Below are 288358 nucleotides of genomic sequence, written 5' to 3'. Positions count from 1 at the left end.
AGCACTCCTAAGGGTGGGGGTGACGAGGGGGGTAACACCTAAAAATCATCGAAAACGACCATAACTCTGGAATGTCTAGAACAATTTACACCAAACCTGGTACACATATGACTTACAGTCTGACAACAAATATTGTGGGGGCAAGACACCCCTAGCACTCCTAAGGGTGGGAGTGGCAAGGGGGGTAACACCTAAAAATCATTGAAAACGACCATAACTCTGGAATAATTGACACCAAACCTGGTACACATATGACTTACAGTCTGTCAACAAATATTGTGGGGGCAAGACACCCCTAGCACTCCTAAGGGTCGGGGTGGCGAGTGGGGGTAACACCTAAAAATCATCGAAAACGACCATAACTCTGGAATGTCTGGAACAATTTACACCAAACCTGGTACACATATGACTTACAGTCTGACAACAAATATTGTGGGGGCAAGACACCCCTAGCACTCCTAAGGGTGGGGGTGACGAGGGGGGTAACACCTAAAAATCATCGAAAACGACCATAACTCTGGAATGTCTGGAACAATTTACACCAAACCTGGTACACATATGACTTACAGTCTGACAACAAATATTGTGGGGGCAAGACACCCCTAGCACTCCTAAGGGTGGGGGTGGCGAGGGGGGTAACACCTAAAAATCATCGAAAACGACCTTAACTCTGGAATGTCTGGAACAATTTACACCAAACCTGGCACACATATGACTTACAGTCTGACAACAAATATTGTGGGGGCAAGACACCCCTAGCACTCCTAAGGGTCGGGGTGGCGAGTGGGGGTAACACCTAAAAATCATCAAAAACGGCCATAACTCTGGAATGTCTGGAACAATTTACACCAAACCTGGTACACATATGACTTACAGTCTGACAACAAATATTGTGGGGGCAAGACACCCCTAGCACTCCTAAGGGTGGGGGTGACGAGGGGGGTAACACCTAAAAATCATCGAAAACGACCATAACTCTGGAATGTCTAGAACAATTTACACCAAACCTGGTACACATATGACTTACAGTCTGACAACAAATATTGTGGGGGCAAGACACCCCTAGCACTCCTAAGGGTGGGAGTGGCAAGGGGGGTAACACCTAAAAATCATCGAAAACGACCATAACTCTGGAATAATTGACACCAAACCTGGTACACATATGACTTACAGTCTGTCAACAAATATTGTGGGGGCAAGACACCCCTAGCACTCCTATGGGTGGGGGTGGCGAGGGGGGTAACACCTAAAAATCATCGAAAACGACCATAACTCTGGAATCTATTGAACAATTTACACCAAACCTGGTACACATATGACTTACAGTCTGACAACAAATATTGTGGGGGCAAGACACCCCTAGCACTCCTAAGGGTGGGGGTGGCGAGGGGGGTAACACCTAAAAATCATCGAAAACGACCATAACTCTGGAATGTCTGGAACAATTTACACCAAACCTGGTACACATATGAATTACAGTCTGACAACAAATATTGTGGGGGCAAGACACCCCTAGCACTCCTAAGGGTGGGGGTGGCGAGGGGGGTAACACCTAAAAATCATCGAAAACGACCATAACTCTGGAATGTCTGGAACAATTTACACCAAACCTGGTACATATATGACTTACAGTCTGACAACAAATATTGTGGGGGCAAGACACCCCTAGCACTCCTAAGGGTGGGGGTGGCGAGGGGGGTAACACCTAAAAATCATCGAAAACGACCATAACTCTGGAATGTCTGGAACAATTTACACCAAACCTGGTACACATATGACTTACAGTCTGACAACAAATATTGTGGGGGCAAGACACCCCTAGCACTCCTAAGGGTGGGGGTGGCAAGGGGGGGTAACACCTAAAAATCATCGAAAACGACCATAACTCTGGAATGTCTGGAACAATTTACACTAAACCTGGTACACATATGACTTACAGTCTGACAACAAATATTGTGGGGGCAAGACACCCCTAGCACTCCTAAGGGTGGGAGTGGCGAGGGGGGGTAACACCTAAAAATCATCGAAAACGACCATAACTCTAGAATGTCTGGAACAATGTCTTGGAAGAAGTTCCAAAAAAAGGAGAAATATATTTTTTCTGGATGCACCCGGAAGAACAGGTAAGACGTTTCTCATCAAGTTGTTACTTGCTAAAATTCGAGTACATTCCAAGATAGCTATTGCTGTGGCCTCTTCTGGAATTGCTGCAACTTTGCTCCCTGGTGGAAGAACAGCACATTCAGTTTTCAAGTTACCGCTTAATCTGGCCCGAAGTGAAACTCCCGTCTGCAATATCACTAAACGAACAGAAAAAGCTCAGATTCTGCAGGAATGTCAGGTCATTGTATGGGATGAATGCACCATGTCACACAAAAATGCTTTACAGGCCCTCAATCAAACACTTCAATTTTTAAGAGGCAATGATTTACTAATGGGTGGAGTCACTGTTGTATTGGCTGGAGATTTTCGACAAACATTGCCGGTCATTCCAAAAGGAACAATGGCGGATGAAATTAATGCATGCCTTAAATCATCACATCTTTGGAGGCATGTTCGCACTTTGCGACTAACCACAAATATGAGAGTTTCTCTGCATGGCAACACAATGGACGGTCAGTTTGCTGATCATTTGTTAAATATTGGGAATGGTTTAATGCCGCTTCATCCAGTAACTAAAATAATTGTGTAAACAACATCAACTTAAAGATTCAAGAAGAGTTGCCTGGAGAAGCCATATTATACAAATCAATAGATACCGTTGTTGAAGAAAATGAGGCTGTGCACTATCCTACTGAATTTTTAAACTCTTTACAACCTCCCGGAATGCCACCGCATAACCTGATACTGAAGATTGGATCACCCATTATGCTTCTCAGAAATTTAAATCCTCCAAGACTTTATAACGGTACAAGATTAGTAGTCCAAAAGCTCAATTCTCATGTCATTATAGCAACTATTTTCACAGGCTGTGCAAAAGGTGACAATGCTTTCATTCCACGCATACCTCTCATTCCATCTGATATGCCATTTCAATTTAAGCGTCTACAATTTCCAGTTCGTTTAGCTTTTGCCATGTGTATCAATAAGGCCCAAGGACAATCTTTACATGTAGCTGGAGTCAACTTGGAATCACCTTGCTTTTCTCATGCACAATTTTACATTGTGTGCTCAAGAGTTGGATCACCAAGAAATTTGTATGTATTTGCCCCAAATGAAGAAACGAGAAATATAGTTTATCAAGCTGTTTTGAAGTAATTGTTTATCGGTTCGTTCCATCATATACAGTTCAAATACAGTTTGACATTTTCACTTTTCACCTTCTACTGGTCCAATTTTAACATGATATTTACATGTATGTTTAATATTTAGATTGATTTTTGTAAATAAACATTCTTTAAATCCCGGGCAACGTCGGGTATTCTGCTAGTAAAAAATAAAATATAACTACACAGTATCAAATCAATAAAATACTAACACTTTATAATAGCATAATCCATATGACACAATCAGTTCCAAAAATATATATATCTTGAATCAAATAAATGAACCACCTGGAAAAAAACTTGCACCATTATCAATGATATATGTCACATTTCTCATCCAAGTATAGTACTGTAATTGTTATATTATCGATAGACAAATTATCCCAGTGAGGTACCTCCTGAATATAGTATTCACCTGTCTGTAATAACATTAATAGTGGCCCAGATGAAATAAGGAATATGTATTGCTCGTAGTAATCTCGTATTCACGTATCTTCTGTAATGAGTGAATATTCCAAATTAGGTGTCAATAGAAATATTACTATGCTGACCGCATGTTGCCTGATCCACAAGAGCGTAGAAATCCAATGATGGGGGGTTACCTTAGGTAAGATCTCCAGTTTATACGGTGGTAATCATTTTCACGATTACCACCATTCCGACACCAAGGAATCCTACACTTAAACTCTGAATCTGTGAAAAAACAATTGAAATATAAGCAGACTTACCTCCATACCGACGCTGTAGATCTCCGATCGCAGCAGGATGCTGACCACAAGTCATTCCGACTAATCAGGTGTCCGTCACTAGACTTTAACGTCATTGCGACCTCTATCACTTTTAATTTAAAGCGGAAAACACTTAACCTGCGGGGTCCTGACATTGCCGCATTACCTCAAGACAGAACTTTGATTCTAACATTGCATTCAAGCCTACAGGGCTCAGGGAGTTCAATTGATGTATCCAATACATTTCTTGTGTTCAAGAACATGGAGCATTCAGTAGCTCTAAAGAGGCGTCTGATGTATAGTGAGCCGATCACAACCTGATTTTCCTAGCTATAAGCCTGTCCAGTGGTAGTGGACATTTTGCATTTTGATATGTCATACAAGGAACATGGGACTTTCAAGCTGATATATTTAAATTTAATACAGGTTTGTTTGTTTTTATACTTAAAGTGCATCGGGTGCAGAGGCCCAAAGGATGCAAAATTGATAATCTGAAATCAGTTGATCAAAAATAGCTATAATATCAAATTTAATACAGACATTTTTTCATAACTGTCTGCACAACTTTTACAAGCAACATTCGAGGACCAAGCGCAAGTGAATTAATCTAATTGACTTTTATGGTAATTATTCTTCATGCTCATATATAGGGTTGGTTCTCATATTTTCTTGCACTGTCTATGATTTTTATCATTATTATCATTCATTTTTAATATTGCGCCTGGATAAACCATGTTACAATGCAAGGGGTGCAAATTAGTTTTATTTTGCACATAAGATAAATACTGGCTACTTTTTCATATAGCGCACAAATACTTGATAGCTTTAATTTTACACTGAAATTTAAGTTTATCTAGGACACACCCTACCCCAACTATTAATCTGTCCCCACATTTTAAATTTAACTCCCCCCTCCAATGCTGCCAAGGAGCAAATTTGCTCCTTTTTATTTGCTTTGCTCCTAACTCAGCATCAGGCCCTTAGATTGTAAGCACAAAGTAGCAAACACAGTCAAAGACACACACACACACACACACACACACGTAATGTTAGCCATAAGCCAATTAAACTTCCAGTGTGTTCTTTTAATGTGGGAGAAAACCTTAGCACCCAGAGGAGATCCATATAGACTCCACATAGATAGCACTCTGCTCTGAATCAAACCCACAGCTACAGATCTGTGAGGCAACGATGTTAAACAATGTGCCTTCTTTTATTTTAGTCATAATAAATGTTAATATCACAAAGCGTAAAAGATAAAATGTACTGAACTCGTATTCTGTAAAAATTTGATCTCCACCAGAACAATACAAGAATCTTAAAGCTGAAGATCCAGTTTTCAACTTGCCAATGTTAAAAGTCACAAGCTGGGGCTAATGGTCTCATCATCATTGTGTCATTTCACAGATTAGCACCTGCACCTTTGCAAGACTTGGAACCTGTGTGACACTGGCCTTTCTTATGGAAAGTCCTCAGGAAGGACCCATGAAGATAGCTAACACTGAGGGGTTCCTACTTCACACTACAGGAAGGGGGCTGTGCCAACAGACACTGGGAAATGAACTTTTATTGAATAAGAAAGCACTGTGTACTCTGTTCCTTACCTCTTTGTGGACTGTATTATCATTTAAAAGGAAAACAAAGCTTTCCCCAAAGAAAACAAACCTAGAGGACAAGAATATTTTATGTTTGTGTGCACAGTCTTTACTTTTTGTACTCCGTTTATTATAAGAAAGGATCTACTATTTGTGTAAGTTTATTATAACAAAAAATATTTAATATTTTCATGTCTTAAATGTACACACAAATTCATACAAAGGCCATAAGAATAGCACTTAAAGAGAAATATTTGTTAGGAAATATTTTGATAGATTTATTAGTGAATTGTTGCTTGAATATTTAATAATATTTTTCAGGTGTTCAAGATGTAGTAGAGCATGATAGCACATAAACAGTGAAGCAAGCATCTCATATTTAATCCTATGCTCATTTTAAAACACCTGAGAGATATGGTATTGTGGCAAAGTGGCTAGGATTGACTCAGCATGGGAGGCATGGGTTTGATACTAACCAATGCATTATCTATTTGGAGTTTGTATGTTTCCCCCATGTTTGCATGGGTTTCCTCCAGGTGCTCTGGTTTCCAGCCACAGTCCAAAAACATTCTCGTAGGTTAATTGGCTGATAAGAAAATACTGCACGGAATTAAGATAGTTAGTTCCAATTGGAAAGGAACTGATATGAGTGATTAAATATTCTCTGTTAAACACTGCATTATATTGTGGTGCGATATAAACAATAATATTTGATGTTTACATTTGTTATTTTTATGAGAAAGAAATGATCTTTTTTTAAAAAAAATAAAAAAATAATTATATTTATTGGCATTAGCAGCAAACACATATATTGTTGCTATAGTGCATTAAAATCAGATAATTGGCTGAACTTTTGTTTTATATAGAATAAATAGGTTTTGCTTGCTAGTAAACAAAAACACAATTAGATTTATTGTAACAATTGTAGAAAGCCAAAAAAAAAGTAATCAGACTAGTAACCCACACATATACATTTAAAGCATTTTTTATACTAACCTAAATACTTATATACACAAGAACTTATAAATATGGGCACGTTTTCCCAGCATCTAAAACTAATTTTTGAATAATGAATGAAATTGTATAAATCCCTATATGACCTATTTCAAGATGCTCCAAATTGTTGCTACTTTTTATGTTACAAAATTGAATAAACTAACAGGATTAAGCATACTTGCACACTCTCCCAGAATATCCGGAAGACTCCTTGACATTCTCCCGCATCCTGCCCACTTCCCATGATATAATTGCGTAATTTTGTAGTGAGGGGTGGGACCAAAATGACAAAATGTGCTGCATCCCGCCCCCTCCAAAGGTGCACCTCTCCAGGGGGAGGGGGAATCAGAAGTAGGCAAGTATGGAATTAAGTAATTCATGTGAATGGATATGAGTTATAAATGTTTTATTTACTCCTAAAATGACCCACAGTGATTAATAAAGTTTCAGATCTAGCATTCATGCATTTGTAGAGTGTATTCTAAACTCTGGTTCAATTCTCTGATCAATATAGGGGTCATGTAGAGTTGGAAATTGCATTTTTTTGCTTCTGAACATATGGACAAAGCATTGGTTTTGGAATTTTGCGCTTTATGTGCTTGTGTAAAAGTAAACCAACATCCAAGTCTATATGACCTATATATTTAAAAAGTGACATATTAATTGTTCATTTGCCTTATTGTCACAGGTCAATGGTGAAGTGGGACCTGCTTGGTTTAGTGCCATCTACAGGGATACGCGGAGTCTAACAGAACAGAAGGTATTCAGCAGTGACCCCCACAAGGAGATTTGGGCTTAGTGCCTTCTGTCCGGAGAGCGCGGTTCTTCCCGTAGGCACCAAGTGGGACCCTGTTGAGTGTGCAGACTAGATGGAGATGCAATAGGCAGTAATAATCGGAAGTCAGGGTTCCAAGTATTCTAGGCAGCAGGATGTCTGAGTAAACAGAGAGGTGAAAGGCAAAGGCAGCAATGCACAAAGGTCCAGGTAATGCTGGGAAGCACGGTAGCTGGAACAAGTATGTGTGGAGTTCTGCAATAAAGATGCACAGAGTTCCAGCTATTCTGGGCAGCAGGGTGGCTGGATCAATGGTGATGTGAGAGGTAGCAGAAGAGATACATGATGGTCCAGGAGATGCTGGGAAGCATGGTAACTGGAACAGGTAAGAGTACAGTTCTGCAACAAGGATACACACCAGGTCCAGGGAAGCAGGATGGCTGGATCAGCAGCGAAGGTAAGGAGCCAGGAGCAGACACAACCTCACAGGTAGATAGACCCAGGATGAACCAGGTGCTTTAATTAGTCTGCCATGTGCACATGTTCAGACCTAATTTCAAATATGGCAGAATCCAAAGGCAGCTGAAACATTCCTACACCGAAGAGGAGCGGAGGAGGGAGCCACAGGTAAGATAACCAGAACTCGACTGAGCAATCGACTTGTCAGGTGTGGGATAGTGCACTCCCTTTTAAAGGTGACCACTGAACACCTAGGATTGGTCTTATTTGGAAATGGAGGAGAAGCAGTTGATGATCAATTGTTTGAGAAGTGAAAAGTGGAAGGTGTTAGAGAACCACTATGAAGCAGGAAGTTTTAACTTAAAGGAAACAGGAGTGATGACCTGTAATATCTTAAAGGGTCCTATGAAGCAAGGAGCAAACTTCATGCACAGAGTTTTCAAATGGATATTTTTGGTTGACAGTCAAACTTTATCCCCAATCTTCAGTGGATATACCGTCCATCGTTTCCTGTGAGCAAAGATTTTGTACCAATTAGATGACTTTCTAAGACATTTCACAGTCTGGGAACAAATGGAGAAAAATCAAGCCAAAGAGCATCAACCGCAGGAACCTGGGTGGGAGGGAAGAGAATCTCAGGAGAGAGGGATGAAGACCATAAACCACGGAGAAGAGAGTGGCTGAAGTATATCATGGTAAAGGTTGTTGTGGGCAATCTCTGCCCGGTGTAAAAGATCCAACCAATTATCTTGTGTGGCAGAAGAATAGATCCTGATGACAGTCTCCAGGTCTTGATTGACACTCTCCGTTTGACTGTTGGACTGTGGATAGTAGGTAGAATAGAAATTGAGCTGGATATTATACAGCTTACAGAGAGAACACCAGAATCTGGAGGTAAACTGGCCAGAGACAATCTCTGTGGGACACCCATGCAGGCTAACGATCTCCTTAATGAATGGTTAAGCCAGAACCGGAGCAGAATGAAGACCGGTAAGAGGAATGAAATGGGCCATTTTTGAAAAATAGTCTACAATTACCCACACAATCTCGAACTTCTTACTAGGAGGAAGATCAAAGAACAAAGTCCATTGAAATGTGTGACCATGGTTTGGCAGGAGATGGTAGAGGAAGGAGAGGACCACAAGAGATCTGTCGAGACATCTTGTGTTGGGGACAGGTGTTACAGGAGGCTATGAACTGTTTAACATTGTCACGGCTATGGATATTTTATGGATTCCCAACCTCTACCAGGGTGATAAAAGCAGAGAATGGTGGAAACAGAACCCGCTGGGGTTGATAGTTCAACTTGGGAGCAGCACAAAGGAAGAATACACAGACGATGATATAGTGTTGCAATTTAGTATATTAATTTGATGATGCAGCAACAGTAGATAACAGATGTATATATAAAACTCAGCTGGGCTGAGTACACGGCAGTTCATAAAACAATACAATCACAGAAGTAATTCAGATGGTAACCATTAGCAACGGCATGACGATAGGCAGTAACAGTTCAACGCTGAGATGGTAATATAGAACACTTGAAACCTTCACACCACACACAGCAATAAAGGAGAATCACTGACACAGCTAAAAGTCCAATATGAATAGTAGATAGACTTGGCTGATCCAGATGGAATATGATTCACTTTAGCAGATGGTTTACAGGTAACGTAATGGTTCAAACAGCGGAACAGGAGATGTTAATGCAGTCCAAGAACTTGGGTAATCTGGAAACATGCAATGGAATGTTGCTTAGAAGTACAGCATGGAAATAACAGTCCAACCGTGCGTAACACTAGGAGTCACAGATAATCCAACTTCACCAAGAGGCGTGAGTTCATTACTAACAAGATACAGCTGATAACGAACACAACTTGAATAACGGAACTGGCTACTAGCTCGTCACTATATTCTTGAGAACAGTCCAGCAACTTAATAATAAGCAGAGTAGTAATATAGCCATCCCAGACATAGAACCACAGATGACAAGATAACTTGATTGTAGTTCAATAAAGAATATAGGCAGCTTGAGCAGAGAGGTAGTTGAGCCAAATATGAGCGCACATGTAATAGACAACTCACGAGACAGTTCAGTGTGCAGATGGAAATCAACGGATAGTTTCAGCTTGTAGATGACCATGAACTGGTATACAGCGGATCCGATGAGAGCAGAGATGACAAGCAATCTCGGCAACCGATAACATCCAGGAGAAGTCAAAGAGTCAGGAATGCAGCCAGAACCCACGGCACTGTGAGTAACATGAAGATCAGGCAATGAGTCCCTGATCACAGGAGGTTGAAATAGTCTTCAGGAACCAATAAGCTTCGGAAGGAGGTCACAATTAGGGTAACATAAAACAGCCATGAAAAGGTAGAGACTCTGAAGCAGAAGACAAGCACCAACATAGTTCTTTAAAGGGCAAGTCACACACTAGCACCTAGCTATGGGACCGGCGTGTGACAAACGTCAGAGCAAAGAATCGACCACCAGTAGCTCCTAGAGATAAGCACAGTAGTTTTTAGTATAAAAGCATGGCCCGATAAGTAGGGGGCCTTGTACCGTAGAAGAAGATTTTTGCGGAGTTGACAAGGTATAAAGGTCTTGCCAAGATGTGGTATGGTGGAGGTAGTTAAAGAGGCTAACTGTAAGCACTTTGGTTCCAGGATGGGGTGGTCTGAGAGTTCCTCTAAATCTTGCTCATGTGTAAAAACCCGAGAGAGGGCATCTACCTTCTTATTTTTAGCTCCAGGTCTGAAGGTGATACGAAGGTTGAACCTGGAATAGGATAGAGACCACTACACTTGTCAAGTTTGAGATACTGGGCAGATTGAAGGTAGATCGGTGAATTTTTGTGATCGGTGAAGATGGTGACCAGAAATTTTGATTCCTCCAATAGGTTCCTCCATTCTGAAAGAGCCAACAAGTCAAATAATTGGATGATGTTAATTAAATTGATTAATATTCTTTTACCATGCAATTGCGATTAGTATGCCATGTGTAATGACGCAATCGCACTGATTAATAACACACACACATTTACATTCGCACTTGCACTTGTTAATAATACACATTTATTAAGGTTCCAATCCTCATTTATTAATTAGTAAAATAGATTAGAGATTATTTATACATAGATAAAACTATAGTAAAGGTATTTATGTTTCAGGTCCTCTAAGAGGTAAAGCGTTTGGTCTCATAATTAAACTTATTTCACCAGCATTATCCAGTTTCGACAGAGTAGTGATCGCATATAGCGGTTGCAAGTTATGAGCAATATGAGATTAATACTCAAAAGTACTTTGTTTATGGGTCAGTTTGAACTGGTTATTCGGCAGGAAGACATGTAGGCAACAGTTGGGAGAAGTTGCCCCCCACCCTTGGAAAAGATAAAATGAACTGACCTATGACCAGCAGACAACTGGAACATCCTCAACCCTAGACCAATGAAAACCTCTCTGAGTGTTATCAGTGTACATTGTGACATAATTAGTGTTTTTTTGTTAACTGAAATTGCATATAAGCTCCCCAGTTAGTTTTTCCTCTCTTCCTGACAACAGATATCATGAATGTAACTGAATCTGGGCCCAGGGGAAGCGCTGGCTTAATATAATGTATTTGGTTTATGCTTTCCTGTTTATTATAATATCTTTTATGCGTCATAATGGCTTGATGTAAATACTGCTATTTTTTGCTATTAAATCTCTTTGTGCGTTGGAACCACAATAATCGCATTGGACAATGTTTATTGGTAGAGATAAAATTAATATAACAGCAGGAAGAAATTTATGTAAGAAATAGGCTCAGGGATATAATTTCTTGGAAGGTGGAGATTCCTGGGAAAGAACAGTTCCGGTTCCAACTGCCGAGGTATCAACTTCCAGAAAGACGGGCAAAGAAGTGTCTAGTTGTTTAAGGACAGGAGCGGTGATAAAGGCTCTCTTGAGAGTTTCAAAAGGTTCTATGGTCTCAGGAGGCCAAAGATTGTTGATAGCTCCTTTGCAGGTGAGAGCCACAATGGAAGCCACCAGAGTGGAGTAGCCCCAGATAAATTATCTTTAATAGTTTGTAAACCCAAGGAAATATTAAATAGACATGAGTCCAGAAGGTTGAGGCCATTCCTATATAGCACAAACTTTCTTGTGATCCATCTGCAACCCAGAGCCTGAAACAATATAGCCCAAAAAAGGCACTTGTGAGGTCTCAAAAAAGCACTTATCTAACTTAACAGAATACATGGTTTATCCTTAGTCTGGAGAGTACTTCGGAAACTTGGCGACGATGGGAGGCAAGATCAAGATGAGGACGTTTTCCAAGTATACAACTCATGTATAGAGTATATCCCTGAAGATCTTACTTACAAAACTCTGTAAGACTGTGGTGGCATTACAAAGCCCACAGGGCATAACAAGATAGCTGTAGTGGCCATCCCAAGTGTTGAAAGCAGACTTCCATTCGTCTCCACTATGAATTCGAATGCAGTTATAGGCCCCAGGCAGATCTAACTTTGAAAAGATCCAGGCACCCTTAATGCGGTCAACTAACTCTGTCACCAGTGGAATGGGATATCTGTTCTTGATGGTGATGGCGTTTAATCAATACAGGGTCATAAAGAGCCATTCTTCTTCTTTACAAAGAAAAAACCCGCACAGCAGTAGAAGATGACGGTCTAATGAACCCACAAATGAGATTTTCCTTTATGTACTCAGACAGACATTGCCTGGGTCTCGGGAAGTGACAGAGGGCCTTTGGGGGGAATTTTGCTTGTTTGAAGGTCAATGGGGAAATCCAAAGGTTGATGAGGAGGAAGGACCTTGTAAGATCCCTTTTCGAAGACATAGGAAAATGAGAAGTACTGGGAAAGAACAGATGGATACAGAGCATACTGGTTTGACTTCTGTAAAGCAGTGGGATTTGCAATCTGGGCTCCAAGCCAAAATTTGAGAGAGAGATACCAGTCTATGTGAGGGGAGTATTGCCAGAACCATGGAAGGCCCAAAATAATAGGACTGGTTACTTGTGGGAGGAAGAGAAAATAATTAATCATTTTTTAGGAGTGTAGAGTCCCAACCTGTAGTGTGAGAGGTACAGTCTGATGCCGGATGATGAACATGAGAACATTATTGACTGTGATAGTAATAGGAACAGATAATGGAGTGGTGGGCACAGCCCACTAATTGACCAGAGAGGCAGAGATAACAATCATGCGGAATCCAGAAACGTGGTGGAAAGAAATTGCCCAGATGAGCAATGGTACAGATATTAGATTCTTGAGTACTAGGAGAGGATTTAGATTACCCCAGCCTAACCTCCTCTGAACAGGTTAGGGTTTGACGTTTGCCCGGCGCTTGGGACAAGAGGCAAAGATATGTCCAGGTTCAGCACAATAAATAAAAATATTATTCCTCATCCTTCTTTGCTGTTCCTCAGCAATTAGTCAAGAGTGACCTAATTGCATGGGTTTCTCTGGGGGACTTAGGTGTTGGAAATGGGGGCCAGCTTGAAGAGGAGTCTCCTTTTCTGAATATCTCTTCTGAAAACAAATATCCACTCAGTTAAAGAGAAATCAGAGCGTCCAGGGTGGATGGTAACTCCTGAGAAGCTAGAACATTCTTTATGCGGTCTGATAAGCCCTGCCTCAACTAAAGCCTCATAATTCCACTGTAGCTCAGAGGGCAGGGTGTGAAATCTGACTATGTACTGGCTCACAGTGCTGGAACCCTGACGCAGTCTGAGGATGCTGGAGGTCATGGAGGAAACCCGACCTGACTCATCAAACGCTCGGCAGAAGGCTGAAATAAAGGCTGTGCTGTCTTGAAGGAGAAGATCATCCCATTCCCACAATGGAGAGGACTAAGCCATAGCTTGATCAGAGAGGAGATAAATTCTATAAGCTACGTTGGACCTGTCAGCAGGAAAGATCTGGGGTAACAACTGTATGGAACATTTATTCAAGAACCCACAGCAAGCTTTGGGTTCACCAGAGAATTTAGGAAAAGTGGGTAACCAAAGCATGGAAGTGGGTGCTGGTGCTGCCTCCAGCAAGGCAGGGACTCAGAAGCAGCGGATGGTGGATTACTGTGCAGAGAAGCTTGGAGTGAATCCAAATGAGTGGTCAAAGTTTGGAGGCATTGAAGCAATTGGAGCTGGGTGGCGTTTTGCTGCTCCACTTTTCCTACCAAGTGTGGCAGCATATCTTGGCCTGAGGGTTCTCCAGAAGGGTCCATTTCTGGCCAGTTCTGTCACGGGTCAATGGTCAAGTGGGACCCTCAGGGCTGGCTGGAGATGGAATAGGTAGTAATAATTGGAAGTCATGAACACTGGGGTCCAAGTATCCTAGGTAGCAGGATGTCTGGGTAAATGTAGAGGTGAAAGGCAAAGGCAACAATGTACAAAGGTCCAGGCAATGCTGGGAAGCACAGTAGCTGAAGCAGGTAGGTTTGGAGTCCTTCAACAAAGATGCACAGAGATCCAGGTATGCTGCCAGCTGGATGGCTGGGTCAACGGTGATGTGAGGGATTGCAGAAGAAATACACGTTGGAAACCATGGTAACTGGTACAGGTAAGTATGAAGTTCGGCAACAAAGATACACAGAGGTTCAGGTATGCTGCGCAGCAGGGTAATAGGAGCAATGTGATGAGAGAGTGATGACAAAGGTAGCAGAAGAGATACATTGTGGGCCAGGGGATGCTTGGAAGCACTGTAACTGTAAAAGATAAGTGTAAAGTTCTGCAATGAGGATGCACAGAGTCACAGGTATGTTGGACAGCAGGATGGCTGGATCAATGGTGATATGAGAGGTAGCAGAAGAGATACAAGTGTTCAGCGTTGGACTGGCCCACCGGGATACCGGAAAAACCACCGGTAGGCCCCGCTGCCCTACGGCCACATTCCCTTCTAGAAGTGGGTGGAGCCCATCCAACTAGGGGTCGGTGTCCTATTCGGCGTCCCCGCTGCCCTCCTCAGCATCCCCGCTGCTGCAGATGACTGGCTGTCACTGACAATAAGATTGGGGCACTATTGTGTGTAGTAACATTGTTTGGGGGCACTACTGTGTGGCATAATATTGTTTTGGGGGCACTACTATGTGGCATAGGGGGGCTGCCTATCTATACTAAACTATAGTGAGGGGGGGCTGCCTATGCTAAACTATAATTAGGGGGGACTGCCTATGTTAAACTATAGGGAGGGGGGCTGTACAGAGAACACTATAGGGAGGGGGTGATGGGACCTTTAATTTAATGCTGGGGTGGTTTGGGTCTATAATTGAATGTGGGGCTCAGTGTGGGGAGGAGGGCTATCTATTAAATGTAAATATTATTTAATGCTGGGAATGGTCGTGGGATGCTATTAATTTATTGCCGAGTCTGTTTGAAATACTATTAATTTGATGTTGGGATCGGTTGGAGGGAAATAGATCTATTTATCAAATGTGAGCACTTTTACTTTAATGTTGAGGCTGGAGAGAGGCCTAATTATTAAATGTGGGTGCTGTTGATTTAATGGCAGGGAAGGTTGGCATTTCTAAATGTACCCATTATTTTTTTCAAATAGGGCCCTCAACATTCCAGGATCTAGACAAGCCGCAACTAAAGAAACCAGCAGCCACAGGTGATAAAAGTGACAACAACAGGTAGGACAGTCTGTCAAATGTTCTGAGTCTAGCACAGGCTCTGCTACCCTGTGGTACTCCAGGTGTTGTGAATCTACAAGTCCCAGCATACCCTTCCAGCAATAAGCTGCTATATATTGGCAAAGCATGCTGGGGCTTGTAGTTTCACAACACCTGGAGTGCCACAGGTTAGCCAAGCCTGACTTTTGGTGACTGTTTTGCCCAATCTAAGAGGCAGATCAAGACTGTGTATTCTTTATACACACACTGCATTCTTTATGTACTACACTAAAGTGCTAGCTGTCCTTCGTAGACTGACCACTCCCCCTCTAGTGTCTGGTCCCGCCTCTATGATGGCTGACCACACCCCCTCTGGTGTTGCAGTCCCCCGGTGGGCCCTTCATGCCCCAGTCCGACACTGCAAGTGTTTGTGGGGAGAGGCGCAAAAGGATCAGGAAAAAGACAAGGGAGAGTAATGCACTGTGTCAACAATATATATCAAAAACAGCTGAAAATGGTATGCAAAGTGGTGATTGCAAACTTCATAAAAGCAAATAATTAGCAATGACAAAACACTGCCAGCAAGCCAATACTGAAAGTCAATGTATATGTCCCGTACAGATATTTAGTGTAGTCTCCTTAATAACATTTTTGCCGTGATGTTGTTTTTTATGGATTCTCTTGCTTCCGATTACCTCGTGCAGGGAGAGGAATAAGGAGAAACAAGAGGCTCCAATGGCGTTATAACATAAAAACATTTATTCAGTAAAACAATAGGAAATTAATTTCGGATTACACCCGCTACTGTTATCACGGTTATTGCAGCGTGGACCATGCTAAAAGAAACCTTTATATGCACAGTTGGACTTACAGAATGTAATTGAAAACCATCTGATTGATAGTTAAGGTTTACAGTATATTTATGCAATTTGCACCATTACCCATGTACTAGCTCATAAACTCCAGTCTCCAGTTATTTATAAAATCCCTTTTAAAGCACCTTAACAGCGCTGCTACGGCGGTGATTCCAGGACGTTGGAGGTCCAATTTTCCTCCAACTATATCCGATTGGTTTTCCAAAATTGACTCTTTTATGGATATGAAAGACATCACTTCTGTGACAGGCAACCATTAATCTTTTTGTGACACCTAGTTACGCTGGTTAGATTTTAAGAACTCTACTCTCTACAGTTCCTACCTCTCTCCTCCCACAATTTGTAGATATTTTCTTGTTGGATTGGATTGTAAGACATGATATTCATTATCCCTCCACCTGATAGTGCTGATAGTAATTTAAGTACATCCCCCCCCCCCCTCTCCTTTTTTAGCTCTGTTCTCAGTGTCTAATAGATCAGAACCTGTATGTCGCATAGACAATTCACCTGGATGGCATGACTACTATCCTACATCTTCTCTCTATTAACCCTCCTACCATGGGTATTTATAAATAAATCCCCCCCCCCCCCAGTTTCCCTCGGTTCTTACTTAAGCCTCTCAAGGTAGGGTAAATAATGTTTTATATATTACATTGTCTCATTAGCAACTTTATCCTGAGATTTACACTCTGCATGCTCTATTTGTTTGCCATTACCGAATGTATTATTCTATTTTGAAAACTAGTCAAAAAAGGTTACAAAAAAAGTGAAAAATGTTTGTTCTAGTAGAATTTATTGGAATTGCAAAACAATGAACTTGCAGTTTGTACCCTTGTGCCTATTCACATTCATTTTTTTCCCTTTAGTTTGGAGGTGTCTTGAGCTCTGACACACAGGGCCGATGCTAGGGTCCATGGCGCCCTAGGCATTTTTACAAAATCGGCGCCCGCCCCCCCCCCCCGCAAAAATCGGAGGCTTTCCTTACCTTGTCTCACCACCGCCGCCTCTCTGCTCCGTCTCCTCCCCTCCACTCACTGACACTAGTGAGTGGAGGGGAGGAGACGGAGCAGAGAGGCGGCGGTGGTGAGCAATAGCCTCTTCCCCCCCTCTCCGTGCATCTGAATGCTGTGCGGCGGCCGTAACAGGTATGGTCAGCGGTCGCTGCACAGTTTTAAAGTAATTTACCATTCTGTGGCGCCCTCCAGGCGCCCTCCAGAGCCCAGCGCCCTAGGCAAGTGCCTAACCTTGCCTAATGGGAGCGTCGGGCCTGCTGACACAGCACATGTATCAGAACCTTACTGATGATATACATATAAAATTTTGTGCCACTTCACTTTTTTAACCTAATCTAACTTAGGTGTAAATTTATCAAGCTGTGGGTTTGAAAAAGTGGAGATGTTGCCCATAGCAACCAATCAGATTCTAGTTAGCACGTATTTAGTACATTCTAAAAAATGACAGCTAGATTCTGATTGGTTGCTATAGGCAACATCTCCACTTTTTCAAACCCGCATCTTAATAAATTTCCCCTTTAGTCTTTAACTGTTGTGAAGATTGTTCAGAATAAAACTCAGAAGCATTTTCTCCAAACAAGACTGGGTGATCCCCTCTACAGTTACTTAAACAAATATCTGTTGTGTTAGCAACTGTGGGTCCTCTAGAGTTCCTGCATGGGCAATTTAGCAATAAGGTCCATGCTGCATTCTTCACATTGAATTGCATGGGGATCTTCTCTAATTGAAATCAGCATGGATCCCATGCAGATTGTGCAATACAGAAATGAAATGTTTTTCAGTTGTTATTGCTCTCTGCTCTTGAAAGCACCCCTGTGGTGATCAGTAAACCATAGCTGCCTAGCTATTTCCTCCACCACCTTCATATGCAGAATTTGGAGGCTAATGTTCTCCTACTAAAAGACTACAAGCTTTTCTTTCACATTGCAGGTGGGTGTTGTTTCATTTATTTCCATGGCCAAAACCACCTGCAATACATCTAAGGTTTACAAACACACTTCATTTATATTCAATAGCAGACATGGTTTAGCCACTTGTGTTCATAATCAAAGTAAATCAAAGAAACTGTTTAATTCCCATCCTAGACTTCTATCTATACACTACTGGCCTGATTCATTAAGGCATGTATACTGAACATAATGGGCCTTATTCATTAAGGAAAGTTAAGCAAAAAATTAAGTACGTTTTCTTACTCAAGTTTTCTGGACAAAACCATGTCGCAATGCAAGGAGTGCAAATAAGTTTATTATTTTGCACATAAGGAAAATACTGTCTGTTTTTTTATGTAGCACACCAATACTTGATAGCTTATTTGTACACTTAAATGAAAGGTTCATCTAGGAGATGCCCTACCCCAACTATAAATCTGCCAACACATTTTAAATTTACCTCCTCATCAAATGCAAAATGGTTTTGCCTTACTTGCCTACTTTTGCATTCCTTTCCTTAATGAATCAGGTCCAATGTGTTTTTTTTGTTTTAAGACGCATGTGAGTTTGGTATACACACATCCGAATTCAACAAGGAGTGGATGTGTAGATAAGTGTGGTGATGAATACGGGTGTCGGTCTGCTTTACTTTACAGGACACTGCTGTATACATCCCAAAACGCACAGAAAATGTAAAAAACGACACAATTAATGTTCCATATTAATTAGGGATGTGCACCGGCGACTTTTGAGGTCTCGTGTTTTGTGTTTTGGATCCGGATTTTCTCGATGTTTTGGGTTCGGATTTGTTTCGCAAAACACCTGCCGAAAGGTTTTGGTTCGGATTTAAGGTTTTAAATTCGGATTTTTTTTGAAAAAAGACTAAAAAGTGTAAAAATCAAGTTTTTGGGCTTATTTTCACTCCTACGCTATTATTAACCTCAATAACATTCAATAACAATAATTTCCACTAATTTAAAGGCTATTCTGAACACCTAACACCTCACAATAATTTTTTTTTTTAGTACAAAACGTTGCAACGAGGTATCTTTCTGGACTGCGTAGAGGAGTGTTCCCCACAATATAATTAAAAACCCATCAACTGGTCTGAATTACACCCAAAAATAGTATCTGGACTGCGTAGAGGACTGGCCACTGGCCACCACAATATAATATATAGAAAACCTTCAACAGGTCTGAATTACACCCAAAAATAGTATCTGGACTGCGTAGAGTAGTGGGCACTGGCCACCACAATAAAAAATATATAGAAAGCCTTCAACAGGTCTGAATTACACCCAAAAATAGTATCTGGACTGCGTAGAGGACTGGCCACTGGCCACCACAATATAATATATAGAAAACCTTCAACAGGTCTGCATTACACCCAAAAATAGTATCTGGACTGCGTAGAGGACTGGCCACTGGCCACCACAATATAATATATAGAAAACCTTCAACAGGTCTGAATTACACCCAAAAATAGTATCTGGACTGCGTAGAGTAGTGGGCACTGGGCACCACAATAAAAAATATATAGAAAACCTTCAACAGGTCTGAATTACACCCAAAAATAGTATCCGGACTGCGTAGAGGACTGGCCACTGGCCACCACAATATAATATATAGAAAACCTACAACAGGTCTGAATTACACCCAAAAATAGTATCTGGACTGCGTAGAGGACTGGCCACTGGCCACCACAATATAATATATAGAAAACCTTCAACAGGTCTGCATTACACCCAAAAATAGTATCTGGACTGCGTAGAGGACTGGCCACTGGCCACCACAATATAATATATAGAAAACCTTCAACAGGTCTGGATTACACCCAAAAATAGTATCTGGACTGCGTAGAGTAGTGGGCACTGGGCACCACAATAAAAAATATATAGAAAACCTTCAACAGGTCTGAATTACACCCAAAAATAATATCTGGACTGCGTAGAGGACTGGCCACTGGCCACCACAATATAATATATAGAAAACCTTCAACAGGTCTGAATTACACCCAAAAATAGTATCCGGACTGCGTAGAGGACTGGCCACTTGCCACCACAATATAATATATAGAAAACCTACAACAGGTCTGAATTACACCCAAAAATAGTATCTGGACTGCGTAGAGGACTGGCCACTGGCCACCACAATATAATATATAGAAAACCTTCAACAGGTCTGCATTACACCCAAAAATAGTATCGGGACTGCGTAGAGGACTGGCCACTGGCCACCACAATATAATATATAGAAAACCTTCAACAGTTCTGGATTACACCCAAAAATAGTATCTGGACTGCGTAGAGTAGTGGGCACTGGGCACCACAATAAAAAATATATAGAAAACCTTCAACAGGTCTGAATTACACCCAAAAAATAGTATCTGGACTGCGTAGAGGGCTGGCCACTGGCCACCACAATATAATATATAGAAAACCTGCAACAGGTCTGAATTACACCCAAAAATAGTATCTGGACTGCGTAGAGTAGTGGGCACTGGGCACCACAATAAAAAATATATAGAAAACCTTCAACAGGTCTGAATTACACCCAAAAATAGTATCTGGACTGCGTAGAGTAGTGGGCACTGGGCACCACAATAAAAAAATATATAGAAAACCTTCAACAGGTCTGAATTACACCCAAAAGTACTATCTGGACTGCGTAGAGTAGTGGGCACTGGGCACCACAATAAAATATATAAAAAACCTTCAACAGGTCTGCATTACACTGCACATACGGCTGCTTCTCCATCCTCTCCATCATATACATGTTGGAGTTTCAGCGTGTGAAAACCTCTTGTTTTTGATAATGTCAGTGCATTTTGAATATTTTTCAATTTGCCCCACAACACTGAATGTACTTTATCTATGATACGCATCTATCTTTTTTGACTGCGTAGTGTGGTGGCCCCGGTACACAATTTGGTACCGAGGCCACAATATAATTAAAAAACCCTCCACGGGTCAGAATTCCACCAAAAAAGGGTATGGACTGCGTAGTGTGGTGTGCCTGGAACACAATTTTTTACAGCGCCAACAATATAATTAAAAAAATTGGGCATCAAATGTCACCGTTGTTTAATATCTGATACACCTAAATATGGACTGCACGGTGGAGTGGCCCCGGTAGTAAATTTGGTGCCGGGGCCACAATACCTCCTCCAACTTCCAAGTGTAGTGTTTATAAAGACAGACAGCGTCTAAGTGTTATTAGTTGAGTTTCTTAACCCTAAAATTGTCCCTATTGCAAATATTCGTGCAACGGAGAGTTACTTTTTCATTAAAAGACTCAAGCTTTCAAGTGTAGTGTTTATAATATATAAACAACAATACAGTAGTTTTAGAGCACGTCAATACCTCTTGTTTTAAATTATGACAGGGCATTTTACTTTTGGTTTAATTTTTTGAATTTGTTTAAATTTGGTTTTACTTTTTGAACATGGCAAACGACTGTTGATTGGTCATATAATGCAAAAAAAAAAGTTCCAAGATGGAATTGTCCTTGGGCCCTCACACCCACCCTTATGTTGTTGAAATAGGACATGCACACTTTAACAAACCAATAATTTCAGCGACAGGGCCTACCAAACAACTTTGGCTGAAATGATTGGTTTGTTTGGGCCCCCACACCAAAAAAGCTATTCATCTCTCCCTGTACAGACTAAACAGGCTCTACTGAGGCAAGATGTCGTCCTCATCCTCAACCTCTGATTCCTCTCCCCCTACAGTGTGTACTTCCTCCTCATCACACATTATCAATTCGTCCCCGCTGGACTCCACAACCACAGGTCCCTCTGTACTATCTGGAGGGCAGTGCTGTACTTCATTGAGGAATTGATTATTCATTTTTATAAACATCATTTTTTTCAACATTATGAGGAAGCAACCTCCTTCGCCGCTCACTGACCAGGTTCCCCGCTGCACTAAAAACTCTTTCCGAGTACACACTGGAGGGGGGACAACTCAGATAAAATAGAGCCAGTTTGTACAGGGGCTTCCAAACTGCCTTTTTTTCCTGCCAGTAACAATATGGACTGTCTGACATGTCTACTTGGATGGTGTCAGCAAAGTAATCATCCACAATTTTTTCTATTGTGACAGCATCCAATGCAGCAAGAGTAGACATGTCTGCAATGGTTGGCAGGTCCTTCAGTCCGGACCACATGTTATCAGCATCCCCGCCAGCGCCTCTTTTATGAAAACTGAGCTTTTTCCTCGCAGCCATAGATGTGGAAGAAAATGAGGGTGGAACTGTTGGCATGTCACGGTCCTCTTCAGAGGACAATCTCCTGACCAGCAGGTCTTTGCACCGCTGTAGACTTGTGTCCGCCGGAAACAGAGACACAACATACGCTTTAAACCGAGGATCGAGCACGGTGGACAGAATGTATTCCTCTGACTTTAAAAGAGTGACCACCCTCGGATCCTGGCAAAGCGTACGAAGGGCTACATCCACAAGAGCTACATGCTTGGTGTAATCGCAATGGCTTACCAGCTCCTCCCTCACTTTCTCCAGCTGATTCTGCAACAGCCTGATCAGGGGAATGACCTGACTCAAGCTGGCAGTGTCGGAACTGACTTCTCGTGTGGCAAGTTCAAATGGCTGCAGAACCTTGCACAACACGGAAATCAGTCTCCACTGCGCTTGACTGAGGCGCATCCCCACTCCTTTGCCTATGTCGTAGGTGGCTGTGTAGGCCTGAATGGCCTTTTGCTGCTCCTCCATCCTGTGCATTAATGGTGTGGGCAAAACATGGGACGTGCTGGAAATTGCCCATATTTAATGCCCGCACAATGTTACTGGCATTGTCTGACACCACAAATCCCCATGAGAGTCTAAGTGGGGTAAGCCATTGGGAGATAATTTCCCTCAGTTTCTCTAATATGTTGTCAGTGTTGTGCCTCTTATTAAAGCCTGTAATACACAATGTTGCCTGCCTTTGCACGAGCAGCCATTTTGTAGATGCTGCTACTGATGCAGCTGTTGCTGTTGCTGCGGAAGGGGATGCATCTACCCAGTGGGCTGTCACAGTCATATAGTCCTTAGTTTGCCCAGAACCACTTGTCCACATGTCCGTGGTTAAGTGGACAGTGGGTACAACCGCATTTTTTAGAGCACTGAGGACACTTGATCGTACTTCTCTGTACATTTTTGGTATCGCCTGCCTAGTGAAGTGGAATCTCGACGGGATTTGGTACCGGGGACACAATACCTCCATCGACCCTCTAAAGCCCACTCCACTGATGGCGGACACCGGGCGCACGTCTAACACCAACATTGCAGTTACAGCCGCAGTTATACGCTTTGCAATAGGGTGACTACTATCGTATTTTGTGGTCATGGCAAACGACTGTTGGATGGTCAATTGTTTTGTGAAAGACTTAGCGGTCTTACGACTTCCCCTCTGGGAAGATGACCGACTAACAGCAGCAACAGCAGCAGTGGCAGTAGTAGGCGTACCGCTGCAGGATTCCTCGGATGAATCCCGTATTGAGGAGGACTCAGTCTGGCTGCTGACTTGGGCTGCAGGACTGAATCTGATGGAGATTGTGGAGGAAGTTGACGAGGAGGGTGTTGCTGGTGTGTATCCAACTGGACCACGGGATTTAGGTGTCCCTGTACCGATGAGGGTCCTAGCCCCAGTTCCTGAACTAACCACTGATCTATGAAGGTTATTCAGGTGACGTTTAAGGGAGGATGTTCCTAGGTGGGCAAGATCCTTACCCCTGCTTATTTGAGCTTTACATAAGCTACATATGGCCATACATTGGTTGTCTGGATTTGGATAAAAATAACTCCAGACCAAAGAATTGCATTTTTTGGTCTTCAGGCATGACGATGGGCTTTTTCATCCCATGGACATCAGCTGTTTCCCCCCCTGGTGCCTCATTTACAATAACCACATCACCATCCTCATCATCAAGTTCCTCCACAGCGCCAGCTACATCATCAATAGGCTCCTCCCGAGCCACCTCTACCCGTACAGTGATGGGAAGGTCAGGCTTGACAACCACCAACACCCTTGGACTCGCCTTGAGGATTTGTGATAATTTCTCTTTAGAAGGCAGAGTTGTTTGCTGTTTTGTTGCTGACAGCATAACTCTCTTCAATTTTTTGTAGGGGGGGGGGAGGAGGAGGAGGGCTAAGATCCGTGGGTGAAGCTGAACCACTAGTCATGAACACGGGCCAGGGCCTAAGCCGTTCCTTGCCACTCCGTGTCGTAAATGGCATATTGGCAACTTTACGTTTCTCCTCAGATGATTTTAAGTTTCTCTTTTTGCTACTTTTTCTTAACTTGGGCTTTTTGGATTTTACATGCCCGGTACTACGAGATTGGGCATCGGGCTTGGAAGACGACGTTGATGGCATTTCATCGTCTATGTCATGACTAGTGGCAGCAGCTTCAGCATTAGGAGGAAGTGGGTCTTGATCTTTCCCTACTTTATCCTCTAAATTTTTGGTCTCCATTATATGTAGCACAAGATACTGCAGAATGTGTGAACTTGGTAATATTGCAGTACCAATGGACTTATACTGCTGGATTGGTTTTGCAAATTTGGTTATAATTATTTTTTTTATTTTTTTTTTATTTTATTTTTTTTTATAACTTTTTTTTTATTTTTTAAAAACTTGGGAATAATGGGGAAATAACTATGCCCTTAGAAGCACAGAGCACAGGACACAGCACCACTGGACTGAACAGGACACATCACAGGACCCAGCAGCACTACTGAACTCAGCAGGACAGAGCACAGGACACAGCACCACTGGACTGAACAGGACACAGCACAGGACCCAGCAGCACTACTGAACTCAGCCGGACAGAGCACAGGACACAGCACCACTGGACTGATACTGCAGAATGTGTGAACTTTGTAATATTGTAGTACCACTGGACTTTTACTGCTGAATGTGTGAACTTGGTAATATTGCAGTACCAATGGGGTTATACTGCAGGATTGGTTGTGCAAATTTTGTGGTAATTAAAAAAAAATTAAATTAGTTTTTGGTATTTTTTTAAATAACTTTTTTTTATTTTTTTAAACACAGGGGAATATTGGGGAAATACCTATGCCCTTAGAAGCACAGAGCACAGGACACAGCACCACTAGACTGAACAGGACACAGCACAGGACCCAGCAGCACCACTGACCTCAGAAGGACAGAGCACAGGACACAGCACCACTGGACTGAGCACAGCACAGCACAGCACAGCACAGAACTGAACTGAACAGCACGAGATATAGCAGGACAGAGGACCACCTAACATACCCTCCCTCTACCCTGATCAATGCCCGAGTGAAGATGGCGGCGACTAGCGGGGAATTTATAGGATCCGAGTATCGCGAGACCCGACAACGGGATTATGAGTCAGAGCCTCAGTTTCAGATTTGAATTTGGCGCCAATACCCGGATCTGTCTCGGATCCGACTCGGATCGGCAACGTTCGGGTGGGCTCGGATTTCATAAATCCGAGTGCTCTCATCTCTAATATTAATTAGAGATGTTCACTGACCCCGTGTTTTGGTTTTGGCTTTGGTTTTGGATCTGTATTTTGTTCCTGCTTTGATTTGGTAAAACCACCCTGGCGTGTTTTAGTTTTGGATTTGGATTTGTAATTTTTAAAATTGCGTGAAATATGCTAAATTTACATAATTTTGCTTTTTATTGTTCCTACATTATTATTAACCTCAATAACACTAATTTCCAGTCATTTCCAGTCAATTTTGACCACATCACAGGTCACAATATTATTTTCATACACTTTTGGACAAAGACTGCAGTGAACTGCCTGGATCAGCGACAGAGCAACGACACAAACACACAGCAGTTCATAGCACATCTAGGAAACATTGCCACACAGCAGTGGCAGAAAAGAAAAGTGGTGTAAGATATTGAAAAGGACATGTATATTTTAACAAAGCAAGCACTCCAGAGCCAAGGAGTGCCACTTTTGTGGCTGAAGTGTTTGATTTGTTTGGGCCTCAGTGCTGTAAATGAACTCTACAGTGGCAAGATGTTGTTGTTGTCATCATCCTTAGCCTCATCCTCATCAATGTGCAGATCATCCTCACACAATAATAATTCATCCTCACTGGAATCCATCATTACAGAAGTCTATGTACTTTGATTTAATTGCTGGTAAAGGCCTTCCTCGTGGAATTTGTAGTTCATTTTGATGAACATCATCTTTTCCACATTTTTAGGATCACTGACAAGGTTCCCGGCTGTGCTGAAAACTCTTTCTGATTACACACTGGAGGGTGGGCAACTTAGGTATTGCAATGTGAGTTTGTACATGGGTCTCCAAACTGCCTTTTTTCCTCTCAGTATGTAAAGGGACTGTCTGACATGTCTATTTCAATGCTGTCATTAAAATAATCCTCCACCATCCTTTGGATGTTAATAGTAGGATCAGGTGGAGTTACGGCAGAGGTGTTACGGTTTTTGGTCAATTTTTTTTAGACCAGACCAGGGGGCAGTGTTCCCTCTAAGCTGAGCAATCTGGAAAGGAAAGAGTTAAAAGATCACTCTAATGAGGGCTCCACCCGAAAGGTTTGCACAATCTGCAGGATGTTTCCTAGTAAGATACAGGTTTAACTCTATCATTTCCAGATTGCTCAGCTTAGAGGGAACACTTCCATGGGGTATATTTACTAAACTGCGGGTTTGAAAAAGTTGAGATGTTGCCTTTAGCAACCAATCAAATTCTAGCTGTCATTTTGTATAATGTACTAAATAAATGACAGCTAGAATCTGATTGGCTGCTATTGGCAACATGTCCACTTTTTCAAACCCGAAGTTTAGTAAATCTAGCCCCAGATGCCAAAAAGTTGTGTTTACTCATCTATATCATCCCTGGGTCTCTTGGGAATGTTAAGTTTTTTCCTAACAGCAGTTGCCTGAGAAACTGAAAGAGGAGACTCCGTCGTGACACATACCATTTGAGCTGTCAGCTTGCTCACCAGGAGCTCCTTGCATCTCAGTTCTAGGTCTAGGTCAGTTGGAAGCAGGGCCAGACTGTGACTAAAAATCAGCCCTGGCATTTATAGTCCACAGGCCCACCTTAGTTCCAGCGGAAAGAAACCGAGGTGGGCCTGCGCGGCAGCACCGAAAAAGGCGTGACCACATTGTGTTGTGGGTGTGGCCACATGGGGCAATGATACATACATTAAAATAAAACATTACATTTATCACGCCATCCCCCGAGGCACATTATGACACCCCCAGCCCACTGTACTTATCTATGCTTCTGGTGCTGCTGACATCCATCAGGGTGGGAACTTCCAGTAGAGTGAGCAGGGAAGCTCTTAGTCTCACAAGATTGCCAAATCTTGTGAGACCTAGAGCTAATCGGCTTGCTCTGCAGGCTGTGTCCTATCCAGAGACTTGGAGCAGCTATCCGCTCCCTTCTGCTAACCAGAGCTGGATTAACACTTGGGGGGCCTGGGGTGTTTAAGACAGGGAGCCCCTATTATGTAACATGGCTATCATTTTAAACAAATGTTAGACAAATACACAGGCAATACTGTGTGTAATACTGTTAGTTGCACACAGCTCTGCATTCACAAGCAGTACAGTGTGAAGAGGGACATACCTCCCAACTGTCCTTGTAGTCGGATCAAATCTCACTAAACGAGACAGTCACCAAAATTCGGGACTTGCCCACCAGATTCAGGACAGTTGGCAGACTGTCCTGCTGTCTCCTAACTGTCTTGTTACTTTCACCACCTATGGCTCCTGGTGTCTTTAGTTCAGTTGCTGCTTGTCTGGATACTGGAATGTTGGAGGCCCTATTTGGAAAAGAAATGGGTACATGTAATTTAGAAAACTCCAACCAGCCCTGGTGTTTAATCAATACAACCCATGTTTTATAATTAGGCCTCCATCCAGTCCCAACATTAAAATACTAGTATTTACATTTAATATAAATAGCTGCTGGCGCTGATAAATAAACCTATTTCCCTCCCTCCAAACAATCCCAGCCATAAACGAAATAGGTATATTTATTAAACGTAAATGCTATTTCATTTATGGCTGGGATTGTTTGGAGGGAGGGAAATAGGTTTATTTATTAAACTTAAATGCTATTTCCCGCAACCATCACTGCCATTAAATTCATATTTTTTTCCCAAACAGCCCCACTTTAATTTAATGCTGGGGTGGTTTGGGGACTATTAATTGAAAGGTCCAATCCCCCTATCTTAAATTGCTAGCCCCTAATATAAAATTAACCTACATCACCCCACAAATAAAATAGCACAAATTAAATAATTAGCCTAAACTCCACCATTAAATTAATAGCCTGCCTCCCACATTATATTAACATTCTCCTCCTTCCCTCATGCCTGAGTACATGCCCCCAATTGATATTATGCCACACAGAAGTGCCCCAAAATCATATTTTACCACACAGTAGTGCCCCAAAATCATATTTTACCCAACAGTAGTGCCCCCAGTTGATATTATGCCACAAAAGTGCCCCCATTTGATATTATGCCCCAATAGTGCCCCCAGTTGATATTATGCTACACAGTAGTGGGCAATATGATTTCTCCCCCAACCCCCCCCCCACCCTCCGTTTCCTGTATGGCAATCTTTTTTTTCTCCCCCGTTAACTGTCTGCTGTCTGGCACCTTTTCTCCCCCCCCCCCATTTTCTGTACTTACCTTCTCAGCTTCTTGCCTGTCTGCTTCTCTCCGCTCTTCATCTGCTGCCTTCCAGGACCTGTACTGGTTACATGTGCACACGGCACACACCGTGCAGTGCACTGACAGATCAGACCGGCCCATCTGACCATCGGCCCTTCTGGCATTTGCCAGAAGTGCCAGATGGCCAGTCCGGCCCTGGTTGGAAGCAAAGAGAAAAGATAGATCTTAAACCTAGGATCAAGCACAGTCGCCAAAATGTAGTGATCCAATTTCAAGATAACTCTTGGATCCTGGCAAAGTATTCGATCTACAAGTCTGACATACTTAGCGTAGTTGCTTTGTTTCATCTCCTCCTTCAGTTTCTCAAGCTGCTTTTCCAAAAGTATAATTAAGGGAATCACTTGGCTCAAGATACCAGTGTCTGAACTCACTTCACAGGTGACTACTTTGAATGGTTTCAGCACCTTGCACAACACTGAAAGTATTCTCCACTGCGCTGGACTAAAATACATTCCCCCTCCTTTCCCAATGTCATGGTTTGTGGAGTAAGTGTGGATGGCTTTTCGCTGTTCCTCCATCCTCAGAAGCATCTAAAGGGTGGAATTCCACCGTTACCACCTCTTGTTTTAGCTGGTGGCAGGTCAAATTAAATTGTTGTTGTAGTTGCAATCTCCTACATGCTGTTGCAGAATGCCGGAAATGTCCCGAAATTTTACGGGCCACGGACAGCATCTCCTGCACGTTCCTTTCATTTTTCAAAAAGCTCCGCACCACCTAGCTGATTGTGTGAGCAAAACAGGGAATATGATGGAATTAACCCAGCTGTAATGCTCAATTACAATATTGGTGGCGTTATCAGAAATTACATATCTTGAGGAGAGTCTAAGTGGGATAAAGACTGTAAGCTTGCGAGCAGGGCCTTCTCACCTCTTTGTCTGTTTTACCCAGTTTGTTTATTAGTTTATTACGTTTGTCCCCAATTGTAAAGCGCTACGGAATATGTTGGCGCTATATAAATAAATGATGATGATGATGATGATGATTATAAGCCATGTATCAATGACATCCCTTAGTTTTTGTAACAGATTGTCAGCTGTATGCCTCTAAGTGGAGCTGGTGATAGAAAGAGTAGCCTACTTTGGAAAAATCTGCTGCTGTTCCTGCTTGTGAAGGTGAATCATCAACCCAGTGGGCTGTCACACAATTTTTAGTTTGCCCAGTTCCACTTGTTCACATATCTGTGGTTAAGTGTACAGGGGGTAGAATGGCATTTTGTAGCCCAATAATTACATTTTTACAAACCTTCTGGTGGAGGTGAGGAATAGCTTTTCTAGTAAAATGGTGTTGTGATAGAATTTGGTAACAGGGACTCAATTAACTGTCTAAAACCAGCTGCAATAATAGGGGATATTGGACGCAGATCTAATACTAGCATAGTTGCCATGGCGTCTGTGATCCACTTTGTGACTGGGTGACGGCTTTCATACGTGCTTCTTCTTGCAAAGGATTGTTTAACATTCAATTGTTGTAAACTACTAGCAGACTTCTTCTTGGTTCTGCTTCTGGAATGAAGATCCACCACTAGCAGCAGCAGCAGCTGGGCATGAATGCTAGAGAATTCTTCTGAGGAATCCTGGATAGTGGAGGAGTAATCTAGCCTTAGCAACTTGGATGCAGGACTAAGTTCGATCGCTAGTGAGGATATTGATGAGGACGGTGTTGTGGGTGTAGATTGCAGGTGCCGGGATCTAGGTGAGATAAGGGAGCTAGCTGATGCTGGACTGCATGTTGTTATTTTTTTAGCATAAGTTTCAGATTTTAACAAAAGCTTCCCATGAACTCTTTTCAAATGGTGTAGCATATATCTATAAGGGGCACAGTATGTTTGGAAATAGTCAAATAATGAAACACAATTGTAAGTGTATAAGAGAAATGGCTGCATCTAGGAGCTCTGCAACCTCATACAAAGATAAATACTCAATAAAAATAAAGAGGTGCATGAAAAAAGGGGGAGGAGTCGTACCACTGAAGGAGTTTTCCCGAAGATTCGCAGAAACAAAACTCTTGCCGGGATGAGGAGAAGGAGCTAAAGTTAAGGATGTAGTGAGTAGAAACTTGGGATCCAGAATAAGATGGTTGGTTTGTTCCGACAACTCTGGCTCGGGAATGAATGCCCGAGAGATGGCATCTGCCTTCTTGTTCTTTGAGCTCAGTCGAAATGTAATATGTAAGCTAAAGCAGGAGAAAAAAAAGAGCCCAGAGGGCTTGTCGCAAATTCAGACACTGGGCGGACTGAAGGTATAACAAATCTTTATGGTCGGTGAAGATGGTAACGGGGATTTTTGATCCCGCCAAAATATATCTCCACTCTGATAGTGCTAACTTCATTACCAAAAGTTCTTTGTCACCAATAGAATAGACCTTCTTGGCCAGGAGAAACTTACGAGAAAAGAAAGAACAGAGATGGAATCTTCTCCCAGGTGGGATGTTTTGGGACAAGGCTACTCCTACTCCAACCACAGATGCATCCACCTCCATGAAAAAAAGTCTTAAAGTTATCAGGCTGCCTAAGAACAGGGGCTGTAGAAAATGCCTTATTGAGGGTGTTGAAAGCAGTAATGACCTACTTTAGTCTCTGCTCCTTCCAAGTAAGTGCCACAATGGGGGCCACCAACGTAAAATAGCTGTGGATAAACTACCTATAATAATTGATAAAACCGAGGAAACGTTGGGTGGCTTTGAGCTTTGAGGCCAGATGGGAGAGGATAGTCCAGGACGGCACAGACTTTCTCTGGATTCATTTGGCACTGGACACAATGTAACCTAAAAAGGACGTATGGGTGGTCATTTCTCAAGTTTGCAGAACAACTGGTTTTCACAAAGTCTAGACAGAACCTCAGTAACAGGATGATGATAAAATGGAAGGTCTCTGGAAAAAATTAGGATGTCACCCAAATATACTACTACTGAGGAGTAGAGAAAATCTCTATACACTTCATTCACAAAACTCTGAAAGACCGCTGGGGCATTGCATAGCCCGAATGGCATAACCAGGTATTCTTAGTGGCCATCTCTGGTGTTGAAAGCGGTCTTCCACTCATCTCCCTTATGAATCCTGATCAAATTGTAAGCACCACAGAGTTCCAGTTTGGTGAGATTTTGAGCGCCCTTAATGCGGTCAATGAGTTCGATCACCAGTGGGACCGGATATCGGTTTACAAGGGTAATAGCATTTAGGCCCCAGCAATCAATACAAGGACGTAAAGACCCATCCTTCTTCACGAAGAAAGACACCGCTTCTGCATCTGCGGGAGTGGTGGAAGGTTATATAAAGCCTTGTTGGAGATTCTCTCAGACATGTTCAGTCATAGCCTGGGTCTCAGGAATGGACAGGGCATAGACTAGCCTCCTGGGAGGTGTCTTACCAGGTAGAAGGTCAATAGGAAAGTCCTAAGGGTGATGTGGTGGTAACAGCTCAGAGCAGCGTTTGCCAAACACATCAGCAAAGGATGCGTACTGAGGGGAAAATCGAAGACCCAGATTCTTTGGTCGAGAGTGACGAGGCATGTTCAGGTTTAACTTGTGCCAAGCAAGGGGGGTGGCAAGGACCACCCCAGTATTTGGGTCCAGTGGACATGAGGATAATACAATTGGAGCCAGGGAAGGCCCAAAACGACAGGACTGGTGGCTTGAGAGAGGATAAAAAAGAAGTCTTTTTGAAATGCATTGGAGCAGCAGGGGCTTAGTCCTGCTCTGGACAGTACCACTGGCAATACAGTTACCGTCTATAGCTGTGCTGACAATTGAATGAGGCAAAAGGACAGTAGGCAAAGACAGAAGTTCCAGAAGGAAGAAGACTAAAATTTCCAGCTGCGCCAGATTCTAGGAAGGCAAAGAAGGTATGTGGACCGGAAAATCCATGAAAAGTGACTGGAATGGAACAAATAGAAGGTTTATTTGGATCTGGAGAGGGTTTTGATGTCCCCAGCCTGAGCTCTCTGGAGCAGGTTAGGGCTTGGCTTTTCCCTGTCGCTTAGGGCATGATGCTAAAAGATGACCAGGTTCCGCACAGTAAATACATAAGTTACTCATAATCTTTCTTAAAGGTCTTCCGAAGTCTGGATCGTCCTAGTTGCATAAGTTCTTCTGGAGGATTAGGCGTCTGGAATCGGGGTGTCAACTTGAAAAAGGAGAGTCGGGGAAGTTCTTTTTCGAAGGATCACTCTCGAAAGTGGATGTCAATGTGATGACAAAGAGAGATCAAAACGTCAAGGGTCGCGAGCATTTCCTGAGAAGCAAGGACATTCTTGGTTTGGTCTGAGAGACCCTGCCAAAAGGCAGGGACCAGGGACTTGTTGTTCCATTGAAGCTCGGATGAGAGTGTGCGGAACAGGATCACGTACTGGGAGACAGAGCGGGAGTCTTCAGAAACCTGAGTATACTAGTGGTTGCAGAGGAGACACGGCCCGGCTCATCAAAGATTTCCGTAAGGCCGAAATGAAGGAAGCGCTATCAGGAAGAATGGAGTCATCCCACTCCCAGAGTGGGAATGCCCAAGCCAATGCCTGCCCGAAGAGCAAGACGATAATATAGGTGACTTTAGACTGGTCTGTGGGAAAATTTTGCGGGAGTATTGAATTGAGCATTGATTAAGAAACCCTCAACAAGTTTTATGGTCGCTGTCAAACTTCTGAGGGGAGGGCAGCCACAGAATAGAAGAAGTTGCTGACGCTGCCGGGCCTGGAAGTTTGGGTGCTGCTGAAATTGGAGGACTTGGCGGAGCTGCTTGAAGAGTATCTAAGCGAGTGGCCAGTTTGCACACTGAAGAAGTTGAATCTGTATAGCGTCTTGATGCTCTACCTTTCCTACTTTCTACCAGGTGTTGCAACATATTCTTTGCAGAAGGTTCTGGGTTCGGGTCCATTCTTTATTGCCAGATCTTACTGTCACAGCCAGGGGTCTGAAAAAGACCCGTGCAGTCTGTATGAGTTGACACTACCCTTCAAAAAGCGTGGAATCTAACAAGGAGGAAGGTTTTTGCTAGGGGCCCCCGCAAGAAAGCTTGGACTCCCTAGCTGCAGGTCGTGGTTCTCAAGGAGGGACCTGGAAACAGGTGGAGAGACCTGAAGATCTGGTACCCAGGTAATGAAACAGGTGTTTTAAATAGACATGGCTGGCAGACAATCAGCCAATGAGTTGAGTTTTGAAAAAGACCTGGTCCGTACATGTGCAATTCAAACAGCAAGATAGTGCCTGCCAGTGCGAGCTGCGGGACCCGATGAGAAGAGGGGAGCAACCACAAAGAGGTAGGTTGAAGCGTCGGACCCTGACCGAGTGGCCAGCAGATTCGGTTCCTGACAGGTTCTCTGTATTGGACCTGAGAAGTGGGTACTATCAAATTCACATGAACCCAGAAGATGCAGAGAAGACATTCTTTATATGCCCCGTGAGATTCTTCCAATTCAAGAAAATGCAGCGATGGGATTGGAGGCCCCAGCCACTTGTCAAAGGTGTATGGATGAAACAGTTGGAGAAATTAACTTCTGCTAATGTATACCTAGATGATCTGATTGTTTTTGGAGGACATTGCAAGAGCACAATGAAATAATGCTTAAAGTCCTTGATTGTTTGAGAAACAAGCGTTTGAAACTAACTTTAGACAAATGTAAATTGCACCAGAAGCAAGTGGCATTTGTGGGGCACATTGTAAGCAGGGAGGGCATCTCCACTGATCCCACCAAGATAGAGGCTATAACAGCTGGCTTGTCTAGTGATTGTTATCATAAAATCGGGGGAAACCCGGATTCCCCGCCACCCCCCAATTTTGCGACTAGCAGCACTAGGCTGGCAGCACAAGGGTTAATATCGTATGGAACTGTAAAGCTGCCAGAACCATTGGCTGAACTTAGACTAGCCCCATAGCTGGTGCAAGAGATATGGCAGAAAAACAAGTAACTTTGACGGGCGTAGAGCTTGATTCGGACATGGCTGTGTGCGCTTTAGTTTGGCACGTCCCTACTGTAAAATGGCTATGGCAAATTGCCCCTTCCCTGCCCAGGTCACTGCTCAAACACGGATGCTGTAGTAAGTGTCATTTGTGTGCGCTGGCACATGGAACAAGCCTGGAATCACAGCCGTATCAGAGTGATTTTGCATATGATACATACAAATTCGGCAGATATGTGCCTTGATGAATCAAGCTCTCAGTGTATATACTGTATTTATGTTTAAATTACTCATTGATATTGGTGTATAAGTTTAAGTTAGTTATATTAGTCAAACAGATGTTGTTGTAGCATAAAAGAGGTACCTCATAGCCGTAGGATACTGGAAACCCTGGAGAAATCTGTATGGTAAGATTGGTGTTAGATAGGATTGTTTATTTATTATATGAATTGTCCATTTAAAATCCAAAATATATTTTTGACACAAAATACCAGAAAATCCCTTTAGAAGCCTAGGCCTCACCAATAAATGTGCCGATGTGGCTTTTAAAGATCAGTTTCATGTAATAATACTCATTTGTGTGTGCTTGTAGTCCAGTGAAGGGGACTTCCTGAGTCAACATCTGGTGGATCCAGTTACATTGCACATGCCACCATATTGTGTAAAAGGCTCGGGTGGAAGCACTTAATCCAAGAGAAACAACATTTCACCACCCCTTTCAGAGTGCTAGGAAAAGTGGTGCTACATTGGAGGCACTGCAAGGTTTTGAGTGTCAAACTCAGAGCCACATAGCAACAGCTGCCATGGTGGGAATTAATGGGAAATTAGTGTTCACATGGTGTGAGACCCGAGGGACAGCTCCCAACCTCAATCTATGTCTGTATGGATATGTGAGGAAGTGTGGAATGTGGAAGTGTTTATGCAGTCACAACCAGCAGTGTGCAGCGTCACAATCTTTTCAACATTTTAATATTCTCCAAGTATCTAGAATCTCATAGAGGTCACGTCAAGGGTGTTCTCTCTCACTACGTCACAACCATCTACATTGCAAACTGGAGATGTGTGTCTTTGAAGTTTCTTAGGTACATTTTCTGGGTTATATTGTGTTCGGTGCCGGACTATCCATGGATCTGTGGAAGGTTGCGGCCATCCTCAATTGGCCACATCTCTTGGGTCTCAAGGCGATTCAACACTTTATTGGCTTCACCAATTATTATCGGCATTTCATCTAAGATTTTTTCTACTCTCATCTCTCCTATAACTGCCCTCACCCGCAAGGGGGCATCTAAATCATCGTCTCCCGAAGCTCTCAGTGCTTTCCAGTGATTAAAAAGGGCATTCTCTTCCGCCCCTATTTTGCTACAACCTGACTTGTCTCTGCCTTTCTCCGTTGAGGTTGATGCTTCCTCCATTGGTATAGGAGCATTCTTTCACAGAAAGATTCTAATGGAAAGTTTCCTCCCTGTGGTTTCTGTTCCAGAAGATTCTCCACAAGCGAACAAAACTACAGTATCAGGGACAAGGAATTATTGGCCATCAAGATGGCCTTAGAGGAGTGGAGACACTTGCTAGAGGGGGCTGAGCATGCTGTTACTGTGTACACGGACCATAAGAATTTAACTTACCTGCAAAAAGCTTGCACCCGAGCCAGGCTCGCTGGTCTCTGTTTTTTGCCCGCTTTAACCTCATTTTGACCTTTCAACCTGGGGTTAAGAATATCAGGGCTGATGCTCTCTCCCGATCGTTTGATGATAAAGATCTACAACCCCCTACCACCCCCAGAACCATTGGATCCCACTAGTATTGTGGCTCTCACCAGAACTTCATCCAAAGTTCCTCCTGTTGGTCTTTCCTTTCTTGCCCGGAGGCTTCGGCCTAAGGCTCTCAAGTGGGTCCATGATTCCCTCTTTGCCGGTCATGCTGGTGTCAAGAAGACCCTTGACTAGTATTTTTATGGATTTCGTCACCGATTTACCAACTAGCCATAGATTCAATACCATCCGGGTAGTAGTGGATAGATTTTCCAAGCTGGCTCATTTCCCACCTCTCAAGGGACTTCCTTCGGCCTCCGTTCTTGCCAACCTTTTCATCAAAGAAATTTTCCGTCTTGATGATTGTCCCTGGGATATAATCTCTGATAGAGGAGTAAAGTTCATTTCGAAGTTCTGGAGATCATTATGCAAAGAGTTGGGTGTCAGTCTGAAATTTTCTTTAGGCTACCATCCCCAAACTAATGATCAAAGAGGGTCAAACAAGATTTGGAGCAGTTTCTCAGGACTTATTCTTCCGGTATTCAGTCTGAATGGAGCCTTTTTCTGTGTTGGTCAAAATTTGCTCACAATAACCAGGTGCATGAATCCATTGTTTTGTCTCTAATTCTTCCATACCCACGGGCTCCACCCTCTCCTCCCTGAACTTTCTCAACCTGGTTCAGCTCTTCCGGCCGTGCAGAATCTTATTCAAGACTTTTCCCAAATTTGGTCTCAAGCTAGATCCAAGTTATTGGAATCCTTCCTGCGCTACAAAGCCAGCGCTGATTGACGGCGTACACCGGTTCCTAGACTTCGAGTTGGACACAGAATTTGAGACTTCGAGTTCCTGCCATGAAGCTCGCTCCTTGTTATATTGGGCCTTTTCAAATCACTCAAGTTATAAATCATGTTACGTTCAGATTCCACATTCCCCATCACTCAAGATTCATAACATCTTTCATGTCTCTCTACTTAAACCACTCGTCCTAAACAGACTTATTAAGAGACCCCTTCCCCCGGTTCCAGTGAAAGCGGATCATGGGGAGGAGTATGAGGTCAATCGGATTCTGGATTACCGGATCTCCAGGGGTAGCCACCAATATCTTATTGACTGGAAGGGTTATAGTCCAAAGGAGAGAACTTGGGTTGATGTGCAAGAGATTCATGCCCCTCGTTTATTGGCTAAGTACAAGAGGGAGCGGGAAGGGACCTTACATGCCTTGACTAAGAAGAAAGGGGAGAGTACTGTCAGGCGCCATCCTGTGTCTGCCTCTAGACAGGCGCCTGCCTCCATGCGATGCCTGCGTCCCGTTGCATAGTGACGCACATTCCCCATTCTATTCGCATACATACGCCGAGCTTGGCAACCCATTGCATAGCGACTGGAGACTCTTTTCATGTTTATTATCCATACGCATACGCAGGGCATCACGGTCCGTCGCATAGCGACAAGTCGGTGATGGGTTGCGTTCCTCCCACCGGTTGTGGCAGCACCAATCAGGGATCTCTTTCCTCTATATAAAGAGCACTTGGACACCATTTGCTTGCCAGAGTATTTGGTCTTCAGCTTTGCTCCAGCGTTTGTTCTTGTGTTATTGCCAATTTTGATTCTAACCCCAGCTTGTTCCTGACTTCTCCTTTTGGTTCCTGATTTTGGTTTAGAGTGACTCTTGGTTCTGACTCAGCTTCCTGATCATTCTACTGCTCCTGATTTGGCTGTGTTTCGTCACTCTGGTTTTGACCCGGCTTGCTGACTATGTGTGACTGTGTATTGCTGCCTCTGGACTACCATTCTGCATCCAGGTGCCCCATCACCGCTGCCTCATTTGATATCTCGCCAGCTAACTGATACTGAGGGCCGCGACCTGCATGCCTCTTGCAGTGAAGTCCATTCCTCCTTGCGGGGGTCCCTGGTGAAAACCAGGGGCGTGTTGGACTCTGCGCCTCAGTACTCAGTAGCACCAACTGCTGGTAGGTGTCACCAAGTTCATCTTCGTGATTGTGACAGGGCCTTTCAAAACAAAATTCTAGTTTACCCATGATTCAGTTTATATCCAGCAGTATATCAAATTTATGGCAAATGTGCAATCTGCACAGAAAAAGTGTTGTCAGCCATATTGTAGCCAAAATGTTAAGAAAACACTACAACAAAATATAAGTTGTTCCATGTATAGATGCAAGTTAATTTTTAGGATAAGTCATATTTGCACATTTCACTTTCTGCTTGTACTCATCGGGAATTGAGCAGTGTCCAGAAGAGCAAAACCAGATACTACTGTTCAGTTTGTCAGTGTGTGTAAATAGTACCCTTAATATACATATTTATGTGCATGTTACATACTGTCCTATCTAGGGAGGCATTGTGGCCATACATGTATTTAGTCAGCCAATCTCTGCTTATTATGAAGTATTCTTTCTTTTTCCTACCTCCAACAGTGTGGATGACTAAAACTGAAATGTTTTTCAAGATGAATGTCCTAAATTCCGTCAGTTCTGGTTAAACTATCCATGTCTTTAACGTGAACTTTCTCTGTAGGAATAGTGTTGTATTCTATATAGAGCCCTCTTGGAGAGGTCCACAGAGCAACATTAACGTGACTGTTGAATAAAGTATCTTGGAAAATCCTCTTCAGCTCTGTCCCCGTTAATTTAATATTATAGATACATCGATGACATTTCTACAGTTTGAATTATATTTCTGCAAACTAGTCTTCCCGATTTGTTTTATATTTTATTTGTATGTTATGTTTTTTATTGTATTTCAGTGTTTGTAAATAGTTATTGATGTTGTTAATGAGAAGATCAAACTATTAATGCAAATAAAGCTTCAGAACTTTGGTAATAAGTGTCCTGCTTGGCAAAGATTTTACTTTCGTACAATTTGCATGCTTCGGTTTTCAACCTAGTTTTCAAGCATGCCAGGGAATATTGTATCTGTCAATTATCCTTTTTTTTTGTAATTACACACTCCTGGGGGATTTATATTTTTGCAATGAACTATCTCATATGAGCATTATTGTTTTGATTCTGCCATAGTTTGATCAATTTTTGTTTTATTGGATACTCGCCTTTCCAAGCTGCATTTTCAGTGATGTATTTATTTTTCTTTGTGTGACTCCTGGGTTCAGCTAAATAAAACTGCAATTAAGTGTTGAGAGAGGGCAAAGGATTCATATGGACGTGGACTAAGGGACTGTTCTCTGAAGCTTTCCCAAACTGAATACAACACAGGATAAATATCTGTAAAATAATGCAGACTAGAGATCCATTTATCTCTGAAATATGTAGTATGTTGTATCTGCACTTGGAAGTGACACTGAGCATAATAGAAATGTTTGTAAGGGGTACCAATTCACTACTTTCTTTACTGCCTCAGGCAGCAGACTAGCTAGGCAAACCAATATTTATAAACAATACACTGAAGATTCTGTGATGGAATTCTCTGTAACTGCCCAATGTTGTATGATTGTAGCCACAGAACTCTTGAACTGAAGGTTGAATATCTTAAAGGACTCAATATGTGCTCTCTGTCTACTACTATAGGCAAAACAGTCAACAGCAATGGTGGGTGACTGTGCATACAGCCACAACTCCTCTAAAGGGTTGGACTTTTGTTGCTGCAATAAAGATTTTAAATTAATATTTCACCTGCAACTGATTGAACACTAATAAACTGTAATAGAGCTTGGACTTTTATTATGAGCCACCAACATGGTTGGTTTTCACTAGGGTGCTTGTGAACTACCTGAAAGCCTCAGCAACACCAAGTATTGGCTTTTGTCGCCCTGCTTCAGAGATCCTGTGCAAGTGTGCTGACAGTTCCCGTACTCAAGGGTGTTGCTACATTGCAAAAGACAGAAGGCACAGGAGTGTTGTCATATTTAACACCTAAATAATTGTAACTCGTAGCAAGTGTATCCCAGTTTGTTTGATAGCCACAGCTGCTGTCAGTGGTAATGTTCAAGGCCAGCAATAAAAAAAATGCCCAGTACCTAATCCACCAATACTATGATTGCAGCAGTAAAATTAATGCCCACTAACAGACAACCAGTAATATTAGTGCACAAGATTACATTAGCAGTGTAACATATATGTGGCATTAAGGAGACATTGTAATGCACATAGCATTTATGAACATTATTTTATTATTACAATTTATTTATATAGCGCCACTAATTCCACAGCGTGTACAGAGAACTCACTCACATCAGTCCCTGCCCCATTGGGGCTTACAGTCTAAATTCCCTAACATACACACACAGACAACCACACAGACTAAGGTCAATTGGATAGCAGCCAATTAACCTACCAGTATGTTTTTGGAGTGTGGGAGGAAACCGGAGCACCCAGAGGAAACCCACGCAAACACAGGGAGAACATACAAACTCCTCACAGATAAGGCCATGGTCAGGAATTGAATAGAACACACTTATGGTTATGTTGAATGGAAGAACCATTCATTAGCTAATCATTTACTATTGGTCTCACTGGATCACTTTGAGGTATCTGGTTGTTAATGTTCAGCATGCGCACCATGCCAAGAATAATAACACTACTCAACAGCCATTTTGCATCTGACATGATTATAATATGTATATATATATATATATATATATATATATATATATATATATATATTCCATGTGGAATCCAAATATACCTTCAGAAATTTGATATCACGTAAGGTGTTTGTGAAATTCGAAGAGTAAAGTATTTAATCACAGTGCTCGGCAAGACTCCCTTCGTCAATGTGTGTGTACACTGATGTTAGCGGTTTAATGATTGAGTTTGGTGTTCAGCACAATACTAGTGAGTGGCGACTATTGATTCCTCGAATAGTAGTCTGAAAGCAGTTTTGCTCCATAATGGAAACAAACTCCCTTCAGTGCCTCTGGCCTATGCAATGGACATGACAGAAAAGATTGGCTGTGTTGTTGGAATCAAGTAAGAGGATCAGACACTCTGTTGTGACTTACAAGTAGTTGCACTGCTGTTAGGTTTGCAAGGTGGATCCACAAAGTACTGTTATTTTCTGTGTCTATGGGACAGCAAAGACAATAAAAATTACTATATCACAAAGAAGTGGGCAGAGCGAGAAACCTATGTTGCGGGGTGGGGAGGAGGAGGACATAAAGTACACTCCAATGGCTGAGCCACATGAAGTTATTTTACCTCTGCTTCACATAAAGTTGGGCCTAATGAAGAATTTTGTGAAAGCCCTGGATAAAGATGGCTAGGCTTTCAGTTATCTTAATGAGCAGTTTCCAAAGTTAAGCAAAGGAAAGCTAAAAGAAGGAATATTTGTAGGCCCCCAAATAAGTAAACTGCTTATGAATGAAATATTTAATGCTCAATTAACAGAAACTGAGACTGCTGCTTGGTCCTCTTTCAAAGCTGCTGTGTGTGGATTCTGAGGAAACAGAAGAGAAATCTAAATCAAATCTATATTTTATGTGACCACGCTTTGCCTTAAAAACAGCATTAATTATTCTAGGTACACTTGCACACAGTTTGTGAACTGTGTTTGAACTCAGCAGGGAGGTTATTCCAAGCATCTCGGAGAACTAACTACAGATCTTCTGTGGATGTAGGCTTGCTCAAATCCTTCTGTCTCTTCATATAATCCCAGACAAACTCAAAGATGTTGAGATCAGGGCTCTGTGGGGGCCATATCATCACTTCCAGGACTTCCTGTTCTTCTTTATGAAGATAGAACTTAATGATATTGGCTGTATATATGGGGCCCTTGTATTGCTGCAGAATAAATTTGGAGCCAATCAGACGCCTCCCTGATGGTATTGCATGATGGATAAGTACCTGCCTGTATTTCTCAAGATTGAGGACACCATTAATCCCGACCAAATCCCCAACTCCATTTTCTGAAATGTAGTCCCAATCTTGCAAGGGACCCCCACCATGCTTCACTATTGCCTGCAGACACTCATTATTGTACAAAACAAAAAGACAGTTGTCAGTGCTTTTCTTTTAACACTGCATATCTGTGTGTATCTAGCAAATTGAAAACATGAGGTATTAGTTCATATTTTGCTCAAAACATTCAAGCCTGCATCCCAACATCAAGGACACCATATTTTATGCAGGTCCTACACTGATGTATATGCCTTAAAAACCTCTAAAATGCAGTTACAATTAGGTGCACTTACCTCCCAGGTATACGGGTATACATGTAGCAAGGGCTGGTGAGCCACACCAGAATGTGCCTTACATAGGCTTGATGGACAGCTGCTTTGTCAACATAAGACAATATTTTGAGACAAAACCAGCGAAAAAAATAAGCCCACACTCGGTATATCCCATCTATAATATAAATGTCTAGTGGCGTGTGTTAGTCTGTCTGTGTGTGGAAAAAATAAAACCAAGCTGCAGTGCCACCTGCTGGGCGGAGTTATACACTGACCTACTAAATTCTTAGTGTGTGTGGAAAAAAAATTCAGAAAGGGCTGAAATTTGGTATACGAAGATGTTTTTAATTTGTTAATTTAATTTGTTAATTGTTAAAAGTGTTTATAAAGATTTAAAAAAAATATATATATATTTCTTAAAGGAGAAGTGACAGTTGGGAGTGGTTGGTGGTTGCCGGGGGTGACAGTGGGGAGTGGTTGGTGGTTGAGGCCTGGGCTATGGCCCAAATGCATGACAAGAACTTTTTTAACACCTTAAGTAGCTTGATTTGACTAGAATGCATGAGTATCATGCACGGGTTAACTTGTATTATATATAGTGCCAGCTGCATGGCAATAACACCGCACTTGGTACATCCCATATTGTATATGGTACCAGCTTCATGGCAATATAAATACAAATATATGTATACAAAGCAAATAGACAGTTGTTGTCAGCACTTATCCTTAACACAGCATATCTGTGTGTATCTAGCAAAATGAAAACATGAGGTATTAGTTCATATTAACGGCTTACAAGTATCCAGGTATTGTTAAAACAAAGGGCAAAAATTAAAGATAGTAGATGGAGGTTGCAGTACATCAAATATATATGATTATAATAATACCACCTTTAGGGGGGTATTCAATTGTTGCTTTTAACGCGCTAAAACAAAAAAAACGAGCGCTCGAAAAATATTACAGTTTATACGGTAATATGCGCATAAATACCGTTAATACGGTAGTTTACTCGCTGAATTTCATCTCGCAGCTCAGGGAGCTGCGAGATGAAATTTGGCGGGTAATTACCGTATTAACGCTAATATTTTTAGAGCGCTCGTTTTTTTTTGTTTTAGCGCGTTAAAAGCAACAATTGGATACCCCGCCTTTGGGGGGGTATTCAATTGTTGCTTTTAATGCGCTAAAACAAAAAAAAAATGAGCTCTCTAAAAATATTACAGTTTATACGGTAATATGCGCGTAAATACCGTTAATACGGTAGTTTACAATTACCGTATTAACGCTAATATTTTTAGAGCGCTCGTTTTTGGTTTTTTTAGCGCGTTAAAAGCAACAATTGAATACCCCCCTTAGTGTCAATCTCTTGCTATCACAAAAAAATACCTTCTCTGTCTCCTATCAGAATAACAACAGGCATCTTATAAAGAAAAACATTGAGAACATATTTACTATGCGGCGGTTCCGTAGAACTGCCGATTCCCGGCGTTTTGAAGCCATTTTTTTAAAACGGCACTTTTATTAAAAGTTTTGACTTGTCAGCCTTTTAACCTATTGAGGGTAGGTTTGGTGAATGACCACACAGAACTTTCTGTACAATAAAGCTCTTTCATAGAACCACCTACTTGATCAATATCTGTTGTATAGAACTCTATATAGCATCTTTATAAATAATTAGTTCACTGTTACGTTCGTTATTCCAGATTAGAGAATATCAGTTACATTGGTAATATACAATGGCAGTCCTAACTAGATCCACAAGACTTGACAATGAGTTGTCAGTGAACCTGTGTGATAGAATTAGTGGTTATTTATAAATGAAAGTCAAAAAGCGCATAATATTCGTGCACTTCTGATCCTTATGTAAACAAAGTTCATGTTGGAATTTTGACACAACCAATAATACAAAAGGCTGCATTAACTTGTGTATAATAGACAGCTGCTACTTTATGATCCTGTGTTCCCCTTATGTCACTCATTCATCCTGATGACCAGAATAGTCTATTAAAATTTTAGTTTATATTGATGATTAGGTATCTACATGTAATTGATAGTAGCTTTGCCATGAGGCATCATCTTAAACTATAATTCCTCTATTGATCATAATATAATGTACATCTGTAACAGACAATCACAATTTTATACTGCTATATAGTCCCCTATTGCGACGCTACTACCAACGCGCATTTTGCTTATGCTTCGTCAGGGTATCATTAACAATTGCTCCACTGACTTCAACGTCACTTCTATTTTCAATAATACTATTTTCTCCAATTTCATATATGTTGAAATAAGTTAAATGTGCTCTAGCAACTTACATAACAAAATAGGTGAAATAAAGGATTAGCTTTAAACTAATAAGCTATGTTTGTGTAATACCCTGCAAATCACTGGTATATTAGTGCACTCATTCAGGAAACAACATCTCCCAGAATGCCTCTGGGAAGTTCATTGCAAATTGCATCTGTCATTTTGGGGTGGGCAAACCGCAAACTACAGCCCTAGGCTTCACACTAATATTGCACTATAAATACGCAGAGACGGTTACACACTGCAACAAGTTACAAAAAGCCGGAGAAAAACTGGCATGGATTTTATTTATTTACCTTTATTTATATAATGCCAACATACTACACAGATTTACAGATCTATTTTTTATTCCTTAGCATCAGTTGCTATGTGAGAGCATGACTTTCTGAAATATATATATATAAAATAAATTTAGATGGACTGAGTAGCCTAAAAAGTTGCCCTAGTATAACCAAAACAATGAATAAATGTGTATATTAGTCTGTTGAAAGCATAAAATAGAGATTGATACATAAAAAACATTAGTAAATGAAAGCTAAAAAAAAAAAGCTGTTACAGCAACATATTCATATTTCAACTGTGTCTGCATTAAGAGACAAAAATAAACCCTATAAATGGCACTCAAATTCTAATAAACAAAAGCAAGCTTCCATAATCGAAAGGGAGAGTCTGGTCATCTGTAACAAAAATAATACCAAATATTGCAGCACTTTATTTGAAATATTAAATAATAACTTGTGGTTCCCCAAGTGCCAGCATGCCCTGGCTGCCGTGGGTATGATGGTGCTTGTAGCACTACAAGCGCCAGCATGCCCAAACGCTTATTGACAGCCTGAGCATGGTGGGACCTGTAGTGCACCATGGACAAAATGGATTTATATATTTATTTTTAATTCATATTATCCCCACACACACTGCCTCAGGGGTGTGGGAAGAGCCCCAGTGCTTTTCAGCAGGGGATTGGTTATACATATGGTGGGGCCCCATATCTCGCTAGGGAATCCAGCCCTGTGCTGTCTGGCCTAGGCTGTTTTGGCATTATGGCAGATGGACCCCAAGGTGTGGGTTTCCCTTTTACACCTTCACCAGCCCAGACAGGCAAAATCTAGTGCTGTTAATAATATATTTGAGGGGGGCTCCACTCTTTTTGTTCCTCCAATTTTGCTAGCACCCTCCTTGGCTGGCAGCCCTAGGGTTCATTAAGTGGTATTTGGAGGGAGGGAGGGGGGCATTCTGTTTTAAAACCAAACCAAAGAATCAAAATATTGATAATCTGAAGTCAGCTGATAATCAAAAGTAGCGATAGCACCAAATTGAATACAGACATTTGTTCATATCTGTCTGCACAACTTTAAGAAGCTATATTCGAGGATGAAGCACAAATGACTTCATCTAATCTTCATGATCATATATATGCTTACATATAAGGTTGGTTCTCATGTTTTATTTGGCTATTTGTATATGTTTTTTGTCATTATTACCATTTATTTTTAAGAAAACCAATAATATTATGTAGCAGCTTACAATCAGAGAACGCTTTCTTGTTTACATTATTTCTTGCCCCAGTGAAACTTCAAATCTAAGGCACAAAAATAACCAAGAAGCCACAATTTAGTCAGATGAAGAAACAAATTATCTGCTGGGCGTAGTTTTTTTTTCCAAAAAAACCAAAGTGGGCAATATTTTGCTAATACCTGAGGAAGGGACTGAGCCCCACAATATTGTAGACATAGATTGTAAGCCTTAACTAGCAAGCACAGTCAAAGACACACACATACACATACACACGTTAGAATAAGTTTAGTCGGAAGCCAATTAAACTTCCAGTATGTGTGAGAAAACCTTAGCACCCAGAGGAGTCCCACTACCCAGGCAGACTCCACATTGATAGCACTCTGCTCTGAATCAAACCCACAGCTACTGATCTGTGAGGCAACAGTGCTACACAATGTGCCTTCTTTTATTTTAATCTTAATAAATGTTAACATCACAAAACGTAAAACATGACAAAATGTACACAACCCGTATTCTATAAAAAAAAATCGACCTCCACCAGAACAAGACAGTAATCTTAAAGCTGAAGCTCCCTGCAAAGACAACACACTGGTCAAAAATATAGAAAAGACCCAGTTTTCAACCTACCAATGTTAAAAGTCACAAGCTGGGGCTAATGGTCTCATCATCAATGTGACATTTCACAGATTAGCACCTGCACCTTTGCAAGACTTGGAACCTGTGTGACACTGGCCTTTCTTATGGAAAGTCCTCAGGAAGGACCCATGAAGATAGCTAACACTGAGGGGTTGCTACTTCACACTACAGGAAGGGGGCTGTGCCAACAGACACTGGGAAATGAACTCTTATTGAATAAGAAAGCACTGTGTACTCTGTTCCTTACCTCTTTGTGGACTGTATTATGGTTTAAAAGGATAACAAAGCTTTTCCCAAAGAAAACAAACCTAGAGGACAAGAGTATTTTATGTTTGTGTGCACAGTCTTTACTTTTTCTTCTCTGTTTATAATAAGTATGTATATTATGTTTGTGTAAGATTAGTATAACAAAGAAAAATAAGATTTTCATGTGTTAGATGTACACATACATTTATACACAGACTATAAGAATATCACTTAAAGAGAAATATTTATCAGGATGTATTTTGATAGATTAATGAATGAATTGTTTCTTGAAAATCTAACAATATTTTTCAGATGTGTGAGACGTAGTTGAGCATGGTAGCGCATAAACAATAAAACAAATATCTCACATTAAATCCTACTCGCCTCTTAAAACAATTGACAGCTGTAGCATTGTGAAACAGTGGTGAGGATTGTCTCCCAGCGTGGAGGAAATGGGTTTGATATTAAACAGGACAATATCTGTGTTTGCTTGGGTTTCCTCCAGGTGCTCTGGTTTCCAACCACAGTCCAAAAACATTCTGGTTGGTTAAATGACTGCTGAGTATGCTGTAGGGAATTAAGACAGTAAGCTCCAACTGATGGAGATGATTACATTTTCTCTGTAAAGCATTGCATAATATTGTGGCGCTATATAAATAAACAATATCTGATGTTTACATTTATTATTTTTATGAGAAAGAAATTTCTGTTTTTTTTATCTGATTATTTTTATTGACATGAAGAGCAACTAACAGTAAAAACAACAAGCAAACACATACATTGTTGCTATTGTCGCTACAATGCCGTATAATCACAAAATTGTCTGAACTTTTGTTTTATACAGAATAAAAAGGTTTTGCTTGCTAGTAAACAAAATGCATAAATAAATCTATTGGAACAATTTTAGAAACCTAAAAAAAGTACTCAGACTAGTAACCTACAACTATGCATTTAATGAAATTTATAATACTAAGCTAAATACTTACTTACAAAGATGTGGGTGCCTTTTCCTGGCATCTAAAACCACTTTTTGAATGACTGTGTATAAATTTAAAGTAGGACTAAAACTGTATAAATATCTATATGACCTCCGATTTCTGCCATTTTTTTTTTACAAAATTCAATAAACTTAAACAGAGTTAAGTACAGTAATTCATTTAATGCATATGAGTCATAAATGTGGTGTTTATTCACTCCTAAAATGACACATAGTGATGGATAGAGTTTCATATTTAACATTCATAGACTGTTTACAGCATCTGTGGGTGTATTTAAACTCTGGTGATCACAATGGACCTCATTTAGAGTCGAATGCAAAGTCCGTTTTAAACGTATCCAACAAAAAAACACTATCACGTATGTGCAGAAAGCACCAAATCCGCCTGCATCTTGGACGCAATTAACACTTGCAACAGCTTGCGATTTACTATGAAAGAATGGGAGGAACTCGGAATTGTGAAGGCGTGACCATGTAAGTAAATCCTAGTCACAGTGAGGCATGGACGCAACACATGTCAAAACAGGGCTAAAGCTATGCGGCAGGAGTTAGGTGGCGCAAGCGGTTAGCTAGCTGCAGGAACTGCTCGCAGCTCGAAAAGGGTATTAAGCGTGGGACGCAACTGGGGTTGCTTGCCACTTGTAATACCCTACCAAGCTGCGGCACACTTCCACTCCTACACTTCTTAAACGGACTTTGCGTCCGACTCTAAATGAGGTCCTATATGTTATAAAAGTGATATATTAATTGTTCATTTGAAAGTAACCTTAGATCCTGAAAACAAGGCTTCTCTTTTCCATCTATTCTCTTCTACAGTCACACAGTTAAATTCAAGGAGAATGGAGCATTTAGTGTTACTAAGGTAACTGATCCCTATGAAGAACACAAAATCTATATTTTGTATTATTTAATAACACTGTACATTGTGCACAAGCGTAGTGTAACTCATAGCAATCACTTTGATAATAGATGTCTGTATTCAAGCACAGATTAGAACATTTTAAAAATGCATCTGATTTATAGGTATGGTTTCTAATATATTTATGCAAATAGCACCACTTCATAATATACATCCTATTGACTTCAAAACCGATGACATGGAAATAGGACCTGTTTTGCACTTAAGAAACCTCCAAATAGTGTGTAAACATTTATAGTATTTAATCTTTTCAGACACTGCTAGATCATATGATGTATGTCTGCCTATATATACTTTTACAGTGTAAAAGGTGAATACATACAAGCTTAAACGCTATTACCAAAATATTGTTAAAAATATTGTGATGTCTTTAGTGCAACCCTCATGTAAATGTATTTGTACCTGCAGCATTATTTAATAAAAAGTAAAAAAAAAGTTAGCTCTAGGAGAATTTATTGGAACTGCAAAAGATAATATACATTTAAAACTTTGTGCAAGTTTATCTTTTCGACCTAATCTATCTCAATTTCAAACATTGTTAACTGTTGTGAAGATTGTTCAGAAGGGACCTCAGAAGCAATGTCTGAGCAAGACTGGGTGATCCCCTCTACAGTGGCTTAAACAAATATCTGTTGTGTTAGCAACTGTGGGTTCTCTTGGGTTCCTGCATGGGCAATTGGGCAATAAGGTCCATGCTGCATTCTTCCCATTGAATAGCATGGGGATCTTCTCTAATTGAGATCAGCATGGATCCCATGCAGATTGTACAATACAGGAATGAAACACTTTTCAGTGGTTATTACTCTCTGCTCTTGAAAGCACCCCTGTGGTGATCAGTAAACCAGAGCTGCCTAGCCATTTCCTCCACCACCTTCATATGCAGAATTTGGAGGCTAATGTTCTCCTGCTACAAGCTTTTCTTTCACATTGCAGGTGGGTGTCCTTTCATTCATTCAACCATTTCCATGGCCAAAACCACCTGCAATACATCAGAGGTTTACAAACACACTTCATTTTAATAGCAGGCGTGGTTTAGCCACTTGTGTTCAGATGCAAAGTAACTGTTTCCTTCACATCCTAGCCTTCTATCTATACACTACAGCTCCAACATAGCTTAACCAAAAAGGATATTTGCTACTAATCCCAAATTTGCTATATGGGAGACATTATACTATGCTCAATACATTTAAAAATTGTAAATAAATATATTTAAGTTTTGAAATGTGTTTCTATGTTTCACTTGCAAAGAAGTGTAGTTTGCAGGTATGCATTCTAATGTTCTAAAGATAGTCACCGTCATTAGAATTTCTCTATATTATAATACTATATATATATAAATCACATAACAGGAAAGGCACTCACATTAGTAGATATTTCTCCAGCCTGGGTGCAGGAACTCCACTAACATGAATGTAAAAAATAGTATAATTAGGAGGTACTCACAGGACTTTTCCAGATTATTAAAGTATTTATTTCATTAAAAATTGGACAATGTTTCGGGCTCCACACAGCCCTTTATCAAGACTATATATATATATATATATATATATATATATATATATATATATATATATACACACACACACACACACACACACACTAGAGTTTAAAGTCCACCTTTGTATCTATATTTCACTTGCAAAGAAGTGTAGTTTGCAATTATGCATTCTAATGTTCTAGTCCCTTTCATTAGAATCTCTCTATAGTATAATACTAAATATAAAAATATATATATATATATATATATATATATATATATATATATATATACATATACACACACATATATATATATATATATATATATATATATATATATATATATATACATATATACACACACACACACACACACACACACACACACACACATATACATGCAGATAGATAAATGAGGATATACACATCCACTTTTATGCTGGTATAACTATTACTAAAATACAGTGGAATGACATTTAAGTTTGTAATGAAATAGATTGGAGAATATATTGTTTACAAATATATGTTTTGATTTAATTGCTTATTGTATGTTGTTTATTTAAATATAAGCAATAAAGGGCACAAATACAGTTGGAATTAATCATCATGTAGCAAATGAAAAGTAACATATGCCCTGTTAATTTGAGTTTATAATAGAGAAGGAATGAAAACAAATAACTGTTTGTCATGTCACTGGGTTACTACTTACTAATGAATCCAAAAATATGCAGTGTTTCGTGTATATGAAGCTAAATACATTTCACTTATGTAAAAATACATATTACTAACAACATGTAATTGTATATATTCTTTTCATTTATGTACTGCTATTAGTGCACTATATATCTATCTGGTATGTAGTAGTTATATTTAACTTTGGTGTTTGACTTATGGTATTTAAGTAGATCTATAACGTATGGATTTGATATCTAATGTATGTCCTTTTTTAAAATATAATTCTTAAAATATAAAATGAACATATACAGTTAAGAAAGTATGCTACATCAGTTCTATGTTCCTGAATAGGTCTATGGCTCAGCCTACCAGAACATTGATTTACCACCACTAGTATGGCTTGAGACCTAGTATGTGAAATTACTGTAACGATTTCAAAGCTAAGTTCTTGATACAGGACAGAAAAAGGTGTAAACAGACTGGACAAACATTGATCCACATTACTGAACTTAACAAACCATGGCATGTGTTGTAAATAATGAAAGTTGCAATAGTCTATTGATGTGCACAGCAAGTGCTAATTCACATCCTCAGAGGCAAGGCAATCTAACCCCTCCTTTCCAGGTGCAGGATCATCTCATAAAAGCTTATCTGCCAGATTATCTCCAATTCAAGTGCAGATGACTACCTGACAGGGCTCAGTGTCTTCGGGGAAGAGTCCAAGCATTCAGAAACCATCGCTTATAAGAGGAGGGGGAGTAGGAAGCCGTACATCAGTTAGCCTCTTGCCACTCTGAAGACAAGACTGAGGAGAGGTGCTGAGTTATCTTGTAGGTGTTATCCAGGGCCAGTTATGGCAATGAGCTTCTGCCCGGAGACCGGGGACACGGGAGAACAGTATTTTGCAAAGATCTCCGACGAGGACGACGAAATTGATATTTTGGGAGATGATGATAGGTGTGCTTTCCAACAACACTACTGTATGCAGCCTAGTTCATCACACCTGGATGTTGGGGAGATGTCTCCCACAAAACCATGCTTTGTGGAGTCGGAGAGTGACTCATATGGAGAGGGCGAGAGCGGCACTACAGAGGAGACCCAAAATGCTGGGGGCAATTCCAAAAGGACGCTGGTGAAGCCCCCTTACTCTTACATCGCTTTGATCACAATGGCTATACTCCAAAGCCCACACAAAAAACTTACTCTCAGTGGGATTTGTGACTTTATCAGCAATAAATTCCCATATTACAAAGACAAGTTTCCAGCTTGGCAAAACTCCATCAGGCATAATTTGTCCCTTAATGACTGCTTCATCAAGATCCCCCGGGAACCAGGCAACCCTGGTAAGGGCAATTACTGGACTTTGGACCCAGCCTCAGAAGACATGTTTGACAACGGCAGCTTTCTAAGACGCAGGAAAAGGTTTAAAAGGCATCACAACAGGTTCTTAAAAGATGGTTTAATGGTCTACCCCCCATTGCATTACTACAGGACTTACAGAGTTCGCCAAACACAAACTTTTGTTCCGCCTAATGCGCTAACATCTATGCCAATACCCGAAAGACTGGTCCTCCCTGGGCATCATCAGATCCATTATCAGGATGTTATAAGTGGAAAACTCTCCAGCAATATCCAAGGACTAAACATAGAGATCAAACCCCAGGCTCCTGCAAACCAACACAACAGCTCCCCAAACAAGTTCTCTTTCAGCATAGAGAATATCATGAAGAAACCGGAGCCCGATCGCTCCCTCCCAAACCTTCACCAGCCCTGGAACTACAGCCATTTCCTACAGAGATCGGCCTCCGTGCTGCCAGCAGTCCTTAATATAAATACGGGCCCTATACTAACGTCCTATGGGGACAGACAGTACTGTCAGATGAGGTTCCCCGGTGGCTTTTGAGATTTATATAAACCTTACTTGTTGCAGTACCTAAGCCACTAAATATCAGACTCAAGAGAGGAAATCCCATTGTGCTGCTTTCACTTATACTATTTAATTACCAATCTGGATTTAAGTCAACGTTCTAATGCTTGTATTATTATTGTAAATATTAATATTATTATTCACAGTATGTGATTCTCGACAGAAACTTTACTTAGTGATAAAACTAACACGCACTAGATAATTTTAAAGCTAATGGTTATTGCTGTTTATGACATTGGTCTATGAATGTTTGTGTCATTGTGCTGTTTACACTTCCTATCGTCTTGTTTTATTTTGTGACTAATCTGAAATGTAATTATTTTGGATATTAAGATATTTATTGTCATTGACCTGACTTGCAGTAGGTGTGGTATTTCCATACAAATTGTAAATAAAAATATTTATTTGCGATCGTAGTTACTGCAGAGTTGTATCCTTGCATTGTGAAATATATTTTTTAAATGTTCGCAACCTGAATTATTTGATGTTTACAGTTGTTTAGTAACACATAGTATCTCATTGAAGTTAATTATTTATTTTAACTTTATAACACTAGCACATAACATGGATGCGGTTATATTGTTTCTGAGATAAAGAGATTTTGATAAAAGTAAAACAAATATAACACACAGAAATTGATAGTAATACACATTCATGTACATGCTTATTTACAATTACATTTCATAAGAATAAAGAAACGAAATAAACGCAATTAAATCAGAGGGTAAAGCTTTCTTTACATCCACAATTACTATTCCCATTTGTCCACTGACAACTATCATGAAAGCTTTTAAATATTTTTTTATTCAAACCGACAATTAAATTAATCGTTTGAAAAAACAAGCTATGTTTCTTCATTAGCACGATAGAAGCTTCAGTTGCAAAAAAAACCCCCAAAAAAACAAATCGTAGGCAAGCGATATTATAAGGAATAAAACATCACAAAACAAAAATTAAATTTTGATATACAGTAGTTTTACACGGATGGTAATATAGCAAAGGTGTAATATATATTTCCTCTTAATTCCTACCATGCCCAAATCGAATAACAGCAGGTACATTTTGAATAGTTTGTATATGTACTGTACACTTCATAGAATGTCCTTTATAAGTAAACGATGCTTTTTGAAAACAAGCCACAAAAATGCATACCGGAGAGTCAAAAGATGAGGAGGTACATCAGTACCCTTTGTGATATCTGAAGGTCAGGTAAATGAGACAGCATGTACAGCAATTTTCCTTCCTACAATTTGAAATAAGAAAAAACTTGTGTATTCAAATTTCGTTAACACTTCGTCCCAGTAGTTGCAGTAGTAGCCTTTATTTTGTGCCGGAAGATAAAGGACCTCATTTAGAGTGGGACGCAAAGTCTGTTTTAGGCGCAAATATCCAAGATGCAGGTGGATTTGGTGCATTCTGCACATGCATGATAGTTTTTTTTTGTTGGATGCGCCTAAAACGGACTTTGCGTTCGAATCTAAATGAGGTCCAAAATGAGCATATCGTGACAATAATGCACAGGAAAATAAAATAAAAAAGCTGGCAATATACAAAAAAATAAGTATTTACCCCCTTTGGCTTTTTTTTTCACATTTTTTTCTTACATAATGGAATGTAATTGGTTTATTTGTGAATTCTTGCTACTGATAAACACAGTTTTGCAATATAAAAAAAAATTACCCAACAATTCTAAAGCATTTACTTAATCACAAATATTCAATAATTATTAGATACTTGTTGAAGCACCTTTAATGGCAATAGTGCTTGAATTTAATGAGGACTGTCGATGAACAGCAATTTTTTAATAATTTCAACTGATTCTCAATGGAATCTTCCACTCAAATTTAGATTTTGCTATATGCTAGGTGTCACTTTCCTGCTGGTAATATCTTGCTCCATACATTATTCCCTCTGCTTTGACAAGTTTTACTTTTTTGAAGCTGCAGCATACCCATAGCATTATGCACCCAGCTTGCTTCACATAGGGATTGTGGTCTTGGGATGATATATAGTTTTAGATCTGTCAAAATATTGCGGCAGACAATATGATCTCCTCCCACTTGGCATGTACAGCACCCACGTGCTTTTTGGACAACTCAATGTACATTTATTGTGAATATTCTTCAGCAATGTTTTTCTTTTTCCCACCCTCACATATTGTGCAGACTTGCGAAATGTCAGGACTATCGTTATCCTAAGGACGGTTTCTCTTATCTCTGCCATTAGGGGCTGCATCCCCTCCAGAGTTGGCATATGTTTTTGGTTATCATATGCATCCTCGGGATTCTGTCGGCAAATTCACAGTCGAACCATAATATCACCATTTTTTTATGTTGGACTTAGCAGTGAACCAGTGTATATTAACATTTTCTCAATATTATTTTATTCTTACCCTAATTGATGCTTTTAATAACCCCTTTCTCAGATTTCTCTTTTCTGAATATTGGTAGCTTTTCATGATGAAGTACTTGTTGGAAATGTACTAACCAAATATGAGATCTCTCACAGACAGGTGTATTTATTTTGAAATCAACTGAAATACTTTAGTTGCACACAGATGGACACCAGTGAATTAAGTTTCTGACTTCTTAACACACATGTACTTAGGTAAGTGGATCTTATGAGCAAGAATCAGCAAAAATTACAGTGTGCAAAGTTAGTAGAATAACCTAAATAGACTCTCAGCTATAATTGTAGCTAAAGGTTCTTCTAGCAAGTATTAATATAAGTGTTGTGGATACTTATTTAATCGAGTTTTGTCTGTTTTTATTTGTAATTAATGAAAACATTTTTTTTTTTTTATATATATAGTTTGTAATTATACTATATTATGTGTTCCTCAGTGGTAATCAATTTTGATTCCATGATGTGAGAAAATAAATGTGAAATATGCCTTTTATAGACTCGGTAGCTATATACTGTATATGTCAGAGAATTAATCTGTATGACAATTGTCATGTGTAATGCTCAGTGTTGCTGTAATTGTATTGTATGTTTTGTTAATGTAGCTTAGTGAATGTGAACATTAGGTCCCAGGTGCCAGATTTCCATGCATTGTGTAAAGAAGGAATCACAGTGGCACTACTGCACTGAAACCCATTGTTAGGTTCTTTTCTCACAAGCAAACAATGTAACCAATTACCAGCAAGGAGAATGGAACATTATGCAGAACCGCAGAATTCCCTATGCAAACTGAGAAAAAATGAGATTCGTTTTATATGGTAATACTCAATAGCATCTATTCATGATGCAGATTGAAGATCGAGAACTAGATAATATTATTAATTGATGTTTATAATTTGTACCCGGGTCTAGCTATAGTCCACGTATTTGCTATCCTCATATAGGGAGACATTGTTAAGTGCCATCTAGTGTCCTTTCTTTATTATTACAGTTGATTAAATAACATTCACCTTACATGGTGCAACATGCCTCTCACCAAGATGTCCATCATTGTGTTATTAATGTTCCCCACCCACAACCAAAGATTGTTTAATATCATTATTCACAAAACCATATCATGATAATTATTGATGTCAATGATTACTTCACATGGAACATTCCAAACATTATCTATTGCATCACTGATATTATGATACAGCATGTGCCTCTAAGAGAATGTTAATCTGGTAGAAAGTAAATTTATTCAGATAACAGCAGTTGTATGTGGTAGCTACTAATGATAAATCAGACTATGAAAGCTAATGTAGTGACACTGAACCCATGTAACATAATACTTTAAGCTAGGTACACAATGAAGAATTTTTCAGACGGACGTGCTATCTCAAACAACTATACCCAGGACTGACTGATCAGTCTGGCAATTCATGCATACACACTGGCACAATTTAACTTTAGATCTGTGCTCTTCATCTGGTCGTTTATCTGGTCCTCTAGTCCGGAGAATGACACAATATTCATTCATTCACTACTGTCACATTGTCACACCGCCTTAAAACCACCTTGTTATAGCTATCCACATGTACTAACGAATTTCGTTAGCTTCTGTGACTGTGAACCGAAATATTCTGTCACAGAACGAACAAATGAATTATTCCTTCTACAGCACTCTCTACATTTATTCACTCTGACATTCAGTGCTAACATCGGCTGAAAAGAGCCCAACTCTGTAAACTCTATGGAGATCGTCAGCATGAGTGCATACACACCACATGATCGTTAGGTGATTGAATGGAAAACATTGAACGGTACAACCAACGAAATGAGGCGACAATCGTCCATTTGGGCAGACTTTCGACCATCGTGTTACTACACACACTGACCCGACTTTTGAACAAGCGGTCGTATGTCGGCTGGTTGAGCCGATTATTGGACAGAAACCCTGCAGTGTGTACCCAGCTTTAGAATATAATAGGCTAATGTCAGATACGCATTTCTGTAAACCCGCATAACTGACACATTGTGGTCTTTGGGAACTTATTCCTTGTCACATAAGAGCGTTTTACTTCTTAAAACTGTACATAAAATGTTTCCTCTGAAAACAAATGCTTATCAGAGCGTAAGTTTTCTTAAAATTTTTTTGGGATTATGCAAGATAGTCATGAAAATATTTAGTCCTGCCAGTCAGAGACCCACACTGCAGATGCCTTGCAGTTTAATTTTGGGTATCAATTTAATTGTTTGCATGGATTGTTGCCCATTCTACTTTTTACTCTAAAGTTTCATGTTGCTTACTACCACAATTTAAGTGTCTATGAGGCAGGTTACCAACTGCCGTTTAAACACTCCACCTAAATTGTGTTTTAAACACAAGGCCAAAGCATTATCCTGTATGTTAATATGGACCCCACTCTATTCAATGTGTCCGAACCCATTTGCGTTAGCACGTATGTCTGCATACAGGTGCATAGCAGCTCGGTCTTCTGGATGTTGCTTGTTCTCTTTTAGTATGTTCAAAAAGCATCAAATCCATCCATGTATGGAAACATTTTGGGCTTCATTTAGAGTCGGACGCAATGTGCGTTTAAGACTTACATGAAAGAGTAGGAGTGGGAGTGTGCTACGGCTTGGTAGGGTATTACGAGTGGCATGCAACCCCAGTTGCATCCCACTCGTAATACCCTATCAATATGCAACCTGTTCCTGCAGCTAGCTAACTACATGCGCCACCTAATTCCTGCCGCACTTTTTCAGTTTTATTTGACGAGTGTTCCGTTTGCGTCCTGATCCGACTAGGGTAGATTTTGTGGGTAGACACTCATAGTATCTTAATTATTCACGGTCACACCTGCATAATTCCGTGTTCCACCCTTTCCCTCGTACTGAGAAGTAGGCTATCGCAGTGTACACTTGCGTCTGAAAAGCGGACGGAACTGCAGGGAATTGTTGCTTACTGCGCATACGTCTGATCATCCCAGCCTGTCTAGCTTGGTGTTGGTTTCCACTTTAGCAGGGGGCACCCAGACTTATTGTCCCTCTGTTGGAGTTGGAACCATCCCAGGCTGTATAGCACTGGTGCTGGCAATTCATTTTAGGAGGGGCACTCCCTCTACCCATTAATTATTGATTAATTAGTGGAGCAGCTTATCCCGTTCAATTCTGTAGGGTTTCTACAGGTTGGAAATGAATGACTTATTTAAATGAAAGGGAAACTGTGCCACATTCCTCTGGATGCATTCACACATGCATGTGAACGTGTCCTGCACATATAAACTGCATATATATTGAATGTGAGCTGCATATCAAACACATATGCAGAAGCATCGTGCTTATATGCGATTTTACAAGCTGTTTGCAATTGTGCTTTTTGATGCAAACACAATGCCTTGTTTTCTAACACACCCACTCCAGCAATTACAGTAGAAATACAGTTATGACATTGAAAGAAACAATTGTGTACAAAACACCACAGAGAACTAAAGGGTCAGCCTACCACCATTGCACTACTGTCAGCCTAGTCGCGGACTTATGTGGCCACAGCAAGATACATTGCTATCCTAGGTAAAATCATTTATTAAGGTATTAATTCTTCATATCTCAGGAGAATTTGCCCCCCCCCCCAATACCTTTGCTGACTTATGCGAACGATATGCCTTAGCTCAATCGTTCTTTTTTCAATATACACAAATCAAAAATTTCATACAGCTACAGTTAAAATCACATCATTTAAGACCATGAACTCAAATAGAGTGCACCTATATTTACAATAAAAATCGCAAAGGATTGATTTCCATCCTCTATAAAGCTATACTTTGCCAGGACCATCACAGTTTGGAACCTCATGAGACCAAATGGGAAAAGATCACCACTCTAGAGGTGAAAGACTCTAGCCCAGGGTTTCCCAAACCCAGTCCTCAGGGCTCCCTAACAGTGCAGATTTTCTGGATCCCATGTGACATAATTAGGACATCCTGTGGATCTGTTACAATGTGTCAGTCAGTAATGAATACACCTGTGCTCCAGCAAGGAGATATGGAAAACATGTACTGTTAGGGAGCCCTGAGGACTGGGTTTGGGAAACCCTGCTCTAGACACATCAAATGCAGAATAGCTAAATCCTCAATTAGTGTAGTTTTAAAAAAATAACACATACAAAATATATACCAGATGGCATGTTGTTCCTTCCAAATTGTGCAAGATATAACCCCAGTCTTCTGACCTCTGCTGGAGGGGCTGTGAGGGTGTTGGTATTTTTTTTTCCTATTTGGTGGGAATGCCCTCTTATTACCCAATTGTGGGGGACGGTCATTCAATGAATCTGTCACATAATAGATTTCCAACTACCCTGCTGCACAACTGTTAATCAAACCAATTTCCTTACTTACCAATCATGGAGACAGACTCATTATCCATATAAGCAATAGCAACGACAATTCTAATCACTAGGGAATGGAAGAAGCAGGCCCTACCAAACAGAGAGGTCTTACTAAATCGCATATGGTATGTCTACTCTATGGAACATTTATCTAGCCTACTTAACAAAAGGGTATCTTCCAGAAAACTTGGAACCTTCATTACCAATACCATGATTCCATGCTCCCGGCACAATTAGAGCACTCAATATTTTGAGCTTCCTCCCTGCCAAATCCCCTCCCCTCTCCCGTTTGCTTACTCTAACCCCAATATTTATTCCCCCTGTCCTCCCCCTCTGGTCTTCCCCCTGTCCCGCAATCCCGCAACCGATTAAAATGTAAACATTTTTTTTGACAATTGTGTGGATGAAATGTAATTGAGGGGCTGTATCTCTTTTCATTAGTACTCAGCTTTTAGTATTTCACTATTAATGTTATTAAATAGTAGTTTATTTTCTATTTTTGTTACTACAATGTTTTATTCAATTGCAACTCTATTTTTTTATTTTTATTTATCATATTCACTCACTTGTTTACTTCTATAAATAAAGAGATTTAAAAAAATGAAATAAAAAAATATTAAGCTATTGAGAATCCACTTGCAGCCACTAACCAAGATGCCAAGATACTGCAAGCGAACTTAAGTTAAGAATGTGCTATGAAAGTAACTAGTGTTCCTTATTTTAAGCTGAATTAGCTGATAATGAAATAGATGTCCACCTTAGACTTAAAATCCCCAGTGCCTTGCATTAGGTAAATACTGGACATACTGTATTATTTTCAAAGTTGAATCCTCCCTATACCATTATTTTTCATTACTAGCTCATGTCTTATAGCTTTCTTCACATTGCTTCAAACCTAATACAACCAAACTTTTAATCCAAGTTGAAATCTTTCCTCTCAAATCAGTAGCACTGCTGCCATCTCTTGTCTATGGCTAAGTCTTTAATAATTATGAAAAAGTTTTTTGTTGTCGCACTAGTCTGTTCTGTACAAGATTATAACTCCATACCATGTAAATTTGATATTATAATATCATTTTGGTAAAAAATTCTACTGATACTTCACACATTTTTGAACATGACAATGAGGTACCACCAACCAGTTGAGGACATCATAAGTGCAAGAGAAAAAAGGACCAATATGAATAGGTGCACTAAATCTTGTTAAATCCAATAGGAGGGAAACGTTTATACCACTATTAATTAATAAAACTTAACCTTTAATAATTGCAACTAAAATAGTTGGTAATTGTCATACGCCGCTTTGTTATTGCTAAACAGAGACCCAGCTCACTTACCCGACCGCCGGAATCCTCTCTCTGCTTCGGCCGGGCTCCATCTTAGTTGAGGGTCTTTAAAACTTTGCCTGACTTCCTATTGGCCCTCAATTAGGCCTCCTATTATTTAAGACACCTCACCTCTTCACTCAGTGCCTGTTCTTTACATCTACTACCTTCTCTGAGTAGGTTGTGTATTCTCATCCTCACCATTCCATTGGTAATACTCTGCAACCCGCAATTCATCGCTCTCATCCTCACTATTCCAGTGGTACTACTCTGCCACCCGCAGATCATCGTTCTCATCTCCACTGTTCCAGTGGTAATACTCTGCAGCCGCAGATTATCTCTCTCATCATCACCATTCCAGTGGTAATACTCTGCAGTCCGCAGATCACCGCTCTCATCTCCACCACTCCTGTAGTGAAGCTCTGCAGCCAGCAGACTGTCCGAGTGCTTACGCTGTTCTCTAATCCTGTTGCCTGTTCCCTGCTGATCTTGCTTGCTAAGTACTCCTTAGAGTGCCGCGTCAAGCATAGTGGAAGCAGCTAAATCCATACCTTTTTGAGAGGGTCCCTGGAGAAGACCAGCCACTAGATTAGTCTCCGCGTCTTTGGTAAGAGTAGCATCAAGCTTGGCAGATCAAGGTCCGAGAATCCTAGGCTCCACGACAGAAAGAACAGGCCATGTCAGATCCCGCCAGGAATCCTTCGGCAAAAGACTTACTCCAACATTTAGTCAATAGAGTGGAACAACAGGATGCCATCCAGCGTCAATTATTACAGTGCTTTCAAGCCTTGGTCACCCATGTGGATTCCCTGCAGGTGGCAGCACCACCTTCTGTTCCGGATCCTCCTTAAGAGCCTCAAGCACCCGAACCTCCTGCTGCTTCTGCCGCCATCACCTTACATTTGCCCTCTCCCTCCAAATTTGATGGAGACCCGAAATCCTGTCGGGGCTTCTGTAAAAGAGTATTAGGGTGTCTGGGGTTTTAATCTCTGTAATAATCTGTCAAATGTATGGATGACCATTTAATAACGTTACTTATGACTATTACCGTCAACCAACTCCTCGCAAAGGTAATTCTGATTTAACCTAAGAAATATAATTCTTATTTTCCCTTAAATCCACAGGACCAATATTCATATAATAACTTATGCTTATCTCTTCAAGAATAACCGCAGACAAGATATTGCTTCATTGAAGACATGTTGTATTATCAATTAACATTCTAATTATAAAATAAGATTTCTTTTCATACAATACATTGCAGTCAATTGCCTGTTTTATAAATATATAAGTCATTGTGTCTGTGTTTTGACTAACTGTTGTCTAAAGGTGTGTGAATGTGTGTGTGTGTGTGTGTGTGTGTGGAGGGGGAGGAGGGACCTATGGGGGAGAGAGAGACACACAATCAAGCACACATTTTAACTTTCCAAATATTCTCACATTTAACTCAAAACGTCTACCATTTATCCATCTATCATTTAATTTCAGTTATCTCAGTCAAAGTCCAACAGCCATTATTCACTATCCACATTCCCTTCACATGGAAGCTTCTAGAGATGGCAGCCATTTTACAAGCATGGTAGCTTCTAGATACATTTTTTATATTGTCTGAACTCAGCCTGCTCTAAACACATGGTATTTCACCTTGCTGCCATATTAAATACATCAACATTTCCAGCAATAAACCGTATAATTTCAGAGTTCCAGAGTTACAAACTACCTTTTAAACCAACAGTCTAACAAAACTTTATATTGAATAATCTGACCACTTCCTAAACAATCCAATCATTTGCTATGCATCTAAGTCCTGATCTCAGCCACACTCTTCAACAGCAGCATAGCAAGCTTTCCAATTCCATCTAAATAAAAATCTCAGTAATATAACAAAGAGTATACCATCTACATGTTTTCTTCAATTCCCCATGAAATACTTTTAGAAAACAACCATTCTAACATGCATATCTTCCATGCACTTACTATACTTTTACACTAAACTGCATTAAACAAACTATAATCATACACTTCCACTACCCAGCATTTACAATTTCCATTAGCCTTTTCTAAGAACTGAAAAATTCACTAACTCCATTTTATCTGAACTCAGACAATTCCATTCAAATAACCTAAGAAAACAAACAGTTATACCTTATAACTATTCAATTCAAATAACCTAACAAAACTCCATTATAACATTAAACCAACACAGACCACACAGAACTATGTATATATCCAGATTCAACCAAATTCTGTTCAAAAACACATTACACTTCATTCAAATTAACTCCATTGACAAACCATCACAATCCAGATTTACTCACCTTCCATTCAAAACTCCACTCTAACATTTTTCCTGCTAGCCACCACCTTCCCATGCCCCATATACAGACCGTCATTCCATTAAACTTAGTTTCCAACAGCCGGGAGCCATCTCTGTATGTCCTATCCAGGTCAAATCAGCCAACATAGAGAGCTTCACTTCCTCTTGTTACATGAGATCAAAATCCTTTTTTCTGGGCGGAGTTTACCTTTCCACAGTAAACAGATCACAGCCTTTCACATGTTAATTCTGACCAGCTACTCAACAGACTTGCACAAGCATTCACATCACCTTCTGTTTCTAGTGGGGGAGGAAAGTTTTGTTCAGACCAACTTCTGCTTCAGTTGTGGCTGAATCTGTTCTTATGTTATAAAATGAAATATAAAATAATAGATTATTTGTATACTCTTCATCAGCTTCCTTAATCAGTGCTCTATTCGGTTTGAGCTCCAACTTCCAAACTTTCCTAAACACCACTCCAAAGTGGCATATATAATATCCTTACTCTCCAGACAGGCTCAGGATATTTGATGAGCCTGATCGGGACACTTCTGCTCTCTCCAGCACCCTCTGACTTTGACAGGGGTGTTGCTCTTTGGCGCAGTACGTCATCCTGTTCTGCACATTATATTCGGAAGTTCAGTGGAACAATGTTGCCTTAGTGGCCGCCTTCTGGCAATGGCTATCTGACAGAATCAAAGATGTTTTGGCCATCCAAGAGTTAACCTCCACCTTGGATGCATTCATTTCTTTGTGTAATCATGTTGACTTGAGGTTTCTGGAGAGGTCTTCTGAAAAGGAGCTTCCTTATCGCATGTCTGTCCGACTGGCACCTCGATTTCAACATTCTCTTCCTTCGGTGGAGCCCATGGAGCTGGGCCGATCTCGATTAACTCCTGAGGAACGAGAACGTATATTGAAAAACAAATTATGTGTTTATTGTGCCAATCCTGGACACATGCTTTACTCCTGTCCTAAGAAGACGGGAAATGCCAAGCCCTAACCTGTTCTGGGGAGGTCAAGCTGGGGTCTTCCGAATTCTCTCCAATCTATTCAGGTTCCTTTCTGGTTACTTTAATTGCTCCTGCTGGGTCTTTCACATCCTGTGCTCTGTTGGATTCCGGGGCAGCTGGGAATTTTTATTTCTCACTCGCTAGTAGTACAGTGGTCCCTACCAGTAATTCCTCTGGAGAAGGTCATCATCATCACCGCTAGATCTCGAATTGCTAATGGTATCATTACAGACCGCACCAACCTGTCACCTTACAATAGGGGTATTGCACCAGGAGCAGATTTCCTTTTTGATTCTACCCTCTTCTACCAGCCCTCTCATTCTGGGCCTACCCTGGCTCCAGCTCCATTCCCCACAAGATTCTTTCTTGGGGTTTAACTTGTCTCCAGAGATGCCTTTCCCGGTTTGTCCTGTTAAACTGGCTTGCACATCCCAAAATCCTCCTCCAGCCGGCCCTCCTGCCCAGTATTCATCTGTCGCTGACGTATTTGAAAAGGTCCGTTCGGAACTTTTCTTACCTTATCGATCTTGAGATTGTCCCGCGGACCTGCAGCCCAGCAAAATTCCTCATAGAGGTCGGGTTTATACGCTTTTCCTACCCGAGACCCAGGCTATGTCCGACTATGGTAAGGAAAATCTCCAGTGTGGGTTTATTAGGCCTTCTACATCTCCTGCCAGAGCTGGATTTTTCTATGCAAAAAAAAGGATGGGACATTACGACCCTGTATTGACTACCAAGGTCTCAATGCCATAACGATTAATAACTGTTACCCCACTCCTTTAATTACAGAACTTTTCGATTGCATCAGAGGAGTCCGAATCTTCACTAAACTGGATCTTCGCGGGCCCTATAATCTTATTAGGATCAGGGCTGGAGATGAACGGAAGACAGCTTTCAACATGCGGGATGGCCAATATAAATTTATTGTAATGTCTTTTGGGTTGTGTAACTTCCCAGCCGTCTTCCAAAGTTTCGTGAATGAGATCTTCCAAGACCTTCTCTATATGTGCGTGGTCGTCTATCTAGATGACATTTTAATTTTTCCCCAGGATGTCTTTTCACACCGACAACATGTGGCAGAAGTACTTTCTAGACTACGAAGGAATCAACTGTTCTGTAAGTTGGAAAGATGCTTCTTTGAACCTCCACAAATTTCCTTTTTAGGCTACCTTGGTTCTGGTTCTGGCCTTGAGATGGAACCTGAGAAAATTGTTATTATTATTATTATCATTTATTTGTTAGGTGCCACGAGGTTTCCGCAGCGCCGCACATAGTACAAACAATAGACTATACAGGGTATAACAGTACAGAACAATAAACAAAAGTACCAATACTTCAGAAACTCCAGGCAGGCAGATGCAATAGACACGGAGCAGAAGAACGGGTAAGGAGACAGGAGGGAAGAGGGCCCTGCTCAAGCGAGCTTACATCCTAAGGGAGTGTTAAACAGACCAGGCACAAGAGGAGCCAGTTGAGGGAATGGGAGAGAGGGGAGAATGAGTGGAGGAGATGGGGGTTAAGTGGATGGTTGGTAGGCTTTGAGAAAGAGGTGAGTTTTGAGTGCACGTTTGAAGGAGCACAGAGTAGGAGAGAGGCGGATGGAGCGAGGGAGGTCATTCCAGTGAAGGGGGGCTGCACGGGAAAAGTTCTGGAATGGGAAGAGGTGATCAGAGTGGAAGAGAGGCGGCGGTCATTGGCCGAGCGCAGGGAGCGGGTGGGAGTGTGAATGGAGAGGAGGTTAGAGATATAAGGGGCAGTAGAGTGGGAGAGAGCCTTGTAAGTGGTGGTGAGGACTACGTCTGACTACTCGCTGGATATCTACAGGGTTATCGGGCTTCAGATAATACCACCAGTATCGTTACACCATCACTCTTACTAACTGTCCTGTGAATAACTTGACCTGCAATACCAAGTTATCTCTGTATTCTTTGTTAATTAGTAGATGTAAATGTCATGGACGACGCTGCGGACCTTTTGCAGTGTCTTATAAATAAAATATAATAATAATAATAACAATAATAGTTCAACTATATTATCATGTAGACCTTTCGTTTCCTCTGTCGTCTAAGATCCATATAAATGAAAATTGATGCAGTATTCACAGCAGTTCTGAATTTCCAGATGTTTTTAGAGCTAACAGTGGCCTCTTGTGGTAAACAAAAAAACTACTAAGTGTAAAAGTAATTGACCAGTTTAGATGTTCTAATCTAAGCACTTTTATTGAATTTAGAGAGACCTTAAAAGGTCATTAATACCTTTAAGGTCTCCTTATTACTAAGAGATTATGCCCTAATATAACCAATTCATGTTCAGGTAGTGCTTCAGGGTTAATTAAAACTAAAGAGACCTTAAGGATTAGAGCATGGCTGTCCAACCCGCGGCCCGCGGGCCACATGCGGCCCAGCATGCCTGTAAATGTGGCCCAGCAGGAGTTTTGGTTGTGGCAAGAGGGCAGCGCTGAAAAAAAAAATCCTGCAAAAAAAAAAAGAAAATACCTTGCGGTCACGTCAGCTGGCGCTCCGGCTCCCTCCCTGGTCTCTTCCTCCGTGTGGCGCTCGCAGTGAATGTCGGGGGTGACGTCATCACACCCAACATCCATTGCGTAGCGCAGCACAGACGAGTCACCCGCGCGAACTATCAGCAGCAGTAAAAGATTATCCAGTATCTTATTGTTGTTACTCTGAATTTGGACTTTCTGCACCATGCAATTATGAACTAGCTGTGTTCTCTGTATGTATCTAATATAAATATTAAGAGATAATTGTATTTTTAATATTTTAAACCATTTTAAATGTGCAGTGCTGAGTAGGGTGAAAATATCACCCACTGTTACCCTCATCGGAGGCTGCTCCATGAGCCATTTTTACCACCACCCTATCTTTAAATCTCTGTAGATTTCTATTAGTCCTCCTGATGCTACCTATATCGGTGACCATTTCAAACTGGTCAATAAAAAAAATGACTCATCGGTGCAGAAAGAGAGGAAAAAAAAAGTTTTTGCCATTTAATTTCCCGAACCCCACTAAGGGGCAGATGCAGGTAAGTTAAATTGTATCTGGTAATGGGACTACTGCTTTAATCATGATTCTGCAACAGGTTTCCTAACTCTTACTAACTTCATTTCCAAGTAAGTTTAATATGTTAACTATGTTTTCTATGTTTTTTTCGATGATCAGCTATCGTTAGTGTTAGTGTATTTTATGTGCGGCCCAAACCAACTCGTCGTCTTCTAATATGGCCCAGGGAAGCTAAAAGGTTGGACAACCTTGGATTAGAGGATGCAAATGATATGAAAACATAGTTGCTAACAAATTAGTAGCTGTTTGTTAAACTCCTTAATGTGCACCTACACCTGTTGTTATAGCTAAGAGACATTTTATTAGCACATTTAGTTCAATAAGGTCACATTATTGCATCCTTAGGTGAAACTATTTCTCTAATGCCTGTATATGTATATAAATATATAAAAATATAAACCATATGTATGGATATGAACTATAAATCTGGAAAAGGTTTGTAGTGATATCTTATTTTGCCCCCTTTCTCTTGACATGCATGCCCCCAAAATAAAAATAACTTTTACGCATGTACTTTTGTGTTTGTGTATGTTTTTTAATTTGTTATATATAATTTATTACATACACTGATCAGTCACAACATTAAAACCACTGACAAGTGAAGTTAATAACATTGATTATACCATTACAATGCCACCTGTCAAGGGGTGGGATATATTAGGCAGCAAGGGAACAGTCAGTTCTTAAAGTTGATGTATTAGAAGCAGAAAAAATGGGCAAGTGTAAAGGATCTGAGTGACTTTGACAAAGGACAAATTGTGATAGCTAGACGACTGGGTTAGAGCATCTCTAAAATGGCAGGACTTGTGGGGTGTTCCCAGTATGCAGTGGTTAGTACCTACCAAAAGTGGTCCAAGGAAGGACAGCCGGATAACCGGCAACAGGGTCATGAGCGCCTAAGGCTAACTGACGTGGGAAGTGAAGGCTAGCCCGTCTGGTCCAAACCCACAGAAAAGCTACTGTAGCACAAATTGCTGAAAAAGTTAATGCTAGCTATAATAGGAAGGTGTCGGAACACACAGTACATTGCAGCTGGCTGCATAGCCGTACACCAGACAGAGTGCCCATGCTGATTTTTGTCCACCACCAAAAGCACCTATTATGGACAAGCAAGCTTCAGAACTGGGCAATGTAGCAATGGAAGAAGGTGGCCTGATCTGATGAATCACGTTTTCTTTTACATAATGTGGACGGCTGGGTGCATGTGCATCATTTGCCTGGGAAAGAGATGACACCAGGATGCACTATGGAAAGAAGGCAAGCCAATGCAGGCAGTGTGATGCTCTGGGCAATGTTCTGCTGGGAAACCTTGGGTCCTGGCATTCATGTGGATGTTACTTTCACATGTACCAACCTAAACAATGTTGCAGATCAAGTATACCCCTTCATGGCAATCTCAATCCTGTCGAGCATCTATGGGATGTGCTGGAAAAACAAGTCAGAGCCATGGAGGCCCCACCTCACAATTTACAGGACTTAAAGGATCTGCTAATAACATCTCAGTGCCAGATACCACAGGACACCTTCAGAGGTCTTGTGGAGTCCATTCCTCAATGGGTCCAAGCTGTTTTGGCGGTACGAGGGGGACCAACACAATATTAGTCAGATGGTTTGAATCTTGTGGATGATTGATGTAAATCCCTTTACCCACTCATAATGATCATTTTCCCCTATCATAGTCATCCTCATTCCTTTTCAAGCTCTTTCCATCCATCTCATTTTAATGCCTCTCTCATCACCCCTTTTCCATCTTTTAACCCCTTGTTCATGCCCCTCTACTATCAACCCTATCTACCTTCATCACTTGCTTATATCATCAACCCTTTGTATCACACCCCCTTCATCATGCCACCTTTAATCATGCACTCTTTACTAAGGATGAGCGGGCTCAGATTCCACCAAAGGAATCCGAAACGAGGCTATGACATCCAAGTCTCGCGTCGGATCTCGAGATACTCGGATGTCATAAATACTCACCTTGCGGCCGCCATCTTCATTTCGCCTGACATCAGGGAAGAGGGAGGGTGTGTAGGGTAGTGGTGCTCTTGCGTGATCAGTGCTCTGTCCTTGCTGAGTCCAGTGGTGCTTTATGCCTGTGTCCAGTGCTCTGTCCTTGCTGAGTCCAGTGGTGCTTTTGTCCTGTGCTCTGTCCTGCTGAGTCCAGTGGTGCTTTGGCCAGTGTCTGTCCTGCTGAGTCCAGTGGTGCTTTAGTCCTGTGCTTTGTTGTGCTAAGTCCATACAAATTTTATAATTATTAAAATCTCTTAAAAATTACTAAAAAAAAATTATTTTAAAAATTATACAAAATTAATAAAAAAATAAATATTTAAGCAGTTCTAAAGAATAGGTACTGCAATCTATATTACATTTACTACGTTCATTGTTTAAGCAGTTCCAGAGAATAGGTACTGCAATCTATATTACATTTACTACGTTCATTGTTTAAGCAGTTCCAGAGAATAGGTACTGCAATCTATATTACATTTAATACGTTCAATTTTTAAGCAGTTCCAGATAATAGGTACTGCAATCTATATTACATTTACTACGTTCATTCTTTAAGCAGTTCCAGAGAATAGGTACTGCAATCTATATTACATTTACTACGTTCATTCTTTAAGCAGTTCCAGAGAATAGGTACTGCAATCTATATTACATTTAATACGTTCAATTTTTAAGCAGTTCCAGATAATATGTACTGCAATCTATATTACATTTACTACGTTCATTCTTTAAGCAGTTCCAGAGAATAGGTACTGCAATCTATATTACATTTAATATGTTCAATTTTTAAGCAGTTCCAGAGAATAGGTACTGCAATCTATATTACATTTACTACGTTGATTTTTTAAGCAGTTCCAGAGAATAGGTACTGCAAATTTATATTACATTTACTACGTTCATTCTTTAAGCAGTTCCAGAGAATAGGTACTGCAATCTATATTACATTTACTACGTTCATTCTTTAAGCAGTTCCAGAGAATAGGTACTGCAATCTATATTACATTTAATACGTTCATTCTTTAAGCAGTTCCAGAGAATAGGTACTGCAATCTATATTACATTTAATACATTCAATTTTTAAGCAGTGCAAGAGAATAGGTACTGCAATCTATATTACATTTAATACGTTCAATTTTTAAGCAGTGCAAGAGAATAGGTACTGCAATCTATATTACATTTAATACGTTCAATTTTTAAGCAGTGCAAGAGAATAGGTACTGCAATCTATATTACATTTAATACGTTCAATTTTTAAGCAGTGCAAGAGAATAGGTACTGCAATCTATATTACAAGAGAAAGTGAGGGAGGAGCTGGTAAACCATTGCGATTCCACCAAGCATGTAGCTCTTGTGGATGAAGCCCTTCGTACACTTTGATGATATATTGTGGCCCCGGTACCAAATTGGGTACCGGGGCCACTCCACTACGCAGTCCAGATAGATGCGTATCAACTACATTCAGTGTTGGGGCCAAATCTAAAAGAATGAAAATGACCTGTCATAGTCAAAAACAAGAGGTATTGACGCGCTCAAACTACACCCTGTATATGCTGCAGAGGATGTAGGAGCAGGCAGCTGTGCAGTGGAATTCAGAACTGTTGAGGGTGATATATTGTGGCCCGGGTCCAAATTCGGTACCGGGCCCACTCCACTACGCAGTCCACAAAGCTACCTCGGTGCAACGTTTTGGACTAAAAAGAATATTGTGAGGTGTGAGGTGTTCAGAATAGACTGGAAATTAGTGGAAATGATTGTTATTGAATGTTATTGAGGTTATAATAGCGTAGGAGTGTAAAAAAACAAAAAAATGGATTTTAGCGCTTTTTATGCTTTTTTAAAAATAAATCAGAACCCAAAACCCTAAATCAGAACCAAAACCTTTCGTCAGGTGTTTTGGCAAAACAAATCAGAACCCAAAACCTCAAGCTAATCAGAACCCAAAACCCAAAACACTAAAAGTGCCCGGTGCACACCCCTACTCTTTACTAATTGCCCCTAATATCAATGTTCCATTTAACCATTTCCCCTAAAATCAATGCCTTTAAAATCAATCATTCCTATAATAATGTTATGATTGCCCCTAATAACTATGCCTCATTTAATTATTGCCACTGTAATATATTCCCCCTTTAATAATTGAACCTAAGTTCAATGCTCTATTTGATAATTGTCCCTAATATCAATGCTTAGTTTAATCATTTTTAATTACCCCTGCATATATGCACAACACAGCAGTAGACTAACATCTAGTTCATGATGGACCTGCACTCAGAAGGAACTGATGATCACACATAGCAGTGATATATAAATGATAATTTCTGAGTATGTGTGAAGCTCAGAGCTGGCGGAAAGTGCATGGTTGCCTTAGGCACATGCTCCTTCAGGTGCTGTGCCTCAGGCTTCCCACTCAGCATCCTCTGCTCCTGTCAGTCTGGGATTGTGGCACTGGGCTGTGACATTATAGCCCAGTGCCACCCTCCCAGTTCACAACTAACATGGTAAGCAGTTGCCGGCTGCTGCCCTCCATGTCAGCAGCTGAAGCTCAGCATCAGGGCACTGCAGGGAAATTAAAAACGCTGAGGGCCTCATGTAGAGTTAGACACAATTTCTGCTTACAGCAATAGAGTAAATTACATTCCGGAATTTACTTAGAATTCAAAGTCACACGTATCTAAAGATATGTGCAACTGGAAATAGTATGCAAATTGCGTATATTTTTGTAAGATATGCCATGTTACTAGCATCCGATACGCCCCTCTCCTAGGTATAACCAGCCCTACAACTACTCCCACACCCTTGGTTTGGTGGGTGTGGGGTAATTGTTTAACATTAGAATAAAAAAACATTTTAGCCATGATGCACTGCAGGTGCCAGCTTGCCCAGTATGCCATTAAGTGTTTGTGCATGTTGACACTTCTAGTGCTACAAGAGCAAGCATCAGAGCTGGATTAAGGCTATGGAGGTCCTTTACACTTAAGACAGGGGGCCTCTATGATGTAATATGGTTATCATTTTAGACAAATTTTAGACAAAAACACAGACAATAATGTGTGAACTACTATTAGGATCCACATCCAATAATGGAAGGTGGCTGGTGCCGGAGGAGGGGCCAGCCATCAAGCTATAGAGACTTGGACCATTTGCTGCACCAGCCCAAAATAGTCTTTTATCTGTCCGACCCCGGGAGAATGTGCACACCTGCCCCCCAGCACAGCCTGTCCCGCTATACTCAATCTCCACATGACACTTCTCTCCCAGACCAGTTCTCCTGTAGTGCCAGATTGTTCGACAGTGAACCGACGCCATGATCGTGATGCGACACCACCATGAGACAGTCGCTATTCTTCTCAATGGCTGCTCTACACCTCTCCCTCAACATCTGAAGTGACCTATGATAAGATGAAACCAGCACCGTATGCAAACCTACTGACTGCAATGCTCTCCTGCCACCTGTCGCAATCTATATACAGATATGTGACCTGCCATTACCAGCCCTAACCACTGCCCTCAACTTCTAAAACAACTGGTCTATAAAGTAACACATACCCTCATCCGAAAGATGCACCCCATCAGATCTAAACAAATGCGAAAACTCCGCTTTCAACAAAGGGTGAGATATAACTGAACCCCCTAAAGCCCTGACACTGGCTGACTGATTCACCTTTCTAATCGCGGCTGCTATGGCGATAGCGGGAATACTCGACCTACATTGAAGGCATTGAATTAGATAGGACCAGCACACTCTAATATTAGGCCACCGTTGGGAAACCACTGAAATGTCATTACGAATGTTGTTAATAAGATCCAACAATTTACCAATGCCCACATCGTTGCCCCCTTAGTGTATGACCAGTATATTTGGAATACCATGCACATAAATTTCACTGGAAATAAGAGGAATGAATTTGGCCCATTTCATGCCCCTCTTCCCTATCCACCTGACTTGAACGTGGGCTGGCAACCAAGGGCATTTTTGGGCCATATCGTGCTTGCTTGCCCAATAAACAAAGGAATGCCCCACAACCCAGACATGCATCTTCTTGCTATCCACACCTACAACAGAAGATATAAAACAAGGGTGAGGACCAAACTGGAAACAGAATAAAACTCACTGCCATAAACTTCAAAACAAAAGCTACTGTACATACTGAAAACTAAAAACACTATATGAAAACATACTGTGCCCAAGGCAACCAAAGAGTGTCTCTCTACAAGGAGGGGGATGGGAAAATATCTAACACGCCTTGCTAGTGAACCTACAGCAATGTTAGGGATAATGACACATAAATTAACCAACAATCAAAACAATATAGTAACAGAAAGGAAAAAAGAAGCAACCCAAGTGAAGGTACAAACCTATAAAACCCCAGAAGGCTCGCAGCCAATCAGGCCAACCGGTAAAATAGGAAAAATCCCTTCACGCCCCCGCTAAAAGCGACAAGCAGCAGAGGCCTGGGTCCACCACTAAGACAAGGAAAAAGGTATAGCAGAGCTGTGGAAAGGGAACAAAACAAAATGGTTAAACATTGGGTCTAATGTAACCTTTATAACTGTTGGATTTCCACCTGCCTAAAGCTTAAATGGATGTCACGGATGCTCCATCTGATGTCGCAGCCATAGCCGCCCCTATATGAAAAGAATGAGTCCCAAAATCCGAGGTAGGTAAGCTTAAAGAAACTAGGGCACACTTGAGTAACGCGTGAAATTGAAATTTAGTAAGAGGTGACCCATCTCCATGCACCAGCCAAACATCGGCATGAAGGGGACATAACCCTGCTAACTTATGACATAAAAGAACTGGGCAAATAATCTGATCCTGCTGACTAAGCAGAGAGAACCAATGACCTTTTCCCATCTGATCTGTTTTGGAACAAACTAGTTTACAATCTACTGGGATTTAAAATAAATTTTTTAAACAGAATGGCTGCCCCTATTCTTTGTTTTGATTGTGCCACCAACTCGCTAACTCTAAGGGCACGATGAAAGGCCATAGAGAAAGCTGTGCTAAAAAGGATAACTTCGCAAGAATCTGTAGAAACCTTAGTCATTTGCTGAAATGATACGAGCTAGCAATGTTGAATCTATTGGCCTCCTGATATCCCCCAGGAATTGGGCGGGGCTTGGCCCAAGCTTTTAACGCTTTGGTAATAAGAAACGATTTTGTGGGATCTGGAAGCCCTTGCATTTTTGCCATAAAGGATATACCAGTCAAGGTCGATGTCATAGCTGTTTTACTAAAACCTTCCTTGTAACACCCCCACATGAAATAAGTGTCATGAGGTAAGATTGCGGCACCTGCGGGTATTGTCACTGCTACACTAGGAGGCTCGGAGTCTAACATGCCGCCAATCTTCACCAGGGACCCCTGCAGGTCGCGGCCCTCCCAGGTAGCTACCTGCAAGATGACGGTGGTGATTGTGGTCGTACAGGCAGAGGTCAGGAACCGTGCGAGCAGATGAAGTACCAAATCAGGAAGCAGAGAGTAGTCAACAAGCCAAAGGTCAATCCAGAGAGTAAAACAATTCAGAGTCAGGGAGAGCCGGGTCGGTACACAGGTCAACAAGCAGGATATGTAGGAACATGAAATGCTGGAGGCTAGAATACAAGATACTAGTTGCTCTGGCACCCTAGTGATGTCAGAGCAGGATATTTATAGAGGAGAGTCTTACCTCATTGGTGGGCAGTGGTACGGTGGTCAGACGCGCTGACCGCCGACAGGAAGCCAGGGTGCGCGTCCCGATGCTGTGGCAACAGGGCGCATGCGCCTTGGTGCCACTGGAAGAAGCGCTCCGTGGAGAGAAGACGTCCGCCCCCGGCTAGCGAGGAGGCGCGGGGACTGCATCTGATAATAAGCAATACCGTGATGGGTCCCCGGGGGACTGTTGCTACGGGATAACAGAAAAGTTTCCCAACGCTGCCATGCCAGCCGATATGACTTCCACGTGAACAAAGCTAGGGAAGCTTAAGCCAGAACCTTATGCCGGCTCAACCATCTGCCAAACATAAGATTGACATGATATACCGATGGGCTTGGCATGTGAGGCTAGACCTCTAAAATTAATCCGATCGAAACGGGACAGGGCGCCTGCTCTGCAATTATCTATACCAGTGATGTATTTGGCGTGAAAATTTATGTCGAAGTCCAGGCAACGAAGAACCAAGAAGCGCAATAAGTTGGCCTGGAAGATGCACTCTGGCGATTGATTGCCTGAACCACTTCCAATTTGTTGCACCGAAAGGACCCTTTGCGCCCGCTAAGTTGGGAGGCCCATAACTCCAAAGACCCTATGATGGGGAATAATTCTTACACTAGAAGGTTTCGGACCAGGCCATTATCTATCCATGCTTGTGGCCAAGGGGATGAACGCCATTCACCCTTAAAAAATAAGCCCCAAACCCTTTGGACCTTGCTTCGTCTGTAAATATTTCTCCAATACCGAGATGCTGATGGGCAAATGGGCTTTACGCAGAGCTGCCGTCAATGTTGCAGCCCCTGAGACTCCTCAGACACTCTTTGGCTGAGTGCGGACCGTGGCAATTGGAGCCTCTATGTGCCTAGATTTACATGACTCACCCCTACCACAAGATGCATTGTTAAACGCAAATCATTTTTTGGGGAATTGGGGACCACTACGTCTCCCCCTTGCTGAAACACCGCCAGGGAGGTCATGAAATGGAGTGTAGTGAAACGGCTGGGTGGTGGAAGTCATGAATTGGCCACTGGTGGTTGAGGAAATAGCTGTGGGGGGTGATTAATTGGTTGGGGGAGTGGTTGATGAAATGACTATGGTGTGGGTGATTACTTGGCTTAGGGAGTGGGTGATGAATTGGCTAAGGGACTGGGTGATGAAATTAGTGGAGAGTGAGTGATAAATTGGCTAAAGGAGTTGGTGATGGAATTGCTTGAGGAGAGGATGATGAATTGGCTGTGGGAGTGGGTGATGAATTATCTGGGAGAGTGGATGATATAATTACTAGAGGAGTGGGTGATGAATTGGCTGGGGAGTATGTGATGAAGCTACTGGGGAGTAGGTGATTCCACAACATATAGCTATATTTTGTGCTGCACATCCAGGGCATCTTGTGAAATTAGGCTCTGCTTACAAACCAGGGGCCTGATTCATTAAGGCTCTTTAATGAAGAGGATTCTTATCTCAGTCTCCTGGATAAAACCATGTTACAATGGAAGGGGTGCAAATGAGTGTTCTGTTTTGCACATAAATTAAATACTGACTGTTTTTCATGTAGCACACATATATCAACTTTAAATTTCAGTGTACAAATAAGCTATTAAGTATTTGTGTGCTACATGAAAAAACAGTCAGTATTTAACTTATGTGCAAAACAGAACACTCATTTGCACCCCTTCCATTGTAACATGGTGTTGTCCAGGAGACTGAAATAAGAATCCTCTTCATTTAAGAACCTTAATGAATCAGGCCCTAGGTGTATTTTCCATTAAGCCCTCTAACTAGTTTACATTTAGGCGATTGGTATATTTGAATCACTGAGATTAGTGGGAGGAATTTGTTAATTGCTTCCATTCTTTTTATATATATCTCCATAGAATATCTTAGTATTAGACAAAATAAAGTTTAATCAGTATACCAATCTCTAAAACAAGGACAATTGCAAGGTAATTCTCATATTCTACCAGCAGATAGCGCTGCTTATATACTTTTAAAGACAGTGAGAAAATGTAGTTTTGCTATACACAGCAAGTACTCCCTGTGCTACAGTTAGTGATTGCGTACACATAATTTAATGTAAGTGCTTTAGAAACAGTGCTGACATACTTACATTTTGGTTGGTTTTATAACCAGGGCTTGAGGCATCAAATGCTTCCGCAGATGACATTCTGAATGGGAAACCCCCTATTGGTTACAGTGCATTTGTGATATGGTGCTATGTAACATAACATCCACCCCTGCACCCGGTAATCCAGTGCCTGTCCTTAGCAGGTGTCTCACAGTGCAGTGCTACTGCATGAATTTAATTTAAAAGGTAAAATCCACTGGGGCAGACACTAATGTGAATTATTAAACATTCTCTCATACCTCCCAACATTTAGAATCACAAAGTCGGGACAAAATAAGCCCCCTTTCCAACCAAATGCAGCCTACAAATGTGTAAATTTATGTAAAGCCTCACCCGCTTTTGGTTCACACCGCCCCTTTTGCAGCACACAAGCGGAACGTCCCGCACAAAAGCTGAGACAGTTGGGAAGTATGTTCTCTGCATAATATGTTGCCACTATTTAAATAATAGATAATAATAACGCGGGCATGGCTTGCTTGTTAATATGGTGGGCGTGTTTTCTGGCAGAGATCCACGGCAAAATCGTCTATCACCGAGGGGTTAACCCTAAGCTCCCAAATTACAATAACACATCTGTGAGTATTAGTAATTTACTATGTACTGCTAAAAAGCAGTTATTGATGGGGAAACTATTTATTGAATTTTGATGAGAATTCTCTGATGGTGCTTTGTCATTTACATGTTTTTTTGCCTATATGGACCCTCAATGTCACCTGTACCAAAATCTAATATCTGGTCATCTTGGAACGAGGCAATGGTGTTCTCCAATATGCATCAAGTTATGGCTTATTTAGTCCAACTGCTTTCAAATGTGTAAAATTAAATGTAATTGGACACTCTACAATGTATTTTTCTTTTTTAAATCTCCCATAGTGCTAGTTACAAATAAGTGGTCATTTAGAGCAGTGTATGTACCTCCATGCGCACATTTTGTATGATATAATTGCACTTGCTTCCAAGTAGCTCTGCAGGCACCAGTGGAACACCTCTTGGTCACTGTTATGGTGGTACCCAGGAATAAGCCATACGATGGACAATTCATGTCGTGCTGCAGTGGAAACCAATGCTCTAATAAAATGAAGCTAACTTATAGAAGTCCCTTAGTCTTGTGCATGACTTGAAACCATAAGCATAGAGCATTTCCCTTACTGGCTCTGTGCTAGGCTGGAGTGTCCATGGCATTGCCACTGCATTTGATGCAGATGAGTGTAGTGAACATGTCAATGTGGTCGGCACTTACACCTGACCTGAGCTGCTGCAAGTGACACCACTGAAAACCACGTACCTTAGCTTGAATTGGACGCTGCTGCGTGTGCTCGACCTTGGCACACCCTTACTCTACATTGACAACTTGCATATGTCCCTTCCACTCTCCGTTCCGCCCTTCAAATCAGAGCCAATCAGAAGTGTAATTTATGGGCGAACATAAGGTCTGTTCTTTAGCATATGTTTCGGGTTCATGCATGTGCAGAGTGAAAATACACAAAATACGACATGTAAATGGACTTACGTTTCTTAATAAATAAGGCCCATAATGTATCGGAAGCACACTCCTGTAACTCTCCTGCAGCCTGTTCTAATTATAAATGTCCTAGTTTCTCATAGGCATTGTATATTTTGTAAGCTCTTTGAGGAGTAGATAATTGCTGTAATATGCATTTTGCTTATTTTTGCCTCATATAACAACTTTTGTACTTTAATGACAGACACATATGTTAATTTTCTCAAATCAAAGGAACATTAAAGGTAAAATACTTGTATCTATATGAGAGTTCACTTTGACATGATTGTGAAAATATAGATTGTTCTGTATTTATAAAAATAAGCTTCAACCTTTTGGACTAGTACTAAAAGACAAGATACATTTAATGTCATTATAGTTAGCTAACCTGATATTGGCTATTCTTTATTGATCGCTGGAGATTGTACATGGGGTTATCAAAGTCAGAATTTTTCTAATTTTACAGAGAATATAAATTCCATGTCTATGTAAGGAATTTGAGAATTATATCTGCCTATAGCTGTTTATACCTGAGCATGTAGAATAATCAAATGGGCATAACACAGGCACTGTATTATGATATCATATGGCGTGGCGCTAGGGGTGGATCTTGGCCCAATCACCTTATATTGCAATAAGTCTAACTGAATGTGTATTAAGAGAACACATTTTAAAATCAGACATTATTATATTAATTTTTTTCTCTACTTCAGATAGTAGAGTACAGTCAGGGTACTGGAGCCAATTAGCACCTGACAGAATGACTGCTGCTATTGTCCAATGAATCAATTCCTCATTCCAGTTCAGTCACCAAGCCCATGTCTTGAGTGCTGAAAACCTTCTGTCCTCTAAAGTAAGAAAGAGTACGATTTAGTGGCTTATGTCAGGTAACAGTAATGGTGCTAGGGGATGAACATCTAAAGATATACTACAAGTAGAGAGCAACTCCCTAATTGGAGCACCAATTTAACCTATTATATGAAATTAACATATATCACATCCTGTATATTACTCTGCTAAAGAACATACCGTATATACTTGTGTATAAGCCGAGTTTTTCAGCACATTCTTTATGCTGAAAAAGCCCCCCCTCGTCTTATACTCGAGTCAATAAGTTTCCCCAGTTTTCTGTGGTCCTCAGCTTATATTCGGGTTGGCTTATACTCGAGTATATAATCGTGTATAAGCCGAGTTTTTCAGCACATTTTTTATTCTGAAAATCCCCCCCTCGGCTTATACTCGAGTCAATAAGTTTCCCCAGTTTTCTGTGGTCCTCAGCTATATTCGGGTCGGCTTATACTCGAGTATATACGGTACCTTAAATAACTGAACTGTTTATAGCTAAATAATTATGTCAATTATTTTATTGTCCATTGAATTGTCTGAGCTTCTCTATTTTGAATCGCTCATCACAATGAAATGGGGGAGGAGAGTAGAGAAAGTGCACAGAAGACTGTCTGTCCCGTTATCAGAAATGCTCTGTACAGATTGGAGTTAAACATGGTGCTATAACAGCATGAAAGGGAATAACTGACTAGCTTTCCTTTATTTCACCTTTTTGGACTCATTTTTGTAGCCATCTCATTCAATATTACTAATTAACCCGAGATAACTGTTCCTAAGAAAAGGTGCCTGCACTCAAATAGCAGCACGTCCTCCCCTTTGTACAGGAACTTGGCAGAAGGAGTCCATGCTACCTCTCATTTTCCACATGTGTAAAATTATAAAGTTGTCTGCAGACAGCTTTAGTTAGAGAAATATTAAGCAATTTTAGGATATTGATGATGAGAATATAAAACATACCCCCAAACAATCCACTTTTTTCAGAACATGGTCACCGTTTCAAAAAGGATAGTGGTTTTGTTATTTGGGATGAGGTCTAGGAATATGGATTAAAGTGTCCAGATGTGCAATTCAGGAATTTTGGGAGATATCTATTAAGTAATGAGTTATTTCAATTTTCAATAAAATGTTACTAGTTAGTGGCTATAATAGAATATAGACAGAAAAAAAGAAATAAAGAAGATTTGAAAGAAATACAGCTTTCAATAAATGATGTGTACAAAATAGACCCCAACCCAAATTACAAAAGAACATTATTATGTGTGCAATTATTTTTAAAAATGTCTTAAGATATATTTTCTTAAATTACACTAAGTATACCTTAAGTAATTCACTACTTAGCATAGCCACCTATACACACTATTTTTATGAACACTTTTAAATCTTTCAATGCAACTCTCTTGACAAATGACATACTTCAGTTATTATTAGGCCTTATGATGCTATAGTTATCTTCTGATGTAAAGATCGTGCTAAATTAAGCTGTGTAAGACATACATGCTTAAACCACAGGTTGATCGACGGTGCCAAGCTATAAAGGCTGTCATTCATGACTCATTCTCACTAAGCTGTGGCATTAGATGACTGCCTGAATCACTAATATTGGTGCCAAAGAGTGTAGCTTCTACCATGTTCCTCTGATTACATGAGCAATTCCTATTAATGGTACATTGCTGACTGAGGTTAGTTAATACGCTACGCTTAAACGTTCAAACTTCTTTAACAACTACATGAAAAATCTCTAGTTTATGTTTTGTGGCAATAGTACCTATATGAAGCCTTGTTTACATATTGAGAGAGCTCATTTGTTATTTCAAAAGCTCCGAAAAACAACACAGGACATAAGAAATTAGAAGTAGTAGAAGTTCCAGCATTAGTATTTTTTTCATTTATAACAACTTATTTTACATCGTAGCATTGATTCCGAGTGTGGTGAGTTTGGTTGAGGGGCCGGGCAACAAGTAATGTGAGATACTAATAATGCTCAATTACCATTATGTTATGAAATTCTACATATTGCTACTATAAGTGCTAATTAATTTAATGATTGTTACTTTTATTTATTTTTTCACTTTGTGTGTTTTGTTACCACCAGCATTTCAAGCGGTGAGAATTTGATGCTATGTATTGGCAGTTTTACTGGTACATTGCAATCTTTGTAAATAATATGTTGCTTACACACTTCATTGAAATTATTGTATTTATTTCTAGCCCTTTAGTCCAAAAAACCTTTTACTCTTTGTCAATAGGAGTACCACAACTCTGAATTCATGGACTCTTGTATCCCTTGGTTTCTATTACTAGATCTTGAATTTACTTTCTGAAACTGAGATGACAAGAAGTGTTGCTGGTGCAGCTGGTACCATTTAAAATATGGGATTAACCGAGCGTTAGCTTATTTCTTCTCAAATTCCAATCTGCTGCACATATAATATAATAGATAACATAGGCATACCTACCACTGACAATGTGACATTTAAGAGATAATCATACACAATATTTCACAGATGGATCTGGGAATAGCCTTCCCATGTACAATTTAGCAGAGTGTCCAGTCTGGACCTCCACCATTAAAGTAATGCACCTAATGTCCTTGAGAGAAGAGAGCCGGCAGCACTGCAGGATTAAATTTGTGCAGTAAAGGACGCTCCTGAATGGTTCATCTGCTTGTTCTTTCCATTCAGGGGCCGCATTCACTATTTGTGCCTGCTCACGGGATTTCAGCATCCTTTTCAGTTATGGTGGAGGACCAGTCCGGGGTTGGGGACAATTGGTCCTCTCTATGCCGGCATGTCCGTTTAATGTACTTTTAGGAGTAGTTTTAGTAGAAAGTTTAACTTTTTTGTTTTGCTCTGCATGACAACTTTTAATCCCTTTTTTTACCATTTGTTATGATTAACTGGGTCTTTGTAACGATTTGTGAAGGGGTCAGGAGTAGCTGAAAGATATTTTTATACAAACACACATTTGCAAATAAATAGTGGAGCCCTGAGACTGAAGATGGAGCACTGTATAAAAAAAAGCAGAGTCAGGTCCAGGATAAAGTCTGAGGTAGAACAATACAAAATCACTACGGAATATGTTGGTGCTATATAAATGATGATGATGACGATGATGAAAATCACAATCTGGTTATGGCAGGATGAACAGCGTACCAAATAAAGGAGAAGCTGAACACTTTGACAAATCTGTCCTGCACAAGATCTGTGTCTCTCTTCCACTCTCATTGCATGTTCCCAATCACAGTTACAGGACTTTTTTTCGGGCTGCACTCACATTGTGAAATTCCCTCCCTTGCACAACAAGACTTTCCTCTAGTCTTTAAACCTTCAAGCATTCTCTGAAACCCCACCTCTTCAATCAAGCTTATAATATTCCTCAACTACCATCTTAATCTCCTTAGGTTACCCTATTACCACCCTACACAGTTAACACAAGACAACAACTCTGTGACCACAAGACAAGAACCCGGGACACCATGGTGGCTTAGTGGTTAGCACTTCCACCTCACAGCACTGGGGTCATAAGTTCAATTCCCGACCATGGCATTATCTGTGTGGAGTTTGTATGTTCTCCCCGTGTTTGCGTAGGTTTCCTCTGGGTGCTCCAGTTTCCTCCCACAATCCAAAAACATAAAAGTAGATTGATTGGCTGCTATCAAATTGACGTTAGTCTCTCTGTTTTTGTCTGTGTGTGTGTGTATGTTAGGGAATTTAGACTATAAGCGCCAATGGAGCATGAACTGATGTGAACGAGTTCTCTGTACAGCGCTGCGGAATTAGTGGCACTATATAAATAAATGATGATGATGACCAACATTGTTGTGTGACTGATCATAAAGCCCACTAAGTACCTTTACCTTTGCTATCTAGCTGGATCAATATGCAATATGATGTAGCAGTTACCCTAGTGTATCAAACTACCATTGTCCCATTGATTGTAAGCCTGCGAGCTGGGCCCTCTTACCTCTATGACTGTATGTATTACCCAGTATTGTTTTATTACTGTATGTTCCCAATTGTAAAGTGCTACGCAATTTGCTGGCGCTATATAAATAAATGTTGATGATGATTATGATGATAAATGGTTGTAGCTACACAGCCGGTGATACGTGCGGCCACGTCACTGTGTGGATGTTCCCACTTGATCACACGGACGGCCGCGTAATAGGCGGCGTGAACAACAACGTAGCGCATATGCACCTGGGTTCCCGCCCTAGAGGAAGTCATTTTTTAGCCGGGACCCGGAAAGGAGGAGGTGGTTCCGGGTCCCCGGCAAGAGATGATAGGGGGGCGGCATTGAAGAAGACCAGTGCAGGCAATAGAAGACCTCCCATCTAGAAAAAGAAAGAGAGAGAGAGGTAAGGGTGTGGAAAGTGCCTTGAGGTGCCATTTCCCAACCCCAGTAAAGGGAATAACAGCTCCAAGTTCCTAAGGGCATTAGATAGCCTCATAGTGAGGAGTAGGGTTGCTGAGGGGTATCCCTACCTTTAGGGGTATTCTAGAAGAGGCACCTGTATGGCAGTGGACAAGAGGGGGAGAGTCCCCCACTACAAAGGGTATATGGATGGTAGAGGTTTTGAATATGCTGCCTGGAGGAGTGTGCCTGTAAGAGTGAAGCATGGAGTGGCATATCGTGATCCTGGCTAGGGGCAAGTGCGTGGCATCTGCCACAAAGGAACATTTGTATGACAACAGGAAGAGAAGAGAGCCCCTGGATAAAATAATCTGGAAGTGTTCCCTTTACAGTCATTCTCAGCTATCATGAGAGTAATGAAAGAAGGTCCCTCGTTAGTGGGGAACCATTCCATACAGCAACAGTAGGGAAAAGTACCCCCACACCACAAGGGGGGGGGTGTCTGTGTGTGTCGACAGAGGTGGCTGAAAGTTGGAAAAGAGGGTCCCTGCGGTAGGGAATCGTGTGCACTAATGAGGTGAAAGACCCTCTGGACTATATGATATGCTCTGATGGATGCTGTGAAATACCTGTCCCTATAACATTGTGTGTGCGAATTGCAAGAAGTATTGTTTTTGCTGCAAGTGGGAGCAGGAGGAGTTGAAGTGGTCATGCAACCTTTATCTGCAACAGCTATGCTTTTTTTGTGCTGGAGGAGAGGAGATAAAAAAAAGTCTGTTTCTGTTTGAACTGAGATGGCATGGCGCCCAATTTAATTTGCATTGCACCACACCACTGCATAAGAGTCTGTCTTTTGGTATTGGTTGCCCGTACCCACCAGCTAGTTGGGGCAAAGAGTACTGACTGTTATCACAACTATGGCCACCAGGGGCACCATTCACATCTGGTCAACAGGCCAACTAATCAAATCACTACAGGTTTGCTTAACTCCAGTTGGGGACAGCGGCAAGCAATGTGACACAGCCTCCCTAAGCTTTAGATGATTGTGTGAGTGTGTGTGTGTGTGTGTGTGTCTTTCACATTTGTTTGTGCCTTTATATGCCTCGTACTAAAATTTCAAAGCCTGGGGCCTCAGTCATTACATTTGGAACCTCTGAATGATGAGAACACCTACTCCCACTTGGCATTTAAACTCTCTGCCAACCTGGAGCAAACATCACATACTCTTGCCAAGTTTAATCAGAATATCATGTAAGTGCAAATACAAAAGAATGGCAGGGTGTGTTTTCAAATAGAACTCTGCAGATTGTATTGCCTGATAATCTTATGTATCAAGTTGGGCATGATATATGTTGCTCAAAATAGTAAAAATTCATCTCTAAATTGCGTTCTCAGTTGCAAATTGGGATGAATCCTGTTAAAAAAACTGTTTCCCTGCACTGACAAATTTAGAAGCCATATAGGGAAGTGTAAGCCATTTCACATTACACAGTGAGCGTCTTCCTCTAATATATCAGCAACTGCAGGCATGTTGATTTCTTGGCAGCAGTGGATGTTCTCTCAAACTGGGTAAGTGTTTGTCACATTCTTTTGAGAGATATACAATGAGTACTGGAGTCCGTACAACTGCAGAGAAGCAGAAAAAGAAATGAAGAAAGAAGTTAAGTTGCATTACTGCCCAGAATTAGCTCTCTAAAACCCATCGAGTGAAAATGGTTGCTAAGCATAACAATGCATCTATTTTAAAGCCTTTGCTTTTATAATAACCAGCTTTACAGGCCAGTATTTAAAGGTTTCTGTCTAGAATGTTTCCCCCAGACAATCTGATATAAGTGCTTGATCTTCATAGGGTGATTCCACCATGAAAAACCTGCACTTACCTACAGTATACCTACATTATATACATAGAGCAGATGCATATATTTCATTGGGGTCTGTTTTTCAAGCATTTATTTGCCTGAAATCATGGGGACATTACTGTTTCTACATAATTAAGGCAAATATTGGGGATATTTAATAATAAGCTAAAGCACAAGTTATTGAAGATAACTCCTGATTTAACTAAATGAAACTTCACAATCCTCTTAATTTTCTATGGAGATGCTCATTGGAGTCAATTTGCCAAGCTCAAAATAGCTTAGCTTTTTGGAGCTTGTAGTCAGTTGCTAATTACATTGAAGATGATGGTGTGCACGCTCCTCTCCCAGTTTTTGGAAAATCATTAAGTGTCAACTTTTGTGGGATTGCAGTTCCATCTAGAATATGCATAGAGGAAACAGTAAAAATAAAATGCCACTTCAAAGTTTAATTTTTACTCCTAAATACTGTTACGTTTTCCCAACTCTATGGGGCATATTCAATTGTCAGCGGAAACGCAGAAAATCTCGTGCTCCGTGCACTATTACCGTTATCACGGTAATAGTGTGAGAAAAAAACGTTATTACGGTAGTTTTCTCGTTGGATTTCAGGTCGCAGCTCTCTGAGCCACGACCTGAAATCTAACTTACTAGTACCGTAATAGTTTTAACGCGGCGGGATATTCAAACAATTTATTATGCCCCGATAACTTAGTCATGAAAGTAAGGGGACATCAGGACTGTCTTTACTACACAACTGTGTTTGAATGCTTTCATTATGTTGTTCAAAATGTGCCTATAAGTGAGCCCTTCCATAATAGTGCAACTAAAATGTGCAAAAAATATCTGAAAGTATAGGGTGACTCCTTATTGTTTAGTACTAATAAAATTCAGAATGCAATCACCACAAAACAGCGAGCGGCTGTAAATGAGCCTTTTCCACTTATTTATCCTACGTACATGATCTTGTTCCACAAAACAAAATCTAGATTTTGCATGTAGGTAAGAACGGTGCATTTATGGTCTTGAGTCTTAACACAAATAACTTTGTATTATATCAATGTTTTGGTGGGGTGCTAATGATAGGTAGTTTTCTGATCTGGAGAATCTGATCTACTCCTGAGCATTGAGGGCCTGAGTTATTAAGGAGAGCAAAGCATAAAAATGAGTAACTTTGCACCTGGGCAAAACCATGTTGCATTGGAGGGAACAGGGGACAAACTTAAAATGTGGGGACAGATTTATAGCTGGGGTAGGGCATGACCTAGATCAAGTTTAAATTTCAATGTAACAATAAAGCTATCAAATATTTGTGTGCTACATGAAAAACAGCCAGTATTTAACTTACGTGTACAATAATAAACTAATTTGCAACCCCTGCATTGTAACATGGTTTGTCACAGAGAGCATTTACTCCTTTTTTTTGCCTTACTTTCCTTAATGACTGAGGCCCTGAATGTTTCTACATAATTACCTTATTTGCAACAAGCACACAAAATATAATCACCAGTTCCAATCAAAATGTCATCTGGATCGGATGTGATATAGATTGGTCCGTATGGAAAATCCAGATAACTACATTGGGGTATGATCAGTTGCTCCTATTTCTAGTTGCTCAGCAAGAAGGATTTTGCTGAAATAATTAGTTATTTATTTAATTTAGTAAGCATAAGATTTTGCCTGGTAAAGCACCTTTTGTTACACCCTACACTCACCTGCCCTTGATCATTGAGAGCAATTGTGTGCAATGGATTTATTAGACAAACATGGGAAGCTGCAAATGTGTTGCACTGACTGTTGATATTCAATGTACAAACTGCCGGAACTCTAGAAAAGTTCAGCTGTTACATGACTGTCATTATATGACCATTGCATTGAATGTCGTCCTCAGTTCCCGACTGTAAACTGAGTAGAATATTCCCAAGTCAAAGCATCAAATAAAACGACCTTGTACCAACATGAGGTGCATATTGTAGCCTTCCATTCTCAGTGTCTAAGTACACTGCCTTAGTCATCTTCACCTTGAACTAGCCCTGAAAATATTGTATAGCAGATTAACTCTTTTGAAAGGCATTTGCACTTAATTGTTTCTGTTCCATATGCCAGTGTTATTAATACATGAGATGAAAACACTGGATGGGTGCTTTGTGACTTAGCTTTGCCTATGAAAGCATCAGCAGACAACTGAAACTAGCCAGATTAGGAGACACGCAAATTTGTTGTACAGGGAGGTATGCCAAATGTTGAACATACATGCATGCAATCACTTTCAGCCAAAGGTACATCTGTTTAATACAAATCAGCTGATAAGATTATATGGATTAAAAACCATGTCATTTGTTTAACTATGTATTACTTTTAATGCACTGCTTTTCTATACCTGTGTATATCACAATGACTTTTTCCACAGAAAGCACTCTAGAATTCTTTTTAGAGGTGATTACTTTTTATAAACCCTGCATTTGTTATGACATTTTTAACAAATGAGGTGATGTATAAAACAATCTTGGACAGTATATAGGTGACTTTGCATAGTGTATCAAATGTAGTACAAATAAAAAGTCTTAAATATTGTACTACACAGTCACAAAGAATATAGGCCCTATTAACCAGAAAACCCATAGTGGAACCAAACTCAGACTGCTTAGAGCGAGACTTGGCCCTATGTGTGTGGCGAAGCCCAAGAAACCAGCAGGCTGCGGTTAGCAGATAATGATGTATATTATGACCCCCCAGAGTGGCAACCTTGCAAACCCAGTAGTCCCAGTAAGCTGCTAAGGGTCCCCAGGGCCGTATCTAGGGCTGTGCGGCAGGGGTGATCACCCAGGGCGCAACGCTGAAGGGGGGGCGCAATTTAGGAATATTTTAGGTTCATTTGGTTAAAATTGAATGCTAGGGGGTCGGCATTTGTCTTTCTCGCCCCAGGCGCTAGAATTCTAAGTTACGGCTCTGAGGGTCCCTAAAACCTCTGTCTAGTGTACAAATATAGCATAAAACGTAAATAAAACACAAACACCATCCAAATGGTAAAAAATGTGTAATTCAAGTAAAACCAACACCATGGGGTATATTTACTAAACTGGAGAACTGGTTTGAAAAAGTGGAGATGTTGCTATAGCGATCAATCAGATTCTAGCTGTCATTTGTAGAATGCACAGGTGCTAGAATTCTAAGTTACGGCTATGAGGGTCCCAAAACCTCTGTCTAGTGTACAAATATAGCATAAAACGTAAATAAAACATAAACACTATCCAAATGGTAGAAAATGTGTAATTCAAGTAAAACCAACACTGTGGGGTATATTTACTAAACTGGTGAACTGGTTTGAAAAAGTGGAGATGTTGCTATAGCGATCAATCAGATTCTAGCTGTCATTTGTAGAATGTACTAAATAAATGATAACTAAAATATGATTGGTTGCTATAGGCAACATCTCCACTTTTTCAAACCCGCAGTTTAGTAAATCTACCCCCATATTTTCTTTTAGGGAAAATGTGTAATGCAACGGGGAAGGCCTGTAATTTGTAATCCATTGGGAAATGTCCTTAGTTTGTAATCCAAGTGAATATTTAACCCAAAATGTTTTAATTCACATTGAAATCCAAACCGGATCTTCTTTCAATCCAAATGGAATTCCAAGACAGATCTTCAAATAAAAATAAAAAAAAATAAAGACAATGCAAAGTATGCTGCTCAGTCAGTTGCAAATGGTTTTCCCACACAAACTGCAAGTTAGTTGGCTGGTGGCGAAGATGAGTCTCATTTAAAGTTGTGCCAATTCACACCACACCGTGAAGATATCATCGCTGGTGGCACGTTCAGAAGCGATCGTTCATTCACAGTGGACAGGGAAAGGGTGTAAAATAAGTCATTGATATAAATGAAAAGGGAAGTTTAACATCTACAGTTGTATGTTGCCCTGCACTGTGATATTGCATTTATAATGGTAATCCCAATTTTTACAAACTTTCACGTTCACCTTCCAGTGAGCATGTCACAGGGGACCACAGAGGAATATTAAACCAGATTAGCTTTTTCATCTACATAACACAATTTCTGCACATAATGACATATAGTTAGTGGACAAACACTAAGTATAATGAATGCAAGAGCTTCCACATGGCTGTGGCTAATGAGTTAATCAAGCAGATATTTTTTCAGCATGGTAACGATCAAGAATAAAACTGTTGGACTTTTGTGGTTTCCTAGAATTAGGGATAGCATGGCTGCAAGGACCTCAGTGACTTTGAAAGAGGGGTGTTTGTTGAAGAGCATTTGGAATGAGTTCAGTGATCAAGACACTTTAACTTGCTGATGATCACAGCATGGAACTCTAAGCGAAAAACATCTTCAGCAAAGGGCACTAGTGGGCGGAAGTGCATATACCAGGATTGTGATATCTGTGCAAAGAGCACAGGCAATGATTATCGAGTAGTGGAGAAGGGTGACATATTCAGATAGTTCATCCTTTATCGTGTTCTCAAAAAATGAACAAGTGCACTTGTGGTTCCAATCTAAAGAATGTTATAGCCCTCAGTGTTTGTTTCCAACTATGAATTGTTCTGGTGGTTCCGTAATATTGTGTGGCACATTTTCCTGTCATGGTTTGGGTGCTGTTCGTTCACTTAGAAGGCAAGGTCAATGCTAATCGATACTTGGTTCGGAGTGGTCATCTTCATGTTACAGCATTTCTTTCTTGACAGGTGGGGTAACTTCCAGGATGATAGCCTCATCCATAGATATATTGTTGATAATATCTATATGTTATGTTTTCTCAGTCACAGGATCTGAACCCACATGAGCATTTATAGGATATATTATAATGAAACCTAGGATAGCATTTCTCACCACCGTCAACCAGGCAAAATTTGAGAGATTTTCTTATGGATGAATGGTGCTGCTTCCCTTATGCACTATTCCAGACATTAGTAGACTCATACCATAGTGCATACAATGTTGACCTGGCTGTACGTAGTGGCCCAATTAAGTGACTTATATTATCATCTCCATATTGTTCACAATCTGTACATGAACGTTTGCTTATGTTCATTCTCTCCTTCTTGCACACTTACCATTTTTAAACTGTCGTTAAAGATTCAATTAAATGAATATAATTGCAGAATATTAGTTACCTGGACACCGACAATCCTCCTAATCCTAATTCACCCACGTCTGCCATAATGAGGGAAGTATGTCACGAATAATGCCAGCAGCGTGTTTTTGATGGACAACACATTACCTTTATGAAGATAGGCTACCTTGGTAGGGACAGTGAGAGTCTCCTGATGCCTGCTGCATTCAGGTGATGCTCTCCTAGCTCCTGCTGAGATAGACTTTTACTATCATCATCATCAACAACATTTATATAGCGCCAGCAAATTCCGTAGCGCTTTACAATTGGGAACAAGCATTAATAAGACAATACTGGGTAATACATACAGACAGAGAGGTAAGAGAACCCTGCTCGCAAGTTTACAATCTACTATAGGTAGCTTGTTGTCCATTGGAAACATGTTGACAGCAGGTGTGAAGATAGCCTTGTCAGATTATGACCTAGGGAATTCAATGGATCCGATGAATTGCCAAAACACCTATTTTGCATTTAAACCAGCCTTTAAATTAACCTTAAAAATGTCTTACTAAACCCTTATTCTAAGGTGAATTGTATATGTATGAAAAAATGCTCGGATTAATGACCAGATTATATAAATACATTATTCACATACTTGTATTTTATGCTGGTGCTCCGGTATCATACTTAAACAAACGTTCAACACTCTACTGTATGAAATGTTTGCTACATAAAGGCTGACAGGACTTGATCCTCTTGAACAAATGTTAGAGCACACAAAACTGCATCCAGTTACACAGCCAAAGGACAACAATTCTCAGCTTCTTTTTTTCACTGGGCTATTTTTGGCATAGGCTTCTGTTGATTGCAAAGGTTTAGCCCTCCCAGTTTTTTTTGGCAAACCTCTTGCATTTGTTATGCATTGTACAGGCACATGATTCACGAGTGGGAGGGTGACCTGTGGAATAAGGTTTGGGAGATGATAGACAGTAACGACAAGGGGGGTGGCAGTAGGTTCTCGGAAACTCACCACTGAGTGATCTGCAGTTTTAGTCTTGTAAAGACATCACAACTGTTCAAAGGAAAGATAGAAGACAAATTGAACACTGCACTTCATGTAACCTAGGCAGAGTGCATCTCGCACACACAACTGCATTCACTTTCATTGTTTAAATGCACTGACAAATCCTGACAAGAGGAAACACTTGATACATCTGAAGACAGAGATTTCCAGTACTACAGAGTTCAGAGGAAACAAGTTTCTGCCATACGTGCACAGCCAGGGAGGAGCTGAATTCCCCCTATCTCTGGGGATACCACTTATCCGACTTTCGTCTTGTTTTTCTCTTGCAAAACAGCTAGAAAAGTGACGTAGAGAAGAAACCTGGGAAACATTGGAAGGGAAACCTAACCATGGAGGTGAACCCTATTCCTGTTGTTACTGTCCAGACGGTCCCATATGATGATCAGAAACCAGGGAGCAATGGGTTTAGAAAGCCGACAGCGGTATTTGAAAGCAAGAGGAACTATCTGCAGAACTTCATCCAAAGCGTGTTGTCCTCCATAGACCTGCGGGACCGCCAGGGCTGCACCATGGTGGTGGGGAGTGATGGCAGGTACTTCAGCAAGACTGCCACAGAGGTCATTGTACAGATGGCAGCGGCCAATGGGGTAAGCCAGGGTTTTTTTGGTGATTGGTTGATAATTTTTTTGTAGGTAAAACTATGTAAAAGTTTTTACAATTGACTTTCACAACGGTGACAGAAATATTTTCTTGACTGGCAGGTTGTCAGTGTTCAGTGACATTGCCTCTTTCCACAAAGATCCTAACACAATTAAAAGGAGGATGTTTTTTTTGATAAAGAAGAGCTGACACTTCATGAGCACTTACATATTGAAAGTAATCTAATCCAGCTATTAAATTTACAGTGTAAAGTGGTGTGAAATCAGAAATGTGTATTATAGCTGACTGGGCTTCTAACAAAGTAAATTGGACAATTTGTAGTTGTATAGAGAGATGGGTACTTCTTTACCGAGTTAAGGTATAGATTGTATTATTTTACATTACTTTGTAATATCACTTATGTATGTGCATTTATTTATTTATTGCAGTGATTATTTCATAGCGGTATTATTAGCTTTTGCAGTTAGCATAGCTATTTTGTTTATTAATGGCTGGTAATTTTCAGTATATTGTATACGGGTGTGGGTAAAAACCGGAATTGCCGGAACACCGGAATGATTTGGCTCCCTGCAGTGTCCTCTGCTGCTTGGTGTCTTAAGTGAAGCTTGTTGTGTTTTCTCTCCCTATATAGTGCATTCTGTTCTGCTACACAGATATGTTCTCTTTAATATGTGGAACAACTATTTCACATATATTATTCTGCATATATATTGTACTATATATATATATATATATATATATATATATATATATATATATATATTTATACACACACATAATATAGTTATATACATTTCTGTATATCATAGCTGTATATTCTAGTTATCCGTTCTACCAACCTGAATGTATGTCTAAATGGAGCATTGCGTACCTTACCCATCCATTCCAGCTGCCGGAATGGAGGTCTGCTTTCCTTAGCCATCAATTCCAGGTGCCAGAATGGATTTCTCAATATCTTAGCCATCCATTCCGGCTGTCAGAAATGGGCTGTAAGTATCTTAGACAACTATTCCAAGTGCCGGAATGGGGCTTTGAGTACATTATTCATCCATTCCGGCTGCTGGAAATGGGCTCAGAGTACCCTAACCATCCATTCTGGCTGCCGGAATGGGTCTCTGAGTAACCTAATCATCCATTCATCATCCAGAATAGAGGTTTGAGTACCTTAGCCAAGACTGAGTACATTAAGCATCCATTCTGGCTGCCAGAATGGGGCTCTGAGTACATTAATCATCCATTCAGGCACCCGGAATGGATGATTAATATAAACAAAACCTTATTATGGCACGTGGAATGAATCGCTAAGATACTTAGACATCCATTCCAGCACCCGGAATGGATGGCTAAGGTACTCAAACATCCATTCCGGCACCCAGTATGGATGGCTTAGGTACTCTGAGCCCCATTCCGGCAGCCGTAATGGATGGTCAGGGTACTCTGAGCCCTATTCAGGCAGTCGGAATGGATGAATAATGTATTCAGAGCCCCATTCCGGCACCTGGAATGAATTGTTAAAGTACTCAGAAATCCATTCCGGCACCCGGAATTGGTGGCTAAGATTTTGAGACATCCATTCTAGCCTGTGTGGCAGCATGATCTGTTGATTAAGAGATGCTACCATTTTAGCTGCCAACTAATAACATCTTTACGTCAAGTCATTAGGAGGCACAAGGTTTGGGAAATGCTATTTTGTGGAAATACATATTTTTGAACTGTTTTGTGTATGTAAAGTAAGCCTCACTATTCACTATGCCCGTGGCATCTGTGAGTGAAAGTGCAGATTAACCTTAACTGGTATAAAGCAGGTTTTTTTCAACTCTATTCCTGATATCAACAAGCTTTACTCTTGTGCAAATTAATACATATGTTTGCTTGAGATATTAGCTGCTCATGTGATCCCTCAGATGAGAATCCTCAGAACATGGCTGGTTTAGGGTATATGAAGAGTGGAGTTAGAAACCCTGATTTTCAGAACAAGGGGTCTGTTTATGAAACTGCAATAGTCCAAACATCAGAGAATGGCAATACTTGCCAACTCTCCCGGGAATCTCCCAGAATGTCCAGGAGACTCCGGATTCCGGGTAGGTCCCGGGACAGTATGTAAGCCTCCCGCATCTGCCCACTTCCTAGTGAAGTTGGCAGAATTAGATCCAAAATGGCGCAATTTTCATGGAATCGCGGCATTTGACCGAGCCCCCTTCTGTAAAATGCAGAGTTTGCGTCATTACATCGCAGGGGCAGGGCCACGATGATGCAATTTTCTTAGCCCCGTCCCCACACGCCCACCTTCCCCGGCAGCTCCTGTTCAATTTAAACAAAGGGTTAACGCAGGAGATATCAGTCATTTCTTCTGCCCTAACCTGTTTTCCGCAGGAAACCCATTCCTCTATCGCAGTGGAGGGGGATTTTTGGTATGTGATTGGAAGACATGAGGGACTTGGTAAATAACTCCAGTACTTCATTATGTATCTATGCGATCTGCAGGTATAAAGAAAAATAATTACAGTATCCACCAATGATAAATATATCCCCAAATGTACTTAAATGCTGCATGTTTTGGGGGCATATTTGTTATCAACAGCATTGTAAACACAATTAATTTCAATCCTTGGGTCACGAATGGTCAGCCTGTCCCAGATACAGCAATCTGAACAGCTGGCCGTGACTGGTGTTACCTTAGTTAATTAACAATGAATACACCTATTCTGCCACCACAAAGGATTTATTATGGTGTCCTTAGGTTCACCAAAACCACTTATTAAAGTTTCACACTTAAATCACATACACATGAAGCATGAGCCTCCTTGGGGCTTCGTAAGTTTGCAAAGAATCACGGAGAAATACGCTAGATTAAATATGTTTAATCTGAAAAATATTTCCAAGGCTTATTTACAAAAAGATAATAAACAGACATACTATAGGCTGCATATAAGTTTCAAAAAATAAAATAGGAAATAAAACCAGAATCCCTACTTACAAGTTCAGGAATTGGCATGTGAGGAGTACACATTGAGAAGTATGGCACATTTCAGTTGTGGTAGACCCTCCTCAAAGAAATGGACACTGTACTATTGATACAAGGGATTTTTAATCCATTTATTGTTGTCTCTTTAACCCCCACCTTAGGAATTTACACTTTCAATTAAGTCAGATTGATTCCCAAAATGACACAGAGTTTTCCCGAGGTAAATTATATATCACTAAGATATATGTTTGGGCACCTCAGAGAATCTCTCACTTCTGATCTTTCTGCCTGGCTAAGGCTAACTCCTCTGCATACCCAAACTACTCAGATATCTGTCTCTGGGCCTGGCTACTTTTAAAAGACTATTGAAACTTGCCTAGGTCAGACTCAGGTCAGTTAACCAAATACACTTTGAAAGGGTATATGAAATATTCACAGTGTTATACATAGATATACTACATTATGTCACACCTCCCCCTAACCTAGGGCACGGAGAACTGTGACCTGTTACTATCTCTCCTGTCCATTCACCACTTCTGCCCCTTGGCGTGAGAGTCCATCTGTGTTTCCATGTTCTGCACCCTTCCGGTGGTAAATGGTGAACTTATATTGCTGCAAAATTAAGATCCATCTTAACAGCTTCCCATTATCCACAGAAACTCTATTCACCCAGCTTAGTGGATTAGGGTCTGTAATAATGGTGAAATCCCATTGATACAGGTAAGGCTGTAGCTTTTGCAGTGCCCATACGATGGCTAGGCACTCTAGTTCAATGGTAGCATATGCCACCTCCCGGGGGAGTAGTTTTCTACTTAGGAAAATGATGGGGTGCTCCTCCCCCTGTGCTGTCACCTGGCTAAGGACAGCTCCTAGTCCATAGTTATACGCGTCGGTCTGTACTATAAATCTCCGTTTGAAATCTGGGGCCTGTAGCACAGGGGACTAGGCCAAAGCAGATTTCCGAGCTGTAAATGCATTTTCACAATCCTTTGTCCAATTAACCACCTGTGGTAATTTCTTTTTTGTTACGTCAGTCAGAGGTTTGGCTAGCATACTATAATGGGGCACGAATTTTCTATAATATCTAGTTGTACCTAAGAAAGACATGACCTGCTTTTTTCGTGGTAGGGGTCAGCCACGCCGTGATAGCCTCTACCTTGCCTGGCTCTGGGAGGCAGGTACCTCCCCCTACACGGTCCCCCAAGTACTGCACTTCACGCATGCCAAGCTGGCGCTTCTCTGGCTTGATGGTCAGACCTACCTCAGTAATTCGGCATAACACACTATTCAGATGGACTGACTGAACACCGCATCCAGGTAGGGAGCTGAATGTCCCTCCTGGCCCTCTAGCAGGTCAATGACCAGGCGCTGGAAGGACACAGGGGCATTTTTCGTTCCAAAGTGTATGACCAAAAACTCAAACAGCCCAAATGGGGTGATAAATGCGGACCTCTCACGTGCCTCGGGTGACAATGGGATCTGCCAGTACCCTCTACTGAGATCCATAATGGAGATGTAGTGTGCCTGGGCAAGCTGATCTAACAATTCATCTATCCTAGGCATAGGAAAAGCATCAAACACTGTGGCGTCATTCAACCTCCTATAGTCTACACAGAACCGGGTGCCCCCACATTTCTTGGGAACTCGTACAACCGGGGCAGCCCAAGAACTGCAGGAATTTTGAATTACCCCTAGCTGCAGCATCCCATCTATCTCCCTTTTAATGGCTTGAAGCACATCTAGGGAAGTACGATATGCTGGCTGTCTGAGGGTGGGGGGGGGGGGGGGGGTCTGGTCTGGTCTACATGATGTGTACACTAAGTGTGTTTTGTCAGGTTTCCCTGTGAAATGAGACCGATAAGGCCTTAGGCTAGATTTACTAAGCTGCGGGTTTGAAAAAGTGGGGATGTTGCCTAGAGCAACCAATCAGATTCTAGCTGTCATTTTGTAGAAAGCACTAAATAAATGAAAGCTAGAATCTGATTGGTTGCTATAGGCAACATCGCCTTTTTCAAACCCGCAGCTTAGTAAATCTAGCCCTTAGTGTGTAAGCTAGCTATCCTAATTGATCGTCAGAGAGCTCTACACTGCAGTGAGCATCTGCTAAGGACCCCCCCTCTCTAGCAACAGCTGCTAAATCCACCAAGGGGTCAGACTCCTGATCACTTTCAGGCAAGCTACACACAGCTAATACACAAGCTTCCCTGTCATGATAAGCTTTGAGCATGTTGATGTGATATACCTTCAGCCTCTCTTGGCCCTCGTCTTTTGCCACTACATAATTGACATCATTAATGCGCTGTACTATGGTGTAGGGGCCTCCCAGGTAGCCTGCAACTTGTTCTGCCGCATAGTGATCAGAACCAGTACCTTTTGCCCCACCTCAAATATGCGTTCTCTCGCATTGTGGTCATACTACAGCTTCTGCTTTGCTTGCGTAGCTTTCAGGTTGCTCTGTGCCATCCCCATTAAGGACTGGAGAAAATTTTTATAAGTGCATCTGCTACTTTGTCTGAGCGAATGGAGGAAAGAGGTACGACTTCTGGGTACCTAGTAGCACAATCCACTATAGTGAGAATGTACTCTTTCCCTGAGCCACTGGGAATGGCTAAGGGACTCATAATATCCACAGCAACCCACTCAAAGGGTTCTGATATGACGGGCAGGGGAATGAGAGGGGCCCTCCCCACATCACCAGACTTCCCAACAACCTGGCACACATGGCACGAGTGACAGTACTTGGCTATGTCAGTCAGCATGCCAGGGCAGTAAAAATTATGTACCAAACGAGCTTTAGTTCTGGCAACACCCAAATGTCCTGCTAGGGGTATCTCATTGGCTACTTCAGCAACCCTACCCTATAGGTTTGAGGTACAACTAGCTACCTGTCAGCAATTACATCGGGATGCATACTCTTGACATTTTTCTCTCTGTACAAAAGGCCATTTTCCCAGTATCTTCCTTACTTTCCAAAAAGTTCTGATGGACTCTCCTCCTTACTGTAGATAAACTGGGATCAGTCTTTTGTTCTGATTTGAAAGTGGCATTTCTGAGCTCAGTGTTGCACACAGCAGGAGGCAGCTCATTCAAATCACTGCCTGAATCTGCAGCTCCTACAGTGAGGGAGGGGGGTGGAGGGGGATTAGTTTCTAGTGAACTTCCCTCCACACTTTCTGGGGTTAATGCACAGCTCCTCTGTGCTGCTCTCCGGGTCACTACTGCTAATACATTTGATACATTTTCACACTTTGTGACATCTTTAGAATTGGGTACATGTAAATTGACCTGCTTACCTAACATTAGCAGATATGGTATCACATTTAGGCACAATCTTACACATTTTGCCCTGATCAAATTCACAACCTAGGGGATATAAAGGGTTATTCTCTCTATCATCAGACACTATGACAAATAAGCCCTGCCTCTGCATCACAGGTACCTGCAAACCTGTATGAGTATTCTCAGCAGCACATGAAATTTCATTACATATTTTTGCTTATTCTATGCTGGTCATCAGAGTTCACCTGAGGAAGAAAAGAGTTAGTTTTCACCAGTGCATCAGAAATGACATCACTTTCATTTATATAAGCAGCGTGCATCCTTCCCAAATCAGTCCCCAACAATACCGTGGCAGGCAGATTATCTAGTACCCCAACGTCTCGTATTCCTCTGCCAGATCCCCAATCCAGATATACTCTGGCTAGGGGTAGTGCAGAATGTAGGCTCCCAACTCCTCGCACAGCAATAGTCTTCCCTGGAATAATGTTCTCTGGGCTCACTAGAGCTGGATGTTGAAGAGTCAGGTCTGTTCCAGAGTCTAACAATCCATGTGCGACTTGGTGTCCTACCTTAACCGCTTGCAGATTGTCTCTGGGGCGTTCTTGGGTTCCTCCTGCACACAGGACGGCCGGCACTGGCTTTCCTGCCGGACTCCCCACAGGAGAAGGAGTGGTTTTCTTCTTTTTGGGGCAATTGACACTGATGTTCCCCATTTCATTACATGTAAAACACCTGCGGCCAGTTGCCAAAACAGGGTTTCCCCCCGCCCCCTCAAAAGGTGCAGCAACAGCTGGTTTGGTTGATGGGGAACTTAGGGGTGATCCTCTAGGTTGCCTCTCTTTCCACGTAGTTTGCCCTGGCGCTCCCCAACTCTTCTTCGTTACCGGAGCCCTGGTAACTGTGTAACGAAGATAGGGAGATATATCTTATCAACAACTCTACTTTGTTATATCAGTGTATAGAGATGACTTAGCTGTGTGTGAGGACAATGTGGATTCACTTTTAGGATATGTCTCTTTATTACTGCTGTAAGATCAATTAACCTATTTATGAAAGGGTGAAATGCCCTAGCACTGCTCTGGCCAGCCGTAAGCCTTAACATGGGGAGGCCTATTTAACATGCACATGGTTTCATTTTTTTTCATTGTGTAAAGATTTCTAAACATTTTTTTACATGTTATTTTGTTTTTGATCTTTTTTATTTTACCAAGTGGAACCGAAAGCCCTGCCCAGGCATTCTTAGCTAGGATGTACACTTAGGACACATATTCACAAGAGAACAGGTTTCGTTGGTAAAATACACATATAAGCAGCATTAAATGTGACAGAAAATATAAATTAAAATCAAAATTCATAATAAATATTTTGATTTCCATTCCAACAGTATATATATATATATATATATATATATATATATATATATATATATATATATATATATATTTCTCCCAAAATACTGCTTGGATGAGCCTAATTTATTCCTTAGATTAGTCAGTTTTACTTGCACTGTCACTACTGAAGGGTGCAAGGGGGAAGTAAAGGACAGGCCATATCTCTGGCACCTATGAGGATGTGCTCAAAAATGTTGAGTGCACTCCCAGAAAATAGGCTAAATACTCCTTATCCTTCTCCACTCCTTGAATCTCATTGAAATAATCCTGTCACAAACAGAAATCTTGATTTTACATGTGGGTACATAACTAGGCATATTCCTGCACCTAGACCACCCAGATCCTCCAATACTGACACCCTCATACAAGACTTACAGGAGAAGTGTTACAGGGGGATTCAAAGGTACCAGCCTGGTAATATATACCAACCATTATTGGCTGATGTTCTTTGGTCTACACTGTGTCCTCCCTGTAAGCCATCTCTGTGTCTAAATGAAGAAAGTTTTTTTTTGTTTTTTTACATGCCTAACTTCTTACTTAACTTAGGGCTGTTACTATAGTTATCCCTACAAGACTTCTTTATGTATCTTTAAATTTAAATATATGAAGAATGTGGGTGAATTTTCCTGCCTGTTGGCAGGAGCGAGGAGAGTCCAGTGATGTCTCATGAGTTCCACAATGTCCCATGGGAGTAATTGCTGTGGGTGGCGTGCGCAATAACTCCATTTCAGCCATTTTGGTTTGTACTCTAGCGGTAGCGTTTCTCTAATGTAGAGACAGTACTGCGGCCACAGTCTTGTATCTTAAAAGGCCGAAGCACAAAGTTTTGGGCCGTGGCGAGTGGGATTCCAAGCAACTGGAAACCCCCCCCATGAGTGTGTGGCTGCTGCTCATGGGCCTATTTGTAAGAGGTGACCTGGAGCTGAGGCTCCATCAGTCCAATTGTTAATATGGCCCTGGGGTTCACACTATCAATTCCAAGGTTTGTGTCTTGATTATCCTTTCTTTGATATTCCATCTGAAATACATCTCAGATGCAGGGCATGTGAGAATTAAAGAGATGAGAAACACTACTTCTAAGTAGCTGGTGGACAAGTAAATGTCAGATTAAATGGAAAAGTCTAAGACAGCAGCTGCCTTAAAGATACTTAGGGCCATTTATGAATCACAGAAGCAATGCTTCTTTATGTGCACAAGAGTACCTGCTTCCCTGGAAAATCAATCTGCACTTTATTCATTTAAACCTTTCATTTTTACCCTCCAAAGGACTGCTCTTTTTAGCCTAATTTATATTTTAAATCATGAAACCATGTGTTGCTTTTGGGAGTTTGAAGGTTCTTTTTCATAATTGCCTACTCTTCTGGAATGTCCGCAATTCTTCAGAAATAGTGATTGATCTCCAGAACTTCTAGGAGATTCTGGCAATTTTCATGGTTAAACAGAGAAGCTGTGAGTAGATCCCACCATGTTGACACAATTTTCCCTGCCAACATGATGACTTGATTTGCATAACCACACAGCAGTGGGGAGGGGTTTTGACGTTAGATAGAGCTACCACATACTTACCTACTTTTGAGACCAGCTGTCTGGGAGGGGGTCCGTCAGAGTAGGCAACTATGAGCTACCGTTTCTAAAAAGTCGGAAGCTATGTTCTTATTACATTGTTTTAAGTAGCAGGTAGCACCCCTGTCTGTAAATGTGCCTTCTCTACCCTTATAAATAATTTAAATATATTACACAAAACTAAATGTAGGTTTTGGATGTTAGTGCAAGGCACAAATGCCTCTAATCGGTTCTCAGCAAGGAATGCCCCCATTCCACCCAACTCCTTACATGAACCAATTCAAACTTTTGTATCACCTCAGATGTTGGCATCTCGACCTGAAAGTCAATGTGCTTGCAACATAGGCATGTGACTAAAATAGTTTTTATTAGTAACTCACCCTTATTGTTTATTTCCTTCTTTTCCTTTGTTGTGGGTTAAAAAACAGTTATTTCTATTCGTAATAAGTGTGGATCCAATCTTGTGTAAAAGGACAGTGATAACTAGAATATGATCTGTGATTTCAAAATAACTAAAAGCTAAATAAAAAATTAAAATAACTGTGACATGAATTTATCACAGTGGTGTTTGCAATCATGAACACATTGGCAAGGTTCCATTCTATTTTTCTAGACAGCGGAAGAAATATTGGTATCAATTTCCTGGGATGGTTGTCTGCAAATGTTATTATTAATTCCTTAAAACCTATTGACTACCAGGATGCCTGACATGGATGTAATGGAACTTTGTGAAATTATCTTTCCATATGTCTTTTTTTTAACTTGTGTATATGTGCATTTATTAAAGCAGCAATCGCACATAAAAGGTTTTTTCCTTTATATAGCTAGTTAAGTACCTTTTAAGCATTCAACTGATAGTTGTTTTTCTTAGCCGCCCTACTACAAATCATTAGCTCTTCTTCACAATCTGTCTGGAGGGAGCAAAGTATGGCTGACAGTAACATACAGGCTCACAGCACTTAGCATGTCATGGGAAGGCAAATGGTTGTGGAGCAGGAGGTGGATTTTACAGTGTACAGTGTAGACAGAGGTCGGAGGGGAGTTCCAAAGCCTTTCTGCTTACTACATCATGTGGCAAGTGACTGTGGTTACCAGGGCCGGACTGGCCATCTGGCTCTTCTGGCAAATGCCAGAAGGGCCGATGGCTGGATGGGCCGGCCCAACTCCTTCTGTCTTTGTGGTGGCTGGTTCCTCCCCGGGAACCAGCAACCACTGTTGCGCGCTCCTCAGCTCCCTCCACCGTTATGCTGTGCTATGCTGTATGCTGTGAGTTTCCTGTTTTCTTTTTTACTGAAGGGGGGGGCGCAGGGGTGCCGCGATTTTCGCGCGGGGGGGGTTGCGGGGGTGCCGCGATTTTGGGGGGGGGTTTCACAGGGGTGCCGCGATTTTCGCGGGGGGGAGCGGGGGTGCCGCGATTTACTTTGGGGGAGGGCAGTCGCGGGGGTGTCGTCATTCTCATGGGGGGGGTCAAGAGTGTGAGAGAGCCAAGGGGTAGGGAGTGCTGAGAAAGGGGGTGAGAGAGCCAAAGGGGAGGTGAGAGGGGGTGAGAGAGCCAAAGGGGAGGTGAGAGGGGGTGAGAGAGCCAAAGGGGAAGGGGTGCTGGGAGAGGGGTGAGAGAGCCAAAAGGGAAGGGGTGGTGGGAGAGGGGTGAGAGAGCCAAAGGGGAAGGGGTGCTGTGAGAGGGGTGAGAGAGCCAGGGGGTGCTGGGAGAGGGGGTGAGAGAGCCAGGGGTGCTGGGAGAGGGGGTGAGAGAGCCAGGGGGAGCTGGGAGAGGGGGTGAGAGAGCCAGGGAGTAGGGGGTGCTGGGAGAGGTGGTGAGAGAGCCAAAGGGGAAGGGGGTGCTGGGAGAGGGGGTGAGAGAGCCAAAGCGGAAGTAGTTGCTGGGAGAGGGGGTGAGAGAGCCAAAGGGGAAGGTGGTGCTGGGAGAGGAGGTGAGAGAGCCGAAGGGGGTGCTGGGAGAGGGGGTGAGAGAGCCAAAGGGGGAGGGGGTGAGAGAGCCAAAGGGGAAGGGGGTGCTGGGAGAGGGGGTGAGAGAGCCAAAGGGGAAGGGGGTGCTGGGAGAGGGGATGAGAGAGCCAAAGGGGAAGGGGGTGCTGGGAGAGGTGGTGAGAGAGCCAAAGGGGAAGAGGGTGCTGGGAGAGGGGGTGAGAGAGCTAAAGGGGAAGGGGGTGCTGGGAGAGGGGGTGAGAGAGCCAGGGTGGTAGGAGGTGAAGGAAGAGGGGTGAGAGAGCCGGGGGGTAGATGGTGCAGAAAGACGTGTGAGAGAGCTAGGGAGGTAGGGGTGAGAGAGCCAGGGAGATAGAGGGTGCAGGAAGAGGAGTGAGAGAGCCAGGGGGGTAGAGGGTGCAGGAAGAGGGGTGAGAGAGCCAGGGGGTGGAGGGTGAAAGAAGACGTGTGAGTGCCAGGGGAGTAGATAGTGCAGGAAGACGTGTGAGAGCGCCAGGGGAGTAGGTGGTGTGAGAGGGACAAAGGAGAAGACGGTGCAGGGACATAGGTAAAAGAAAGTGTAAAGGGAGAACATCTTAAGATTGGGAATGTCAGGGATGCAGCCATCATAAAACACACGTAGTAATGAAGAATGGAAATGCACAGAGGGGACAAGTGTTAAAAAAAAAAAAAAATCAAGCCTTCATACTCCATTCACTTATATTTTCCATACCCCCACTTCTAAATTTATGCTTCGACCACTGCCCTCTGTTCCTGTTCCCGACTTCCTGTGCGAGCTGACAGCTGCTGATCCCTCCTTGCCCAGCGCCCAGTAGGAGAACAGAAAACAGGATGCCATAATCAGGTAAGTTCATATATTTTCTCGTGTGCAATATGTTTATAACCATCCTTTCTTGAACTGGGGACACTACAGCGTATCCAATAATGTTTAACACTATACATTGCTCATTATTGCGCTGTAATGTTTGTTGCATATTTATCTGTACAGAGATTTTTAATTAAGAGGAAAAAACATTGCTTGTCATAAATTTTATCTGTGATTGTGTCAATATATCTATTTTTGTTTGCATTGTAAATGATGTATTAAGCTGGTCTTGGGACTCACACTCAATATCTGATATGCTGTACCAATTTTTATTTGTGAATGAGTTTTTGTCTGGGCACTACTGTATGGCATAATGTTATTTGGGGGCACTATTGTGGTATAATATGATTTGGAGGCACTGTTGTGACATAATATGATTTGGGGGCACTACTGTATGGTATATGTTTTGGGGGCACTACTATGCCATAATATGATTTGTGGGCACTTCTGCATGACCAAATATGAATTGAGGGTAATACTATGTGGCATAATATGACCATGGGGCACTACGATGTGGCATAATATGAACTGGGCACACTACGGTGTGGCATCATATGAACTTCTGCCAAAGGCAAGTCTTTCATTGTTGAATATGATGGGAGCCCAAAGAAGTTGCTGTATCGGGGTCCAAAATTCCTCTTGTCAGCCCTGCCTGTGAGTCAAGGGGTTAGACGTCTCCAGGTAAATAATCTAAATGTTTCCTATCTAATAAAACTGATGGATCACATCCAATTATCTCTCACCCACCTCCTCTATCCCCCTTAATTTATATACTGTGTTATTTAAAATGAATAGAAAAGACGCATATCCAGTTACTGTAGTAAAAAAAATATATTTTTCTCTGACATTTTGCTGTAGATAGAAATATTTTTAATGCGGCCGTGTGGGTTCAAATGATCATTCAATAGTTATGTTTTTTTTTAGATATATGTTAGAGTTTTATTTCATGTGGAATGATTCATGAAAATTCTGCCATTACTATTTAATTGAGGGAAAAGGGTACCTGTTATTTATATGTGTGTAATACCCCTTTCATACTGCACCAAAATCCCAGGTTTTTCCTGGGTCGAGCTGAAACGACCCGGGTCTTGGTGCAGTATGAATGGTACATGTCCAAAATCCCGGGTCTAAAAACCCGGGTCTTCAACCCGGGATTTATCGAGGGGTAATTCCTGGGTCGGACCCGGGTCGCCTGCACTATGAATGGTGCAACCCGGGTTTTTGAACCCGGGTTGCACAGAAAACATGCTGATTGGCTGTCTGACTGTCTCTGGAGGATGATGTCATCGTTGGAAGCCCGTGGAACATTGTAGAAGCTTTCTAGGTGAGATGGTGGATGGTGGTCTCAAGCTAAAGCTGAAGCAGAAGCGTTTTTGTACAGAGAAAATTTCTTTTATTATTTTGCAAAAACAGTCTTTATACAGCAATAATGACACACTGGATGGAGGAAGAGGTGCGTGAGCTGCTGAATGTCAGAGGGGAGGAAGAAATTAGAAGGCAAGTGACTGGGACTGTGAAGGATGCCACAGTGTACTACAACATCGCCAAAATACTTACTCAACGTGGCATAAAGAGGACACAGCAACAAGTCCTGAACATATTGAAATCCCTGAAGAAGCAGTACACTAAAGTCCATGACCACAACAGGCACAAAAGTGGCGCTGAAAGAATGGACAGGCCCTTTTATGACCAGTGCAATATGGTCTTTGGACATTCTCCTCTGACAAATCCAATTGCACTGTCATCTTCTAGCAATGTGGATGCGGCTATACCAACACCACCAGAGAGCACACAGACAAGCGAGACCGCAACCATAATAATAGAAGATTCTATTGAAGACACCCCAGAACGGGAGTGCTCTGCCACAACAGAGGACACCAACATGTCTTGGGAGGAATTGAACGATTCACAGCCATTCCCTGCTGCGCAAGTTGTTACAGAGACTTCGCAAGAATCGCAGCCAGAACCAGTGCCGGTGTCAAAGTCTATGCCAGGTCCCAGTTTACGCTCCAACAGTAAGTATCTTTAATAATCTCACATAATAACCAACCATATCTACATACATATATATCTACATAATTTAAAAAAAAAAAAAAACTGTATAAACAAAAGTCCCAAAAACAGAGAACTATATCAACCGAAATGCAAGCCAAATAACAATAAATATATCTACATAACTAAAAAAAATAAAAAAAAATGTTTGAACATAACTGTCAAAAAAATAGAAGTATATCAACATAAATGCAAACCAAACACCAATGTTTCTACATAACTTTAAAAAGAGAACTATATCAACAAAAAGCTCAAAAGACAAATATAATACACTACAAAGTATTAAAACATTAACACGCATATGTTGCAGTGCAAAACTACTGAGCAAGAGGGAGGAGGCCTCAAGCACATATCAGCTTACAACACTGCTTTTTTGTTCTGCCACATTATATATTCTAATGTATGTTTTACTGTGTTTTTTCTACGTACAGTTTACAACGTTCCAAAAAAACGCAAAAGGCCCAACAAAATGGACCAAGCAACTAAAACAATGACAACTGTCATGATGGATCAACTGCGTGAGATGGACAGCACCATGAGGGAACACGAGAATACACAACTGCAGCGTTTCATGGACAATGAGCGGGAACTGCAGGACTCTTTCCTCATGCAAATCATGAACATGCAGGAACGCGTGTTACGCGAAAATCGTGAGTGTATTATGGGATTCATGGACAGACTCCTCTCACGGTTGCAGGCACCTCCTCCAAGTCCTTACTATTATGACGGACATTATCCTATGTACCAGCGGGGGCAACCCATGTTAGGCAACATTAACCCTCCAAACCCGGTACACAATACACAACATGCTCAACCTATGGGTAACTCCAACATAGAATACCCACCGGGTTTTCCACTCCAAACCACTCCACCACCAGAAATACCACAATATAGGCAATTGTAATAATCATGTTTTATGGTCAAATGTTTCACTGTTAATTGTTATCATGTATGTTACGTGTGATCTGGAATCACACCGTTAGCTTCTCATATATATATATAACCTGAAAAGCAAATTTGCACTTACTGTTTAGGCACATTTGTGTCTTGGTTTACTACTTATGTATATATTTTATTTTTTTGTCTACATGCAAGTAAGCACTTTTATATTGTGTCATTTTATATTTTGTTGTGAAGAGACATATGAGAAAATATGTACAAAACAAAATACAATATGTGAAATAAACATATATTTTTTATTTTTACATTTGTGTGGTACATTCAAACAAGTGAGGTCAAATTGGCAGTGAGGGTGGTCCTAATAAGTTCAGCAGAGGTATTGGTGCGCTCTCCTTCCAAAGTACTGGAGTCCACTGACAGCACTGGCATTTCCGATTCCTGCACATTCCACTCAGGTAGAAATTGGTCTTTTTGAATTTCACAAATGTTATGTAAAATACAGCAAGCAGCAACCACGTGGGGCACAAGCTTGGTGTCAATGTCGATGCGCTTCAATAGACAGCGCCATCGTCCTTTCAAGCGCCCAAAAGCATTTTCCACCACCATCCGAGCAGAGCTGAGGGAATGTGTAAAACGGATCTGTTCCTGAGACAGGTGATGTTGCTGAGTGAACCCCTTCATCAGCCAGCGCCTCAAAGGGTAAGCAGCATCCCCAATGATGTGTACCAGTATCTCCACACCATCAACAAACGTAGATTTCTGTAAATAAAAACATGCAGTTTCACGTCACCATGTTTAAAAAATTGGTCAAATAACGCAGTACTCTTGGTACTATATGGTGAAAATGCATTTTGAAAGTGTTACATCTATATATAAAAAGGGGCAGTAAATACATACAATATTGATAGCAAACAATAGTATATAAGCTTCAATTACAAAAACATCATACAACATTACACCTATATTTACCTCTCTAAGGAACAGCCAGCCATCTTGTCTTTCCTCAGCAATTTGGTAAAGGTCCGAATTTGCTAGAACTCTGGAGTCACGGGAACGTCCAGGCCACCCAATGAAAACATCTGTGAAACTGACATAAAAAAAAACCCATATATAAATATGTTTTACAATACGCATTACACAAAGCACAGTCACATACAAAAAATCCATAAAAAATGCTTACCGATAGTTGTGGTCAACCACAGCCTGCAGAATGATGGAATGCCAGCCTTTGCGGTTGTAGATATCCGCATGGTTGTCTGTGGGGGCAATGATGGGGATGTGTGTCCCGTCTATGGCTCCAGCACACTGTGGAAACCCACGCTTCAGGAATCCTGCAATTGTATCATCCAGGCGCTGACCTTGCGGTAAGGAGATGAAGCGATGATACAGGGCTTCCAGCAATGCCGTGGTGACTTCATGCACTAGAGTGCACACCGTGGATATCCCCACTCCAAACAAGCAGGTGATTGTCCGGTATTCTCCAGGGGTAGCATACCACCACAACACAATAGAAAGGGCCTACATGGTGGAATAGGTTTCCCAAAGTTAGTGGCCTTCCTGGAAAGTGCTGGGGTAATAAGGTCCAGCACATAGTTAAATGTCCCATGTGACATTCTGAAGTGTTGCATCCACTGCTGTTCCTCAAACGCTTCCACAGTAGACCAGAAAGCTCCGTGGCTACGATCTCTGGCACGCATGGTTCGGTTACTGGCAGCACTCATTCTCAAAATTGAGGCAATGCTGGCCCTGAGAAACGCTCTCCTGCGCATATTCAGACACCGAGTTTTCTTCTGTTGTGCCATAAACTTCGCCTTCCTCCTCCTGAACTGGGACTGTGCAAAAGTGCACAGTGTCAGCAGCTGCAGCAAACTCTCATTTGCTGCATAAAACACTAGTAAACATGAACTCTGGGCTACACAAAAGTGAGTCGTCGGCCATGATAAAAAGTAATGTGGTAAACAATCACCACCCACTTTAGCATCATCTTTATGTGTCAACAAACCAGTCACCTTTCAATGACATCACCGTTTTTCAGCCAATGAAAACTGCTCTGGTGATGACTCCCACAAATTGCCAGGGCACAGACTTGTGCAGTATGAATGGGGTCAACCCGGGAAATTCCCGGGTCCGAGGTGCAGTATGAATGGTGTTTCTGAGCTGGGACGCTCCGAGACCCTGCAAAAACCTGGCTTCAAAAACCCGGGATATTGCAGGGGCGGCAGTATGAAAGTGGTATTAGTATTCTGTTCGTTGTTGCTATTTTGTGGGAGATTTGAAAAAAGCAAAACATTGGTTTCCTACAGTGGCGCCTGTATAATTGGTGGTATTGCTGTAGTATGGGGTGGCGTGCTGGTGGCGGCAATGTTGTAGTGTGTTTGGGGCTTAGTATTGCTAATAAGTAGGAGAGGGTATTGCTATAATGTGGGAGGTGATGCCGGATGCTGTAATGTGGGGGTGATGCCGGTTGCTGTAATGTGGGGGGTCATGCTGGACGCTGAAATGTGGGGGGTCATGCTGGATGCTGTAATGTGGGGGTGATGCCAGTTGCTGTAATGTGGGGGTGATGCCGGTTGCTGTAATGTGGGGGTGATGCTGGACGCTGTAATGTGGGGGGTCATGCTGGACGTTGTAATGTGGGGGTGATGCTGGTTGCTGTAATGTGGGTGGATATCGATGTAGTATGAGTGTATGTGGGGGGTTATTTATTGCTGTAATTTGGGTACTAATAATGTATTGTCATGGTGTTTATTGATGTAATTGGGGTGCTAACAATGTAATGTTCAGGGTCATTAGGAGAAATAAATACCCCCCCCACACACACACACACACACTCATACTACATCATATTGTACAGCACCAGCAACGCGCACTGCGCCAGTATCAGTGTGCAACAATATAGTGCATGGAGCCCACAACACGTGGGCCTGTGTGCTTTAAATGCCAGGGCTGATTTTTAGTCCGAGTCCGGCCCTGGTGGTTACCGTGGTAGTCCATGTCAGAATTATAAATCATTAATAGCAGCCTGAAGAACAAACCAAGGTAAAATGGTAAATACCAACAGTATTCTTATAGATAGCCACAGTTATTTATGCTAAAAAAGCTTTGCATTAGTTTTTACCAGCAGGCGTTGCCTTAATGATCTCTCTCAAAGCTGTCAGCACTGTTCATTATTTTCTGAAAAACAAAAACAATTGTACAATAATAGTAATGATTGCAGATGTCATTCTAAAGGAATACTCTGATTCAAACAAGTCTGAACGATCCTTTCAACTTCATGAAGAATAACTTTCTCATACCATAAATGATGCTTTCTTGTGTCTGATATCATTGGTTAGGCACGTTTGATCAGTGTCAGACAGGGGTATGAAAAAACAGGTGCCAAGAAAATGGCGAGCTACTGAATGGGGCATGGCCAACCCACATTATGAGTGCTTAAGTTGTTCGCCCTCCAACCTCACCACTCTCCCTCCATAATGCCTATCTATGCTCCGCTTACTAGTGTTTGTTTAGAGCAGCTGTTTACCTCCAAAGCAGAAAAGGAGTCCAGGTGGAGTTGTGGGTAGGGATGGGGATTGGGCCATCAGGTGGTGGGACTCACTGGATATTTCTCCATTCGGACAGAGTTTGTGATGTCATTTCCAGGTGTTATGCTGTGCCTCTAAATAAATACGTGTCTTAAGATATTTAATATTGGAAATTGTATGTTTACGTCATTTTTATTTTTTTTATTTTTTTACTTTCTAGATAACATGGTCTTAAGGCAGAACTGTAATATGATATCTATGCTCTTTACACATGTACTGTATCACATGGGTTTCTCCTAATGTATAGTCTCCTCACTCTTACCTGTTTCCTACAATTAACAAACACTTGTTCTGATAATATTCACTTTAATTACACAAACACTTTACTGCATGTTACTTACATTTATACCGATGATTACATTGTATAATTTAAAGGGGAACAGCATAGAAATAAAAATGGAATAGTCTTACTTCAAATATATTTAGTTTCTCCTAGACTGCAACTGCAAAAATGGTGATTTCATGATATGATTTGAATAAATTTTATTGTAAAACCATAGTGATGATCCTACTTGGTACAAAATTTCTGTCCACAATTTTACACATGCCCCTGCCTTACAGCTAGGTCTGTTTCAGTGATAGTTTCTCTTTAAACTTTGGAGTTAATCTCTATTCAGCATCATAAACTGGATGCGACTTTCCCAGGGCAGAGACCGATAATGAATCACAGATGGCTAAATCAGAACAGAGGGTTGTGCCGATTCGATATGCTGGGATAGATGGCACTGCTGCCTATGAACTGCCTCTTTCATGTGCTTACATGTGTCCATAGCCGGATTAAGGGGGGGGGCACAGGGGGCACGTGCCCCGGGCCCCCCTCTCTCCGAGGGCCCCCCGCCGCCGTGCGCATAACTTCTACTGATTTTTTTTTCTTTATTTTTTTACTCTTTTCTTTTTAATGGTGGCGGTGGAGGCGGCGGCGGGAGGGGGGGTTAGGGGCTCCCTTCGTTGGTGGGGGGAGCCGGGTAGTAAAAAAAAAATAAAAAAATACACTACTCACCTAACCGCGGCGCTGGCGTCCCTCCTCCTCCCTCCTCTCTGCACCTGTTGATACTGAATGACAGGCGTGACGTCATCAAGTCACGCCTGTCCTTCAGTGAGGAGCAGTGCGGAGAGGACCAGGAAAGAAAAAAGAAGACAGAAGAGAGGAGAAGAAAGAAGCTAACAGAAAGGTAAGTAAAAAAAAAAGAGAATAACGCAGAAAGGCACTATGGAGGAAATAGGAAAAAAGAGAGGCACAGTATGGAGGTAAAAGGAAAGAAGAGAGGCACAGTATGGAGGAAATAGGAAAGAAGAGAGGCACAGTATGGAGGTAAAAGGAAAGAAGAGAGGCACAGTATGGAGGAAATAGGAAAGAAGAGAGGCACAGTATGGAGGTAAAAGGAAAGAAGAGAGGCACAGTATGGATGAAATAGGAAAGAAGAGAGGCACAGTAAGGAGGTAAAAGGAAAGAAGAGAGGCACAGTATGGAGGTAAAAGGAAAGAAGAGAGGCACAGTATGGAGGAAATAGGAAAGAAGAGAGGCACAGTATGGAGGTAAAAGGAAAGAAGAGAGGCACAGTATGGAGGAAATAGGAAAGAAGAGAGGCACAGTATGGAGGTAAAAGGAAAGAAGAGAGGCACAGTATGGAGGAAATAGGAAAGAAGAGAGGCACAGTATGGAGGAAATAGGAAAGAAGAGAGGCACAGTATGAAGGAAATAGGAAAGAAGAGAGGCACAGTATGGAGGAAATAGGAAAGAAGAGAGTCACAGTATGGAGATAAAAGGAAAGAAGAGAGTCACAGTATGGAGGTAAAAGGAAAGAAGAGAGGCACAGTATGGAGGTAATAGGAAAGAAGAGAGGCACAGTATGGAGGAAATAGGAAAGAAGAGAGTCACAGTATGGAGGTAAAAGGAAAGAAGAGAGTCACAGTATGGAGGTAAAAGGAAAGAAGAGAGTCACAGTATGGAGGTAAAAGGAAAGAAGAGAGGCACAGTAATGAGGGAAAAGGAAAGAAGAGAGGCACAGTATGGAGGAAATAGGAAAGAAGAGAGGCACAGTATGGAGGAAATAGGAAAGAAGAGAGGCACAGTATGAAAGAAATAGGAAAGAAGAGAGGCACAGTATGGAGGAAATAGGAAAGAAGAGAGTCACAGTATGGAGGTAAAAGGAAAGAAGAGAGTCACAGTATGGAGGTAAAAGGAAAGAAGAGAGGCACAGTATGGAGGTAATAGGAAAGAAGAGAGGCACAGTATGGAGGAAATAGGAAAGAAGAGAGTCACAGTATGGAGGTAAAAGGAAAGAAGAGAGGCACAGTATGGAGGAAAAAGGGGGAGAATAGGCACAGTATGGAGGAAAAAGGGGGAGAGGAGAGGCACACTGGGGGGAAAAAGGGGGAGAAGAGAGGCACACTATGAGGAAAAAGGGGGAGAGGAGAGGCACACTATGGGGGAAAAAGGTGAAGAAGAGAGGCACAGTAAGGAAAAAGGGGGAGAGGCACAGCATGAGAAAAAAGGGGGGAGAAAGGCACAGTATAAGAAAAAAGGGTGAGAGACACAGCATGAGGAAAAAGGGGGGGGGGAGAGACACAATAGTGGGGACAATTAATTTAAGATGGGGTGGTTTGGGGAGAATGAGGTCCCTTTATTAAATGTACCTATGAATTATTTAATGGCAGTGACGGTTGCGGGAAATAGGTATATTTCTGAAATGTAAATACTATTAATTTATTGCTGGGGCTGTTTGTAGGGAGGGAAATAGGTTTATTTATTAAATGTGAATACTATTATTTTAATCCTGGGGCTGGAGGAAGGCCTAATTATTAATCATGGGTGGTACTGATTTAACGCCGGGGGTGGCTGTAATTTTCTAAATGTACCCATTTTTTTTTTCCAAATAGGGCCCCTAACATTCCAGGATCCAGACAAGCCGCAACTAAAGAAACCTGCAGCACAGGTGGTGAAAGTGAGAAGAACAGGTAGGAGAGAGCAGCAAAGTCTGTGAAATGTTGTGATTCTAGTGGGACAATCCCAATTTTTGGTGACCGTGGTGTACACAACAATGCAGTTTTTTTGTCTGTAGGAGGGTGGCCTGGCCATGCCCAGTGATGCATTATCAATGGTATTTTAATTTGCGGTATAACTGCTAGTTTTAATGTGCATTATAAATTTTATTTTTAAAGTGCGGTATCATTGCTAGTTTTAGCGTGCGGTATCATTGCTAGTTTTAGTGTACATTATCAATGGTATTTTTAATGTGTGATATCATTGCTAGTTTTAATGTGTGGTGTCAATACCCATTTTAATGTGGTGTTTTGATGATTGTTTTAATGTACAGTATTTTAGTTTGTGGAAGCAATGATTTTTCTTATGCAGACAACCTAAGCGAGCCCTCTGGGAGAGCTGTAAGTGTCATACTGTGGGCTGTACGTGATGTAATGCAGGATGTGTCACTATGCCCTTAATTTTAGATCTTAGGGCCCCCCTGTCTTAAGTGCCCCGGGCCCCCCGAAGCCTTAATCCAGCTCTGCTTGTGTCTTTTTAGCTGTATTACTTTCACTTGTACAGGCCTATTTAAGAACTGGCACAGTCCATTTGACAGCTGTGCCTGAGAGGCTGAATATTTGCCATACATGGCAGGTTTTCCAATTTTATAGTTAAACAAAGAGGAACAAAGCTCATCATTTTCCATATATTGTATTATTATTAAGAGAGGGAAGGAACTAGTGGGTGTGTAGTGTAGTCCAGTGCTGTCTCTTAGGGATGCAGAATGTTCAGTGAATATGCAAAGGGAACATTTCATTTAGCAACTGCAAATATGTAACCACAACAATGCAGAGTCATTAAATGCAGTTAAAGACAGCTGTGAACTTAAAACAACAACCATAGAAGGATATACAGTAGATTTTTCCATTGACGCTACTGGAAGACTGATAATGCTATTGATTTATTTGCTGTATCACATTACATGGGATCTAGGATTCCCCATTTACTGTTAATTAGTCGTAGGGCACAACCTGGTAGGTTAGATGATTCACAATTGAAGTTTAGTGTACATGGAACTTCTATATTTCTAGCTTTTTTGGGACAGGATCAGTAAGTTAAAGTTGCGTGCGGATGTGAATTGCCTGAATCACACAAGGGAAACATACGTAAACGTACGTACGTCCAAACATGAATCAGGCCCTTAATGTGCAAATTTGTGCATTACATACTCCATGTGGGATTCAGGATGGGACAAATAAGATAAAGTTGTTACCATTACATTGATAATTTCCTCCTTCACAATGGCCAGAGCAAAGGCACAACAGAGCAGTCCCCATGATCCTTTGGCTCCAATATGGACAAAATGGATGAAGAGTGTCTCCAAAGATACGAAGCTAGCATTACTTAACAATGCCAGCACTTTGCCGATGCTTAGTTTTCAAAGTGTTTAAAGTAGAGAAGCTCAGGCCTCCGAGAACTGAGCCCACTCGAACTTTGCCGATCCGAGTACCGAGCCGAGCCAGCTCGGTATTTTCGCGCACCCTCGGAAGTGAAAATGAGGCAAAATGTCATTGTTGCATAGTAGGATTTCGAGAGTTTTGGATTCTTCAAGTACCGCCCTACACGACGACCCAGCGCCATTTCACAGAGAGACACAGAAGGGGTAGCACGGTTCTTGGCAGTCTCTAGTGCAGTTGGGCAGCGTCATATCTAAAACAGAAAGAGGATGAGTGGCAGTTTTCTTAAAAGTCTCCAGTGACATTCTAGTGAGTTATAGCTCACACAGAAACAGGAGAGGTCCATTGCTTCATTGCTAATTGTCATAGCTGAAATAGAAATAATAGGGCTGTCAGTGTTCTTCAAAATCTGCAGTCACATTGACTGTGTTATTATAGCTCACACAGAAACAGAAGAGGTCCTAGTGTTGTTGTCAGTCTACGTGGCATTGCTCCATTCCTAATTGTCATTGCTGAAATAGAAATAACAGGGCTGTCAGTGTTCTTCAAAATCTTATTATTCTTATTCTAATATAAAATCACCAAACTTAATCATAAAAAATATAGCCACATAAAAACCATATAAAAACATAAAAACATATTATAATTCCACCTTGTTAAAGAAATAATGTTTTCCTGTTTTGGAGTCAAAATCTATATATTCAACACTGGGGGTGCATTCCCCAGTTAAATATCTCTTATATTACACAAAAAATGTGTATTTTGACTAGAGATGGTCACTGACCCCCGTGTTTTGGTTTTGGATTCGGTTTTGGATCTGGATTACCGTCGTGTTTTGGTTTTGGTTTTGGTTTTGCAAAACCGCCATTGCGTGTTTTGGTTTTGGTTTTGGTTTTGTTTGGTTTTGTTTTGCTATTTTTTGGGAAAATCCATGTTTTTGGGCCTAAATTAACCCAATTTAGTGCTCCAACTGTTTTAGAGACAAGTAATCTAATTGTTGAGGTAATAAATCATCCAAAAAAACAGTTTAATTCTTCGTTGGTAGGCCTTCATTTATTCTACACACAAAACAGATTGTCTTCCTCTCCATCTATGCATATTGGCAATGCAGCCATCGTCTTTGGATGTATATTACACCCTACACTTATAGTTAAATATGTAAAGAAATGGAAAAAGACAGTTTGCTTTCTGTCTCTATAGGCCCCCCTCCACTTTTTTAAAAAAACCAAAAATTCAGCCATTATAGACTGTACAATATTAATTGACATGGAGAAAGCCAGTTTGGTTTCTGTCTCTCTAGGCTCCGCTCCACTTGTATAAAATACTAATAAATTCAGCCGTTATATACTGTACAATATAAATTGAAATGGACAAAGGCAGTTTGGTATCTGTCTGCATCAGATCCTCTCTCCACTAGGAGTAAAATAGAAAACTATTCAGCCGTTATATAATCTAGAATATAAATAGAAATTGAGAAAGGCAATTTGGTATCTGTCTGCATCATAATCATCAACATCATCATTAGCGCCCTCGTCGCCTACATAAATCTCCCCCTCATCCTCTTCTAATTCCAAAGTGGCATCCTCAATTTGGGTATCACCGGCTACACTCGGGCTATTAAGGCACACATCAGAAGAATGCTCACGATTAGACATCCTACTGTTGGATGGACTCTCCACAGGGATTGTTGTCATTTGTGAATCAGAGCAAATATTCTCCTGTAATGCCTCACTGTTATCTTGCAGCTCGGCTTTGACGCGTAACAGTAGTTGTGCACCAATTGTAGGCTGGGTAACTTTTTGGGATCTGCCACTAATAGCCAAAGGTGAAGGCCTCATTCTCTCTTTGCCACTGCGTGTGTAGAATGGCATGCTTGCAATTTTTTTTTTATCGTCACTTAACTTTTGCTCAGTTACACTTCTTTTTCGCTTCAATACAGTAAATTTTTTTTTGGTTTTTGTTTTTTGCACTAATTTGAAAACACTCTGTTGTTTGACATCGCCTTGGCCAGATGACGTACTGGGAACACTAACATCAGGACTGGTGACAGAACCTGGTTGCTCATTTAGATCATATGTGGACTGCTTTGAATCCATTGCGTAGATACTGCTGACAGATATGACTTTTGACAGCCAGAAATATTAATGCACAATTAGGGAGGACACCCCAAAAACACTGAGGAGTGCTAACATTTATTGAGTAGATACTGCTGACAGATATGACTTTTGACAGCCAGAAATATTAATGCACAATTAGGGAGGACACCCCAAAAACACTGAGGAGTGCTAACATTTATTGAGTAGATACTGCTGACAGATATGACTTTTGACAGCCAGAAATATTAATGCACAATTAGAGAGGACACCCCAAAAACACTGAGGAGTGCTAACATTTATTGAGTAGATACTGCTGACAGATATGACTTTTGACAGCCAGAAATATTAATGCACAATTAGGGAGGACACCCCAAAAACACTGAGGAGTGCTAAAATTTATTGAGTAGATACTGCTGACAGATATGACTTTTGACAGCCAGAAATATTAATGCACAATTAGAGAGGACACCCCAAAAACACTGAGGAGTGCTTAAAATTATTGAGTAGATACTGCTGACAGATATGACTTTTGACAGCCAGAAATATTAATGCACAATTAGAGAGGACACCCCAAAAACACTGAGGAGTGCTAACATTTATTGAGTAGATACTGCTGACAGATATGACTTTTGACAGCCAGAAATATTAATGCACAATTAGAGAGGACACCCCAAAAACACTGAGGAGTGCTTAAAATTATTGAGTAGATACTGCTGACAGATATGACTTTTGACAGCCAGAAATATTAATGCACAATTAGAGAGGACACCCCAAAAACACTGAGGAGTGCTAACATTTATTGAGTAGATACTGCTGACAGATATGACTTTTGACAGCCAGAAATATTAATGCACAATTAGAGAGGACACCCCAAAAACACTGAGGAGTGCTAACATTTATTGAGTAGATACTGCTGACAGATATGACTTTTGACAGCCAGAAATATTAATGCACAATTATGGGGGACAACCCAAAAGCGCTGGGGAGTGCCAAATATGAAGAAAAAATAATAAACCTCTATCCTCCTCTCTGCACTAGCGATTTTGGTTAGAGCAATTGCAAGAACAATATTGTATTCTTTCTCTGTCCCTGCTCTAATTAGCCTATGACTACACCCTGCTCTCTCCCTCTGTCAAATGGCGATGGATTGCTGTGGAGGCGTGTATTTATAAAGTTGAAGTATCGCGAGAACCGAGTCCCGAGATCCGACGACGTCACAATGACGTTCGGCCTCGATTTGGATTCGGAATTGGCGGGAGAGTACCGAGCTGCTCAGCTCGGTACTCGGATACCCAAAGTTCGGGTGGGTTCGGTTCTCGGAGAACCGGACCCGCCCATCTCTAATTTTGACACAAAATACTGATTGTATATATCCACAGATTCCATGCTGCCTACATGTTCCGTGCCACAGTCTGTCTGAAGCAGATGTAATGCCACTCCAGTTGTAATATCCATTCCTGTGTCCACAAAAGTTTGACAGTTCTTCAGGGATGAGAGGGAGGTATCCAGAGATGAGAAGGAGATTAAAGATGCAGCATGAGCAGATGTGGTTTAATATTGTAGAGTTCATTGACAGCACTGTTGGACTTAAGGCAGCTAAGCTATTGGTAGCTTGTTTTGTGGGGGCCCAAACAAACCATGCACTTCAGCCACAAAAGTATCACTATTTGTCACTGGAGTGCTTGCTTTGTTACTTAATGTACATGTCCTTTTCAATATCTTACATAAGGGTGGGTAGGAGGGACCAAGCACAATTCCATCTTGCACCACTTTTTTTTTTTTTTGCCACTGCTGTGTGACATTGTTTCCTAGATGTGCTATGAACTGCCATGTGTTTGTGTGATTGCTCTGTACCTTAACATCCAGCCAGGTCGCTGCAGTCTTTGTCCGAAAGTGGATGAAAATAATATTGTGATCTGTGAGGTGGTCAAAATTGACTAGCAATGGCTGGAAATTAGTGTCATTGAGGTTAATAATAATGTAGGAACAAAGAAAAAGCAAAATTATGTGATTTTAGCATATTTTAGCTATTTGTCTAAAAAATACAGAACCAAAACCAGAACACGCGAGGGTGGTTTTGCCAAAACCAAAACACAAACTTAATCCAGATCCAAAACCAAACCAAATCCAAAACATGGGGGTCAGGGAACAACTCTAGTTTAAAGCAGTGATTTTAGCGAATGCTTAATAAATATATATATCTATATATATAAAAGCATAAAAAAGTATTCAGGAAGTATGTCATAGGTGACCTCTTCAATACCTTTGTTTTTGCTTGGCTGTACTTGTAGACAATGTTTCATCGTTGGCAAGCTTAAAAAAGGCCATAAAGTTCAGCCTATTCAATCTATTCTTATATGAACTAGCAGTGTTGAAACTAAGGCGAGCAAAAGAAAAAAAAATGCCTGATGCTATAAATGGCAATTGGATTAATTCCCTGGAACAACAGCATCAAACCATTGCTTGTAAAACATGCAACCAATACATTTTTTAAATCCATTAAATAAATTGGCCATTACCACCTCCCTTGATAAAGAGTTTGACCACTAATTTGACTGCCTCTACAGTGAAGAGCCCTTTTCTGTGCTGATGTTGAAAACATCTTTCTTTGAGTTGAAGTGGATGTCCTCTTGTCACCTGCACAGACCATTCTTTGTATTGATCTTGCATATATTTATACATACTAATTAGATCACATTTAAGGCTAATTTTTTCAATGTAAACAAATCAAAATTGTTTGATCATTCTTTGTAATTTAACTTCTTAATTCCCTTATATTAATAAGTTGTCCATCTCTGAGTCATCTCAGTAGACTTAAGTAAGTGGGTGGACATAAGTCAGCGGACAACTAAATGTTCTCTGAGGACAACAATACAGTCAAATTCAGTATTATGTTCAAACCCACTTTCACCACATGTTCCCAGTGTCCTCAGACAGGTTATGGAGAACTTGTAGGGTAGAAGGCATTTTTGAACATATCTGAGGACATGCCTAAAGTTTAAAGTATTTTACACAAAAAACTTGATCTAGCAAAACGCTATGTCATACATGTAGACAAATACCGTGAGGTTTACTCCGTATTTAAGATGTCATCTGAGAAATTACATTTGCATCACATACAACTATCTAATTTTTATGCAATCCAGAATTTTAGTAGCCTGAGTTGCATCTGTCTGACACTGAGTGCTGCTGTTCAGCTTACTGTCTACTAGTATTCCTAAATCCTTTTTCGTCTTCGATTTCCCCAATTGTATCCCAGTTAAAGTGTAACTAACTTTTCCTAAGCTTTCGTCAACAATCCCATGGATTGACAATTCCAATTTATGGAGAACTTCTCTCCCAGCTCACTAATGGCACATGCTCATGCCAGGTAGTGACTATTTTACCATGTGGATAGGATAACTCAAATATATACCCATGGGAGTACATTAATTTCAAAATATAGACTCATGGGGATACATTACTGTAGTCCTGCCAAACACATCTGCTGCATGGTTCTCCGACTTTTTAAAAGTGAAAACGTTCCCCAACATTAGGATTTTTCTGCCTTGAAGGGTCAGTAGTTTCCATCTACTAAACAACTGCAAAATACATTAACTAACTCTCCATATTTATAGGCTAAATAGAGAGCCATAATTGTGTCCTTTACTTTCCTACAACATTTGTCTCATTCCTTTCAATTTCTTAAAATATTGAAAAGTGTTTTTCACAGGCCCTCAGTGTTAATCATTAACTGTCATCGGACAGTCTATCAATAAATCGCAGCCAGATAAGGTATGTTTGGATAAAAATAGAAATTATTTTTTATTAACTGCACTGAAAAGAACAGTGAAGGAATATAAACTGATTCTAAAATTGCTGTTAGGTTTGGATGCTGTCACCAAGAAACCAGAAATGTATCCTAAAACTTTTTAATGTCATATTTCAACAAATTACTTATTTTACTTGACTTCCCTACATGTACAACTTTTTAGCTATGTTCTTATCTGAGGACACTTCCACATAGATACTAAATATAGTGATCCCAAAACCAAATAAACATTGCACAAACTGTAAAATTATCAACCCATTTGCCTCTTGACCATGGATCTAAAACTTGTTGCGAAGGTCTTGGCCAATAGGCTTAACCTGGTGCATCAAGGGTTGGTCCATTCAGACCAGATTTGGTTCATTCTCAATCACCATATGATGGACAACATCTGCAGTACTATTGATCTAATTCATTATATATATTGGCAGGAATTGCCTTTCCTGATTCTGGCTCTTAATGCTGATAAAGCATTTGAAAAGTTATCATGGCCTTGAATGTTCTGAAGCCTAGAGAACTATGGATTTCAAGTCTGTTCTCACTAATAAGATGCTATATTTTAATATGTCCACTTTGGTAATTATGAACAAGTTCACACCTGTATCATTTAAGCAGAGAAATGTGATGAGCAGCTAAAGTCCAAAAAAAATATGAACATTTCAGAGGTTCTGGTTGCTAACACACATTATAAAATTGCACTTTTTACAGACAATATCCTTCTCAAGGCCTTTGACCCCCCTCCCTAATTTATTCTCAGAATTTAACTCCTATGGCACTCTCTCCAACTGAATGTCTTTATGCCTGTTTAAACTGCCCTTATGCCTGTTCAAACATTTGAAGAATTAATTTTAAATTCCAGTGAAGACCCAAATCTTTTCTATACTTGGTGGTAATATTTACTAATCCCCAACTACACCCAGTCCTAGATTGTATTAATCAAACTTTTGCTGGATAGGAATCCTTATATTTTGTGGGTGGGTAGTTTATTTTTTAACAATAGATTTTATTTCAAGATAATAAATATAACATGTCCAGGATAATATGGTATGCAAGTTTGTTTGAATTTATGCTAAGGCCAGATATAGGTAAACCTAGTAGGCAGAACTTTGGACTCTGCCTGTTTGCTCGTGACCCTGACCCTTTGGCCTGTACCTTGGACTCTGCTACTTTGCCTGTGACCCTGACCCTTGGCGTGTTTTCTGACTGCTCTGCTTGCCTGTGACCTTTGACCTCGGCTACTGTCTGACTATCCGCTGCTTTCTATTCAGCCTCCTGGTCTGCCACTATGGGCCTGCATTACCAACCCACACTACGCCTGGAGTTAAGTCCTGGGGGCATCTGAGTACCGGTGAGCACATTAAGCTCTAAGGGAAAGGCGGCTGCTATAGGTGAAGACCTCCGCCATCTAGTTCTGTGAGTTGGTGATCAGACCATCAGCCTAACAAGAAGATCCAATTACCTTAATTATAATTTCATTAATTCTTACAAATTCAGCATTTATTCAGCCTTGCTAGCTTAAAGGGGAAATTTTAAACTCTTTGAATGTTGCACATATACAGCAAATTTTAAGGGATCCATCTCTTATCTGTACTACACTTACCCTATAATCACCTATTTTGGAATCTTCTAAGTCTCAGTAGCGGATGAGACTAAATATATTGCTAAACTTAGTAACTGAGTGGAGGTGATGGACTAATAAATGTTCTCTGAGTATAACAATACAGGCAATTTCATACACAATTTAGAGCAGTTGGTGTTTTGTTCCAACCCACCTTCACTTCATGTGCTCAGCGACCTTGCAGATGATAGAGAACTTGTGAGATATAAGGCACATTTAAACAGACTTGTTCCTTAAAGATTAAAGTAGTATGCACAAAAATCTTGGTCTACTGAAAACAATCACTGGGGTTTGTATTCTGAATGATCCCCTAGTACTCTAACTATCATGTCAAGTAGCCTATCTCAGGATAACATTATACTTCATGGGTGTAATGCAGCTAGATACCTAATAGCTAGTAATTGGAGAAACAGTGAGCTCTAGGCAAAAGAGTCCATATTGACCCACATTTGGTTCATCACCTCATTTGACTAACTATCATTATTATCCTTTATTTATAAGATGCCACAAGGGGCTGCAACACCATTCAAAGAGTAAACTGTAACACGTAATATAGAAGAATAAGTCAAAACATTACAGGCAAAACAGTGCAATGCCAACAAAGGCACAGCACTACAACATGGACAGAATAAGGTAGCCAGCACTGAGCAGGTTGGAGAAATGGCATAACCTCTCCAAAAATTATAAGGCATGGGAAGTGGGGGGAAAAAAAGGGAGTAAAACAGCACTAGCTGAGCCTGTACCTGGTATAGTGGGTGCAGCAAACAGGATTAGAGTCCCTGATAGAGAAGGGGATGGAAATCATAGCGATGCTGCTGGTTATGAAAGTGGAGAAAGGATGACACATTGGAAGAGGCCCCTGCTCGTGAGATTGTACAATCAAAAGGGAGGCGCAAACAAAAGGGGGTGAAACAGAGAGGATGAGTCATGGGGAGTAGGGATGAGTTAGGCGGAGAGCTGAAATTCTTTGATGTAGAGGTGGGTTTTAAGAGCCCACTTGAAGCTTTGGAGGGAGGTAGAGAGCCTGATTGGGAGTGAGTTGAGAGTGAGTTCCAGAGGAGAGGAACAGCATGGGAGAAGTCTTGGAGTCGAGAGTGTGAGGAGGTAATGAGGAGGAGAGGCGACAGTCATTGGCAGAATGAATAGGGTGGGATGTAATTTGGAGGGAGATGAAAGTGAAGATGTAGGAAGGAGAGGTTGGGTCAGGGTTTCATAGGTAAAGTTAAGACATTTAAACTGGACTCTGGGGCGGAGAAGAAGCCAGTGAAGTGACTGACAGAGATGGGAGGCAGATTTGGAGCGGCGGGAAAGAAAAATTAGATGGGCAGCATTACTGAGGGTGGAGTGGGGGAGCATTATTGCGGATGGAGTGGGGGAGAGGCAGGAGCATGCAATAGTCCAAATGAGAGATAAGTGAGTGGGTAAAGGTCTTGGTTACCTACAGAGTGAGAATGAGTCGTATTCTGAAGATTTTTTGAAGGTGGAAACAACAAGATTGGAAGAGGGACTGAATGTTGGTAGTGAAAAAGAGGGAAGTTTCAAGGATGACTCCTAGGCAGCGAATTTGGAGGACAGAGGATAGGTTAATATTGACAACTGATAGATGATGGGAGGTGAGGAAATATATGGTGGGGGGTTGGAACATGATCAGTACAGTTTTAGATATGCTCAATTTAAGGAAGTAGTGAAACATCCAAGAAGAGATAGTAGAAAGACAAAAGGAGACAAGGGAGAAAAGAGAGGGGGAGAGGTCAGGAGAGGAGGTATAGATCTAGGTATCATCAGTGTATAGTTGATACTGGAATCCATAAGACTTGATTAGGTCACCAAGGTAGGAAGTGTAAAGGCAGAAAATGAGGGTAGCAACAACAGAACCCTGGGGGACGCTGACAGGTATCAGAAGCAGGGTGCAGGAGAAATTGGTAATAATTTTATGGAAGGTCTTTACCAGATACCCATCTTATCTCCCCTTTCTAATTCTCTTTTTCTACTGTATGAATGACAGAGAAGCTCTCTACATACCCTCCTCTTTTTTTCATTTCATTCTCTTTTTTTTTTTATTCACCCCACCCACATTGCAAGTTACACTTGTAGAGGTAACACAATTTTAGATTGCAGATTTTAGAGACAAATGAGTATCTCTGATTAATTATTTTTAGATGTCTTAGCAATACATGATAAATGTGTACACTTGATGACTTCTGACAGTTATACTTCTTTGTCATTTGCTGTTTATTTACAAATAGAAAAGATAGATATTAAAAAAAAACAAGGCGAAAATGGATGTGTGTGTGTATATGTGTGTATAATATACTTTATTTACATCAGTACATTAGATGTCACTAAGGAGTTTATTCCTGTATAAGAGCGTGAGGTCGCAAGCAGAGTGCTTCTATACAAGTCTGAGGTGACTTCGAATATCCGTAAAAAATTTGCAATGGTGTGTTATCCCTTAGTTTGTATATTTTGTAAATTAGCATACAAAAAGGGAGAGATCAAAAAAAGCGCTCCCTGTTACAGCTGCCTAATACCACAATAAATGCCACAACATTCAATATATCACAAATAATACAACAAAGGTATAAAGGCGCATATAACAAGTTCACCATAGAATAGAATGGAGAAAAAGTCCATTAATGTTCACACAAATCAGAACGCTTCTCATAGGTCCAGTCTATGCAATCTTCTTTGCAGGTGATATCAAAAGGTAAATGTCACATGGAAGGATATAATTTTGTCTTTTATAAAGCTCTCCACATGTTATAATCCGTGAAAATTTGGAAAAAAGAGAGAATAAATGGATATCAGATTAATATTGCCATTAACAAAGATCCATCTTCCTTAGTTCTAAAAAAAAGTGACATATATCCACTTCACCGTGTGTAAACTAACGGTTACTTAACACCCCACACAGGTGAAGTGAGAAAATGAGATGAATCACTTACACAGTGAAGTTGATCCACTGACTGATATCCAAAATCGTGCCTGATTCAATTACCACACGGTGCTCACTCGGAATATGTATAACGAGAGAAATATGCAAAAAGAATCTGGCATAATATCATCAGGGTTTATTTCACATAATTTAAAAGCACCACAATAAAATTCTCTTATCATATACGGTATCCCAACATAAACAACAAGTGGACCCGTACCGGACTTAAGTGAAGAGTCAGCGTGTAGATTGAATAGTTCCCGGGCAATCTCCGCTAGACAGTCCTCTCTCCTCCGGCGCGTGTAACACTGCTGTCAAGTGGGCTGATCTGTGTTTCACCGACGCGTTTCAACCCCGCCTCTGGGGTCTTTGTCAAGGTATACACAGAGTCCATTCAGTATCTATTTAAACCTGATTGGTCACAGTAGTCCACAGACAGATAGCTATATTTTGTAAATGTTTACCTAATAAACCGTGAAGTGATGACAGCAGAATTCTCCAGTTATAAGCAATGGCATTATAACTCACTGTTTATACATATGCAGTATTATTTCTGAATATTTATGCATACATTAGCATCACTTGCCAATTATTATTTTTTAATAGTTATAGTCATTATTATTAGTAAATATTTTCTAAAGCATGAAATTAATACAACAGTAGTGTTTGCTTTAATTTAGCAGTTAGTACATCTGAGCCCCAGGTGCATAAGGAATGAAATGTGTTTGAATTTGTCATTGTACACTTATGAAGCCCTATTTTGTTTGTATTTTCATATTGTTCTGTTTATTTCTGAAATAAATTTATTATGTACCTTAAACTTTAGCGTTGTTGAAAAATGTGTAGTGCTTTTTTACCAATTATTGTGTGTGTATTGTGATACAATATGGATTTAAAGATTCAAATTACACTCTATTTAGACCCATCAATGCTGCCAGTATAGTGAACAAATCGCATTGTTTCAAAACAATTTAAACAAAAATGTATAAAAATGTAAAATTATTACTACTGCGGTCAATAGAATTGAAGTAAGTTGGCCAGTTTAGTTTTATAGGGCAAATGAAAATGCATGACATACATTTAAAATGACTAGCTTTCATATTAGTAGCTACATTTACTAGCAGTTCTAACAATTACTTTACTAGTGTTGCTGTGGAAGCAATAAAACACTACACAATGAAGACTATTTATTTGTTTTCTTGTTATGTGTAGATTGGTCGATTGGTTGTTGGTCAGAATGGATTGTTGTCCACTCCTGCTGTTTCATGCATCATTCGAAAGATCAAGGCAATCGGGGGGATTGTTTTAACAGCTAGTCACAATCCCGGAGGACCTGGTGGAGATTTTGGAGTCAAGTTCAATGTTGCCAATGGAGGTAAGTCTCATTTTAAAAGCACAGAATAAAATGTCAGATCAGGGGCAGAGGTTACTTATCCCCAATCTGATATGTGCATTTTCTCTAATTAACTTTATAAAATGGACATTCGTTTTTAGATGGGAAGCAATTTGAATAATATTACAAGGACACCTGTATTTCTACTGATGCTTTAAAGACTGCTACTGTTTGTATAAAGAATAATGAACTCAAAAAGTGATCTGTGTACTTTAAATACACCTATTCTATGATTGTTAGATTACCCATTGGCCATGTGCAAATGGAAATTTTATATGTATGACCCTTCCGATATTTGTTTTGAATGATCCTGCATGACACTTTTGCTCATGCATGACCCTTACGATCTTTGTTTTCGATTAATGATCTCACATGGAGATCATTAATCCATCTCCCATGTTCAATTGTCAAAAACAGAACACAGGGTAGATGGGAATAAAAATCGGTCATGTGCACATGGCCTCGGCTAGTATTTTGTCATTCCCATGCAAGTTTGTTATATCAATATGGTGGAAGTCATTCATTCTGCTACCTCAAGTGAAAGTAATATGAGAAGAAATAATGGAGGGAAAATAGTGTAAAATTGTTGTTCTATTGACATTATTCTATAAAATGTATTATCAATATTCTAATAAATATTGGTTACAGACACTGCAAATAAAATTGTAAATACAAAACATTTACATGAAGAAAATATACAACAATCACTGTTTTATTACAAAATCATGTTGCTTTTCTCTGCTGATACACATTTGTCGCTTATTTACATTACTCGTTGCCTTTTTGAGAACATACACGTAGAGCCCACTTATGTAAAGTATAGATCTAAAATGTTGGTTGACAATATGATATTTTTAGGTGCTTATTTATATGGCCATTGTTCTAGCTGACCCTACAAAACTGGTAATGGGATATGAGATTATTGAAGCCCTATTGTCACTGTACTCATGACAATCAAATGAATTACCTTAGACCTCTGTCTACAATTGACTATAAATGACACTTGAAACATTACTTTTAGTCAGGGAGCTGTATGTGTAACGTTTTATGGACATGTGTACTTCAGGATTCAACTCTGTGTCTTCATGTTTTATTGTGTAATGCAATAGAGTGTTCGGATTATAAACAGGCTTCAAACATTCAAGGTGTTGTAGAAATGTCTTTGTTTCTATACCTTTTTATTATTGGCAGAACCATTCTGAATGTCTATAAAATGTGTTAGCAGCAGTGTTGGATTTGGATGTTAAGCCACAGATGCTTTAAACTTAACCAAGGTGTTGGTTTTATTATAGAATGGTAATGCAGGTACAGTTGAAACAGCAGTCAGATTTATACAGATTATATGCACAGTTTTATGCACTTTTAGTATATACTGTATACACACATCTATAGATGGTAAGCTTGTTGGGATGATGTCAGGAACAGGTCTCTTATATTATATTGGTGCCTCTGGTTACTTTTACATATGTTGCATCTTTCTCCTTAGATAGTCAAGGAGCAAACCCAAACTTCTGGTTTGCGCATGTGTGGTAGGTTATGCAGACGGCCAGACTTTGCCCCTATTTCTGTCCCCACCACACCACTGGGGATTAACACAAGTAGGAGAAAGAATGTAGCACTCCCTGTCAACATTTATGTATACAGAGACTCACATAGTGTTGGACACAATTTTTGTCTAAAACGTAAACGTACATTGCATCGTAACTAACACTGGTTGGTTGACCACCTGCAAATTTTCCGTCTCCTGACAGGAGTATGTGCAGCTGAGTCTCAGTCTACATAAGTCGCATTTGCTCCAACACACCCAAATCTAAAGTTCATTAAGGGGTGAGAGGTTATATGTCATTGTGGACCTTTGTTAAGTGCAACAAAATTTTATATATGATTTGGAATCTTCTGATCTTTAAATATATAGTTGCCATTATATATCTGTTGTCTAGTAAATATATACATATATAACAAATAAGTCCCTACCAAAGTATTGTTATAGAGAAGGGATGGAATTTGGTAAAAATCATATATAAATAGGAAATCCCTATTTGAATATCTCATCCCACAAAGATACATTTGTATATATTTGACAGCACGGTGGCTTAGTGGTTAGCACTTCTACCTCACAGCACTGGGGTCATGAGTTCGTTGTAAGCTCCAATGGGGCAGGGACTGATGTGAATGATTTCTCTGTACAGCGCTGCGGAATTAGTGGCACTATATAAATAAATAGATGCTGATGATGATGTATTAGTGCAGCTGGCTTCATTGTCCATGGAACATCCTGATTCACCCATGCCATCAACATCATTGTGCCAGGCTAATCCATGCACATGTCTCTAAAAAAAGGCCCAACTGTGCAAACAAAACCAGATGAGTTCACAGAAGAATAGAACATGACTGTGTTTTTCCCCTAGTGCTTGTTAATAAACTGTCAATGTCAATTTAAGAAACACTATACAGTTACTAGATAAGTTCATCTATAAATGTCACTTTTTGCAGTGGTGTTTATTAGGATCCTGGCTTTCACAGCAGAACTTATATTACAAATATACATACTAATATTTCCCTGGAAATTGTGAAATAATTTTGATATATTATTTTGAATCTGCTGTGCTTCAAAAATCCAATGTTCATTCGCATATAGAGCTGCCATCATATATCTTCTGTCCAATAAATCATCAGAATATTGTTCCAAACAGATGTTACTTTATAAGCCTGGGGACAGATGTTGTGTATTACTCTCAGTGCTTTCTATTACTTTCTGCTATACAGTCTTGACAACCTCAATAATTACAGTAGCTGTTGAATTACAAGTTACATCTGCTCTTTGCTCTTTCTTGCTTTTGGAGCGCATAACCTATACTGAAGAGATGTATATATTTTATTGCTTTATATGCCTCTTTGTTCTTCAGGTCCTGCTCCAGATGCTGTTACAGATAAAATCTTTCAGATCAGTAAAACTATTGAGGAATATGCTATTTGTCCAGACCTGCGTATTGACCTCTCAAGAGTTGGAAGGCAGGACTTTGACTTGGAGAATAAGTTCAAGCCATTTAGAGGTACTGAAGACATTTCTTGCAACTATTATGTGCAATTATCAGAAAACATTTCAATAACTGTTCATTGGGTTTATGTGCACCCCAAAGCCCATTCAGGTTCCACATGACACACCTTAACTTGCACACTTTAATTATTGGTGCAGCATAACAGTTGTTGTTATGACATAATGCGCCAGTTTTACACACACAATTTTTCCTACACAATTTTATTTTCCAAATTTTTGATGTCCAGTCATCAGTTATTGAAATAAATCTACCTTTCTACACTTGGATTCAGACTTCAGTTCCCTGTAAATGATTCAGTGTCTGAGTAAAGCCCGAGGCAGACAGGCAGATTTGGTTGGGATGTTTCGACATTTGTTCCAAATTGGCTAATCGTAGTGGATGTGGATCCATAATGACAGATCTACTGATAAATGGCAAGGCCAATGAGAAACCGAAAAAAGGAGGGGAGCATAGAGAGGCCAAATGCACATTGTGATGCATGACCCCAGAACTAGAACAACCGAACTCGTACAGTTTGGCCTTCACATATTTAGCCAACCAAAAGGTACTCAACCATTCGGTCAGTTCATTCTTTAGCTCTGATCTTTGAAAATGTAAGATGGAAATTGGATTAATCAATGTGGTAATCTCTAGCATTCAATAGTTAATTCAATTTGATGTTGAAATTTGTTGAGACAATCTAATCTTCAAGGGGCTGATTTACTTAAACCTGAAAATTTGCAGGGTTGGCTGCAATAATCTTGGCACCCACTTCTTGTCCAATCCTGTTTATTTGAAACTCATTGGACATGATAGAGGCTAACTTGAATTTACCAAGACTCTGAAAGGTACAGGCCTTTAATAAATTGTTTGTCAGATCCTCCTCATGCTAACTAGGGAAACAGCTTGTATATCTTCATTTGTGCCAACTACTGAGACTCTTATCTGATGATTATGTTTATTTAACATTACAATTTAATGTGCATTGCTGTAGAGTTAAAAAATGTTTGATAATTTCATTATTTGTAAAAAAAACAAACAACTATTTCCAAATAAAAACTGTGATGAAACACGTACATTTCAATAATGTTTCACTAAACATGTTTCTGGAAACATTTATTAGAAGGTCACCAAAAACTGTTATATGTGAATATTTTAGTTTATAAATTTAATTTTAAAAAATATATATTTTTATTTTATTAAATTCTCACTGTTTTTATGGCAATTGCCAATTTTCCTGATTGGATATCCATGTGTACCGGTAATGGAAGTGCAATGCATATGGTCATACTGGTAGAATAGGCATATTGTTTGTAACCAATTCAGGTGACTCCAAGTGAGAACACATTTGTGCATGATTAATAAATATATAATAACTAACAAGCACATTTACTGTATTTGAAACTAAAAAATGTTTTTCTTTCCTGTGGCTATTATTTTACATTATTTTCTAGTTGAAGTAGTGGATTCAGTGGATGTTTACCTCAATTTGCTCAGAACGATTTTTGACTTTAATGCTATTAAATGCCTGCTTACTGGACCCAACCAACTGAAAATAAGGATTGACTCCATGAATGGAGGTAAGGATACACTACTTTATTATTTATTGGAAGTACTAAAAGCATTTAGACCAACTAGTGACATGAGAATAAATGTTTAAAATAAAGATGCATACCAGTGAAGGTGTATAATACAGATTAAATGGATGGAAAATATACCCAACACTTAGTTAGGACTAAAAGTAAATTATTAAGTCTAGTAAGATCTAAGTTAAAACAAAGTCTCAAATTGAAATAGATGAGATAGAACAAATGGTGTCTCACACAAGTTAAAAATAAAGCTAATAAAGCAATTCATATAAATAATAATCCAGGCTATGAAAATAAAATCTAAAAAAAAAAAAATCACAAGATCCTAATTTGTATATTTAGATAAGAGCAAAGATAGACAACTTGGCAAATTGAGGAAAATTAGGGTCTTTAACATGTAAATGATTACCAAATGGTCGACACGGTAATGCTATAAAAAACACACACAAACTCACCCCCCCAGGAACTAGGGAGGTTGAAAATATTCAAGGTTAAAGTTCCATTTGCAGGCTATGGTATATATTCAAGGATTGCTAATTAAGACCATTACGCTGAGAGAATGCAGGTAAAATGGTTTTAAACGTCAATATATTCTGAAATAGTGTAGTAAATTGGTAAATTTCCCTCTACTGTAAGCTAATGTTATTCAGGAGACCAGTCAATAAATATACAATACATTTTTTAAAGTGCAATTCCTAATATCAAAATAGATTATGTCCTTTCATGATCTTATCATTAATACTTTATTCTCAGATGTTAGACATGTCTCATGTTGAAAATGAAAAGATGTTTTCATCCTCCCTTTATGTTGTACTTAGTATCATTATTAGATTAATTAATTAATAATCATAGTTATGAATCGTTGCTTTCATTTAAATATGCATATTAGGTTCTTGTGACTTATTTTCTATGATAATCTATATTCATAATTTGGGTATTTTTACGTCATATGGTTTTACGGCTTAAGTGAATGCTGCACATATATCCTGGGCAAACACAAAAAGATATATTTTGAAAACTCAAGAATTTCTTCCATTATAAAGCACACTTCAAGTAGTACTGTGCAGTGCTGTTGTCCATTTAATTATGTCGATTTTGGACATTTCTTTCTTAGAAACACCACTGCTCCTAAAATTATCCCCCCATGTAAAACGTACCCACTAGTATTTACTAAACAAAGCTTAACAAAACACAATTATACATTTAAATGCCTATTTTTATTTTCTTCCCTACAGTGGTTGTCAATGTATATCATCCTTCCTAAAACCCAATTTACTTTTGTTTCCCTCTCAGTGTCAGTTTCCTTGGTGATTAGTACTATCTCATTTAAAGTCAGGATACCTTTCCCCATCCCTAATAAATAAAGCAACTTCCTCCTAACCTTTATTTTCCTTCACCCTGCATTTCAGTGGTATCCAATGGACACTCCATATAACTGGCATATAGAACGCCACTTCAGTCTCTTGGGGTTCATGGACGTAAAGTTCCCAAGCAGAGTGGGGAGCCTGTAGAGGTGAAACACTGCAATTTCATCCAATGAAATTGCAGAGCTTCAGAGTGTGACCCATGAAATCAGTGGAATCAACCTTTAATAAATATAAACAAGTAGGGTAACACATTTCCAACTTTCTTGTTAAGTTAGATGATTCAGGTGTTTAGGGAAATTATGGGAAATAGTAGTTTAAGTAAAAAAATTAAGCTTTGTTTTAGCTCTGCCAACAAGATACTAATTTTGACTTTTCCAGAAAAAAATGTACATTTTAAATTAACTCCCCCCATTTTCCCCAAAAATTTGTTTCCTTGGACTTTGACCTTATTTTGCTTTACTGCCATACCTATGACTACAGGCAGAGCTGGATTAAGGCTCTGGGGGGCCTGGGGCACTTAAGACAGGCCCCCCCTATGGTGTAATATCGTTATAATTTTTAGACAAATTTTAGACAATTAAACAGGCAATACTGTGTGCACTACTGTTAGATGCACACAGCTCTGCCTTCACAAGCTTTACAATATGAAGGGGGACATACCTCCCATCTGTTCTTGTAGTCGGACCAAATCCTGACTAAGTAAGACAGTCACCCAAATTTGGGACTGCCCCACCATATTCAGGACAGTTGGCAGACTGTTCTCTAGTACCTGTTCTTGTTGCTTTTACTACCTGTGGATTCTGGTGTCTTTATTTCAGTTGCTGGGTATATCAAGATCCTGGAAATTAGGTACATGAAAAATTTAGAAAACTCCATCCAGCCCTGGCGTTACCTCAATAGCACCCGTGTTTAATAATAATTAGGCCCTCCCTACAGCCCTTGCATTAAAATAATAGTATTCGCATTTGATAAATAGATCTATTTCACTCCAACCAACTCTGACATTAAATTAATAGCATACACATTTAATAAATAGAACTATTTGCATCCAACTAGCTCCAACATTATGTTAATAGTATTCCCATTTAATAAAGAAACCTATTTCAATCCCTCCAAACAACCCCAGCAATAAATTAAAAGCATTTATGTTTAATAAATAAAGCTATCTCCTACAACCATCCCGGAATTAAATAATATATATTAATATTTACTAAATAGCCATCCTCCTCAAACTCAGTCCCACATTTAATTAATAGCTCCAAACCACCCAAGCATTATATTAAAGGTCCTGTCACCTCTCCTTTAATAAATTAAATAGCCCCACCATCAAATTAAATAGTCCCACCATCACCCCACAAATAAAAAGAACCCATTAAAAATTAGCCCCCACCCACACACCATCATTAAATTAATAGCATCCCTCCAACCCACATTATATTAGACCCCCCTCACTTATCTCACACATTATATTAAGCCCCCAGTCTTTCCCTCACACATAGTAAGTCCCTCTCTCCCTTCCCTCAAACATTATATTAATACCCCCTCTCTTCCCTCACACTTACCTTGTTCCATCCACTCTGTGTTGGAGAGGCAAACTCTTTAGACTGCCTCTCTTGCAGTTCTGCACACATGGGACGGCACCTGTCATGTGGTGCACGTCCCATGTGACATCTGTCTGTTACAATAAAAGGAGGCCACACTTAGGGGAAGGGAGGGAGGAACGGATCATAAAATCCGAGGCCAAATGAAGGAAAGTGGCTGGTCCCGGAGGAGATGGCAGCCACCAAGTACCACACTATCCCCCTATTGTCACCCTTTGAGAGTACCTAGTCTGGGGGGTCCTCTGACAAAGCCCCCCCCCTTAATCCAGCTCTGGCTACAGGCATATGTTAAATGCTTCCTTTGTCTGGTATTAAAGTAATATCAAATTTGACTATAGTTAACACAGTGGGTACTTATTCCAGCACACCCATACAAAGATTGTATGTGAAAGAACATAAAAGATACATTTGACCTTTACTAAGTGAATGCCCTCTAGAAAATGGGATTCATTTGGAAGCCTCTGGCTCTGTGCTTGTATATAAAAATAACAAGCCCCGTTAACTCAGTGGAATTGAATTCTGACACCTTATTGGTATTAAGCCTCTATGCTGACCTGTGCAAGAAGCTTAATTAAGTATGTATGCTGTGTTATCTATTTTCTAGTAATGGGTCTTTATGTCCGGAGAATTCTCTGTGATGAGTTAGGAGCCCCTGCAAATTCTGCAGTGAACTCTATTCCCCTGGAAGATTTTGGTGGGCAGTATCCTGACCCCAACTTAACATATGCCAGTGGTCTCCTGGAAGCCATGAAGGGAGGAGAGCACGGATTTGGAGCTGCATTTGATGCTGATGGAGTAAGTATGTCATATATTCAAATCTTTGTGCTATCCCTGCCAGCAATCTCTCTTGCATGGAGAACTGTTTCCCACTGACAGTGCTGAATTATTTTGGGACATACAGTAATTGTAGTGTTTGGAGGGACTACCTATACTGAATTCATCCATTTCCATAAAAAAAAATAAAAATGAATTTGTAGATACAGACCATAATTGTATTTACAAGCATGGACTGTACCTTAAATATGATCAATGGCAACAGTTGATTCCCTTCCTGCTCTATTAATATAGTAGTTAGGCATTAGAGCTTAAAGGTCATACTGTTACATTTTGAAATTTAAGAACCAGTGTTTCTGTACCCTGTTTCCAGGAATGACCACGGATCTTCATAATTTTCTATACAAAAACATTTCCCCACTTCCCAATCTCCCTTTCTCCTGTGCCCTTTGGAACGCCAGATCCATCCGTAATAAATAGCTCTCTTAACCTTCTTGACTTCACCGAAACCTGACTCTGCTCTTCTGATACCGCTTCCCCTGCAGCTCTCTCTTATGGGGGCCTTTCCTTCACCCATACGGTTAGGCCTGGTGACCGTCCTAGGGGTGGTGTTGGCATCCTCCTTTTCCGCACTAGCACCTTCCGTGTCATACCTCCTGAGCCTTCCTTAATGTTCTCCTTCTTCGAGGTTCATTCCATCCGTCTCTTCTATCCTTTTCATCTCCATGTCACAGTCATTTACGGCCCCCAGCAGCACTACCCAATTCCTTGATAACTTTGTAGCCTGGCTCCCCCTCGACTCCTCCCTTTCCTTCACGCCCCACATGTAATCATTTACCCAATCATGCCACTTCCATTTCTGCAATATAGCCCTGATCAGACCATTTCTCCCCATTGATGCCACCAAAACTCTCATCCACTGGCTGATCATCTCCTGCCTTGATAACTGCAGTCTCCTCCTTACTGGCCTTCCCCAAACCCGTTGTGATCTTCTTCAGTACTGCAGCCTGACTGATCTTTCTTCATCTGCCTCCCCTCTGTCAAGCTCTACACTGTCTACCCCTCTGTTACATAACCCTCTTCAAACTCCTTACCCTCACCTATAAATCCCTCTCTATCGTCACTGCTCCTTATCTCTCCAACCTCATCTCCATTCATTCTTTGTCTTGCCCTCTACGGTCAGCCAACGACTAACGCCTCACCTCCCATTTAGTCATAACGTCTCACTCCCGTATTCAAGATTTTTGCTGTGATGCCTCCACTTTTTTGTAACGATTTTCCTCATTCTATCAGGCTATCCCTCGCCTGCATATCTTTAAATGGTTCCTTAAAACCCATCATTCAGGGAAGCCTACCCTTCCTCTGTCTAACCTCTTCCCTGCCCTCCTCTACACCTCTTTATGATTCTTCTTCACTAACCTTACTATACCTAACCCTCATTCTTCTTCCACTCCTACTTACTCTTGTTCATCTCTCCCCTTAGAGTTCTAATCCCTTCACCCTATCTCCACACACTTTGTCTTCTGTCAGTCTCCCCCCTTCCCTTTAGATTGTAAGATCCCTTGAACAGGGCCCTCTTATCCTCATGACCTCTTCCTCCTGTTTACATTTGTCTTCGGTTCCCCAGCCTCTTGTGTACACCTCAACACTTCACTTTTGCCCCTGTCTCTCCTCTTCTCCCATGGCTTTGCTAATCACTGTCCTGGTACTGTTAGTGGATCCCACACTGCTGGGCAAAGTGTCTGCCTCTTTTAGTTGTCTTCCCACCTCTCTCCATCCCTTTCCCATTTTCTCTTTGTTCTGGAACTCACCGTTACCTTTTTGTCCTGTGCACCTGTTCTCAGCTGAGTTTGTATTTATTGCACTTCGTTTTTGTACTGTCCTGTATGTCGTGATCTGCTTTTTCCCATGCTCTGTGTATGTCGTTGCGGAACCTTTGTGGCGCCTCATAAATAAAAATAATAATAATGCAATCAATGTGGCACAATTAAATTATGCCTACATTTTACACATGTATGCAAGTATTCACCTATCCATAGAATTAAAAAGAGCGACACAAGTTTAGAGGTTCATAAATTGGCTTTCAGCTTTACACTGGGAAGCATGAATGCACAGTGGTTAGCATTGCTGCCTCACAGCACTGAGGCTATGGGTTAGATTCCAGCCAGGGCCCTATTTGTGTGGCATTTGAATGTTCTCCCCATGTTTGTATGGGCTTTCTCCTACAGCACAAACACATACTATTAGGTTAATTGACTTTTGACAAAATAGGTCTTATTGGGCTTGATTCATTAAGGAGCGTAACAGCGATTTTGTTTTTTTTACATATAATGTGCACAATTGCTCTGCGCATGCCCAGACCCGGACCATATTACTAGGACGTCTAATGGTGGAATCTCTGTCTTCTGGTCCTAGGGTAAATAGTCACTTGTGGCCCTTAATGAATATATCTCCGACTCAATTTGTGGGACATTTAGAGGAACTATTGGGATGTTTTAGTCCTGTTTGGTGGGGAACATGCATTAGGGGGCTGTATTTGTATGTATGTTTACAATTAGGAGAGAGGTTGCATATCCAACTGTGCGAGCATTTGGTTGCTAGTGATTGTGGGCTCTGTGTGTAGGATTCACAGTATGTAGTACACATTTAATTGTCCATCCGATGCATCCCATAACAGATACTGAAAATCGCTATTGAGCACACACTCACACCTAATATTCACAGTTGCAACAACCATATCAAAACAATTCCAAAACGTATCCAAAATTACTGTATATACATTATATATGGGATAATGTAAAATAGGACATATTATTATTATTATTATTATTTTTATATTTTTCGTAGATTTGTAAGACGCCACGGTGCTCTGCAGTGCCGTACAGTAGGGAAAACAGTAAAGCTTGATTTGTTATTTATCGCTATCAGTCTAAATGTTATAGTATACATTTCAAACTTAATAATGTTTTTCAGTTCAAGAATATTAAATGTATTCATTTGTTACAGGACAGATACATGATTTTAGGACAAAATGGCTTCTTTGTGAACCCTTCTGACTCCTTAGCAATAATTGCTGCCAATCTCTCCTGCGTTCCTTATTTTCGGCAAATGGGAGTTCGAGGTTTTGGAAGGAGTATGCCCACAAGTACAGCCATAGACAAGTAAGTACACAGTGTGTACTGCAATTACTATTGTAATGGAACGTTAAACTGAAGTTATTTTAGAATATATTTTGTTTGCCACTATCTGCATAAAAGGAAACGGCCGAGAATGAATTGAATAGTTATGTAAAATTGGGCAATATATTATATATGTGATATTATACACAAACATTTGTGTAACTACCTTTAACTAGATACTTGGTTATGTTTTCTTTTGCTTCACAAGAGCTACTTGTTTTATTAGGCTTGTTTTATTTATAGACAGCAGATTAAGGGGTCTATTTATGACACTTTGTGTTTTCTACATGTTAATTATCATTTTTTATTCCAATGATGAATGAATTATGGGGACTGTGGTATTCTGCCTTAGTTAGCTAATGCAGTTATCTCTGATATCTCTTGCGCTAGGCTTTTGTTAAATACCCTTTTAACTCAATTTTGCATATACAAAGGTTTCTTCATGATTTAAGGGTGGATAAATAGGTCTCTTAGTAAAAAATGTGGTAGAACAGTGAGAGAAAGTTACAAATGCATCATTGTTGGAGGAATAAACATTATGAAACAGTACACTTCTATATAGCAATTTGCACACTTCTACCAAATAAAAAAAACAGTACAGTGGAAATGTAAATTATTAGTTTGAACTCCCAGATAGTGAATATGTTTGCTCTTGGGACTTTAACTTTCTAATAATACTTACTTATAACTTTGTCAATAAAATGATCCAAGTTTACTTGAACTTCTTAAAGTTAATTATGTGGCAGAGAAAGGTCAATCAATGAGTTATTTACTGGATAACAGTACACACAATTATAATAATTTTCGATTTTAATGATTATATTATTCACATTTTTACTTGCAAAAATTTTTGGGTGTTAACTGGCTATTTTCTAAATGAAACTATTACCAGAAATTTACAATTGTATCTCTAAGACATAAAAAATTGATAAGGGAAACATTTATATATAATCCATGCATGTAAAACAGTACCTTTATTTGCTATGCAACACCAATATATGTTCATGGTTGAGGGGAAATAACTTATGGGGATCTGGTTTAGTGAAATAATGATTTATAGTAAAGCTAGAGAGTGGCAGGCCAAGGAACCCTTTCCTCTTATGTTTAGTAAGTATGAAGCATCTAAGGTGCAGGACCATACTTTCAGGACGCAATTGCCATCCAACCCCTGGGGTGCCGCCCCAGACCTGGAATCCATCAGACAGAGGCTCTGTTCAGAGCTACAGTAGAGGGCCCAGTGTGGGGCCAGTGTATATCCTGCAAGAGGCAGGAAGTCTGAGGAGATGTTTTAGTTGAGAGAACTCACAAGACAGCCAAGTGTGAGGCTGAGACATGCAAGAGAAGCTGGAATGCATGTCCAGGTGAAGCCAGGAAGCCGTCCTGTCTTTAGAGGGTGAGACTGAGTACATTAACTGGCTGAGGAGGGATTCTAAAATGTGTTCAACCACTAAAGAGAAGATGGGGCAGCTAGGCTGCTTACCTCTCTGCCATGCATACAATCTGATTTATGTACATAATCCAATATACTTTTAACATGTCTTAAAAATAATGAGTGCAACACCTTGGGGAAAATGTATCATCCTCCGATTACTGCAAGTCGCCGGAAATCGTCGACTTTACAGTGAAAATTTAAAGCAGCAATGGCTTGAGGTTTGAATGATGATACATTTACCCCCTGGAGTTTCCCCCTCTCAATATTTGCATGTGGACTGTCTCCTCTGACATTCTCACCTCTACTCATCATGGCAGGACCTCCACCTGAGTCTATTTTTGAGTATCTTGATTGGAGGTTGTACTCTTCAGTGAGGGGGACTCGGGAAGACCCCACCCAGATCCTCTTAAAAGAATGCACTCAACACACTTTCATTCAGTATGTCTGGTCTTTGTATTTTGTTCTTCATTTATATTGTATCATGTTATGTGTAATGGATCACTTCTTTCTGTATATGTCATGTACGGCACTGTGAACCCTTTGTGGCGCCTTATATATAAAAGATAATAATAACACACAGATTCATTGCTATCCCTTGATGATATTTTGGGGTATTGGTAAAAGTAAATATAGTCAAAAGATAAGGCAACACAGTATATACAGTATTCAGTGCTTATAACTTAAATGGTGACTAAGCTGATCCGCACATTATAAATGATGAGAGGTGACTCTAGGGCAGAAGTGCAGTAGGCAGGCAAATATAAAAATATAGATTCACAGTCTCCATCTCCCCCTCTTCCTCTCCCCCTCCCATAAACCCTACTGGGTCTCTCAGTTCCAAATTTAGATCTTGATGCAGCTGGTAGGCATGCAGTTGCCCAGGTCTCTTCTCCTCTGAGGTTCCTGCTTTCCTCACCCACTGCTGTAACTTTTCTATATGTCTGGATCTATGCTTTGTCAATGTGGGGACTATGGTTTGTGTTCCACTCTTCGACACACTAAGCTTAACCCTTAGCAGAACTTCTTATTGGTATAGACCAGCCTTGCAAATTCGTCAATGTTTAACTCACTAAGTCCTCAGGCTCTGGTTCCCACAGTTGTGGTGCCCTGCGAATACCACTCTACAAGACTGGGCCCTCACCGCATTTGCTTGTACTCGTGACACCTTATGGCTTCTTTCTCTCTTGGCGGTGCACTGAACAAATGGGCTCCCTTCTCTAGCTGGTTGTACTGCAGTCAGGATGGGCCTCGCACGCCACAGTTCTGAGCAAAAATGGTGGGTAGATGACGCCTCTTTCTCTTCACTTGTGTTCTCAGCTTTCAAACTCAGCTCCTTCCCGTAGTAGCTGTTGCTTTTCAGAGCCTCCCCTACTAAAATGGCTTCTCTCTTGCTCCTCCTTTGCTGTCAAGGATTCTGGGCAGTGTAGTTTTTCTCAGCTACTGTTTGCAGCCCACTTTCTCTACAGGGCGCTGCATGAGATTGAAGGTTATGTTCATGGTAGCACTCTCAGGTGGAGGTTTATTTTTAAAATATAAATTCAAGTGTCTGCAATTTACTTCTGGTGGTGTAACAGCTAGGTGTCCCAAAAGGAGACTTTTAGTTTTAAAGACCAGATTCCATTATCAGTGTTCTTCTCTTGCATCTTCAGGATTGTCAGATGGTGAATTTTTGGGTCCCAGGGTGGTAGTCTGCCACATTTGAAAGGGCTTGTAGTATATACTAACTGAAATATATTATTTTAATAGTAGTTTGGCTCCAGCATATATGTTTACAATCTTATTAGTCAACAGCCTTTTTTCAGTAAATTACATATCCATCTTCTACTTTTTCTCATACCTGAGTCATTACAGTGGCAAGAAATTCATCATTCATTTTTGAAGTTTAAAAACCAAAAAGATTGCTCTGGAGAGGGAAATTAAAAGACAATCTAAAATGTTTTGAACACAGATTATTAAATCCATAATTTAAAAGCACCATTGCGACTCACCTGGTATAGGTCAGTCGCAATGGTTTTATGTGCCAACAAGTGACAGTCATTTTTTATTTGACTAGATCAGTCTCAATACTTTATTCATGACCTAGCACACGTTTATAACTGCAGACATAATTAGCCTATGGCTTTACAAATATGTTTTGAAATTCAAGAAAATACTAGATACTAGGTGAGGAACAAGTTAGTAGCTAAAGGCATTTGTGTTGTATGCACACAGCTTGCTATTTGTTGTGAATGGGTACAGCTATAGATAAACCACCTGTTATAACATTCAGTGCTTGTCCTTTCTGCTGTACTCAGCAAATGACCTAAAAAACTCCAACTGTGATAAGTTGAAGAGGAGCATGGACTTCATATGGTTTTCCTTATGTATGAATTGCTGACGGTGTCTTTTGTAAGATAAAACAGTTCAAAATAACTAAAGGAAATTGTTAACGATAATAGAGGAAATTAACATTTTATGGAAATTAGTCTGTGAATGCAGTACTTCAACATATATTGGACTGTAGATAACATCTGGTTTCCTTGGCATCTACTGCAATTGATTAAAATGTTTTTTTATTGCAAACCATGCATCTATATATGTTGCATATTATAACAATTATGTTTGAGGTTTAAGTTGCACTTTCACATATACTATGTAGCTGATATATTTTGGCAATATTTTGGTTATGTTTATCATGTTTATGTTAACTAAATTAGTCTTATATGTATGCTGTTCGTTTATCTGACGTCCCACTACAGATTGTGAAAAAAATATAAAAAATTATAACCACTTGTGTCCAGCTTCTAGGATAGGAAATCACAGCATTCAAAGTGCTTGTCACGACCTAAACATGTTTGTGATGTCTTGGTGTGAAAGGGTTAATCAAAACAAAACCACAGGGTCTGAAAATCACTAAAATCCCCCAAAATATGTTCCATACTCACTATTAGCCACACAGTTCTGCCACCACTAAGAATGAGTTAAAGACTAACACTGTAAGAAAGTCTACAGTTACTACATGATCTATCTGAAACTGCACTCTCAACATAAGTTAATCAGAGAAACTGTACACCAAATAATTCTTGACATAGAAATGGGCGTTATATAAAACCAAGCCTATCTGATCAATTTATTTGTTAAGAACACAAAGACAGAGCATTATTAAATTGTGTTTAATTTGCCAAAGAAAGTGTCAATGCTTAATAAACTCGATAGTTAATAAAAAAAACAACCACCTTGTCTGTTTAAAAATGCTTAAAACTCTATCACACACAATAATTTTGACTTACCAATTATGTCACTCTTACTCTAGAAGAGCCTTCGGTTCTCCCATTAAACTAGTCCATATCAATTTACTTTCATCAGAGTTATCATAAACCAAATAATCTCCTCTGTTTCAACTAAGCAGCCTTCTATTACCAAGCTAAGTATGACATGTAAAAACACAGCGACATGAATGATGAAGAACAGTTGAGAAAATGAGATAGAAATATATAATACAATATTTTTTTGTACACTAAAAAATATAAACAACAGAAAATGGTGAAACTCATGAATGATCAGTTTTCTGTCTGCTTGGAGGACATGAATACTGGAACACTCTTCAGCAATCCTCAATATGAAAGTGAACAAAAGTGTTAGATTTACAGGACATTTTAAACATGCTTCAGATGCCCACAGCCCACCTTCCTGTGGTGACAGAACTAGAAAGTCTGTAGAAATTCAAATTAGTTTTATGGCCGTGCATTCACAACAAGTACTTTCAAGTTAGGGTTTCTTTACACTGGCCTAACTTCTCACCAAAATGTCCTCTAAAGATGATGTTACCTCCACACAACAGGTCATAAGTTTTCCTTCCTTTACTTACTCGACACGACTCCTGTAAATATGATATTTAAGAAAGTATGACATTTTCTTGTGTCCTTATTTTCTTTCATTCAAACTTATCCCAGCTGCTCAGTCTTCTGTCACCCCGTTGAGATGTCCTGAAGTATCATAGAACCACAAAGATTGTGAGTGGTCTATTTTTGGATATTATTGAGGACATTGGTGTAACCTTAAACAGAGGTTCCAAAATGTTTTAGGGTACCATAAATTGGTATCGTACACTCATCTGTAGCTACACCTCTGGATATCTCTAGCCATAAATACATCATTGCTAGAGCAGAAGAATTAAGAAAATATTCAAAGAGATAAAGTAATTTAGTCTCTCCATCTCAGGTTTTAAACCATGATTAGAAAAAGAGTTCCTATAAAGCACAACAAGCTAATTAAATCACAAACACCTATTTGCAGTTTTATATGACTTGTAAGTAGTGTGAATATGACTGTGACAATAAACGGCATAAATTGGCTAACCTCCATGCTATTGGTGATGTTAAGCCATTGATAGATAGACAGAAGAAGTCCTATATCTGGTGAAAACACAAATTTGCGCCAGATATAGTGCTTTTCTCCATTTGTAAAATAGGCATTTTCATGTCCACATAAGGCGCTGCATTTATAATAGCGATCTATATTATGCACACTTATTGCTACCAGATACATTCTTAAAGTATAGATATTAGCAATTGAATTAATGAGCCCTGAGCAAGCAATAATAACTCTATAAACTGCATACTGCTGATTCATTTTTTTCCTGCACAAAATCTCATATAATGTATATTAACTCTAATACCTTTAGTGAAATAAAGACACATACAACTTCTGAGTTTGGCTAAATAGCTCACAGTTTAATGAATTGATTATATAAAATGGTGGCGGCGAGAGCAATCGCAAGTCAGCTAACAATTAATATCAAAACAAAACAGGGTACGACCAGACACTTCAACTGGTACTAAGATTTAGTCCCTTACAGTTGGCAGTTGGCCTTTGCTAAATCTGGTGTCATTGTGACTACTCCCCCTCTGGGCTCACAATGACGTGCCCACACAAAGCAGGTCAAGGGATCACCCACACAAAGTGACCAAGAGCCAAGGTTCTTCAAAATGGCAGTGACATGCGGCCAATCAGCGATACCACCGTATGGATTAGTCGCCAACTGCAATAGCTCTCCTGCCAAACTGTGCCTCCCCTGGAACCGGGAGAAAGATAATTGGTTGGCATAGCAAATATAAACCTAGGGTCGGAGGGAAGGGATTTGTGCAGCAAAAGAGACCCAGCAGCCCCTGGGTAGGTATATAGAGGCCAGAATCCGGCACCTCCACCAGTTACACTATTGTCTGGAGAGATTAACAAGTTAAACCTTAGTAGGTAAGTGCTTGCCTCATGAGTAAGCACATGAGTTTAAGGTTGTTTGGCTTTATGTGCCTCACTCATTAATACTATGTTATACTACATCTCTGGACACACAGAAAGACCTTAATCAAATCAAAATATTATTTGAAATTACTTAGTGTGAAATCCACCTACTGATATTTTGGAACATGAACTCCCAGGCTAATGTGTCATAAAGTTAAAATACCTAATGAAAGTTGCAATTTGATTTGGGCACATACTGCAAGTATATTAATGTAACCAGTGCAAATAAATTAAACTAATAATCACTGAATGAATACAAATCCAGTAGAAAATTGCATAATAGGGAGACATACAAAAGGTTCATATATACACCACCAGATATAGAGGTGTTAGAATTATTTTATTGTATTTTGAGTCTCACTCATACAATTATTCAATAACAACACTCTCAATGAATCTAGCAACATGTAGGTCATTGTTCCAACAGGTGAAGATATCATGTTGTGTGTGTCGCTAATACAAGTCTACAATAGAAAATGTTCAGAAATTGGTACTATTACTAATAACTTGGTATGCAAAATTGACTTATAAATGAATGGCTTATATTATAGTATTCAAATTATATAATTTTTTTGGTCCAGTCAGTGTTCAAGGTGGAAATTTAGAAGTGGTGGTATGGAAAATGTGAATGGAATTTGTTAGTTTGAAATTATCTTGAACCCCATCCCACCTTCAGTTCCCACATAACAATATCCTCATCAGATTCTGTAGCACTTGACATAATCATATAGATAAAACATATTTAAAAAGAACACACATAATAACATGGGTACATTTAGGCAGAATAATAAATGTTTGGATAACAGTAACAGAACAAATTGTATGACATACATAAACATGAAAGGGACTACAAGAAAGACATCAGTGTGCACAGACATGAGACATAGAACAAAGGGCCCTAATCATAAGAGCTTACAATCTAGAGGTGAGGGGGAGGAGTAATGAGAGATAATAGGGACAGATATAACATTAGGGTTAGTGGTCCAGGCGGGTATCAGAGAAGTTGGAGGCTAAACGGTATTAGTTATAGGAGGGGAAAATGAAGGGGCGATGGAGGACTGGGGTGCGGATAATGATTAGGTGGGATGAGTAAGAAGGGGGAGGGCAAGGGAGGTGAGGTAGGATCAGAGGGAGAAGAGGATGAGACAGAGTAGGGGATAGGGAAGAATGTGGGAGATCTGTAGAGCTCATCCACATAAATATGTATTGCAGGTGGACACTTTTTGCAGTTCATAAATTACCCTTCATTAGTGATGTATCAAACATAGTGGTTGATGTAGTATTACAACAAACATTGTCACATATACTATACAAGTTAACCCGTGCATGATACTCATGCATTTTTTTGTCAAATAATGTCAGTATACCAAATTTCAGGTCATTTGGATGAGCCCTTTCTGAGAAAATAGTTTTTTCCACAGACACACACACACTAACACACGCCGCTACACATGCAGAGGCGGATCTAGAAAATGTTTGTTCCCCGGGGGGATGTTAGGGCGGGGCAAATTAGGCCACGCCCCCTTTCTGACTTCTGAGGCTGCCGGGGGCTGCACAGTATGTGCAGGTCCGCTCGGTAGTGACAGGCAGGGGCAGTGTGCTGCCCGGCTGCTCTGATTGTGTTTAAAACACAATCAGAGCAGCCGGGCAGCACCCTGTCACTGCCAAACGGACCTGCACATACTGTGCAGCCGTCGGCAGCAAACCCCTGCTAGGGGGGGGCGATTGCCCCGATCGCACCCCCCTGGATCCGCCACTGTACACATGTGTGTTCATGAGGTAAAATTACCTCACGAAAATGAGTTTGACCCCTTAACTCGTCAATAATGTCAGTATACCAAACATCAGGCCTTTTTGAGGTTTTTTTCCCACACACACTAAGAATTTAGTAGGTCAGTTAACCCGTGCATGATACTCATGCATTCTAGTCAATCAAGCTACTTAAGGTGTTAAAAACTCCCCACTGTCACCCCCGGCAACCACCAACCACTCCCAACTGTCACTTCTCCTTCAAGAAATATATAGGTCAGTGTATAACTCTGCCCAGCAGGTGGCGCTGCAGCTTGGTTTTTTTTTTTCACACACAGACAGACTAACACACGCCACTAGACATTTATATTATAGACTAGACATTTATATATTAGATAGCCAGAGATTACAAAAGTAATAATAATACTGACTTCCTGATAATCTTATGTTACTTAGCTACCTGACAACCAAGGGGCTCAAGGGGGACTTGACACAGTGTAGTAGCAGGCTTGAGGCAGGTTATGGGTTAATGTAACGCAGGGCTTTGCAGCAGGAACATGCGGTCATCCAATTGACTGTATGCACCTTCAATCACATACGCAGCATGGCTGGACCTCTCAGCCGCTGATGGTCCCCACTCGATCAGTCACCATGGTAAAAGCAGGCAAGTAGCATTGTGGGAGAGGACCCGAAGAGACCACGCATCTGTTGAGGGAGATGAGTTTGGTGCCTGGTAAGCTCCTTGGACACCAGGGGAGCGGTGGTGCTCAGCCCCTGCTGAAGTATGACTGTGATCCAATTTGGTAGTGGCATTGTAGTGGGGGTAGACTTATCCACAGCGCTCATTTTATCCAAGTTGAGGAGACAGGGCAGCAACTCACATATAGTAAAGCAATAGGAGGCATGGTTATGCAGGAAGGGGAGGGGTTGGAGGATGCACTCAGTACAGAGATACATAGTGGTACCAATAAGTCAATCACATCAGTGGGAGAAGTGGTGGCATGGTGTACCACCATATACCGGCCCATTACGATTACTGTGTCCGGTCCCAATAGAATGTTTGTCACTCAGGAATTTTCCTGGTAAATATGAAAGTACCTACCCACTGAAATTTATTTTAAGTTGAATAACATTTCCCTTTTTAACATATATTTTATGGGTATGTAATAGAGCTTAAATTTAAAATTTTGTCCAAGGAAGTTATATATATATATATATATTTCTCTAATCTGAATTAACCTGTGAATACCAGGTATGTACCTCCTTATTATGGTCCTCCAGTAGTGTCCCTCATAAACAGTAGTTCATTTTCCTTCTTACTATATTTGTACATCTAGACTGTGTGCAGGGCCGGTACAAGGTTTCTCTGTGCCCTAGGCAATCTTGAGCCTAATGCCCCTCCACCCCCCAGTTCCAACTTCCTAGCCCCTCACACTTATTTGTAAAATAAGAATAGTAACTCTTGCCTCCTCCGGGCTGGCTGGTAAGGCTGCAGTTCAAATTCACTGATGTCCAGGTGTCTGATGCAGAAAACTGCCCAGGAGCAAATGCAGGATATCTAGAGTGGAGGCTGCAAATGTTAAATTTCAGAACAAAGCAAAAAAAACTTAATATCACTCACCTGTTACATACTGACATGTTTCGTGCCGCCCACCAACTTTTCTCACACATGGATCCAGCCCATCAGCTATTCGAACACATGTCACCTTCATTCTACTAGCTTTTCTTGCATGCCTCCCTGCCCACTAGCTTTACTTTCATATTCACCCCTTCCCTAGACAGCTTTTATCACACATGTCCCTCTGCCCATCAGCTATTGTCGCACATGGCCTCCTTCCCAGCAGCTTCTGTAACCCCTCTCCCCCCATTATCTGTAGCCCTCTCTCTCCACCTTTTCTGTAGCCCATCTATTGCCCCATTCTCTCCAACCCCCCTTCTCCACATCTCCTGTAGTCCCCTCTACACCTCATTTTCTCCAGCCCCCATCTCCACATTTTCTATAGCCCCCTCTACCCCTATTTTCTCCAGTCCCCTTTCTACACGCTTTCTGAACCCCCTTCTACCCCACATTTTCTCCAGCCCCCTCTCTCTGTAGCCCCACCCATTTTCACCAGTCCCCCCTCACTCAAAGTTTACTGTAGCCCTCTCTACCCCCCATTTTCTCCAGCCCTCTATCTCCACATTGCCTGTAGCCCCCACTGCCCCGCATATGTTCAAGCCCCCTCTCCCTTCTTTTCTGAATTGCCACATCTCCGATTCTTCTTCCATGCTTCTTGTTTTCTTCCATGGATTCTCTCAGCTCCTCTCCATTGGCAGTGCCGTCACGTCACAATGCTGCCAGGAGCCCATCGCCAGTGGCAGCTCTGCCGTTCATTACACCTAGGGACACCCAGCAGCATGGGGAAATAGCGGGCGGGCGATTGCTCTGCTCACAAGCCTAACTGACAGTGTCTCAATCAGAGACATTGTTAGTGTGAGTATCCGGACACCGTGCCACCCCCCCAGAGCCCAGCGCCCTAGGCAGCTGCCTAATGATGGTGCCGACCCTGCATCTATGTGGTTAGTCATCATTCAGTCTTCTTAGTCCTGGATATATTTCCTAGCTTTATCATAAATGCTGTAGCAGATAACTTTTTGATGTCTTTATTAAGAGACATGTACAGTTGCAGACACTGGCACTCAGTGATGACGATGTAATTGCTGAGATTCTTTCGCTTTTATGGTACATTAATTTGAATCCCACAGAAACAAAGCATTAACTCTGAAACTTACTAACCCCAATTATTCCTTGAATAGGCTCTAAGTACTGCCAGATCTTAAAGATTCATGAGTGTGATTAGCATGTATACCCAGCCCTTACTTTGTGATATTTTGATGCTACTTATGTGAATTATTGTACTGCTTAATCAAACATGCTACCTTCCAGCGATTAGAGAAAATGCTGAGTTAAGAATAAAGACATCAGGAGCTTATTGCAAGCATTTCCAGTGAAGTCATGTTCTGGATATAGTAAGAGTTTGGAAATAAAACCAACAGAGTGATATAGTAACTTGTGGATTCCACTATTTGGCATAGAACAGCTTCCCTTGAGACACATTAATTGATTTTCCATTACATTAGGTGACATTGAGCTATGAAATTTCTCAGATAAAAAATGTGAATATAATTTACAGACAAATAGCAATAGCCAAGAGCATAATGTCTCTCGTGGAACATATACAGAAGTATCTCGGGGAACGCACACTTGGCAACTTATGGCTGATCTCCACAGAGCTTATGCAGATGCACAAAACAGAATGCTGTAAAATAACTTAAACTAAACGTTCAGCCCTGCACTATGACATCAGTTTTTACGTTGTTAGAATAGTTTAGTTCACTGATAAATCAAGGCCAGTTGAAAGTATAACAAACAAATCAAATAAATATGATTATGAATCTGATGGTACAGGTGTGTGGCAAGTATTCACCACATGTATGTATATGTTCCTTCCATGCTGCCAGAATATTGCAGTAACGTATATCTGTGCTATTTGCCAGTTAAGTTAAAACTTGTTATTTTAATAACTTAATAAAATAAAATGACTCCAGTGACAGCCCATCAATAATCATTACCAGGCTTGGTCATTAATGACAGTAAAATGTCTGTGCCTAGTAGCTCAACAGTAAATACTGCAAAACAACACGGTACAGTGTGATGCCTTGTTATAACTGTTTCCCATTGACACAAGATCATCTTAGTGTAGAAATTGTAACATCATAGAAGCTAGTATGATATAATATTAAATTGTCCCAATGCAGCCATTGTAACAAAACCATTAGAAAACTAACTATATGTCCAATGGTATTCCAATAACTGTCTGCTAAAATCTCTGCACTATATGTATTGTTTACCTGCGACAACAACACTGCTGTGCCAAAGGGGTGGATTCTGTTAGGCCTAGTTATTGCTGGTAAGATATTCATCAGTTCTTTGGTGTCAGTCTTGTGCTCCATTGTGGTCCATCACAGGTTTGGACATTCTGTCACTGGCCAGGTATTGCGAAACTACCTGTCTCAGCATACCCTTCCAGCTGGTAGAGCATGATGGGGCTTTTAGCTTCATAACACCTGGAGAGCCACAGATTGTCCAGGCCTGGTCCAACACTTCAAGGGGAAAGGATGGCTATGGGTTCCTAAAACATCTAAAAAAATCTAAAATAGCGAAGAGAATTAAAAAAGCTGCAATACCACTTATGACCTTGTCCATTAAACTGTATATTTGTTGTGTATAGTATGTCTATGCAATGCATATGGAATGATAAAATTCTGTTTGTGGCGCTGTGAAAGTTCCCATTGTTCGATACTGGTGATATTTGGAATCCACTTCTGCAGTTGACATTTGTCATGAATTGGATTGGTATGTGTTACCTACTGGGTGACCTACTGATCTTTGTCTGTTTTAAAAAAAAGTCATCAAGTTCAAAACTTTAATTATAAAAGCATAAGTCTTAAAACACATGTTCTTGATAAAAAAAAAAAGGAGGAAATTTGTCTGAGATTGCTGACAATTTGTATTGCCTGTGCTATAAACATTAATAAAGATGTCTGGGTGTCAAAAGTGGATGAAATCATTACTATAATATTATGGATGTATTTGCTTATGTCCATACACTTATACACAAAATAGGCTTGTGATCAAATTCTTGTAGCTCCACTTTTACCTCCAGCTTGTGTCAGGTGATTCCATGAGTGTCCCATAAACCTGTTATTTGTTATTTTGTAATTTTCTATGTTGAAGTGAGTGTAGGGACTGGCCACAAGGGTAACTGGCCACAAGAGACTTTTCCACAAGTTGGTCAGCTTAACATGTATTGCAGTATATGGTACTAATATTCCCTGTTTTTGATGCAGCATGAACCTCAGGTAGATATAATAGCATCAAAATATCTTAGGTGAATGCACAGGATCAGTTTTGTTTTGTTTATAAATAAAGCAGGGAACTATATGCAAAATCAGTATAGAAACTATGCAACTGAGCTAGGAGCTAATAATAACATATGGTGGCCTACCATGTTTTAGTTGCCCTTATAGGAACCTATAGGCATATGTATTATGTAATTGAATATAGTATTACCATTGGAAAATACAGTAACTCACACTCACATTAGAATTAACTGTAACCAATGATAATGATAATCTGACATGGTTTGTTCCACATATTTGTACTATGACTAGCTAAAATAGCTATGTAATAAAAAAATACATATTTTCATTTGGCTTTGTATATGTAATGGAGACTAAGGAGGATTGCTGCATATTCATCAGTATCCTTGTAAGGAAAATAAAGGGTTCTTCAGCTTGAAGCCAATTTCTTATCTGTTGCTAGAAATGATTTAGTGCACTGTATTTCATACATGTTATACTTTATTGTACATTTAACTTCTTCTATTTAAATAACTCTAAAATATTATATCCATTTAAAATGTATTAGGTGTTACTTTAATTATATGGGAGGAGGATGTGAAAAGATGCAAGTGAATGAAGTAGTGTGGAGACTTGTTGGGATGCAACTGAGAAAAATGATATATAAAATGTTATATTACCCATGGTGTAAAAATATAAAATGTCAGTAATAATTAAAAAGATAAACCAAAAAATTATAGTGATCTTTTTACATCCCATATAATACAGTAACATCTAATAATACATTTTACATGGATATAATAAATTGAAATACTGTTAGTTATGATTATACTTTAATTAAAGGACGTTATATGTTATTAGAAATTAAAACTGCAGAATACACTTAGAAGTGCAGGTTTCTACCTTCGTATATTTATTGTACAATTTCTCGCTAGTCAGATTGCATTAAAAGAGTATACGTTTATAGTATATTTAATGAGTTGGGCATATTGACTTCATCCAGATTTGCAGGATGACACTGACATGCCATATGAGTAAGTGATAGATTGACAGGGGTTTCACTAGCATAGGGACAGGGGGTGTAGCTGCTATGGGGCCCACAGCTGAGGAGGACGTGCCTTACCTGTCCATGCCCATGTGTATATGTGAGTTTTTCACCAATGGGTGGTACATGGGGGCCCTTATGAAACTTTGCTATGTAGCCAACAAGTGTCTATTTACTGCCCTGTATGTCAAGTATGGTTTATTGAAGACAATGGACAGAAGGATATAAATGTAGTTCAATAACTGGATTTAAAAACAAACAAATAAGATGGGCAGCTTAGTGGCTTAGTGGTAAGTACCTGTCCCCCACATTGGGGTCACCAGTTCAATTCCTGACCATGTCCTTATCTGTGTGGAATTTGCATGAGCTCCCAGTGTCTGTGTTGGTTTCCTCCCACACTCCAAAAACATACTAGTAGATTAATTGGCTGCTATTAAATTGAGCTTAGTCTCTGTCGGTGTGTATGGTAGGGAATTTAGACTGTAAGCTCCAATGGAGCAGGCACTAATGTGAGTTCTCTGTACAGCACAACAGAATTAGTTGTGCTATATAAATAGCTAATTATGATAATTTCTAGAACAATTGTACATAGGTAGATAGAGAGAACAAATAATCATGTGTTACGGTAGGCTGACCATATGTTCAATGGTTTTGGTGTGCTATCAGTTATTAATGGGTCTATTTGTCAAGGGAAAAGCCTTAAATCCAGAGAAAACATGAGATCTTGGGCTTTTCCCTATTTAAGACGCCATTCCTCTGAATGATAGCTTTTGCTGGGTCTTGTACCTCCACTGTCCTCTTTATCAATCACTTTAATCCAATAGCTACAGCCATTGAGGATGATGATAAGTGATGGTGCATAAGAAAAAATGCTTTATCACTAAAAAAGCATATGCCTCCATGACATTTTCATGATAAATTGTGTGGACAATGATTTCTATCACTGTGATAGGCAGCAATAAAAAAAAAATCATCAATTTAGCAGTATTCTTTGCTTTGCACTAAACAAATCTTATACTATACTAATATTATTATAAAGTAGCAGCTCTAAATGCTCTTTCCCTGGCCAGGATATCTTTTTGTATTTTGCCTAAGCTGTAAATTCCTTCTCTCTCCACATCATAAATTAATAAAGATCTTCTGCTACTAAACACACTTCACCATATAAGGGACAATTATTGTTAGGTCCTGCTGAATTGCTGAGGCCATTAAAGGAGAAAGGACAAGGAAATATTAAACCTGACACCATTTATAGTGTTTTGGCAGCAGGTAATTTGTGGCTTGATAGATGAATATATATTTATATAGAATTATGACCATATATATATGAGAACATTCAGATACAATAATGTCAAGTTCTTCCAACTCACCCCCCAAGTCAATGTTTCTCTGAAAAAATTTATTTTATATGTTCATTTTTCAATCCAGATTTCACAAAAGGTTAATTTAGAAAACAAAACAAAAAAAACTACTTGTTTGACTGCTGTGCACATATATAGGCACTCACTAATTTTGCATCTTGGAAATGCCTACAGATGCTTTGCAAGACATGCATTTTAAGACGTATGCAGCAACATATTCACTTATTATGGCGCAGTCACCTATTACTGCAAATGTGGGGGGGTCACTACTCCACGTACCTACCAGGGCGGTTTCCCTGGTCTACATTGAAGGTACTCACATGATCACAAGGGACTGCTATGGAAGGTGCTGCTGCCTCCGGCTGTAGTTAACCCACCACCGTACTTCGGTCCGATCGCTCCCCTTCCTCCTGCAGATGAGACAAAAGACAAAAGAGAGAAACGTGCCTACCAAGAGAGAGGGGAGGGGGAAGGGGCTATACAGGGCTATGACCAGGAATGGAAACACTCGCTCGATTCCACCTGCCATCACCCCGTCTTACTCTGGCCTGGACACGGGGGCTGCAATCATTTGGGACAGAGAACGTTCTCGCCCAAATGCACTTCTCACCATTAGTGAGGGCCACCCAGCACTTTAGTTGACAGGACTACACTTGCCAGCAAAGCGCTGGCGGTTCCCACCTGGAACTGTCAGTAGCATTGCCGCAACTCAGGTGAAAACATTGCCTGCACTGGAACTGTCAGGCTAACCTGCCGGAACTCAGAAATAGGCACCCAAATGGAACTGCGGGTAACACCCCCGGAACTCAAAAGGGCTGTGCTGCAATGCCAGCGAGGAGCGCACCTCTGGAACCTTACGGGTATCCCAGGGACTTACCAAGCGGGAAGGCTGCCGTGTGGCTTTTCCTCTGGCGTGGCGCTTTGCCCGTTTTCCTTTGCCCCTTCCGGGCCTCGAGTGTGGCCTTACCTGATCCAGGGAGACATCTTGCTACCTCGGCGTAGGTCCTCTTCCTGCTGCCGCCGTCCTCCAGGAACTGCTTCCGGGACTCTTCTGTCCTCCTGGTCGCCAAGTGGTCTTCACTAGACAGAGGAGCTCTCAGTCCTGATAAGGGTTCTCTGCCTCCACTGCCGGCCGGTCTTCTCTCTTCTCCTGCTCCGGTCTCACGAGGTCCTCTCTTCCTGCTCGCCACCACTGACTGAACTCCGGGGCGCCGCCGCAGGCGTCTTGAATAGATATCAGCGTGTCGCTGTGTCATGCAGTCTGTGCTTCCGCGAGCCCTGATTGCCGTGCGGTGGCACCAAAGTTTAAGTGGCCGGGGAGCGCTCCCCGACCCGGCACCATGTCCGTGCGCTGCGGCTCTCACACCTACTTTAACTTTTGGACTGCACCCTTTATTAATTACCCTGAAATAATAACCATTGAACTCTCCCTAATGGCATGCATCACTTTACATTGTAATCTGTTTATAAGATTTGTATTTAAATAAATGTATATGAGCTTTCTCATATAAAGTGTGTTTGGAATGTGCAACAGGTAATGGCCTGACCTGCATCTTTTCATCTGCAAGGACGTGTGAAAATGAAGTCATTTGTGGGTATAAAAAAGCTCTGCAGACATGCTGTAGACTGGGGATACCTCCAAAATATGTATTCTAACCACTTTACTATCATTTGAATATCTTATCTATTTTTGAGTCTAGCCATAGTGTTTTGCATATTACCGCGATGACCAACATTAAGAAAAGAATGAAGAGAGGTGACATTTTAATCTATTGATGTTTTTGTTACAACAGAAAAAGCAAAACAGATGCATACAATGACAGGAAAATGCCTTCATGTATCTTTGTATGAAGCATGTCATAGTCCGGATTTTTGAAAACAAGTTCAGCGTCCGCTGCATAGAACAGGTGCATTGACAAGTGTCATATATTTATGGAACACAGAAAATAAAAATAGACTATTGTTCAGTGGATTTAAACATTGAACTGAAGTTTGTAACCTTTAGCAGGCACAGGTGTCCAAAGAAAGGCTGTCATCTCTGAATCCCTGAATTATAAGTTGAATATGCAGAGCAAACATTATCACTGCGATGTCACTGTGTTAATAAAAGTATTCCATGATATCATGTTATGTGTGGGGCTATAGATGCAAGCCTTTCATTACCTTAATACTATTTACCCTCAGGAATTACTTTTTAGTAATACCTTCTTAATGTGCCTATACATGGAGCAATTTAGATGACCAATTTTATAGGTTTAGACAATTTGCTTCACACAAATCCATGTACATACCGTGATTCCTAAATGCCCTCTACCCAAATCTCTTTGCAGCATCACTTGTACCACTCTATCTTATTATTACTCTGCCAACCAACATTTTTCACCTTTTTGCGGTGTGTGTGTGTGTATATATATATATGTATATGTGTATATATATATAAATATATATATATATATATATAGGGATAAGCGCACTCGGATTTATGAAATCCGAGCCCACCCGAACGTTGCGGATCCGAGTCGGATCCGAGACAGATCCGGGTATTGGCGCCAAATTCAAAAGTGAAACTGAGGCTCTGACTCATAATCCCGTTGTCGGATCTCGTGATACTCGGATCCTATAAATTCCCCGCTAGTCGCCGCCATCTTCACTCGGGCATTGATCAGGGTAGAGGGAGGGTGTGTTAGGTGGTCCTCTGTGCTGTTTAGTTCTGTGCTGTTTAGTTCTGTGCTGTTTAGTTCTGTGCTGTTTAGTTCTGTGCTGTTTAGTTCTGTGCTGTTTAGTGCTGTGCTGTGCTGTGCTGTGCTGTGCAGTGCTGTGCAGTGCTGTGCAGTGCTGTGCTGTGCTGTGCTGTGCTGTGCTGTGTTCTGCAGTATCAGTCCAGTGGTGCTGTGTGCTGTGCTCTGTCCTTCTGAGGTCAGTGGTGCTGCTGGGTCCGGTGCTGTGTCCTGTTCAGTCCAGTGGTGCTGTGTCCTGTGCTCTGTGCTTCTAAGGGCATAGTTATTTCCCCATTATTCCCAAGTTTTTAAAAAATAAAAAAAAAGTAAAAAAAAATAAAAAATTAGAAATTAAAAAAAATATATATAATTATAACCAAATGTGCAAAACCAATCCAGCAGTATAAGTCCATTGGTACTGCAATATTACCAAGTTCACACATTCTGCAGTATCAGTCCAGTGGTGCTGTGTCCTGTGCTCTGTCCTGCTGAGTTCCGTAGTGCTGCTGGGTCCTGTGCCGTGTCCTGTTCAGTCCAGTGGTGCTGTGTCCTGTGCTCTGTGCTTCTAAGGGCATAGTTATTTCCCCATTATTCCCAAGTTTTTAAAAAATAAAAAAAAAGTAAAAAAAAATAAAAAATTTAAAAAAAAAAAAAAATATATAATAATTATAACCAAATTTGCAAAACCAATCCAGCAGTATAAGTCCATTGGTACTGCAATATTACCAAGTTCACACATTCTGCAGTATCAGTCCAGTGGTGCTGTGTCCTGTGCTCTGTCCTGCTGAGTTCCGTAGTGCTGCTGGGTCCTGTGCCGTGTCCTGTTCAGTCCAGTGGTGCTGTGTCCTGTGCTCTGTGCTTCTAAGGGCATAGTTTTTTCCCCACTATTCCCAAGTTTTTTAAAAATTAAAAAAAAGTAAAAAAAAATAAAAAATTAAAAAAAAAAAAAAAATATATAATAATTATAACCAAATTTGCAAAACCAATCCAGCAGTATAAGTCCATTGGTACTGCAATATTACCAAGTTCACACATTCTGCAGTATCTTGTGCTACATATAATGGAGACCAAAAATTTGGAGGATAAAGTAGGGAAAGATCAAGACCCACTTCCTCCTAATGCTGAAGCTGCTGCCACTAGTCATGACATAGACGATGAAATGCCATCAACGTCGTCTTCCAAGCCCGATGCCCAATCTCGTAGTACCGGGCATGTAAAATCCAAAAAGCCCAAGTTAAGAAAAAGTAGCAAAAAGAGAAACTTTAAATCATCTGAGGAGAAACGTAAAGTTGCCAATATGCCATTTACGACACGGAGTGGCAAGGAACGGCTTAGGCCCTGGCCCGTGTTCATGACTAGTGGTTCAGCTTCACCCACGGATCTTAGCCCTCCTCCTCCTCCCCCCCCTACAAAAAATTGAAGAGAGTTATGCTGTCAGCAACAAAACAGCAAACAACTCTGCCTTCTAAAGAGAAATTATCACAAATCCCCAAGGCGAGTCCAAGGGTGTTGGTGGTTGTCAAGCCAGACCTTCCCATCACTGTACGGGAAGAGGTGGCTCGGGAGGAGGCTATTGATGATGTAGCTGGCGCTGTGGAGGAACTTGATGATGAGGATGGTGATGTGGTTATTGTAAATGAGGCACCAGGGGGGGAAACAGCTGATGTCCATGGGATGAAAAAGCCCATCGTCATGCCTGGTCAGAAGACCAAAAAATGCACCTCTTCGGTCTGGAGTTATTTTTATCCAAATCCAGACAACCAATGTATGGCCATATGTAGCTTATGTAAAGCTCAAATAAGCAGGGGTAAGGATCTTGCCCACCTAGGAACATCCTCCCTTATACGTCACCTGAATAACCTTCATAGTTCAGTGGTTAGTTCAGGAACTGGGGCTAGGACCCTCATCGGTACAGGGACACCTAAATCCCGTGGTCCAGTTGGATACACACCAGCAACACCCTCCTCGTCAACTTCCTCCACAATCTCCATCAGATTCAGTCCTGCAGCCCAAGTCAGCAGCCAGACTGAGTCCTCCTCAATACGGGATTCATCCGAGGAATCTTGCAGCGGTACGCCTACTACTGCCACTGCTGCTGTTGCTGCTGTTAGTCGGTCATCTTCCCAGAGGGGAAGTCGTAAGACCGCTAAGTCTTTCACAAAACAATTGACCGTCCAACAGTCGTTTGCCATGACCACAAAATACGATAGTAGTCACCCTATTGCAAAGCGTATAACTGCGGCTGTAACTGCAATGTTGGTGTTAGACGTGCGCCCGGTGTCCGCCATCAGTGGAGTGGGATTTAGAGGGTTGATGGAGGTATTGTGTCCCCGGTACCAAATCCCCTCGAGATTCCACTTCACTAGGCAGGCGATACCAAAAATGTACAGAGAAGTACGATCAAGTGTCCTCAGTGCTCTTAAAAATGCGGTTGTACCCACTGTCCACTTAACCACGGACATGTGGACAAGTGGTTCTGGGCAAACGAAGAACTATATGACTGTGACAGCCCACTGGGTAGATGCATCCCCTTCCGCAGCAACAGCAACAGCTGCATCAGTAGCAGCATCTACAAAATGGCTGCTCGTGCAAAGGCAGGCAACATTGTGTATTACAGGCTTTAATAAAAGGCACAATGCTGATAACATATTAGAGAAACTGAGGGAAATTATCTCCCAGTGGCTTACCCCACTTAGACTCTCATGGGGATTTGTGGTGTCAGACAATGCCAGTAACATTGTGCGGGCATTAAATATGGGCAATTTCCAGCACGTCCCATGTTTTGCCCACACCATTAATTTGGTGGTGCAGCATTACCTTAAGAGTGACAGGGGTGTGCAGGAGATGCTTGCGGTGGCGCGCAAAATTGCTGGACACTTTCGGCATTCAGCCAGTGCCTACCGCAGACTAGAGGCACATCAAAAAAGCATGAACCTGCCCTGCCATCACCTCAAACAAGAGGTTGTGATGCGCTGGAACTCCACCCTCTATATGCTGCAGAGGATGGAGGAGCAGCAAAAGGCCATTCAGGCCTACACAGCCACCTACGACATAGGCAAAGGAGTGGGGATGCGCCTCAGTCAAGCGCAGTGGAGACTGATTTCCGTGTTGTGCAAGGTTCTGCAGCCATTTGAACTTGCCACACGAGAAGTCAGTTCCGACACTGCCAGCTTGAGTCAGGTCATTCCCCTGATCAGGCTGTTGCAGAAGCAGCTGGAGAAAGTGAGGGAGGAGCTGGTAAGCCATTGCGATTACACCAAGCATGTAGCTCTTGTGGATGTAGCCCTTCGTACGCTTTGCCAGGATCCGAGGGTGGTCACTCTTTTAAAGTCAGAGGAATACATTCTGGCCACCGTGCTCGATCCTCGGTTTAAAGCGTATGTTGTGTCTCTGTTTCCGGCGGACACAAGTCTACAGCGGTGCAAAGACCTGCTGGTCAGGAGATTGTCCTCTGAAGAGGACCGTGACATGCCAACAGCTCCACCCTCATTTTCTTCCACATCTATGGCTGCGAGGAAAAAGCTCAGTTTTCCCAAAAGAGGCACTGGCGGGGATGCTGATAACATCTGGTCCGGACTGAAGGACCTGCCAACCATTGCAGACATGTCTACTCTCGCTGCATTGGATGCTGTCACAATAGAAAAAATTGTGGATGATTACTTTGCTGACACCATCCAAGTAGACATGTCAGACAGTCCATATTGTTACTGGCAGGAAAAAAAGGCAGTTTGGAAGCCCCTGTACAAACTGGCTCTATTTTACCTGAGTTGTCCCCCCTCCAGTGTGTACTCGGAAAGAGTTTTTAGTGCAGCGGGGAACCTGGTCAGTGAGCGGCGAAGGAGGTTGCTTCCTCATAACGTTGAAAAAATGATGTTTATAAAAATGAATAATCAATTCCTCAATGAAGTACAGCACTGCCCTCCAGATACTACAGAGGGACCTGTGGTTGTGGAGTCCAGCGGGGACGAATTGATAATGTGTGATGAGGAGGAAGTACACACTGTAGGGGGAGAGGAATCAGAGGTTGAGGATGAGGACGACATCTTGCCTCAGTAGAGCCTGTTTAGTCTGTACAGGGAGAGATGAATAGCTTTTTTGGTGTGGGGGCCCAAACAAACCAATCATTTCAGCCAAAGTTGTTTGGTAGGCCCTGTCGCTGAAATGATTGGTTTGTTAAAGTGTGCATGTCCTATTTAAACAACATAAGGGTGGGTGTGAGGGCCCAAGGACAATTCCATCTTGGACCTTTTTTTTTTGCATTATATGACCAATCAACAGTCGTTTGCCATGTTCAAAAAGTAAAACCAAATTTAAAAAAATACAAGAAATTAAACCAAAAGTAAAATGCCGTGTCATAATTTAAAACAAGAGGTATTGACGTGCTCTAAAACTACTGTATTGTTGTTTATATTTTATAAACACTACACTTGACAGCTTGAGTCTTTCAATAAAAAAGTAACTGTCCATTGCACGAATATTTGCAACAGGGACAATTTTAGGGTTAAGAAAGTCAACTAATAACACTTCGACGCTGTCTGTCTTTATAAACACTACACTTGGAAGTTGGAGGAGGTATTGTGGCCCCGGCACCAAATTTACTACCGGGGCCACTCCACTGTGCAGTCCATATTTAGGTGTATCAGATATTAAACAACGGTGACAGTTGATGCCCAATTTTTTAATTATATTGTGGCCCCGGTATCAAATTGGGTACCGGGGCCACCCCACTATGCAGTCCAGATACTTGTTTGGTGGAATTCTGACACGTGGAGGGTTTTATTATTATTATATTGTGTGGACCACTCTATCTATACCACACTACAACTCTATATACCACTCTATTTCATACTTTAATTCTATTTCATACTTTAATTCTATTTCATACTTTAATTCTATTTCATACTTTAATTCTATTACTAATTACCATAAAGAGGAACAAAATAAACCAATTTTACCAAAAGTATAATATGACTTAGACTTACAAACACTACACTTGAAAGATCGTGCCTTTAAATGAAAAAGTCAGTCTTCATTGCACGACTATGTGCAACAGGGACAGTTTTTTGGGTTTACAAAGTCAAACAATAACACTTTGACCCTGTCTGTCTGGGATCTCAATGACGAATTGTCTGTACCATGTTTGGAGGAGGTATTGTGGCCCCGGTATCAAATTGGGTACCGGGGCCACCCCACTATGCAGTCCAGATACTTGTTTGGTGGAATTCTGACACGTGGAGGGTTTTTTAATTATATTGTGGCCTCGGTACCAAATTGTGTACCGGGGCCACCACACTACGCAGTCAAGATAGATAGATGCGTATTGCGTATCATAGATAAAGTACATTCAGTGGTGTGGGGCAAATTGAAAAATATTCAAAATGCACTGACATTATCAAAAACAAGAGGTTGTCACACGCTAAAACTCCAACATGTATATGATGGAGAGGATGGAGGAGCAGCCGTATGTGTAGTGTAATGCAGATCTGTTGAAGGTTTTTTATATATTTTATTGTGGTGCCCAGTGCCCACTCCTCTACGCAGTCCAGGTACATTTATTGGTGCGAATCATAAAAGTTCAGGGTTTTTAATATATATTGTGGTGACCCACTCCTCTACGCAGTCCAGGTACAATTATTGGTGCGAATCATAAAAGTTCAGGGTTTTTAATATATTGTGGTGACCCACTCCTCTACGCAGTCCAGGTACATTTATTGGTGCGAATCATAAAAGTTCAGGGTTTTTAAGATATTGTGGTGACCCACTCCTCTACGCAGTCCAGGTACATTTATTGGTGCGAATCATAAAAGTTCAGGGTTTTTAATATATTGTGGTGACCCACTCCTCTACGCAGTCCAGGTACATTTATTGGTGCGAATCATAAAAGTTCAGGGTTTTTAATATATATTGTGGTGACCCACTCCTCTACGCAGTCCAGGTACATTTATTGGTGCGAATCATAAAAGTTCAGGGTTTTTAAGATATTGTGGTGACCCACTCCTCTACGCAGTCCAGGTACATTTATTGGTGCGAATCATAAAAGTTCAGGGTTTTTAATATATTGTGGTGACCCACTCCTCTACGCAGTCCAGGTACAATTATTGGTGCGAATCATAAAAGTTCAGGGTTTTTAATATATATTGTGGTGACCCACTCCTCTACGCAGTCCAGGTGCATTTATTGGTGCGAATCATAAAAGTTCAGGGTTTTTAAGATATTGTGGTGACCCACTCCTCTACGCAGTCCAGGTACATTTATTGGTGCGAATCATAAAAGTTCAGGGTTTTTAAGATATTGTGGTGACCCACTCCTCTACGCAGTCCAGGTACATTTATTGGTGCGAATCATAAAAGTTCAGGGTTTTTAAGATATTGTGGTGACCCACTCCTCTACGCAGTCCAGGTACAATTATTGGTGCGAATCATAAAAGTTCAGGGTTTTTAATATATTGTGGTGACCCACTCCTCTACGCAGTCCAGGTACAATTATTGGTGCGAATCATAAAAGTTCAGGGTTTTTAATATATTGTGGTGACCCACTCCTCTACGCAGTCCAGGTACATTTATTGGTGCGAATCATAAAAGTTCAGGGTTTTTAATATATATTGTGGTGACCCACTCCTCTACGCAGTCCAGGTACATTTATTGGTGCGAATCATAAAAGTTCAGGGTTTTTAATATATATTGTGGTGACCCACTCCTCTACGCAGTCCAGAAAGATACCTTGTTGCAACGTTTTGGACTAATAACTATATTGTGAGGTGTTCAGAATACACTGTAAATTAGTGGAAATGCTTGTTATTGAATGTTATTGAGGTTAATAATAGCCTAGGAGTGAAAATAAGCCCAAAAACTTGATTTTTAAACTTTTTATGTTTTTTTCAAAAAAAATCCGAATCCAAAACCTTAAATCCGAACCGAGACCTTTCGTCAAATGTTTTGCGAGACAAATCCGAACCTCAAAAATAACGAAAATCCGGATCCAAAACACAAAACACGAGACCTCAAAAGTCGCCGGTGCACATCCCTATATATATATACACATATGTGTATTTATATATACATATGTGTATTTATATATACATATGTGTGTATATATATATGTATGTATATATATGTATATATGTATGTATGTATATATATATATATATATATGTATATATATGTATGTATGTATATATATATATATATATATATATATATATATGTATATATATATGTATGTCGATGAGTGTCGCTGTGTAGTGGTATGCCATACGATCAAATTCCATTCACTTACATTATCCATACAGCCACTTATGCATTTCCACTTTGACCAATGTATATATATATATATATATATATATATATATATATATGTATATATATATATATATATATATATATATATATAACCTTTAATTATTTCTTATTTAATAATGCTAATGTCATTATCATATTAATAGTATTGGGACCAACAAATAAACATGTTATAGATGTGCCCCCAGTCATTTTCTGCCTCATAGTTGTGCTGTCAGTCATATTGTGCCTCATTGTTATGCCCACAGTCATATTGTGCCTCTTAGTTATGCCCCAGTCATATTGTGCCTCTTAGTTATGCCCCAGTCATATTGTGCCTCATTGTTATGCCCACAGTCATATTGTGCCTCTTAGTTATGCCCCAGTCATATTGTGCCTCATTGTTATGCCCACAGTCATATTGTGCCTCTTAGTTATGACCCAGTCATATTGTGCCTCATTGTTATGCCCACAGTCATATTGTGCCTCTTAGTTATGCCCCAGTTATATTGTGCCTCTTAGTTATGCCCCAGTCATATTGTGCCTCATTGTTATGCCCACAGTCATATTGTACCTCTTAGTTATGCCCCAGTCATATTGTGCCTCATTGTTATGCCCACAGTCATATTGTGCCTCTTAGTTATGCCCCCAGTCATATTGTGCCTCTTAGTTATGCCCCAGTCATATTGTGCCTCATTGTTATGCCCACAGTCATATTGTGCCTCATTGTTATGCACCAGTCATATTGTGCCTCTTAGTTATGCCCCAGTTATATTGTGCCTCTTAGTTATGCCCCAGTTATATTGTGCCTCTTAGTTATGCCCCAGTCATATTGTGCCTCATTGTTATGCCCACAGTCATATTGTACCTCTTAGTTATGCCCCAGTCATATTGTGCCTCATTGTTATGCCCACAGTCATATTGTGCCTCTTAGTTATGCCCCCAGTCATATTGTGCCTCTTAGTTATGCCCCAGTCATATTGTGCCTCTTAGTTATGACCCAGTCATATTGTGCCTCATTGTTATGCCCACAGTCATATTGTGCCTCTTAGTTATGCCCCAGTCATATTGTGCCTCATTGTTATGCCCACAGTCATATTGTGCCTCATTGTTATGCACCAGTCATATTGTGCCTCTTAGTTATGCCCCAGTTATATTGTGCCTCTTAGTTATGCCCCAGTCATATTGTGCCTCATTGTTATGCCTACAGTCATATTGTACCTCTTAGTTATGCCCCAGTCATATTGTGCCTCATTGTTATGCCCACAGGCATATTGTGCCTCTTAGTTATGCCCCCAGTCATATTGTGCCTCTTAGTTATGCCCCAGTCATATTGTGCCTCTTAGTTATGCCCCCAGTCATTTTCTGCCTCATACTTACCTTAGGTGTTGATATAGATAAGTTTCTCTGAGATTTTACAGTGACATCCGATATTCTTCCATGGAGTTTATATCACTATAGTTATAATATAAGATATTTGGAAACTTATGTGTAGAATCTGTGCTTCCTATTATTATGAATTTATTTATTATGCAGAAATACAGTGGCATGGCAAATACAAATACAAGTATCGATAAGACAAAAGGTAGAGTGATTTGTGAATTTTCAATATAGGAAATTCAAAGTCAATTCTGTTTATAGTCCATGAATTCTTTCAATAGCTTCTACGTGGTTTTATTTTATTTATTCATCATTGTTTGTACCCTTTATGTGTAATCTAACTGAAGCAGACCAGCAAATTGGAAGGAAGTCTAAAAATGAGAGGAAATTGTCTTTTATTTCCACATGTGGATTTATTTATTGTAATACCCTTGCAGGAATACAATTCATGGGTTGTGACATGCTGGTAAAATAACATAATATTTCAAGTAGGTACAGCAATAAAGCACAACTGGTCCTATCTGAAAATTCTTCTGAAACTAATTGGTTCTCGTGCAGATGTTTGACGAAACTGTATTTGTAATCATGACCTTAACATGTAAGAGGCCACAGGCAAAATAAACTGCCTTTCCGGAGCTCAATCTCTAAGGAAAACATGCAGTTCAAAAACAAATGAATGCAAAACACTTTGTATTCCTGATTCCTTCACTACATTATTGGTTAAAAATAAGGTGCCTCTCAGCTGGAAACCTTGTTACTATCCCTAAAGTCCTCTGCATGAAGAACATATATAACATGAAATATTGACTTTGTGGTTATGTCTCAAGTGCAGTTGGGTCAGGCCTGTTGATGCAAATCGCATTGTCACATCCCCTGCACTTGCCATTTGGACCTCTCCTCAATGGTGGACCAAAAGGTTGGTCCTCCATTTGGTATTAATTGTTGATCACTGTATTTGAGCGATGTTCCTGGCTGAAGACGCTTATATGTTAATGGATATGAACGTGGGCCTGCCAATCACATACCACCCTCTTTCGCATTTATACCAAGTGCTGTGTGTCATGTACTGTATTTTACATTCAATGTTTATTAAGCTGCTCCTGAAAAATCTTTACTTTAACAACATTTGTTTTAATAGACATTGTAATCACATTTATTTCCATGAATGCCTTTGGGACTGCTGTAAATGACAGCTCTCTGTTGTATGTGCACAGCTTAACAGTTGCTCCATGGATAATTGAAAAGCATAAGGACATCGGAAGGGACATTGAGGCTAAACACTGAATAAATAAATAATATCAATAATAATTATTATAATATAAATGTCTAGTGGCGTGTGTTAGTCTGTCTGTGTGTGGAAAAAATAAAACCAAGCTGCAGTGCCACCTGCTGGGCGGAGTTATACACTGACCTACTAAATTCTTAGTGTGTGTGGAAAAAAAATTTCAGAAAGGGCTGAAATTTGGTATACTAAGATGTTTTCAATTTGTTAATTTAATTTGTTAATTGTTAAAAGTGTTTATAAAGATTTTAAAAAAATCTATATATATTTCTTGAAGGAGAAGTGACAGTTGGGAGTGGTTGGTGGTTGCCGGGGGTGACAGTGGGGAGTGGTTGGTGGTTGAGGCCTGGGCTATGGCCCAAATGCATGACAAGAACCTTTTTAACACCTTAAGTAGCTTGATTTGACTAGAATGCATGAGTATCATGCACGGGTTAACTTGTTATTATAATAATTGTACAATTATTCTTATCCTGTAATACTGGGTACTGTATGTTTTCAGAGTCCGATGCATGCATTTACAACTTTAAAATAGATTGGCATGTATCAATGTGAATTGCTCTGTCACCTAATTACTATGAGCACACAAGAAGAATGTGTATGAAAATGTACTTAATTCCCTAGATGATGTAGAGCTGTCTAATTTAAAAGTGGGAGTTGGACATTACCGTATTTCCCCATGTATAAGACGCACCTTACTTTTGGCCCCGAAATGTATAAAAAAATATTATGGTAGCTGTCAAAAAAGGCAGGGAGAGTGTAATGGCCGGCTGCTCTGATTGTGATCAGAGCAGCCGGGCAGCACACTCTCCCTGCAATCGCTGCCACTGTGCCTCTGTCCCCCCGCTGCCACTCTGCCTGTCCCCCGCCTGCTGGATCCCCGCTGACACTCTCTGCCTGTCCCCGCCTGCTGGATCCCTGCTGACACTCTCGGCCTGTCCCCGCCTGCTGGATCCCCGCTGACACTCTCTGCCTGTCCCCGCCTGCTGGATCTCCGCTGACACTCTCTGCCTGTCCCCCTCCTCCTGGATACCCGCTGACACTCTCTGCCTGTCCCCGCCTGCTGGATCCCCGCTGACACTCTCTGCCTGTCCCCGCCTGCTGGATCCCCGCTGACACTCTCGGCCTGTCCCCGCCTGCTGGATCCCCGCTGATACTCACTGCTTGTCCTCCTCCTCCTGGATCCCCGCTGACACTCTCTGCCTGTCTCCGCCTGCTGGATCCCTGCTGACACTCTCTGCCTATCCGCGCCTGCTGGATCCCCGCTGACACTCTCTGCCTGTCCCCTTCCTCCTGGATCCCCCCCTGCTGCCACTGTAACACTGCCCCACTTGCCCCCACCCAAGGCCCCTGTACTGCTGCCCCCCCTCCTCCCCCCTGCATCCCCGCTACCCCTGTGTAAGACGCACCCAGGATTTAGACCCAAAATTTTTGGGAAAAAGGTGCGTCTTATACATGGGGAAATACGGTAGTTCCACAAGCTTGAAATATGAACACACTCCCAGTGACACACTCATAGCATCCTTATAATCATAGCAACCTGCTATCAATATAATGGTGTTTACACAAATTTATTACAGATAATGTATTATGATTGTTTTAAAAAGTTTCTCATTTTATTAATAGGTTAATGTTCGGTAAAACAAATTTAGTATAACAATTAAGGCTGCTTGTGGTGATGCATATGAGACCATCACCAGAAAAAATACTAAAAACATTGAAATGTCCACATTAATAGAAGATTCTTGAACTGAAGTGCATTAAAATGCTCAGTGACCCCAGTGTTTTGGTTTTGGATCTGGATTAACTTCGTGTTTTGGTTTTGGTTTTGGCAAAACCGCCCTTGTGTGTTTTGGTTTTGGTTTTGCATCTTTATTTTTTTTTTTAATTGCTAAAATATACTAAAATCACATAATTTTGGGTTTTAACCTCAATAACACTAATTTTCAGTCATTTCCAGTCAATTTTGACCTCACAGGTCACAATATTATTGTCATACACTTTCGGACAAAGCCTGCAGCGAGCACAAACACATGGCGGTTCACAGGACATCTAGGAAACATTGCCACACAGCATTGGCAGAAAAAAATGTGGTGCAAGATGGAATTGTCCTTAGACCTAGGATCAAGCATAGTCGCCAAAATGTAGTGATACGATTTCCAGAAGCTGATAACTCTTAGATCCTGGCAAAGCGATTAAAGTACTTAATCTACAAATGCGACATACTTAGCATAATTTCTTTGTTTCGTCTCCTCCTTTCAAGGTGCTTTTCCAAAAGTCTAATTAAGGGAATCACTTTGCTGAAGCTATCAGTGTCTGAACTCAGTTCACAGGTGACTACTTCTAATCGTTTCAGCACCGTGCACAACACAGAAAGTATTCTCCACTGCACTGGACTAAAATACATTTTCCGTCCTTTCCCAATGTCATGGCTTGTGGAGTAAGCGTGGATGGCTTTTCGCTGCTCCTCCATCCTCACAAGCATATAAAGTGTGGAATTCCAACTTGCTACCACCTCTTGCTTGAGTTGGTGGCAGGGCAAAATAAATTGTTCTTGTAGCTGCTGCAAATTCTTACATGCTGTTGCCGAATGCCGAAAATGTCCCAAAATTTTTTTGGCCACGGACAGCATCTCTTGCACTTCCCTGTCATTTTTCAAAAAGCTCTGTACCATCAAGTGGATTGTGTGAACAAAACAGGGAATGTGATGGATTTCAACTGTAATGCTCTCACAATATTGGTGGCCAGATTATTCAAAGGCAGGCTATCAGCGGCTTCACTAAGAGGCATACCGATGACAACCTGTTTGAAAAGCTAAGGGATGTCATTGCAACATGGCTTATCCCACTTGGACTTTCCTGAGGATATGTCATTTGTGATAACGCCACCAATATGTGACAGCATTACAGCGTGGAGAATTCCATCACATTCCCTGTTTTCCTCCCACAATCAACTTGGTGGTACCGAGCTTTTTAAAAAATAACAGTGACATGCAGGAGATGCTGCATGTCACTGTTAGAAATAATTTGGGTAATTTTCGGCATTCTGCAACAGCATGTAGGAGATTGCAGCTGCAGCATGAAGAATCAAGTTTGAGGGGGAATGTACTTTAGTCCAGCGCAGTGGAGAATGCTTTCCGTGTTGTGCAAGGTGCTGAAACCACTCTAAGTAGTCATCTGTGAGGACGCTGCCACCCATCCTGTTTCTGTATGAGCTATGGCACAGTAGAATGTCACTGGAGACTTTTAAAAGCACTGCCAGCCCTATTATTACAATTTTGGTTTCAGCACTGAAAAATGCTACCTCTTTTGTTTCTAGGTGAGCTATGGCACAGTAGAATGTCACTAGAGCATTTTAAGAACACTGCCAGCCCTATACTTTGTCTTTCAGCACTGAAAACTGCCACCTCTCCTGTTTCTGTGTGAGCTATGTCACAGTACAATGTCACTGGAGACTGCCAAGAGCACTGCCACCCCTTCTATTTCTCTTTCATTAATAAAGCTGCCCAACTGCACTGGAGACTGCCAACAACCCTGCTACCCTACTGTGTCTCTCTGTGAATTGGCGCTGGATCTCAGTGGAGGGCGGTACTTATGGCATCCAAAACTTGCAAGATCCAATGTCGCAGCAATGACGATTTGCTTTGTTTTCACTTCCGAGGGCGTGCAAAAGATCAGTAAAGTTCGTGTGGGCTCGGTTCTCGGAGAACCGAGCCAGAGCATCTCTAGAAATTACTAGCAGTCAAATAGAATATATACAAATGGGCTAAACAGAAAAATACAGTATTTCAGGCATTAACAACAAATGAAACGACACACTGCTATTTTGCAGTGAAAGATCCTGATTTGCTCCATTAGTTCATATGTCCATACGAATAAACAACAATGATGATGATATGTGACTGTCCAAGCTACTATTTTCTGTAATTTTGAGATCAGATGTCACTTGGCAATTAATTGATGAGTGAGACAAGAAATGTAAAAAAAGATGATGATTTCATCTATTCTATATGATACCCAAAAAGCTCTACATACAGGGGCTGGGGGCAGGGGGATATGGCCCGGCACCCATAGTATACTACCTTTGGCTGGGTCACTGGGCTTCATGCATATTTTTACCTTTAAAATGTTCCTAATAGCTTGCTGAGATGAGACCCACCCCCCACCCACAGGCTAAAATTTGCCAGCCAGCCCCTGACCACATACTGTATATAATTTATATTGCTTAATATTACTTTATATGTATCAACTTTCAGCAAAATAAAGAAAACTTGTAGTACCTTGTAAAAGCTGTCTTTAAATGCCTAAACAACATATTAAATGTGTACGGGACAGGTCCCAATTGTTCAATTCAATACCTGGGTTATCTTTTATATACCTTTTAATCAAGTGATAGAACAAGCTGTTTTAGCAATCAAGGCAAAGTTGCCAAAATATGCAATACAGAGCCCATTGCCTGGTGGCTAGTATACCATCCAGGGCAAAATAGCTTGATGACTAGTATACAATACAAGGGTTATTGCCTTGTAGCTGCTGTAGAATGCAGAACCCCATTGCCTGTTAGCATTACCTAGTGATAGATGACTCACATAAAAAAGCATATTTATGTACATATATTCAGACAGATGCATCTCAAGAGTGGCAGTAGCACTTACGCCAGAGGTCAGGTGTACAAAATGTGTATACTTAACCCCTGCAATAGCGTAGAGATGGGGCTTTACAGTGTTCGTTGTAAATGCTAAATCCGCATTGCCCTATTTGTACATACTATAATAATGTCATGAGTGAATATTGTCAGTTATTAATAAATGCAAAAATCGCATTTTCAATATTAAATCTAATTAAATAAAAATACTTATTAAATGTAATCAAAATTAATACAGACATCTGTTGCTTTCAACTTCAAATAATGGGGAATCTTCTTTCCTTCAATCAAAAAATAGAAATGTTAATTAAGCAATAGATGGCTATGACTTGATGTAAAATAACCGCAATGCTAATGACTTAAGTACTAAAAGCTGAAGTGATCAATGTGTTTCAGCCAATCTGATTAGGCCAGCTAGTTCTGCTGATAGTCATCATCACTGTATATCATTGCACCAGCTCGCCAGCACCCTCAAGAGATATGTCTCCTAACAGCAGTATCTACAAATGTGTCCATGTCTAATCCTGTTGCAATAACTTCATCATGCCCTTGTTGTATACTTTATACCTCTGTTCCACCTTACCAGGCTCTAAAGGAACCCTCCTGTGTGTAGCCATTGGCAGAAGCGACTACCAATGGGGTGAGCTTGGTTGTCACTTGGTGGAGTCTTTTGGAAACCCTTTATAGGACTTTAATGAACTAGACCTGCAATAACGTTTTTTCACTTTTTGTACTTGCATGTAATAATGTTCACCACTTAAATTTTGTATAACACTAGGTAAAATAAATTAATGAGTAATATTGGCATTTAATAATTATGAATAATATTTTGAAAGACTGTTGATAAATTTGTGCAATTTCTGACTTTGTAGGGTTGCAAAAGCCATGAAAGTTCCTGTCTATGAAACACCAACTGGCTGGAAATATTTTGCAAACCTAATGGACTCTGGACGATGTTCCCTCTGTGGAGAAGAGAGTTTTGGCACAGGTAATACATGACATCTTTATTATTAAAATGCTAAGCATACTTTATTGAGTGAATTATGGTATATGTGAGGATATGTATTGTTATAGATTAGGGAAATGGTAAAAGATGCACTTATATTGCTAGCTTACTACTGTTACACAAGCAGATACATACAGAATAGCTACAAGTCAGACATTACAGCAACATCTTCTAGTAAAAGTAATTAAATAATTACATTTTTAATATGTATACAGTTGTACATATTTATAACTTGGAAAAAGAAATCAAGAAGATTTTGATAAGTAGAAAAGGCTAAGAAGCACTCCTACCCTGAAATATAACTTTTATTGTACTTATTACAAGTAATATATATGAAAAATCATCTTAATCAAGATGGGGGGTGTGAAATATTACAACGAACATAGACACAAAGACAAGTGTGGTTTAAAACACGTACTGAGGGAAAATAATCACAAATAATAATGGCTCAAAGCAAAACATTGCATACAAATGTATTGGCCAATTTGAACATATGTCTTAATAAACTATATCCTGAGCAATAGATAACACATCTATGGTTATCTATTGCTCAGGATATAGTTTATTAAGACATATGTTCAAATTGGCCAATACATTTGTATGCAATGTTTTGCTTTGAGCCATTATTATTTGTGATTATTTTCCCTCAGTACGTGTTTTAAACCACACATGTCTTTGTGTCTATGTTCGTTTTAATATTTCACACCCCCCATCTTGATTAAGATGATTTTTCATATATATTACTTTTAATAAGTACAATAAAAGTTATATTTTAGGGTAGGGGTGCTTCTTAGCCTTTTCTACTTATCAAAATCCTCTTGATTTCTTTTTCCTTGTTCTAAATTTTCATAAGGCTTAGCACCCCCTCTGGCACATAATCTACAGTATTTTGCTTAGATCAATAAGTGCAAGAGGTTACCCCCGTTCTCTTTACTATTCATATTCTCTTGGTGCGGAGCATCCTCTTCTCATTTTTCCTGACATATTTATAACTACAACATTTACTGTATTATCAGTTACTTTTTGTAATTTGAATGCTTGATTTATTTGGCCACCAGTTATATAACATTATCTATTTAAAGCCCATGCTTGTTTTTTTTCACTGCTAGAGATTTCTTTCTCTCTCTGGTGTAACTGCTGTAAATGTGGACAGAGAGGATGTTTTCCAATATTGTTTTCAAACTTTTTTTTTTGCAATTATTTGAGTGCATTTATAAATCAAGCAATTTTTGGGTACAATTGGTATAAACTATATTTTGAACATTTGAAACACACCTACTGTCATATTTATTTGAGTAAACAAAGACATTTTAAAGCCTAGATGTCCTTAAACTTTAAACAAACTTTACACATTCTGTATGCCTTGTGCAGGTGATTATTGAGGCACTATGCTCCAGTATTTAAAACCTCTAGGTACAAGATTCACATGAGATGAAGTGCATAATGAAAAAAGCAAAGGGCCAAGAACAGAGCCTTGTGGGACCCTAACAGATAGTGGGAGTGGAGGGGAGGATGTGCCAGAGGTAGAAACACTAAAGGAGTGGTTAGATAGGTAGGAAGGGAACCAGAAAAGAACTGTGTCTCAAAGGCCAATGGAGTGAAGGGTGTGTAGGAGAAGAGGGTGATCAACAGTGTCAAAAGCAGCAGAGAGGTCAAGGAGAATGAGTATGGAGAAATGACACTTAGGGCTAGATTTACTAAGCTGCGGGTTTGAAAAAGTGGGGATGTTGCCTATAGCAACCAATCAGATCTAGTTATCATTTTGTAGAATGTGCTAAATAAATGAAAGCTAGAATCTGATTGGTTGCTATAGGCAACATCCCCACTTTTTCAAACCCGCAGCTTAGTAAATGTAGCCCTTAGACTTTGCTTTTCATCGATCACTTTTGTGAGAGCAGTTATAGAGGAATGTTGGGGACGGAAGCATTATTGCAGAGAGTCAATAATGGTGTGAGAGGTGAGAAAGTAAGACAGGCGTTTTGTACATTAATCGCTCAAGTAGTTTGGAGGCAAAGAGGAGGAGAAAAATAGGGCGGTAGTTGGAGAGAGAGGCGGGATCGAGAGATGGTTTATTTAGAATTGGTGAGATGAGTGCATGTTTAAAGGAAGATGGAAATGTGCCAGTGGAGAGAAATGGGTTGAAGAGGTCGGCATGCAGTGTAGGAGAAGGAGCAGAAAAGTTAAGAGGGAATAGGGTTGAGAGGACAGGTTGTAGGGTGAGATGATGAGATTGAGTGTAGAGACTTTGTCTTCAGTTACTGGAGAGAATGAATTAATATTGGATTGGGGAGTTTAGGTGAAGGTGGGTGTAGTGTGTGGAATTTGGCATGAGGAATATCTTGTCGATTGGTGTCAATTTTGTCTTTGAAATAGGTGGCAATGGGCAGTGAAGGAGGAGGAGGTGCAGGTGGGCAGAGAAGTAAGTTGAAGGTGGCAAAGAGGTGACGAGGGTTAGAAGACTAGGGTGGGTGGATATAGAGATTTGAAGAATGTTTGTTTGGCAATTGAAAGGGCAGTGTTGTAAGATGAAAGGATGAATTTATAGTGGAGCTAATCGGGATAGGAACCAGATTTCCTCCAGTGGCGCTGTCACACTTCTGGTATCACAAACGGAACCCAATAGCCAGGTATTTCTGAATTCAACAAGATTTATTTTGGTATATAAATAAATCTCCAGTGTCCAACAATAAAGTCCAAAGTCACAAGAGGATAAAAGTCTGGTGGAAGTATCAAGTACTTGTAGTCCAAATCACAAAGAAGCAAGGTTCTATGGAAGCATCTGGGTCAGATACAAACACAATACTTGTGCAAAGGCTTCATAACAGGAAACGCCTTTTTTAGGCCCAAACAGGAAATAGGAATCCAAGATGAAATCTTTATGAGACAGTCCCGGCCATCTTGGATAAGGGCTATTGTAAGGGCAAGTTTATAACAGAGATCCAAGATGGAAACTTCATGAGGCAATCACGGCCATCTTGAATGAGGGCAAATCTAAGGGCAAGTACATAACAGGCGCTCTGCAGTGCGGGAGCACTTTTGCAGGTAATAGGGTCTGTTTGTTGTGCATGGCTGGGGTTTCAGACTAAATGTACAGTAGTAACTGAAGCTGCTTTGTATAGGGCTGAAGTGAGTGTTTTGTTGTAGAAAACTTAGATTGATGATTAGGGCAGCACAATGCAGACATGGGAGAAATTAGTTATTTTAGTAAAGATGAGAAGTGGATTGGGTTAAGAGTTCTTAGGTGTCATTGTGTTCGTGTGGATTTGGGTGCAGGGGGGAGGGCATTAGGTAAGGTGAGGCTAAAGGAAAGGAGGTTGTAGTCAGAGAGTTGGAATGCTAAGTTGGTGAAACTAGAGATGGAGCAGTAGCGGGAGAAATCAAGGTCAAGGGAGAGTCCATCACAGTGGGTGAGAGATGAGGTCCAAAGTTTAGTGGTAGAAGAAACAGTGGCATTATCAATGGGAATGTTGAAATCACCTAGTATGAGAGTAGGCAGGTTACAAAATAGACTTCCAGAATTTTGTTTCCAATTTGTCTTGTGTTGAACAGGTTAACCACACTCTGAAACAGTATCTCAGAAATTATATTTCTAATAATTGAAATAATGTGCTATTAATGTAAATTTGTATTCTTCTTCAAATATAGCTTCTTTTTGGATTTGAAACCAGAGCTATTTTAATTAAATCTGCCAAGTGACAGAGATGATCTGCTCATAAACACTGTAGGTAGTTATTCATCTTAGTGGCAAAGTTTAAATGTTTACAAAACATACTAGACTAAAAGTTCCTTTTTTTCAAATTAGCTTCTAGATTCATCAGTCCCTTCACATTCATACAAAGGTAGCCTTCTGTCTTAAGCTTTCTAAAAATTCCAGTTCTCTTCCTCATCTCTTTTCTAAAACCTTTGATTATCAATTGTTGTTGTTTTCAACGCTATCCACCTAAAACTGTATCTGCTAATGATCACCAAGAATTTGCAATCAAATGAATTCTGAATTTTCAAGTTCTCAGACATCTTTAATACTTTATGGACTTGAAAGGTTATGGTCCCGACCATATCATCTGATATCCATGCTCCTCATCTAAAGGAAAACATTTAATTTGGGCAAAAAACATGTTTAGAATTTGAAAATGAAAAAGTATGGTGTAATACACTTTGGAATTATTTTATATACTACGGCAAAGCACTTTCCCTTTGGATTTAGGTGTTTAATAAAATGGTTAATGATGGCTTGGTGGAGTTTTTATTTAAATAATAATTAATCTGTGTGGAGTTTGTATGTTCTCCCTGTGTTTGTGTGGGTCTTCACCCACACTCCAAAAAACATAATGGTAATCTAATTGGCTGCTGATAAAATTGACCCTAGTCTGTGTATTTTAGTGAATTTAGACTGTAAGCTCTAATGGGGCAGGGACTTATGTGAATGACAAAAATATTCTCTGTACAGCACTGCAGAATATGAATAATATATATATATATATATATATATATATATATATATATATATATATATATATATATATATATATATAGCATTATATCCAACTTTTGTGAGAGTGCGTTCATATAGCCAAATTGTGGAACTTGAATTGTGAAGCACTACGGAATCTGCTGCCACTATTGTTAAATCTAAAATTCTGACCCAAGTCAGCCTGTGGTGTCAAGTATATCTGGAAGCGCTTCAATCAGCTGGAGAGAATTGACACAGACCAAGTTCTGTATGCAAGGAATATTCTCTAGTTTATTGATACAAAGATACAGGTTTTTATAGGCTACTGAATAAATGAATCCTACGTCATATGCATACAATAGTTTATACCACTAGTTTATGAGAAGCGCTACTGATTAACTTTCTCACGTATTCTTGAGGTGTTTACTTTTCTCCCCCTTCTAAGGACAGATGAGCCTATTATTTCTTATCTCAAGGGGAGTTGGAGATATGCTATGTGCAACACCATGGATACAGCTCCCATACTACCAGCTGGATATGAAGCTCATTATTGTTTTCATAACTGGTTACATTCTTCAGGTGTTCTCTATTAGTTCAACTTCAAGGCCATAGGCTCACATATTGCAAAACTGCAAGTTAACAGAAAAATGAATAATCTCTTCTAGCAAATAATATTTCTATACAAGTTACAATAAAATGGCTGAACAAAGGCCTTATGAGGCGTTAACAAAAAATCATATTTAACATTTCCCATCTTTTATTCAATTTTCGACCCTTTCTCCTCCTACCTACCTAATCCTATCTATAGAACCACATTCTTAATAAGCAGGTACTTATACACATGTAGGAGGCCACATGCATAGAGTTGGTCCCCTTAGGAATCTGTCAACTCATCCCCCACTAATAAGCCTGTGATCCTCCCTGTCCTAACTTGATTTATGAGGAGATGCATTTTGGCAAATGTCCATGTCTAGAAAAGATGGTTTCTTAGAAGATGGTTTCTTAAAAGATGGTTTCTTAAAAGATAGTTAATGAGTCTATAGTAGTTCAGCAGGCCTTGCATGTCCTTTGTTCAATCTTCAGTAGTTTCTTGTTGCAAACTCTGCAGTTCTTTGGCTTTGCTAGTCCAAATAATTCATGACACTCATAGTCTGGTCAGGTTTCAGAAGTAATTTCTGTGATCATCAGAGGTTCGGGATTTTCAGTGGTTCCCTTTTTGGAGAGACAACAATCAAGTGTCAGTAACTTCTTAATCAGCCATATATTTAGTTTCATTATCACCTATACGATCAACAGGATTGCTAAACCATTTGCTACTAATGCCAATATTTCCAATATCCAACATGAATCATTACTGACAACTTTACCAATGAGGTTATGCATCTGCACAAAGACATTTTCAGAGTTTACTCTACTATGAGTGCAAATTGTTGAGCACTCCTTCCCATATGTTTCTCACAGTGGCATAGGCAATATGTCACTTAACTGTCTGTTTCATACTGGGTTAGGGAGGCCTTAATCCCTACTTCAGTCACAATTATTCTGGCAAGACATATCAATACAATGAGACAGTCATTTCTATTTATCAGAACAAGACTCCCCTGATTTGAAGACTTTGCAGTGTTATGCGTGAATCCAGGTGTCTCTTTCCTGTACTTTCACTGCCATGGGAGTCGTCAACAGGACTTGATAAGGACCCTTGTATCTGGGTTCAAGACTTCTCCTGATGTGCTTTCTCACCACCACCCAGCCCCCCAGGGTGCAGTTTATGGGTACCTGTATCAAAATTAGGGTTTGCAATGGAGGAGAATATTTGACCATGTATTTCAGTTAGTTGTTTCTATAATAAGGCAACATAATTCAACAAATCACTATATACATGGTGTAGTTGCTATGGAAAATAACAGCCTGTTCTGTTTGCTGTGCCAAACAATATCTCATATGGTGTTAAACCTGTGTCTTTCCTAGCAGTATTTTTTACTGAGTGCAGGTAAACATGAGATCCATGGCAGACCTGTTTCAGCCATTATTTTCTGCATTTTCAATTTCAGTGTACCATTAAGGCGCTCCATACATCCTGAACTTTGGGATCTGTAGGGGGTGTGATAGTTTCTGGAATCCTTGCCCCGTAAAGTGTATCCCTCTGTCACTTACAATGACCTCTGGTACACCATATCATCAGATTACCTCATTCGCAATTTTCTTGGCTAATGCTTTAGCATTTGCTTTTCTATACAGCCATGTCTCCAGCCAGTGACTAAAGAAGTTGACACAGACAAGCACATTCTCAAAGCCCGAGCATTTGGGAAGTTATAAAGTCTATCTGTATCCTCTTATAGGGATATTATGTCTGGGGTGTGCTTTTCCATAGGACAGACTTACTCGGGTTACTTTGTGCACAGACTAGGCATTCTGCCACTAACGACTGTGCTGCTTGGGCGAACCCTGGTACTATCCATAAGATGCTAGTGAGTACAACCATAGCATCTTTTCCCAGATGCACTTTCTCGTGTGCTATATTGGCCATAATGGGATAAACTACTTTTGGCAGACACAAACGCTGACCTTTACACCACTCCTTGCACTTCTAGTGCTCCATGTATTGCCCAAGTCTTTTTCTTATTTTCTGTTGCTTGTCTTTCCATAAGTTGGAGTGTGCTCTGGTCAAACAGGGGTCAGGGGGTCACCATGTAAATAGACTCCCCTTGGGGTACTGGGGCTATGGCGGCTTCTCGTGCGGCCTGGTCTATTTCACTTAGCTTCGGGGGTAGTATCTCTGTGTGTGTCTTCATCTTCATCACTGTTTGGAGGACAGCTGGAATGAAGTGAACAATGCCCTGGTATGTTCATCATATTGACTGGTTTGCTTGCTGAACCCATAAGGTCCCTACTTTTCCATACAGGGCCATAATCATGCGCAATTACAAATGCATAACTTGAATCAGTGTAAATATTTACTCTTTGTCCTTTTGCATATATGCATGCAAGTGTCAGGGCCTTTAGTTCAGCTTCTTGTGCTGACATGTGACTCGGTAGAGTCTGTTGAATCACTATTTCTGTGTGTGTGGTTACAGCACACCCTGTATACGGGACAGGATCTATGTGATAGTGTGAACCATCTACAAAAAGAGTGATGTCTGCATCTGGTAATGGTTTATCTTTAATGTGAGATAAAACCAGAGATTCTTGTTTCATTAGTTCTATGCAATCATGTTCAGAAAAATTTTGTTTGCATTTTTTTTTTTTTTTTCTTTCTTTCTGTTCAAGCTGGAATGGAATTCCCCCAAATCCCTAGGGTAACCCCAATATATACAGGTACTTCTCCCATCTTTTGAAACTTGCTGCAATAAGGCAGCAGGATTCAACATTGTGCACTGCTTAAGTGTAACGTTACTGGGAGTAAGCAGTGCTACTTCATTAGGATAGGCTTCAGTAAGGAGCATGTGGAATCCAAGGAAAAGGTTCTTGGTTTCTGAGTTCCACAAAGTTTACACTCATTAGATGGAGTGTACAGTACAACGGTTAAGACAGATGTGGTAACTTTAATTCTTCTGGAAGAGAAACACTTAGCTTAAATAACCTGTTAATAAGCCACATCATCAGTTCTATTAGTGTATATAATAATGTGTTGGGCCACAATACTCACAAACACATTCCTGCATTGGGTGTAAACCCCTGTAGTCATGGGTTGCTCTTTTCTTTATTTGGTTGGGTTAAACTTTCATATTAGAATTTTCTAATTATGTATAATGATCTATACATTACTATGGGCCTGAGTCTGGTTCTTCCAAACTTGGCTTTCCTTTCTAGTCTAGTACACATCTACAGCGCACAGCAAAGAAAAATAACGTGCAATCTATATTCCTCCTGCTAATATCAATGAACTCCCCTCTCTGGTCTCCCTTGGACCTTTAAAAAACTTAAAATACAGTTTACTCAGATTCCCCTTGTCTGAAGGTCTTAACATATATCTGTGAACATGAGAGGCTCTGGGGCCTCTTGTGCTTCCTTTTTTTTTTTTTTTTTTTTTCTTCTAATAAAAAAGGAAAGGGAGGAAGAAAATACACAGTGCGCTCGGCAAGTGTTATATGTCACTCATTTCACAATAGGAGGGAATGTCCTTTGTGCTGTATATCTTCATACTTAGTAAATCTGGCCGGTAACAAATGTTTTGCTTGTGCTTGGTTTCTGTCACAACGTACGATACCGTTAAGGTAACTGGGTGTCCTAGCACAATATCTATACTCTTTTCAAGCACTAAAGCAGAGTAGTATGCAAGTGACCTTAGCTTGCGACCATGTATTTGTGTCAGTACTCCTTGTACATGTGCACTGACTTCATAACAAAATAATGTGAAAGGCTTGTCATAATCTGGCAAAGCCAGTGCTGGCGCTGAAGTTATTTCAGCTTAAAATTGGTTAAACATTTGGTTCTGCTCAGAGGAGAGTATAAATGGCTTGCTATGATCCAGAAGTGCTAATGCAGGAGCACATACAATTGCTCTTAAAGTCTTAAATCTTTTTCATTTCTGTAAAAATATAGAATTCCCATCAATGCATTACCATACCCACAATAAAAAGAATTATTTACAGTATATGACAATTATAGCACAGTAAATAAGGGCAGTAAATGTCTTTACAAACACTGATTTACTCAAAACTGTAATGAGGATACAAATAAAAACCTTTTGCTTTCTGCACATACAGAAAAACCACCTAGTTCATGCATTTGCTATGTGAATAGCACATAAACTCTAATATCTCTTCCAAAACAAGGTAATCATTACTCAGAAGAGTTTACGTTATTTAAATCCTTCATTAGTTTATACTTATGTTTGTTGTGGTGCAAAGATGGTGCATTGGAAGTTAAATCAATGCAATCTGGATTGCCTAATGGGTCTTTGCAGCTGGAGACCTGTGAATAAAAAAACTTTTGCATAGAGATTAACATTTATTTACTAGGAATTACTGTAACTGTAACATGCGTGTATACTGTTATCAGGTAACCAGTGAACAGCTGCTAAAAGCTTAACTGTGACGCTATGCGTTCCATGCCTTGATTTCCTCAAAGGGGCAGTCCCTAATTTCACAAATAGAGAATGTCAAAGTGACGAGACCTGGGCGAGTGTTCAAAGCCACTCCTTTCTTATCATCTCTTAGTACAGCCCTTTTAAATGACACTAATTAAATTTCCGGGTTTAAAAACATTCAATCTGGAATCTTGGTTCCAAGTATTCAACCATTTTAAAAGCAGCACTGTCTCATAAATCAGAGTACTCTCGTTAGACACAATACATTGTGTCTGTAAATCATTCAACATTTTCTCAACAAAATCTCTCTCCCGTGACCAAATATTCACACATATTTCTAGATTCTGTGATTTTCGTGTTCAAAGTAAAAATATATTCACTTAAGTCTCGCTCACAGACGACATTTTATCTCGTAACATTTCTTTAAAGGCATAACAAACCCTCCTGATTTCTGAGAACATTCATCAGCGCCATTTTAACACAGATAAAAACAGCATGTAAGCTCACTCCCACAATTCTCAACTTCATTAAAGAGAAAGCTATATTTCTGAACTTCAGAAACAAAATTATTTTGTTCAAATACAGAAACGGCTTGTTGGATCCCAGCCAGCTTTGTTCTGACACTAGTACTTATAGTGATAATGTACATTATTTACAATCTTGTCCGTGCAATCGGACCAAACATTTTAAAACTTCTTTTGTATCTTTTTAAAAGCTTATCATTAAGCAATGAATGTACAACTTTTTCAACCTTGAAACATGTCTCTTGTAAAAAACGGACAAGACAGACAAACATTGTGATTTAAAGTAAATCAAACATCTCCCTTATAGAGCACTAAGACAGAGAACAAACAATGTGAATTATCACGGATCTCTCTCACACGCAGTAAGACGGAGACAAAACTCACATACAGAGAAAGAAAACTTAACTGACATCTTCCAGCCTACTGCTGTGGAACTACAAGTCCCAGCATTACACTAAATACAAGTTAGCTTCAACATGTTATCATCAATCAGCACTCCGGACACATTTTTTTAATTTTACATACATTGTCAAAAAACAAAAAAAAAACAGTGTGCTTCTTATCTCAACACACTGAAATCATTTACACAGAATAAGGGAGGGGCACATTTCACTTATTCAGCTGCACAGGATCAAACATACATTTATAATATACAACCTACTTGATTCATTATTCAGCTTCCGATGCATTTAGCATATCCACATATATTTCGACTTTTCAGATCTCTTAACTTTCCTGTGCCACCTCAAACAATCTCTAGGGGTTTGATCTCAATACCCCTTTGTTCTTGTCACATTACCACTTGCAACACCTTTGTTTCTCCATCCACACATATCTTTGGCTATCCCCGCTTTCTTGAAAAATTCCCTGCAGACCTTCTACTCCCCCATTTCCTTTAGTCTTTGTGCATCATATCTATGAGGGAGCTGCTGTCATTTGTTTACTATCTATATTACTCGTATTGACAGTATTCTGTTGAGTCCAAATCGGGACTCTTATCTAGTTTCTGTGGGTTGTCCTTGCACTGGACGTCCCGTTCTGTGGACTCCTTGTACTGGATGTCCGTGCTAAATAGCTTCTTTGACAGTATCTGGGACGAAGGTCTTTTGGAAATCTCTCTTACATAATTTGGGCAGATTACAGAATCTCCCTTCTTTGATATACCTCTGGGGATGGTGTCTAAAATGTTCACTCAATGTTCAAAACAATAACTCTCTAAATCCCTCTATTCCATTACATGCTTCTTTGATCAATGTCTTATGTGACTTTTATGCTTTATACATCATACATAGGTACAAACACATGCACTCAAAATTCAATCATCTTTCAAAAATCTAATCAACAATACAATTACAGTAAACAAATTGGGTTAATACTGTATTATATTAATCAGATGATACTTGAGACTCACAAATTCGCGTGTCAGGTGCCTCAGACAGACATGAGGTGACCCAGACTAGGAAGACCAACGAGTAGAAATCTACTGACCGCGGATGTTGGGGTTCAATGTGCTGGGAAACCTCCGTTGTCTGTCTTGTAGCCTGCTGGACAGCGAATCTCTGTGGCGACCTCCAAGTTGTTAAATCTAAAATTCTGACCCAAGTCAGCCTGTGGTGTCAAGTATATCTGGAAGCGCTTCAATCAGCTGGAGAGAATTGACACAGACCAAGTTCTGTATGCAAGGAATATTCTCTAGTTTATTGATACAAAGATACAGGTTTTTATAGGCTACTGAATAAATGAATCCTACGTCATATGCATACAATAGTTTATACCACTAGTTTATGAGAAGCACTACTGATTAACTTTCTCACGTATTCTTGAGGTGTTTACTTTTCTCCCCCTTCTAAGGACAGATGAGCCTATTATTTCTTATCTCAAGGGGAGTTGGAGATATGGTATGTGCAACACCATGGATACAGCTCCCATACTACCAGCTGGATATGAAGCTCATTATTGTTTTCATAACTGGTTACATTCTTCAGGTGTTCTCTATTAGTTCAACTTCAAGGCCATAGGCTCACATATTGCAAAACTGCAAGTTAACAGAAAAATGAATAATCTCTTCTAGCAAATAATATTTCTATACAAGTTACAATAAAATGGCTGAACAAAGGCCTTATGAGGCCTTAACAAAAAATCATATTTAACACTATAGACATAAATTTTGATGATGATGATTGGGCTGGTCAGTAAGGTATCTGGTGGTACAGCATTCATTCCTGGATTATGCTGATACAGAAATAATATATGCTGGCGTGTTTTTATCTGAATTACTAAAAATATTATATATACTGTGTATGCAACTATTCTAACATTTCATCAAGCGTTGCTTAAAACAAGCAGCGGTTCTTAGATTGACCATTAGTCTATGAGTTCTGATATCATCCCTGATTCATACTTCTCAACATTGGTGCATTAGGAGATATCTGGCAGTCTCCTGTTCTGCATAGGCCATGTCTCTACCCATCTAGCCTTGTCCCCATTTTGATAGTCCATGCCCATCTTGCCACAAAAATGGGGATGTTGGGGGGAGGGGTATAGTGATTGAATTTTGAAGTTTACCTACATGTAAATGTTTTTCATTAGTTCATAACAGTTTTATGAAAACATGTACAATTTTCTCCTCTTGTGCAAATGTGTAATAACATTGGATTTTTTCTGTGAAAAAGTATAGTATTGCTTTGTGAGTATATATCTGTGTACATGTTATAATAATCCTCTATATCATCTTGATAACATGATTCCATGATAAAATAGAATAGCATAGTGGGTACAAACATAAATTTGACTATTTTAAAACAGCTAATGTAATCCAGCTGCACACCTATGAAACGAGACAGTAGAGTTTTCTACAGCATCACATTTTTGCTTTGGCTTGTAAATAAAAGCAATTCTTCTGCTATAAAAGGGCAGACAGTATTGAAACACTTATACAGAGTTTCCCAGAACAGTTTTTTGGCAGCATGTCTTGGAGCTGAATTCATGTTTTTAAAAAGTCTTCCATTTCTGTAGACGCACATGGAGAATGTCTGAGATGTGTTAGTTATGATGCACGATTCCAACTTTAGAGCTGAGAGAGAGGCCTGGGAGTAGTGATTTCATCTGCAGTCTGTGCATCTCATGCAGTTGTGTCCCTTCATTCCAGAAACATTTTGGCCTGACATTATTTGAATACATTCCACAGGGTTACCAATACAGGGAATGACACCATTTGACACCATATTTGCACTTTAATCACAAATGTGTATAGGGCAATTGATAATGTCATAGTGAGAATCAGAGGGGGTAAGTGTTACCATTTCTGAGTTATTGCATAGAAACTTTTCCACCCACGGTTCTATCCTATTTTTAGGCTTTGACTATGTGGAGGTGATACTTACATTCATTAACAACCCATCTCTGACATACACATTAAGAGTTATATTGACTATGTGGCGGTTCAGTAGAACCATTGATTACTGGCGCTTTGAAGTATTTTTTTAAAACAACTCTTTAATTAAGGACAAAGCCAATTGGGTTTTGTCTTTAACAAAATTGCCGTTTGAAGAAAAGACTTCAAAGCGCAGTGAATCGACGGTTCGTAGTAAATATATACCTAATAGTTAATTCTTGGGACACATTCAGCTTTAGTAAAATGGCATATAAAAAATATAAAGATTACTCTAGTTGGATGCACTCTTAAGCACATTATGTTTCACCAGTAACATCCATGTCTATGCCTATGCGGGCAAAGTCTTTAATGCTGAATTGAACCTAAAGCATGCCAGAATGTGAGCCTGTTTTGTCATGTCCAATCACACTATTTACAACATTCTGGAGCTAATATATAAATAAGTCCAGGCCTGGAGATAACCTACTCCCTGTAGTAGGTTCTACTATGCTGATATCTGGAAGTTTTTCTGATTGACTTTTACTACTTTGTACAGACTCTTGTTTTGTTGGTGACCCTGATAACTGTCTGCCTGGAACTCTTGCTGTTACCTGACCATTCTTCTGTTGTGATTCTGTACTGATGCTGCCTGAATGTTATTGACCATGAGCTGCAGACTATGAACTGTATATCCCTGTCCATATGCCTGGTCCCATATCTGTCCTACTAGTGAACATCTGGGGCTATATGCTTAAGACCAGGAGCTAACTGAGTACTGTAAACATTTCCTCTTCTTATTAGTGGTACAATTAGAAAACTGCTGATCCGCCTGACAATTTGGAAACCATTCAGCTTTAAAAGCTAAGAGTCGGGGATTGTTGAAAAAGTTGTAGAATTCTCTGCTAACCAGCCTTCAACCTTTACAACATGATGTGGGCTATATCTTTTCTGATGTACTTAGCAGCGGAGTGAGTTCATCACACACCGTCATCATTTATATAATCATATACAGTATATAATTTATATATTTAACCTGAATTATATCAGGGTGCCATCACTGCTCTAAACCATACCAACATTGCAACACACACAGCCCACTCAGTACTTTTATCTTTGCAGTCTGGCTGGTCCATTGTGCAATATGATGTAGCACATGCCCTTGTGTTTCTAACTCCCATTGTCCTATAGATTGTAAGCTTTCGAGCAGGGTTCTCTTACCTCTCTGTCTGTATGTATTACCCAGTATTGTCTTATTAATGTTTGTTCCCAATTGTAAAGCGCTACGGAATTTGCTGGCGCTATATAAATAAATGATGATGATGATGATATATTAACTTGACTTTCCCCACAGATTACCTTTATTCATCACAGCAATATAAATTGTGTTTCCATTTATATAAGCAACATTTACAAAACAGAATTATTCACCTCTTTTTGCACCACAACTTCTCTCACACTCATCTCTATTTACATCCTAGTCCTAAACTTCATTTACTCTTTCTATAACATGCTTTCAATACGGAACTGTCATATTATTTTCATCCTTTCAGGTTCAGACCATCTCAGAGAAAAGGATGGACTTTGGGCTGTTTTAGTCTGGCTTTCAATTTTGGCAGCTCGTAAGCAAGGTGTAGAAGAGATTGTTCAGGATCATTGGACAAAATTCGGGCGTCACTATTATTGCAGGTAACCAATGTACTGATTATGGACCATTTTTTGCATAAGTAATTTAAAAAATTTAGTAAGGAGTGTACAATGAATTGTGCAAACTGTCTCATTCACCATCTCTTAATAATGATTTATTTCCTTGGTGATTAAAGGCATGCTTCTAATGTGTTTTAGTGATCTAAGAGGGAGATTTAAATCTCAGCATTGAACAATGCGGGGCACGCCCCATTACCGTTCCTTTTAATAATGCGTGCTCAATGCGGGGAATTTAATTTTCCCCTAAATGTTCTTATCTGGTTTAGTCTGCAGCTGGTTTTTGTATTTGATATGTTGTTTTTTAAATACAGATTCTTGCTTAATTGACTCAAATGGCACATAATCAATGCATAATTTTTATATTTTACTCTTTTACTCATATATATATATATATATAATTTTGCTTACACCACCATACAGTTTATTAGGAGCATCAAGGTTAGTCTTGATAGTATAAACATAAAACTTGACACTGAAATATTATGTAGATATCATTTGAAGACTCTCATCATTTTACTGTAAGTGAGCTATTTGCCTTTAGACACCCCACCTTAATTTAACCAACCCCATCTGTATAAAGCAAACAAACCACCACCCCACCCCCGCAGGAACCGAAACTTCTCTTGGAGGCCCTGGCAAAGAGAAGTTGTATTATCTGGTCCTGGCACGTTGTTTTTGTTCCATCACAAAAGTTAAAGGTAGGGGGGGGGGTTGGGCGAGAAATGGCAAATCCTTTTTTTAATACCAAAAGACCAATATTTTACATTTTCTTTCTTTATTTATAAATGTATTTATTATTCAACAGCCATGATTAGACATACTAGAAACCAAAATCAAGTAAAAATCAAGCTTATATATAATATAAGTGACAATATAATGTATAGCGGGCAAGTTAAAGCATAGAAACTTCTTTTGCATTATCATTTTGAATGCCCTGTATACAGATAGATTAGAGTTTATAACAGGGAATGGTGGGCCAATGCTAAGGATTAAGCAAAGAAGTTGCACTATTTTACAACAATTTAGTTATAAATAGCTTGGATATTTGAGTTAATTGCAACAAAAACAAATATAGAATAAAACATGTGCTATGATGTGCTGCTCACTGCAATGAACTCTGCTTAATCTGGATGCTATTATTATAGTTTATTTATATAGTGGCAATCATATGCATCACTGTACAGTGGATATATAGTCATTCACATCAACGTGCCTAAAGGTAGTAAAGAAACTTGTTTCAGGCCCTAAACCTTCATTACGTTGAATATTTATTATTGTATCAAACTAGAGCAACCAAATAAACCAATATAGTTTGCACAAATAAACCAAACCAGTAACATAACTTCCTGTATAAAAGTTATACATAGCGCTAAAAGTAACTGACTTGCAAATAAAGACACGAAGGGAAGAAGGAATAGCTCTGTGTTGCTATGCTAATGAACCTAACGATCCTTTCGTTATGGTCATCGTCCAATCTTTCTTTAAATATTTCTGCTGCTGATTCTAAGGTCATCTCCATTTTTCAGTTTAGCTCATGTTCCTCCTAATCTAGTTAATGGGAACCTTTCTTAAAAGAACCAGGAGAGCAGTTACTAATTGAAAATAAGGTATGATGCATTGACCATTGACTGGACCAAGCCATGTTGCCATGAGTGACCCCAGATTACTGCATGCATTGGTCTCTTGAGTGATATCATTGCCTGGTGTTTATCTGTACTAAGTATAAAACACAATCAAATATAATGGAATAATGTTGAGAACGTATGTAAATGTCATATAAAAACCTCAGTTTAAAAAATGTAGTCTTCCCTTAGGGAGGAATCTGGTATTCAAAGAAATCTATATGCTGGATTTTGCATGGATGATGAATTATGCGTCAGTAATAAGCATTTTTCAATTCCATCCAATTTGTAGGGAATGTGATACAAAAACTCTCTAGTAAATCTCCAAATAAAGACATAAGCAGCAAATGCAAGTTTATTTTCTATATCCAAACAAGAACACACACTGAAATTTTAGCTGTTCTGTGTTAAATTATCCTTGTGATTCTTTTGCAATAGATCTGTGACTATAATCAAATAATTTATTAAAATCCCTCACCCTAATTACTACTCCTAAGTAATACACGTGATTCATAGTGCATGTACAACACAGGAATATTATGGATATTACAGATAGATATTAGCCAGCAGTGTCTCAAGAATATAGTTTGGGACATATTGGATTAGGAGAGAATGGGCAGATCATATTTAGAATGTGGTATATGTAAGATGAGTATATTGGGGCTCATGCAGAGTTAGATGCATTTGACCCCCAAAGATACGCAGGAACATGAAAAAGCACATTTACATGGTGCTTATGTTCTGTCTCATGATGCATCTAGCTCTACAACACTAGTATTTTTATGTCAGGAGTAACAAGTGTGTATACTTTTGCCACACTAAAGCGTAGGGATAGTGTAGAGATGTGGTTTGACAGTGTTAGTAATACATGCTACATATTTGAACACAATGTAATAATGTAATTAAGTGTGCATTTTCCATATAATATATAATTAAATACAAACACGAATACTAATGAAATATTAACATCTATTATGTTTCCTTTTAAAAATCAAATGTGAATCTTCCTTCCTGCTGCAATCCAAATGGGAATATCAGTTAAGTGATGTGAAAACACAACAAATATGTAAAATGTAGCAGCCGCACAAATGAATTAAGAACTAGGGGCCTGAATCATTAAGGAACTTAAATTAAGAAGTTTCTTATTTAAGTCTCCTGGACAAAACCATGTTACAATGCAAGGGGTGCAAACTAGTTTTCTGTTTTGCACATAAGTTAAATACTGATTGTTTTTTCATGTAGTACACAAATACATGATAGCTTATTTGTACACTGAAATTTAAAGTTGATATTTGTGTGCTACACGAAAAAACAGTCAGTATTTAACTTATGTGAAAAACAGAAAACTAATTTGCACCCCTTGCATTGTAACATGGTTTTGTCCAGGAGACTGAAATAAGAAACTTAATTTAAGTTCCTTAATGAATCAGGCCCTAGAAGTGGGAGGAGACAATATGTAATCAGCCAATCAGAAGCATTTAGCTAGTGCTGCTGATCGTCATCATCATCATTGCCTCTTGTTGCACGAGCCATCCAGCAACTTACTTATGTACTGAAATAGTAGGAAGCACATTGACTCCCCACACGCTCCTCTTACATGTCAATATTGCATGTTCTGCTTAGAGTGTTAATAACAGTGTAATAATAATACGAGAGTGTAGTAGAACAGTTAAAATGTGTTCTTTATGTTTTACATTTATAGACACATGGCATATTGTTGTTGTCTGAAACAGGTTTGACTATGACGGTCTTGAACCCAAAACAGCATTTTTCATAATGAAGGATCTGGAGGCTACAATAACGGAAAAGACATTCAGTAGTCAGCAGTTTGCTGTTGGAAGCCACGTGTACAGTGTGGAGAAAACAGACAGTTTTGAATATGTGGACCCGGTGGACGGAACTGTGTCCAAGAAACAGGTAAAGAGACATGAACATAATTTAGAATACAATGAGAAATGTTTAACCTTCTATACTAAATATAAATGTCTTGAAGAAGTTATTAAATTGACATGTATACACATCACAGGCGTGTTGCAGGGGTGCAAGCAAAAATCAGTGATGTTTTATTCACCGTAATACCAAGATGTGCGCTCAGGTGCACTTCTCGCCAGGCTCACAGTTGCATTCCCCCAATTAAGTGAAACAAACCAAAACACACATATAACGCATATCCATTGAGGCACATTGCAATATATGTATTTAAACACAGAAACCGGATGTATGTAGTACAAAATGCACACTATGCATTTCACGTTGTTCAGATACATAACCCCAAGTATCTGGGTTATGTCAGTTTGGGATAGCCATTGATAGCCAAGCTTTCCTCTAAAGTGCCAGGCTGTACCTGAAAGCCCATTTTGCCATTTTCTGACCACAATCGGTTTAAGTGTGTGGCCTGAGAGGTCCAGCTGAGCATCCGTAAAGTAGACCAAGTAGTTTGGTGGTTCTAGGCAGAGCTGTTCTACTTCTCTGTACTGAGTAGTTGGAAGGTATGTATGAACTGCAGACATAGAGCACATATCTTATCTAATTGCACAGCTACTGTGCAGTATGTATATTTCACATCTTCAGGGTTGTCGCCCTTTGCACTGAACAAAGCCCACGCAAAAAAACCAACAGTGAACAACAGATTACCTTTTAGTGGTCAAGCTCTTAGGCCCGAAAGGGCCATGGCCTATTGAGGCGGGTTGTGACTATAGATGAAATGAGGGAGTAAGTGGGATGATTTGTTTCTCTTCATATCTTGGAAGGTATATACTAGGCATAGTGCAAAGCACAATACAGCATAATTCTGTATCCTAATATGTTTCTATACAATTACAAATGCACCTCCAAGTATCCCAAATTGACTCATTCAGACTATACTATCCTAAATAGTTGTCTATTTTTTGTCCCTAGATGTTAATTACATTAAAGGACCACTAAACCTAAAATACAAGTTGGCTTATATAGAATAACTATCACTAATAGCAATCACAAAGTTTGGGCTTGCTGGATTGCTCCAAAACTACCGTACTTCATCCATGGTATTTCAGGTGTAGTAGACAAGGATTAGGCGCTATTGGAGCAATCAATGGAAAACAATGCCACATTGCTGTGTATGTATAGTTCCCATACTTTCACAGAAATTAAGATGTTTGACATTCTACTTACATTTGCTTTATAGCTGAATGCAGGTTAGGTTTCTCTATTATCAGCCAATTTCTGCAAAATGTGGTAAAAAAGGCTGTGTGCTGTGTATAGAGAAATATCTCCCCCACAATCACTGTATCTTGATTATTTTCAGCTCTAACAAGTTCCTGAGACTGTGGGGTAAATTTATCAAGCTGCAGGTTTAAAAAAGTGGAGATGTCTACAGCAAAGAATCAGATTCTAGTTATCATTTATTTGCTACATTCTACAAAATGACAGCTATATCATACTTACCTACTTTCTTCAGCTCCCTTCCGGGAGCCAGCCAGTGGAGGGGGGCGTGAAGGGGCGGGGTGGCCGAAATCGCGTCATTTCGGCCCCGCCCCCTGTGACGTCATGACGCAAATTGCGTCATTTGACAGCGGGGGCGGGGCCAAACGCCGCGATTCACCGGGAATCGCGGCGTTTGGGATCTAATTCTGCCCACTTCACTAGGAAGTGGGGCACTTCCTAGTGAAGTGGGCAGAATTCGGGAGATTGCCACACTCGCCCGGGAGTCCGGGAGACTCTCACAAAATGCGGGAGTCTCCCGGACATTCCGGGAGAGTTGGCAAGTATGAGCTATATAATTGTGGAATAATTGATGTTCCATCCGTTAGATTCTCTCCTTTCCCACCTTTGTTCTTCTTGAGTTGTTCTCAGTTGTGTATTTGTATTCAGTTATTTCACTTTAATCCAGGGCTGCATCAATTTAAAGTGTCTGATGTTCAATATTACTGGAGGCTGAGCAATAGTCTGAAAGACTTACTGGACATCCCAAAACTGTGGGTGACAAACCTACATATGTGTCCAGTTATAAATAACTGATCTTGTGGAATATAAACATTGCTTTTCTGTCTTGCACAATTCCTTTTGAGGGGGGGTTGACTTTACTTTATGAAAGTGATTCTACAAAACTGCAATTCGTATGCCTGATTGCTTACAGAGATTTATTCTACGTTGTAAATAAACCATATTTAAGACCTAACACTAGTAAATGGTTTCCGCATACCAGTCAAGCCTGTGTTTAGTAGGAGAGTCTAACATGCCTTTAAGATGTCTGCTCCTGATGTATTCTCAGCTGTGATCTTCAAGCTTTCCGTCCTTTTAGGAATATATCAGCTGTCATATCCCCTTTGGTGTAAGCGCCTGTCTGTGTGTGGGCAGAGCTATAAATACTTTTCTTGTCCAAAAGGTCATGTCATAATTAAACATGTCTTCATATGCCTGGCCTACCTTGCATTTTTTACATTGACAAGAACAATATATATATAAAAAGGATATTATGCATGTTTGCTTTTTAATTGCACTTCCTTGTCTCGGTGTACTAGGATAATGTAGGATAATGGGTGAAAATACGTGACCAAGGGAAGTTCTCTATAGTAATTGGTAGGCATGTATGTGTCATTTGTATGTGACGTAAATTATATTTGTTAAAATAAAGAGGAAGTATTACATGAGTCACACAATAATTTACTTTACCCTGCTCACTCTCCTGATTTAAACCGTATCTGTTTTTTTTCACTAGAAGTACTAATAGATTGGCATTGATTTTTGGTGGATTACAATAATAAAATAATGATTAAACCAATGCAGATGATTGTGAAGTGACATGTGCACACCTAGAGAGCAGTGCAAAGGACTATGGTAGCGGAATCTCAGACACTGTGTCACTCACCGGACTGTGAGTGCCATTTCCCGTGTGTTCAGGAACCGTGGCCGTCCGCCATCCTGAGGGTCTGCGCATGTGCAGCCCTTATCAAGCCTCAATACCTGTTGCTTTTAATTGATTGGATGATCAGGCAACCCTCCCTATTTAAACCACCTGTGATCATTACCTGGTTGCCTGATCTTGGAGTCTCATTCCCCATGAGCCTCTGAAGGTGTTCCTGTGTTCCTCGTGTATTCAGCTTCTGCTGATTCCTGTTTACTGCTATTGTGGTTTCCAGACCACTTCAACTCTCCTGTGTTCATCGTGTCTGCACTCAGCTGATTCCTATCTGCTGCCTCTGTTACTACTACAGAGTTCCTGTTCACTTCAACTCTCCTGTGTTCATCGTGCCTGCATTCAGCGGATTCCTATCTGCTGCCTCCGTTACTATTACAGAGTTCCTGTTTCGTTTCAACTCTCCTGTGTTCATCGTGCCTGCACTCAGCTGATTCCTATCCGCTGCCTCCGTTACTACTTCAGAGTTCCTGATCGTCTCAACTCTCCTGTGTTTATCGTGTCAGCTCTCCGCTGCCTCCATTACTACTACAGGGTTCCAGACCGCCTCTACTCTCCCGTGTTCAGCGTGCCTTCTCTCCGCTGTCTCCACCACTACTACTGGATACCAGACAGCCTCAACTCTCCCGTGTTCATCATGTTTCCAGTTTCACTTACTACTGCTTCCTGAGTATTGCTTCGTTGATTCTGGATTACCTGCCGTGTGCTGCACCAACCTGATTACCGCTTCCACCCTCCAGTGGTCTCTCCTGCTGCTGGCCTTCAGCCGTTCAGGTATCCCTGCACGTCGCTCTGACAGCCTGCTCTCCTGAACCGCAGTATGCATACTTTCCATTGACTTTGCTTTTGTATTGCATATCCATCTGGACTGAGTTGTGTTCTTCTCCGGAGCCTCCTATCCACTGAAGCTATTGTTACCATTGACTTTGTTTCCTATTGCTTGGATTGCTATTGTGACTTTGTATACTTCAAGCAGCGCTTGTCAGTTATTGTTGTATTGTGGATATCATCGTGGGATCAAGTTCTGTGTGCCCCGTGTATACTCTGCTTTACATTCATCTCCTCGTGCCCCTCCTCACATATATATAGCAGTGGTACAACTTGCTGACGCAGACCACTGACTCCTGTTCCCTGTGACACCAGTTTCAAGTATCCTCTCACATAGCAGTGGTACAACTTGCTACACGCAGACCACTGACTTCCCCGTTACCTACCTTCACCTGGATTCCATTCCTTCACTAAAGACAGCGGTACAACTTGCTATACGCAGACCGCTGACTCTCACTACCTCCTCGCTACTCCTGGACATTCCTCCTCACTATAGCAGTGGTACAACTCGCAGACCACTGACTCTCCTCACGTTTCCTTGTCCATCTGGTTCCTCGTGTACATTCATCTACTCATTACCAGTTGCTGCTAGTCATAGACTTTCCTTGAGCATTCTCTCACCATCTGCCATTTCTCCTGTTCCGTTGTCACCCTGCTACCAGAGAACCATAGTACCAGCTATATTACTCTGGTAAGTCCATCATCTGGTGATATCCTGGGATATCCGTGACAGTAAGATCAGGCCATGACAGACCCAGGTGCGGAACCTACAGCTAAAGAGATGCTGCAGTATCTGGTTACCCGTATTGAACAACAGGATGTTCGCCAACAACATTTGCTGCAATGTTGCCAGGCGTTAGCCTCCCAAAGAACATCTGTGCAAAATATCACAGCTACTGTTGATGCTCCTGTGCCTTTCTCCGTCTCCCCAGTGCCATCCCAGGTGTCTACTGCTTCCACGCTACACCTGCCTACTCCCTCAAAATATGATGGAGACCCCAAAACATGCAGGGGTTTTCTAAATCAATGCTCAGTTCATTTTGAGCTTCAACCTCACAATTTCTCTACTCATCGTACCAGAGTGGCCTATCTCATTTCCTTGTTTTCCGGACAAGCTCTCGCATGGGATTCCCCTCTGTGGGAAAGAAATGATCCATTATTACAGGATAGTGCCAAATTTATTTCCACGTTTCGAAGTGTATTTAATGAACCTGGTCGTGTTATTTCCGCTGCATCCAGCATCCTCCGTCTACGTCAGGGTTCTCGTACTGTAGCCCAGTATGTCATTCAATTTCTGATATTAGCCTCTGAACTTCAGTGGAACACTGAAGCGTTAATTGCCGCCTTCTGGCAGGGGCTTTCTGATAAAATTAAAGATGCACTGACTACTCAAGAATTACCTACTTCTCTAGAAGATTTGATTTCTCTTTGCCACCGTGTAGACATGAGATTTCGTGAAAGAGAGTCTGAAAAAACAACTTCATTTAAAGCACCTCTTCGCTCAAGCCCTCAAGTTCGCCCAGTTTCATCTCCGGTGATACCCATGGAGATAGGTCGCTCCAAATTAACTTCAGAGGAGAGGGACCGAAGAGTAAAAAATAGACTTTGTATCTATTGTGCTGATTCCACACATATGCTCAATTCATGCCCTAAAAAAATCGGGAAATGCCAGGCCCTAACCAGTTCTGGAGAGGTGAAGTTAGGGTCCCTGGAGTCCTCTCCGTGTTCTACGAAATTAAAAGTTTGTGCTTTTGATGTGACAGTTTCCTTTGCTACCAAATCCTTTAAGTCCTAAGCACTTATTGACTCTGGAGCTGCAGGAAATTTTATTTCTGAATCCCTCGTGAATCAATGGTCCCTACCAGTGATTACCTTGAAAATACCTATTACTGTGACTGCTATCGATGGATCACGCATTATTAATGGTCTCATCACCCAGAGTACATCTCCAGTAACCCTTCAAATTGGTGTATTACACCAGGAAGAAATTTCATTTTTAATTCTTCCTGTTACTACCAGTCCGATTGTATTAGGCCTTCCATGGCTTCAACGTCAGTCTCCTCAGATTGACTGGCACACTCCTCAAGTTACGTCTTGGGGGCCTGAATGTCATCATCGTTGCCTCTCTCAAGTCGTTCCTCTCAAAATACAGCAATCCTCCATTTCACCTTGTTCACCGGGACTTCCTCCTCAGTATGCTTCTTTTGCCGATGTATTTGATAAAACTCAGTCTGAACGTCTTCCTCCTCATCGTTCATGGGACTGTCCGATTGATCTTCAACCTGGCAAGACTCCTCCCAGGGGACGTGTGTATCCACTTTCCTTACCTGAAACTCAAGCTACATCTGAATACATCCAAGAGAATTTCCAGCGAGGATTTATTCAACCTTCTACCTCTCCCGCTGGAGCAGGGTTTTTCTTCGTAAAAAAGAAGGATGGGTCATTACGCCCCTGCATAGATTTCCGTGGACTTAACGCCATAACTATCAAAAATCGGTATCCCATTCCATTAATTACTGAGTTATTTGATCGTATCAAGGGAGCCCGGATCTTTACCAGGTTGGATCTTCGTGGTGCCTACAATTTAATTCGAATCAGGTCTGGTGACGAATGGAAGACAGCTTTCAACACCAGAGACGGGCATTATGAATATTTAGTAATGCCCTTCGGGTTATGTAATGCCCCCGCTGTTTTCCAGGGTTTCATTAATGAGATCTTCCGGGACTTGTTATATGTTTGTGTCGTCGTCTATCTGGATGACATAATGATCTTTTCGCAGGACCTGCCTTCTCATCATCAACATGTGGCAGAGGTCCTTTCCAGACTCCGGAAAAATTCATTATTCTGCAAGTTAGAAAAATGTTCATTCGAGTTGCCACAGATTCCATTTCTGGGATATATTGTCTCCGGAGTTGGTCTTCAGATGGATCCAGAAAAGGTGAATTCTGTGTTACATTGGCCTCAGCCAACTACTCTTCGTGCAATTCAGCGTTTTTTAGGTTTTGCCAATTACTATAGACGCTTCATTCAAAATTTTTCCTCGATTGCATCTCCTATTGTGGCCCTAACTCGTAAAGGGGCCAATACTAAACAATGGTCCTCTGAGGCTCTTCAAGCCTTCCAGTTTCTCAAAGAGTCCTTCTCCTCTGCTCCTGTTCTTCGACAGCCTGATGTGACGCTTCCCTTCTTCCTAGAGGTAGATGCCTCTAATGTTGGTTTAGGAGCCATTCTCTCACAAAGATCGGAGCAACAAAAATTCCATCCTTGTGCCTTTTACTCTCGGGGTCTTCTGCCTGCGGAGAAGAATTATACCATCGGGGACAAGGAGTTGCTGGCTATAAAAGTAGCATTAGAGGAATGGAGATATTTGTTGGAGGGAGCTCGTCATCCTGTGACAATTTTTACTGATCATAAAAATTTGTCATATTTACAGTCTGCTCAATGTTTGAATCCTCGTCAAGCAAGATGGTCTCTTTTCTTTTCTCGTTTTGAACTAATCATAACCTTCAAACCAGCTGCAAAAAATAAAAAAGCAGACGCCCTATCTCGAGCTTTTGTGACGTCCTCAGACATTGAAGATGGTCCCAACCACTCTATATTAGACCCCAAATGTGTTTCTCTGGCTGCTTCTTCCACTAAGGTGCTACCATTTGGGAGAACCCTCGTGCCTCCTGCTCTTAGGAAGAAAATCCTTTAGTGGTTTCACTCTTCTCGTTTTTCTGGACACTGGTGAACGCAAGACCTTTGAAATTCTTTCTCGAAGTTACTGGTGGCCTTCTATGAGGAAAGATGTCAAAGATTTTGTGGCTGCGTGTGATTTGTGTTCCCAGTTTAAGACTCCCCGCAGAACTCCAGCGGGTTTGCTTCAACCACTACCCATTCCTTCCAAGCCGTGGACCCATATTAGTATGGACTTTGTTACTGATCTTCCTCCTAGTAAAAACTGCAATACTATTTGGGTAGTGGTGGACAGATTTTTGAAGATGGCACATTTCGTTCCTTTGACCGGTTTACCTTCTTCATCTACTCTGGCTGATTATTTCATCAAAGAAATCTTCCGTATTCATGGATGTCCTTCCGAGATTGTTTCAGATAGAGGAGTACAATTCGTTTCCAGATTCTAGCGGGCCCTCTGTAAGACCTTGGGTATCCGATTTTCACTCTCATCCTCCTACCATCCTCAATCAAACGGACAAACCGAAAGGGTCAATCAAGATCTTGAGACTTTTATAAGGATGTTCTCTTCAGCTAACCAAGACAACTGGGTAGATTTGCTTCCATGGGCTGAATTCGCTCATAACAACATGTATCATGAGTCATCTTCTAAAACTCCATTCTTTGTGGTTTACGGTCACCATCCGTCTTTTCCGGAATTTCCTGCCCTCCCTCCCACCCAAGTTCCTGCTGTAGAGACTGTTTGTCAGACCTTCAAAAATATTTGGTCTCAGGTCAAAACCTGTTTAAAGAAAACATCTGCCAGATATAAGTCTTTTACAGATAAAAAGAGACGGGCTATTCCACCACTGAAAATCGGAGATCGTGTGTGGTTATCAACCAAAAATATTCGTTTGAAGGTCCCATCTATGAAGTTCGCTCCTCGTTTTATTGGTCCGTATAAGATCATTCAAGTGATAAATCCAGTTTGTTTCAAACTTCTACTACCTAAGAACCTTCGTATTTCCAATGCCTTCCATGTGTCTTTGCTCAAACCTCTTATCATCAACCGTTTCTCGGTCCCTCCTTCAGCACCTCGGCCAGTTCAAATTCATCAAGAGGAGGACTTTGAGATTACTCACATATTGGATGCAAAAATTTCGCGAGGAGTTCTTCGTTTCCTCGTTCATTGGAAGGGCTTTGGTCCTGAAGAGCGGTCATGGATCAAAGCAGAAGATCTCAACGCTCCAGCTCTTCTTAAGAAGTTTTATTCCAAGTTTCCGGACAAACCCGGTTCCAGGTGTTCTGTGCCCACCTTTAAAAGGGGGGGTACTGTCACTCACCGTACTGTGAGTGCCATTTCCCGTGTGTTCAGGAACCGTGGCCGTCCGCCATCCTGAGGGTCTGCGCATGTGCAGCCCTTATCAAGCCTCAATACCTGTTGCTTTTAATTGATTGGATGATCAGGCAACCCTCCCTATTTAAACCACCTGTGATCATTACCTGGTTGCCTGATCTTGGAGTCTCATTCCCCATGAGCCTCTGAAGGTGTTCCTGTGTTCCTCGTGTATTCAGCTTCTGCTGATTCCTGTTTACTGCTATTGTGGTTTCCAGACCACTTCAACTCTCCTGTGTTCATCGTGTCTGCACTCAGCTGATTCCTATCTGCTGCCTCCGTTACTACTACAGAGTTCCTGTTCACTTCAACTCTCCTGTGTTCATCGTGCCTGCATTCAGCGGATTCCTATCTGCTGCCTCCGTTACTATTACAGAGTTCCTGTTTCGTTTCAACTCTCCTGTGTTCATCGAGCCTGCACTCAGCTGATTCCTATCCGCTGCCTCCGTTACTACTTCAGAGTTCCTGATCGTCTCAACTCTCCTGTGTTTATCGTGTCAGCTCTCCGCTGCCTCCGTTACTACTACAGGGTTCCAGACCACCTCTACTCTCCCGTGTTCAGCGTGCCTTCTCTCCGCTGTCTCCACCACTACTACTGGATACCAGACAGCCTCAACTCTCCCGTGTTCATCATGTTTCCAGTTTCACTTACTACTGCTTCCTGAGTATTGCTTTGTTGATTCTGGATTACCTGCCGTGCGCTGCACCAACCTGATTACCGCTTCCACCCTCCAGTGGTCTCTCCTGCTGCTGGCCTTCAGCCTTTCAGGTATCCCTGCACGTCGCTCTGACAGCCTGCTCTCCTGAACCGCAGTATGCATACTTTCCATTGACTTTGCTTTTGTATTGCATTTCCATCTGGACTGAGTTGTGTTCTTCTCCGGAGCCTCCTATCCACTGAAGCTATTGTTACCATTGACTTTGTTTCCTATTGCTTGGATTGCTATTGTGATTTTGTATACTTCAAGCAGCGCTTGTCAGTTATTGTTGTATTGTGGATATCATCGTGGGATCAAGTTCTGTGTGCCCCGTGTATACTCTGCTTTACATTCATCTCCTCGTGCCCCTCCTCACATATATATAGCAGTGGTACAACTTGCTGACGCAGACCACTGACTCCTGTTCCCTGTGACACCAGTTTCAAGTATCCTCTCACATAGCAGTGGTACAACTTGCTACACGCAGACCACTGACTTCCCCGTTACCTACCTTCACCTGGATTCCATTCCTTCACTATAGACAGCGGTACAACTTGCTATACGCAGACCGCTGACTCTCACTACTGTTATGTGCGTATTATCGCTAACCAATAACGATTGTCGAACCTCGAGTTGTGTTTCCAAAGCACAAAGATTTATTCGCAGATAAAAGAATAAATATGCTCAAGCGAAGTAATAGTAAATACAGCCGTTACTTATCGCAGGCGCTCTGGATCCAGTGCAGTCATTCAATCCTGAAGTCTGGGGACAAGATGTCTGTCCTCTGGATCACAAGCTGTTGCTTATATACACAATCAAATACAGTAATACAATAACGATGGTATAGCTTGCATCTATTGGTCCGGGTCTCAGGAATGTCCAAGGGGTCGTCAATCACTGGCTGGTTCATCCTAAGGAATCCAAAGAAGGGGGTCATCTCTGCAGGGGGTATGCTCTGCTCTTCCCGCCAGGATTCCTTAGTCTTAAGTAGTTCATAATTCCCTATCATTCATAACTTGCGTATGCACTCTGCGATTCCCTCGCAGAGTGAACCAAACAGTAGGATATGTAACAAGGTTCATTATGATACCACTCATGAGGTTATTCCTTTAACCCGTTCCGTGTATTTCACTAATATGCATGTAACTCTGATATAACATATAAATACTACTATATTTCGACATAACTGACTATGTGTTGCAACTACCATTAATGTGTACTATTTTATAAGTATGCGTGTTTGTGCGGATGTATGGTAAAAGACCAATTACTGTTGCTGCCACGTGCAGTGGATGCGTACGCCCTTTCACGCCGTAGCGTGCCCTTGTACGTCATAGCGTACCGTACGCATCTTTTCAGACAAAGACAACCAAGTTTGCTAGACTTTAATTGAAATGACTTTATCCAATTTGCTGACTTCGACAGTTCCACCCTTTGATAGTGTAATAAACTATCACCCAATCACCGTTTCAAGTTCAGGATTATACAATACTTCTTCACAGACCATGATCTCAGTATCTGGTACCACCCTTTCAGTCTCTTTCTCAGTGTTACTCCCATGAGACCGCTTTCCACACTTCAACACAGTAGGAACACATTTCACAACTAAACCAATTGCTAAGATGACACCCAGTATAAGGAGAAGGAGCTTACCTACACTCGCAATCATTTCCTGTACCCACTCCCCCAGACCGGAGAACCATTTTGCTGGGTTCAACCATGAGAACCAACCCGCCACCTTTTCCCCGACCTCATATAACGAAGAATTATGGCTCTTTCGAAATTCCCATTTCAGCTGCAAAATGTCATCCATCTTCCGGTCTATAACCTCTTTAGGGTCATCAGTATTATTAGTAATGTACGTGCAACATTTGACACCGAACTGGGTGGCCAGTGTCACACAGTACCCACCAGTAATAGAGGTGAGATAATTTAGTACCAGTCTATGTTGCACCAACTCCTTTTTGTATGCTTGTAGCTCCCTTCCAGTATACCTGAAAGTGTCATCATACATCTCGGTGATATTATCTATTAATTTAGCTAGGTCTTGGATATATTTAAAGTTTAATGTTCCCCGAGCGGTCCTGGTGAGATCTAGAGCAACCATAACTTGGAAACCAGCAGTTTCACTAATCAATTTTGTAGCTATGGGTTCCTCACCAGGAATCATATTTCTCTTGCCACGGTGTTCATACTGTGTGTGTATGTATGGTGGTGATGTAGTCTTGTGAATATCAACCATTTCTTCATGAGTAATAGTCATGATTTCAGGAACCAGTTTAGCTAAGAAACACAAGCCTTTGGAACTCGGAGTCACCCAGGAATAAGCTTTTCTTCCACAAACAAAGTACACATCCTCAGGGAGAACATAAGGGACGGTATGCCCATGAATTATGTCACACAGAGTTTTGATAAAACTACCCATGCCTAGTGTCTCCATCTGCTCTAGACATGTGTCGGCATTAATGACATTTTCACATTTATCTGTAGAGACTTTTCCAATGGATACCTTCTTATGTTTGGTTATACGCCCTAACTTGTGACTTCCATCAATATTCCTGCCTAGTAGTGACCTTGTGAGTCTCTCTCTAAAATGAGTGTGGCGAGCCATTGTCTGATCTGATAGGTCAGCCTCCCAATTCTCCAGGCGCTTTGCGTGAGATATGTTTAGGCACAGCAAAGATCTGCCTATGGAGTATTGTCGAAGCGTCAGACTAGGGGACCTAGTGTTATTGTACCTCCCTTCTATGGGCCTCCCACCCCTTAATTTGAGTACTTCGGATATGTTTAGAGGGAATGGCACTAGTCCTATGTTATGCTGCCCTTGAGGCACGTGAGAGCACACCCAACACTCGGTTTGGTTTAGCACCTTACCCACCAGGGAGTGATAATCCTCCAAAGGATGCCCGCCTATATTCAGAGTACTGGGGGACTGGCATCGTTGGATGCATCTCTCTTCAACTAGGGAGTTGCAGAACTTGCAGACACAATACTCATCAGACAATAGCCCCTCACACTGCCTCCGAGTTCCTGAGCTAGCAGACCTTTTCATAACCCCTGGACCAAGTTTGATAATGGGCTGCTCAGGATATCCTATTAACTTTTCTTCGGCCTCCATTTCATCCGTATCACTCCCAGAACTCTCCTCCGTCCTCCATCTTCCTTCACACAAATAGAAGGTCCTAGAAAAAGTAAAAACAAGGAAAATCCTGGAACAAAAGAAAAACAAAAACCGCCACTCCATCGCTGGAAAGGTAGTTCTGAGGCAACGTCTCTGGTTCAGGTGTCTCAACTGCAGGCTTTAGGTCTCCCGGAACAGGCTCACGAGTGACAGCTCTATGTCGTCGGTCTGAGTCTTGTCTTGCACTTTCTCCGGATTATGGACTCTCCTGCAGTGGGTGGAATGGACCCAAGTGTCTCTCTCTGCAACCTTCAGTGATGTAGTACTGGTCAGCAGCACTTGGTACGGGCCTTCCCAACGGTCTGTTAAACAACCTGAACGTAAGAAATTGCGGATCATAACATAGTCTCCAGGTTCAACATCATGACAGTTCGTCTCTGGCATACCAGGTGACAGCATTTTTAGTTTTTGTTGTTGTTGTTTCAGCTGTCTACTCATTCTTATAAGATATTGTACAGTCACTTCATTATTACACTTTAAGTCGTCTTGTGGACTCACGATCAAATGAGGTTGTCGTCCGAACAGTATCTCAAAGGGGGACAGATTAAGAGGAGGTCTGGGAGTGGTTCGAAGGCTATGGAGGACCAACGGCAAAGTCTCAGGCCATGCCAACCCAGTTTCAGCCATTATCTTACCCAGTTTGTTCTTGATAGTACCGTTTACTCTCTCCACCTTACCACTGGCTTGTGGTCGGTAAGGGGTGTGAAGTCTGCTACTGATTCCCATGAGTTTACACATATTTTGGAAGATATCACCAGTAAAATGGGTACCCCTATCACTTTCAATGATTCTAGGGATACCGAACCTACACACAAAGTCTTGTACAATTTTCTTTGCAGTGAACACAGCAGTATTAGTGGCTGCCGGATATGCTTCTACCCAACCGGAAAACACATCAATACACACTAACACATACTTTAGATTCCTGCACGATGGTAATTGGATATAGTCAATTTGTATTACCTGGAAAGGTCCGTCTGTAGGAGGGATGTGGGATGGCTCAGTTGGAATAGTTTTCCCAACATTTTTCCTCAAACAAGTAAGACATGACATTGCTTTCTTACCATCTTGAGAGGAAAATCCGGGAGCACACCAGTATGCTCTCACCAGTTTGCACATACCTTCTTTACCCAGGTGAGTCAGGCCGTGTGCTGCTTCAGCCAGGCTTGGATAGTATGTTCGGGGAGCTACAGGCTTACCTTGTCCATCCCTCCAGAGTCCTGAGGACTCTTGACCACATCCCTTTGCCTTCCAGACCGCCTTCTCCTGCAGGGAACACAAATCTTGCATTTCAATTAGTTTCTGCGTGTCTAATGTCTGAAAAACCATCATAGTCTCGGTCGATACAGTCATAGGTTGCCCTGCTGCCCATTTAGCAGCTTCGTCTGCCCTGTTGTTGCCCAATGACACTGGGTCTTCTTCAAAGGTATGGGCTTTGCACTTTATGACGGCTACTGTTCTGGGTAACTGTATCGCTGTCAGAAGTCCTTTTATGTGTTGTGAATGTGCTACTGGTGTACCTGCTGCTGTCGTAAAGTTTCTAAGACGCCAAAGGGCCCCAAAATCGTGCACTACACCGAAGGCGTACCTAGAGTCAGTATATATATTGGCTGATTTACCCTCTGCCAATTCACACGCTCTCCTTAGTGCTACTAGTTCCGCCACCTGGGCTGAGTGAGGTGGGCCAAGGGGTTCAGCTTCTACCACGTCCTGGTCGTCTACAACAGCGTAACCAGTACATAGCTCTCCTGTCCCTGTCTGTCTATGGCAACTTCCGTCTGTATAAAACGTAAAATCTGCTTTTTCTAAGGGGGTGTCACGTATGTCGGGCCTTGCAGTAAAGGTCTGATTCAGGTGTTCCATACAGTCATGCGTGTCAGTATTCTTGCCTAACTCATCATCAACCAGGGTCTCCTCCACCCTTTGTGTCTCTTGAGACACATATGGAAGGTATGTAGCTGGATTTAAGATGTTACATCGTTTGATGGTGATGTTTGAGGGTGCCATCAGGGCTAGTTCCCATTTTGTGAATCTAGCTGAAGAAACATGTCTGGTTTGGGCTGAATTTAACAGAGCTGATACAGCATGGGGTGTATAGATGGTTGAATTATGACCTAATACTACATCTTCACTCTTACTTACTAAAAGGGCCGTTGCTGCTACACTTCTGAGACATGTTGGGAGTGACCTTGCCACATTGTCTAATTGTGCACTGTAGTATGCTACCGGTCTGCTAGCATCACCATGTTTCTGTGCGAGGACACCTGCTGCACAGCCATCAGCTTCTGTACAAAATAGCTCAAAAGGCTTTTCATAATCAGGTATTCCCAATGCAGGTGCTCTTGTCAGACTATCTTTAAGATTAAAGAATGCTTGCTCTGACTCTTCTGTGTGTACAACACGTTCTGGTTTTGAAGAAGAGACTAGCTCTTGCAATGGTAATGCCAGAATAGAAAAACCTGGGATCCAGGACCTACAGTATCCACACATCCCCAAGAAAGTACGAATCTGCTTCTGGCTCTGCGGCAGGGTCATGTGTTGTATGGCCTCAATTCTGTCGGTTGTCAGGTGTCTTAGCCCCTTAGTGAGGCAGTGTCCTAAGTATTTAACCTTAGTCTGACATGGCTGTAATTTATCCTTTGCCACCTTGTGCCCTGTTTGTGAAAGATGAAGCAACAACATTTTAGTATCATGTAAACATGACATAAAAGAATCAGAGCACAACAACAAATCGTCCACATATTGAATTAGAACAGACCCATTGTGGGGTTGAAAGGATTGCAAACAGTCATGTAAGGCTTGGGAGAAAATACTGGGGCTGTCAATGAACCCCTGGGGTAGTCTGGTCCATGTGTATTGCACTCCCCTGTAGGAGAATGCAAAAAGGTATTGGCAGTCAGGGTGAAGAGGGACTGAGAAGAAAGCAGAACATAGATCAATGACAGTAAAATGACTGGAAGACGGTGGAATCTGCATGAGGATGACAGCTGGATTCGGCACTACGGGGAATTGGCTCTCAACAACTTTATTAATTCCCCTTAAGTCCTGGACTAATCTATAGCCCCTCCCCCCATTCTTCTTCACAGGGAAAATGGGACTATTTGCTGTACTGGCTGTACGAATTAAAATCCCCTGTTGTAACAGCTTCTCAATAACAGGATATACCCCTAGTTCCACCTCTGGTTTTAATGGATACTGTGGGATTTTTGGAGCTATCCTACCACTTTTTAGGTTGACCATGACAGGGGCTATGTTTGCCATCAGTCCAGTGTCCTGTCCATCTCTGGTCCATAGGGAACCTGGTATTTCCAGCAACATCCCCTTTACTTGAGGTGGACTTTGTTCTATAACAGGAGAGTGTAACATTAACCTTTGAGGGGTGTCCAATATGTCCTGTACCTCATGTGCAACCTTCTCGGGTATATCTAGGAACACACCATCTGAAGTACAGTATATGACACATCCCATTTTACATAACAAGTCTCTACCTTGTAAGTTAGTAGGAGCCGCTGCAGCTAAGAGAAACGAATGCTTAGTATGCAGAGGGCCGATAGTAACTTCAGCGGGTTTAGTTAGAGGATAATGTAACACTTTTCCCGTCACCCCCATAGCTGGAATGGTTTTACTGGTCACCTGTAGATTGAAAGGAGAGGTTATCACAGATCGTGCCGCCCCTGTATCTACAAGAAAAGTTTGTTTCCTACCAGCTATGTCAACTATCATTGTTGGTTCTTCACTCTGACTCTCAGTTAACCTCACTGGCTGTAGACTACAGGTATGACCTGACCCCTAGCGCTGACTATTATTTTCTCGCGCAGCATTTGCTGCTATAATATGCGCGGGTAGCTGTGTGTTCTCTTGCCTATGTGTGTTTCTCCGTGGAGGATACCTATATGATTCCCCCCTTGATGTTTCTTTCCTTGCTTCTGGACAGAATCTCCTTATGTGTCCCTCTTTCTTACAGCAAAAACATACCATGACCTTTTTACTTGAGCTGTATGCTTGGTATGATTGTGGTTGTGTGTGTATTCCTTCTAAAGCCTGAATACTCACCGTCATCAACCTATCACCTTTCTCTTCTTTTTTTCTAAAGATATTTTTGTCATGTTCCACAGCAGACTCCCTAAGAGAGTCTACTGTGATACCTCTCCAGTTAGGTAATGAGGTTTTTACCCTGGTTTTTAAATTTTCCCTAAGACCATCCATTAACACTCCTACAGCTACTTCCCTGTGATGTGGATCCTCTCTTATGTCAGTTACTCCGGTAAAGTGTGTTATTGATGCTAGCGCCCTAGAAAAATAGTCTGCTGCTGTTTCACTATCCTTTTGCTTAATGGTGAAAATCTTACTCCAATTTACTACTACTGGAAAATAGATGGCTAAGTGTTTGACAACTTGTTCTATATTCTTTTGGTTAATCTCATCAGTCAAGGTGTCATCTTCCTTCAACAAACAATCTTCAATGAATTTTTGTATGTTAGTATTGGGAGGAAGACACGCCCTCAACACTACACGCCAATCCTTATTGGTTGGTTCGTGGGCATTTCCTAAGTCTTTAACAAATTTCTGACACTTAGCCAACTCTTTTCTAGGATCTGGGAATTCCGTCATAATGGAACGTAATTCTGATCTAGTCCAGGGACAATGCATTGTAACATTTCTTAAAGGAACTACACCATCCTTGTCCGGTTTCCCATTGGGAACTGATATTGTGCGGACTGGGAACGCACCCTCTGGTACACTGTCTTCAGGGGACACTATAGGATTTGCTGGTTCTAGATTTAGAACGCTTTCACTCCTAGTGATCACGCTACTCTCACCTATCTCAGCCATTTTCTCATACTTGCGCTGAGCCTCTAGTACACTAACAGCATGGGCAATGGCTGAAATCACAGTGGGTTCATCTTCATTTTCAGATACACTTGGTTGAAACTGGCTTAAAACAGGGTACAACTTAGCAATTTTTCTATTTTCAGTTTTAACAACGGCTGTACTTACCCCTCCCACCACATAAGGTGGCGGGGGCGCGCTTGCGCTGAGTTCGCCACGCTTCGCAACGGTTACATCCGCCTTGCGCGCGCTTTTCGTCACGCCTACTTCCGGTTTGCATTCGCTGCTCTGCCACGTGTTACCTTCCATTTGCCACAATTTTAAACAATCATTATGTCTATTTCTCTTTTTCGTTGACTTAATCAACCAAACTTTATCTCTTACGTTATTTAGTACTTCTGAATAAAAACTTCCTATTGTTGGGAAAGGCCTATCACAATCTTTGGTCATCTTGACCCACGTGTCGCAATACGCAGTTGCGTATGCACCATATTTCTTAAACATAAGATACCTAGCTGACCCCAGCGGTCCTTCCTTAAGCAGCACAACATCAACCATCTCTAGCGTTTGCTTCGCACCCATTGTGAAAACAACCTATTTCTCAACGCTACGCAAAAAGACTTTTTACCTGTTCTCCTTTCAAACAGAACCTACTAGAGATTTTTTTTTTATCCGTGGACGGTTTCACAGGCTACGCCCACGCACCTCCTAACCCAGAAATATCACTATGGACAACAGAAATATCAGCTCCTCGATATCCTGGCTCTCCAAAAAATTCTGTTGAGTATTACTGAACTGGTAGTACCGGGGTTTTATACCCGTTTGTACCAGCGTAATTCCTCTCAGCCGTTCAACCCAAGTCACAAGCACGGTTGTACAACCATGCGGTCCGATCACACCGCTTAGCAATACTAACTATCACTAAACTTTGTGATTACTCTTGGGGAGAAAGTTTCCAAAAGCTTTTTAACTGTTCTCTTTTCAAACAGGGCTTTTGCTGCCAGTATACCTGCCTTGTATACTACCTCGGTTGCAAGCCCGCCTCGTCAAGCGGCAACCGATATCCCTGTCTTTTTGACAGTAAATCAACTTTCACTTCAAAATCATACAATCACCAAACACATACACATTAGTTTTCTGCGCAGAAAATCAACAATATTCCCAACAATAGTGATAGTGTTTCAGAGACTTTCACAAGTGATTTATACTATGCATGTATAACTATCAAATTGATTGTTTAACCACGTGGCAAATCTACCGGAAGTTCGCGTACGCACAGCAGGAAATACACATACGCTAAGCAATGCAATACAGTTAAAACGCACAATGACAGTAAAAAGAAACAGTTTTCTCTTTTGTCCCTAGGTTCTAGTTAGCGTGCCCTAGATAATGCAAAACGGACATTCGGTTTCGCAACACAGAGTAAAATTCAGGTTTTGAACACCGTGCGTTCTTACCCGTTTATGACGCGTCTCCACCCTTTGTTGAGGAACCGAAATCCGTTGGTCTTGCGTATCATCAGCAACGAAACCTCCAAAGCTCACGAGCCCCCAAATTGTTATGTGCGTATTATCGCTAACCAATAACGATTGTCGAACCTCGAGTTGTGTTTCCAAAGCACAAAGATTTATTCGCAGATAAAAGAATAAATATGCTCAAGCGAAGTAATAGTAAATACAGCCGTTACTTATCGCAGGCGCTCTGGATCCAGTGCAGTCATTCAATCCTGAAGTCTGGGGACAAGATGTCTGTCCTCTGGATCACAAGCTGCTGCTTATATACACAATCAAATACAGTAATACAATGACGATGGTATAGCTTGCATCTATTGGTCCGGGTCTCAGGAATGTCCAAGGGGTCGTCAATCACTGGCTGGTTCATCCTAAGGAATCCAAAGGAGGGGGTCATCTCTGCAGGGGGTATGCTCTGCTCTTCCCGCCAGGATTCCTTAGTCTTAAGTAGTTCATAATTCCCTATCATTAATAACTTGCGTATGCACTCTGCGATTCCCTCGCAGAGTGAACCAAACAGTAGGATATGTAACAAGGTTCATTATGATACCACTCATGAGGTTATTCCTTTAACCCATTCCGTGTATTTCACTAATATGCATGTAACTCTGATATAACATATAAATACTACTATATTTCGACATAACTGACTATGTGTTGCAACTACCATTAATGTGTACTATTTTATAAGTATGCGTGTTTGTGCGGATGTATGGTAAAAGACCAATTACTGTTGCTGCCACGTGCAGTGGATGCGTACGCCCTTTTCACGCCGTAGCGTGCCCTTGTACGTCATAGCGTACCGTACGCATCTTTTCAGACAAAGACAACCAAGTTTGCTAGACTTTAATTGAAATGACTTTATCCAATTTGCTGACTTCGACACTACCTCCTCGCTACTCCTGGACATTCCTCCTCACTATAGCAGTGGTACAACTCGCAGACCACTCTGGTTCCTCGTGTACATTCATCTACTCATTACCAGTTGCTGCTAGTCATAGACTTTCCTTGAGCATTCTCTCACCATCTGCTGTTTCTCCTGTTCCGTTGTCACCCTGCTACCAGAGAACCATAGTACCAGCTATATTACTCTGGTAAGTCCATCATCTGGTGATATCCTGGGTAAAGACTTCTAGTGCCCGTGACAGACTGGGACCAAAGCTTGCTAGAGTAGTATGTGGCACACCAGTTTGAGTATTCTTGGCTTTAGGAAGACACAGCTAACTGTAGACAGATGTGTGACATTTCATTGTACCTGCTCATATCAAGTATATGGCAGTGCATCCTTACAGTAGCCTGAATAAATACAGCCTTTCTATATATGGGGTATTCTCGTACCCAGAAAAGTAATGACAGTTGGGCTGGTTTCAACATACAACAACACTTCCTATTGTAGATAATAACTAATTCCTGTCTCTACTTCAGTAACAGAACGAAGTACACTATATGGACAAAAGTATTTGGCCACACCAGTTAATTGTTAAATTGAAATGTTTCAACCAGACCCGTTGCCAGAGGTGTATAAAATCAAGCACCTTGCCATGCAGTCTCCATTTGCAAATATTTGTGATACAAAATAGGTAATTCTAAAGAACTCAGGGACTTCAAGCGTGGTACTGTGATAGGATCCTTTGCAATAAGACAACTCGTGAAATTTCTGCTGGGTATTCCACGGTCAACTTTAAGGGATATTATTAGAAAGTAGAAGCATTTAGGAACAACAGCAATTTAGCCACGAAGTGAAAAACCACATAAAATTACAGAGCGGTATCAACGACTGCTAAGGTGCATGGTGCGTAAAAGTCACCAGCGCTCTGCTGATTCAATAGCTGAAGAGTTCCAAACTTCCACTGGCATTCATGTAAGCACAAAAACTGTACAGTGAGAGCTTAATGGAATGAGTTTCCATGGTGGAGCAGCTGCATACACGCCTCACATGACCAAGACCAATGCCAAGAGTCCGATGGTGTGGTGTAAAGCACACCGACACTGGACTGTGGAGCCGTGGAAACGTGTTCTGTGTAGTGACGAATCACCCTTCTCTGTTTGGCAGTCAGATGGGCGAGTCTGTGTTTTCTATTCCAACATGATTGTGCCCCTGTGCACAAAGCAAGGACTACAAAGACATGGTTTGATGACTTCGGTGTGGAAGAACTTGACTGACCCGCCCTGACCTTAGCCCCATCAAACACCTTTGGGATGAACTGGAACAGAGATTGCGATCCAGGCCTTCTCGCCCAACATCAGTGCCTGACCTCATAAATGCTCTACAGAGTGAAGGGGCACAAATTCCCACAGCAACACTGCAACTTTTTGTGGAAAGCCTTCCAAGAAGGGTGGAATCTGTTATCACTGCAAAAGGGCCACCAACTCTAAATTAAAGTATATGTATTTAAATACATTGTCATTACAGTCCCTGCTGGTGTAATGGTCAAGCGTCCGAATACTTTTGTCCATATAGTGTAAGTAATTGTCAAAAGAGAAGCATGCTCTGTTTTAACTACCAGTAACTCTTCTAATTAACAGTTGCCCCTGCTATTGATTTGCGTACATATGCAGCAATACAAATGAGAGACACATGTGCCCTGCCTAATGACAATGTTTACGTGGATAAAATATTTCAAAATTCAATGGAAAAATGTAGCAATGTGTTTCCATGCCATAATAACAGCACCCAGGTGTAGTAAAACAAAATACAACTTTATGCAATATATAGCAATACAATAAAAAAATGATAACATTCAAAAGCATTAAAATGTAAGTCCTTTATGGTAATGTACTACATACGAAATCCAAAGACATATGTATCTTGAAAACACTACAGGAGTATAGTACCTCATTTACATGCATTAATAATAGCACCCCGGTGTAGTAAAACAAAATATAAATGTATGCAAAGCACAACTGTACATTAACAAAGTGTTAACCCCCAAAGGCATTAAGAAGTCCTTTGTGGCAATGTATTACACTCTGGAATCCAAAGCTATAACTATCTCGAGAACACAACATTAGTTGGCTCTGCCATTAAGCTGTGATGTGCAGAAATGCAAGTCCAATTAGGACAACTAGCAGTCTTGAAGTTCCTAACAAGTTGAAGTATTCTCCACCATGCTCCACTTCGATTTTGGTCTCAGGTTGTCTAGTCATATTCAGTTCCTTAACAGCTTACAAATAATAAATCCAATGGACCTTATACTAGGCTTGCAATGGCAGTACTACTCCTAAGATACCACCAGAACCCCCTCTCTATCTTTGGGGACATTAAAGGTCAAAACTGTTATTGATATTTTAATGAAAATTAAAGTAAGTTCTGTACCATAAATTAAAAAGGATGCCTTCCCTGAAGTAGATAGCTATTTAAAAATGTTCCCCAGAATAAGAAAATGTAGGGAAACAGAATCTCAGGAAATAATTGTTAGTGTGGCTTGAAAAAATGTGTAAATTTAGCTCTTCTGAAACAAAAAAATATACATATCTGGTATATTTAAAGCATCAGATGTGTAAAGTATAGATACAGTTATACAAAGTGCACAATATACAATGGACAAAGTGCAGAGCTACAATAAATCCAATTTAAAATGCCTGATCAACATGACTAGAGGGGGTGGAGTTGACCAGAGATATCTATTTGGTAACCATTGATGAGGAATCCCTGTACACGTGCAGCCCCCATCAGAGTGGGCTCAATGCTGGTAAATAATATTTACAGACAAGGGCTATCTGCTTAAGACTTGTTCTCATCTGTTTTTACTTGATAATTAGAACACATACTTCCTGTTGTAAGGCAAATCCTACTTGCAGATAATGGGTATGGCCATGGGAGACCACTTGTGCCCTGATTTATGCATTCGTGTACTATTTTTGTTGGGAGTTGTACTGGGAGTGTCGCTTTCAGACCCATGTTGCTTCAGGCTTCATTTATGATATTTTCATGATTTAGAAGAGCTCCTATAATGTTGTGCTTCTTCAAATCATTTTAATATTAAATCATAAGGATTTATACATTATTTTGACTCACTACATCAGCCAAACACAAGTTGAAAACAGTCAGTGAAATGTGTAGGGTATATTCAATATGTATATAAAATGTAAACATTACTATATTTCATTCAAAATCATAAAGTAATGGCACACAAATATACAAACCCTTTGTTAGTGTAATAAACAACAACGTTTAGGGGTCCCTCGATCTATATCAGAACTGACTGAGTTTTTGGCTTTTGACTAGAGTGATTTTAGTAACAGATTGGATATTAAATCTTTATATTTCAAATGAAGAATGTTTGATAAATGTGATAAAATAAAAAATATCTCAGAAAAAACAGCCTATATATATGAAGCACACTGTATGCACAGCGCAAGCACTATTGTAGATGCATGAACAATTAATTATCTTACAATGCCAAATCAAATCTCATTTTTGCAGTGCCCTGAAAACTTAGGTGCATTGGTGCATCTACTATGTATCAACACACATTCCTGGTTCACAGTTCATGTAAAAATTAGTGTTTTTAAATATTCTTTGAACATAACTTAAATACTATATTTAAGTAATAACAAATTATTTAAAAACAAATTTCGTCCTGAAAACACTATTGTGTTTGAATTTCATTGTTCGCAAATAGAAAGCGTTAGCATGTAGCAATTTAAGATCACAATGGAGTCTCGTTTAGTACAGTCATAAAGGGAATTTTATCATGATGAAGATTCTAGCTAAAACCTTTATTCATTTTACACAGAAGGCATGATATGCTTTTTAAAATGTGCATGTGATTGTATTTATATTGTGACAACAAAAGGACCATTTACTAAAGGATATTGGTGCATTATAATGATATAATACATGACTGGTGTGAAAACTTCTATAAACACAATTGACATGATTAGACAAGATATTTCCTTATGCCAAATGCCACACACTCCACTCACTCTACCCACCTTCACACCCCCATCCACTCATACTGCAGCCTCCTACTATATGACATTACTGACACCCATATATCCACACTTCAATCCATTCTAAATGCTGCTAGAAGACTGATCTTCCTCTCTCACCACTCCACATCTGCTGCACAACTTTGCAAATTCCTACTCTAGATCCATGTGACCTCCAGAATCAAATTCAAATTACTCACCCTTACCTACAAAGCCCTCAACAACAACACCCCTTCATATATCTCAAATCTCATATCAAAATATCAAATACTCTCCCTCCCGTCCTCTTAGATCTACTTCTGACCTGCTCCTTGTCTCATCTCTGGTAACTACCTCTTACTTAGCGTACAAGACTGCTCCCATGCTGCCCTTCATTTATGGATTTCCCTACCACGCCCATTCAGACTTTCCCACAACCTTTAAATCTATAGACATCCCTTTTTAAAGCTTACCTTATCCCTGATGATACTATTCTATCTAATACACCCTCACAGCTGTCCCAATCTCCACTGTAAGTGACATTTGCTCCTCTTGTTTCAGCTGTGCCCTCTCTCACTTAGAATGTAAGCTCTCTAATGAGCAGTGTCCTCCATTCCCTTTGTTTTCATGTCTGTGTTTATTTTGTTGGCCTTGTATGTTTTTGTTTTATGTTTGTCCTGTTTACCATACTGTATGATGCTGCGGAGCACTGTGGCACCTTACAAATCTACGATAATAATAATAATAATAATAATAAAAATCAGCTTAGAAATATATCCTTTGACAATCTCTGATATCACTAGTCATTAAAGATAATAATATCTATATTAGTTTATATTATTGTATTAATAGATATATCTTTCACTATGCTGGCCATGCGAGAACATTCCTCATCCATGCCAAAGAGTGACAAAGATAATCCTTGTATATGTTCATACACTATATTTGAACAATACTTACAGCTTGTCTCATTTACTCCTGTATTACTCTTTTAAATTTACCCCAGTTAGATATTACACTGATTAAAAATACACCCTGCACCTGCCCCAACCAGTCCCCCAGGCAGCATCCTGTCACAGATAGAATCACCTTCTAACACACAGCTCTGTGACAGGTTGATCTGTCTTTTCTCTCATTACAAAATATTTAATGAAAAAGAAACTAAGGGCTAGATTTACTAAGCTGCAGGTTTGAAAAAGTGGGGATGTTGCCTATAGCAACCAATCAGATTCTAGCTTTCATTTATTTAGTACCTTCTACAAAATAATAGCTAGAATCTGATTGGTTGCTATAGGAAACATCCCCACTTTTTCAAACCCGCAGCTTAGTAAATCTAACCCCAAGTGTACCAAAACATCATTTAACACCAAGTTAATGAAATTCTGACATTTTTACTGTTTTTGAGATACAACCAGGCCCGGCGCTCCCATTAGGCAAGGTTAGGCAGTTGCCTAGGGTGCCGGGCTCTGCTGGGCACCACAGGATTAAAAAGCATTTATTAGTGTGTAGTTTAAAATTGTGCGGCGACAGCTGAGCATACCTTCCACGGCCGCCGCACAGCTTGAGATAGATCCACGGGGAGGGGGAGGGGCTATAGATCACCACTGCCGTCCTCCCCTCCAACAGCTGATGGGGCGCTCTGTCTCCTCCCCTCCACTCACTGACTGTCGGGCGTGACATCATCATCACGGCTCAACAGTGTCAGAGGGACGGGACCCGGCAGAGATTTGGGTGTAAAAATGCTCCTTGTAGCTGAAAGCAGTTTTCTTGTAACTTACTTATTATAGTGGTACAGTATCTTAAGGTTATTCCCTTGGCCTTTGTCCCAATGGAAAGTTTAAGTCATGTTTTAACACAGCGGCTGTGGAGTCTTTTTTTCCTATTCTGCTTTAATAACAAGAAAGTTATTCATATTTCATGAATTGCACTGTTATGTATTATGTATTATAGAATAAACTGCTGCGCCGTTTAAAATCCAGTGCCATTTAGTTTTGTCTCTACCTAATTAAAAAGCCTCTGAAGATAGAATGCTGCTAGGATTAAGGGGGGACATGACCCTAGAAGAGGAGGGTAGTGATAGGTCAGTTTTGTTTTTAACTTTATGTTAGACACTTACTATGCATGGTTTAAATGTACACAGCAGCAGCATCTCCTGTTTGCCACCCTTATGTATTGGTGAATGTGGTGTCACAGCAGTTGGGGTTGTTCTTGTGTTTGTGTTTGTGTTTTACTTATTTTACTCATTACAGTGGTACAATGTCATGTCTTTTTCCCTTGGGCTCCGTGCCAATGGGGGTTTAAGTCATGTTGCTCTTTTGGTGCTAGTGAAAAATGTAATGTTGAGGGGCATATTCAATTCTTAAAAAGTTCAGCGGCTTAAAAACTATTAAAGTTAATACGGTAAAATCTAGCTGGATTTCAGCTCGCGGCTCAGGGAGCTGCGAGCTGAAATCCAGCGAGTAAATTACCGTATTAACTGATTTTCCGTGCACGATTACCGTAATAGCGGTAATCGTGCACGGACCGCGGGATTTTCGTCGATCCCGCCGACAATTGAATATGCCCCTGAGTGTGTTTTAAGTTGCTATGGATGCATTCAATACAATGTCATGCAGCATTGTCTTATTCCTCAATACGAACTTGCTACCTAGTCAAATCAGTGTTACTACTGTGGTGGACTCCTTATTGTTGTGATATAAAATTTTCTGCGTATTTGACATACTGTCATGACGCTTATGCATCCCCTAACCTTGGGAGAAACATGTACAGTTAGTCTGGTCACACAGTTCTTTCACCTCATCTGCGTTGCGCCATTACCCTCTGTCACTTTGCTTTCATCAGTGTTGGGAATCAATGGAAAACAGTGTCACACACCACAACCATCATTTCTAATTTCTACTTGATACATTCAACTGTGGACACCTGGACAAAGCATCACGTCTCCTCTTCACAGCATCAGGTTTTGAGCTTGGGCAGTGGCCTCCTAGTAGCAGGATATTGACCACTCACAGCTGTATCCTGCTTTTAGTGGATTATTTCCTGTGATTTGATGTAGCATCTGCAAATGCTGTTTTATTAATTTTAGACATGGTTCTGTCACTCACATGACAGTCATTCTACTATGCACAGCCAATCTGTATAAAGTCAGTGGTCATATGCAAATTATTTATACATTTAATTACACTAATTTGAACAGTGGACAATTATTTTTGCAGTCGGGTTACATACTATTCTTTTAAAGGGTTTTTTTTGTAGGGCTGCACTTTGTCCATTGTATGCTTTGCACTGTGTTTATACTTGTGTCTATACCTATATTGTGTGACCTTATGTATAAACAAATATTTTTTTTAATATTGTGAAAAGCAACTAACATTATACATTAAAATGAATGGCTAAATGGCCCATGAGGTGTCATGAAATTTTTTATTTTCATTGAATAAACCTTTTTTTGCTTTCACCTAAATTTGCAACACTATTCTAAATGTAACAAGCCAACAAAAGGCCTCATATTGAGTTGGATGCATTTTAAGTAAAAAAAGTAGATGTAATATGTGTAGAAAAAGAAACATATTAAGATACTTTTGACTTGGCATAAATGCCTCTGCAGCTTGAAGTTATGTTTACAGCTTATTATACACTAAGCGTATCATCATGGGTTAGAGATGCTAGTCATCATCATGACTTAAATACAATCCCATATTAATGTACTATCCTGTATTATTCTCCAACAAATTAATAATGTCAGGACATGTTGCATATTACTGATAAATTGTCTTGAAAACAGATATAACTGTACAATAATATGATTGTCTGCTATTTTTTAAAACTCTTTATATGGACATTTTTATTTATGTGGAGTATGGGAGTGCGTTTATATAAGAGTTTAAATCCTGGCACAGCACTGAGAGTGATGAATTTCCACTTATTGATGTGCCAAGAGAAACAGTTGTTAGCAACAGAAGATAAACATGCTTCGATAGCATTTGAAAAAAGTAACACTTCAGATCACAGGGCAGCACAACATGGTATTTGTAGGCAGGCCACCAATCTGTGAGGCTAAACAAAAATATGTTTATAGAAAGTAAAAATGCCACTGCTTGCTATTCAGTTGCATCCAGTAAACATAGATGATATTATAATGTGCAATCATTTGCAGCGAAGTACAGAATAAGGTGAATATTTTGTGGAAATGCTGCAAATCTTTATTAAGAAGTATACTCCTGAGTATCATCAGAAAATGTTAACAATAAAAGAAACTGTGAATTGCATGCCCCTTAGTTGTGGCACACTCAATCACATACACTGGTTCCCCTTTCTCATTTTCCTCCTGTCAGTGACAAGGACAGATGTCTCCTGACACATTCCAACCTTGCTCATCTCTTGCAGAGGATTTTCCCAACACTATGCTAGAAATCTACACTCCAGGCATTTGTGCTGACCTCGCCCTTTTGTTCAGATAACAAGTTCTCTATATTCAGAGGCACAGATTCATTTTGCAAATTGATAGGATCATGTTATCAGCTGAATAGTATCAAACCAGCAAATGTTGAGAATGCAATCAAGTACACTAAAAAAAAAATGAACGGGATGCTTTCGTCCATAGTGTTTACTAAGCCCCTCAGAGAAGATGCCCACCACAGCTTTGTCACGTTCCTCAGCATGCTTATCAGAAAGTGTCTTTTCTTCATGGAGCAATCGTTCAAGCTTTTCACACTATGCAACCAGATAAAGCTTCTCTAACTTACACCCCACAAGTTTCTTTACAGACTCTCTTGATGTGTACACCTCTTGCTGAACCATGAAAGCTTTTGTTTTAAACCAAAAATTTCTTGGTCTTTTTCTGCTGCTATCTCTTCAAGATCTACCACTGTTTTTTCTCTTTCTTCATACTCTCTGCTGCAATTTTTCTGCAGTTTCTTTAAGAGCCTCTACTGAATTTCCTTTTGCTTTGTACAGCTCTTGCAATTCATTTCTCAATGACTCAGAAACAGATTCTTGGGCTTTTATCTTTTCAACGCACTTCTGCTTGGAGTCCTTTAATTCTTTTTCAAGCCAATATATTTCTTCTGTAAAAGTTTCCTCTATGCGATCATACTCTGCCATTCCCACATAATCTCCTATGAAAGTTTTCTCCAAGCAATCATACTCTTCCCTGACCACATAATCTGACTCAGGTAACACCAGGCTTGCACTGAGAACATGAGATTTTTCAACTTCATTTCCACTCTGAGAACTGCAATGCAGATTTTCCCAGTTTTTCTGCTTGGGCTTAATTTCAGACATCCTGTTTTTGAAATATTATATTATTTTTCTTGCCCATTTTGGCTAAGTTATACAGAAGGGGAAGGGAATTCCTATATGTCGCACAAGTATGAAGAGCAAAAACCCTTAATGGCATTAATTTGAACAATATAGTTTGGTAATAATTGAGGGGTGCCACCTATGCAATCAAGTATTGACATAAACAAAAACAAAAGAAGGACCAAATGAGGTGCACTTGTTGCTCTCCTGGCTATAAAGTAGTGTGGAACCAATGTACAAATTAAAACGTAATTTTTATTATCTGAATATTCAGCGAAATATAAAATAAAATGATATGTTTAAAACCAATAGGTGCTATGTTAAAATTCGCTGGATGCTACACCCTAGCCTATATATCTATAATGAAGAGTAGACTATACCTATATAGATTAATGCCAATGTACAGGGTAAGTCAAAAGTCACAGTACACCCTTTTATTTCAAAAATCTATATAGGAATTGGGAAACCTGAATACTCCAGTAAGGTATGGGTGACGTGGTCTATCTTTTACGGTATGTACCAAACATGGGCGCCATCTTGAAATCGGCCTATCGGCCCAATTCCTGTAGAGTTTTTAAAATAAAAGGGTGTACTGTGACTTTTGACTCACCCTGTATATATCTATATTAGCTCCAAAACCACGTCTGGTGTTGGATAAATGACAATAGGTAAAGTCTATATTTCTTAGTAGGACTGATAGCGGTGCTAGCCGTGGAAAATAATAAAGTGTATTGCTGCCTGCCTAGACTGAAGCTCTAACTTTGGGTCTGTTTGGGGCTTCAGATAATGTACAATATCAGAATTAGGCTGGAGGAGGCATCCCGTGAAACGCTGATGCGGGTTTCGCTGTGTGTGCTTATATCTATATATATATATATATATATATATATATATATATATATGTATATATATACACACACACGCGTGTACACACACACACGCGTGTACACACACACACGGCTTGTAACCCCTGATACTTAATATCTAGTCATGTAGATACAGCTATGCACTCAATGATACATGTAGCAAACATAAGGAACTGCTGACCTGTAGTTAATTCAGAAAGGCAAAAGCCTTTTATGTACCCTGTGATATTAATCTTCTAGTAGGCGAAGTGTTCTGAGAGAGGAAGAAGTGGTACTATCTATCTATATATGTGTATATAGATAGATAGATAGTACACCTTCTTCCTCTCTCAGAACACTGATGGGCAAAAGTTTTGAAAATGATACAAATATTATTTTTTACAAAGTCTGCTACCTCAGATTTTGCATATACTCCAGAGTGTCATGAAGAGTGATCAGATGAATTGCAATTAATTTCAAAGTCCCTCTTTGCCATGACAATGAACTTTATCCCAAAAACAACATTTCCACTGCATTTCAGCTGTGCCACTAAAGGATCAGCTAAAGTCAGGTCAGTGATTCTCTCGTTAACACAGGTGAGAGTGTTTACAAGGACAAAGCAATAGATCACTCTGTCATGCTGATTGAGTCAGAATAACAGACTGGAAGCTTTAAAAGTAGGGTGGTGCTTGAAATCATTGTTCTTCCTCTGTTAACCATGGTTACCTGCAAGGAAACACGTGCAGTCATCATTGCTTTGCACAAAAAGGGTTTCACAGTCAAGGATATTGCTGCTAGTAAAATTGCACCTAAAACAATCATTTAATGGATCATCAAGAACTTCAAGGGGAGATGATCAATAGTTGTGAAGAAGGCTTCAGGGCGCCCAAGAACATCCGGCAAGGGCCAGGACAGTCTCCTAATGTTGATTCAGCTGCAGGATCTGGGCACCACCAGTGCAGAGCTTGCTCAGGAATGGCAGCAGGCAGGTGTGAGTGCATCTGCACGTACAGTGAGGCGAAGAATTTTGGAGGATGGCTTGGTGTCAAGAAGGCCAGCAAAGAAGCCACTTCTCTCCAGGAAAAACATCAGGGACAGACTGATATTCTGCAAAAGGTACAGGGATTGGATGGCTGAGGACTGTGGTAAAGTCATTTTCTCTGATGAATCCTCTTTCAGAGTGTTTGAGGCATCTGGAAAATCGCTTGTCCGAAGAAGGAAAGGTGAGCAGTACCATCAGTCCTTTGTCTAGCCATCAGTAAAGCATCCTGAGACCATTCATGTGTGGGGTTGCTTCTCAGCCAAGGGAGTGGACTCACTCACAATTTTGCCTAAAAACACAGCCATGAATAAAGAATGGTACAAAGACATCCTCCAAGAGCATCTTCTCCCAACCATCTAAGAACATTTTGGTGACAAGCAATGCCTTCTCCAGTATGATGGAGCACTAGTGATAACTAAGTAGCTCGGGGATCTAACATCGAAATTTTGGGTCCATGGCCAGGAAACTCCCCAGACCTTAATCCCATTGAGAACTTGTGGTCAATCCTCAAGAGGCGGGTGGACAAACAAAAACCCACAAATTCTGAAAAACTCCAACCATTGATTAGGCACGAATGGGCGGCCATCAGTCTGTATATGGCCCAGAAGTTGATTGACAGCACGTCAGGGCAAATTGCAGAGGTCTTCAAAAAGAAGGGTAAACACTGCAAATATTAACTCTTTGCATAAACTTAATGTAATTGTCAATAAAAGCATTTGACACTTATAAAAACACTTGTGATTTTACTTCAGTATATCATAGTAACATCTGACAAAAAGGTCTAAATACACAGAAGCGGCAAACTTTGTAAAAAACCAATACTTGTGCCATTCTCAAAATTTTTGGACATGACAAATAAATATATATATATATATATATATATATATATATATATTTATAGATAGATAGATAGATAGATAAAACAATGTACTAAAACTAAAGCCGCAGTGATTATCCTGGTAGAGGATTACTGAATGTCAATCTTTAGCAGAAGTACAGTGCCAGACCAATCAGCTGTGCAAGCGTTGAACAGCTGGTGAAACAAGAATAACAGGAATATCATCAGACTCACAGTTACGGACACATAGGTTTTCTCATGCTGAATCATTAGCAAGGTACAGAACCGGTCACAGCCGTACATTTAGTGAACAGAGAGTATGAAGTAATGAAAACTGCTCCAGCATTAAATGGGATCAGGCGTCAGTTGTAACAGTCTAATTAGGAATAATATATTCCATGAGTTGATGAAGACAGTCTACAAGTCAAGCACCAACAATGCATAGCTGGCCATGGTCAGAATTCATTACTGGATCAGCATAGCATCAGTATGCTGGATACTAATCATGTGGACTCAATAGTCTGGCAAGGTAGCCTTGCACTGGCCTGGTACTATAGCTTGAGGTATGCACTCAAACACCTGCCTGACCTTACCTCTCATCAAGGATACTTCCATATTATACTATGCACGTAACACTGCATTCATCTGTATTTTCCTCATCCCAAATCAGCTGTCAATCTGTCAAATGTCAGTGGATGTTAACAATTTGGAAACTTCTTGTATAGTGCTTTTTGTAATATATATATATATATATATATATATATATATATATATATATATATATATATGACATAGTCAGAACTGACACCATCTCAGTGTTTTTTCATTTACAGTTGTGAGTACGGTATTCCAAGTTTTCCTTATAATAGGCAACTTTCATTTTGTAACAGAGAAGTTGCTTATATGAGGTGATTATCATATCTAGGTGTGTTTTGCCTTCCTTGATAGATATACATTCCATCACAGAAGTCTTGTATCAATTATCTGATTATCAAAGTGATAGTAATGTTACTTTAGTGGTTTACTTTGTTACTTTAATATTACAGCTAGCTTTTCAGCATTTTCAAAAGTCCATTAAACAAATCAGTAGAAAGGACAAAGCGCCATCTAGTGTCCATCACATCTAATGACCACCACTTGCTATGAAGATTCATTGTTGTTAAGTTGCATCAGTTGGTGTGGAAGATGCAAACATCAAGTATACGTTAACCTTTTTCAATTTCCTTTTTAAGTTTCTAATGAATTAAAATATGGGGAAAACTGTCCAGCAGCTTAAATAGAATTTGTTAGCAAAGACCTTAGTGTAATTGTTCTAATAAAACAATATATTGTGGTTCTCAGACATTTTTGCTTTTTCCTTTATAGTTTATATGATTTCTTAATGTTTCATTTCTTTATTTCTTTTACTATGTTTAACTTAAAAATATTTTTTCACCTTTTGTCTAATCTCACAAGCCAGTTAAAGCTCTTACCATGATAGGAACTGGTGCTTGTTTTACCTGTAAGTTATTACAAACATTTAAGAATATGTATAAAAAGCAATTATTTATTTAAGTATATGAAAATATTTAATCAATTGCTTGCGTAATTACTGCGTAATTAGACTATGTGACGTCTGTTTTTTTTTATATATCCAAGTCACTAACATTCAGCAATGATTGGATTCTGTTGCCCAGTTGTAACAAATTTGGCATTGTCTGTTATTAAGTGCAGTATTTACATTATTGTTAGTCAGTATCTAATGGACAAACCATCATCTTGAGTAAATAATTGTATATTCTGCCTTTTCCTAGGGACTCAGGATCATATTTGCAGATGGATCAAGAATCATTTTTCGACTCAGTGCCTCAGGTTCTGTGGGAACCACTCTACGGATTTATGCAGAAAGCTATGAAAAGGATCCCAGCAAATACAATAAGGAGCCACAGGTAAATGAATCTATTTTTAGGGGGAAATTGATAAAAAATATGTTATAGTGCAGCATCACCTACAAACTGTGCCAATGGAGGCAATTTATGAGTTAGACAAATTGCAAAAATGTGTCTCTCTATGTGCTTTCTGCACATTTATGCACAATCCTTCAATGCGTATTAGTATTCCTGATGCTTATGATAAGGTGGAGAGAATACTGTGATCACTTACAACTGTGCTAAATCATGCATCAGCACCACCTATTGGTGTCCTTTTGACCTCTTGTCCAACTCACATATTGTATGAACCTGATCATAGCACTGTTTAAGCTCTTTTGATTGCCAGGTTCATATTAAGGAATTGGTGGAAATAAGGGACAAATGTAATGTGTTAATTAAGATCTCTGCTTGCCAGGATTCTCAGTTTTGGAGGACAGCCTGATCTACACAGATTCTCACTTACACCATATTATTTCCATTTTTTTATGAAGCTGGTGCTCAGGGGAATATTAAAAGTCTTAGAAATCAAATTACATTAGTAATTATTTGTCTTCAATGGTCAAATAATTAATTGGAGTACACCTCTGTACAAATTAAATATTTCAAAATAAATATACCTGTCTGTAAGAGATTTCACCATTAATGCAATTCCAAAGAAAAGCTTCATCAAAGTAATTGTGACAGACGACTGGTAAAGAAGTAAATGGTATATATGTAAGTCCTAGATTCCTCTCATTCATATTTTAAAACACAAGGGAGAGGTGTGTGGGAAAAGCTTCCCAGTGCAGGTTTCACACTTGACTAATTAGGAGTTGCACCTGTGTGCTGCCTGTAAAAGGTTACAGCTCTGATCACTCTCTCTCTCTCATTGTCTGGGGGAGAAGGTCAGGTGACTCCTGAGAGAAACTGCAAATTTGATCTCTGGTGAATAAAACTAGCAGAGGCTTTTGAACCTGAAGTGCTGGACTTGTGTGATTTATCTGGCTGAAGTGCAACTGTCTACTCCAGTGGATGGCAACCCCAATACGGTCTTGTGACAGTATATATTCACAGTAAATCCGAGAAATTATTATTGAAAAGCACCAACCAGGGAAATTATGTAAAAAGACTTCAAAGACTTTTACTATCCCTGAATGCTGTCAAATACATTATAAACAAATGGATATTTACTTGTAATTCTGTAAGGCAAAGCATTGGAGTTGTATAATTTGCAGAGTGTGGTTTGCTGGACAGTTATACAAATTCCTGAATAAATCCATATCATTTAAACATTTAGGAAAATAAAATGTGAAAATACCAAAGGGGTTAAATACCTTGTATAAACAATGTAAGGCAAATGGGGATGTGATTGAGTAACATAAAACTCTTCTGCAGCTGCACTGTTTCATCTCAGGGTGATCACATGCGTGAACTGGAATGTAAATTGCAGATAATCGATAAGTTATGACAACGGGAGTGTAAAATGGATTTGCTAAAGTTGTCAATGGTCTACAGACAGATTTATAGAGTGTTGAGAAATAGAGCATGAATAGTATATAATGCATATATATAAAGCATAAACTGATTTTTATTGTTGCTTGTTAGTAAATAGGCAGAAAGTAGCTACGCAACTGACTGCACAGAACATGCCCCTGCTCAGCAGTAAAGATTGCCTGGAAATTTTGCAGGCAAAAATAAACAACTCTACCACAGAAAAAGCAGTTATATCTAGGTGGCACTTTGGACTCATTCATCAGCACATATCTTTGTTGTGCTTTCCTGTGACGTGAACTAGAAGAGTTAATAAATGAATTATGTGACACGTGTTTTGAAAAGAAAGCTCATTAGTATGTAGATAATACATGTTTTACAGTTGGTTGACCTTGCTCTAAATAGCTTTCATTCTGATTAGGTAAGAAAGCAAAACACTACAGAGCTTCACCTCCTGAAGGAGGGGCTCACGTGATGTGTCAAACTTTAGTGTTTGCTTCCCTCCCAAGTGGTTTTATACAATTCTAAAAGCAACAAAAAATGGTCTATCATTCAAAACTAAACTTACCTCCTGTCTAGTCTTTAGTTTGGTGGTGTTGCACTGAGGAGTCTAACTTGTCTTCCTGTTCAGATGCCAAGGCGGGCTGTACTACATGCCTAGTTACTCTCTTGTTCAATGAGGAGTGTCATAATAAAATTGCCCTCAACATAGTGCTTTAAACTAGCTTCCCTAATGTAGTGTGTGCAGGACAGTCAGGATTAGTCCTAAATCATAAAATATCTCCCGACCCTGCAGCATTATTTCTTTTTAAATATACAGGGTGGTCCATAATTGTGGAAACACCCTTTTAAAATGGTAATGAGTAAGGAAATATTAGTCCAGTGTCTACACATATGATCTGGATGTGGTGGAAAACATTTTAGGACATGTGGCCAGTATGGAAGTCATCTTGAAGTCGGTCATCTTGCAGCTCTAATTTTTTAAATGAGAAGTTAGTCATGTGCAGGGGCGGGCTGGGCCGGGGGGCAGGGGGGCACTGGTCCCCCGGGCCGCTCTATCTGACCCCTGTTCGGGCCGGCCCCTCACCCTGGAATGCACGTTTTCTTTAATATTTACCTGCGGCCGCATCACAAAACAAGCGATGCGGCCGCGTCATCAATGAAGCGGCGGCATCGCCTGTCATATGATGCGGCCACCTGTGCGCCCCCCCGGGCTGAGATTCGCCAGCCCGCACCTGGCCATGTGACATATCAAACAGATGCAGAATTTCATAAGAAAAACAATGGTATTCTTCGTTTTAACGTAACTTTATTCACTCTCGAGTTTTAACTGATTTTTCTTTTGCAGGTAGTGACATTATTGACATTAGCCCTAACACAAACATGTTGAGACTGTCTTAATATCTGGAGAATGAAGCACATGTGCTATAGTATCATCCTCAGTCAGGTGTTGCAACATCTGAATCTTGTAGGGGTGCTACTTATATGTAGACAAAATTCTCAAAATAGCCATACAAGTAACCCCACATTCACGAGACAGACGATAAGTGCTACGTTGTGGGTTCTTTGAAAATGCCTGCACAGCAGTTGTTGTTGCTTCATTTGTAGTAGTTTTTGCTCGTCCACTCTCTGCAACTGAAACGGTTTGTTTAAATTTGACAAGGAGTTTGGCAACTGCATTGTGTCTAATGGGTGGCTTACTTAGGTGACGTTGGTTGAAATCATTTGCTATAGCACGTGTGCTTTGTTCTCCAGGCCTGCCAATATATACTATCATAATCACTTTAAATACCTTTTCCCAAACCATAACATTGATATAAAGAGTCCTTTATTAGCCCTCTTTCACGCTCATCGCCTAGACATTGGTATCTGATCTTCAGCTGTAGGATGATCAGCATGCACAAATCATGTGAGCAGTTGGCTCTGCTCTGCTTTATATTAAAGATGAAACATCAACTTAGTTCATATATCTCACTTGTATATAAACTGTATGCAATTGTCCATTTACTGAAAAATGAATGTGCTGCAGAGAATAAAAATACTTGTACAAGCATGTGGATTAGCTAGTACCAATATATGCCTTTATTTGGTTGCATAATCTTTCTGTTAAGGTCTGAAACAGGTTACAGTTACAGTATGAGATGGAAATGGATAAAGACCATAAATAGACTTAAAACTGTCGTTTTGTCTTGGTTAATTGTACTCTTACCTGATACATATAGTGCATTTTAAAAGCTCTGTTGTAAATGTTGGCAAGTAAAGTAAGTTCCTTAATTTCAGGTAGATGATCCAATTCCCAGGTGTTACTGTATCGTATTATCAAAATTAATACAAACTCTATAGATGTGAAGTGGTTCTACGAAGGGTAAAAAAGCATAAACATTTTAGAATTTTAATTTTATACTTGCCTCATCTAAAATGTAATTTTAGTGTACCTTTGACTAAGATGAGAACACATTTTTTTTCTCATCAATCTTCATCTCCTGAATATCTGAGGGGCATATTCAATTACAATTCCGGTCCGCCGGACCGGTCCGCAAACTTAATCCACGTTACCGCAATAACGTGGATTTTCGTTCGCAGTGGTACCGTAATACCAACAATAACGCGCACTTTCCGCGGTAACGCGTGTTACCGCAGACCGGAACTCTCATTGAATATGCCCCTGAGTGTCCCCAGTATTCCCTTGTGTGGTATAGAACACCCTGTAGATGAAACAGATTAGAAAATGTACAGCAGCACAGAGTATTTCAAGAGAGGATTATGGTGACTTTGTGAGGGGCAGTAATATGTCCATTTGTGCGATTATGTGTGTGAGTGAGAGGATTGATGTCAAAGAGGCAGTGTCGTGATATGTGAACAGAGGCAAGCATCATCATCATCACCATTTATTTATATAGCACCACTGATTCCACAGCGCTGTACAGAGAACTCATTCACATCAGTCCCTGCCTCATTGGAGCTTACAGTTTAAATTCCCTAACACACACACACACACACACACACACACAAACACACACACAGACTAGGGTCAATTTTTGATCGTAGCCAATTAACCTATTAGTATGTTCTTTGGAGTGTGGGAGGAAACCGGAGCACCCGGAGGAAACCCACTCAAACACAGGGAGAACATACAAACTCCACACAGATAAGGCCATGGTTGGAAATTGAACTCATGACCCCAGTGCTGTGAGGCAGAAGTGCTAACCACTTAGCCACCGTGCTGCCCAAAGCATGAAACCTTATATAAAAAAAAAAGGATTTGACAAGGTTATACAGGAGACAAATATATAGAATATGAAAAGTCTGTTGGGTAACCATAGTGGAAGAAAAGTAGGTGAACAAGGAGAGCTTAAAAGACCACTTAGCCTTACATGTATAAAAGTGCTACCAATAACGTTCACATATATAGAGATGAGCCACAACATTAAAACCATTGCCAAGTGAAGTGAATGACATTGATTATCTCGTTACAATTGCACCTGTCAAGAGTGGGATGTATTAGGCAGCAAGAGAACAGTCAGTTCTTGAATTTGATGTGTTGGAAGCAGTAAAAATGGGCAAATGTAAGGAGCTGGGTGCCTGTGACAAGGGCAAATTGTGATGGCTAGATGACTGGGTCAGAGCATCTCCAAAACAGCAGGTGTTGTAGGGTGTTCCCGCTATGCAGTGGTTAGTACCTACCAAATGTGGTCCAAGGAAGGACAGCTGGTGAACTGGTGACAGGGTTATGGGCGCACAAGGCTCAATGATGCGAATGAGGATTGAAGGCTAACCCGTCTGATCCAATTCCACAGTAACGCTACTGTAGCACAAATTGATGAAGAAGTTAATGCTGGCTATGATAGAAAGGTGCAGACCACAGTGTATGGCTGCTTGCTGTGTATGGGGCTGTGTCACGAACAGGCTCCCAGCTGCCGTCACTTTGGGGTGTTCACTGTATGAGATCACACACGATTTCAGCACGCAGTCTCTTTCCACCTATCACACAGGTTATAGACCTACGGAATCGCCCCCAAACACAGCGCTCTCACACCTCCAGACACTTCAGGTTTGCCACCACCTATTGAATACAGGCAATAGGACCCAATATACTGTCCCACACTGGCACACAGGTTCTTAGCTATCCACAGACTAGCAAGACCCATACCAGCACGCACAGGGTTAACTCTTCACACCTCCAGATAGTTACACAAATGTAAATGCAAGCACACACAGCTTGTTAATCAAATGTATCAACAAATCACTCACTGGCATTCCAAGGGTTAACTTGGTAGAACTTTCTCTTCTAACAGGGTAATGGATTTGTTAGAGTATCAAGGACGCAACTTATTAAATTATAGATTTAATATACAAAAATACAGGGCAGACAGATTAAAAAAATATTGAATATCAATTAATAGATTGACATAACAAGCAAAGCAGTTTAAAATAAAAGGGGTTACATTCAGATTTGCACTTACATGAATTGCATTCTGGCCAAGGGAAATTTGGCTTGGAAGATGGACACCTTATCAATGTGAATTGATTTCCCAAAAAGTCTGAAATTTTTTTGTGTCTCGTCTCAGCATTTTAAAGACCTGTTCCTGCCCCCAGGGGTTGTGGCCTGCGACAATTTTTCCAATCACCATTTGCCTGTTACCTGATTTACTAACCAATTCTACTATGTGATCTAACTTTCCTGTAAAGTGTCACATCTATCCAGTTTTATCATTAATAAATCCTCTATGATTCTGTCCATCTTTTGATACCAAATATGATGACATTTGGACAATGTGACATACCTTTTCCAAAGATATGTGATTTTAGCTGTTTCCGGATACCTGTCATTCACAAACCTGGTGTGATTTCTGCTCCTCAGTATGTAGTGGCACCCGGATTCCACAAAATATGTGTCACGGGCACTAGGAGTCTTTACCCAGGGATCACCAGATGGTGGGCTTACCAGAGCAATGTAGATGGTAATAGAGTACTCTGGTAGCTGGGTGATCACGGAACATGAAATGATGGCCATAGACTCAGAGGATAGCAGACTCCAGAGAGAACCAAACACAGTCCAGCAAGATATGCAATACACAGCACAGTCAATGAGAAGTATGCATACCGTGGTTCAGCAGTAGCAGTCAGATGGGGTTGCAGCGGTACCTGAGCGGCTGGAGACCGACTGGATAGGAAGTCCCTGGATAGGTGAGGCAGCGGTCTAGCAGGTGCAGCGCACAGGTGAGTAGACCGGCAGGGACACGAATCCACAGAAGTCAGCAACACGTGGAACTGGACTCATAGAGGACCCAGGAGAATGGAGATGATCCAGCAGAGGGTAGTAGATGAAATACCAATCCAATGCTGACAGGAGGGTAGAGGCCAGTGGAACACGTGAAGGCGTGGAGAGTGGATCAGCAGGAGATGGACGATAGCGCTGACCACAGCGGCAGGACTCAGCGGCACACGGAGGTAACCAGTAGCAACCACAGGAACCAACAGCGATGGGCAACAGGAGTGCAGCGCAGGGCAGGAGCTGTTGATAATGAAGTGTAGCAGATGGTCATGAAAGCGGCAGTCTCGAGGAAGCCACAGCAAGATGAGATGAGACTGTAGTGCACGGAGGCAGCGGATAGTAATCAGCTGGCAGTCACGATGTGGAACACAGGCGAGTTGCAAGCAGGAGGCTGTAGTGCACGGAGGCAGCGGATAGTAGCCAGCTGGCAGTCACGATGATAAACACAGGCGAGTTGCAAGCAGGAGACTGTAGTGCACAGAGGCGGCGGATAATAGTCAGCTGGCAGTCACGATGATGAACACAGGCGAGTTGCAAGCAGGAGACTGTAGTGCACAGAGGCAGCGGATAATAGTCAGCTGGCAGTCACGATGCTGAACACAGGCGAGTTGCAAGCAGGAGACTGTAGTGCACAGAGGCAACGGATAATAGTCAGCTGGCAGTCACGATGATGAACACAGGCGAGTTGCAAGCAGGAGACTGTAGTGCACAGAGGCAGCGGATTGGAATCAGCAAACAGACTTGATGAGGAGCAGGTGAGTGAAGTAAAAGCTGGAGTGCACGGAGGCAGCGGATAGCAATGAGCAAACAGTCACATTGATATACAATAACGTTGAAGTGGTTTAGAAGACTGTAGTGCACGGAGGCAGCGGATAGGAATCAGCAAACAGTCCTGATGATACAGTTGATGGTAGAAGTGGTATGGAAACCACAGGAATAGAAGTGGTTTGGAAACCACAGGAATCAGCAGCGCTGAATACACGAGGAACACAGGAACACCTTCAGAGACTCATGAGGAATGAGACTCCAAGATCAGGCAATGTGGTGGTGACCACAGGTGCTTAATATAGGGAGGTTGCCTGATCTGCCAATTAAGTTAAAGGGGTATACACTGAAGTATAGAAAAGGGCTGCGCATGCGCAGACCCTCAAGATGGTGGACGGCCACGGTTCCTAAATGTCCGGGAAGAGGCACTCACGGTCCGGTGAGTGACAGTACCCCCCCTTTTAAAGGTGGGCACAGAACGCCTGGAACCGGGCTTGTCCGGATTTTTGGAGTAAAACTTCTTCAAAAGGGCAGGAGCATTAAGATCTTCAGCTTTGATCCAAGAGCGCTCCTCAGGACCAAAGCCCTTCCAATGAACGAGGAAGTGGAGGACTCCTCGCGAAATTTTTGCATCTAGTACCTCGGTAATCTCAAAATCCTCCTCCTGATGGACTTGAACTGGCTGCGGAACTGAGGGAGGAGTTGAAAAACGGTTGATAATAAGAGGTTTGAGCAAAGATACATGGAAGGCATTAGAAATCCGAAGACTCTTAGGAAGAAGGAGTTTCACACATACTGGATTGATAACTTGAATGATCCTATATGGACCAATAAAACGAGGGGCGAATTTCATGGATGGAACCTTCAAACGAATATTTTTTGTGGATAACCAGACACGATCTCCAATTTTTAGTGGTGGAATAGCCCGCCTCTTCTTATCAGCGAAAGATTTATATTTGACAGATGTCTTCTTTAAACAGGTTCTAACCTGAGACCAGATATTTTTAAAGGTCTGACAAACAGTCTCCACCTCAGGAACTTGGGTGGGCGGGAGGGCAGGAAATTCCGGAAAAGACGGATGGTGACCGTAGACCACAAAGAATGGAGTTTTGGATGATGACTCATGGTACATGTTGTTATGGGCGAACTCAGCCCAAGGGAGTAACTCTACCCAGTTGTCTTGATTGGCTGATGAAAATATCCTTATAAAAGTCTCAAGATCTTGATTGACACGTTCGGTTTGTCCATTGGATTGTGGATGGTAAGAAGATGAGAGTGCTAATCGTATGCCCAAGGTTTTACAAAGGGCTCGCCAGAATCTGGACACGAATTGTACTCCTCTATCAGACACAATCTCAGATGGACATCCATGGATACGGAAGATCTCTTTAATGAAATGTTCAGCCAGGATAGACGAGGAAGGCAAACCAGACAGAGGGATGAAATGAGCCATCTTCGAAAATCTGTCCACTACCACCCAAATAGTGTTATGGTTCTTACTAGGTGGTAAGTCAGTAACGAAATCCATACTAATATGGGTCCATGGTTTGGACGGAATGGGTAGTGGTCGCAGCAACCCTGCTGGGGTTCTGCGGGAGGATTTGAATTGCGAACATAATTCACAGGAAGCAATGAACTCTTTGACGTCTCTCCTCATTGAAGGCCACCAGTAACTTCGAGAGAGGATCTCAAAAGTCTTGTGTTCACCGGCGTGTCCAGAAAAACGAGAGGCATGGAACCACGAAAGGATTTTCCTCCTTAGAGTAGAAGGCACGAGGGTCTTCCCAAATGGTAGCGTTTTGGTGGATGAAGCAGCCAGTAAGATACATTTGGGGTCTAGAATGGTATGGTTGGAAACCTCTTCTATATCAGAGGACGTAGCAAAGGCTCTAGATAAGGCATCAGCTTTTTTGTTCTTGGCAGCTGGTTTGAAGGTAATTATTAATTCAAAACGGGAAAAGAAAAGAGACCATCTTGCTTGACGAGGGTTCAAGCATTGGGCAGACTGGAGATATGACAAGTTCTTATGATCCGTGAAGATCGTCACCGGATGGCGAGCTCCCTCCAACAAGTATCTCCATTCCTCTAATGCGGCTTTGATAGCCAGTAATTCCTTGTCTCCGATGGTATAATTCTTCTCTGCGGGTAGGAGACCCCGAGAATAGAAGGCACAAGGGTGGAATTTTTGCTGTTCCGAGCGTTGGGAGAGAATAGCTCCTAAGCCCACATTAGAGGCATCTACTTCTAGGAAAAAAGGGAGTGTCACATCAGGCTGACGAAGGATTGGAGCCGAAGAGAAGGACTCTTTTAATGTTTGAAAGGCTTGAATAGCCTCAGTAGACCATTGCTTAGGATTAGCCCCTTTACGAGTCAGGGCCACAATAGGAGATGCAATGGAAGAAAAGTCTTGAATGAAGCGTCTATAGTAATTGGCAAAACCTAAAAAACGCTGGATGGCACGAAGAGTAGTTGGCTGGGGCCAATGTAGTACAGCATTTACTTTGTCAGGATCCATCTTCAGACCAACTCCGGAAACAATATACCCCAAGAATGGAATCTGGGGTAATTCGAATGAACATTTTTCTAATTTACAGAACAATGAATTTTTCCGTAGCCTGGAGAGGACTTCTGCCACATGTTGGTGGTGAGAAGGCAGGTCCTGTGAAAAAATCAATATGTCGTCCAGGTAGACGACGACACATACATATAATAAGTCCCGAAAAATCTCATTAATGAAGCCCTGAAAAACAGCGGGGGCATTACATAGCCCGAAAGGCATTACCAGATATTCGTAATGCCCGTCTCTGGTGTTAAACGCCGTCTTCCATTCGTCACCGGAACGGATTCTGATTAAATTGTAAGCACCACGAAGATCCAACTTAGTAAAAATACGGGCTCCCTTGATGCGGTCAAATAGCTCAGTGATCAACGGAATGGGATACCGGTTCTTGATAGTAATGGCATTGAGTCCACGAAAATCTATACAAGGGCGTAATGATCCATCCTTCTTTTTGACAAAGAAGAACCCAGCTCCAGCGGGCGAGGTGGAAGGTCGAATGAACCCACGCTGGAGGTTCTCCCGTATATATTCAGATGTAGCTTGAGTTTCAGGTAACGAGAGTGGATAGACCCGGCCTCTGGGAGGAGTCTTGCCAGGAAGAAGATCAATCGGACAATCCCAAGAACGATGAGGAGGAAGACGTTCAGACTGAGCTTTATCAAAAACATCGGTAAATGAAGCATATTGAGGAGGGAGTCCCGGTGAAATAGCTGAAATGGAAGCTTGCTGTACCTTGAGAGGAATGACTTGGGAAAGGCAATGATGGTGACATTCAGGCCCCCAAGACGTGACTTGAGGGGTGCGCCAGTCAATCTGGGGAGAGTGACACTGAAGCCATGGAAGGCCTAGGACAATCGGACTTGTCGTAACAGGAAGAATTAAAAACGATATCTCTTCATGATGCAGAGCACCAATCTGAAGGGTTACTGGAGACGTACTCTGGGTGATGAGACCGTTGATGAGACGTGATCCATCGATAGCCGTCACAGTAATGGGAGTTTTTAAGGTAATCATTGGTAGAGACCATTGATTAACTAACGATTTGGAAATAAAATTTCCTGCTGCTCCGGAATCAATCAATGCCTGTGACTCAAAGGTCTTGGTAGCAAAGGAAATAGTCACATCAAAAGCGCAGACTTTAGATTTCATAGACGATGGAGAGGACTCCAGGGACCCTAACTTCACCTCTCCAGAACTAGTTAGGGCCTGGCATTTCCCGATCTCTTAGGGCAGGAGCTGAGGACATGAGTGGAATCAGCACAATAGATACAGAGTCTATTCTTGACTCTTCGTTTCCTCTCCTCAGAAGATAACTTGGAACGTCCAATCTCCATGGGAATCACAGCGGGTGACACTGGACGAAATTGAGGGTTAGAGCGAAAAGGTGCTTTAGCAGAAGTCGTTTTCTCAGCCTCTCTTTCACGAAATCTCATATCAACACGATGGCATAGAGAGATCAAATCTTCAAGTGACGAAGGAAGCTCTTGGGTAGTCAGTGCATCTTTAATTTTATCGGAAAGCCCCTGCCAGAAGGCGGCAACTAGGGCTTCAGTGTTCCACTGAAGTTCAGAGGCTAAGATCCTAAATTGAATGACGTACTGGCCTACAGTATGAGATCCTTGTCGCAGACGGAGGATGCTGGAAGCAGCGGAGGTCACACGACCTGGTTCATCGAACACACTTCGGAATGTAGAAATGAATTTGGCACTATCTTGTAATATTGGATCGTTCCTCTCCCACAGAGGGGAGGCCCAAGCAGGGCTGGGAACCTACCCCAAAGAGATAGCTAGGCAACCTTCTGGAACCGATGGAGCTACGGCCCAACACTTTTACTCAGGTTGGAGCATCATTAACCTGGCCCATGAACATCTGGTCTACTGGACACCTACTATGAAGCTCCTTTGGCGGTCTCCATCCGTTCCCCTTTGACGGAGTAGGCAGGTGAAGCGGTGGAAGCTGTAGAGCACAGGAGCTTCAATAGTAGCTGTCACAGTCTGTCCAGATGTTCCTTGGGAGGTTAATGACTGATAACACTGAAGTAACAGCTGTTGGCGGGCATCCTGTTGCTCCACACGGCTAACCAGATGTTGCAGCATCTCTTTGGCGGTAGGTTCCGCATCTGGGTCTGTCATGGCCTGATCTTACTGTCACGGGCACTAGGAGTCTTTACCCAGGGATCACCAGATGGTGGGCTTACCAGAGCAATGTAGATGGTAATAGAGTACTCTGGTAGCTGGGTGATCACGGAACATGAAATGATGGCCATAGACTCAGAGGATAGCAGACTCCAGAGAGAACCAAACACAGTCCAGCAAGATATGCAATACTCAGCACAGTCAATGAGAAGTATGCATACCGTGGTTCAGCAGTAGCAGTCAGATGGGGTTGCAGCGGTACCTGAGCGGCTGGAGACCGACTGGATAGGAAGTCCCTGGATAGGTGAGGCAGCGGTCTAGCAGGTGCAGCGCACAGGTGAGTAGACCGGCAGGGACACGAATCCACAGAAGTCAGCAACACGTGGAACTGGACTCATAGAGGACCCAGGAGAATGGAGATGATCCAGCAGAGGGTAGTAGATGAAATACCAATCCAATGCTGACAGGAGGGTAGAGGCCAGTGGAACACGTGAAGGCGTGGAGAGTGGATCAGCAGGAGATGGACGATAGCGCTGACCACAGCGGCAGGACTCAGCGGCACACGGAGGTAACCAGTAGCAACCACAGGAACCAACAGCGATGGGCAACAGGAGTGCAGCGCAGGGCAGGAGCTGTTGATAATGAAGTGTAGCAGATGGTCATGAAAGCGGCAGTCTCGAGGAAGCCACAGCAAGATGAGATGAGACTGTAGTGCACGGAGGCAGCGGATAGTAATCAGCTGGCAGTCACGATGTGGAACACAGGCGAGTTGCAAGCAGGAGGCTGTAGTGCACGGAGGCAGCGGATAGTAGCCAGCTGGCAGTCACGATGATAAACACAGGCGAGTTGCAAGCAGGAGACTGTAGTGCACAGAGGCGGCGGATAATAGTCAGCTGGCAGTCACGATGATGAACACAGGCGAGTTGCAAGCAGGAGACTGTAGTGCACAGAGGCAGCGGATAATAGTCAGCTGGCAGTCACGATGCTGAACACAGGCGAGTTGCAAGCAGGAGACTGTAGTGCACAGAGGCAACGGATAATAGTCAGCTGGCAGTCACGATGATGAACACAGGCGAGTTGCAAGCAGGAGACTGTAGTGCACAGAGGCAGCGGATTGGAATCAGCAAACAGACTTGATGAGGAGCAGGTGAGTGAAGTAAAAGCTGGAGTGCACGGAGGCAGCGGATAGCAATGAGCAAACAGTCACATTGATATACAATAACGTTGAAGTGGTTTAGAAGACTGTAGTGCACGGAGGCAGCGGATAGGAATCAGCAAACAGTCCTGATGATACAGTTGATGGTAGAAGTGGTATGGAAACCACAGGAATAGAAGTGGTTTGGAAACCACAGGAATCAGCAGCGCTGAATACACGAGGAACACAGGAACACCTTCAGAGACTCATGAGGAATGAGACTCCAAGATCAGGCAATGTGGTGGTGACCACAGGTGCTTAATATAGGGAGGTTGCCTGATCTGCCAATTAAGTTAAAGGGGTATACACTGAAGTATAGAAAAGGGCTGCGCATGCGCAGACCCTCAAGATGGTGGACGGCCACGGTTCCTAAATGTCCGGGAAGAGGCACTCACGGTCCGGTGAGTGACAATATGAACTGTGAAACATTTTCCTTTTGAAGCTCATATTTCCATATACCTGTATAGGCTTCTACATGCTGCCTACAATGATCTCCAGCTGTGATCGGCCCCACACAGTTTATTCAAGTGTCCAAAACTCCCTCCCAGGCCAGGCTGTCTCACAGTAGGAGCCATTTGAAGCTGTCACAGGTGACACTCTTATCTTTTCACACTGGAATGTGCAAAGCCAGTAAATACATTTACATCAGACTCTCTGTCTTTACATTTCACACTTTAACTAAACTTATCAATGGATTCATTTGATATAACATATTTACACTGCAGTTATGATTTATCCCTTATAAATAACTGCAAGCTATGTTCACGACAGGCTGCATAGCCGCAGACCAGTCAGAGTGGCCAGGCTGACCCCTTCTACCTCTGAAAGCGCCTTTATTAAGAACGTGAGCTCCAGAACTGGACGATGGAGCAATGGAAGAAGGTGGCCTGGTCTGATGAATCACGTTTTTACATCATGTGGACAGCCGCAAAGAACCACTGGTGTAGGAATTACTGGTGTTTCTGCTAGCTTCAGAAAGTGGCTCAGATCTGAGGTCACTCTTTGTTCAGTCAGTAAGGAATCCTTCTAGACATTTGGGGCTTGATTCATTAAGGAACAAAAAGTGAACACAATTTGCATTTTTTTTTTAAACGGACGGAAATTGCAAGTATGTACACCCATATTCAACAAGAGGATCTCAAGAAACATTTCTAGTTGAATACGGGTCTAAATACCCCCTGCCAACATGGAAAATGCCACTATGTAGACAAACACCACACACTGCAGGATACACACATTACATATGTATATAAGTCCCAGAAGTGTTAATATGGAGCACTACACTCCGTCTCCCAACTTGGTAGTGGTGTTCCCTGTGATCTAGTGAAGACATGAAGTGGGGCAGCCTCCAGCCGTCCGCATCGCTCCACTGAGCATGCACAGACAGGAAGTTCAACTCTTAACTGAAGCTGCATCTTTTTTATGTTCTCTTACTTACATATAGATACATAAAGTGACCGGAGGCACAAAATATATAAGCAATCTGTTCTCTGACATTGCCTACAATATAAGCTTACCATCTGCATATATTAAGTTTGTCATATTGTCCGTCAGCTACAGTCAGTATCCACTGTGAGCAACTGTGTGTGTGTATGTATATGTATATATATATATATATATATATATATATATATATATATAATATATAAATGCTTAGTGGCGTCTGTGTGTGTGGGGGAAAAAAAAAACAAGTTGCAGCGCCACCTGCTGGGCAGAGTTATACACTGACCTACTAAATTCTTAGTGTGTGTGGGGAAAAAAATTCAAAAAGGGCTGAAATTTGGTAGGGCTCAAACTCATTTTCGTGAGGTAATTTTACCTCATGAACACACATGTGTAGAGGCGTGCGTTAGTGTGTGTGTGTGTGGAAAAAACTTTTCTCAGAAAGGGCTCATCCAATTGACCTGAAATTTGGTATACTGACATTATTTGACAAAAAAAATAGAATAGTCAAGTCAGTTAACTTCCATCATCCCCCCTTCCCCCCGTGGGAGGGGTAGTAAAGGCTAAATTTACGAGTTGAGGGGTCAAACTCATTTTCGTGAGGTAATTTTACCTCATGAACACACATTAAAAAGGCCGCTTGCGTCGGGAACTAACGCTCTTCCCCTGAGGAGGCCTGGGCTAGGTCCAAATGCATGACAAGAACCTTTTTAAGACCTTAAGTAGCTTGATTTGACTAGAATGCATGAGTATCATGCACGGGTTAACTTGTGTATATATATATATATATATATATATATATGTGCACATCCATATCAACTGTTGCTACTAGTTCTGAAATAAAACCAACAAATTGGTTAAGACTAAAAGCTTCTTGTGGTTTAACATCTACCATCCACAACACTGACACCTATTACATATAACAACACAAGTGCCCCGATAATATGTTTTTTAATTTGACAAACACACCTCTTTATCTGAATCATAGGCCAATGTGCATAATACACTTAAGTGTATCAGTTATAGCGGAATGCAAAAAAATGTGCTGTGTTCCCCACCCTTTCCCCCCAAACAGCACTAGTGTTGATTAAGCTGTTTGGGAGGTGGCGCACACCTTTTTTAAAAAAAATATAATTACTTTTTTACTTCTGTTTTTAATACTACAAGGTCTGTTGCACCAGCAGAAAGCACCCGCAAAAGATCCCTCTCCTAGAGACCTATCTGTGGCTGCTTTCAACTCAGCATAGCATGTAAAGTGCGTGAACACAGAGAGGTGCAAGTGGGAGAATCGTCTCATTCGGAATGCAAACTGAGATGGATCCTTAGCCAAGAGTGCCTTTTGTGCTGATCAGTTGGACTTGTGCCCAACTCTATATGAGGCCCTTAATGTATGTGAACTGGGTTCTGGATTGCAAATATTAAGTCTATGAGCATTGAGGCTATTGAAGCTCACCAACTGATGGTCTCTCATAGTCTGCAATGACTGATAATGAAGTCTTCATTCAGTTACATAACAAATGTGCATAAAATATCAAATATCTCACTTAATGTCATTGTACAGATACTTTTACATTAGTTGCTCTTTTATATAAAGCTTGTATCTACAGTTACATGCAGGCTAGGGCGCAAGACTTTTCTATGGCACATAGTTTTTGTGAGTGAAAGATTATGACAGGTAGAGGTATTTACTGAAATTAATTTTAAAATATAAGAAAATAGTGCTTCAAAAGTAGAAAGAAAAATGTAGTACTGTGAAATTTTAATCTTGACGTATTCCCATGGTAAATGAGTAATACTTGGGCAGACGCTTGAGAAAAAAATGAGGCTGTGAGACAAGGATGACGACAGACACAGATGTGACAGCCCCCTCCACAATCACCCTCAGTAGCACTTGCTCATGCCTTCATTTTGCTATTGTCAGGCGCCGTCCCCGCACTCACTATCGGTGCCAGGGACGGACGCCTTCATTTTCCGGCAACTCGTCCCGTTGCTAGGCAACAGGACACCATCTTCTTCCTTCGGGGCTCTCTCTCTCTCTTTTCCAGTGCGCATGTGCAGTTCACTCGCATTTCCGCTGCCAAGCAACGGACCGTCAGCTCCACTGCCATCAATCATATAAATGGCTCCTCTATTTAAACCTGCCTCTAACACCTGACAGGCGCCAGAGAATCCTTGACTTCCAATGCTCCAGCGTTACAGCCTGTTTCCCTGCTCTCTAACTGACCTCCTGTATACCGACCCGGCTTCCTCTGGTTCTGCTCCTGGATCTCTCTTTGGTCTGATTGCTGCGCTGTACCTGATTTTTGGCTTGCTGACTCTGATTGTGTACCTCGTTTGCCTGAACGGTTTGACCTCTGCCTACACCACCACGTCTGTTCACCATCCACTTCGCTGACAGCTAACTTGGAGTGCCTTGCAGCAAACTCCAAACTCCCTTCCGGGGGTCCCTGGTGAAGACCGGGGGCATGCTTAGACTCCGCACCTCCTAGCTTAGCAGCACAAATATCAGCAAGTGGTCTTCAATCCCCAGGGCCTGATTAAGGGTTCTGGCCGCCCTAGGCTAATACGGCCGTAGCCCCCCCCCCCCCCCCCCCCAAATATATAGGTGTATAGGAACACTCCTGAATATGAATGTTCAGGTGTATTCTCCAGCATTCAAATTTAGACAGATTGTGTCATTGTCTCTTACCTGTTCTTGTTCTTCTCTCTTGCAACTTTGTTATCCTCTCTCTGGCTTCTGGAAAGTTGGTGTCCTGTTTTGAAAATGCAAAAATTTATTATAATGCAAAATGTTAACAAACCCTGAATGATTAGGCCCTTTAGTTAAAACAAAACACTCCATTATGGCCAGCTAAAAGTACCCCATTGTACAGGCATATATAAGCAACATCTGAATATTTGTGGTCAATCAAATACAAACCTCTACCAGCCCCATCTCACTAATATTTAGTAATCTAGTGATTGCTGAGACCACAGAGAGCATCCATGTGACCACCACACAATCATAAGATTATGCCCCCCAAAGCTGCTCTATTTTTTAAATACCCCCCCTGCAGCCATTTTCCTTACCTCCCACCCTGCATCCATCCCCCCTGCAGCTATTTTCCTTACCTCCACTCTGTAGCTATCCCCCCGTCACATCAAAACTCCCCCAGTCACATATATCCGCCCCCCTCCTCTGCCCTCCTTCACACATATCAACCTCTCTCCCTCCCTATAGATTTTCATGGCAGCCCCCCCTCTCCCTCCCTATACATATGCATGACAGTCCCCCTTCTCCCTCCCTATACATATGCATGGCAGCCCCCCTCTCCCTCCCTATAGATATACATGGCAGTCCCCCCTTTCCCTTCTTATAGATATGCATGGCAGTCCCCCCCTTTCCCTCCCTATAGATATGCATGGCAGTCCCCCCCTTTTCCTCCCTATAGATATGCATGGCAGTCCCCCCCTCTCCCTCCCTATACATATGCATGGCAGTCCCCGCCCTTCCCTCCTTATAGATATGCATGGCAGTCCCCCCATTTTTCTCCCTATAGATATAAATGGCAGTGCCCCCCCTCTCCCTCCCTATAGATATGCATGGCAGTCCCCCCTTCACTTACCTGTAGTTGTGCTGGCCAGCGTCGCTCCTCACTCCTCAGATCAGCAGACAGGAAGTGAAGACTTCCTGCTTCCTGTCTGCTGCATAGCAACATGCAGTCTAATGATTGGCTGCCGATTGTCAAGACCTCCACCCCCCTCCCCCGCGGTGACCCCCCCTCCCCGCGGTGACCCCCCTCCCCCACCCCGAAAACAAAAATGAATGAAAAAAAAAAAAATCTGCAGCGTCGCGCCCCCCGGGACCCAGCACTCCAGGCTGCAGCCTGATCAGCCTAGTGGTTGATCAGGCCCTGTCAGTCCCTGTATCTCGTGACAGTTATACAGTTCTGACTAATGAAATGATTGATTGACAAAGATTTGCAAGAACATTTTAAAAAGCCCAATGGGGCTGAGTTTTTAAAACACGGAAATATAAACATTGGGGGGGGTGAAGGAGGCATGATTTTAAATTAAGGAAAAGGTAATTTCTACCTACTACATACCTGGTACCTGGTATGGTTGGCGAGTGGGTGCTACGTGGGGATCCGCCTAGGCAGCCTGAGCCCTTAATCAGGCCCTGGTCATTCAAGTTCAGCAACCAACGGTTTTTTAGTTAACGCTTACCCATGTAGCATTTAGGCCATTTCACATCTGCAGCCTGGGATTTCCGCAAAGTACATTGTACAGTAGTCAGTTAAGTGTCAAAATAATTTATGCTAACGGATGGTCTTTAGTTTTGTATTCCATGTGTGAGAAAAAACATAGTATCCATTGAAAAGAATTTTGCTTTGAATACATGTGTATTACAATTGTATATATTTGTATTCTCAATCTAGGTGCCTTGCTATTATGAGGAGTCTTTTTCATTGAACTTTGATTTGGTGGTGGCACTAGATGGTTATGTACCTTGGTAATGCAATTTGTTCCTTATCTCCTCTTTCCGTAGGCAGTGCTGGGCCCTCTCGTAGCCATCGCTTTGAAGCTCTCACAGATCCACGAGAGGACCGGACGGAAAGGACCCACTGTAATCACCTGAACACACCTTTCAGAAATCACTATGGGCCAAAGAGTGTATGAAAGAACGAGATTATTGTATCTTTAAATAAGCAATACCTTTGCTTTTGCTGTATGTGCTTTTTTCTCAGAAGAAATTATACATTTTCTGATTCAGTTGAAAAAAAACTAACCAATCAAGTGTGTAATTTTCATTCAGACAGCAGATATTATTGTTTGGTCACATGGTCACTGCATTAAGTTGCCCAACATAGACGCAAAGATTAAGGTTATCTGTGACTGTGAGCTAGAGCATGTGCCCTGTCTTGTATTCATCTTTTAGTCACTTTTTTCCACTTTCCTCAACATACAAATCATAGTATTGTGGATATAAATAAAAAAGGAAGACATTTATATTGTCAGTGGCTGAGAAATAAGCACACACAAAATATGCATATTACTATATTTTTGTTCCACTGAGATAAATCACATTGTTTAATCCATTTTCAATTAATAAATTCCTCTGAGATAAAATGCAACTAAATCTAAAAAATGAAAACACTCGTTTTTAAACTCCATGTAAGAGGCATTTATTCACACTAAAATAATAAATCGGCTTTTAATGGCTGGGGATATTAGTAAGAGTTTGTCGCTAAAAGTGAGTGGTACTGTGCTATATAGACATCGAAAAAAGGTCCGTCTTAGACGTGTTTTTCTCTGATTTTATTTTTTTGTAGCTGTCGGTTTCGTTACTGTCATTAGCGGACTTGATTAATCAAGTCAATACCTTGGCATGTGTGATAAGCTTACACAGAATTATAGCAGTGTCCTTAGAACAACTTTGGAATGTTTTTCTAAGTAAACAGAACTGTTATTAAATTTAAATAAAGGCACAACATTGTTTTCAGAGTAAACACTTGTAATTTGAACTTAGGAGATGATTATATTCTGCATTTATTTTGTTGAATACAAAGCTGATCAATATTAAACGCACTAAAAGTTCCACATTTATCTAGCTACAGTGTATTTTAAGTAAATAGCAGAATAAAATTGGATATTTTTTCGGTTATTAGTAAGTCATTCTGAGATCTATTTATGAAATAGAGATATCTCCTTTCTCCAGCGAAAACGGGTGTTTTACTGAAGTTAGGACTTCTCCCAATTCATCAATGAGCAAACAGTTTGCAGAGTTTTGCAGGATCCCTATTTAAGAAGGATCCTGATGGTACATGTACCAAAGGAATCCTCTTATTGCTATCGCCATACTGAGATGGCAATAGCATCGTCACTGTGCTGGCAGTGGAAGCTACAGTGCATCGTGCAGGTGGAACTTCACAGCCACATCCACCACCAATGAGAACACAGGGACAAGGTTAATTTCTGGTGAGTGACCGCAAACTATCCGACCACCTCACTGGAAATGCCTTTCCTTTGCATGTTTAAAGTAAGCTTGCGCAGTTGGGGTATGTAACTCTTTTCATCGCTGGGGACGGAGTTGCCACTAGCAGGTTAAAAGAGCCAATCCTGTTTGATGAGCTATTAAGGCAGAGCAAGTTCAATATTGCATTCTGGCTGCATGGTCTGACACAGCTGATAATACTGCAGCTTTGTCTGTCCCGATTCCAATACAAGTGTTTCTTCAGTTGCTAAGCAACAAATCATGCTTCTCTTCCCTTGCTCGTATGTAAACTGGCAAAGTTGGCCATGCATGCGCACATGCATTCAGGAATGGCTGGTGTAGTGGTGAGAGATCGCTGCCAGCCCGTATCGCCAGTGAGATGAGCATCGCTCAGTTGCCCTGATTTAATGGTAAATACAGATAAGAGATGATTTTCTATCACTGCAATAAGCAGTAATAGAAAATCTTTCATATCGCCTTCTGATGATAAATAGACCCCTCTGTGAGGTGTGAAAACATGTACAAGAAGATAACCATACAGTGCCCTGAATAAATACAAATCTTGTCCCAGATCTGTTGTTTGATCCATAAAAAGAGAGCTCCAATATCCCTTTTTTTCACTGCTTCCAAAAGTAGTAGGCACTCACGCCTCCACAGGCTCTATCTTCAAGGCATAACGGTCTGGATAATTTAGAATGTGATGTAACGTCTATGATTCTACTAGTTGGGGGAGAGAGTATACATTCATAAATTGATGGGAAAGCTTTAAATCACTAATGCATATGAAAAGGCTGTGAGAGTAATTGCATCACTAAAGTAGAATGTTTTGCCAGCAGTAAAGATAGCAAACAGAATAAAGTAGAAGTGTGTTTCTTCTTCTAGAGCTATGCAAACATTTGTGTTCCGTGCATACAGGACCTGTTATATACTTTTTCTCACATTGGTTTTCCTTCTTCCCTGACGTATTGACTGCACAATGGTGGGTTCTGATAGATTTCACATTGCATTACTCGTGTTTAAAAAAATCCTTAAATGCATAACAACAATTATAAATAACACAAGTGTTTCAAGCATTAATCACTAAATTTGTTTTACGTAATTGTGCTTAGTACAGTATATTAGGTATTCTAGTAATAGCTATCTCTATATAGGCTGTGCATGTCCACTTTGCTTGCTCTCTGTCATTTTCAGACCCTCTGGACATGACCATGCCTCCAAAGACATCATACTACAGCCCAGTGACATTAGCTTTGTCATGCCTCAAAGCTGTTGTATAGTGAGAAGATTGCATGAATAAGGTTTAGATAGAGACCAAAACAATGGCTCTATAGACAAACTAAACTAGAAGAGGTTTTAGTAGCATCTTTAGAGATGAGAAAGCCCTGACTTGGGAAAATTTGATACATTCATTAATACATTTTTACATTAGACAAATACAAAGGGAACATAAAAATTGTATGTTCTGATGAGGCGGAGAAAAGAAAGGAAAGGAGAAGTTCACATATCACACAGTAATGATTAATATCATTACCACGCGAGCTCGCTGTAGCTCTACCATGACTCCTCTTCTGGGTATTTCCACGCAAAGAAACATCAGAATGTCACGCAAAGAGTCAGAATGCCACTCTTTACTCCATATTTGCTTAGTACATAGACCTCTTAGGGGTATATTTACTAACCTGCGGGTTTGAAAAAGTTAGCATTTATTTAGTACATTCTACAAAATGACATCTAGAATTGTGCTTAGTACAGTATAATAGGTATTCTAGCCATAGCTAGGATACGTAATAAATGACGTTAGAACCTGATTGGTTGCTATAGGCAACATCTCCACTTTTTTAAACCCGCAGTTTAGTAAATATACCCGTTAGTATCCTAATGTGGTTTCACTGTTTTCCTTATTGGCTTAATGCACACTTTTGATTTGCAGAGAAAAACAAACATACCTTATTTTTATAAAATGTTTTGGAATTTCTGAAGCAAAAAAGCTTCTTGGAAAAGAATTGTGTAACTCAGTATGAGTGGGAGAACTATTGTTACATACAACACAGGATCAATTGTGCACATCCTCGTTTACAATCTACACAGTGTTTTTTCCGCACGTATCCTTTAGTTTCCACACCACTACATGCATGCATTATGTTTGCTTCACTAGGGGAATTACCAACATGGATTTTGTGCTTCAAGGCTATACTTTATAACCAGCAATCTGCCTGCAGTTAATGTAATTTAGATTATTACTATTACAGAGCGTAAGAGCCATTAATTTCCTTTCAGTGCTTCTTTAAACTGTGCTATTGTGTCAATAAAATAGAATACAAGTTATGTTTGTCTTCTTTTATGTTTAATTACATTATTTGATGTTTATTGGACGTTTGTGTTTTTGCAACTGAAAATAACAAGTACATCATATCAAGTTCCCTATACTAAACTTATTTTAAGGGGCAACTCACTGAATTTGCAGTGCGCTTAAAACTACCTCATGACATCTATATTTTATGCTTGGCACTCACTATTCCACGAAGTTGTATGAAGTACACAATGTATCTTCACTGAAAAAAATGTGGTGTGGGGCTTATTTACTAAGTATTCTCCTACACAGAGAGAAAACTCCTTCTTCTGGTATGAACATGCTTACTTTTACTGAGTGCATAAAAACACAGAATGTCCAGTACAAAATCTAAAAAAAACATTGAAATGCTCTGTAATAAAAATGGAAAAAAATAAAACAAATAAAATAAATAAAATTGTCATATTTGCGTATACAAATATTATTTCACATTAATTTCCAGGGGAATATACTGAAGGACAGGTGCATCTAAACCATTCACTCATGTAGCATGGTAAACCCTTACTATAATGTGACCACCGGACATGATCATATAGTGGCAAGAGAAAGTTTGTATACCTCTTAGAATTAGGTGTATTCCTAAACAACAATCTATAATGTATCTGTACATTAACTAGCCTAAAATGTGGTCCTAATAATAGGTAAAGGTAACCTAATTAAACAGGTATGATAAAATGCATCATTCCCCAAATAAAAGATATTTATCAATATATGAGAACAAGTTCATAATGCACTTGAGTCTGGAAGGGAGCACTAAGAGGCATATACTAATAGGTGTTTTACTGTGAGGTTTTCAAATCACCACACATTGGATGTATTTTGTAAAAAAAACAGGAGGGTTAGTTTAATACCCCCTCTAGCATTAGTAGCCTGCCTCCCAGTGTCTGCAGACAGGGATCACCTGGAGGGCATGTCAGTGATGAAGCACGGGGTGTGTGGCCTAGAAGTGATGAGTCACTCATAAGGCGTGGCCGAGCTACATGGGGAACAGAGTCTGTAATGACTGATTTCCTGTGCAACAGAGGCCTGAGCATAGTAGCTGGTACCCCAGGATCGGGCCTGGGAGCGGGTTTGTGGCAACACTACAAGGAGACATAATTGAGTGTCCCCTTCGGGAATGCTCGTTAGGGGCAAGACCACAAGTAAGCGGTGGGACCGCTGCATATTGCAGAGAGGACACATTAACAGAGTGGAAGTAGCTTAAGGAGATACTTAAGCAATAAATTGGAAGACAGAAAGAACTCCAGATAGAGAGGGGGCTGCTGCCTGTGGCAGCATGCCTGCGCTAAGGGAAAAAAGAACCTAGTGGGTTTGTTGCAAAAATCTTAGGGTCAGCAACCAAGTAAATGTGACCCAGGAGCGGTACACTAAAGTGTCAGAGGCTAAGCGAGTAAGAGTGTTATCATCACAGAGGAGGGGTGAACAACAGTTGAGAATTACACAACATATTTCAGAATTGCAGTGAAGAGAAACTGACCCTGGATGAGGGAAATGTTTTTCCTATCAGAGTGAATGTAAGATTCAACTGAGTACTGGGGGTAAATGTATCCAGCGATTTTCTCAGGAGAGTTGAAACTCTCTAATGTATGAACCTGAGATTTGATGTAAAATCGCCAGAGATGTGTCTCTATCAAAATCACTATTTCAAAAATTGATAGAGATCAAAGTCCGAGAAGAACAGAAGACTGCAATCAACTAGAGGGCCCTTCTGGCAAGAAGAACAGAATATATTTACAAGCATGGACATTTGGAATTACAAATTATTTGGGACACGGTTTTTAAACACATTTGGATTAAAAGCTGCTGACAACAGATGAAGACATCAAATTGGTGAGTATATTGGGGTTTTATTATTTTTAATAAATTTATGTGGTATGAATGAGGGGTTTAAATGTATTTATTGGGGTTTTATTATTTTTAAGAAAAAGTGGTTTTAAACAGGGAGCTGTGGTTTATTTAACATTTTGTTTTTTGGAACTACAGGTCTCAGCCAGCCATTGCTGTCAGGGCATGTTGGCACTTGTGGTTCTTCGAGTGCCAGCATGCCTTGGTTGCCATGGGTATGCTGGTGCTTGTAGTTATACAAGCATCAGCATGCCCACACTGTTTATGGCAGCCCGGGCTGGCTGAGACTTGTAGTTACACCAAACAAAATGCCGTCCGTTTGTTTTTTTAACTTTATAATCAATATTACGGTAGGAAGAGCCCTAGTACTTTCAGCACTGGGCTGGGTCTTCCTAGAGTGGGGGCCCACATGTTGTTTTTGGTTGACCCCTCTCCCTAGGGAATCCAGCCCAGGGCTGAACAGCCTGGGGTTGGTTTGTCATTATGGCAGGGGGACCCCTGCCGCGTGTCCCCCTGCTATAGTGCCAACCACCCAGGCTGGATTGCTTAGTTATGTGAAAATTGAGGGGACCCCGCGGCACATTTTTCCCCAATTTCCATGCAACCAGCAATAAGCGGGCAGCACTAGGGTAATAGTGGTCGGGCAGACGGACCCAGCGCATTTTTAAAAAAAAAAAAAAAAAATCTCTATTTTTAAATTTTTGACAGCCGCCGGACCTGCGGCCAGCGTCGGACTGGCCCACCGGGATACCGTAAAAATCACCGGTAGGCCCCGCTGCCCTAAGGCCACACCCCCTCCTGGAAGTGGGCGGAGCCCATAAAACTCACCTGGGGCGGTGTCCTCCTTGGTGTCCCCGCTGCCCTCCCCGGTGTTGCTGCTGCTGCAGATGACAGTCATCTTTCCCATGTGATCGCAGCTGCGATCATGTGACCTGCCCCCTCCTCCTGTCAGCTGACTGTGATGATCCCGCCGCCGCTGAAGGACTAAGGAGCAGAGAGGCTGCAGCAATGAAGATATGGGTAAGTAGATTTTTTTATATACATCTGTGCTCTAGCTGCAGGGAGAGCAGAGTATATATATATATATATATATATATATATATATATATATATATATGTGTTACTATTTCTAGAATAAATATACTATTTTTACTTTCATTTAGTGAATATGAAAGTTGAAGCCTGGGCATTCAGTTCCACCAGCTAGCCGTGACATACATGCACATGTATACCAAAACTGGCTGGCGAGGTGGTGAGTTAAGTCTAACCACTATTTATGCAATAAGCGGCGGTAGAAGTGTTCTGGTATACATGTGCCTTATTACCGCAGATTAATCAATAGGACTGTTAATCATTTATCTAATGTAACATTATTCATACCTCCCTACATTTAAACATATGAAACAGGGACAGAATTAGCACCTCTGATAAAAATACCTATTTTGGGATGAAACATTGGCCATTTTTGTGTGCAAAATCCGCCTCTTTTGGGTCTGCGATGTGGGATTGTTCCGCTGAAATCGGAACAGTAGGGGGTATGCATTATTTACTCAGGGCACCATTTCACATACTGTATACAATACTGCCCTGGTTTGCTTTAAACCAATTAGATGGTTGGATCCTGGAGAAAGCAGCATATTCTTATAAAGGGCTCATACTTTGAAAAAGAAAATTCCTTTTATTTGTGGTTTTATATTTGTGCTGAGCTGATATTATTGATGAAATTGACAGGTACAGCTATTGATCATTTGATATTTTAATAAAACAATTTGCCTTTAATTTTCGTTGTCCTTTAGCATTGTGTATGACCATGCTGTAGGTTTACAGTGATACACATTTGACACATTATGATGACATACAGATATTTTGATTATTCAAAGATTCAGATGAGTGCATGTGCTTGCATGCAGGTTGCTCTATTAAAGCGGCTGTTCCTTTTCTCACCATCTGTATTTATATAGAGCCTTAAATGATGAAAATATACAAGCCCTAATTCAATATAATGTAGTTTGCATTAGAATAAATGTACAAATATGTGTGTGTGTGTGTGTGTGTGTGTGTGTGTGTGTGTGTGTGTGTGTGTATGGAGAGCACTATTCCATGGCATATGTGAATTGGGGGGCACTATTGTGGGCATAATATGAATTGGGGACACTATTACGTGGCATATGTGAATTTCAGGTACTACTGTATGGCATAATATTGTTTTGGGGGCACTACTATGTGGCATAGGGGGGCTGCCTATCTATACTAAACTATAGTGGGGGGGCTGCCTATGCTAAACTATAGGGAGGAGGGCTGTACAGAGAACAATATAGGGAGGGGGGGGTGATGGGACCTTTAATTTAATGCTGGGGTGGTTTGGGTCTATAATTGAATGTGGGGCTGAGTGTCGGGAGGTAGGCTATCTATTAAATGTGAATATTAATTATTTAATGCTAGGAATGGTTGTGAGAAATGGATGTATTAAATGTAAATGCTATTAATTTATTGCTGGGGCTTTTTGGAGGGAGGGTAAAAGGTTTATTTATCAAATGTGAGTACTATTACTTTAATGTTGGGGCTGGAGAGAGGCCTATTTATTAAATGTGGGTGTTGTTGATTTAATAGCGGGGATGGTTGGAGTTTTCTAAATGTACCCATTATTTTTTCCAAATAGGACCCTCAACATTCCAGGATCCAGACAAGCAACTAAAGAAACCAGCAGCCACAGGTGGTAAATGTGACAAGAACAGGTAGGACAGTCTGTCAATTGTTCTGAGTCTAGTGCAGGCTTGGCTAACCTGTGGCACTCCAGGTGTTGTGAAACTACAAGTCCCAGCATACCCTTCCAGCAATAAGCTGCTATATATTGGCAAAGCATGCTGAGGCTTGTAGTTTCACAACACCTGGAGTGCCACAGGTTAGCCAAGCCTGGTCTAGTGGGACAATCCCAATTTTTGGTGACTGTTCTGCCCAATCTAAGGGGCAGGTCAAGACTGTGTACTCTTTATATAGACACTGCATTCTTTATATACTACACTATGGTGCTAGCTGTTCTTCGTGGGCTGACCACTCCCCCTCTAGTGTCTGGTCTCGCCTCTATGATGGCTGGCCACACCCCCTCTGGTGGGCCCCTAGCGTTGCAGTCCCCCGGTGGGCCCCAGTCCGACACTGCCTGTGGCTGTATAGGCAGAGCAGTGTAACAGGGATGTGTTTACTAATCTTGCAGCTAGGACACACAGGGAGAGTTTGCTAAACGGGGGTGTTTGAAATCTCAGCAAATCGCCAGAGATGACTAGCGATTTTGAAGATCAGTGTAAAAATCGCAGCTTAATGCACCTGGCGACTTGGGGACTAAAATTGCGGGTTATCACCCGCGATTTGCCGCGATTTTAAATTGCTAAAAAATCGGACCTTGATATATTTACCTCCTGGAGTGCAAGGGGTCTGCATGCATTAGATGTATGAGATACAGCTTAAAAGAATGCCTTAAGAAAGGGTGAAATACAACTGATTTGCTTTTACTTGTGACTGTAACCACACTAACTCTCTACCTGTGTGCAGTAGGAGTGAGGAAATGTTTACTGTTATTATTGCAAATTGAGATATGCTTAAGATTTGTGGAGATGGATTATGGAGAAGTACCATATTCATATTAACTCTTTAACATCTGTGCTGGAGGAGACTGGAGCAGTACATAGTTACTTTACTATTTTCAACCCAAGTATTGTGCTGGAGGGAAGAGAAGTGTAAATAAAGGGTTCTATTTTGTGATGGAGATGGTCTGGCACCTAATTTATTGTGAAATCATTTCACTGCACCACCAGACAAGAACACCCTATTCAACACCTTTAAAAAGACATTGTTGTACAACCTGTATTTATGGGGGCCCTCTAATCACTTATGCCCACATCCAAGAGCTTGCCAGAGCAGAAGAAGAGCACAGGTGAGGCGGTGCATTACTTGTCCATGCACCCAAAGACCATATACAGTGTCAGAATGTTACAGTTGAAAAAACCCAAACCACGTTGTAAAACCATTTTATTAAATAAAAATTCAGGGAACATGGCTCCCCAAAATTCATCAACCAGCCCCAGCACATAGCATGCCTGTGCTACAGTAGGCTAGTTCTCACTGTAACAGGCAAACCAGTAGCATGTCATAGTAGAAAGCCAGCACCAGCTTGTTCAGCACAGGACTGCAACATCTATGGTGGGAGACATGATGCCCCACTTCCCCAGTCCCACACTGAAAAGCATTGAAGCTTTTCCCAGACCCCATGTGCTGTGAGGGCTAGAGCATACTTGCCAACATTGGTAAGTGTTCTTACGGGAGGTCTGGCGGGGCAGGTGTGTGGGGGAGGGGCTCGAAGAATCTCGTCATTAGCCCCACCCCCAAAACGAGCATCAATAAAATCGGGGTGGGGCTACAAGGACGCGTGCACAACGTCACTAAGCCCTGCCCCTCCGTTTAATTGACAGCGCTGTCCAGGACCCGGGAGAATTGCCTGCTCTCCTGGACATTCCGGGAGAGTAGGCAACTATGGGCTCCAGTATTGTTAAATATTAGAATCGCTGTAGTGCCACCTTTGCACTTCAGTGGTCCCAGTATAATGGTTGCAAAGAGGCTTTTGCTTTTCTCACTTCTCAGCAAGCTTGTTCACAGTACAATCTTTTTATACAGTTAACATTGGTGATGATGTCACCAGTGTTTCCTGTAGTTTCCGGGGAGCCATTATTATTCACATGAGATCGTTTTTTTCATTAGTTCAACCATACTTGCCAACTTTGGAGATCACCCCTCCAGGATATCTCCAAAGTTGCCATATCTTGGGGGTGTGGCAATGCTAATCATGCCATTAGGCCCCGCCCCCTGCTATACAACACCAATTTTGGCCTATTGTAGCAGGCGAGTCCAGGATGATGCAATTAAACCCACATCACCAACAATTCAGAAGGTTGCCCTGCTCTTCCGGGAGGCCGAGAGTGCAATTAAAAATTCTTGAGTCTCCCGGACATTTCAGGAGAGTAACTATGAGTTCAACTATTGATTGAGGGTTTGAGGCCGTATTGAACTTATTTAGAGCCCAAAAATGCACATGTAAAAATAGTGTATTTCAGCCTATATGCTGAACATATCTTAAGATTGCCAGCTAGTGGCGGAACTACCACTGGTGCAGCAGGTGCGGTGCACCGGAGCCCATGGAGATATGGGACCCGCTGCATGGGGAACTAGTGAGCTGTAGGCCCCGCTTCCCTCCTCTCTGCTTCCCTGCACCGGGGCCCACCGCTACCTAGTTCTGGCGACGTTGCCAGCTCTCCATCTGTAGCATATACTCTAGGCTTACAGCAAGCATACTTACAACCACATACACATAATCAGTTTGTCAGTGTCATAAAGATTTGTAAACATTTGTTTTCATAGGTTAAACTCATTTGCTATTAAGCTTAATTTAATACAGCAGATATAACCTTCCTTCTCGTCTACATATGAAAGTAACAAACATTTTTTTTTTTAAAACAAATAATATTCTATAATATATGAAAGGTCAATGAAGGAAACATCCCAGAGGTCCAGAGATGAAATTGCATTCAGCGTTAGCTACTAGCAGCGATCATCATCATCAAAATGTATTTGAGCCAGCCCTTGGGCTGGTGCAATTAGTACGTCCATAAAAAGGAATATCTGTGTCTAAATCTCCTCTCATTTCCGCGAACATGCCACTATGCCTTTTCCCTCTCCCATCATACCTCTTCAGAAGCAAATGTGGATGTGTTGAACTGTGTAGGCATAGGTACTTGCATGTTTCTTTGAGGGCATGCACAGAATGAAATCATGCGCTATGCAAACAGGCGACTGTTCAGCTCTGCTTGAGGGCCTGAGTGACCCTCAGTATTTTCAGGCGCATTTTGACCAATGTAATAAAAATTCTAATTGAACAAAAATGTCAAATTACGAAAACTGTCCCAATGTTCCCTCACTCTTGATTCATTTAAGAGAAATGAGGCTAAATTGTGTAGTAATTTAGAAGAAAAATTGGTTAAGATTAAATTAATACATTGGGAAACTGGGATATGGGGATGCACCTAATTATAATGCACTAGAAGGACACATAGATGCAATTGCACAAAAAGAAATTCTCCGCACCCACATTCCTCAGTTTTGTAAATAAAACGTAGAACTAAAGGAGTGTTACGCTGAAGTTAATTGAACAGTTTGTCAAAGAAAAATACATTTGGAAAGCTGGCAGATATTGAACAAGTGAAAGTGAAATGGTATTGCCATTATTTTATTTATTTGAAAACTATGTTTCACAGCTGCAAGGTATACACAGTAAATTGATTCTGCAATGTTAACAGAAAAAAAAAAATCAATGTTATTGTTCATTGTTGCTGCTGTTATAGTAAACGATCATACCAGATCCATTCCATTCACATGGAGTACACATCCTACAATCACAATTACTGTTACATTTTAACCCAAGCCTCCATTTAAAAATAGGCTTGTTTTCTATTGTGACATTATTCAGTGAGAAAGGTGTCATAAAACCATTGCAGAGCTACAAACTTGTATTACATAATGGGGAAATTTACCAACATCAGATGGAATTTTCAGAGCCAGAATTTATCCCCATGCGATTTGGAGAGTGAAACTGCATTCGATGTGTAATGACTTGCAAACCCCTAAATTGCATGTGATTTAGCCCATGGTAAATTCTGATGTAAAACAACCGGTTTTATTTTGCCACTGCGACATTTACATTAAGTTAAAAAAGTGTACACTATGAGTATTGTACTAAATCACTAATGCCCCTTAGTAAATAAATAAATAACGGTGCCATGATAAATAAATACTGCCCCCGTAATAAATAGTTAATGCCCCATATTAAATAAATAGTGCTACAAGTGCAAGCAACCATCATGGGCTGTCAGAGCATGCTGGCACTTCTAGTGCCACAAAAGCTTGCACTATATTTTGTCATTATTGGTGCCCAATGGCCAGTGGTACCAAGAAGGTCCTAGTGCTAGTCAGATCATTTTTTCGGGTTCCTCAGGAGGATGGGCCCGATGCTGTGTAGGCCGGGCTGCTAGGGAATAATGTAAGGGATGGTCCACTTTTATTTATTTTAAACTTTTTTTGACACCCGAGGTAGCTTAAATAAAATTCAGTTTGATCTCTCTGTCATGTCAGAACCACATCTTTATTATTGTTATTGTTTTACTATTCAGCACGGCTTTGGCAAGATCTCCAAATCACAAATGTGGTTTAAGACTTTGTGGTTTTGTTTCATGTGATTTGATGTGTGGTTTTGCTGCTAGTAAATTGGAGGTTTAGAAAACTGCACATCAAATCATATGAAAAACTACAGTTTGCTCAAAATGAAGTTTCATACATTTCCTCCTACCTATGTGTTGTCAAGAACTAACAAGATCTTGGTATACATACAGTCAAGTCCATAAATATTGGGACATCGACAAAATTCTAATATATTGGCCTCTATACACCACCACAATGGATTTGAAATGAAACTAACAAGATGTGCTTTAACTGCAGAATTTCAGCTTTAATTTGAGGGTATTTACATCCAAATCAGGTGAACGATGTAGGAATTACAACGGTTTCTATATGTGCCTCCCACTTTTTAAGGAACCAAAAGTAATGGGACAATTGACTCAAAAGCTATTTCATGGACATGTGTCGGCTATTCCCTCGTTATTTCATCATCAATTAAGCAGGTAAAAGGTCTGGAGTTGATTCTAGGTGTGACATTTGCATTTGGAATCTGTTGCTGACGACTCTCAATATGAGATCCAAAGAGCTGTCACTATCAGTGAAGCAAGTCATCATTAGGCTTAAAAATTAAAACAAACCCATCAGAGATATAGCAAAAACATTAGGGGCTAGATTTACTAAGCTGCGGGTTTGAAAAAGTGGGGATGTTGCCGATAGCAACCAATCAGATTTTAGCTTTCATTTTGTAGAAGGTACTAAATAAATGAAAGCTAGAATCTGATTGGTTGCTATAGGCAACATCCCCACTTTTTCAAACCCGCAGCTTAGTAAATCTAGCCCTAGGTGTGGCCAAATCAACTGTTTGGAACATTCTTAAAAAGAAAGAACGCACCGGAGAGCTCAGCAACACCAAAAGACCCGGAAGACCACTGTAAACAACTGTGGTGGATGACAGAAGATTTTTTTTCCTGGGGAAGAAAAACCCCTTCACAACAGTTGGCCAAATCAAGAACAATCTCCAGGAGGTAGGTGTATATGTGTCAAAGTCAACAATCAAGAGAAGACTTCACAAGAGTGAATATAGAGGGTTCACCACAAGATGTAAACCATTTGTGAGCCACAAAAACAGGAAGACCAGATTAGAGTTTGGCAAACAACATCTAAAAAAGCCATTAAAGTTCTGGAACAACATCCTATGGACAGATGAGACAAAGATCAACTTGTTCCAGAGTGATGGGAACAGAAGAGTATGGAGAAGGAAAGGAACTGCTCATGATCCAAAACATACCACCTCATCATTGAAGCATGGTGGTGGTAGTGTCATGGCGTGGGCATGTATGGCTGCCAATGGAACTGGTTCCCTTATATTTATTGATGATGTGACTGCTGATAAAAGCAGCAGGATGAATTCTGAAATGTTTCAGGCAATATTATCTGTTCATATTCAGTCAAATGCTTCAAAACTCATTGGACGGCGCTTCACAGTGTACATGGCCAATGACTCGAAGCATACTGCAAAAGCAACTAAAGAGTTTTTTAAGGCTAACAACTGGAATGTTATGCAATGGCCAAGTCAATCACCTGACCTGAATCCGATTGAGCATGCATTTCACTTGATGAAGACAAAACTGAAGGGAAAATGCCCCAAGAACAAGCAGGAACTGAAGACATTTGCAGTAGAGGCCTGGCAGAGCATCACCAGGGATGAAACCCAGCGTCTGATGATGTCTATGCGTTCCAGACTTCAGGCTGTAATTGAGTGCAAAGCATTTGCAACAAAGTATTAAAAAGTGAAAGTTTGATGTAGGATTGTTTAGTTTGTCCCATTACTTTTGGTCCCTTAAAAAGTGGGAGGCACATATAGAAACCGTTGTAATTCCTACACTGTTCACCTGATTTGGATGTAAATTCCCACAAATTAAAGCTGAAAGTCTTCATTTAAGACACATCTTGTTAGTTTCATTGCAAATCCATTGTGGTGGTGTATAGAGCGCAAAATATGAGAACTGTATCGATGTCCCAATATTTATGGACTTGACTCTATATGATCAGAATACCACCCACATTTTTGTCGTTTCAGAAGCTAAACGATTAAGTGTAACAATGTCTGAAAAATATATATATTTCTATTTTAATATTACCTTTAGGGTGGGGGGTCCCATATGTCCCAGTTGTCCATGGACATTCCCCTTTTCCCACTTTTTCTTTAACTCCTAATATATTTCCATCATTTAAATGAGACAAGAGAAAATAGGCTCCTATGACTGTGTGGGTGGAATTTATGGCATTAGAAAACGTCTGGTAATATTTGTGTCCCTATTTTTCATCAAAGATTGATGGTTTACATGTTCTAGGGTAATGCAGGAAAGGCATTTGCCGTGAATGTAGACACCAAGAATTTCCGTGTTCCATTATAGACTTGACATTACTAGACTAGACATTATAGACTCATACATATAAATAAATTGGTCTTTCACTGATTTATTTTCTTTTCAATGGTATATTTATTAACATGATCATACTTGGTCCTTTTTAGTTTGCTGCCTGTGGTCCCCTATATTCACTGTCCCTAAGTGAGAGCACAGCTTTAGTAATATTAATATTACACATGTCCTAACATGTGTAATATTAAGGGTATAAAAATAAATAGTTACATTCATTAGTTGCAATAGCTAAGTAATAGACAGCTATGTTTAATGAAACAAACACATATTGCTACAAGTGCAGGAAAGCATACATAGGACAATAGAGCTACCAATGTTTATATTAGATAATATATATATAATAAATGAAAAATACATAGGCAACGTTTTAATTAAATATTTATTTTAACAAACATATTCAGGCAATAATAATAAAAAAAGAGACACTGTACAAATCAGCTATTACAAAGATACACTCAAAGCATACAAAATAGACAAATTAGGTGAATATGCTGTGGGCAAGTATGACACTGTCTAGCTGACAATTTTGCCTATATGTCTGCAGCATTTATGTAATAAACTCTAACATTAGAGAAAAACATCTCTTCGACCTGACAGATGTCCGATCGGCCAAGCCCGCTGACTTCTATCTATAACACTTTTATATAGCATAGGATATTAAACCTTTAATTTATTGTACATCTCACGCATCACCATTTCATTAGGTTTATGAGTAATGTGTCTTGATTTAATACTGGCACAAGAGTACAAAACTCCAATACGTTTTCCTAATACTTTTGTCATGAAATACAACCACAATCCCAGTATTTACAAAGCATCTACATCTAAATGAATAACTATTATAAACATATATTTATATACTACAGATGTCTTATCATGATGATTGATAATATACTGACACTTCGGACAAACTGTGCTGTGTCTGGCCTGAGTAATTACTGTATTGTATTACTATTGTAGCAGCATTATGGCAGTGTTTTCTTCTGTATGTCTTATAGTAATATAGAAAAAGAAAATACTGATACAACAATAGGAGCTGTTTAATAGACTTATTCTCTTCTTCTTATAATTTGGTCCAGTACATCTGATTGGCTTTCTTGATCTTTTGCTTATTTGCATGTTTATAATGCTATTATAGCATTACAAAAGCATAAAATGCAGTTGAATATGACCCACACAGAAAAAAAAATTCCATCCATGTGGTTTGTTCACACATCATGTTTTATGTACACCAGCTACGATTTCCAAGCTTTGCTCAGAAAGATCTGTATACATCTGGAAACCCAAATGTTGCACATCTGTAAACTTTGCAGATCAATATAATATGTAAACAATCTGCTTTTCTTGTCATGGGCCTCAGATGCACAGGTACAGTATATTGTGTTTCCCTGTCTGGTGTCGATCTGCAGAGACTTACTGCAGCTGTAGCTGTATGGATTGTGAGACTTGCCAACACCAAAATAATATTATTATTTTTTCTATTAACTCACCCTCTATTGGTCAACTGTGTTATTATGCATCTCTCAGATCTTTGTCATTATATGCTAATTACATATCAGTCATTTGTCTCCAAATTATTGATATTGGCAGTTTCTTGTAGTCTTTCTGTGCTCGCTGCTGTGCCAGATGTGGATGCCTGCAGTGACGCCTCATACGAGGGTGGAGGATCCTCACACAAATAGGTTTCATCCACAACATCCATGATGTTCTCAGTGTACAGTGGAGGGGGGATGTTGAAGCCCTCTTCGCACATACTAATATGACAGTTTGTATTTAAGAGAGAATTATCACGAATTACACTGTCATAGGATGGCGGGTAGTAATCTGGCCTGAAAATACAAAAATAAAATAAAGTTAGTTAATATTGCCACAGAGGCTCATATAAATGTATACAATAAAAGAAACAAATGTATAACATAATAAACAATATGGAACATGCAATGATTTTAAACTAACAAAATATTTCTGGGTGTTCTTCCAATAGTAACATTGCTGAGTTATTTTAACTATTGTTGTATTTTTTTAGGATTTTAATTTAATGTAGAGTAGTATTTTTTAACCCTCTCCACAAGTACTCCTAGCAAGACGTGGGTTCAGGATTTTCTAAACTACATATAGGTGAAATAATGCAATTGTCTTAATTGGTAATTATCTCACATTCCCTCCAGCAAGTTATTAATGGAAGTGTAATATGATGGGGATATTTAGGATGTGCTAAGAAACTGATTTAAAACATTAGTTCTTAATAACAATCTTAAAAACTGGAGGTCATGAAAATTTGTACTGATAAAAAGGACTTAAGCACTGACATCTAAGGTGCTTCCCTTAAATTGATCGTGAAATTTTGGTTCATCAAATTAGTACAACTGACCCACCATTCTACCATGTGCATGCTTGAAAACTATGGCTGTGCACTACCAAATTTTCTTTTTGTTGGATCCATTTTCATCAGGTACGGGTGTGAGGAAGACCAACTGGTAGCACAGACTACAAAGCTAATCATTGTAATCTGCCTGGTGCCTGAACAACTGGAAGAGAACAATTTGACACCACACCTCTCAGGGAATACTTTTGGTGGTTTTCTTCCATAGCAACCAATCAGATGTTTTCTTTCACTTTCTAAACTGCACTACAAAAAAACGACAACTAGAAGAACTTCAATTGCAGAAAGACAATTGATGCAGCTATTTCCATGTCCCTACACACAATTACTTAATTATTTTGCATGGAAAAAACTTGTTTTCAATTTGCTTCCTAGATATACATGTATCGACAATCTTTTAAGATTGAAACATTGCATATTTTGTTTAACTATATACGGAGAGCTCTTGTGCAGTTGTAAGTCTGCAGGAAACAATAGACTACACTACAGTGACATAGAAAAAAATCAATCACAGAATAATCTGAGTCTGTGTAACCTACCTGTCTACTGTCTCAATTTGTACTTGTTGTTGACTATGAATTCGCCTGATCACATTTTGGAACAGACTTTTGTGGTTAGCCTCATGATATGTGCTCCAGAAAATCCCAATCAGGAGAAGAATAAATCCTAATGGCATTAGAATATATGCCACAATGGCCTCATTCTGAGAGTTGTTAGAGTAGCTTGAGGATACGTAGAAGGCTCCCAGGCACACTAGAGCAAAGCCAATGATTAGGAGAGAGAATCGGAGCAGTGTATAAATGCTCGTCTTCATCTTCATGATTGGAGGCTGTGAGTGTCGGTTGAAACAAACTACTGATCCCTGTCATCTAGAAGCTTTATATGTTGTGGTGAGAATTGCCCTTTGGACAATGATTGATAGGAATCAAAGAAATGACACTCATTAACCATCTACAGGTAGTATTAGATGTCATATCCCCTTTGGTTAGATTTTTAATAGCTAACAGACACATATTCACAAGTTCTATTTAAAACTTACACAACTGCTTGGTTTTTTTTTTAACTATTTATTTTGAAAAATAGCAAACAAGAGCACAAAATAATCAACAATTAGTACATTTGCAGGGCAAGAAACAAAAACAAAGAGCAGTACATGTCATGGGCATATATCATTGAAACTGAGAATATTTGAGTAGCAAATATACAAAATAGCCAAAGTTTGTCAATAAACAGACAGGTAAGTATACAATTGTTACCCAGAAAGCTCAAGAAGCTATAACATTTTATAACAATATAATGTGGGGGGGGGGAGGGGGAGGGAGGACACTGGTCGCCACCGAGACTGAGAGAAGAAGAGAACACTCTTCCCGCTTTCCATACAATTCCTTACTCTTATTTTTCCCTTCCTAAGAAGAGGAACAAATAAATAAAAGAGGGGCAATAAAAGCTTCAGAGGAGATTATTACTTAAATTCTCTGGAAAGGGAAACAGCATTGAGAATCAAGAGTCAGGCCACCTATGAACATAGGAGGAAGGAGTTGGTACAAGAGGTATGTGGTTTATAGATAAAGCCACGGAGCCCAAATCTGGTGGAATTTATCATCCTTATCATGCAGGTGGTATGTAATCTGTTCCATCCGGGCAATAAACCAGATATAGGATCGCAGGGCCGCCATAGTGGGGGGGTTCAACTTGCTTCCAAGACTTGGCTACCAGGCATCGTGCGGCCGCCAGGACATGGGAAGCCATTCTCGCAGACTCTCTATCATCATCAATCAGAGGGTAACAGAGAAGAAAAGACCATGGGTCTTTCCGGACAGGGCATGGAAGGAGGGAGGAGAGGAGGGCCCTAACTCGATCCCAAAAGGAGGATATTTTAGGGCAGGACCACCAAATATGAAAAAAGGAACCCATCTGGCCACAACCCCGCCAACATAATGGAGAACTAGAGGGGAACATTTTAGTGAGTTTGTCAGGTGTGTAGTACCACCTATAATATACTTTATATGCGTTCTCCTTCACCAAAGTGGAAATAGAGCTAGTGGCGACCTGATCCCTTATGATTTCCCAATAGTCCTCCTTTGGGGGGGGCGCAAATCCCTCTCCCACTCCCTCTCATGCCTACCACCCGGAGGTAAAAGTGCATTGAGAATTAAGCTGTAGATAGAGGAGACCATGACCCTACCCAAAGGTGAGGAGAGTCATAGAGATTCAAAGGGAGACCTAGAAGGGGGGAGAGGAGCCCCCCCGAGGAGAGAGCCCACAAAGTGTCGTAACTGGAAATACTCGTAGAATTTAGGATGAAGACTTGGATATTTAGAGCGTAGATCATCCCATGAGATAAAGGTCCCCTGAAATAATAGGTCTCCCGCAATGACCCAGGGTCTATAGAAGGCAGAGGAGAGCCCAGGAGGAAAGGCAGGGTTACCCCAAAGAGGTAGGACAGCAAGAGAGGATACCGGTATCTTTAGATGGGGTCGGCAGGTCTCCCATATTGCAGCTGAGAATAATAGAGTTGGGCATTGGGAGGTGAGGGGCAATCTAGTTTGTCTTGAGAGACCCCATATACAGGACAAAATTGGAAAATTAAGATAAGCGGATTCGATGTCAACCCACGACAGTGCCACGGGGGGATCAAAGGAGGCTACAATCTGACTCAGATGAGCCGCCCAATAGTAAAATTTCAAATCCGGGAAACCCCTACCACCACCTCTAGTGGGTCTCTTTAAGAGAGCCAGCTTAATCCTGGGAGACCGGCCATTCCAGATAAACCTAGAGAGACATTTTTGGATGAATGTCAGATCCGAAAGGGGGACTCGGACAGGGAGGGTCTGGAAATAATAGAGGAGCTTAAGAAGGAGGTTCATCTTGACAGAGATGACCCTGCCCAGCCACGAAATAATCAGTGATCGCCAGGAGAACAACTCAGACCTAATCTTAGCAAAGAGGCCCGGGTAGTTCTCCCGATAGAGGGAATCATAAGAATCGGTAATAAAGATACCTAAGTATTTAATTTTCTTTCTCTGCCACCGGAAGTTAAACCGGGAGGTGAGTACCAGTCCCTCTGGGGAGGGGATATTAAGGAGGAGAGCTTCCGATTTCCTAATATTGATCTTGTAACCTGAGAGGAACCCATAATGGTGTAATATGTTAAAAAGTCCAGGGAGAGATTTCTCAGGTTGCAGGAGGGTCAGAAGGACATCGTCCGCAAAGAGAGAGAGAGCTTACTCTCCAGATTCCCCGACCGCACACCCTGTATGTTCGGGCAGGCCCGGATAGAGGCCGCAGGGGGCTCTATAACAAGGGTGAAGATGAGAGGAGACAGAGGGCATCCCTGGCGTGTAACGCTGGATATGGCGATAGGGTCAGAGGGAGAGCCGTTGATCGTGACTCTTGCGGAGGGTCGAGAGTATAAGGCTTGAATACCCGTGAGGAGGTTACCCGAAATCCCAAACGCCGACAAGGCCTGGGACATAAAGCTACAGGAGATCCTGTCAAAAGCCTTCTCGGCATCAAGGGAGAGAACAATGGCAGGGGCCTTCCTGGTATTAATTATATGAATCAGATCAACAACTCTCCTGGTATTGTCTCTGGCCTGACGACCCGGTATAAAGCCCACTTGATCATAGTGTATAAGGGAGGGAAGGACTGAATTTAGTCTATTAGCCAAAATTTTTGCATATAATTTGACATCTGTATTAAGCAGGGAGATAGGGCGATAACTAGCGCAGTCATGAACATCTTTACCCTCCATATGGATGACAGAGATCCAAGCCTCTAAGGAATCCCTAGACCAGGAACCCCCAGTCAGGATTGAGTTGAATAGGGTGTGCAAACGGGGAACCAGGAGCCCAGCAAACCTCTTATAGTACACAGCAGTAAAGCCTTCCGGCCCTGGAGCCTTTCCTGTTTTCTGAGACTTTATGGTTTGTTCAATTTCATCCCTAGTAATCTCACCTCCCAGAAGGGTACTGGCCTGCGGAGAGAGTTTCGGAAGCTTAGCAGAAGAAAGAAAAGACTCAATCAACTGTGAGTGTTGCTGGGAGACTAAAGGATCAGACGGTTGGGGAAGATTATAAAGTTTAGTGTAATAGGATTGGAAGGCAGAACGTATCCGCTGAGGGTCATATTGCAAAATTCCATTGGAGTCCCTTATAGCCAGGAGATTCCGGGCCGCTATCTTAGCTCTGAGTTTGGTAGCCAGCAATCTATCGGCCTTGTCGCCCTTTTCGTAGTAGCGCTGATTGAGCCACTTCAGTTTATTGGCAACCTGGTGGGACAGCAGTAGATTTTATTCACCACGGACAGAAGCAATTTCCTGGAGAACCAAGGGATCAGGATTCAATTTGTGGCGTTGCTCTAAAGCTCTAAGCAAGTCCGTCAATTGAATAGTTTTAGCCAAACGAAATCGCTTAGTCCGAGATGCCAAGGCAATAAGATGACCTCGGATTACAGCCTTATGGGCATCCCAGAGAGTTATAGGAGAGATATCAGGGGTGTCGTTCATCTCAAAATATTCAGAGAGAAGTGAATTTAGGTGGGAAGTGGTTTCTTTATCGTGTAGGAGTGATTCGTTGATTCTCCAGGTTGCTCTAGGAGGGCGGTGAGCAAGGGAGGTGAGTACAGCGGAGACAGGGGCATGATCTGAAAAGGTAACAGGGAAAATTTGGGAGGAGCTAAGTTTAAGAGTGAGGTCGTGGCTGAGCAGGATCATGTCAATCCGGGAATAAGAATTATGGGGAGAAGAAAAGAAGGTATAGCCCCTGGCCAGGGGGTCCAATACTCTCCATGAGTCATACAAGTTATGGAGTTTCAGAAAAGCCTGTAGGGCAGCTGTGGTGTGGGCATCTCTCCTCGAGGGAGAGGAGGAGGGGCCTGTGGAACGATCTATAGTCGGGGCTACAACAGCGTTGAAGTCACCCGCAACCATAAGTTCACCTTGACGAACACGCGCTAACAAAGAACCCAGTTTTTTGAAGAACCTATGCTGGCCGGTGTTGGGTGCATAGAGGTTCACTAGAGTACAGGGGAGATTATTCAGAGTGCCTGTGAGGATCAGGAATCTACCTTCTTTATCTTTATGAGAGTCATGAAGTTCAAAAATTAAATGGCGTGCAATCATGATTGCTACACCCCGCTTTTTCTGCCTATGGTCACATGCATGAAGTGTCAAGGGAAATTTTCTGGAGCGAAGCTCGGGATGGAGATGTTGGACAAAATGAGTTTCTTGTAGGAATACTAAGTCCCCTTTAAGAGATTTAAGAGAGGATTGGAGTTTAGCCCTTTTCTGGGGGGAGTTGAGGCCCTTGACATTATAGGAGATAAGATTAAGGGTCATAGGAAAATCAATGAGAGGAGCGCTAGAGACCAGAAGAGGGAAGAAATGTCAGGGAAGAGGAAAAAAAAGGAATAATGTACATGGGAAGATATGGCAGGTGGCGACCAGTGAGGAGGAGGAGGGGAGAACCAAAGGTTAAGGGTACAAGGGGATCGACATGGCGGACCAAAGTCCACTTGTCGTAATTGCTGGTAGAGGATAGGACATGATGGACAGGCCATCAGGGGGACCAGCATAGAGCCCTAGGCTCTAAGGGGGGTAATGGTAGACTAGGAGCAACCACAGAAGAAAACGGAGGGCTGAGGGACCCAAGAGGGGAGTCCGAGAGACCATTCAAGTGTGTATGACCTATTGGGAGGGAGGGAAGTGAGGTGGGAATAGGGAGAATACTGGCCTCTACAATAAATGAAAAAAAGGGGAAATATAAGAAAGGAGAAGACAAAGGCAATAATTAACAGCAATAAACATATTATATGAGGTAGTACATAGCTCAATATCATTAGGCATATCGTAGTAGGCACTCGTGAGGCCACCTAGTGTGGCCCAAAAACAGAGCTATAGAAAGAGAATCAAATAAACAGCATAACAACCGTAAATACAACATGGAAACAATTAGAACACAGCATCACAGCTACTTATTGGTGGTGAAAGCAGGAGCTGTTGTGTTCGCCTCAACAAGTCTCGTCCCACCTGAAAAATATAAAGAACAACAGCTCGCCTTCACAGAGGGCAGGCATCAGGAAGGCAACAAATAGTATAAGGCATTACAGTGACAAGAGCCAACATTCTAGATTTAGTGCAGTAGGAAATGAAGGGCGAGGACATCTAAAGACATAAGAGCCTTGAGTTCCGTGTCAAATTATAGGACTATGACAGGAAGTAGCGAAGGCCACAACGAGACCCATAGAGGAAAGTGCAGGCGCACTTTGAGGGAGGGGCATGAGCGGGAACATGCCGGTCAGGGATCCGCAGATTGCTGTTTAGAGTGGCGAGGGACAGTTGACCAGTCTCTACGAGGGAGCCGTTGCGCTCTGTGTGTGGCGGGGCCCGCCACATTAGCAAGGGCTTCAGGAGCATCCTGGGAGGCTTGTTGATTTAGTCCAATCTTTCGCAGGAGGTCTCGTGCCTCGCCTAAGGTTTTAGCTGACAGTTGTTGGTTCTGGTGCCAAAGATAGAGACGGAAGGGAAACCCCCAGCGATATCTAATGTTGTTCTCTCTGAGGATTGAGGTGACGGGCTGGAATTCACGCCTCCGAGACAAGGTAGTGGAAGAGAGGTCCTGAAAAATTTGGAGGTTAGATCCTTCATAAGGTAGAACAGGAAGCTTTCTAGCTGCTTGCAAGACCGCCTCCTTGGTCGTGAAGTAATGAAGGCGGAGGATAACGTCTCTAGTTGTAGATTGACCCGATGGACGGGGCTTAAGAGCTCTATGGGCTCTATCCAGCAAGAATTGATCTTCCGGGACTTCTGGAGCAAGCTGGGAAAATAGTTTCCGGAGATAGGGGTCCAGATGGACAGATTCAACGGACTCTGGGATGCCTTTAATTCGGAGGTTGTTTCTCCGGGCTCGGTTGTCCATATCTTCTTGACATTCATGGATACTATTAAGTTCCTGGCGGATTTGAGTTAGGTTATCGGTCGTTGCTTCTTGACCTGAGACGAAATCATCCATCCTCCTTTCAATATGGTCCATGCGAGAACCCAATGAGGACACCTCTGACCTCAGACCATGAAGAGCGTGCTGAACCTCGGCGTGGACTGAGGACCGGAGCTCCTTCATTTCTTTAATCAAGGAGAGAAAGTCTTTTTTGGTAACTGGAGCGGACACATCTTCATCGGAGTCTGAGTCCTCATGAGAGTGGGGGGAACCCACTTGTTCTGTAGAGGACTTATTAGGGTAATATTGAGGGATATCCTTTGAATGAAGTTTTTTGTTTTTCGGCATAGCTAAGTAGAGACGGGTCAAAGATGAAGGAAGAATCGGAAAAAGTAGGTCAAATACAGCAAACTTCCGAGCAGAAGATTCGATCAGAAAAGGCCTCTCGGGAATGAGGCAATTGTTACATCACAGCTGCATACTAGGCAGGGACCCCAGCCATCCTTGGTGGGCCAGATGCGAAGTTAGAACATATGTGCAGACTCTTGGTATCGTACAGGGTGTAGGAGCTGCAACTGGTGGGCGACCCCTGGAATTTGACAGCTGGCACAGGACTTGCTCACAACCAATACTACAGATTTGCAAGAATTATAATTATAGAACAGCAGGTCTCGTAGGGTTCTATAACAGGTAGTGCAGGGTTGACAGCCAAATAATCAGCAGCGCAGGGCGCCTCTGCCACTTATAAAAGGGAGATGAACCTGGGTATTTTGTTGTAGGGGTGCCTTGGTTATTGCAGGGGAGACTTAAGCAGCAGGGCCCGAGACAGCAGCTGGGGCCGCATCCACAGAGATGGGGTACAAACACAAAGGGCCTCTTAGCTTTTCAGGCTGCAGTTTAACCTTATGCCCACCACTAGGCTAATGGTATAGGAGCAGGTAATGAAGTATCTTCTAGCCAGGCACGTACCTTCTCTCCTGTTTGGGAGGATTCAGTCAATGCAGGTCTCGCGGGCAGAAGGCTATTCCCTACTGCAGTCTCCTTTGTGTCATGCAGCGACCGGCCAGGTTTACAGCCGAGGGTAGAGGGAGGCTGATTATATCCTGTTCAGCGCACCCCGTTCCCGGGGATCCTCTAGTTATAATATGGGGATAAAGAGAGGGCTGAGGAGGCAGGTCCAGGGCCTCGCACCACGGAGCTCCACCCGGAAGTCCCACTGCAAAACCGGAAGTGGCGATGACCGCTGGGCAGCTCCAAACTTTACCCCGGGGACTCAGCCGGAAGTAGGCCCAAAGACCCGGTATGTGCATCCCGAGAGGCAGGGACCTCTGCCAGCGATCAGCGGAGTCGACGGGGCTCCTCAAATGGCAGGGGGCCCTATCCACCAGGCGCCTGCAAGCCCAGGACACAACTGCTTGTTTTGAAGTGCAACGTACTGATGTGTTCATACATTTTAATTGGTGATTTTCAAAGGAATATTCAAGAAGTTTTTCACAGCAATAAAATTATATATTTGAAGCAAATTACTTTTTATCTCAATGGTGTTGCATGTAATTATTACTAGTCTAATGATTTAAGGTGTACATCCGTATAGCTATAGATTTACATGATCTTTTATGAATTTATTGAATGCAGAATTTCTCATTGAACTGCTTGGAACCCGAGTGAAATCTATGAAATTATGAAATGAATTCCATTTGAGCAGATTTTAAATATTTTCATGTACATCATCAAGAAAATATAAACCTCTCAGATAATCAAGTCAGATACAGTGGTGCGTCTCTTACTCAAATATTTACAGGCTGTGGACTTGATTCACGTCCGAACGCAACTTGCATGTTCTGAACTTATGTGTAGTTGAGTGTAATTCCGACCCCATTGAAATCTCAAAATATGTTTCGATTTGAATCTGGGTGTAAGTACACTTTGCCTAAACAGTACTCGCCTTATGTAGACACAAAGAACAGACTGCAGTATACGCACATGTGTATGAACAATAAAAGGTCACATCAGATTGCATAAAATTGTTATTTGATCATAAAATAACATTTATCAAAATAATCATTTATATAAAAATCTATTGTAAAATATTTTTGGGGTATAATTTTTTTTAAAATGATTTACATAAAGATGATTTCAATGTGTAATGTACATACAATGCATTTGTATAGTATATCTTTGTTGCATACAGTTTTCCTGTGATAGCTAGTGACACACATGTGTAATTTTTAATTCAGTTTATAAAGACTATGCCATGTCAGTCATCACTATCAATCTACACCTACACCAGCCCTGTAATGGGCAAGTGATATGACTGATAACTTCCCTCTCCCACCTCTCAAGTTTTAGGGAATTGCATGCAGTTGTGTTCATTGGTGTAATGTCCATTTCTGGGCATGTATAGAGCTGTTTCATGCAAGATGCATTATGCAAATGAACGCAGTTCCAAACTTGAATCAGCCCTGTCTTGAGATGTTACATTAAGGATATTATTAATACATGCATGGTCAATCCTGCACATGCAGTTTATTTATAAGTTAATTTATTGGATACTGTTTGTTTTAGTACACATCATTAGTTTTTGAGGGTTTTTTTGTTTTTATTTTCTTGTTTAATGTTTTTGTTATCACTTTGTTTCAAATTAATCCTGTTGTTTTTAGATATATTGGTGAGAAAGCTGCCTCTGCACTAATATAATGAAAATTCAGATATTACTGTAGCATAATAAGTGTATCAATCAATAGAAGACTAATTTTATATTCTAACAATCATAACTGATTGAGGGACGACCCTAAGAATTTCCATGTGCCTAAAATACGAAGCAGCTTTTGGTATCGATACTGACTGACGCAACACATCATTAAAATGAAACATCTTAAATCTCACAAGGTATCAATGTTAAAAATCAGGAGCAGTACATTTGCAGTAGAGTAAGTCTGAAGATCAACCACCTCACAACACAAGGTCTTTCAAACATAATCTTGTTTTTGCAGACTAGATATGACAAAGCAAACTATGCGAGAAGGATATGGCTTGTTTTTGTCTGTGATGGCGGAATTGTGCTAATCACAGTTACTCTTTGACATCTACACAGTGAAATAACACTCAATCATCATTCCATTGTAGCAGAATGTTCCAAAGATTGTGTAAGTAGGGAAGGAAACTGCTTTATTACACAGGTCGATGTGGCCATAATACGTATAGCCAGCATTGTGCGAATGTTTAACAGAAAAGGTCATGCTTATAAACAAACACTAAAAAATGATTCCTTGCAGAATTTAGTGCTTCAGTGTCTTCAGTGTCTCTTTAGTCTATTTTTGTCATTATAATTCTTGTTCATGTTTAAATGCATGGCTGTTCATTGGTTTATTTTTTTAGGGGCTTGGGTTCACAGTTCATTTTCGTTTGTTATGCTTAAATCTGCCAAACTCTAGAGCAGGGTTAAACAGGCTGTTTTTGAACTGCAACCCTCAGCATTGTTTACCAGGACTGTCTAAGAATATGCAGCCCAGCAGTGGCTGGAAAATTTCAGGCTGCATTCGCCTGCTAGTATAAGTGCTTTAAAATGGTAAATACCTTCCTTTTTTCCAGAAAACAATGTGGAAAAATAGAAATTAACAACATGTACTGTTTTATAAAATATTCATATGATATTCAATATCATACATGCCAACTCTCCCGGAATGTCCGGGAGACTCCCGAAATTTGGGTCATTCTCACGGACTCCCGGGAGAGCAGGCAAGTCTCCCGCATCCCGCAACTGCCTTTCCAAAATATCTCGATTCGCGGTGCATCGCGTGATTTTGGCCAAAATATTGCGTTTGCCCGCGCCCCGCCCTCCAGTCACGCCCCTCTCCCGGACAGAACTTGCCGAAAATAGGCAAATATGTTCAATATTGAATATGATATTATCAGTGGCAAATTGAATTTTAAATAAGTATATAAGAGTACGTAAATATAGCTCCTAAGTATTCTATTAATAAAGAAATTGAACATTTGTCAATACTTCTGTGGAGGTCTGAATCAGACGACCCTGGCCTAAAAGAGGCTGACCCCACTATTGGTCTGCTTCCTAGTGATCACTTAGAACAACAGGTGTAGTCTACCACAAATATTACATGAGTATAATGAACTAAAAACTGGGGTGCAAGGCCGGTGTGACCACATTGTACAAACAAAAAGGCATAGGCTCCGATATTAAAGTAATATTCTGTATTAAAAGTAGGGAATGTTCACTGAACATATTGCAATACATGTTAAGCTGACCAACTCATGCCAAATCTTTCCATTCTGGCCAGCCCTACACTGAACGTAAATATAAACATGCATTACCATGGTATAAATACTAATATGATCAATTTATATGATTTAATTTTGGGTTAAGCTGTACACTCAGATTTTATTTTTATTTTTATTTTTATTTATTTATTTATTTTTGTTCATTTCATATATATACCATGTACATCACCCATTAATATTTATGCAACCAGATCTATTTATATATATTTTTCTATATATGTTCAAACATGCTCTTTTTTGTTTTGCAACTAGTGCACTATTGTTTTCTTTTGTTTTTTTCCATTATGCCTGTTGGATTGTTGTGCAATCACCAGTACTCAGATTTATTCACTAATTACTTAATTACTCCATTGCCTCTTGGCTGATCGGCACATCCGGATCTCTTTAAAAACTGGCTAGGAAGACCAGTTGGACATTACTATCCCTGAGGAAGCCCACTGGCCATTGCCACCGGGCGAAACGCGTTGGGGACTGTCCCTCAACTCAGTTTTATTCAACTTACTAGCATGCTAGCATCTTACATTACCATATACAGACATCCACATCGGAGACCAGCCTGTAGCGTGTATGCGCTCATCCGCAGCGGCACTACCGCTTCCCCTGTTTAGCCTCAACTTTATGAGAAAGAGAGAGACTACAATGGGGATTAGGAGGACTACATTTGGATCATCACCACCTATATTCTGCTGGGTACCTGTCCATTATTGGAGGCATTTTGATATCCATACATTTAATCTCAACACGGAGATATCCCGCAGCGTGCACACGCTATTTGAGCGGGATCATTTTTTCTTTCAACAAGAAGGAGAGGATTTCCTTTTAGGAACTAGAAGAACTTTCTTCCTCATTCTTGTTTTAATAATTGGCATTCTGCTGGGTGCTTTTTATCATTGAAATCAACGTTATATCTAACCTCATCAGCACAGACTCTGGGACCACTACTAAGTGCCTGTCTGCATTATAGACAGCCAGACATCCCTGCTTCATGTGAGTAACGGCTACCAATTTCATTTTTGCTTGCATTTTTCATCATCACCAACATTTTTATTTTACAACTCTGGACATTATATTTCCTTACATTTTCTTTTTGTGGTTCATATCAATTGTCATTTCATATTTTAGTAGCTTGCAAGTGCACTCTAACCATATTTGCAATCACACTGAGTTTGTAGTGTTTTTTACCAATATCATTGTTTTCGGCAGTGTCAATTGATGCATGTTAATTGTTTAACACATCTAAGCTGTCTCGTTCCGGCCAGAGCGTATTGTGGACCTATCCATATTAAATTGATATATCTTTCCTTTACAAGCGCCCAGAACCTGACTATTTTTATACGTATCAGATTTTAAATGTGACTAGCTATTCTGTGCCACAGATTAAAGATCCGTTCCTCCGATCCCCTCCTCTACCAGTCCTCTTCATCCTTCTCTTCATTAAATCTCTACCCCTCTCCTCCAATCTGCTCACTTGCTGGAGCAATGGTATGTGGGAGGTCTATTAATCTTTTACGGGGGTGTATTAAGGCCATGTGGGGCTGCTGTGGGGAATGTATTAGTGTCATGTGGAGGGCGATGAGGGAGGTAGTATTAATGCCATTAAATGGGAGATATGAAGCAGTGGAAGTGGCACTGTAGAGTTTTTACATTAGTGTCTATATAATTAACATACACTTACGCCAACACATATATCTTCCTCCAGCCAACAATCTTTTGCAACGTCAAGGTATGTATATATGAATTCATATATTGCCAATTTGTCTAGAGAAGGTATCTTTACTGGGACAGAAGGGAGGAGGGGAAGGGGGACCGGACGCATTATCTTGCCTAGGGTCCCATGGTGTCTTAATCTTGCTCTGCTTCTTTGGTTGAAGTACATTATATCTACAAAACCATGATTCAGTATAGAAAAACTAAACTAAACTTCTCATTTACAAAGTTCAAAACGATGAGGTCTAGTGCAAAATCCCCTTGTGTGGCGCTCCTATGTTTGCACAATTGCTCTTAGATTTCTGCAAAACTGCACTGGATTTAAGAGCAAGATAGCAGCATTAGCACAGTAGTAGAAGGTTACATCAGCTGATGGGAGAAGTTGATCCGAGTAAGCAAACCAGTGTGCCAAGCTTTGTAAAATATTGCATGTCTTCATGTCCCTTTATACTCAGGATTTACATATGCTATACACCAAGGCTAAAACAAGCAGTATATTTGGAGGAAAATTGAAAAGTTTTATTTAATGATAGAAGTAGGCACACTTCTAGTTTCCATAAGTATTTCTTGAGAGTAGAAAGTAAATGTGCACCTTTCAAGTACATCGCGCACATTTCCTAGTCACAGCAACGGAAAACCAATGGGTTTTGCTGTTTGGATACACCAAGTATGACAAGAGTATGTCAATTACTTTATGTTAGACTCCCTTATGTCACAATGGCTCAATCTCCATGCCATTAAAGCTAACCCTTCCAGACTTGGATGGGGAATTGGGCCCTATGCTACAAACTAACTTCTACTGATAGTACTCAGCGAAAAAGATAGACCACAATGGCTGGTGGCTGGTGTAACTTATTATAGCACAAACAAAAAAATGTGCCCACTAGTGGGTGTAATATAAAATGCAGCATAAATAGAAAATGTGGACTGGTAAATGAATCCTACAGTCAAAGGGTCAGAATTCATGCAAATAACTGCAGCACAGAGATTTCAATAATAGATTATAGACCCTCTTTTTGAACTGGACTAAAATATAGGCCACAGTCTAATACATATATGGAAATCTTGGAGTCACATCAATAAGATAAGATGCCAATACTACAGCAGCAGAGGAATTCAAAAGCAAGAATCAAGTACAGAGAAGCAACGGCTTTACTATTAACTAAAGTCCGAGATGCTGTCAACAAATGCCTCACAATATGTAAAAGAGTTATGTCCTGAATCTAGCACACAGAAGATTAAATAATGTGCAAGTTGCAATTGGAGTCTGATTCAAGGTAAGAACTTATGCTGCAATCAAGCTCACAAATGAAATAAAGTATATACATTGAATAAACGGTGATCAAGCACCATCTCCACTATCACTAAAATCAGGCATGTGGACAATAAATGCACAGCAGTATACACAATGGTTAAGTCCCAAATATGACACACAGAAGCAAAGTTACAATCGCAGTATAGTACAAGGTGAAGCTTATGCGGCAGTCAAGTTCACAGTTGAAATATGGTTCATATACTGTGTGTACATTGGATGAACAGTGATCAAAGTTCAAAACTGAAGTTGAACAAACAAGCAGTTGTGCACTCATAGCTAAAGTCTGGGTTTTAAGTGGCAAGAAGTCTGCAGTCAGCCTCACAGCCAGTCTCCAGCTCATAAGTGTAATGAAACAGCAGTCAGAATAAGAAGCCAGGGTCTGATCCACAGGAGACACAGCAATAGTGGAATCTCCAGCAAGGTCAAATTCACAGCCAGTAGCCAGTTCACGGGTACAATAAGATAGCAGCCAATGTTCAAACCCCAGAAGGTATCCTTGGGAAAAAATATAAGAAATAACCAAGTTCCTTGCCAAAATCTAGTGTTTAAACAACGAAGAGCAACCTAATTCCCAGTCAATGCTTGATACACAGATAGCAGTATAGCAGCATTTCCATGTTCAAAGCCAAAATAAGCTGTATAGGTTACATTAAAGTATAATTGAGTTCACAGCTAAGGTCTGATACACAATTGCAGGGAAACTGAAAAGGGATCCAAGGGACTCAATAATCTGGCAATTTGTGGTTGCAGTTGCCAGACACTTATAGACACAAGTGAATGTCCTGTACCTGTGATAACATTACTCCTTATTAGTAAACCCTCAGTTAACCAGTCCCGACTTGAAGGCTAGAGTAGTAAAGTTATATGACTTATACCTCCTGAACAATTTTCCAGAAAGACTAGTTTTAACAACATAAGTAGCACTATTGTACCCGCATAGGAGTTACTACTGTTATAGTTTGTTATAACCTGGTGTATGAGATCTGACTGAAGCATTCCCCAGGCTACTGCATGGGCGTTGTGGCTTGTTCATTGGGTTACCTGCATTTTTTTTCCCTTTAAAATAGGCTGCTGAGTGGAGTTATGCCCCCCAGGCTAAAATTTGCCAACCCTCCCCTGGTACCTTGTGCCTTCTTTGACAGGAGATGGCACCACAGCATGTGACACTGGAGTCTGTCACCCATTCTGGTTTTGGGAGAGACACTCATCACTTTGTACATCAGTACCTGAGTAATGTAGATGCTAGAGAGTCCCCTTCCCACATATCATTGAGAATAGAACTTATGGACTCCACACATAAATAGATTGCATGAGCTGCCTTAAATCCATGACGGTTTTTAAACCTTCTAAGGATTTTCTTACCAAGTACAGGGCCGGTGCTAGGGTCCTTGGCGCCCCAGGCACTTTGTCAAAATCGGCGCCCCCCACCCCTCCCCCTACATACAACACGCCGCATCCTAGCAGCGTGTTTGCTAAACACATCACTGTTACACTGTCCCTGCCTACAGAGCCGGAGGTCCGGCAGCTGTCAAAAATGTTAAAAATAGATACGATTTTTTTTTTTTTTTTTAAAAAAGCGTGAGGTCCCCCTACCCGCCCACTATTTACACCCTGATTTTCACTTAACCAGTACTAGGCAAACCAGCCTGGGGTGGGTGGCACTATAGCAGGGAGACACGCAGCAGGGGTCTCCCTGCCATAATGACAACCAACCCCAGGCTGTTCAGCACTGGGCTGGATTCCCTAGGGAGTGGGGTCCGCCGAAAAAAACAAGCGGGCCCCTCCCTTCTAGGGACAACCAGTGTGGGGTAATAAAGACGTTTATTGTGTTAAAAAAACTAACTAACGCCATTTTGTTTTGTGGAACTACAAGTTCCAGCCAGCCAGGGTGCCATAAACAGTCTCGGCATGCTGATGCTTGTATAACTACAAGCACCAGCATACCCATGGCAGCCAGGGTATGCTGGCACTTGGAGAACCACAAGTGCCAACATGCCCTGACACCCATGGCTTGCTGACACATGTAGTTCCACAAAATAAAAAGTTTACAAAACCACAACTCCCTCATTCAAACCACATACATTTAATAAAAATAATAAAACCCCAATAAAGACACTAAACACCCTAATTTATACTACATAAGTTTATTAAAAATAATAAAAGCCCAATATACTAACCAGTGATGTTTCCATCTGTCGTCAGCAGCTTTTAATCCTAAAATGTGTGTAAACCAAGTCCCAAATATATTTGTATCCAAAGTCCCTGCTTGACCATGTCCAAAATAAATTTGTAATTCCAATAATCCAGCTTGTAAATGTCCCAACAAATTTTGTATCCAAAAGTCCATCCTTGGGAATGTCCCAAATTAATTTGTAATTCCAGTAGTCCATGCTTGGAAAATTCTTCAGTTCTTCTGGCCAGGAGGGCCCCCTTGTTGATTGCAATCTTCTTATCTTTGCAGTAGGCTGGCAGCACTAGGGTTAACAGTGGGCGGGCAAGGGGACCCCATGCTTTTTTGGGGGGGAACTTTTATCTATTTTTAAACATTTGACAGCGTCCGAGACCTCCGGCTGTATAGGCAGACAGTGTAACAGTTATGTGTTTTGAGTTATATATGAGTGATGATGAGTTATATAAATAAATGATGATGATGATGATGATGATGTGTTTAGTAACCACGCAGGAAACACAGGAGAGTTAGCTAAAGACAGGAGTGTTTAACATCGCAGCAAAGCGTCAGAGATGACCAGAGTAAAAATCGCAGTTTAATACATCTGGCAACTTGGTGACTAAAATCACGGGTTATCACCCGCGATTTTCCGCGATTTTAAAACGCTGAAAAAAAATTGGACCTTGATACATTTACCCCCTGGATTTGACAAAGAAATTTCCCCTGAGAACATGATGAACCTATATGTTGTATCCCTCTTTATAAATATCTAAAACCTAAAATCTAAATAGAGCTTGTCAATGTTCTTGCATAATTTGCTTTACTGCCACTCACAGGGATTAATGTGGGCTAAATTGGGCAACAGCCATTGAGAATCCTGGCCTCCTATCTTTAGCTCTGAAAAGCCTAAAAGGGCTGCTTGGATGTACTAGCAATGCTTTGTCTGGTATATTCCCTCCCAGGTATGTAGACTGCAGTCTGTGACTTTGGCCTCTTAATCCCCTGCATAACATAAATTCTATTGGGCAGAGCATTCATCATTAGCCAAGGTTGGAGCTTTCAAATACCTTGCCGCTATATAAATATATCCCACCACCACTGCATTTTCATGTAACCTACTGGCCCTGACCCCCAGAGGCACAGAAACATTGGGCTCCAACCACCACCAGCCTTCCGGGATCAGACCAAGGGGACCCACCCATTCATAGCATCCTGAACCAACCATACTAGGTCAGATACTACACTTGACATGGTAACTGGATGTAGATATACATGGCATATATATGAGAGTTCCCTTGTTTGATTCACAAAGGCACAGCACAGATTTATCTTACTCGTAGCTCCGCTCTTGCCTAACGATAAATGCTCTGCTCATTGAGAAGTGCATAGTACTACTCTTTGAAGTTTTTGTTATGAGTGTTGGCCTCCTTTTTCTATCATCATCATTTATATAGCGACAGCAAATTACGTAGCGCTTTACAATTGGGTATGTACTTGTCTAAATATCTACTGATGCTTCTATTCATCTAATGACATCTGATTGTTACTGCCGCTTCCTTCACTCTCCATGATGCATGCTGTCTATTGTTCAAAATGTAGTGTGTTCGTAGTGTTCAACATTTTTATCTCTTTCATCTTGCATTAAATTTTTTGTTGTTGTTTAATTTATCTAACGGGCTTGCTTCAGTTGGTGGCATGGCAGATGACATTTTATTTGCAGCCGCTGCAATGTTCTATATGTGATCGCTGGATGTTGAAAATACCCAGAAAAAACCCTTACACGCAAACATCCATTTTTTAAAATAGAGGTCACTAAATGACCCTTTAAAAATTAACTAGTATTGACAAATAGAAAAGATTAGAATATATAGCTGTCACAATCTGCCTCTGCAGCATCTTCCGTGGGGATGCTGCTTGCCTCCTACAGCTCCTGTCTGAAGAACTATGTTTGGACCTTGCCATTATCTGAATCTGGCCTGCAGTACCTCTCTACCAACAGAGGTGCTGCAGTCTTTCCATTGTACATTCCACCTCACTAGTGTCAGAATTACTCTGTGGAATTGATGATACCTGCCAGCAGTTGGTGCAACTGAGTACTGAGGCGCAGAGTCTAACACGCCCCTGGTTTTCACCAGGATCCCCCGCACGGAGGTATGGACTTCGCTGCAAGGGACGCGCAGGTCGCGGGCCCTCAGTATCAGTCAGCTGGTGAGGTAACAATTGAGGCAGCGGTGACAGCCCACCAGGATGCAGGATGGAAGAGGAGTCAACAAGCCGGGTCACAACCAGAGGAACTGATATAGCCAAATCAAAAGCAGGAGAATGGTCAGGAAGCCGGGTCAATACCAAATATCAGTCTAAGCCAGAATCAGGAAATGAAGGAGAAGTCAGGAACAAACCGGGTCAGAATCCAAGTAACAGCAACACAGGAACAAATGCTGGAGCAAGGCTGAAGACCAAATACTCTGGCACTAAACATGTGTCAGAGGCTGCTTTATATACCCTAAGGTGACTCCTGATAGGGTTAGGGAGATTTTGGCGGTAAAACATGCTGGCTGCAGACAGGTGAGCAGAGATAGCATCCTACTGCTAGGCAACAGGACGTGGTTGCTTGGAAGGTGCAGGCGTCCGTCCCCTGCACCAAGTGTCAGTGCAGAGACGGCGCCTGACAGTACTCTCCCCTTTCTTCTTTTTCAGGGCTTGCAAGGTCGCCTCTCTTTCCTTCTTGAATTTGGCCAATAAGCGAGGGGCATGTATCTCTTGTACATCGATCCAAGATCTTTCCTCAGGACTATAACCCTTCCAGTCAACAAGATATTGGTGGCGACCCCTGGAGATCCGGAAATCCAGAATCTGACTGATCTCATATTCCTCCCCATGATCAGTCTTTACTGGGACCGGTGGTGGGGTTCTTTTGACAAATCTGTTGAGAACAAGGGGTTTAAGTAGAGCAATATGAAACACATTGTGAATCTTGAGTGATGGAGGAAGAAGGAGTTTGAATGTCACGGGATTTATAACTTGAGTGATTTGAAAAGGTCCAATATAACGGGGTGCGAGCTTCATGGTGGGAACTCGCAGTCTTAAATTCCTTGTGGATAACCACACTTTGTCCCCAACTCGAAGTCTGGGAACTGGTCTACGGTGACGATCTGCGCTAGCTTTACAGCGTCGGGAGGATTCCAATAATTTGGACTTCACCTGAGACCATATTTGAGAAAAGTCCTGAATGAGATTCTGCACGGCCGGAAGCCCTGAACCAGGTTGGGAAAGTTCAGGAAGGAGAGGGTGAAACCCATAGGTAAGAAAAAATGGAGACGAACCAGTAGATACATGCACCTGGTTATTATGAGCAAATTCTGCCCAACACAAGAAACGACTCCATTCAGCCTGATTACCCGAAGAGTAGATCCTGAGAAATTGTTCCAAGTCTTTGTTGACCCTCTCCATTTGGCCGTTGGTTTGAGGGTGGTACCCTGAGGAAAACTTTAGATTGAACCCCAACTCTTTGCAGAATGATCTCCAGAACTTGGACACAAACTGTACTCCTCTATCCGAGATAATATCCTGGGGACAGCCGTGAAGACGGAAAATCTCCTTGATGAAGAGGTTAGCAAGGATAGAAGCCGAAGGAAGTCCCTTGAGAGGTATGAAATGTGCCAACTTGGAAAATCTATCCACTACCACCCAGATAGTATTGAATCCATGGCTAGCTGGTAATTCGGTGACGAAATCCATAGAAATACTAGTCCATGGTCTCTCTGGAATAGGAAGTGGTACAAGGGTCCTGCAGGAGACTGCCTAGGTGTCTTGTGTCTGGCACAGATTCCACAAGCGGCAACATAGGCCTTAATGTCCGCCCGGATAGAGGGCCACCAATAATGCCTAGAAATCAATGAGAAGCACTTCTTGACACCCGCATGCCCGGCAAACAGAGAATCATGGGCCCACTTGAGAGTCTTAGGCCTGGAAGTGAGAAAGGAGCAACCCGGAGGAGGAACCTTGGATGAGGTTCTAGTGAGGGCCACAATGGTAGTAGGGTCCAAGATGGTTCTGGGATTGGGGGCGGGTTGAAGATCTCTATCATCAAATGACCAGGAGAGAGCATATGCCCTGATATTCTTAACCCCAGGTCGAAAGGTCAAAATGAGATTAAAACGGGCAAAAAACAAGGACCAGCGGGCCTGACTTGGGTTCAGACACTGAGCTGTTTGCAAGTATGTTAAGTTCTTGTGGTCCATGTAGACAGTAACAGGATGCTCAGCCCCCTCAAGCAAATGTCTTCACTCCTCTAGGGCTGTTTTGATGGCCAATAATTATTTATCCTCGATACCGTAGTTTAATTCACTGGGGGAAAATCTTCTGGAGCAGAAACCACAGGGATGAAACTTTCCATCAGAATCTTTCTGTGATAGATTGGCTCCTATGCCAATGGAGGATGCATCAACTTCAACAAAGAACGGCCGAGACAAGTCAGGTTGTAGCAAAATAGGGGCGGAGGAGAATGCCCTCTTTAACGACTGAAAGGCACTGAGGGCTTGGTAGACCATGATTTTGCTGCTCCCTTGCGGGTGAGAGCAGTAATGGGAGAAATGAGAGTCAAGAAGTCCTGGATAAAGTGCCGATAATAATTGGCGAAGCCAATAAAACGTTGGATAGCCTTGAGACCCAATGGTTGTGGCCAATTGAGAATGGCAGCCACTTTCCCAGGATCCATGGAAAGACCAGCACCGGATACATTATATCCCAGGAAGTGGACCTGAGATGCTTCAAAGACACACTTTTTCAGCTTGCAGTAAAGGTGGTTGGAACGCAGTCGAGAGAGAACCTCCTTGACGTGACTTTGATGGGATTCTAAGTTCCTGGAGAATATAAGTATGTAGTCCAGATAGACAACGACTGAGAGATAGAGTAGGTCTCGGAAGATGTCATTAATGAACTCCTGGAAGACCGTTGGGGCATTGCAAAGGCCAAAAGGCATCACCAGGTATTAATAGTGGCCATCCCGAGTGTTAAAAGCAGTCTTTCATTCATCGCCCTCACGAATCCTAATCAAATTATAGGTGCCCCTGAGGTCTAGTTTGGTGAAAATCGTGGCACCTTTGATCCGATCGAATAACTCAGAAACCAGGGGTATGGGGTAATTGTTCTTCACGGTAATTGCATTGAGCAGTCTGTAGTCGATGCATGGTCTTAGAGAACCATCCTTCTTCTTTACAAAAAAAAATCCTGCACCGGCAGGTGAGGAAGATTTTCTAATAAGTCCACGTTCAAAGTTTTCATATACATACTCGGTCATGGCTCGAGTCTCAGGAAGGGAAAGAGAGTACGTTCTACCACGAGGAATCTTCTCTCCAGGAATAAGTTCAATGAAACAATCACAAGGACGGTGGGGTGGAAGCGTTTCAGCGGCAGTTTTACTGAAGTCATCCACGAAGGCAGCGTATTCAGATGGCAACCCAAGACTGGGTGTGACACCTAATAGGCAGGGTCTTGAGGCATCGAACAGTACAGAGCGGACCCCAGGTAGTAACTTGAGCACGTTGCCAATCAAATTGGGGTGAATGGTCCCTTAACCAGGGTAGTCCTAATATTACTGGATTAACAGTCTGTGGAAGGACTAGAAATGAGATCCATTCAAAATGAAGGAGACCAACTTGCAGATGGATCGGCCGGGTGGCCTGATGGATAGATCCATTGGTCACTCTGTTACCATCCACCGCTGTCAGAACCAAGGGTTGCAATAATGATTCCAGGGGTAGATGAAGGTTAGCTGCTAAGGATGCAGAAATAAAGTTTCCAGCTGCCCCCAAATCCACGAAGGCCTGAAGAGAGACCGGACCCTGGGAAGCATGGATGATGATGGGCATCAAAAAGTCAGTTTTGTCTGGAGAATTGGGGAAGATGTAATCAGCCCTAGACCGGCCCTCCCAGCACTGACTAGGATCTGGCGTTTCCCGGTCTTTTGGGACACTGTGATAGAATGTGAGAGGGGTCAGCGCAGTAGAGGCATAGATGGTTTTTAACCCTTCGTTCCCGTTCTTCCACAGTTAGGCGAGAACGCCCGATCTGCATGGGCTCCTCAGGCAGAATTGGTGGGTTCTGAAAAGTGGGAGCCAAGCGTGGACTATCCCGGCGAGATTGTTCACGTTCCTGATTACGCTCCAGAAACCGGATATCGACCTTGATGCATAAGGAGATCAGATCATCTAGGGTAGCTGGTAAATCCCTGGAGACCAACTCGTCCTTGATCCGATCTGTCAGCCCCTGCCAGAAGGTAGCTACAAGGGCCTCATTATTCCAGTTTAGTTCTGAGGCGAGAGTCCTGAACTGAACCGCGTACTGACCCATAGGAAGGCTTCCCTGACGTAGCTTTAGAATGCTGGAGGCTGCAGAAGCAACTCGACCAGGCTCATCGAATACTTTTCTGAAGGTTTGTATGAAGGAAGATGAATTTTGTAACAGAGGGTCATCATGCTCCCAGAGAGGAGAGGCCCAGGCAAGCGCTTGATCCGTGAGTAGCGAAATAATATATGCCACCTTGGCTCGTTCTGAAGAAAAATTTCCTGGTGATAGTTCGAACTGGATAGCACATTGGTTGAGAAACCCTCTGCACTTTCTCGGATCACCACCGAATTTGTCGGGAGGTGGGATGCGAATCCCTCCAGTAGGATTAGGTGCAGCTGAAGCAGGAGAGCCGACAGCGGGGGGTAAGGGAGCAACAGATACTCCGGGCGGAGTCAGGGTTCTCTGGAGGGTATCCATGCGTGTAGCTAATCACTGAAGGCACTGCAGGAGCCGAGTCTGGTTAACCTCTTGTTGATCAACTCGGCGAGTCAGGTGCTGCAGGAGGTCATCGGCGCCTTCGGCATTTGACATGGCCAGAGTAAACTGTCAGAATTACTCTGTGGAATTGATGATACCTGCCAGCAGTTGGTGCAACTGAGTACTGAGGCACGGAGTCTAACACGCCCCTGGTTTTCACCAGGAACCCCCGCAAGGAGGTATAGACTTCGCTGCAAGGGACGCGCAGGTTACGGCCCTCAGTATCAGTCAGCTGGAGAGGTAACAATTGAGGCAGCGGTGACAGTCCACCAGGATGCAGGATGGAAGAGGAGTCAACAAGCCGGGTCACAATCAGAGGAACTGATATAGCCAAATCAGAAGCAGGAGAATGGTCAGGAAGCCGGGTCAATACCAAATATCAGTCTAAGCCAGAATCAGGAAACGAAGGAGAAGTCAGGAACAAGCCGGGTCAGAATCCAAGTAACAGCAACACAGGAACAAATGCGGGAGCAAGGCTGAAGACCAAATACTCTGGCACTAAACATGTGTCAGAGGCCCCTTTATATACCCTAAGGTGCCTCCTGATAGGGTTAGGGAGATTTTGGCGGTAACACATGCTGGCTGCAGACAGGTGAGCAGAGATAACGTCCTACTGCTAGGCAACAGGACGTGGTTGCTTGGAAGGTACAGGCGTCCGTCTCCTGCACCAAGTGTCAGTGCGGAGATGGCGCCTGACAACTAGCAAGAGTTGCCTCCTTCCATAATCAACACCCACCCCTGTATCACTGCCTCTCCCAATAATCTGTGGCAGTTCATTGTCATCCTTTCCTGCTGCTGCCGGTTCTTCAGAGTATTATTCCTGTTTGACTTTCTGGATTTGACCCCTGCTTGTTCCTCAGTTTTTTGCTGGCTGGCTCCGTTTTTTACTATGTTACAGCTCGTTCACGGTTCATGGCTGTCCCAGTTTTTGACTCTTTGGCTTTTTTGACCCTACTCTATTCTGACACTCATGGATCAATCCAGTGCCTTGTGATTCCTGTCAAAGTCTCAGGTCTTGACTACCATGGTTCATTCAGTGCCTCGTTTCTCCTGATTATACCAGCTATCCTGTCATCTGTGGGTCTTTCAGTGCCTTGTACCTCCTGAGAATACCAGGTATCCTGCCATCTGTGGTTTTTCCAGTGCCTTGTGCCTCCTGAGTCTACCAGGTATCCTGACACTGTGGTAAATCCTGTGTCTACAGCCTTCTCTGCTTCTTCAGCCTCTGAGCTTGCTCTGGTAATCTGGCTACTCTGTAACTGCCTCTAAGAACTGTGCTACCATTTGTGACTTCCAGAGTTATTCAAGCTATAATTGACAGTTCTACTGTTTGTATCTGCTGCCTTGAACTGAGTTGCCATTTATCAGTTACTGCACCATCATTTCCTGTGAATTTCTGCCGTAATTAAACCACCTTGTTCATTTTACAATTCTCTCCGTGGTATTAATGCTAGGAATCCTGACAATAGTGTTTTTTTGGGATGTGCAGCTACGTTGACACTGACACGCAAACACCTTTTTTTTAATATAGATGTCACTGAATGACCCTTTAAAAATTGACAAGTATTGAAAAATAGAAAAGATTACAGTATAAAGCAGTTTTATGGGTGTGCAACTGAGTTGACACTCAGATGCAAAAATCTATTTTTATTTCCAAAATGCATTAAGATGTCACAGCTCTACATAAAATTACTTTCACTAGAAAAACTTAAAATTTAAAAAGAAATAAATCGATTTGTGTTTTGGATTTTGATGCTAATAGTCATACAGCAAAAGTACACTGTTTTTTCCCACTAAATATACTACTTAGTTCAGAATAATATCCAACTCATTCTATATACTAGTACTGTTATATATGCACTAACAACCAGGAGTGACTACTCCCTCTAAACTCGAACTTAGGGGACCCGAGTACCGAGCCGAGATGGCTCGGTACTTTTGCGCGTTTTCGGAATCGAAAACAAGGCAAAACGTCATTG

At 41.0% G+C, this 288358-nt stretch overlaps 3 protein-coding genes across 3 annotated transcripts; 2 read left to right on the top strand and 1 right to left on the bottom strand.

The window, feature by feature from the left end:
* The first annotated feature begins 52381 nt into the window (after positions 1 to 52381).
* LOC142107644 (forkhead box protein D5-A-like) lies at positions 52382 to 53425 on the top strand. Its single transcript, XM_075191202.1, has one exon. It carries the CDS (start codon positions 52382 to 52384, stop codon positions 53423 to 53425), a length of 1044 nt encoding a protein of 347 aa, XP_075047303.1.
* A 38945-nt stretch (positions 53426 to 92370) lies between these two features.
* Positions 92371 to 249216, top strand: PGM5 (phosphoglucomutase 5). The gene is made up of 11 exons (XM_075208554.1): positions 92371 to 93076; positions 127727 to 127889; positions 130814 to 130960; positions 132400 to 132525; positions 136107 to 136297; positions 139283 to 139437; positions 173394 to 173509; positions 188454 to 188589; positions 191963 to 192146; positions 225958 to 226092; positions 245446 to 249216. Exons 1-11 carry the CDS (start codon positions 92819 to 92821, stop codon positions 245533 to 245535), a joined length of 1701 nt encoding a protein of 566 aa, XP_075064655.1. The 5' UTR covers positions 92371 to 92818; the 3' UTR covers positions 245536 to 249216.
* Positions 249217 to 262300: 13084 nt separating this feature from the next.
* On the bottom strand, positions 262301 to 263948 carry TMEM252 (transmembrane protein 252). The gene is made up of 2 exons (XM_075204634.1): positions 263668 to 263948; positions 262301 to 262574 (listed from the first exon to the last, which is right to left on the bottom strand). The coding sequence occupies exons 1-2, from the start codon at positions 263946 to 263948 to the stop codon at positions 262301 to 262303; spliced, it is 555 nt and encodes a 184-aa protein (XP_075060735.1).
* Positions 263949 to 288358: the final 24410 nt, after the last annotated feature.

This window comes from Mixophyes fleayi, chromosome 1, assembly GCF_038048845.1.
Source record: "Mixophyes fleayi isolate aMixFle1 chromosome 1, aMixFle1.hap1, whole genome shotgun sequence".
NCBI lineage: Eukaryota > Metazoa > Chordata > Amphibia > Anura > Limnodynastidae > Mixophyes > Mixophyes fleayi.
The sequence above is the reverse complement of the archived record's forward strand: the minus strand, read 5'-3'. Positions and strand labels throughout refer to the sequence as shown.

Excerpts from the sequence above, each read along its gene's own strand:
- LOC142107644 (XM_075191202.1), top strand. The coding sequence starts at position 52,382 with ATGAGCTTCTGCCCGGAGACCGGGGACACGGGAGAACAGTATTTTGCA.
- PGM5 (XM_075208554.1), top strand. The coding sequence starts at position 92,819 with ATGGAGGTGAACCCTATTCCTGTTGTTACTGTCCAGACGGTCCCATAT. Across the intron at positions 136,298-139,282 it reads CTGCATTTGATGCTGATGGA|GACAGATACATGATTTTAGG; the intron begins GTAAGTATGTCA and ends CATTTGTTACAG. Across the intron at positions 139,438-173,393 it reads ACAAGTACAGCCATAGACAA|GGTTGCAAAAGCCATGAAAG; the intron begins GTAAGTACACAG and ends CTGACTTTGTAG.
- TMEM252 (XM_075204634.1), bottom strand. The coding sequence starts at position 263,948 with ATGAAGATGAAGACGAGCATTTATACACTGCTCCGATTCTCTCTCCTA. Across the intron at positions 262,575-263,667 it reads CAAATTGAGACAGTAGACAG|GCCAGATTACTACCCGCCAT; the intron begins GTAGGTTACACA and ends TTGTATTTTCAG.